General features: G+C 39.3%; 4 protein-coding genes and 1 non-coding gene across 8 annotated transcripts; 3 read left to right on the forward strand and 2 right to left on the reverse strand.

The window, feature by feature from the left end:
• Positions 1–54,658: 54,658 nt before the first annotated feature.
• Dph5 (diphthamide biosynthesis 5) lies at positions 54,659–89,662 on the forward strand. The gene is made up of 8 exons (XM_042680729.1): positions 54,659–54,790; positions 54,958–55,120; positions 62,737–62,861; positions 69,168–69,276; positions 76,534–76,654; positions 82,769–82,808; positions 84,247–84,350; positions 86,204–89,662. The coding sequence occupies exons 2-8, from the start codon at positions 54,986–54,988 to the stop codon at positions 86,407–86,409; spliced, it is 840 nt and encodes a 279-aa protein (XP_042536663.1). The 5' UTR covers positions 54,659–54,790; positions 54,958–54,985; the 3' UTR covers positions 86,410–89,662.
• A 6,013-nt stretch (positions 89,663–95,675) lies between these two features.
• Positions 95,676–148,042, reverse strand: Slc30a7 (solute carrier family 30 member 7). Its single transcript, XM_042674859.1, has 11 exons — positions 147,748–148,042; positions 147,426–147,527; positions 143,478–143,591; positions 138,678–138,765; positions 137,905–138,031; positions 134,874–135,017; positions 129,670–129,720; positions 127,860–127,995; positions 110,019–110,109; positions 106,888–107,037; positions 95,676–97,819 (listed from the first exon to the last, which is right to left on the reverse strand). Exons 1-11 carry the CDS (start codon positions 147,825–147,827, stop codon positions 97,772–97,774), a joined length of 1,131 nt encoding a protein of 376 aa, XP_042530793.1. The 5' UTR covers positions 147,828–148,042; the 3' UTR covers positions 95,676–97,771.
• An 886-nt stretch (positions 148,043–148,928) lies between these two features.
• Positions 148,929–176,591, forward strand: Extl2 (exostosin like glycosyltransferase 2). 3 transcript variants are annotated; one of them, XM_042674876.1, is made up of 6 exons: positions 148,929–149,135; positions 149,590–149,680; positions 151,746–151,823; positions 169,319–169,746; positions 170,992–171,062; positions 175,562–176,591. In XM_042674876.1, exons 3-6 carry the CDS (start codon positions 151,792–151,794, stop codon positions 176,045–176,047), a joined length of 1,017 nt encoding a protein of 338 aa, XP_042530810.1. In that variant the 5' UTR covers positions 148,929–149,135; positions 149,590–149,680; positions 151,746–151,791; the 3' UTR covers positions 176,048–176,591. The 3 variants fall into 3 exon arrangements, with proteins under 3 accessions (XP_042530810.1, XP_042530803.1, XP_042530819.1); XM_042674869.1 differs by having other exon boundaries at positions 148,929–149,114; XM_042674885.1 differs by lacking the exon at positions 149,590–149,680 and having other exon boundaries at positions 148,929–149,114.
• A 35,509-nt stretch (positions 176,592–212,100) lies between these two features.
• On the forward strand, positions 212,101–212,226 carry LOC122112844. The gene has a single exon (XR_006148281.1). It is a non-coding gene; the product is annotated as a small nucleolar RNA SNORA18 (small nucleolar RNA).
• A 22,489-nt stretch (positions 212,227–234,715) lies between these two features.
• On the reverse strand, positions 234,716–255,783 carry Vcam1 (vascular cell adhesion molecule 1). Of its 2 annotated transcripts, XM_042676639.1 has the most exons (10): positions 255,552–255,783; positions 254,631–254,906; positions 251,627–251,947; positions 250,180–250,446; positions 247,593–247,868; positions 245,021–245,341; positions 243,866–244,132; positions 241,296–241,562; positions 237,250–237,449; positions 234,716–234,726 (listed from the first exon to the last, which is right to left on the reverse strand). In XM_042676639.1, exons 1-9 carry the CDS (start codon positions 255,613–255,615, stop codon positions 237,289–237,291), a joined length of 2,220 nt encoding a protein of 739 aa, XP_042532573.1. In that variant the 5' UTR covers positions 255,616–255,783; the 3' UTR covers positions 234,716–234,726; positions 237,250–237,288. The 2 variants fall into 2 exon arrangements, with proteins under 2 accessions (XP_042532573.1, XP_042532565.1); XM_042676631.1 differs by lacking the exon at positions 234,716–234,726 and having other exon boundaries at positions 236,587–237,449; positions 255,552–255,782.
• Positions 255,784–288,358: the final 32,575 nt, after the last annotated feature.

The following is a 288,358-nucleotide window of genomic DNA, read 5'->3' on the forward strand; positions in this document are numbered from 1 at the left end:
CACACAGAGCATATAATATCCTCCATAGCATTATTTTACTTTGAGGCATTCCTTTACAAGGAATAGGTAGCTTCCATTTAATGTTGTAATAAATTGCTTCTGTGGAATACACAGCCTCAAGGACTGCTAGTTGTTAGGAATGCAGCACATTGTCTGGGGAATGAGGAGATGAAGGGCCACAGGGTTACCCAGGCAGGTGCATTCACACACATGGAAATCAGAACCAAAAGTACCATGTTAGATTCAGCGATCCATGTTATTCAAATAATCTCTGCTGTGTGAGGTTCATAGGCTGTGAGAACATGCAAGTGTGAAACATGGCTTATTGAATATTCATTTTTGAACCTTGAGGCACTGATGCCTGAGCAAACCTTGAAACTATCCTAGAGAAAAAAATCCTAGGCCTCATAATAAAGGATGCATATACATAGTACAGAACGAGTTCTTACAAATTGCAGAACAATAGTCTAGTGTATCTGGAAGATAAAGGGGTAAAGTCAATGAAGTACAGCGTAATAGGTGACCATGCTGAAATCTATAAGCTAGAAATAAAAATATATGCATATTTGAATCATATAAAAATTAAAAATATTAATAAAACTGATGGGTAGATACTGAGTGTGAGAAATGAACTATTATAATATTGCCTGATAAATTTGTACAAACTTTTAGAGGTTCAGTTAGTTATTTTTGCATATTAAATATTAAAAACAAAGCCTGAGTATCGAGGTTGGTAGCCAGCCTAGGTAGAGATTCCATCTCTAATTAGCCAGCAAAAAGCTGGGCTGTGGGTGTGACTCAACTAGTAGTTGGCCAGCTGTGTAGGCTGAACAATATAAGGTCTTGGGTCTAATCTCTAGTACTGGCAAAACAAACACACAAATACAACACACATAAAAACAACAGCAACAACTTGAAAGCACACATTCTTTAGCTAGTCTTCCACTTCTAGCAGGCCCATCTGGTCAATGAAATTGTGAAAATAAAGAAGATGTTCATTAGAGCATTGTTATTTACAGCAAATTTTGGAAATGTCTTAAGTATCTCTTGGTAAGTGAATGTTAAGTGAATGAAGGTTTAGACATAAGTTAAAACACTATTGTAGGCATTTAAATAGACAGGATATCTAATATCTTAACAATAATTTTAGCTGGGAGGTACCTGAGTATGTACTAAATGTCTAAACATATAATCGTGTAGAACTTTCCACATACTCTTGAATTTTCACAAAAATAAAAGAGACAAAGTTAAATCTATATGTATCAGTCAAGTGATATGCATATAGCTTAAGAGAAAAACATAAGAGATAACTATTATGTATTTCGTAAATTCAATTTTGTGAGAAAAGAGTCTTGGGTGTGCACACATATGGACATATATCCATATTTATTTGCAATATGTGAAACAATGAATGAAGAGACTTTATAAATTTTGTAAATTGTATTTTATTTTTTGGTGCCAGTCCTAGGACTTGAACTCGGGGCCTGAGTGCTGTCCCTGAGCTTTATGCTCAAGGCTAGTTCTCTGTCACTTGAACTACAGTTCTATTTCTGGCTCTTTTGGTTGGTTAATTGGAGATCAGGGTTTCACAGACTTTCCTGCCCCGGCTGGCTTCAAACCATAATCCTCAGATCTCAGCCTCCTGAGTAGTCAGGATTATAGGTGTGAGCCCCTGGTGCCCAGCAACTTTTGCAAAATGTATTTTTTAATTTAGACAGACAGACAGATGATAGACAGACAGACAGACAGATAGATAGATATACGTACAGACATACTACATACATACATACATATATACATACATACATATATACATACATACATATCAGTATCTGTTTTACTTTGTTTCTTGTCTGGGTTTTTTGATTGTTTGTATTCTACACAGAGTCTTGATAATGTGCCCAGGCTGACACTGAACTTGAGATTCTCCTGCTTCAGCTTTCTTGAGTTTGGAATAATAGGTGGCTGTGTGATTTTAATTAATCAAAAGTTTACCCAGGACACTCAAGTAAACAACACAAATTTACAGAATTAGTAAATCATATATGAACATACTCCCCTGAGTATCCAGCCATAGAAGTGAATTGGGCAATTACTTGATGGCAGGCAGGTATTTATTGAACACTTGATAAATGTAATAAGCAAAAGAATTGGTCCATATTAAATAAAAGAATTGTCCCATATGCGTGGTGAATGATAGTGTATAAGGAAACTTAAGATTCTGGTTATTGCTATGTTTCTGGCGCTGATTGTATTTAGAAAACATAACATTTAAAAAATTATAGTTTACCTATATTTATGCACAATTTGAGGTAGGAAATCTGAATTGAGCTAGAAATAAGACACTGATTTTTTTCTTAAGTAGGGCCTATTAGACAAAACAAACAAAAAACAACAACAAATGAACCAGTGGTCAGTAGTAATACATGCCTGTAATTCTGGTATTTTTGATGCTGAGGCAGGCTGATTTTTGAGTTCAAGGCTAGTCTAGGTTATATAGTGAGACACTGCTTCAAACCCACAAACAAACAAGCAGCGTGATAATCAGGCTTCTAAGTTCTTTGTGTATGTTCATTTATAACAACCAGTTATTATACTCGTGCTTATTTACAGAAAAGGAAAAAGGAACACAGAGAGGTCAAATAATTAGACACAGCTTCTAAGTGATGAGCCAAGTTTCAAACCCAGGCACACTAATTGTAATATTTCCATGTAATATTTCCATCATAAATGACTATAAATCCTTATAGTCATCATGAAATGATGTTGCAACATTAAAGCCATGCATCTAAAGGCATGCACATTTTACAAAAGCATTTCAGATAAAAATGTAAACCATTATAAAATGTAGATGAGCTTGATTGTGAAACTGTACTAATTTCCTCCTCCCCATAACTCAGAGATGCTTTGCTTTGATAGTACAGTGAATTACACTGACTGTCATGTTTATCAAGGAAACAGTTATGATTTTGAGAAGCTGATTAGAATGAACTTCTTGTTTACTTAAGGAGCCTAATAAGAAATGCCCCTTCATTTTTATGTTTATTATGCATTCCAACTTGAAGAACCACAGTGAAAATTAAGTCGTGAAAAATTTAAGATTTATTTTGCCATAGTAGATGAGGCTTTGGAGAGTAAATGCAACCGAGGGACTTTTTTTGTTTTGTTCTGATTTTTTGACCGAAAATGAAAATTCAGTATTTTATTACTTCCTAAGAACAAGATCAATACTGAGCACAAGAATTGAGAGAACGCATGAGATATGAGATATAAAATAATAGTTCAGAAGGGTGAGATGTTGTGATATGAACTAAGTATTGGAGGTTTAGTCTAATATGGAAAGCAAATTGGATCAACCATGGGAGAAAAGAATCATGCAGTCACAAAAGGGGGTCTTTGTTTTTTAATAAACAACACAAATAGAATTATGATATTGTTTTACTACACATTTAGGATCATGAAAGTCATTATTATTGTGGAACTACATTTTGAAAAAGTATGTTACATTGCTCCACAGGAAAGTCTTTAAGTTAATGATCATGTTTGAATAAAAACAGACAAACACTATCTAATTTATGACAGTGTTGACAGCCGAAGAATATGAGACACAGAGAGATCACACAATTTGACAAAGGTCACACAGCTTATAAATTAGGGGCCAGATCCAAACCCAGGCACACTGATTATAATAAAGAATCCTAGTTCTTTAATCCCTCCTAATTAAGTGGAGAGAGTCTCTTCCTTTGCAAATTAATGGAGCCTGAGCTATCTTAGCAGAGGTTTCATATTTTGTTGCTTCACAGATACTCATAAGTCAACATTAACTCACTACACATTACTGGACTTCAATTTTCTTTTTTTTCTCTCTCCCTTCCTTCCTTCCTTCCTTCCTTCCTTCCTTCCTTCCTTCCTTCCTTCCTTCCTTCCTTCCTTCCTTCCTTCCATCCTTCCCGCCTGCCTGCCTGCCTGCTGCCTGTCTTTCTTTTTTCTTCTTTCTTTCTTTCCTTCTTTCTTTCTCTTTCTCTCTCTCTCTCTCTCTCTCTCTCTCTCTCTCTCTCTCTTGTTCTTTCTTGTGCTGGTCCTGGGCCTTGAACTCAGGGCCTAAGCACAGACCCTAAGTGCTCAAGGTTAACACTCTACTACTTGAACCACAGTTCCACTTCTGCCTTTCTTTTGTAGGTTTTAATGGAGATAAGAGTCTCATAGACTTTCCCGAGGGACTGGCTTTAGACTGTGATCCTCACATCTTAGCTTCCAAGTAGATAAAATTACAGGCCTGAGCCACCAGCACCTGGCTACAATTATTTTTATGCACCAATTACCCACTACCATTTCTCTCTCTTTACCCTACACCTGGCAGATGTGGGGATCAGTTGATGTGTAAAAAGTGGAGATATGATTGACTGGTCAAAGGTATCTAGTAACATTTAAGATCTTCTATTCACATTTAACAGCTTAACACAATGAATACCAGGAAGCAGAGACATGTTTGTCAGGGGCAGGGAGGGAAAGGAGATAGGGGGTGGGGGTCCAGGGCAGATAAATGGAGAGAGAAAGGCTGAGCAAGTACAGTCATAATATTCAAGGTGCGTAAGTGAAAATGGAAGCAGATAAATTGAGGGGATGGGTGGGATTGGGAGAAATGAGGAAAAACAACAGAAGAGGTAACACAGACCAAGATTTATGGTGTCACAACGTGCTCCGTTAAACGGCCGTTCCTTCGTTGTCATTTAAAGATGGCAATTTAAAACTTATAAATAAAAATGATGTAGTGTGCTCACACACTGACATGTGGAATTGAAACCCCTTTGTACAACTACTCAAGGTCAATCAATAAATTTAAAAATTCACTAATGCAGGTGGTTGTGGGAAAGGAAAGTGAGAACAGGACCTTGTGGGCTCCCAAATGAGTAGTGAGATGAAGAGAAGAGCAGGGACTATGAGCGGCTGCACAATCTCTCAGCTCCTCAAAATGCAAATGTATGTTCTAGGAACATACTTGATACTGCCAAACGAGTAGAGGAAGTTGGGCAATAAGAACTTTTCTTTGTAGCTATTATGAATTTTTAGTTTTGTATTCGTTTCTCAGCTTTATTGTCTCCACATGGAGACAAATACAAGGATGAAAAAGTAATGTTTTAAAAAAAAATAGCAAAGCATGGAATTAGAGCTGTGGCTCAAATGCTAGAATGCTAACTTTGAGAGAAGCAGAGAAACTGTGTCCAGGCCCTGGGTCCAAGCCCCAAGGCCCTGTTTCCAGCACCAAAAAAATAAATAAATAAAAATGCAGGGGTTGGGAAGGTGACTCAGTGGTAGAGCGCTTGCCTTGCATGCATGAGGCCCTGGGTTCCATTCCTCAGCACCACATAAGCAGAAAAAGCTGGAAGTGGTGTTGTGGCTCACGTGGTAGAGCGCTAGCCTTGAGCTGAAGAGCTGAGGGACAGCGTCCAGGCCCAGAGTTCAGGCCCCAGGACCGGCAAAAAAAAAAAAAAAATGCACTTCACTTTCTTCATTGGGCATCGATGGCTCACACCTGTAATTCTAGCAGGAGGCTAGATCCAAGGATCAAGGTTCGAACAGCCCAGGCAGGCAAGTCCATGAGAAAGAACAGGTGCATGTCTGACTGAGGAGACTTAGACAGTAGGCAGGTGTTGGTATGAAGAGATGAAGAACTTGTCCCAAAATAAAATGCCTGGGAGAAAACCAAACGCATTCGTAAACAGTCAGTCCCTTTACTGAGCAAGCAAAATGGAACACAGTAAGAAAAGTACACAAGTTAAAAAATCTATCAGAGATATTCTCCCCCCCCAATACAGATTTCTCTTTAGAAATCTGTGAGAGAGGCTGTCAGTGTGCAAATCTGCCTTCTCATGAAGTAAGGCCTCAGCAAAAGCAACAATGAGCAACTAACAAGCAATGTTCACATAGGAAGTGGAGGAAAATGCTGTTTATTAGTTTTGTTCAGATTTGGGTTCCTCAGGAAACTGAATAATACTGAAATCTGAGTGTGCTCAGGCATGAACCCCAAATGCAAAGTGTCACTGAAACTTGAGCTTGAACTTGTAAAGACACTCAAGTTAGCCACAGCTCTTCCTGAACTTGGCTTTCCCCATCAGCCTCCACTGCTTCCCACCATGAAGGGATTGCTGGGTTATTTGAAAGCCAGAAATCATACATCGTCATCCATCAGTTAGCTCTGCCAACCGTAGAGGTAACAATACAACCCTTTCCTTGAACTCAGAAAGTATATTAAAGCAGATATATCCTCTTCTTTCCAAAATCTCCTTCTTCCTACAGGCAGAGAGTACCCAATATGTCTCCTTCATGCCGGTATCCTTGCCCAGGTGTGCCTAGGAAGATGTGGAAATGACATCTGAGAGTCTACAAATAGAGATGTGAAAACTTCTTTATCAAGCTTAAAGAATAAAGTATTAAACAATGTATGTGATGAGGGGGATTTACAAGATTGGTGAAGAATATGATAAAAAGCATAAAGAATTAGAAAAAAAAAAAAAGGAGAGGGCATGAGGTGTGGTGGTTCATGCCTGTAATCCCAGGAGACTGTAATAAAAGGACTGTGCTCCAAGCCCAATCTGGGCCAAGAGTGTGAATGTCTATCTGAAAAACAAACTTAAAAAAGAAGGAAAGAAAGAAAAAGACTTGGCTGAGGCTCAGGCAGTAGACTTTGAACCTCTGCATTGCTAAGAAAGAAAGAAAGAAAGAAAGAAAGAAAGAAAGAAAGAAAGAAAGAAAGAAAGAAAGAAAGAAAGAAAGAAAGAAAGAAAGAAAGAAAGAAAGAAAGAAAGAAAGAGAGTTGGAAAATGGAAACTAGATCAGTGTCTGGTTTTATTGACTTACACAGATGTCACATGGCCCTTGGTTTTGTCCTCTATGAATCTACTTGAAGTGCTTTTGTGGGGGAACTAGTTCAGACATATGTATCATATGTATTATATATATATATATATATATATATATATATAAAATGGACTTCAATACATGTGTATATCACACTCATTGTATTCACACTACACACACACACACCACCACCACCACCACCACACCACACACATTACCTCTCCCATTCTCCTCTTCCTCACAAACAACCTACAGAATAGGAAAAGATCTTTGCTAACTCTTTTTATCTGACAGGGAACTGATATCCAGAATACATAAAGAGTTCAACAATTAAATTCCAAAAGAATAAAGAATCAATAAAAGGATAAGTAAATGAAACAAACCATTTTTTAAAAGAAAAGCAGCTAGGCGCTGGTGGCTCACAGTTGTAATCCTAGCTACTCAGGAGGCTGAGATCTGAGGATCCTGGTTCCAAGCCTGACCAGACAGGAAAGTCCATGAGACTCTTATCTCCAATTAATCACCAAAAGCCACGAATAAAGCTGTGGTTCAAGTGATAGGGTGCTAGCCTTGAAAAAAAAGAAAAAAAGAGCTCAGGGACAGCACCCAGGTCCAGAGTTCAAGCCTCAGTATTGGCACACAAAAGAAGATTAACATTTTAAACAACTGAAGGTGTGGAAATGACATCTGAAAGGCTATAAAAAGAGATGTGAAACTTCTTTATCAAGCTTAAAGAATAAAGTATTAAACAATGTATGTGATGAGGAAGATTTATAAGATTGGTGAAGAATATGATAAAAAGCATAAAGAATTAGAAAAAAAGGCAGAGGACATGATGCATTGTACTCTAGATGCATTGTACTCATGAATTGATATGTTGAATTGAAACTCTTCTGTCCAACCACTTAAAAATAATTATTTTTTAATGCAGAACTCTATACTAAATCAAGTAACTGTTGACCCTAAGTTCTTTGTTACTTCTTACTTAGTGAATGCATGAAGCCACTGATGTTAGAATCTGAACTGAAACTTCCCCGGTCCTTGGTTTCTTATTCCACACCTGGAGGGCAAGTTCACATATGGCTTCCTTGCTTGAGGTCAGTTATTTGTGCTCTACAACTTTATGGAGGCTTTCTTAAGAATATATGATTGATGGGGCTGGGAAGGTGGCTCAGTGGTAGAGCACTTGCCTTGCATGCATGAGGCCCTGAGTTTGATTCCTCAGCACCCATAAGCAAAAAGAAAAAAGCCGGAAGTGGCGCTGTGGCTCAAGTGGTAGAGCGCTAGCCTTGAGCTGAAGAGCTGAGGGACAGCACCCAGGCCGAGTTCAGGCCCCACGACCGGACCCCCCCGCCAAAAAAGAATATATGATTGATTACTATAAAGACACTTGCACATCCATGTTCATTGCTGCATTATTCACAATAACCAAGTTGTGGAAACAACCCAGATGCATACAATGGGTCCAAAAAATATGGTACCTATATACAATGAAAATTTACACAGCCATTAGAAAGAATAACGTCTTGTCATTTGCAAGGAAATGGATGGACCTAGAACAAATCATATTAAGTGAGGTAAGCCAAGCTCAGAGATACAAACAGCCCATGCTTTCTCTCATATGCAGAAGCTAGATCTAACATACACCAGGACATAATATATTATAGAGGTCTCTGGGCATTCACAAACAGTAAGACAAAGAAAAATACTCTTAGGAGAGGAACAGAAAGGCATAATACCTATGTGCATCTGCTCATATAAAATAATATTTAACAAAATGAAATCCAGGAAATAAAAACAAGAGGTCTTTTCTTTTTTGTTGTTTGTTCATTTATATGTAAGGGGAGGCAGAGAAATAAAGGGACAAGGGGTAAATAGATATTGCAAACTCACTGGACACCATGTTGAAAATGAACTATACAACTTGTGGGTGGTGCTGGGAGGGAAACACTGTGAGAGAGCAAGGGAAGGGGTGACGTTGTCCAAAAGGAAATGTGCTCTTCATCTGACCTTATTAACTGTATGCCTCTGTACATCGCCTTTATGACAACAAGAAAAAATTAAAAATAAATACTATTAATTGAAATGAACGCCAGCAAATGGAAAAAATGGAACAGAAAAGGAAATTCACAAATAAACACACACAGATTGTCATTTTAGTTTTTGGCAAAGGCCCAGATATAACTAGGTATATCACTATACAGCCTAGAGTTGTTGTTTTTAATGATAACCTAAACTTGTTTAGATTATATACCAAATGTTTATATACATACATACATATACATATATATATATATGTATATATATATATATATATATATATACACCAAATGTTTGAGTATATATTTGGTAATCTAGAAAATCATGATTCACCAAATGACATAATGTTAATTTAATTTTTGTTAATTCCACATTAAAAAAATACATCCTTTATGGAAAATCTTCCTATATAAGTAATTTCTTTTTTATTTTTTTTTTTGGGGGGGGGTCTGGTCGAGGGGCCTGAACTTTGAGCCTGGGCGCTGTCCCTCAGCTCTTCAACTCAAGGCTAGCGCTCTACCACCTGAGCCACAGCGCCACTTCCGGCTTTTTTTCTTTTTGCTTATGTGGTGCTGAGGAATCGAACCCATTAGGTGGCTCAGCGGTAGAATACTTGCCTTGCATGCCTGAGGCCCTGAGTTCGATTCCTCAGCACCACATAAGCAAAAAGAAAAAAAGCCGGAAGTGGTGCTGTGGCTCAGGTGGTAGAGCGCTAGCCTTGAGGTGAAGAGCTGAGAGACAGTGCCCAGGCCCAGAGTTCAGGCCCCACGACCGGACCCAAAAAATAAAAAAAAAAAAAATTCTGATTTGTGAGTCTGTGTTAAGGCAAGGCACCAATGGCTCACACCTGTAATTCTAGCTAATAAGAAGGCTGAGATCTGAGGATTGTGGTTTGAAGCCAGCCTTGGCAGGAAAGTCTGTGAAACTCTTGTTGCCAAGAAACCACTAACAAAAGCTATTAGTGGAGCTTTGGTTCAACTAGTAGAATGCTAGCCTTGAGCAAAAGAAGCTCAGGGTAAGCAGTCGGGCCCTGAATTCAAGCTCTAGGACCAGCACACACACACACACACACACACACACACACACACACACACACACACACACACACACACACACACACACACACACACGGGGAAAAAAGATTAGATTTAACAACAAATGACAGAAAGCACTCTCAAACAAGAGCTTAATGAAATGTGTTTATTCTTGCTCAGGGAATATGTGCCAGAAGTAGTGTATAGCTGACATGGTACTCCATGTTTTCGGGGATCCAGACTCCATTCACCTTGATAGTCTGTCCTGTAAAGCCAAAGTACCATAGGCTGAAGATGACATTGTCATATTCCAGAGAAGAGGATCACTCCTCATTCTCTCCTGAAGAAGGTTCATTAAGAACTGCTACAGGACAATTACACTTAACTGCTATTGGTTGAGCCTGGCTCCGAGTTGGAAATAGTCCAATAGCAGGTCATTAGAAATGTATACTGTACATGGGAGGCTGGGAGCCCTGGGTAATATCTAGTGGTGGGTAACTAGCAGCTTCTGCCATTTGATAGTTAATCTAATTTGCAGTTAGAAACTTTTTTTTCCTTCAGCAAGAAGGAAAAGAATAATTGAGGAATATATTAAAAAAGGCAAATAATTTGGTTTTGTGAATGTTGATCACTACCATCTTTTTTTCTTTTTTCTTTCTTTCTTTCCTTCCTTTTTAAAAATGATGCTAGAGATTAAACCCAGGGCGTTGTACTTGTTAGGTAAGTACTATATCTCTGAGCTACATTCCCAACCCTATTTCTACCTTTTAATTTCAAAAACTAATTAACTGAATGAGTTTAGTTCAAGACTTCCGGTTTCCAGTTTTGCATGTAAGGAGCTTAGATGTGCTTAGAATGTCAGTAGAATATATAGACTGGTAGAAATCCAAAGGTGAGACATTCAGTGCCAGAATATGTAGACTGAGGGTTATTACAGGACTGAGAATGGCAATCATACGTTCACTCTCACAAGTAGGAAGCAATCCTACTAAAACAAAAGGAAGCTCTGGGGAGAAGAGTGAAAGAGAGTGTCAACACCAAAGTTACTTTGCGTTTTAGCAAGTAGTAGCTTGCCAGTGCCTTCCTTCATTCTTGCTAGTGTCATGTATCTTGTGACATTCAGTGTTACACAGAAAATGAATAAGATAAAACTGGAAAAAAAAAAACCAAAGAAATTATGGGTTAGGTGCAGTAACTCATATCTGTAATTTTGGCCTCTTAAGACATGAAGGTCAGGAGGAGGATCAAGATTAGAGGCCAGCCCAAGCAACAAGTTCACAAGACTCCATTTCATCAAATCCATTTTTATGCTTCTCAATGGTTCAAGTGGTAGAGTGCCTGCCTAGCAAGTAAAAAGCCCTAAGTTTGAACCCCAGTACCACCAAAACCCCAAGATCATCAATAGCCCCAGTACTGGTGCGCGTGCGCACGTGCACACACACACACACACACACACACACCAAAGCTTACTCTGATACCACTGGGAAATCACATAAACATTCATAGTGTCCCCACCACTCTGTGCCCTTCATTGACCTCCAAAAAGGAACACGGAGTTCAACTAATGATTTCCCTCACAAAACTGAGGTTTTGAATTCTCATCAGATTTTAGAACACAGTAATGAAAAACACAAAGACTTTTTCTTAAAGCCTCAGGGTACGTGTTAAGTATATATGTACATTTTAAACTTCAGTAACCATAAGAAGCAAATTATTTTGAGGCACTCCATTTAAAAAATGTTGCACCATGCATGAAATGTGCTCTTACAGTATCACTGAACTACTCTGTATAATCTTTTAGAAAGTGTACCTCCTTAAATACACAAATACGACCCATGAATACAGAATTATATAACCACCAGGAGAAAGTATTAGAGTTTTCATAATGGTCTCTTGGCTTTTCCTCCACCGATATCGGCGCCAAAGAAATTAGGTTGTAAGTATTGTTTCTCTTTGTGGCTGAAGAGACATTTCCAAATACCGAATGAATGGAGTTCATTCAGAGGCCTTGCACGTGGGCTGTGGCCCCTTTTAGGCATAATAAGCCCAGCAAGGATATTCAGGACAAATCCAACTCTTAGTTTTTAACTGGTTGACAAGGCCTTCACATTTTAATGGTGCGCTTTTAGAATGCTGGACTTGCTTAGGTTTATCTGTTCTTTACAACATAATTTCTATAGAAGATTACGAATGCCAAATCAGTTCCCTGTCAGGGAAAACAGCTAGATTAAAAAAAAAATAACGAAGTTAATCATATGATTCTTAAAACCTAAATTACAGAGGACATGGGAATTTTTAAAAGGCTAAACTTGACACAATGAGAGGAAATAATAATAGCACATGAAAAGAAAGAAAGCTTGGTAGAGAGAGTCCCATCCTGAGAAAAGGAAAAAGGTGAGTGAGCCATGACTAATTTTTTTTCTTTCTTTTTTTTTAATTTAATTTTATTTTTTTTGTGAACATACTGTACAGAGGGGTTACAATTACATGGGCAGGATAATGCGTACATTTCTTATCAAGCATTGCAGCCTCCTTCTTTGTTTACTCTTCACATCCCTTCCCTACCTCTCCCCCACCCCCCCCAATCCCAATCCTCCCGCACCAACGTTGTAAAGCTCATGACCTTGTACTTCTCATTGTTGCAACAGGTCCACCTGTATCCTTAAACGACTTGTTTTTCCCCATCTCCTCCACAAGTTATACTGACATCAAATATAGTGAAAGCAGGGGTTATACTGTGGGGGAGGGACATACAAAGCAACAAAGAGATAATCTCAATAAATGTGTTAGAAACAAACATGTGAAATAAAAAAGCATTAAGATACATATCTAAGGGTTCATTTTCCTAACATCACATTATCTGACCTTTTCCGCTTGACTCACACATATACTAGATATTGCAAATAAGGGAAACCATGGGACCTATGTTTCTTTGGGCCTGGCTTACTTCACTTAATATAATTTTTTCCAAGTTTTTCCATTTCCTAACAAATGGGGCAGTGTCATTCTTTCTGATGGAAGCATAGAATTCCATTGTGTATATATACCACATTTTCTTGATCTTGATCCATTCATCTACTGAGGGGCATCTGGGTTGGTTCCATATCTTAGCTATGGTAAATAATGCTGCAATAAACATAGTTGTGCTGGTAGCTTTAGTGTGGTCTTCTTTGTAAACATTTGGGTAAATGCCCAAAAGTGGGATTGCTGGGTCATAAGGGAGCTCTATGTGAAGTCTTTTGAGGAACCTCCATACTGCTTTCCAAAGTGGTTGAACAAGTTTACACTCCCACCAACAATGAAGTAAGGTTCCCTTCTGTCCACATCCCCTCCAGCATCTGTTGTTGTTAGAGTTCTTGATTATAGCCATTCTAACTGGGGTGAGGTGGTATCTCAATGTTGTTTTGATTTGCATTTCTTTTATGGCTAGGGAGGTTGAGCATTTCTTCATGTGTCTATTGGCCATCCTTCTTTCTTCTTCAGAGAAATTTCTCTTCAAGTCTTTAGCCCACTTATTTATTGGGCAGTTGTTTCTTTGAGGATTTGTTGTTGGAGGATTTAATTTTTTGAGTTCCAAGTATATTTTAGATATGAGACCCTTGTCCGTTGTATGGCTAGTGAAGATCTTCTCCCAATCTGTGGGCTTTCTATTGATCTTGCTAGCTATTTTTGTTGGTAGAGTTGTACCTTTCTATATCAGGGCTTAATGTGTATTTATTATTTTATTTATTATTTATTGTTTTGGTGGCAGTACTAGGGCTTGACCTTGGCCTGGTCTCTGACCCTTAGCCTTTTTCACTCAAGGCTAGCTGGCACTCTACCACTTGAGACATACCTCCATTCCAGCTTTTTGGTAGTTACCTAAAGAAAAGCGTCTCTTCGACTTTGCTCACTGGGCTGGCTTCATACTGTAATTCTTAGATCTCAGCCTTCTGAGTAGCTAGCATAGTTACCAGGCTTTAATTTACTTTTAAAAATTGTTACTGTAAAGGTGATGTACTAAGGGGTTACAGTTACATAAGTTAGGTAATAAGTACATTAATTTTCTTTCTTTCTTTCTTTTTCTTTCTTTCTTTCTTTGGTTGGTTGTGGAGCTTGAAATCAGGGCCTCTAAGCTCTTTTGCTCAAGGTGAGTGCTTTATCACTTTGAGCCACAGGACCACTTCCAGTTTTTGAGTGGTTAATTGGAAATGACTGTCTCACAGGGACTTTTTTCCCCAGGCTGACTTTGAACCATGATTCTCAGCAATCAGCCTCCTGAATAGCTAGGATTATAGGCATGAGCCACCAGCAGCAGCCAAGTACATTTCTTTTTGAACAGTGTCACCTCTTCCCTCATTTTCTCTCAGTTTTTCGCTCCCAACCCTCCCCCCCCAACAAGTTGTATAGTTCATTTTCATCATAGCGTCTAGTGAGTACCACTGCTGCATTTGTTCAACCTTTGTCCCTCCATTTCTGTGCTTCCCTATACCCTCCCCAAACAGATAAACTTAAGTATAAGACAAAGGGCACAGAAATCAAAAACAGTGACAAAGGAGAAAAAAAAAAAGCAAAATAGCAAAAAGAAGCATGTTTCCATTTCTTGGAGTTCATTTTGATAATCTGATTTTTTTTAAGGCAAAATATTACAACTGTTGGGAGGGAAAAATTGTAACCCATTTTCTCCACACACTTTTGATATTTAACAGTGATAATTTGTATGGCCTTTGTCTTATGCCAAATCTTGTCTTATTATGACTGGATTTGAGAATTGCATGACTGTCAACCATGTATTATCAAATTGAAGGCTCCAAATGTTTCCTTCTTATTAAAGGTTACCATTTAGTCAACTTACAACTTTTTTTTAACATAGGGCAATCTTTTCATGGAGTCACTTTCACAGCTGATAGAATAACAGAGAAGAAAACTTATTTGATCTGGTAGGTAGTTTCAAAATAACATGGGCAAAAGATTTGAATGTACAAGGAGAATTTCCAATTCTTTGGCTGAAATTCAGTTTAAAGACTCACTTGTTGTTTGTTGCTGTTTCGGGTGTTTTTTCCCCCATCTTAGCAAGGTTCCAAATATCTTTCCAGATTGGCCCAGGGAGCAGGTTGGATCACAAAGGAGACATAGGAACCCAAAGAGAAGCAAACGGGTAGGTAGGAGGAGACAGGGCCTGGGCATCCTCCAAGTTCCAGCCTGTATTTCTTTCTGCCCACACTGAAGGCAGCTTAACCCGTGTCTGAGGAGACTTCCACCCCGCCCCACTTCACCCCCAGCAGGAGATCATTAATGCTACTTCACGCTGTGTACTTTGGAAGCACTTGATGGAAACTCTTCAGTCTAGATACTAAGAATTAAAGAACAGTTGTGAGACAGATTCATTGTGAGAGAAGAAGGAATGAATTGCTTTCTAAGTCACATGGAACCCTCTCTGATAGTTGTGCTAAAAGAGGACAGTGCCTCTTTTCCCAAATGGGAAGGGCTAAAGCCTAGAAACACAACTGCTATGAAATTCATGTTTCCACTGTGCAAATAGTTGCTGAACTTGGCCCATATCTGTAGTTGTGCTTTTGTTTATGTAAGTACTGCATAATTACCGTGCATGTATTATAAGCATTTTAACATATCATAATAGTGAATTACTGTCTGCCTGGTGTGGTTGTGGAAAATGTCTACATCTGGGAGGTTGAGCTCAGAAAACATAAAACTTAGATTTCTAAAAAACCAAAAACTGTGTATTTCTTGTAAGTTGTTCAATTCCTGAAGTTTGTGAAGAGAATTGTACTTTCAAGAATTTACAGTTTGATGTTAAAGAATTTGAATCCTGACCCCATGCTTTATTCTCGCTATGCATTAGTTCTTTTGTGTATAAAAGAGAACTTATAATTCTATCTGTACTTGGGGAGGGTGAGGATTAAATGAAACAATATGTGTAAGTATGCTAAACATCTTATATCACCAAATAGCTGAACTGACAAATGGCATTTTTGTTGCATTGTCTAACATTATCTGATTGTCTTTGCTCTGGTGTCTAAGGTCATTTTAACTCTAATTATTTCATAACTGAATATTGTCCAAGGCATGAGACAAAATGCTAAAGTTCCTGTTTATAAATTAAAGGGATCTCCTCAGACATGACAGTTACAAGGAAATTATAGTCATTCACCAAATGTTTTGGTCAACAACAGATTACTTTTATGATAGTAGTTGCTTAAGATTATAATGGATGCAGAAGTGGGAGATTACAAAAGAAGACACCAGTCCTATAGAGCTAAGAAGGTTCATGTAACCAAGAAATCATACACTTAGGTGACTTGGAGATGTGATAAATGTGCACATAGAAGAACTCAGTAACTATTGGCAAGAAGAGCAGGAAGAAGCAGAGGATTATGCTGAGAAGAATGAAGAGAGTGAGTGGAAGTTACTTGGATACAGAGAGTTCCTGATATAGAAGGGATCCGAGTAGGAGCCCACATAAACGAGCCCACATAAAATAAAGTAAGGATAGGGACAAAAACTCTGAGCCAAGAAGGAGGAAAGAGAGGGACAGAGAAAGACATCATAGCCATAAAAGAAGAAAGTAAAAAAGAGAGAGAAAAATAAAATGATTATTTATGCATTAAGTATGTTCGTCATTACAGTCCAGTAAGCTGATATTTTAATTATAATTGCTTGTGTAAACAAATATGGCTATGATCTGTTGAGTGCTTATCATTTTCAATAAATATGCTTCAAACAACAAAAAAAGATTATAATGGAGCTTAAGTGTCCTATTGATAGCTGAATGCATGGCTGTTGCCACTTCGTATTGCAACTAATGTATGAGTTATGTAGTTGCTGCAAAGCCCCCCTATTATTGTGCTGCCAGGTAAATAAGAGCATCATCACACATGCAATTGTGAGCTTGGTAAGCATTATTTTACGATATGTTCCTTTTAATTACTGAAATAAATAAAAAGCTTTGTACTCTGGCATTAGGTTCACAAATCCCATGTTTACTGTTTATCTTCATTGTGTCAAGAGGCGAAGCAAGCCAGGCATCAGTGGGTCCGTACCTGTAATCCTAGCTACATAGGAGGTTGAGATCTGAAGACTGTGCTTCAGAGCCAGCCCAGGCAGGAAAAGCCATGAGACTCGAATCTCCAATTAACTACCCAAAAAACCAGAAGTAAAACGCTGTGGTTCAAAGTGGTAGAGCACTAGATGTGAACATAAAAGCTCAGGGAAAGTGTTCAGGTCCTGAGTTCAAGCCCCAGGACCAACATCAATAATAAATAAATAAAGAGGCCAAGCAAGCTGAATGAGTTACCCATACATGTAGATTTGTGCGTTAGTACACTCTAATGTTCATACAACAACAATATCATCTACTGAATACATCCCAGAACAGCCGCTGTCACCATGAGTTAGGTGTGACTTCCACCTATGTATGACTGGCTCAAAAAGGAGAAACATCCAGGGAATGTCAGTCCTCTCAGGATTCATGACCATGTTTATCTCTCTTCTTTGCTTCTCTCTGTCCGCATGGATTCCTTTGCTGCCCCATTGTGGCTCCAGTCTGAGTCTGTGTGACTTCTTAGCCAAAATTCATTCATACTGTTTGTTTGTTCATTTGTTTATTTGTTTTTGGACTCTAAATTCACATTCTTGGGAGAGAATAGGATGGCTTAGTTTGCCCTCAAATTACCATGGCAACACTTGTCTTAGTGTGTCCATTTCCTCTCCCCTGCATTCTCTTAACTCTAATTTCTAATAGAAGAAGATGGGGGTGGGGGGGGGAGGAAAGAAGAGAGAAGAGGAGGAGGAAGAGGAAAGAAGGGAGGGGAGCAAAGAAGAAGAAAGGGAGAGGAAGAGGAAGGGGGAGGAGGAGAGGAGGAGGAAGGAAGGAAGGAAGGAAGGAAGGAAGGAAGGAAGGAAGGAAGGAAGGAAGGAAGGAAGGAAGGAAGGAAGGAAGGGAGGGAGGGAGGAAGGGAGGAAGTAAGGGAGGAAGGGAGGGAAGGAGGGAGGGAGGGAGGGAGGGAGGGAGGGAGGGAGGGAATCCATTTCCCAATCACAGATTTGAACTCTTGAATCAGCTTGGCTGAAACCAATTCTTCTCAACGTGATTCCTGAGTGGAGATATGTATGAAGGTGCCTGAGGGGAAAGGTTTTATGAATTTTCTTTGCTCATGTCCTCAGAAGTGTCCTGGTTCCTCATCTAAGATTGCTTGCTCAGGAATACCTTCAATCCTGCAAGTGGCTCTAGTAATTCCTTTGTATAAAGAAAACCTCTATTGCCTAGCACTAAGTAACAACAAAAAAAGTGGCTAAATTCCCTCTGAGAATGTTAATCAACTATAGCCAAATAGGGCTTTGACAAGACAAATTAATCTGCAGATGCTGTCAGGTACAGTAAGTAAATTAATATGTATATAAGAGGAAAAGTGATGGTTAAAAGAGTCAGAGTCAGACTTGTGCTCACATAGTTTTATGATATAGCAAACTCCATTTAGTTCCATTAAATCATACTAGGCATTTCAACCAGTTTTCATTATATAAGCAGGCAGGGGATATTTAAATGGATTAAGACCAAAACATTGTTTTCAAGTGATGCCCATTCTGAGGATAAGAAGATATGATTGCAATATAAAGTAAGGAATGTTAACTACTCTAGTAAGCTGAAATAAGAATACAGAGGATCAGGCTATAGGATTAGCCAAACAAGTCAATCTGTAGAGTTACTGAAACATTCACAGAATACAAAGGAGAGAAAAATCTTCTTTCAAAAGCTATGGCCCTTTGAGGGCTAGAGCAGCAGCACACAAATAGAAAAGGCCAAGCAAAGCTTGTAGGAACTCGGGAAATGCTGCTTTCTAACTTTCAACTTCACTGACATGCAGGTCTAAGAACAGGTGACAAAAATCTCTTCTTACCAATAAGTGGTTCTTTCTTCTTAATCCTAGTTCTGGGCTGATGTTCTAACTTCTGGAAAAAGAGAGAAAGTTATCAGACAACCATCTTTTTTGATCAAAGCTGAAGAAGCTGGAAGTGTCCAAGAAGTTCCCGGAAGTGAAGTTAGTTCCAAGTAGGTGAGTGATGGACTTCCTGGTCATTACGCCCACATGAAAGCAAAGGTAGGAGATGAATTGCAGTCTCTCCCAAATGGCAAAATTACAGTATATTTTTGGATTGAAATTGCTAGCATGATTTTTTAATATATATAATGGGTTTAATAGGATTTTGGAAATGGCCTCCAAACATATACAACAATAACAGTATTAACTGTCACTCAGAAGATAATGAAGTAGACATTTACATTTTCCCAATTTTGCAACTTAACACTCAGTTGACTTTTTTTTTTCCGGTAACAATTATATACCATATACACTATACCTTGTGCCTTCGTGCTTTGGAAGGAGCTGAAAACATCCCAGCTACACATGCCACCTAGGTTTATATAATTAAATCACTTTGCATTATTTCTGGGATGGAAATACTCAAAATGATGGCAAGTTTGTGTGTGTGTGTGTGTGTGTGTGTGTGTGTTGGTCCTGGGGCTTGAACTCAGGGCCTGGGTGCTGAGCTTTTGTGCTCAAGGGTAGCACTCTACCATTTGAGCTACAGTTCCACTTCTGGGTTTTGGGTGGTGAACTGGCAATACAGATATGAAGCAGCAAGACTTTTGTAGGTATTTCTGAGTCGAGTTGCTCTATTTTACATAAGATTGGAAACAGGTAAATTTAACATCGGTAGGAATCATTATTTACAAAGAACTCTTTGAGAAATGTCTAGAAAAGCAGGACAGACAAATGCATATATCAAGTGCTAACATTTTTTGAACATTTTACTATAACAGTTTAGTTTATTTGGTATTTTAGTCCATTTTCTTTTCCCTCGTTTCTTTCCTTCGGTGAGAGTCTTCCGTTATGGGCATAAAAGAAAGCGAAGGCTTGGCACCAGTGGCTCATGCCTGTAATCCTAGCTACTCAGGAGGCTGAAATTTGAGGATTACAGTTCAGAGCCAGCCCAGGCAGAAAAGTCCCCATGAGATTCTCATCTCCAGTTAACCACTTAAAAACCCAAAGTAGAGCTGTGGTTCAAAGTGATAGAGAGCATTGAACAAATACACTCGGGGACAGTGCCCAGGCCCTGAGTTTAAGCCCCACAACTGACAAAAATAACTAACTAAGTAAGTAAGTAAATAAAGTGAAATCATAGGAGTTATTTGATGCTTAGCCTGGATATACAAAGTTCCTTTAACCCCCCAAACAATTTATGGGTGGGTATAATTATCCTTATTTTCAGATTGGCCCAGCCCACAGAGGACAGAGTGTGTTGATATAGCTAATACACCTCAAACCTACAATGCAACCTCAAGCCAGTCTGACTGACTCCAAGGACAGTGATCCTCACTTTACTCACAACTCCCAGGTAACAGGATTCCTAAGGGAATTATCACAGAGGTCTCAAGGAGTCCTAGCTGCTAATAATGTAGGGTACATCACTCTACTTGACGCGACATGAGACAGTAAGGGGTGTCCTCCAGACAGAAATGTGAAAGCAAATGACTTCCTTGGAAAACAGTAACTTCCTAAGTAGGGCACAGATAGGTTTCAGATACTGGAGAAAAGGTGTGGTGTAAAGGACAATTGCATTTTTCACTTAGCCTAATGTCAAGGATAAGGAAACTTTTACACTTGTTTATCCTATAACAGACTCGTAGAGCTTAGACACATGTCTAAGCTGCCTTGTCTAGAGCAAAAAAATGCAGTATGGAAAGGCATTTTAAACTTACAGGTCATCCTGTGCTCCCAGTACCATATAAGTCTGAACTATATCCAAAGTACATCCTGGGTACTCTGCCAATGTGAAGCTTCTTACTGCACATAAAACATCATGGGGAACCATCTTTTTTTTTTTTTTTTTTCCCAAGTAAGACATTAGAGCTTGAGAGGAAGTACAGAATAGTAATGAATTTATTACCTAGATTTTAAGTTTGAATGTTCATACATCTTTTTTTCCCCTCATCCTGGGGCTTGAACTCAGGGCTTGGGTGTTGTCCTTGAGCTTTTGTACTCAAGGCTATCACTCTACCACTTGAATTATAGCTCCACTTTCTGGATTTTTGTGGTTGATTGGAGATAATCACAGGCTTTTCTGTCTGGGCTGGCTTTGAACCATGATCCTGAATAGCTAGCATTACAGGAGTGAGCAATAGATGGTCTTCCCAGCTCATGGATCATATGTTTTATAGAATATGATTTATTTTTCTTAACATTCCCATGTTCTTTCTTTCTCACCTCCACATGTAATTATTTACAAGCCCAGCATTACCATGTAAGTTAAATTATGTTTTATCAACCAATAATCATTAGAGTACAAAAAGAAATACATCAATGTAGATTTTATTGTAAGATTATGTTGTTTTAAAATACTTCCCTTTGCATTTTTTCTGTTAAATCTCATTTAGCCACGTAGCTTATCCAACTTAGAATAACAAAACTGAAGCCAGTTATCTTGGATCATTTAAAGTATGTCTATTTCAGAATCGTGATATCATGTAAGCAGTGCTATGTGTACACATTGATCTGTCTTTCTATCTAGTTTAGAAATGGTAGACAGCTTGAAGCAATAGGGAAATCTCTTAAGAAAGTTTGGGAACTGTAAGTTTCCATTTGTATTTGTTATCATAATAGAGGAAGAAAGATCATTAGAATCTATCTCAAATAAATCAAACCTCTCCTAAGGTGTTTAGAATGCACAGACCAAAATGTTTTCATTGTTATCTCTAAATATCCGCTAGCTTAGATAACAAATGCCCATTTCTTTTGGTGTCCCTACAATCAGTGCTCAATAGACTGCACAATGGAGCCACAATGCTAGAATGATTAAGAGCAAGATCATTGGTGCGAAGCAATGGATTGCATTCAGATCTCAGATTAAGATCCAGGTTGAGGACCTCACTATGGATCTCTTAATGAATTCCCTAAACTAAACACATGTCTGTAAGTGCATAGCATGACTCCTGGCATATAGTAAGCTCTTAATAAATTACAAATTACAACTAAAAATGAAATGACATACACGCTTACAAAAACAATGCTAGAATTGCGGTGAAAAGACTCATAAAATAAACATTAGTGATAAGGGTGTGTGTGTGCGTGTGTGTGTGTGTGTGTGTGTGTGTGTGTGTGTGTGTGTGTGACCTTTGTGCTGTCCCTGAGCTTTTTTGCTCAAGGCTAGTGCTGTACCACTTTGAGCCACAGCTCCACTTCTCAGTTTTAGGTGGGTAATTGGAGATAAGAGTCTCATGGGGGCTGGGAAGTTGGCTCAGTGGTAGAGTGCTTGCCTTGCATGCATGAGGTCCTGGGTTCAATTTCTCAGCACCACATAGGCAGAAAAAAGTGGGATGTGGCGCTGTGGCTCAAGTGGTGGTAGAGCGCTAGCCTTGAGCTGAAGAGCTGACGGACAACATTCTAGGCCCAGAGTTCAGGCCCCACAACAGACAAAAAAAATAAAAAATAAAAAAATAAAAGGACTCTCATGGACTTTCCTGCCCAAGCTGGCTTCAATATATATCCTCAGATCTCAGCCTCCTGAGTAGGATACAGGTGTGGGCTAAAGGAAATATTCAAAATAAAAATAGCCACATATCGCTTGAAACTTATTTACCATTAATACATAATACCCCCAAACCTCAAATTTTTGATACAGCTTCACCAAATCACTCTTGCATAGATGGCAGGAAAATACAGTATTCTTGGGAAGTATTTTATTCATGCGTAACTAATTTGTCTAATCCCAGGCCAATTCAATTGGAATATTAAATGCCATGTTGTGTGGTACCTTACACTTGACCTTACATAAATCACAGTGCTTAGCTATAGTATTTGGAATCATTACTTTTAATTACTTAAAGATTTTATATAATTGATAGCAGTAAGTCGAACACTTAGGTTAGCTTCAATTACACGATTTAAGACCTGTGTCCTTGTACAAATGTTCAGAGTGTGGACAGCTGTCCAAACATTAAAACTCTGTGTGACAGGACAGGTGCTGCTAATATCCCCTAAATCCACAACACAAGTGTTGGTTTATAAAAGATTTAGAGGAAAAAAAGCTGAAACATAAAATTACATAAATTCCTATTAGTAAAACAATGCGACAAATCTCAATCCATTCTTTTTTTGTCTTTTTTCTTTTTTTGTCGGTCGTGGGGCTTGAACTCTGGGCTTGGGCACTATCCCTCAGCTCTTCAGCTCAAGGTGAGCGCTCTACCATTTGAGCTCTAGATTGCCACTTCTGGTTTTCTAGTAGCTTATTGGAGATAAGAGTCTCACAGACTTTCCTGCCTGGGCTGGCTTTAAACCGTGATCCTCAAATCTCAGCCTCCTGAGTAGCGAGGATTACAGGCTTGAGCCACCAGCGCCTGGCTCTCAGTCCATTCTTTATACAACAATCAAGCCTTCAATAAAGTCTAAAGAAAATTATGAAGAATCTCCAATATTTTGATAGCCCATAATGATATCTGATTGTGGACAGTTATCTTAGCAAAACTCAAGGCACTAGTTCAAAGAATCATGTAACATTATCCAAAGCAGTAGAACTGACTTTGTTAATTGTTAGACTGTAAGTTACATCAGGGCAAGGACCGGCTTACCCATCATGGTTCTGCTGTTACCGGGGACAAATTATGTACTCGTATATGAAAGTGCCTGGTGGACTGAACCAGAAGAAAAGCCACAAGTGAGTCACATTGCATGGTCTCATCACCTTGAAATGACGGCCTCATGGAAATGGTTATCCACCAAGAGATATTTGGCAATGTCTAGAGATCAGTATGATTGTCACAAGTGTAAAAGGTTTGCACAAAGCAAGTGCTTTCATTACCAGCTGCTGCCAAACGGCCTGTCACACCAAGCACAACCCTCTGATGACAGCTATCCAGTTCTAAACGTCCATAGGACTGTGGAGGAGAAATCCTGATCTGCAAGGGAACCAAATACTCAGGATGGTTGCTATTGAAGTCATCCAGAACAGAACTCACTAAACCATACCATGTTTAAATAAGAGAAGTTTCATGAGGAGGAGGAGGAGGAGGAGGGAGAGGAGGAGGAGGAGGAGGAAGCAGCTCTGAGAGTGGCAATTAATAGTTTTGAGACAAACTGACTGGAAGGATTTCACGTGAGTGGTTCCTTTGTTCAGGTAACATGCCATTGTAGGATGCAGGGTGGGTTATGCAAGTAAACATAGGCATTCACCCATTGTGGACATATCTTTCAGATTCCTCCCTCTGTCAGTCCTCCTCTTTATCCATAAAGATAAGAATTGTTATCTTTTTCTCTTTTTAGCCACTCAAAACAGATCTTACTAAATCTCAAAAACCAAGTAAATTGGCATAATAACAACAATGGTACAGTATTTTGTTGATATTATTCTGATTTAGAAAATATACTCACTCTCTTCATAAGTAATATTTATGCAATACTTACCTGAGACTTTTTGCGTTCTAGTTTCTGTGTATTGTAAGGATTGAGTAGAAAAGGTCCTATTCCCTTCCTCTCAACTGACATAAACAAAAGTATTCTATAATTGGTATTGCAATCCAAAAGAGTGACAATAGCGTATATCTGACCAAACCAAATATATATCCTCAAAGTATGAAGTGGATCGAGTAAATATGAATTATTACCTTCCCAGTTCTCTCAACGCAAAAGATTTTAAATTTGTTGATTCTAAAATGGTGGTGGAAGGGCGAGGAAACTTTTGGATAACAACCAGTCACTTAGGGTTGCACTTAGTGTATGCATGACTCGATGGGAGAGCAGACCCCAAAGTGGACATCCAGAGAGCTGTAGCACATACTCAGCACTGGCAACCCTTCTTGTTTTCTCATTTTCTTTGGCAGAATTTTTTTTCTCCCCCTGCCCAAAGCAGAGCTGCAAATGAAAGCAGCTGTCCAGTGTGGAGGGAGTTCAAAGACCAGAGAAGAAAAAGAAAGGAGGTGGAGGTCAAATGAGGAAAAGCAACTGAGGACAGCAAGAAGACTCTTGGCAACTCTGTCTTGCACAGAAGTGTAAGGCAGGAAGCATACTCGGGGACAGATGGGTTGATGGCAGCTACAGACAAAACCATGCCTCACTAGGCTCCCAAGCAACCGAACAACTGAGCGTTACATTTTTATGTGGACTTGAAATTTGAGGGCAAGAAGTATTCTTAAATATTTTCCTCTGAACTTCTAGTAGTCCACTTTTTTTTTGCTCCTCTTATGTATTTATGCACATTTCTAAGCAATGCTAGAGATGAAAATCTATTTAAATTATTAAATGAATTCTCTTTAGTTTAATTACTTAAAAGCAGTCAAGAAAATTAAGGCGTGGCTATTCTGGACTCTTACTTCAATGGATGCATTTATACGAATTCATGTGTACCTAACGTTATTTTTCAGCCATAAGATTTAGAACTTTATGATATATTAAAAAAGTAACCTTGAAATTATTATTAAAGGCTTCTGGTTGAAAGACTGCAGTTAGTTACTTTCTTTGGGGGAGGAACTTGAAAGAAGTAAAATAATTTGTAGGACACTTCAGAACATAACATTTTGGAAACAGATTTACAAAACACCTGCTGTCCTACAGTTGAGGATTTTTAGATAAATATACAATATTCTTGGAAAATATTTTACTCATGTCTATTGTGCAAAATAATTTGCTTATTTAATACTAGTATGTGAATTCTAGAACATAGGAATTCCAAAACAGATTGAAAAACTCAATGGAGTAGACAGATTCTGGAATGCAACTTGTCTGAATACATTTTCAAGTTCAACTCTCTACATTTTTAACACAAACACTTTTCTACTGCCACAGCTTCCTAAAAATATATCTACTTACAAGTAGAATGACTGCAAAATAAGACGTAAAAATGTTTACTTTATGTAGAAACTTCATAAACGTAACTGTAGAACAGTAAACAGTTTTTATAGACTGACTGCCAAATCTGGAAGGCTTTTCTCTCCGTCAACACTTTCCCACCGTGAGAACCATTTCTCATTAACAACCAAATTGTTTTCAGATGCTGTGCTATAAGGCGTTTCCTTAGAAACCATTTGGTAAAAGACTGTGGCTTTCTTCCATAGAAATCTCAAGCAGTGAAAAGGCAGATTTTCTGGCATAAATCAAACCCAATTTCTAGGGTTCACTAAATCCTTTCTCCTCAAAATAGTGTTTTGTGACTTGATTTTAGCAGCTAATAGTACATGCCGGAGAACTGGTGTGAACCAGTTTTGAATGAATTTTATTCCATTTCTTATGTTGTTCAATTGAAATCATTTCCAGAGCTTGTCTTACCTTGATAAAGATTTAACTGCATGAGGAATGGGGACAATCTTAACATTTAACTGTGTAGCAAAATCTCTACTTTTCTTTCTCTCACCAGACATACACAAGTGAATTAATCGTTGTAATGTGAGGACAATGCTATCTATCTGTTCTGATTGCAGAGTGGCTCTTGCTTGTAAATATACTATTTAAAAGGAGTTGGAACAACAAAGAAGTTTCTGTGTTAGAAATGCAGGTATTTCAACTGGCTCAGATACACAAATATATGTGTAAATATGATACGAGGGTTATAGATGCCCAATGATAAATATAAATACACCAAAAAGCATGTGTGCCAATAATAATATCTGTAGTGTGAACTTGACAGGGTACCTTTGTGTGTGTGTGTGTGTGTGTGTGTGTGTGTGTGTGTGTGTGCACGCGCACTCTCAATATCATTTGGCTTTTTTTGCTCAAGGTTGGTGCTCTACCATTTAAGCCACATCTCCACTTCTGGCATTTTACTAGTTAACTAGAAAGAGGCATCTAGAATGTGCCTGCCAGACTAGCTTCAAACCAGGATCCTCAGATCTCAGCCTCCTGAGTAGCTAGGACTGACAGGATGCTTTAAATGGAAATCTAAAATGATTAGTAGGTTGGAATCATGCATTTTAATATTGCCATAGCTTTTGAGCACGTGGTTCTCTTTGCCAACAATACATGCTAGTCTCATAGAATTTTATTCCACCTTCAGACTCTATTCAGTCATCTCTATCTTTACTCAGCCACACAGGAAACTTCTACTGAGTATCCATTGTTGGCCATATTCTGTGCTGGTGCTGCATGCAGTAAGCACAACAGTGTTCCTTACTCATGGAGCTGAGGGGCTGATGCGAATCTTCCCTTCAATCCTCGCTTCTTCAGTACTAGAATCATCTATCGATTCAGCAAATGTCCAATGAGCGTCTGGTCCATACTAGGCACTTGCCATAGCATCTTGCAGTTCTTTTTTTTTTTTTTTCTTAAGGTAAACAGAGTAAATTTATTTGAAAGTGAAGGGAAAGTCACGAAAGGAAAATATGGAGACTCTCCATTCAGAGGGTTCCCAAAGAGGAATCCCTCCATTCTTGCTTTCTAAATGTGATTCCCTTATTTGCCTGTGAATTCTTTGTGAAGAAACTCTTCATTTTTTAAAAAAATTTCCCAGTACTTTGTATGATTTCCAGAATAAAGTAGGTATGAAGCAAATCCTTCTGAGATGCATCGTGCTCATGAATTGTCTTGCTGGGTTGAAGCCACTTTGCACAACAACTTAAAGATAACAGAAAAAGTCAAATAAACCAAAGCCAAAGTAAGTGCTTGTTGAATCAATGATTGAAGTGAATAAAAATCTTCTAGCTAATTGAATAGGCTTTATGCTAATTGAAAACTATCAGTAATATGTCATAGGTTTGCAGAATTATCAGTGATCCTTTGTGAAAAGTATCTGCCAAATGCTTTAAAGATGTGAAAGATGGACCCTTGAGAAATGGTCAAACTGTTGTAAGAGGTTTGGATTCTACAGCCTCTACTGTATCACTGAGTAAGTCTTTTCCAAGACTGAGTTGATAGCAATCTTATAGAATAATCCAAGTTTTGAGACTTCAAATTAGAAATTGATCTCCTTAGTTAGTTAAGATAGGTATCATGGCTGGGTGCTGGTAGCACACACCTGTAATCCTAGCTGTTCAGGAGACTGAGATCTGAGGATCAAGGTTCAAAGCTAGCCCAGGTAGGAAAGTTGGTGAGACTCTTAACTCTGGTTAACCAACAGAAAGCTGAGATTGAAGCTGTGGCCCAAGAGGTAGAGGGCTGGCCTTGAGTGAAAAAATCAAGTAAAGGTTTGAGGCCCTGAGTTCAATCCTCATACCATGACAGAGAGGGGTGGGGTATTATGGAAGTTTAGTTTGGGATGATTTGGATTTTAAAAGGCAATTCCGCTTCCAACCTTATCTCACTGGAAGTGAACGAACCCCCAAAGTACCTACTGGTGACAACCTGCCCCCTTGGCCCATTACCCATACCTCTCTCCTCATCTCCTCATCTCCTCTCTGCTCCACGCATACTCCTAGCAACCTTGATATCACTCAAATATGTCCAGCAATTCTGCCTCAGGACCTTGACACTTGCTGCCACTTCTGCCTGGACAACTCTTCTTTGGATTCCTTTCAGGGCTCACTTCCTCACTTCCAGTTGTCCAAACGTCACCCTTTGCTTGTATGGTTCAGCGAGGCCATCCTTGACATCATCTATCAAACAGCAGATGAGGGCCACTCACACTCTGGATAACTCTCTAATCTTATTTAGCCTACCTCCATTTCCTCATGACCCTGTCACCACTGGAAATCCTATGTGCTCATGCAGGGAGGCAGAGGCTGACTTTATTAGAATCTAAACTCTATGAGGCTAGGCGTTTTGCAAATTCTACAAGCTAGCTATTTTGAAAATTACAAAGCTAGTCTATTAGCAATAGTGATCAGAAATGTGCCTCACCTATAGAAGACACCCTAAAACTATTTGTTGAAAAACTGGATTTGATCAATCTGTTGTTAGGTTGTTTTGTTAACTCTCTATATTGTGCTATGATAATAATTGTGGGCCACAAAAAGGGTTATAGAGCCCAAACCCCATGAATGTGTGCAATTATAATTTCTTCTTTTGAACATATAATTCAGAAGCCTAAACCTACCTAGTAAAGTTGTACTTTGGCTTTTTATTCCGTCTCTCCAAATGGTTGTTTTGTGTTTGTCCATTTGTTTGTTTGGGGGTTTTGTTTTTGTACCTCAGAATCATTACACTAGGAAATGCATCTGTAGGAGCCCTGACCACTTTCTAAGCATATACGATGAAAATGGGGTACAAGAGAGAAGGTGACCTCTCCTATAAGAGCATTTCATGCTACTACTGGGACCCCAAAGTGAAAGTACCATTTCCTCTGTAGAGAAATTCCTCTGAGAAAGTTTCAAGCATAGCTAATTAGTTCTGAGTGGGAATAAAAGAGAGTTGCAACAGCAAACATTCCCTTGACTATTAATTATTTATCAAACAATTTAGTAAGTCATCAAACACTAGTAAAGACCAATTGCCATTAGGTTGTCAAGACAGTGAATAGCAAAGTTTTCTAAAACCTTAAGATTCATTTAAAAATACCAGCTTCACAAAATGTCCTATATTAAACTGTTGTCACATTCTTTCTTCCTCCATTTCTGATGATCATCCAGTGCATCTCAAACTTCCTTTGAAATATTGATGTGTTGAGTTAAAAATAAACACATTAGGAGGGTGCCTATGGCTCGAGCCTGTAATTCTAGCCAATCAAGAAGCTGAGAACTGAGGATCAGGGTTGGAAGCATGAAAAGTAAAGTGTATGAGATCTATCTCCAATTAACCACCAAAAAGTCAGAAGTAGAGCTGTGGCTCAAGTGGTAAAGCACTAGCTGTGAGCAATAAAGCTCAGGGATAGGCTCTGAATTCAAGTCCTGGGATCAGCACAGAAGAGAGGGAAAAATAAGTGATTGTCTGCTTTGGGTTTATTATCTTATACTAGGTTCTCATACGTGCTTTAACTTATAATTCAATGTAAAATCAAGAATTGTCTAAATTATTAATTTTCCTAGTTATAAAGACATCTCTTAGCTGATATATTTAGTTGTTACTATAATTTTTCTAATTTATCCAAACCTTTTTGATCATATTTAACACAAACGTAAACACGTGTATGCATACAACCACAAAAAACAGATCTTACTCAAATCTACTTTTCCATTTTACCTGTAATATCATATGAACATTTGACTCCAGCTATGATTAGTTGGATATGATGTGTTTCCCCCTTCCCCCTCAAAAAAGTAAATGATCCTTTCATTTTGCTTCACTTGAGAAACCTGACAGTTTTGGCATTAAAATTCCAAGAGCTAGTGTATCTCCTGGGTCCTGGGGAAAAGAAAGTTTTGGTTATCTCATGGTAAGAGATGAAGGAAACTACAATGCCTTTTTGTCTGTGTGAATACTGACTGGATTACTGGGGCTTGAACTCAGGGCCTTGTGTGCAATATCATTCAAGTCAAGCCTCCAGTATGGTATTCTACTTTGCTGGTTAATTGGAGACAATGTCTTGTGGATTTTTCTCTCCAGGATGACTTTCAATCTTGATCCTCAGATCTTATGTCCTGAGTAGCTAGGGTTACAGACATGAGACAACAGTGCTTGGCAGGAGCTGAATCTTTTAGGGCAGGCCATTTATCAACTTCCAAAGAAATGTAAAGTGTAGATAGATGTGATTCTGAGAAGAGTCAGAGACAGTGGAATTAAATTCAGTTGGGGGGCAGAATAGGAATGCCTGAAGACAGACATCAAAAATTAAAGCCCAAGACCAGGCACCCGTGGCTCATGCCTGTAACCCTAGCTACTCAGGAGGCCGAGATCTGAAGATCACAGTTCAAAGCCAGCCTGGGCAGGAAAGTCTATAAGACCCTTATTTCCAAATACCCACCAAAAAGCTGAAAGTGGAGCTGTGACTCAAATGTAGAGTCTTGAGCCAAAAAGTTCAAAAGAAAGAAGGAAAGAGAGAGAGAAAGAGAGAGGAACAAAAAAGAAAGAAAGAAAAAGGAAGAAAGAAAGAAAGAAAGAAAGAAAGAAAGAAAGAAAGAAAGAAAGAAAGAAAGAAAGAAAGAAAGAAAGAAAGAAGGAAGGAAAGGAAGGAAGGAAGGAAGGAAAAGAAAGGAGAAAGGAAAAAGAAAGAAAATTGAAGCTCAGTATTCTCTACTGGGTTAATATTGACTTACAAGTATTTGTGAAGCAACAAAATACAAAGCCTGTGGTAGAAAAGATAGCCAGGGTTCCATTAATTTGATAGTACTGTTGGTAGTGAAATGCTTCCTGACCTAGTGAGAAGGATCTGCTAGGTTATACACAACAATATATAGCTTTTAGACATATCTATGAAATCAAGTACAAGAAGATATAGATACAATTAAGACTTCATGGGATTCAATGTTACATACCTAGGAAGAGGCTAAGCTAAATTATAAGGCTAGCTCTTTCTGACCCAGGTCTATTGCTCCAGCAACCTTTAAATAAAGGATTCTAATATAAATGATATTCATAGAAATCTACACTATTCTAGTAGTTGTGTCTCATTTCTCATTTTCCAGATTAAATTATTTTAGAGTAAAGACTATTTCTCATTTATCTTTGTATCCTCTTATTAGCAAAATACCGAGAAAGGACTAAGCATTTGATACACACTGTTGAACCAAATAAAATTAAGTGAGACATTCACATTCTAATCTTACTACCTTTATTGATCAGTTTTATTTTGTTGGGCTGATAGAATGTCCTTCTTTCAATCTAGACAACCAAGCTTGAGCTCCAGAATCTTTATTCATCTCATCTCTGAAATCCACTGCAGCAGCATTTTATCTTTTCATTTATGCAAATCTTATCATTCTGGGAGGTCCTCCTATCTTCTTCGTATCGTGTGCCATTACACTTACAGACGATAGCAAGTCCAACATTGATTCCTTAAACCCCAGGAGTAAAAGCAGGTCCCTGAGTCTCTCCTCTCAAAAACCAAGTCAAAACAGGAATGACCATTCAAAATAGGAAAAGGATTCTAAACGTCCAGACATCATGATGGTCTGACTCGTCATTTAGTGCACGAAAGAATTCCTTTGGTTCTCAATGAGGAATAAGCACCCACCCCCAACTGACACTTGGGGACTATTCATCATGTACATAAGGAAATCTTGAACAGAACAAAACATTGTCTCATGAAAATGTTTTTATTCTAAGCATTTTCTGTATGAAAATATTAATAGAGAGTTGGTATAATAAAGCTGTTAAAAATAGAATACTTGCCGTAAAATCGAAACAAAGTCTAATTACTTATGGAGGACCACAAGGCAGCAAATCAAGCTTATATCTTTATTCCTAAGTGATGGAGTAAGGGGACAGATGAAATAGCAAATAAATTAAAATCATACCGCTTACTAAACAGAAAGATAAATCAGAGAATCACTTCCTATTTTTTAATCAAAGTTTTGTTTAACTTTTTTGCTGTTGTTTTATCATCATTTGGATTTCTGAAAATGGGTTTGGTGTTGTGTCCTAAACACAAATCCTTAGTAAATTTTACTTCCTTCCAAAGGTTTGGGGAATCTCAAAGTGTAACAATGCATCGCATTGATTTTTGTCAGCATCAAATATCTAATGTAACAGATACACAAAGAACACTTTGAGTGTTTTGAAAATTCACATTCAGTTCTGCAATTATAGCTGTGAATGAAGAGACTATAAACCCTGAGCCGTTTTGTGACATGGATTGACCATGCTTTTAAAACACTAATGGTCAAGTCAGAGGCTGACTTGATGGAGCCCAAGTGCCCAGGCTCTCTTGCATAAGCACAAGTCCCTTCCTAGGCCTGGACAGAAACCCTAGAAATGTATTTAATTATAATACACTTTTTTTGCCAGTCATGGGGCTTGAACTTAGAGCCTGGGCTCTGTCCCTGAGCTTCTTTTGCTCGAGGCTAACACTCTACCAATCGAGCCACAGCACCACTTCGGCTTTTTTGTGTATGTGGTACTGAGGAATGGAACCCAGGGCTTCATTCATGCTAGGCAAGCACATTACCACTAAGCCACATTACCAACCCGATAATATACTTTTGTACTGTTTGTTAAAGTATAAGGGCCAATTGTATAAGGGAAGGAGGGTCTCGTAGTTGTTTAAGTCTTCAGAATGTAGTGTAGAATAAATTACTACCAAAGCAAGGTAAGACAAACTCCTAGAAGTTCTCCTGCCAGGCTGCATACTGGCTTATTCAGTGTCATGACCAAAGGTGCAGGTCTAGAACGCTTTCGATGATATGAATGTATCCCATGTGTTAGGTACTGAAAGCATGTGGCTAACCCAAGAAGAAGTTTGAGAGAGATTTAGTCAAGTTTGACAATAATTTTAAAATGCTAGACGATACCATTCACAAGTTCGAAAATATGGAGATGATGGGGGAAGAAATGCTATGATATGGCACTCTTGGGCAACTTTACCCTCTGTATCTAATTTCTTGCCTGTTGAGTGATGATTTTGAGAATTAAGTAAGTCAATATAAAAGTGTGTCTGAGATGTTTAACATGATGCCTGGTCTACAAAATCCACTGGGTCATTCTTTTTGTCTCTGGGTCACCAACTGAGCTGTTTTGAACAGCCATTTATCAATCTGAAAAAAAGGCACAAACTGATTATCTTGTAGTTCTTAGTATTTCCGATTGAGCAGATAGAGCTCTGATATTGCCCTCTCTCTAGTCTGCTATCTTGGATCTGCCCACCTCAGTAATTCTTCACACCTCCAAATGTCAACATCAATGAAACTTAATGTTATAAAATACAGCTTATCATTGGGAATCTGCATTATCTGGCTAAATTTTTATATAGATCCATTATTTAATCCTAGTTGTTTTGGAGAGCTGATTAAATCTGTAAGAAAAAATGCTAGAAGGGAAAATTGTGCATATAAATATATAATCTGAACATATTTAGTTAGCTCTTGTTTGTATTCTTGCTTATGCAAAAATAAAACTAAATCAGAATATAGAGAAACAAAGCCCCACTTCATCAAGAGGAAACTGCTTACTTAAGCTCTCCTCCTCCTCATGAAGTTCCCACGATGGGTGATGTCACACTGAATCACACCATGCGAAGGACAAACATGAAATTTCATGTCAACATTGTCAAAGCTTTGAAATAGCCACATCACTGCAGACATAATACATTTTGCTTTTGGCTAGGATCCAACCATATAAGTACTTTTATGAAAAGGACTATTTTTTTTTCAGTATGCTTATACTTAAGCAATATGAAATTATAGGTTCCAGCTACTCTAGACTAAGTTCCCTGGTGTGTCTAAAGTGATTATTTTCTGTAAGAAAATTGTAAAGCACCATTTGGATTCCGGCATACTGGTTACAGTCAATTTTAATTACAAGCAATTCTTTTAGGATTTGCCCTGATAATTAAAGTAACTCTTTGAGAAATATGCAACTGGTAGCTACAACATAAAATCAGAGGAAACACTAAGATATTATTTTGAATAATGCATTTTTTCTTGTGTGTGTGTGTGTGTGTGTGTGTGTGTGTGCAGTTGCACACACGTTCTTGTGCCTGTACTGGGGCCTGAACTCACCTCCCACTTACTTGGCTTTTTTATTTTACTTTTTTTTGTCGGTCATGGGGCCTGAACTCTGGGCCTGGGCACTGTCCCTCAGCTCTTCAGTTCAAGGCTAGTGTTCTACCACATGAGCCACAGTGCCACTTCCGGCTTTTTCCTGCTTATGTGGTGCTGATGAATGGAACCCAGGGGCCTCATGCATGCCAGGCAAGCACTCTACCACTGAGCCACCTTCCCAGCCCTTACTTGGCTTTTCTGATGAACAATGGTGCTCTACCACTTAAGCCATACCTCCACTCTCAGGTTTTGTGGGTTAATTGGAGATAAGAGTCTCTCAGATTTGCCTGCTCAGGCTGGTTTTGAACCTTGACTCTGAGATTTCAGCCCCTTGAATGGCTAGGATAACAGGCATGAGACACTAGTACCTCATTTGTTTTCTGAACTGTTATTGGAACTGCAAAATGCTGTCTTTCTGACTTCTCTGAAGGGGAAATAAGAATGGCCAACAGACACATGAAGAAATGCTCAACTTCTCTGGCCATAAAAGAAATGCAAATCAAAACAATGTTGAGATTCTACCTCACTCCAGTTAGAATGGCTATAATCAAGAACTCTAATAACAACAGATGCTAGAGGGGATGTGGCCACAAGGCAACCCTACTGCACTGTCAGTGGGAGTGTAAACTTGTTCAGCCACTTTGGAAAGCAGTATGGAGGTTCCTCAAAAGACTATACATAGAGCTCCCCTATGACCCAGCAATCCCACTTCTGGGCATTTACCTACATGATCACAAACAAGGCCATACTAAAGCTACCAGCACAACCATGTTTATCAAAGCATTATTCACCATAGCTAAGATGTGGAACCAACCCAGAAGTTCCTCAGTAGATGAGTGGATCAAGAAAATGTGGTATATATAGATATAGATTGATATATATATATCAATAGGTGTGTCTCTATCTCTACTAGTCTGTATATAATTTCTCACCATCTCAGTCTTTCTTCTTGTGGCTTTTGCCTCTAACTACAGCCGTATTTTTCTTCTAATAATCGTCCAGAAAACATACTTTTACTTTAAGTGCTCATTCTCTTTAGCACTTTACAGCATACCTTCCTACCTCCTCGTCACACCTAAGTCAGTACTGGATTGAAGAGTGTCATGTAAAAACTCTTGTCTATCGAGAACAGCGAATGTAACCTTCTTTGGAAATAAGATCTTTGTAGATAAAAACACCTAAAGATGAGATCACACTGGATTACATCAGGCCCTAAATCTAATCATTCTTGTCCTTGTAAGAAAAGGGAAATGCAGACACTGAAACATAGACAGACAGAGACCGTGTGAAGAAGGATGGATGCAGAAGGCTGGGGGCATGACTCAAGTGGTGGAGTGTCTGTCTGCTTTAACGGAGGCAGAAACTGACTGGAGTGATGTCAGTACAAGCCACGGAAATGGCCAGGCTGACGGCAAGGGCTGAGGCACTCAAAATGCATGAAACCACCACAAGGCAGAAGACACAGAAAGGATTTTCCCCCAGGGGGTTCTGAGAACTTGATTTCAGCCTCCTGCCCTTCATAGCTGAGAATGTGTAACTGTCCCTTGCTTAAATGTTTTTTTCTTGCTTGCTATTGTTTCTAACATATTTATAAGATATTTCTTTGTTGCTTTGTATGTTCCTCCCCCATGGTATATATAACCCCTGTTTTCACTGTATTTGATGTTGGTATAATATGGGGAAGGGAAGGGAAAAAACAAATTGTTTAAATAGAGATACAGATTGAGCCATTGCAACAGTGAGGTGTATAAGACGTTATGTCGGAAAACGAACTTTACAACTTTGGCGTGGAGAGTGGGGGGAAGATGGGAAGGGATGGAAGGGGAAACAAAGGAGGAGGCAACAATGCTTGATAAGAAATATACTCATTACCTTGCTCATGTAATTGTAACCCCTCTGTACGGTATTTTCACAATAAAATAAATAAATAAATAAATAAGATCCCCTGTTTATAGTGACTTGCTACTCAGAATCTAGGCTATTTTCCTAATCACAAATGTTTGCCTTGGTTTAAGGAAGGCATAATCTTAGCTCTTCTGAATTGAAATTTAAGTCTACCACTAATTTCTTCATGGCTCCTTTCCCGGATCTTTCACCTTTCTGTGGGCTTAATTCAAAGCTTTTGCCCTGTCTTCGTTCTTTCTCCCACAGAAATCATTCCCAATCTTGTCATTTCAATGATTGCCTCTTTTTTTTTTTTCAATGATTGCTTCTGTGTAAACACACACTGCCTTTGGTCTTGGCCTTTCCTTTACAAAACTTCAGTCATGCATTTTTAGTAATGGTTACTTTAAAACATTTTATTTTTTTTTCTTTGTGTGTGTGTGTGTGTGTGTGTGTGTGTGTGTGTGCGCGCGCACATGTGCGCTGGTACTGAGATTTGAACTCAGGGCCTGGGTGCTCCTCTTTAGCTTTTTTAGTCAAGGTTAGTGCTCTATCACTTGAGCCACAGCTCCATCTCTTTTTTCTGGTTAATTAGAGGTAAAAGGCTCTCAGATCTGTCTGTCTAGGCTAGCATCCATTCTCAGATTTTAGCCTACTAAGTAGCTAGGGCTATACATGTGAGCCACCAGTACTTGGCTTATTTTTTATCTTTCCTAGCAAGTTCCACATAGCCCCTTCAGCTCCACCTAGTCCCTATTTCCAGGAGTTGACACACATGGCTGTGAGGCTGGCATCCTGAAACTCTGTAAGTCAGAGTGTGAGGTTTTTTGGATGGGTAGGTGAGCAGGCCAGAAACTTAAATAGGAGTTGATGCCACAGTACTGACAACACAATTTCTTTTTCCCTAGAAAACCAGTTTTCCCTTACTTATTACATGAACCCTACCACATTATCTTCCTTAAATCTACAAAATAATTCAAACAGTAGCAACAGGTTTAAATGGGCGTAGGGCCTAGAAAAGTATCATCTAAAACTAGCCATCATGGGAGCAAGGACAGAACAGACAACGGGAAAATAAAATCTGCAAATATTGAGAAGTAGCCAGAAAATTAGAGAATTTGCAGAAAGTGTTCACAGAAGAAAAAAAAAAAACCCACAGACAAGTATCATGCACTATGAAGGGTCACATAAGAGCCTAAATCTGTTCATAAATTTTGGTATTTTGTAGTTAGTTGTGACCCAGCAAGGTCTACTTCAGTGGAGCTCAGGGAAAAGGGCTTGCAGTAGTTTGAAAAATGCAGGGGAGCCAAAGAAGTAAAGGCATCACTGCAATATGCTTGCAGAAATGATAAATGAGATGTTCTAGTAAAACATTTTGCTCTTCTTCAGATGGGCCTTCCCCACCACCAAATTATTTGGGGCTTCCCCAGGCTCAAGCTACACCCCAAGGGGCTAGCCCAGGGACAGGTGCAGTCATGGCTGCATGCATTAGGAAACTAGTTTTGTGACCTAGTTGAAAAAAAATGGGATACTACAATAGAAATAGTGGCAATATGGCAATATATTTAAGAGACATGAGTCTTTAGAAAAATTCTTAATTTGCACCATTTTCTTTCTTTCTTTCTTTCTTCATTTTTTTCTTCATTTCTTTGCTTGTATTGAGTCTACCACTTAAGCCACATCTCCATTTCTACCCCAACCTGTCAAGTATATATTTTTAACTTTATTAAGTATAATTCACATGTCATGTATTTTCTTCATTCAAATACATAATTCAATGGTAGTTATTAAGGTCAGAGGTGTGCAACAATCACCAAATAGATTCCAAATATAGAATAACTTCATAAACCCCCAAAAGAAACTCTATACCCTCTAGTTGTTTACCCATTTTTCCCAACCCAGAAAGGAAGTTGAAATTTGCCTTCTAGCTCCATAGGTTCAAGCGTATTTCTTATCTGAGCTGGGCTGGTGGCCTAAGTGAGCAAGAAACATGAATGAGAGCATTAGACAAAGGTCAAATCAACCAGACAAAGGGAGGTGGGTGGAGAAAAGGGGAGAGAAAAAGAAAAAGAGAAAGAGAAAGAATTTTTGAGTCTTTCCTATAGTCAGCTAAAATTTACTGAGTATGTATAATGTGTAAAAAGTGCTGAAGATGGTAGAGCAAATAGTGATTACCAGAGTGCCATGATAAACCAGTCCTCCTTAAGATTATTCACTTTTTTCTTTACATTTAAATTGGACCAGCCTAACATTTGCTTGCCAGCAGAGGTAAAGAAAAAAGTAAGATCCTAACCAAATGCTGCGACTTTTAATGATTGATGTTTTAACTGTACTCTTGTTTACTGGTCAAAATCATGTTAAACAGGGGTTAACTTACCATAACAATTAGATGAGAAAACTTACTTTAAATGATCTCCTATGGATTGTAGCTCATGGAAGACAATACATAAAAAGTAATCTAAACCTATTAATACTGAGACTCCAAAAGAGTCTAAGACAGGTTAGGACTCAAATCCAGAATGCTTTAACTGGGGGTGGAATAAGGAGACAAGTTTCACTCTGACAATTAAGGATTTCCAGATAGTGTGCCAATGTGTTTTTTATACATTTCACAACAGTCTAAGCATTCCAAAAACGTAGCTAGTTGATACTGCTTTTTGTAAAATGACAAAAGGCCACAGTTTTCTCTATTCTCTTTTAGGATCTACATAAATACATTATTTTGTCTCAGAGTCAGCAGCTACTATTCTCTTTGCTTTCAACCAGATGATAGGGTTGTTGTGTTTTTTTTAATAGAAAAACACCTGTATCAGTGTGCCTCACTTGCCTTTGAGCTACTCTTTCTCTCCTCTTTCCTTTCCTCTCTCCTCTCCTCATCTTGATACAGGGAACTAGTTCTCTCCCCTGCATTTGGCCAAGGCATTGTGCTGCCTTTTCTTCATTCTTCCACTTGGCTCACTCCCATTTTTTCAGTGTTGATTGATCCTATTATTAAACTGTAACTGAACTACTGACGAATGCGCTGGCCCCTTGAATTTCACAGTACTCAAAGGAAACAGATGAAGCACGGAGAACTGGAGGCCTAGATGGAAAGTGGAAGAGATATCTGAAGGAGGAGCCAAGCAGTCAACCTGCTAGACTCCATTGCATTCTGGTCTGTAACTTCTAAGCTGCTCTTCCATCCATTCCTCACTGATCTCTGAAACAAAGAGGATGGTGGGAAATGCTTTAAGAAAAACAACAACGAGGTTTCTTTTTCATCTATTAGCTTTTTAGTTTTGTTTATTCTTCCAAATCCCAATTTACTAATCTATTTTTTTGGGGGGGGTCCGGTCGTGGGGCCTGAACTCTGGGCCTGGGCGCTGTCCCTCAGCTCTTCAGCTCAAGGCTAGCACTCTACCACTTGAGCCACAGCACCACTTCCAGCTTTTTGCTTATGTGGTGCTGAGGAATCGAACCCAGGGCCTCAGGCATACAAGGCAAGGACTCTACCACTGAGCCACCTTCCCAGCCCCCAATATACTAATCTATAAAACAGCACTAAAACCTATTTCCCATGATTGTGATTATAGTGAAGGTTCACTGAAATAATAACACGGGATTATTCTAGGGATCCTGATTTTAACTTGATAATATTGTATACTTTACTTTGTTATGATTGATTTAACCATAGGCATTTGTAATTAAGTAATCAGAGATAATGATTTGTTTTACTTTTAAGCAAGTAGATTTCCATTTGGAAAATAAATGATTTTACATTCTATCAATATTATTTTGGAAAAATGTCCCATACATATTGAAATACAGAGGCACTAGTAATTAAAATGTGAAGCAAAAGATTTGTTCTAAGTTAGTCTTAGGAATGCTTTGTAAGTTTTGTGAATGTTCAGTTTTGTTTTGTTACAATGACAGTGAAATTCATAGACATGAAGTTTGAGACTGGATAGGCTTTGACAGTACACACTCACGTAACCATCAAGTGATCATTCCACACAGTTCACTAGAAGGCTTTTCCAGTCAAATGTCAGGCCTCACAGGCAGCCAACTCCTCAATTACTTTTTGTTCAAATTATCTTTTGATCAATTCAATTGCTTTCATTGTTCAATGTTTCTGCTATTCACTAGTCTTTCCTTGTGTATCAGTCATTCATTTTCAATTGCTTAAAGTATTCTACTGTGTGTGTAGTGTAGTGAATTTCTAATTTTTGCATTCTCTTTTTGATGGTCCTAAATTTAAAAACTGTTATTTATTTTTATTTATTTATTACCAATGTCCTGCACCAATAGACTCCAAAATGGATTCACCCATGTAAATTTCTCAAATAGTCCTGTTTCAGTTGACACAATAATGAATTTCCCTCTGCTTTAATCCTTGCCCAAAAAAATGGTCATTTGAAATAATCCAATGTTAACTAGCTATTTTTCTATTGCCCTTGTGTCCATCTTCATCTTATAAAGAAAATAATTCTGAAGTAACCACTTCTGTTTTGTTCTTGGTTTCTGTTTTCTTCTTTTTTCCTGTTTATAAAAAGAATTCTTGTGCTGAGCTACTTGAAACAGTTATTCTATTTTATTGAAGGGAGTGTTGCCTCATGTTAGAATTGCAAATAAAGCCAGCTAAGATCTTTAAATTGGTTTTGACTTTGTTCTTTGATATTAGACATATAGACTGTTTACAACTTAGGGTCTTGTGAATAAAAGTACTACAAACACTCCTAGAGTAGAAATCTATTTGTGAACATATGTACTTATTTCTCTGAATAAATTGGGATCCAAGTGGCTTCAATCATGGGGTATAATTAACTACTGAGGTTTCCAAAGTCCTTTTACCATTTGACACTACACCACTGTTGGATGAGAGTTCCAGGTGCTCTCTATCCTCCCCAATACATGATGATGTTCATATTTTCAATGTTAACCATTCTTCTGAGTGTAGAGTAGTATTACATGGTCACGTTCATTATCATTTTTCTAATGACTAATGAGGTTGAACATATTTTCCTATGCTTGCTAGCCATAAAAACATTTCTGGTAGAGTGTCATCTAAGTCGTTTTTACAAAGAAAGGAGTCTTCTTTTTGATTAGTAGGATTTATTTAATTGGATACAATTTATCAGATATGCTTTTGAATAGTTTCCCCTCCATTCATGTTTGACTTTGCATTTTCTTAACAGTATATTTTTCATTAAGTAGATTTAATTTTGATGAAGTCTAACTTGGCTTGGCATTTAGGAGTAGTACTTTTGGTGCTCTTTATGAGAACTTTTAACCCAGTTTTCCACAAATTGAACAATCAATGAATAAGAACATATTTCAAGTATAAAGATATTAAAATTTGGAAAATTATTTATGCATAATTTTATACTCAATATGCAAGTACATTGTTTTTTGTTTGCACTGTTTTGTAATTTTTATTGTTGTTGTAAAGATGATGTACGAAGGTTACAGTTACATGTCAGGTAAATACACATTTTGGGGGGACAGTCACCCCTTTCCTCGCTGTTTTTCTCTCCTGCAATGTTTGTTTTTAAGTTTTAGACATAAATTAAGTATTACAGAGAAGAGCAGAATTAAAATAAACACTTCTATGACTTTGCTTTTATAATCACTGTGCTATGGTTTACTCTGAATCTAGTATTTAAACAAAGGACTATGCATAGTGTTACATGGGTTAGTGAAATGAGCAGCACCTGAGCAAACCTTGATTTGTCAGCATAAATCCTACACCAAAGGTTGATGACCTTCCTCCCTAAGTTTCCAGATAGTATTTCAGGCTATGCTCTCTGTGGTTACCTACTCATCTCAGCGGTTATAGCATGGAAGTAGCAAAGGCCATGTAAAATGAGTATGATTGAATTCCAATGAAATTTTATTTAAGGGCACTAAAATATGATTTTCACATATAATTTTCATGTGTCACAAAATACTATTTTTCTGATTTCTTGCAACAATTTAAGTGTGAAAAAGTCATTCTTGGGTAAAAGGAATACAAAAACAGGCAGCAGGCAAGTCTGGCCCCAGAAACAGGAGGTTGCTGGGGCCAGAACTAAGGAAAGCTTAGTGTTTTCCAGAGTTCCTTGCTGTCCCCTCATGTCTAGCTCACCTTTACTGCTGGTATAGCCATGTAGGTAGTGGGTCTAGCCTTTGTCTCCTGCTCTCAGCGGTTGGAGCTGTGTAAACTGAACATGGGGTTATGAGACTTTTGCACATATATCTAGGACAAAAGGTAGCTTATGTGCCATCCAATGTTCTTGTATTTGTTTTGCTTTTGGCCTCTAAATTTCTCTTTTTTGGGGGAGGGGGTCTGGTGCGCTCTACCACTTGAGCCACAGTGCCACTTCCAGCTTTTTTTCTTTTTACTTATGTGGTGCTGAGGAATCGAACCCAGGGCCTTATGCATGCAAGGCAAGCGCTCTACCACTGAGCCACCTTCCCAGCCCCTGGCCTCTAAATTTCTTGTCAATTACATATTTTTTCCAGTATCTACTGCTATGCACAATAGAATTGTTTAGCATATTTGCCATTGTGCTGCAAACATACTCTACTTGAAAGTGATTTTTATCCACACTATTAAAAGATACTATGTTGTTCAATTCTTACATTCTTAGGAGTTAAACTTTAGCCCAGATTTTCTTGATAATAGTGACAATATTGGTAAGGTGGACTGAAGGCTTTATGGCTATCTGAAATACCTGTCAAAGTAGATAGACACTACCATGAAGACTTTAAAACTATAAGCAGAAATTAGATGTTTTATTAATTATAGATATTAAAGATTTTGAATGTATTTAAATAGTAAGAAAAAAAAACAAATAAGAGAAAATAACCTTCTCCACTTCTTACCCCCACCCAGCACCCAGGCATGAAATGAGGGGCTCATGCTCTCACTTGTTTTTTTCATTCATGGCTGGTGTTCTACTGCTTGGGCCATACACACACCTCTCCTTCCAGAAATAACATTTTTAATAAATGAAGATTACTCTGCCTATTCAGTTTATTTTGATGTGGGCAAGACTTTACATGGCCAGCCCACAACTTTATAAGAAGGATAATTTAAGGTTTATTACATTCATATGCTTAATTTTTCATATTACCACAATTTCTGAAAGTCTGTAAGTGATGTTACTGTAAATTAATTTAGAAATATTAGCTGATTCTGACCTTCTTAAACAGTCAATCTGAACAGACTTTTCCAAATGGAAATTTTGGCTTTCTGTCCAATTTTAAGTGCCATTCAAACTTCTAATGTGTCCACGACTTCCAAATTCTTCAGCACTTTTTTGATGATCATGATTCAAACAGAGTGACAAATTCTGTACTATCAACATAATTAAAGTTTCACATTTGTTTTTGCCCATTATCTATATTTTGCAAATATTTTCTCCTTTTCCATGGATTGCCAATTGTTTCCTTTGCTCTGCAGAAGCTTTCTAGCTTGACTTGTCGATTTGTTCTTGTTTCCTTGTTCTTGTTTGCTTTTGGCTCCTACCTAATTCACAGAACATTGCCTGTACTAATATTTGGAAGCATTTCCCCTATAATAGCTCCTGAGTTTCAGATGCTAGATTCATTTTCTTTCTATACAAGATGAGAATAATGAGTCAAATTTCAATCTTCTACATGTGGGAATTATTTTTCTTGAAATGGCTGCCCTCCTTCTGTGTATGTGTGGGGGGTGGGGGAGACAGTTGTGCCTTTGTTGAGAATTAGGCGGCCATACATGTCTATTCTTTTTTGCTGTTTATGTTTATGCCAGTACTGCACTATTTTCATTACTGTAGCTCTAAAGTATGCCTTGAAATTAAGTATACATATGTCTCTTGCTTTGCTCTTTTTGCTCTGGATTGCTTTGTCCATTAGTGGTCTTTTGTGCTGCCCTATCAGTTTTTGGGTTTCTTTTTTCCTAGTTCTGAGAAGAATGTCATTAGTATTTTGATGGAGAATTGCATTGAAGCTATAAAGTGTTTTTTCAGGTAACATGGACATTTTAATATGGTGTTTTTCAATTAATAAGCATTTTCTCACTTTGTGTGTCTTTCTCAACGTCATTAATGTTTTGTAAATTTTATTATAGAGGCCTTTCACTTCCTTTTATTTACAGCTATTACAAACACAATTCCTTTCTTAGCAAATTCATTGTCATATAGAACGGTTACTTAGTTTTGTGTAATTTTTGTACTTTCCTGAATTCATTTAGCAGTTCTAATAGTCTTTAGAATTGTCTCTCCATAGAATACCATATGCAAATAGACTGTTAACTTCCTCCCTTCCATGTTGCATGTCTTTTATTTTTTCTTGCCAAATTGCTTTGGCTAACAAATCTAGCACTACTTTGAATATGTGGTCAAAGTGACCATTCTTGCTTTAATCCTAATCTTAGATGACAATACTTTCAGCATTTCCTCATTTAATAAGAGGATGGTTTCTTACATATAGCCCTTATCTTAATGTGGGACAACCCTTCCATATTTATTTGTTCAGGGCTTTTATCACAAAAGGACATTGAATTTTAGTAAATGTCCTTTCTGCACCTACTAAGATGGCTGTATTTTACCCTTCCATTGATGTGATGGACTACATTTATTGATTTGTATACATTGTACCATCCTTGTATCCCTTGAGTGAAACGAACTTGATCATGAAGGGTCTCATGCTTGCTACCACTTGAGCCACAACCCTAACCCTGGAAATGATCCTTTCAATGTGCTGAATTTAAGCTGCTAGCATTTTGTTAAGAATTTTTGCATCTAAATTCATTAGGGATATTACAGTTCTTTTTTTCTTCTCTTTTGAATGTCAAAATCTTATCTGGCTTTCTCAATAGGGTAATGGTGGCCACAAAGAGTGAGGCCAAAAGAGTTCCCTCCTCCCTTGCAATTCTTTGGAATGGTCTGAGAGCAACTGCTATCAGTTGTTGGCTGAAAGTTTGGTAAAACAGAGCAATACAGTTATCTGGTTCTATGCTTTTCGTAAAGGTAGTTTAAACTAATGTGATACCTCAGGATGGAGGCTAGATATGCAGAAAAACTAAGAATCTGACAGAGGCTTGTGATTTTAAGCTATGTGTTATGAGTCTAACCACCACGGAGATAAAATGTATGGAGATATGGAGATTAACTGTATAGCCAATGATCTAATCAATCATACATATGCAATACATCCCCATACAACCTGTGCATCTTAATTTTATATGATGCTGATTATTACTCTGGAAGTAAATCAAACACCAGACATACTTTTCATGCAATATACCTTTATTATGTTCTATATACACACTGTAGCTGTCAAGATAAAACACAATTTCTGTTGTTAGGGAATTTATACTGCTGAACAGACAAATCAGTAGAGAATTAATTAGTTCTGAGGACAGCAATGTCAGAAAAATGGGTGGGGAAGAAAAACACAGGTGTGGAAGTATGACATCAGGATGAAAGTATGAAAATTGAGTGGGGAATAATGAGGAGGGAGAAATAAGAGGTGGAAAAGAGGGTGGCATGGAAAGCAGCGAATGGAACACTCTGTAACACCTGACCTCAAGATCAACCAGTAGCTGGGAGAGACAATAGCTGTGGCTAGAGAGGAATGCTGAAGCCAGATGATAAAGTGACTTTTTAAACAGTGTCGTACATTTCAGATGTTTTGTATTTAATACGGGAGGGAAGCAGTGAAGGAATTTAAGTAAGGGAACAATAAAAGATGTGTTTCATAAAATAAACATTTTGGGAGTGGTGATGAAGAGATTTAATGTCAGATAAAAAGATTAATTAATCTTAAGAAGTAACAAAGCAATTCTGGAAAAACAAAACAACAAACACCTTGGAATTAGGGCAGTAAAATGTAATTAGAATCTAGAGACACTACAAAGGTAGAATGGATTGGATTTCATGAAGTTGAGAGGTAAGGACATGGGAGGAATTACTGCTTTAAATAGTACTTCTCTTTATGATAGGGAAATCAGGAAGGATATGCAGTGGAAAAAGTTCTGCTTTTCACATAAATTGCTATGGAACATCCAAGTCCAGAGGATACACAGACAAGCACACAGTATGGCAGTTCAGCAAACTACTCCTATATGAAAATGCAAACCATGAGTTAGGGCTATAACTAAGATAGGGAAGCCAAGTAGGAGAATGCTTTATAGCATACAGAGAAATGGCAAAGGACAGAATCATAGCTTGAATATTAGAATGATTGAAAGTATTAGAATGATTCAAGAAGTATTTAAGACATAAAATGATAAAACATGGCAATAAGGAGCAGGGGATGGGGAAGAATACCTTCAGAGTCACTCAATCTAAAGTACAGATTGTAACTAGAATGCCAGCCAACAAACTAACTTGGAGTAAATTTTTTGAATAGGGACTGTGTAATAGCTGGAATGCTACTGTATTATTAGTAGTAAAACTGGTTATTCAGAAGTATCAGAAAAGAGTAAATGAGATCTTTTAAGTATCAAAATGTAAATGCAGATTTCAATGAAAGGATGAGCCTGGAACTGAGAAATGGCCAAATATATCCACATATAATACAATGAGGCTGAACTCTTCTGGTTCCTCAGGACCACCAACTATACTATAGCTTAAGCAGCACTGTTAACAAATAGGAGGAATATGAAAAAACCAGGACAGAAAGTAGGGTTCACAAAGGAACTTATTGATATGGGGCTCAAAAGAATTCCATTAACTAGAATGTCATGAAAAGAGAAGTATTTCTTTATGTCCATTTGTTGAGTTGGCTTTAAAGTAAATCAGCTAACTTTCAAATTGGTATCTGAAAAAGGGAAGTCCTTATTAGGAATACATATTACTCACCTCTCCCTAAATCCTAGTGGATGTAGAAAATGGCCCCCAGATTGTTGTATTCCAGAAAAAAATAATTTAGTATTATTCTATAAAGAAACAGGTATTCTGGGCACCCTAAAAAATCTAGATAATATGTATGTTTGAAGGCCATCTGCAATAATGTCCCAACTGTAACAAATTTAGCTCCTTAAACAACATCCTACTGTCACAGATCACCCAATCCAAGACATAAACAAACTCAGGTTATCTGGTGACTAGTCTTCTAAACCATCAAGTATCTGGAAAGAGCTCCAATAGGGGACCTAGATATTATGGAGACTACAATTCAATCAGTCTAATTGAGCATTATTCAATTTAATTACCACCACCCACTTCAGTTCTCCTACTGTACTACAAGGCTCGCTATGATAGCATGTAGAACTGCAAATATTTGATTATCTTTATGGAGCTCAGCCATTTATGTTGTCTTCTTCTCTGGAATATAATTTCTAAATGGTTCAAATAGTAACTTATGCAGCTCTTTGTCCAGTCCAGTACAAAGGGCATAGCCTTAAGCGAGAAGGACAACAAATACCCATTAGGTGGAACAAGACCAGTCAGGTATCACAGTGCTTCAAATGAGTTGTGCAATTTAAATTTCTGCATGTAATGGAACCCAGGCCAGTGCAAAAATCTGTCGACACTGTGATCCACCAAAAACAAGCAACTTTAGTCTCAGGCTTCTTGGCAGGGTCTAGAAAAGTATGTCAAATTATTTGCAGAAAAGAGCAGTATTCTCAACACACTGCCTACTTATTTTGCACCTAGTGAATTATAAAAAGGAAGAAAAAAAAGTACCACAGCTCACAACAATGTGCTTGAAATTTCACCAGGAAACTTGTAGTAATCAAATGTATGACAGATTAAGAAAGACTTAAGAGTTTGTGAATGTATCCCTTTGCAGTTTTCAGTATTGTTAAATTGAATGATGAGTGATGGTATTTTGGAGTTGAATTTATTTTTATTTTCTTGACATTTAACATAGCTTCTGTAAGTGGGGAGTAGGTTCTAGTTTAGATCATCATCAATGCCTGCCCTTTCCTTCCAAATTTCACAAGTCCAGGGTCACTTACATTGACTTATATATTCAAGGCATCTCAAGTTGTCTTAAATACACTCAGACTGATTACTGTTTTCAGTACTGATCAAGCCAAAGACAATAGTTCATCAAATCACTTTCTTATCTGCAGCCTCAATCCAGCGGCCATTAGCATATCTTTACTTGCCTGCCCCAGGTAGTAGTAGGAAGCAATATGATCAAGATAGTCTACCTAGTCTACAGATAACTCATTTACTAAGAGCACAGATAATCTACTGATAATACATTCAATATGAACAGACTCTGTAGGTGTTACAGAGCAACACTGACCATGCCCTTAAAGTTTGTAGGGAAAAAATGTAGTAACAAATAAGTAATGAAATCAAAAGGAAAGAAACTGCAGCTTAGGTGAAGTGAAAAAATAAAACGAATGAAAGCCTTCTGAACACAGATTCTTATGTGATGAAGTATGGACAGAGTCGGTCAGAAATAAGCAAAGATTGATGATAGTGAGCAACGGGTAGCAATGAGCTGAGACAAACAAGCTACAAAACAGATAAGAACATATCATTAAAAAATAAGACTATAATACTGAGACATGCTATCTATGAAGACCACTGAGTAGGAACACAGTAGGTGACAGTTTAAGAAATAGTTACACAGAGCTGGTGGCTCACACCTGTAATCCTAGCTACTCAGGAGGCTGAGATCTGAGGATCATGGTTCAAAGCCAACCCAGGCAGGAAAGTCCACGCTTATCGCTAACTAACAACCAGAAAACCCAAAGTAGAGCTGTGGCTTAAAGTGGTGGCACACTAGCCTTGAGCAGAAGTGCACGGGCACAGCGCCTAGGCCCTGAATTCAAGCCCCATGACTGACACAAAAAAGAAATATATAAGTGTTCATGAGGCCTCCTGTACCATAGCAATGTGTGGAGGCTATGTAAATGGTAACTCTTCAGCATACATTAGTTGTCTGAGGAGTAATCTCATCATAAAATTTCCCCACATGTACACAAGGGGCTCCAGTCAACCTCTCTATCATCCTTCCTTACCTCATCTTAAAACAATGGGAACAGATTTCACTGTTCCATTTTCATACACAACAGATGAACTATTTCAACTACATTCATCTCATTCAGCCTCTTCATTTGCCCTCCACCCTCTCACTGGTACCTGCAATAGAACCTGTTTTACTTTCCTATCATTAATATAATTTTTTTAGTGTATTAATTGAAACAAGGAGCTTCACCATGGTAGCATGTATTATACTTTGATCAAAATAACCCTTTCTATTGTTTTCTCTTTCCCTGACTCCCCAGTTCCCTATTGATCAACAGCTTTCACTGAGGTTCCTACACTATTTTCACAGAGTTGCACTGTATTAGGAAATTATTCACCCTCCATCCTTTTTCTCTCTTCCCTTCCTCTCACGGAATGGCAACTCTTGAGATTGTGCCTCCAATCTATTCAAAAGGACTCAATGACACTTATGTGAGTCCCCACCTCTGATGGGACCTAGCTTTGCAAAAAGCTCAGTCATGGGGAAGTAGGCTAAGGGTAAGAACTCAAGGAAATCAGTCCTAAGGCTCAATCGCGTGCGCGCGTGCGTGCGTGCGTCCGTGTGTGGTGTGTGTGTGTGTGTGTGTGTGTGTGGCTTGAGCAATATATCCCATAGCATTTTTGCTCAAGGGTGGCACTCTACCACTTGAGCCACCACTCTACTTCTGGGCCTTTGTTAGTTAACTGGAGGTAAGAGTCTCATGGACTTTTCCGTCCAGGTTAGCTTCGAAACACAATTCCCCCAACTCGGTCTCTTGAGTAGCTAGGATTACAATTGTGAGGCCTAGCTTCAATCTCTTGAAATGAATCTAAGTATCCCTGATTTTTTTTTTTAGACACAAACTTTGAAGAGCTGTAATGTATAAAAAAATGCCTTACAAATAAACAACAAAAAACACTTGAGACATAGGTGCATAAGGCAGCATTCTAGGGAGCCACTTTACACAAATACATAGGTTTTAGATGACTTCTTTTAAGTAAGGATTAATGAGAAATATTCCATGATTTTCAGAGAAACAGATTTGGATTTGTGGTATGTATGGTTGTTTAAACATTATTTATCCATTTTACTTCATCATACAAAGTAAATGCAAAACAGAGTGACTTTTTTCCTAAGTAAATCAATGCAACCATAAGTAATTTAAAATCTTTTAACATAGGTAAATATAGTTCCTTTAAAGTAGCGCTATCTTTAATTGCCACTTATTTGTGAATTGTTAGAAAATAATGACTATCAATCACTTCAAGCTTTCTAGACTCAATGAATATTAATCAAAATTTCTTCTAACAAAGGCAATTTCTGGGAACGTGTAGGTTAAAAGGCCAGCTTCAGAGTAAAATAATATTCGCTATTCATAATAAGGTCAGATGGAGTTTAATCATTCCCCCAATGCTTTCTTTTCAAGACAAACAACAAGCTTACATAGGAAAATTGAAGGATGACTTCTTTTAGATGTAAGGTAATTAAAATGTGCCCATAACATAATGTAGTATCTCAACCCTGTTATTACTTTAAAAATGCAAGTAACATATAACCTATTTATGACAATGAACATCTCACTCATATTTTATGATCACTGCCTGAAGATCTCAGATATAAAAATTTCCCATAGTGAGGGTTCCAAAAAAGAGGGGGTAAAAAAAGCCCTTTTCAGGCACTATTCATCCTATTATCCTTTAAGTTAAAAAGGAACTTTTTTTGTAGCATTTTTTTCTTCTTTTTGATCTGGAGCCACTATTTTCTATAGTCATTCCTCTCTTCTGTCATACGTGAGATGTGAAAAATGCTATAGTATTACGAATAATCTGTAGTCTGCTTTTATTATCATTAACATAATTTTACAGTGTGTTAAAAATAATGAAACTTAAAGTAAAATGATCAAAGCTCAGCTTGAATTAGGTAAAGAAATGGTATCATTTAACATATATTTAAGTTATTTGGTTAATTTGTTACTAGAAGGGAGCTTATTTTTCAAACAAAATGCATTTAAAAAAAAGACAGGTTGGTATCTATGTGGGCAGATGGATAAACATCTGATAACCCAAATATAAAACCAGTTAATAGCTATATAACCTGAGGTGGCTATACTGTCATTTATTATAAAATTGCTTCAATTTTCCTGTTTGAAAGTTTGCCTAATAAATTGTTAGGTGAAATGCAGTAATTTGAAACCTGTTTTATATAGCAAGAGAGAAATAGCCAAATCCCACTGAATAGTTCTGCAAAAAGAGATGAGGCAAAATTTTGCTATTCTTTGAGTTGAAGAGAAAAAAAAAAACATTTTATTTATCCAGCTCTGGGAAAAAGTACACAAATACTTTCATTCCTATTGAGGAATGAAGGCAGGAAAAAGGTAGGTTTGTTACAAATTCCAAAATACAGCTCTTCTGGCTAAGTTTGGAGAAGTAATTAAAATGTCTTGCCAACAGAGAATAATTCGCTTTCAATATAGATTTTTCTAAAAGGAAATAAAACATATTTTCGTTTATTTATCCTTTTTTGGCAACATCCTTGTACTGTGAATCTACATGAAATTGTTCAGAGAAAATCTGAACACATACACATACAAACACATAACCAGTACATGGGAAGTTTGCTTATGGACTCAGCAGTGCACTGAACTATTCATGATGTGTCACAGGTCTTTCAACACAAATGACCTCCTAAAGTGATATGAGGAAAGCATTTGTTCATGCTTGTTATTTTATCTGCAACATTTTAGAAGTCATTTAAGATACCACTTCTGCATTTCTTCAGAAATGCTTAGCTATATGTAGATACATAATCCACAGGCAAACATTTATTCAATACCTACTATGCGACAAGCACCAAGTTAAGCCTTAAGAGGCAGAGATGACATTGTAAAACTGATGGTTTAATTACAAATTACAGACTGACAACCAGAAAAAGACCTGTCATATATAGGCAGAACTTTATTATAAGAGAGAAGACACTTATTTTAGTTTAGGGTATTGAAATACTCCGGGAAATTTTTCTGGGCTTAATTTGAAGGGATGAGTAGTGGTTAGCTAGGCAGGAGAGCATGGGAGACAGGAAGTAGCATAGAAGCACAAAACCACATGTTGTGAGCACAGAACTACAAGCAATTAACTACTGGTGAAGGAAAAATTCAGGGTGTGGAGGGAGATGAGGCTAGAGAAGTAGACAATGACCATACCCTAGAAAATCTGGTGGGATGTATTAAGAGCCTGGACTTTTTCTTGGCCTCCCAAATGACGATTTTAGAATGGGAGTAATATTTTCAGATTGTAGCTTTAATAGAACTCCCTGATCCCTTAAAGATGTGAGGGAGACATAAAGATCAGCTGAAGGAGTGACAAAATAAGGACCAGAATCAAGACAGATTAGCTATAGCTTCAACTGAGGAAAATAAGCACATATGACTCCATGCAGGAGTGACCCTCAAGTACACGGCTGAGTGAATTATGGATGGAAATTGTGTACTCTCATCTGAACTACGACAGATGACAAAGAAAGAAAAGCCAACCTGGAAGAGAAATGGATGGCATCAGTGGTAGAGTATGCCTCTAGCTTAGCCAAGTGGAGATTTCCTGGGGAAAAAAAATCCACAGGCCGAGAACAGGCCTGAAGGAGAGGTTGAAATTTGAGCTAGCAAAATACCAGGAACCTGGAATTGTGTAAGTGGACAGCTGATATTTCTGTGTTTCTTTTTTCATTTTGGCCATTGTAGTAGGTGTGTAGAAGGATCTTGTGGTTTAAATGTCTATTTCTCTAATGTCTAAAGATATTTAGTATCTTTAAAACTGCTTATCTGTTTCAAGCATATCTTCTATCTTCTTTGATGATGGTTGAAATCTTTTGCTCATTTTAAGTTGAACTCTTATTGCACTTTGAATTTTCTTTTATGCAAGTCTTTTATTGAAAATATTTTCTTTTGGTATATGGCTTAGTAGTACCTTTTGAAGAGCATAAATTTTTATTTTAAGTCCATCTTAAATAGTTATGCATCATGCTTTTGATGCCATACTTAAGAAATGTACGCTTAAATAAAATCATCTTCTTTTCTTCTGGTATAGTTTTAGGTCTTGCCAATTATATCTGTGTTTTAATACATTTTGAGTTTTTGTTTTGTAACATATGAGGAATAAGTCAATGCAAGAAGGGCAGACTTATTCATGAAGCAAGTATCAAATGGGATGTACAAAGGACAGACAGACCTACTGAAGGGAAAAGGGGGGGGGGGAAGCCAAGGCTTAGCAAAGGAGTGCTGGGCCGGGTGCTGGTGGTTCATGACGGTAATCCTATTTACTCAGGAGGTTGAGATCTGAGGACTACGGTTCAAAGCCAGTCTGAACAGAATAGTCTTTAAGACTCTTCGAATGAACCGGCAAAAAGCCATCAGTGGCTCAAGTGGTAGAGCACCAGCCTTGAGCAAAAAAGCCCCAGTACTGGAGAGCACGTGCAACACACACACACACACACACACACACACACACACACACGCACGAAAGAGGGGAGTGAATAAAAAATGCAAAGGAGTTGGGGCAAAAAAGATAATGTCTGAAAAATCTGAATATTCAGCAGCGTGTACCAAGATAAACTATGAAAACTGCCTTTTGAACTTGGAGGGAGTCACCGGGGCAAATCATCTTCAGTGATGCTGGAATCACAGCTAACCCCCACCCTTTAGACTCCTCGGGTGCGGTGTCTGGGAGGGGCCCGCGATGGGATCTCCGGCACGGGTCGGGGGGGAAGGTCGCTCCTCTCGGTACGGGGAGATCCGGGCGCCCGGGCATCGAGGATGGCTAGGCCAGGGCCTGTGGGGCAATCCGGCCGGCCGAAGGTCACGGGGGCAAACGGAAGGGGTCACGGGGGCGCGGGAGGAGGCCCTGCAGGGAAATGGGCGCCCACGCGCCGCCGGGGCTGCCAGCTTGACGCCTCGCCCAGGAGACAGCAGGATGCACGGGCCGGGGGGCACCGGGCCAAGCTGCCGTCCGCCGTGCCCGGACGGCGGCCGCAGCCGCCCGATCCCGACCGGCCCTTCCCGGGCTCCGAGTGACCGCACTTACCCGGGACCCGAGCGGGGATGCTGAAGCCCGTGTAAGCCAACGGTGGCGGGGAACGTGGGTAGGCCAGGTTCGTTCCCCCGGGCCAGGGCCGGCACTGGAGCCCTCCACCAACACCCCGACGCCTACTGACCCTTTACCTTCCGACCCGAGAGGTCAGCGGGTCACCACTAGTAAAACCAGTCGGTGGGAACCCGCGCGCCCCCGGGAGGCGGCTGGCCCCGCCCCCTCCGGAGAGTCGTGAAGTGCCGTCACGGCGCCGCAAGTGCCGCAAAGACGCTGCGCTTTACGGCACCGGAGGCCCAGGCGGCGGCGTGAGCGTCTTTGCGGCTGTAGCTGCTGATTCTTTTTTTTAATGTGGAAACCCAGCAATCGGGACTCTGTGGGGGTCTGGCGAGCTGGCTACGGTCGTGTCCTCGAGTAACTGGGCCAAGCTGGTGCGGCTGCTTCTGTTTTAGTAACACTTTTCATTCCTGCAGCGTGACACGAGGGTCCCACAGGCCCGGCCGCTGCTCTGGAGCCATTTGGCTCCAGGTTGGGGGGGGGGGAAGGGGGGGTCCTCGGTGTAGCTGACGTGGTCTTTCTTGTTCACTCCATCCCACAGTTCCCAACCTTTCCCCCTGGGGCTGGAAATGCTTTACCTCGTCGGCTTGGGCCTGGGAGATGCCAAAGACATCACCGTCAAGGGTCTGGAAGTTGTGAGACGCTGCAGTCGGGCCTACCTAGAGGCCTACACCTCAGTCCTGACTGTAGGGAAGGAAGCCCTGGTAGGTCATGGGAGGGGGGGGGTCCCCAGCCTCCGGGGAAAAGAACAGTCTAACATCTGATTAGCATACAATAAGCAGAATAGAAGGTTCCAGCGTCTGCTGGTTTGACTCTTTTAAAAACACAGCCCCTGGTCTTGAAGGATTCCCTCGGAGGAGTACAAAATAAGAAATCATACACCAGCCTGATGACTTGGAAAATGAAAGAGCAGTTTGTCCTACCTTACAAATGGAATGCTGTGTCTCCCTCCAGTAAACAAAGGGGGGAAGGGGGAGAGAAGGAAAGTTTTATACTCCTGGGGATTGTTATCACAATCCTTTATTTCATGAGATAGCCAAGAAATCCTTTCTGAGAGTGCTAATGAGGTACTGAACCGGCCTTAATGAGTTGGTTGTATATTCAGAAACCCAGCTGAAAGCTTACCCCTTTGAAGTATTTCCATGGGGAATGGTGATCGCCTTTTTGTCTACAGCATATCCAGAGTGATCGGATCTTTAGGTAGACATTTTCTAGTGAGGCTCACGTTCCCACGTGTGTATCTAGCATAAGCCTGACACTAGGAAGCAAGAGGATTTGTTAGTGTATTATACATTTAGCTGGTTGTCATTGAAGGCTCCGCAAATTTTAGATGAAGGGTCAGTTTCAGGTATATTGTCAAACTCCAAGTGGAATAATGATGAAGATAAAAAAAATCGTGCATGGACTTTATTATGGGAAGAGGGAATGAGTTTTTTAGAATCTGTCAAGTCTTCCAAACAAAAAAGTTCCTGCAGAATTTCAGATCTCTTTCCTCTGAGATTAACAACCCAGAGAAGTTACTTTAAAACTGAAGAAATTATATATGTTCTTTGAGTTGGTCATGCATTGGAATAAAAGTTGTTTTGCTGAACAGCTATTGGGCACATTTGTTGATTTTCACTCTTAGGATGGAATCAAAATATCTAACCTCAACATGATGGAAATGTGTCTAAACAGTGACCAAGGAAAACTAGAGTGAATTTAAACATCTTAACAGAATGGAAAAAGATGACAAACTAGCAGTTTAGTAGAATAAGGTGTTAAATTAGAGCATGGCACAGAGGAAAGTTATTCTGTGTGTGTGTGTGTGTGTCCTTGGGAACTTCTTTTAACTTTAGTTTCTTACTGTGTAAAATGGGGTAAAAATGTCTCCCTCATAGATTCTTACTTAACACAGTGCCTAACACAAAATGTTTAGAAATAGACATTTCCCAATTTCTGAATGTCAATCAGTTTCTTCATTTGTCAAATGGAAACAAGTAATTGGAGGGTAATGTCAAGTTTTAAGATGTGAAAGTGCTTTACAAATGTTTTATGGTTTTGGCATAATTTGTGCAATTTTTCAAAGAAGGGGTTTTGTCATGACATTGTCAGGCACATATATGAAGTACTTTGTCATATTTACCAGCCCATTACCATTTCTCATCTCTCACGTGTATCCTTCCCAAATATTTCTTCAACTTTCATGTCTTTAAAAAGAAATCTAGATTCCACATATATGAGGAACCTAGTAGATTTGTCTTCCTGAGCCTTCACTTATTTTTCTTAACATGATAGTTTCTAATTTTATCCTTTTTTTGTGTGGCACAATTTGGTTATTCTTTATGGCCAAATAATCCTCTATTGTGTGTACATCCCACATTTCTTTATCTAATCATCTATGGATGGGTATCTAGGTTGATTGCTTTATATGGTTCTTGCTAGATTTGATTCCCTCAGGTGTGCACCTAGCAATGACATAGTTGGATCATGTGGTAGTTTGGATTTTAGGGTTTTAGGACCCTGTGTACTGATTTCTATGACTGTAGCAATTTACATTTAACACCAAATATGTGTTTCATCTTCTCTGAACCCTTGCCAACATTTGTTTTTTTGTTCTTTTTCTGACTGGTGTGATGTGGAATCTGAGTGTGGTTTTTCTTGGGATGAGAACTGGGGATTGAACACAGGGTCTCATGCTGTTATATCACTTGAGCTATACCTCCACCCCCTTTCCCTTTTTTGAAATGAAGTCTTATTAGTTTTACCCTTAGTAGCCAGGAACTTAGGATTTTCTGTCTCTTTTCTACTCAATATAATTTTGATTTGTATTTTCCAAATACAAATCTGAAAGTGTTGAATCTTTTTTTTTGTCCTTCTTGAAAACTATTTAGTGCATTTGCCCATTCACTGATTGGATAATTTGTTCTTTTGATGTCTAACTTTTTGAGTTAAAAAATATATATATATACATATATACATATATACATAGGTGCGCATGCTTGTATGTGTGTGTGCGCGCACGCACCCTTGGGCTTAAACTCAGGGCCTAGGCTCTGTCTCTGAATTTTTTTGCTCAAGATTTGAGGTACAGCTCCACTTCCAGCTTTTTGGCAGTTAATTGGAGATAAGAGTCTTGCAGACTCTCTTGCCGTGGCTGGCTTCAAACTGTGATCCTCTCAGTAGCTAGGATTACAGGCATAAGCCACGAGTGACTGGCTATGTTTTTAAAAAATATGCCTTTTATGTTGATCCCCTGTCAGATGAATAGTTGGCAAAGAGTCTTTCTATTCATTTTGGTAGTTGTTTCCTTTGTGTTCAGAAGCTTTTTAGTTTCATTCAATTATATTTGTTAATTCTTGCTATTGTTTTCCTGAGCTATTGGAGTCTTATTCATAATGTCATTGCCTATGCTTATATCTTGAAGTCCCTTCCTTATATTTTCCTCTAGTAGTTTTCTGAGTATCTTAAAGTCTTATAGCTATTTTGAGTTGATTTTATACTGGGTGAGAGAGGGATCTAGTTTGTCTTTTATATGCTTTTCCCAGAACCATTTGTTCAAGTTGATATCTTACCCTCTTCTCTTCCCCCTCCATGGGTTCTTGTCATCTTTGTTGAAAATCAAATGGCTAGAGCTATGTAGGACTTTTTTATTTTCTTATTTTCTGATCTATCTACTCTATTCCATTTGTTTATATGTCTGTTTTTGTGCCAGCATGGTACTGGGTTTTTTGGTTGTTATTTTGGTTTTGTGTCATTCCTGGAGCTCAAATTCACACCCGAGGCACTGTCCCAGAGCTTTTATGCTCAAGGCTAGCACTCTTACCACTTGAGCCACAGTTCCATTTCCAGCTTTTGAGGGGTAGTCAATTGGAGATAAGAGTCTCATGGACTTTCCTGTGTAGACTGGCTTCTAACTTCTATCCTCAGATCTCAGCCTCCTGCTTAACTAGGATTACAAGCATGAGCTACCAACACCTGGCATGGTTCTTTTTGGTAACTGTGGCTTTGTAGTATAATTTGAAATCAGGTATTGTGATAATGTCCAGCATTACTCTTTTTGTTCAGGATTTCTTTGGCTATTTGAGGTCCATGTGGATTTTAGGATTAATTTTTCTAGTTCTATGGACAATATTATTGGGATTTGGATGGGAATTACATTGAAACTGTACATTCTTCAGTGTTCGGTAGTTTTAATTATAGAGGTCTTTCACCTCCTTAGTAAAGTTTATCCTTAGGTATTTATTTTGAGACTGTTTTCTTGATTTCTCTCTCTGCTACTTTGCAGAAAATGAGTGTTATAAACCTTTTAGTACTTTATTTTTTTCTCTTGTTGCTCTGGCTAATAATTCAGACACTATGTTAAATAGGAGTGGTGAGGGTAACATCCTTGTCTCATGCTGGATTTTACAGAAATGCTTTTTAGTTTTTTTTCCCCATATGGTATAATATTGACAGTTTGTCATATAAAACCATTACATTTTGAGGTATAATCCTTGTATTCCTAGTTTCTTCAGGACTTTTTTTTTTTTAATTTAATTTAATTTTAATTGTGAACATACTGTACAGAGGAGTTACAGTTACATGGGCAGGATAATGCGTACATTTCTTACCAAGCATTGCAGCCTCTTCTTCAGGACTTTTATCAGGAAATAATGTTGAATTTTGTCAAAGCCTTCTTATGTCTATAAGATGATCATCTAATTTTTTGCTCTTCATTATATTTGTGTGTTCTGTTATGTTTATTGGCTTGCATAGGTTGAACCATCCTCACATCCCTGGAATGTAACCAACATTATCATGGTATATGATCTTTTTAGTGGGATGTTGAATTTGACTACAAAGTAATTGTTCACAATTTTTGCATCTATTTTTATCTGAAAAATTGGTTTACTGTGTGTGTTTTTGTGTATGTGTATTTTTTTTTGTGTGTGTGTGTGTGTGTATCCCCTTTTCTGGTATTGGTATTTGAGTAATGCTACCTTTGTATGGATAGTTTTGAAGCATTTTCCTCTTGCTGTTTTATGTTTGAAGAGCATTAGTCTTTAATGCTCAGGTAGAGTTTAGCAGTGAATCCATGTAATTCTGGGCTTTTCTTTGTTGGAAAATTCTTTATTCTGCTTCAATGTCATTGCTCCTTATAGATCTATCTAGTTTGCTTATATCCTCTTGATTCAATTTTGGTAGGCCATTTATTTCTTCTATATCTTCCAATTTGTTAGAAAATACATTTTAAAAATATCCTCTACAGATCATCTAGATTTTAGACATATCTGCTTTAATATACCTTTTTGTTTTTAATGTTATTAATTTAAGTCTCCTCTCTCATTTGGTTAGTTTGTGTAAGAGTTTGTCAATCTACGGGGCTGGGAAGATGGCTCAGTGGTAGAGCGCTTGCCTTGCATGCCTGAGGCCCTGGGTTCGATTCCTCAGCACCACATAAGCAAAATGAAAAAAAAAAAAAAAAAGCCAGAAGTGGCGCTGTGGCTCAAGTGGTAGAGCGCTAGCCTTGAGCTGAAGAGCTGAGGGACAGCGCCCAGGCCCAGAGTTCAGGCCCCATGACTGGACCCCAAAAAAAAAAAGAGTTTGTCAATCTTGTTTATTTTTTAAAGAATCAACTCTTTGTTCAATTAAACTTTTATATTCTCCATTTCATTGATTTGTACCATAATTATAATTTCTGTCTGCTACTAATTGGAGATTTGGTTTATCTTGATTTTCTCAGACCTTGAGTTACATCATGAGGTAGTTAATTGAAATCTGTCATACTTTTTAACATAGTCACTGATAGCTATAAACTACCACTTAGAACTGCCTTTCAAACCAGGTGCCAATGGCTCATGCCTGTAAGCCTAGCTACTCAGGAAGCTGAGATATGAGGATCATGGTTAGAAGACAACTTGGTAACAAACTCTGTAAGATTCTTATGTCCAATAAATTACTCAGAAAAAGCTGGAATTGGTGTTGGGTCTCAGGTGGTAGAGCACTAGCCTTGAGCACAGGGACAGAGTGGAAGCCTTGAGTTCAAGCCCCAGGACAGCAAACAAACAAACAAACAAACAAAAACTGCCTTTCTTATATATCAAAGGTTCTATTAAGATATATTTTCATTTTCATTTAATTCAAGAACTTTTTAAATTCTCTCCTGATTTGTTTAATGTCCTGTTTACTATTGAAAAGCATATTTTAAATTTTCATGTCCTTGTATTGATTCTGTTGTGTCTCTTAGCTATTGGTATTTGTTGTTTTCTACATTATATTCTGGTAAGATACAAGAAATTATTTCAGGTGTTTGGTATTTTTGTCCTTAAATGTGTCGTAATTTGGAGACAGTTCCAAAGGCTGAAGAGAAAAATGTATGTTCTACCGCTATTATATGTTATAATCTGTAGATGTTTGTCATTTGTTCTGTGGTTAAGAACAAATGAAGTTCTGAAGTTCTTTTGTTGACTTTATTTTTGGTCTAGATATTGATGAGAATGATCTATTGAAACCACCCAGAATTAATTATGTATGGACTCATGTGTCCCTCTATTTATTGACCAGCAATGTCTTATGAAATTGGATGCACCAGTGTTTAGTGCACACACACACACATATATATATATATATATATATATATATATATAGTTACATAGTTATATCTTCTTTTTTTTTTTTTTTTTTGTCGGTCGTGGGGCTTGAACTCTGGGCCTGGGCGCTGTCCCTCAGCTCTTCAGCTCAAGCCGAGCGCTCTACCACTTGAGCTACAGCGCCACTTCCGGTTTTCTTGTGGTTTATTGGAGATAGGAGTCTCATGGTCTCTCCTGCCTGGGCTGGCTTTGAACCGTGATCCTCAGATCTCAGCCTCCTGAGTAGCTAGGATTACAGGCGTGAGCCACCAGCGCCCGGCAGTTATATCTTCTTGATGGCTCATTCCCTTTAATAATATGCAGCCACTTTCTTTATCCTTTCTGGCTAATTTTAACTTGAAGTCTGCTTTGGATAAATTATTTGGAGTGATATAAAAATAAAAGTTTCAAGAAGTAGATTTAAAAGTTTTGTTAAGATTATTTTTCCAATGTGGAATAGAGCCACCTGCTAGTGTGTGGCTTCTTGATCTTTTTTTTAAGGACATGTTAGTTCAGTAAAAAACTTTTTTTTTTTTTTCAGTTTTCTGTAATCATGTATGATGTCTTCTTAAATTTGCAAACATAATTCTTTTAATTATTCAGTTTTCTGGTTCACAAAATCAAAGTAAAATAAGAAAATCAATGATAAGGGATAAAAGTATATGGCAAAGTGGAAATAATGAGAGCATTTTTTTGTCTATAAAAATATTGACATTGGGCAGTTATGGAAGATTACGCCTGGATGTAAACCTTTTCACATTGAAGGCTTTAAGTGTTAGGAAATAATTATTAGAATTTCACCTGTAGCATTGATCTTGGGATGCTTAATCATTTGTTCATTAGCTCATTTGTTTGACAAATATTATTGTGTGCCAGATGCTCCTCAGCTACAGCAACCCTCATAACTTTTTGTAACTCAGCTTCTCAATATGTAAAACACGGTATTATTTATCTATGCATCTTTTACTTAATTAGAGGTGCATATTATCCCATAGTTAATCAGTTATAAGGTTCTTGTTTTGGCACAAGAGTTTTTTTTTACCAGTACCACATAAACACTGGTTCACTGGCTTATTCTACAGAATGTGTTCTCTACACTTGAACTTTAAAAGATTAATTCACAAAGTAGTTTGTTACAAAAGTCCTTGTACGTTTAGAATCCAGTTCTTTTTCCTAAAGCTTTTCCTTCTTAGCAGCATAGGGAATACAATTTTAAATTTGTCTTTTAAAATTACAAAAGAATGTTTGCTGGTTTTGTAAACAGCTAACTCATCATTTCCTATTATGTCTTCTTGATGTTGGCTTTTGTTTTAGCTAGGGTGCCATAGATTTTTATCAGAGAAAATTCAATAAAATCTGAACCACCCTGCATGTTTATCATTAGTGTTTAATATATTCTGTATTATCATGTTTCTAAACAGGGACTCATGCATACATATTCTCTGTTCATTCGCTAATGTTCTGCCTGGTCTATTAGAGCCAAATTTAGAGGCCTCAGATGTTAAGAGGTCGGCTTCCTCTTGGGATATTACGATAGCCCCAAAGACAGAGTTTAATTGCAGCATGATATAGAGTGCTGGCTCACTGATGAGTTGTATTAAACGATCTGTATTTGGATAGTTGCCAAATTTTGCACAGCTCTAGACAAAGATTGTTTTGAGGTGTGTGCCTGTGTGTGTATGTGCATAGTTACCTGCTGTCTCTTATTTTGCTATTGAACTTAATTGTAGGAAGAGTTTTATGGAAGAAAATTAATTCTTGCTGATAGAGAAGAAGTGGAACAAGAAGCAGATAATATTTTAAAGGATGCTGATATCAGTGATATTGCGTTCCTTGTAGTTGGAGATCCGTTTGGGTAAGTCAGAGCAGACATTTTGAATTTTTTAAAAATTAATTTAGTTTATTGCTCTTATAAAGGTGATATACAAAGGGATTATACTTTGAATTCTATATGTGTGTATATATACATATATTATGAATTTAGTTAAACATTTAAAAATATCAATTTGTAAGTATAGTACATCTTTATCAATGATAACCCTCCATCATTCTTCTTCATCTTTCCTAACCTCAAGTTACATGGTTCCTTTTCACATATGTGCATTGAATATTTATTGAGTACCCACCTTTCCTGTCTCCATTATTTAAATTTTATATATTTTTATTAATCTGCAATAACCATTCTATTTCATTTAAAATTTCCTTGCCAGGTCCTAATTATATAAGCCCTATTTAAATTTCGTAGTTAATGTTAGGTGTGGTACCACACACCTGTAATCCCAGCACTTGGGAGGTTAAGGCTAGAGGATCACAGATTCAGGGTCATCATAGTTGCAAGCTAGGCTGCACAGCTACATCATATCAGAAATGCTAAAGGAAATAAATAAAGTGGCACAGTATAAATTTCCATTGTCTTTGAGATTAATGAAGAAAATCTGCTTGGTAAAGATGTGCTACTGTATTATGAAGAATCAACTCTAAAGTTTATTTCTTTGATTCTGTTTTAGATCATGTTGGAAACAAAATGCTTTAACTAAGTGTATCATTATTAAATAAACTATCCCATTATCAAAAGTCATGCCTGCTATTTGCTGCAGATAATTGCAAACATGTTCATCTTCCTTTAGGCTTTTCTTTTTAGTCATCTAATATTTGACAACACTGCTGTCACTTTACTTGCCTTGAATTTATCATTTATCAAGCCCTTGATTTCAATTCCTTATATCCATTGGGAGCTCTGTTCTTTCTCATTACCAAGAAGATGGGCTTCTACTTGTCTAGTCAAACGTCATCAATCTCTAATGTCAAGCCAAACGGCAGAGTTCTTTGTCCACAGCTGGTCACTCAGGATTTATGTTGCAGCTTTAAGGAACATAAGGACAATTAAATCACTCTGAGCCCACCATCAAGAATGTTTCTAAAAACAATGGAGTTACATGTGCATGCATGTGTCTGTCAAAAAGAAAATAATTTATATCATGAAGAGCCAAAGATTCTGTATCATAATTATGTTTGATTACAAATAACTATGGATAATTACACATTTAGAAATATTTAGTAGCCTCTGACCTTGTTTTATGTAAATTTAACTTTCTGAAAATTAGTAGTACCTATCTTTTTTTTTTTTAGCAATAGGATAGTAAAATAAATTTTAAAAATCCTACCTTTAAGTATATTCTAACTCTTACAGAAGTTTCTCATTATCACCCTCGACTTCTTCTGCATAATACCTGTGTTTTCCATGGAGGACTCTTCCCCACCACACATCCCAGCTTGGCCAAGCAGTCGAGAGTTGCTTTTTACTTTCCTGCATACCAGTCACTCCCAATGTCAATTTCACAGTACAGATGCTACTCAGAGTGATATTTACACACTGGTGCCAGCACACAGACTTACTAGTGCTCAATGGGATACATATAGAAATTGAGAGTAAGCATTTTAGAAACCTTTGTAACTGTTTTAGGAAGTAAATTTTATATCTACTGAATCTAATATTAAAAATGTGGGGCTTAGCTAAGCACAAATCACTCACACCTGTAATCCTAGCTACTCAGAAGGCTGAGATTTACGGATCATAGTTTGTAGTTCAAAGTCAGCCTAGGCAGGAAAGTCCATGACATTCCCATCTCCACCAAAAAGCCAGGCTGGAGCTGTGACCCAAGTGGTAGAGTGTTAGTCTTGAGCAAAAAAGTTCAGGGTCATCTCTCAGGCGCTGAGTTCAAGCCTAACACACACACACACACACACACACACACACACACACACGGGGCTTTTATTTTGTATTAATGGGAGATAAGAGTCTCATGGACTCTTTTCTGCCGAGGCTAGCTTTGAACCAGGATCTTCAGATCTAAGCCTCCTGGGTAGCCAGGATTATAAATATTAGCCATTGACTCTTGGCTTGAGTAACTTATTTTTATTACATTTTATAAAACTATTATTTGGGGCTGGGAATGTGACTTAGTGGTCAAGTATGCATGAAGCCCTGGGTTCAATTCCTCAGTACCACATAAACAGAAAAGTGTACAAGTGGCACTGTGGCTCAGGTGGTAGAGCAAAAAAGTGCCTTGAACAAAATAAAAAGAAGCTCAGGGACAGTGCCCAGGCCCTGAGTTCAAGATCCAAACTGGCAAAATAAACAAATGAACAATTAAGCCTTGACAATGTAGAACCTTAAAAATGAGCCTTTCATTTTAGTCTGAGAAACCCTGCTCTTGGCTTTTGCTTTATCCAGCTTTTCATGTCATTTCATTCCTTTTCAATGCAGCTGCCCCTTCTACCTAATCCAACTTCATATACTGTACACCTTTGGCGTGGTCCATTCACAAATTCTTAAGTCATTACCCATAGTGTGATCAGATTCCTATTTGGAAACCTAAGGTTTGGAAACCTTACCTGGGCTCACAGATGAGATCTTTATCAGCTTTGTCGTTAGCAGATATTAAAAATACTAATCTGCCTATATTCTGCCACTTTTGTATTAAAACCCATACTCATGCTTACCAATGTCATGATCCTTCTCACCTTCACACCTTAGTTCATGCTACCTCCTCCATCTACTACTCCATCACTTGTCTGCCAGAATACTCATCTTTCAAAACATAGCTTTTCTTGCTTTTGTGCTTTATTATGTCAACATATATCTTTTATACCTTTAAGATGAGTCTTACCATCTAGTTCATACTGGCCCAGAACCTCGTACGTAGCCCAGGCTAGCCTTGAATCTGTGATCCTCCTGTCACAGCCTTCCCAGAATTGGGATTACAGGCATGTTGCGCCATACTTTATGCTTTGGTTACTTTTGCATATGTGAACAAAATACTTGAGAAAACACTAACAGTAGAAGTACTTACCTTGCTCGTGATTTCAGAAAGTTCAACCAATTGTTGCTTGGTTCCTGCGCTGCTTGTGCAGAACATCATGGTAGTAAGATGGTAGGTAAGGAGCTTCTTTACTATGGCAGACAGGAAGCAGAGAAAGATAGAGACAGATAGGAAAGAACCAGGGACAAAACACTGTGAAGACCTGCCCTCTGTAGCTTGCTTCTTCCAGCTAGGTCTCACCTAAAGTTTCCAAAATCTCCTCAGCTCACCACTGGTGACCATGCACCCAACACAAGAGTTCTTATATCTAACTCATAACAATACTAGTTTTACTTGTTTTACAACATTTCATACATAAATAACATTGTACATCTGCATTGGTAGTCTACCTTTCACATTTTTGTCTCCCTAGTATGTACTTGGTATGAATTAAGTATTTCTTGAAGATTTGGGGTATTTCCTAAAGTCAACAAAGAGAAAAAAGGGTGATGCATTATCTTCGACTGACATTTATCCATTTATCCACAAATATACACATATTTGTGTCAAAATTTCCTGAATACATGGGTTTGCCATTAGTAGGGAAAGCCAACAGTAATCAAAGAAAAAGAACTAAAATGTTAAAGGGGGAAAAAGACATAGTAAAAAGAGACTCATCTATGCAGGGTCATATAGAAAAGCTTTTCTGTAGAGGTGATCGTTAAGAAAGTGTCAGAAGACTGAGAAGGAAGAGGAAAAGGGAAGGACAGGAAGACAGGACTGGGGAAACAAGAAGGCTGAAAGGTTTGGGTGGGCTGCTGCACAGTGACTGAAAGAAAAGGAAAGGAGAAGATGGTAGACATAGGCAGGAGCCACACTATCTAATAAGGCCTTGAATGGGGTTTTCATTAGGAAAATTCTTTCTAATCATGGTTTTGTTGTTCTATATTGGATCTGTAATTGTGTGTCTGTACATGTGTGCAAATGTGTGTTACATCAGCACATATATCAATATGTGTATATAAAATAATGTGTGTTTCTATAATAATGGATAATGCAATATGATAAATACATAGTATAGATTAAATATGTAATTTTTTGTAATTGAACATGCAATTTTTATTCTTCAGTTATATGCCTTTGCCTTAATAGTGTATGCACACACCACTTGTCACCAATGTGCCCTAATATAGGCCATTTGTCTGTTCACATTTAATGAACTACACTTGAACCGTTACTGTTCAGTGAATGTCAGCATTATCATTAGTCCATTTTTTTCCTCCAGGATAAAGTCATGGTTTTATAAATTAATGTGTATGATTCCTTCCCCCTCTTTACTTCTCCACATTTTAGATTGTTTATAATAAGTTTTCAAGATCAAATAATCAAATATTGTTGACAAAGACATTTCTAATATATAAAAGTTAATTGTCAGCTTATTTTTCAAAGCAGTATTACTAATTTATATTCTTTGTAGTTGCTCATGAGAATGTAATTTTCATCGTTACTGGAAATGTTTAGTTTATTTCCAGGCCACCAACCACAACTACGTCAAATATATCAACTGATCTGATAAAAGAAAATTTAGAAGTCATATCAAGTCTTATACATTTAAGCTAGTCACTTTTATGTACATTATTTTATTGATTCCATTCCTTAAGTCTTTAAAATAGAATAAAACTTAAATAGAAAAAAAGAATAAAATGATGGGAAAAAATTAAGAAAACAAACTGACAGAAAATAACAAGTATATTATTAAGAAAAATTTTCTTGAGTATTTGTCAGCCTGTGACTCAATCCACATAACCAAAAATATTAAACTTGTATGTGTATGTACATGTATGTTTATGTATGAATCTGATCATTTAAATGAATTTTTGATAGATAAGTTTTTTATCTACTGTATTTAATAACAATAAGACTACTTAACTTTAAAAAAGAATAGTAAATAACAGCAAAAGGCTCACTTTTCCTTGTTCCTAATAATAAGTAGTGTGATCCTGTTGAAAGTGATACTAAAATTATTCTTTCCAAATGGCATTCATGCTTTAAAAAAAAAACTCTAAATCAAATGACTAATTATTTTTCATACTCATTTTTATTTTATCTATGTGATTAAAAACAGGCTTCCCTGGTGGATACTGGCTAATCTGTATCTGGCTACCTCATGGGGTTAGCCCTTGATCTTCCTACTTGGTATGCATTGACCAGTTGACAGGTTCTGCTTGTTTGTAAGCAGTTTCTCAAACATGCTAATGTCACTTGCCCCAGTAGGGCTTGGCATTTTTATCAAGAGGGGGAAAAAACCTTTGGTAATGCAGTTCTAAATTGATGTGGGGTTAGTTTTTACAGTGTTCAATATATTTTCATATATTCTGTAGAGACAGAATCTAACCAAGCCTACCCAATTATAGTCATGAGACCTCAAAAAAAAGGCAACAGGCAGAACATGCATTCATACACAAAGACACACAAACACATACACACATATACGCAAATTATACATACACAAATTTTACACAGTATCAAGACTGTAAACAGTTATAGAATGACTACTAGATAGATATAAACTCCAAGCAGGATTCTATTAGACAGAATTCTAACAGAAAGACTAAAAGCTAACATTCTGTGTGTTCTGCCTCATTTTTCAGAATACAGAAACAAAACTTTCAAAATTGAATAGAAAAATAAAGAATTGGGTGTATTTTTGCCATAATTTACAACTTGAAGAACTAAAGGATCTCACTTATATGTGGAAGCTAAAGTTGTTCTCCAAGAAGTAGAGTTTATACTAATGATTGTCAGAGCCCAGGAAGTACATGGGGGAAGGGGACAAAAAAAGGAGGATTAATGAGTAGGGAATTACATCTGATGTTTTATAGCACAATAGGATAATTATGGTTTACAACAATTAATTGATACTTCCAAATAGCAAGTCGAGAGGATTTTCAGTGTCTCCACATAAAGAAATGACAAATATCTAAGGTGAGGCCGATTAAGTTAATCTGATCACATATTGTATACATATCCTGGAGTATCTTATTGTAGTCTATAAATGTGTACAACTAAATTTTTTTAATGAATTTTAAAAGGCCTTGAGACCAATGAGTTATAACTCAAGAAGGAAATGATTTAGTTTATATTTCACAGATGTCTTTTGTAGATGTCCACAGGACAACAAGCAAACAAATTTGCCCTTCAGTAGCTACCAGTACTGGAGTTCCAATTCCACATTGTAAAGGACATGGATAGGACAGAGATTAAAAACCTTAAGCAGAATTGAGGAAAAGCAACTCTTGACTTAAATGCATAAAATCTTTTAAAATTTTAGTGTTGTGTAATTTGATTTCTCACTGCAGAGCTACAACACACAGTGATCTTATTCTGAGAGCAACGAAGTTGGGAATCCCTTATCGAGTGATTCACAATGCTTCCATCATGAATGCTGTAGGTTGCTGTGGTTTACAGGTAATGCTGCAAAGAGAGCATTTTCATGTGTAATTTTCTTTTTTTATAAGTTATAAGGAGATTTTATTGTATTTCATGAATTATAAAACATCATTTGATAGTACACTATTTAGTATATACTACTTTTCTTTATAGCAAGTTTCTCCAAAACTTTTTTATTCTGTTTCTTGGAGTAAGCACTTAGATTTAGCTATTGGAATATTTTAATTTTATCTGCAGAAAAATGGAAAATATACATAATCAACAAATTCAACTGTATTTTTTATATTCTTTCTGTATTCTTACAAATGACTTATTCAGCATTGCAGAGGATTATATTTTTCCAATATTTTACTTTGGTCATCAAAGGCATAATGATGACTTTATTCCTTCCTTCCTTCCTTCCTTTCCTTCTTTTCCTTCTTTTCTTCCTTCCCTCCTTCCCTTCTCCTCTTCCTCTTCTTCCTTCTCTCTTCCCCTTCTCCCTTCTCCTTCCTTCTCCCTTCTCTCTTCTCCCACTCCTCCTTCTTCTTTTGTACTGGGGCTTGAACTCAGGGTCTTATGCTCTTGCTCTTGCTTGTTTTTTCACTCAAAGTGTTCTCTCTATTGAGCCATATCTCTGCTTCTGGCTCTTTGCTAGTTAATTGGAGGTAAGAATCTCTTGGATTTGTCTGCTCAGGCTGGCATCAAATTGAGTTCCTCAGATATCAGCTTCCTGAGTAGCTAGAATTTTTAGAAAAGATCTTTTCCTTTAATATTCCTTTACTCTATTTATTTGGAAATAATAAACTTGAATGAGTGTTTCTCAGATTTTAGTGTTGATCAGAATCATCTAGAGGGTTTGTAAGATTAAATACTATGTCTTATCCTCAGACTCTCACAGTAGATCTGGGATGGGGTCTGAGGATTTATATTTCTAACAAGTGTCTACATGCTTCTGAAGCTGTGTTAGTACAAGTTCCATGCTTTGAGAACCACCAGCTCACAAGTGAAAAACCCTAGAAAGAAATCTTAGAAGGAACTATTGTTAATTCTCTTTTAGTTTCCAGTAATGCACTTGCAATATATAGAATGCTAACAGCTTGTCTTGTGCTCTTACATAATTTTTCAGAAGGGAAGAAGGCACCACTTTTCTCTGTGAAAGAACTTTCCTATAATTTCAAAAATAACCAGGCCGTTGTTTTGTTGTCATTGTTGTTGTTGTTGTTTGGGGAAGAGAGGTGCAACTTTGAGGGCTGTGGGAGAAATTAGCACATATATGTTAAGTGAAAGAAGCCAGATCATATTGTATAATACTGTTTATAGAAAATGTTCCCAAAAGGCAGATTTACAGGCAGAACGTACTTGGTGGGCATTACAGGGGTTAACTGTAAATGGACATAAGAGATTTTAGTGGGATCAGGAAAGTGTTATAAAGCTGGGTAGGGTGATGGCTGGCACAGCTCTAAATTCTCTAAAACTTAGTGAATTGTACACTTGAAACAGGCAAATGTTATGCTACCTAAAGGATAACGGAATTAAGTGGTTAAAAATGAATTACAAGAAGTTTGATAGATAAGAGATTAAGACATTACGTATAGATTTGGAAACTAAGAAAGCTGATCTGTTTCTCAACTTTTGGCAAAAGTTGCCTTGACCAAAATAGACTGAGCATTCAGACTTTTTATTGAATAACTTTTAGGATTTTTTATTGAAAAACTTTTAATTGTTCCAGAACAAAACATTTAGTATATTAGAACACTCTCCAAGGTGCCATGAGACCAAAGAAAAGAGGTAGACAATCCAGAATTGCACATAGTGGTGTTTATTGGGGCACTTACTGACAAGAGCATACTGTGGGCAACCTTAAAATGGGTGGATTCCTACAATGTGAGTCACAAGGTCTGGGTTTATTAAAGGGGGTCAGGACTAAAGTTGAATATATTTTGTTTATGTTTGGCTAATTTTAAAGACTTAGACAGATTCTTGACAGTAGGATGCAGCTATAGAGCTCCACATACAACCTCTAAGAGATTTTTTGTTGTTGTTGTTTGTTTGTTTTTTGTTGGTTGTGGGGCTTGAACTCTGGGCCTGGGTGCTGTCCCTGCGCTCTTCAGCTCAAGGTGAGTGCTCTACCTCTTTAGCCACAGCGCCACTTCCGGTTTTCTAGTGGTTTATTGGAGGTAAGAGTCTCACGGGTTTTTCTGCCCGGGCTGGGTTTGAATCGTGATCCTCAGATCTCAGCCTCCTGAGTAGCTAGGATTACAGGCATGAGTAACCGGTGCCCAGCCCCTAATAGTTTTGTCTATTTATGATGTGCTGGGAAAGTGTGCAGGAAAAAAAAATCAACCAGCATGGACAGTCATGGTGGTTCTGATCAAGATGGCTGCATTTATGTCAAGCTGAATCTGTACATTAGCTCTAAGCATGTAACTTTTAAAATCATGAGATTTGAAATCCTGAGTAACTATCATTCTTTGATATTTTCAGGTTTTTCTAATGAAAAGAAAGTATCTAAAGCTAGACAAGTTCGTTGATTTTTTAGTACACAACAACAAGAAGAGTAAAGTCCTTCTTTTCTTGGGTTTTCTCTTCCCCTTTCCATTCCCCTTCCTTGTTCTCCTTTCCCCTTCTCCTTTCTTTTATTGCTGGGGATGGAAATCTGAAACTCACACATTCTAGGCAGATACTCCACCACACTCTAGCTCTTCTTGACTGCTTGGAGATGAGCATTTCTGCAGAAGCATTTACCAGTTAGTCATACAGAATTGGAAATGCTTATATTTCATATTGCTTCTGCTTTATTGTTTGAAAAATAACTTTTGATAATAAGTGGCTGACTCATGGAAAATTAAGAAAATGCAATGAGTATAAAGAAAAAAAAATCCATGGTCTATCAGTCTAGAGGCATCCACACTTGTTATGCTATATTTTCTTTCAGTCTTCTTCAACAATTAACATGGCCTTTTAGTAAAACAAATATAGAAAGGAATTGCACATTCTGAAACATTTCTGTTTTAAATCTTTTCCTTTTTTCTTCCTTTTTTTTTTGTACGTGTGGAGGAGTTCTGAGGATTGAACACAGACTTGTGCATACTCAGAAGATTCTCTGCTGATGAGATTACCTATAAAGCCTCCTATAACTCATTTTCATCAGTCATTTGTGTGACAAAATATATAAAATCTTTGGCAAAAATTTAGTGACCAAAATGGTTTTGAAACACTTCAGAGGACAGATAAATGAGTCAGTTTTATGAAAACAGGTAGCAATGTTTTCTGGGTAAAAACTTTGATCAGTTGAAGCTACTTTCAGGCAGAGGATTGTATAATTTTCTCATTGTGAAATGCTGCCACTTTCTCTTGCCATTGCATGAGTGACCTTGAGTATTACCAAATGTTCTTTTGTTTATATAATACATATCTGTTCTGGAAAATGTATATTTCTTTCAAAAAGTAACAACTCATTTCCTTTTTTTTTTTTTTAATGCTTTGACACTCCCAATAATCCTTGTTGACCTTGTAGTAGTTCTTCCTGTTTTTGAAAGCCTTAATTGGTCTTGTGGACTAATGTAGGAGTGAGGAAATCTAGTCCAATACACTAAACTAGTTATCAAGGATATCAGAGCTCTGTAACCGTAGAAGAACTCATTCAAGCTTTTTATTTTCCTTTAGTTTACAGTAACTCTTTGACTATATGCTAAATCATTGACCTATTAAATTTTTTCCATTTTCTATTTACTACTCTTTCTATTGTTACTTATTTTGATTTTCTGAAACAGCATAATCCAGGCCTTGAACTCATGATCAGTGCAATTCATATTTGAGCTTAACTACTTATTTATCCCCTACATTAGCTATTGCTTTTGGAATTATTTGAATTTTAAATTTTGATTTATGAATGAGTTTTCTCATTTATATGTAGGCATATACATTTTGTATCTGTTCTGTGCATTCAGTCATAGTCAACTTTAAGTTGGTTCATATACCTTGTGTATGGCTATGCCCATAATCTTTTTTTTAGTTTCAGTAAAACTTAATTATCACATCAGTGTTATGGAGATAAAAGCAGTACATCAGCAATAAGACAACTGCAGCAATAGTATCCTATCTAGAAAAGAAAATACTCAATTATGTGATCCAAACAGACGTGTCTCTGTTTTGACAGGTCTGCTGACTCTGCATTTCCTCACTCTTCACAGATTAAACTAATTTAAGCTACATAAAATATGAGATACATGTTGAGCCACATTTCTTTTAGCAAGTTAAAATTTCGAATTTTACATGTCTATAATATTTGTTAATATTAATGTTAAATTAGTAGACACAGAAAATGGGTTCATTACTAATATAAAATAAATGCATTAATGACTAATTATAAGTAGCGTTTTACAAAGCATCTACGTTTGTGAAAATTAAAAAACAATGGAGAGAGAAGAGGTAAGAATCTGGTGAGGTCCTGCTGAGGGCTGCTAAGCAAGGCAGAAGGAAGGAAATGAGTGGTCAGCCTCTGTACAAGCTGTATAGCTTGAATGGATGGGAACTGGCAGTTGGTATCAAGACAGGAATTAGAGACACTGCTTAGAGCAAGTCAGGAGTATTCGCTATGTGTACACAATGCCTAGGCACTGGGGGTGCCAGACACTTAAAAATTTGATAATTACCTTCTACTACCTAGGATTATTTGTCTCTCATCGCATCTTCTCACTCTAGGTAGTACCTTACATATAATGAGTGACTGGATGGTTTCGAACTGAGTATTTTCGTTGTGCTGGGTTTTTTTAAGGTGGTTTTTGTATTTTCTCTAATAGATTAAGCACAATTTAATCTGAATTAGGTCCATTGCTCTGTCTCTGAGTTACTCTAGGTTAAAATTTTAAAAAGCTGTGTTTTCTATACTGTTTTCTTAGAAAACAGCAGGTTTTGTTTGTTAGAAACCGTAATGGGAACAGTGCTGGGAACAAGCAATCCCCTCATCAAGGCTCACATTAGGAGACAACTCAGTATTTGGACTTCTGCAGCCTCAGTTATTGTCCTGAGTTACTTGCTCTAGTTTCTTTTTTATAGCTTGCTGGTAAGTGCTCTGGTTGTGAAACACAGAGTACGGGTCCTTCTGGTCTTTGAGGTACTGACATCTGAATGGTGAAACTCTTTGCATAATGTTCTAGGATTCATTGAAGAAGTTTGTCCTGCAGCCACAAAGGTGCTTCCAGTTATAAATCAGGGTCCTAGAGGCAGTGCTTATGTGGAGTTTCCTTTAGTCCCATGAATTAGACAATTCAAAGATACTTTTACACAGAGTACTTCAGTTAGTGTTTTTATGTGACTAGCATCTTAACTCTCTTTTAAAGAGACATCTTTTCTTTAGAATGGAGAACTTATTTACTTCCATAGCTATGTTTCAGTATCTCTTAAAGCATTTAAGACCTACTTAAAGTATTTATATATAATTGTATTTCATTGATATTTAAAGTTATTCCTTAATGGTTTTCCTATGAAAAATTTTCAAGGAAATAATACTAATCTTTCAACGTTTGACCAGAGAGTAAGAAATCCAGTCTTAGAATATATCTAGTTGAGCTCATCAGAATTGACTCATAAGCATAGCTTCAGGTATTTGGTAATTTTTGCCCTCATTCTAGTAAGGGAAGCAGTTAGATTCTGTCAGGACACAGAATTTTAGAACATTTTCATGTCATCATAATAAACATCATCATTGCTCTTAACTGTAAAGGGCACTACTGGGCATATAACATGCCCTTTTATTATTTAACCCTTACAAACTGTGCTGCTAGAGCTGTCGTTACTATACTCATCTGTGTGTGTGTGTGTGTGTGTGTGTGCGCGCGCGCACACGTGCGTGCACATGTGTATGTGCGTGTGTGCGTGCACGTGTGTATGTGCGTGTGTGCGTGCACGTGTGTGTGCATGTGTGTGCATGCACATGCACTTGTGCCTTCTGGTTCTTGGCCTTGAACTCAAGACCTTGTTTGCTTGGCATGCTTACAGCTAGTACTTTACCACTTGAGCCACACATCCCAAAGTTTTTATGACCTTGAAATATAAAATATGAGAAAGTTGAGCTGCTCTGATGAAGCAGGGATGAATGCCCCTGAGTGTCCCACCTTCTATTGTTTCCTTCCTTGCTTCCTCATTACCTCTCACAGTACCTCTGAAACTGATATGAGATGCCTTAGACTACTGGAAGCAGAATCAGACCAATATTTTCAAATGAAGATAAAGGCTTTAGAAAGGTAAATGACTTCCTCAAGTCACACAGTATTCAGTGCATAATTAATCTGTGATAGAGAACTAGAATGCTTTCCAGATATGTTATAAATTGTTTAAAACACTGTTGAAAGAATTAGATCTTTATATAATACATTAGTAGTGTGTTTTGCCATACATTGTCTTTGAAAATATATCTCCTTTGTCCAGTTCCTGGATAAAAGCTAGTATTAACATAATCGCGTAGCCATTGAATACATTTTTATGCTGTTTGGACTTCACACCCCTAAGGGTAGAATGGATAGCATTTCTCACTATTCCTCTATTAGACATACAGACTTAGAGTGATGGCACACAATTAACAAATTGTAGAACTAGAACTGAAAACTAGATTTTCTCAGCATACCATCCAGAACTGGATACATGTAAGTGAACTGTTACAGCCAGCTTAATTCAGAGAAGCCAGCCTCTTGGTTGCAGTAATGGTGAGTGGGTAGGATACTTGAGCACAAAGGAGGAAAGTTGGTTAGTAGAACTGTATCATTGGACTTTGAAAACAAATAGAATCTTGCTATATAAAGAAGGGGTAGGTTTTGAGCAGTGGCTGGAATGATCATGTGCCTTGGGTGCTTTGCTGAGATAGTACAACAGACAGGAGCATTTTCTTGGACCTGTTTGGAGTTTTCTCCTTCATTATTAACTAGCTAGATGACTTTAGCAAAGTCAATTGACTCTTCTGAGCCTCGGTGATCTCATCTGTAAAATAATCCTAATTTATGAAATCTGCTTCAAGTGATAGAAGGCCTTTTTAATTTCTGGATTCTTTATATTTTAGTATTTTTAGCCACTATATAGGTAACTTATAAATTGGTTACCTGGTGCTATCCTGAGCTACTAGAAGCTTCCTACTGAAAAATAGTTTTCAGAAAAGCACTGCTACTATAAGAACTTCTGCTACAGATTTCATTTGTGATTTATCTCGTCTGGTTCTCACTTTTTATTTTGGTTGTTCTGTCTTTCAATGAATTAGTCATGAATTACTTCATCATTGATGAATGTTTTTGTCTTTTCTAGCTGTATAAGTTTGGAGAGACCGTGTCTATTGTGTTTTGGACAGACACTTGGAGACCAGAAAGCTTCTTTGACAAAGTGAAGAAAAACAGACAGAATGGCATGCACACATTATGCTTATTAGGTGAGAAGTTGGATATTTTCATAGAGTGATTTTGATTTTGTTAAGTAAAAACTGTTCTAAGGGCAGCTAGTAAAAGGTAAGGAAGGGCGTGGGCCAGCCCTGTTCCCTCCACTCTCAGCTCCCAGCACTACTTGATGTTCTGTGTGTGCTATAATTCATGCTGCTCCTCCCAACCTGGAGATCCTCTCTGACATTCTGCATCCTACACATTGTCTGCCATGGCCCCTTGTCCACCTCCTGTAACTGAGACTTGCATTGGGCACTTATTCCCACCACCCCAGACTTTTCTTCATCTTCTTGGAATGCCTCTGAATACTGCAGAGTCAGTTCTGTCAGAATCACAGGTTGGTACATCTGAAAGAGACTGAAGAGCCTCTCACTGCAGCCTGTGTTACAGATGAAGTCAAGACCCATTTCTCCACTCCTGACCAGCGACTGGTGGCAAAGCTATTATTCATTGCTCTTTTCCCTGGATTGTCTGCCCAAATTTTATTTCTTCTTTAGTGTAGAAAGCGCAATACTAGCTCTTCCCCCACTCAGGGCTTTGCTTTCTAGCAGAAGCCCTGAAAGCTTCATGTTTAGTAGGCTGTATTCTAACAGCATATGTTGTAAAAGAAATGCTAGTGTTAACATTTTAAACTACAACTAGCGAACAGGACACAGCCAAGTGATGTCTTTGGTAACTTTGAAATGATACTTAAGGTTGGAATCAAAAGATTAAATCCCAGTGTTCATGCTTACTAGAGAGAGAACATTGTAGAACATTTCTTAACCTTTGTCTTCAAAAAGACACATTTGTTCCTTCAAAAAGGAATATACTCTTGCTCCATGGGGTTGTATAGAGCAATTCTTCTCAAACTGTACGGTTGAAGGACCAGGATTAGTTGTTTTTTTTTATATATTTTTTTAATTTCTTAAAAACTTCCCTCCCCCCACCCCCTCTCTCCTTTTTCTTTTTGCCAGTCCAGGGTTTTAACTCAAAGCTAGGTACTTTTCTTGAGCTTCTTTTGCTCTAGTGCTCTATCACTGAGTTACAGCTCCACATTCAGCTTTTTATTTTTATTTTTTGGTAGGTTGTGGGGCTTGAACTCAGGGCTTACACACTTGTCCTTGAGCTTTTCTCTCAAGGCTAGTGCTTTACCACTTTGAGCCACAGCGCCACTTCTAGTTTTCTGTTAATTGGAGATAAGAGCCTCATGAACTTTCCTGCCCAAGGCTGGATTTGAGCTGTAATCATCAGATCTCAGCCTCCTATTAGCTAGAATTGCAAGCATGAGCCAATGACACTCAGCAAATGCTTGTAAATTCTTATTCTCACATATGTAGTTTATAACTTATTGGTAACAAAAAGCTCACATACTGGCCTTGATCTTAGAAACGTACTTGAATTAGACTTTCAGTAATACGGTATGGGAAGTCAATCAGCAGGGCAAGAGATGGACCCATAATGTTGGCCTCTACAATAATGCACATATTCAGAACATTAGGAAAGGTTTCTATGTACTAAAAATAAATAGTTTACATAATATACCTACTCCTCTGTTACTTAAAGGTACTATCATTTTGTACAATCCCATCAGTATGTCTTAGTGGAGAAGAATACAGCTTACTTTTACTAGTGGCTGCCATTCTACATACACTGCCGTTCTACTACACACATAGTACTGAAACTAGAAATTAATGTTCAGGGCAGGGTTTTGTAAACTAGTACCTGGGTATCAGTTCTGGCCTGATACTTGTTTGGTCAAGAAAGTTGTATCCCAGCTGACTACCAATGGCTCCCACCTGTAATCCTAGCTCCTCAGGAGGCTGAGATCTGAAGATTGTTAGAAGCCAAACTGGGCAGGAAGGTCAATGAGACTCTTATCTCCAATTAACCATCAAAAAGCTTAAGTGGAGCTGGGGCTCAAGTGGTACTGTGTTAGCCTTGAGCGAAAAAGCTCAGAGACAGTGCCCAGTCCCTGAATTCAAGCCCTAGCACCATTAAAAACAAAAAACAAAAAAAAGTATCACAACATGGCCTTTATGTAGTATCTATATAGGGTAACTAGTGCTGCAAGGGCAGAAATAATTTGTAACACACTTCTTTTTTTTTTTTGATCATAGGGCTTGAACCTCTGGGCCAGGGTGCTGTCCCTCAGCTCTTCAGCTCAAGGCGAGCGCTCTATCACTTGAGCCACAGCGCCACTTCCAGTTTTCTGGTGGTTTATTGGAGATTAGAGTTTCACGGACTTTCCTGCCTGGGCTGGCTTTGAACCACAATCCTCAGATCTCAGCCTCCTGAGTAGCTAGGATTACAGGCATGAGCCACAGCACCGGCATTTGTAACACACTTTATGATGCTCAGAACCTAATACATATATTTGTCATTTGGCCCTTTTTACAAGTTTGCCAACTCCCAGTGTAGAGTGAAATTTCCTGTGACCTCATCTGCTGTACCCTGTGCTCCCTCAGTGACTCCTCCTTTATGTTATTTATGTGTAGTCTCACCATGGGTTGGAATCCCTTTATCAGCTTGGTTTATTTTTCTTTGCTTCCAAAGAGCAGGGATTTCTCTGATTCATTTCTCTCTTCTAAACACCTAGATGTTTAGCACAGTATACCTCCTGAGCAATTATTTGTGGAAGTTAGTTGGTTAAGCTTTTTATCTTGTGCGTTTTTTTTGTCAGTTTATTGGCACAGAAAATCTTGAATCTTTGTTAAGTCATTCAATCTAGTCAGAATACATTTTCTTTTATTCTATTTATATTGACACCCAATTGGTTCTGCATCTGGTTCAAGCTATAAAGTCTTCTAACATTTTCCTTTTTGTCTTATGTCTATATTCTTCAGTCTACTTGTTTGGTATGTTATGTTATTGCCAAAGGGATTAAGTGCTTCATTAGAAATTAAGTTAGTGTTATAATTGGCCCTTGGATTTTCCATGTGGAAAGAGTCTTACTTTTTTTGTCATTACTAACAAGAGCACTATAAAGCACTTACTAATTGGTGTGACAGATTTGTTAGTCCAAGCTTAGATCCAGTTAAGGCCAGTGATGGGTTGAAGCTCAAAATGTTATGGGGAAAAAAACTCCTTTGGAAAAAACTTTTGTTAAAGGAAGAAAAAAAAAATTTATATATATATATATTTAACTGAAGGATGGCAGTGGGGATTCAGTGGAGTTCAGATAATAGAATGGAAGCATATTTTACAAGAACACTGAAAATTTTAAAAATAGAATAGAGAAGGAAGTCTAAGCTATAGGATGCCTGGAAACTTCCCCATATATCCATTAACACTAAGAGAATAGCAAGAACATTAATATTTGGAAAGCTTTGAGGAAGCAGGTAGAAAGATGTTTTATAGAAATTTATTAATTGCTTGCCCTGTATAGTTCGGTTCATTGGGTATGCTAAGGATTATTAGACATTGGGCCTGCAATCGGAATTTTGAAATGTAACTTGGAACTAAATCATGTGTTACACACATGAAAGTTAAAGGCACAATTAAGTTCTATGTATGGAGAGACAGGAATGATGAACCACAACTTCAGCTCTTGAATTCTTGGCTTTCTTAGGGAAATACAAACAAAGCTAAGCAATATTATCTTTCCTGCTCTGATAACCAAAGCAGGAACAGGGGTGTGAAGTATGGGAGCTCGTGATCCCATAATCTCCAACTATAGATACTGTCATTTAATTATCTGGCATTTTCATCATTTAAATTAGTGTGTGTTTATTGAGTGCTTGTTAGGGGCCAAACCCTGTAAGGAATAGTAAGAAACAAACATGATAAGAAACTAGAGAGAATTTAGAAGAGGTAAGACCAGAATACATGCTGTAACCACAGATGGATAGATAGATAGCAGGAATGTGTGTGTGTGTGTGTGTGTGTGTGTGTGTGTGTGTGTGCGTGTGCGCGTGTGTGCGTGTGCGCATGCGTGCGCGCGCATGTGCGGGCCTGTGCACACCAAGAACAAAGATCACTAGAGGAGAAGTCAACAAAGACTATGAGGGAACTGAAATTGATGCTTCTTAAAGGTAGTTTAAAATGGACTGGTATGTTGGTGATGGGAGAGTCATATGGATAAATTTATTTAGTAAATATTTATGGAATTTCTGCTGGCTACTTTCACATTATGCCAAACCTTGGAGCTAAGCTAAGTAGGAGAAGCTTACATTCTAGCAAGCAAACATGGAATGAAAAAATTATAACTAATGGGAAGACAAGGAACAAGTAGTCAAACTGGTCTAGCTTGATTAAGGCTTCATTCATAATGAAGTCTTAGGTTCAACTAAAGTACATTTGCCAGTAAAAATTCTCCCCAGCTTTCTTCATTTTAAGAATCAAATCTCTTGTAGAGCATATTATTAAAAGCAAAGTTTTCACAAAATGAAAATATGAAAGATCTTTCTATGAACAATAAGGTTAAAATGATATTACAGACTCATATCTGTATTCCTAGATATTCAGGAGGCTGAGATCCCAGAGGATCGTGGTTCAAAGCCAGCCTATGCAGAAAAGTTGGTGTTGCTCTATCTTCAAAATAGCTAGCTTAAAGCAGGGCTGTAAGTATGGTTCCAATGGTAGAGTGACAGCCAAGCAAGGAGGCCCTGAGTTCAAATCCCAATTCTGACAGAATCAGTAAATTAGAATAACATTTTAAGTTGAGTGTGGTTTTATACTCCTGCAGTCCCAAGCACATAGTAGATTGGAGGCAAGAGGATTACAAATTTGAAGCTGGCTTGGACTGCATAGCTAAACCAGGTCTCTATAAATAAACTAAGAAGTAACAACATTTTAGAAGTTCAAGGTAAATGAATAAATAAAGGTGTTGAACTTTCAAAAATCGTGTAATAGGAAGGGAATCTAAAATTTGACTTATGCCATTAACTGTATTGAAGGTCATACTTGTATTATAGATACTCATTTTTTCCTGTATTTGCCAGACAAGCAAAAATATTAAAGATATTTCAAAACTGAAAAATAACTCTGGTTCCGCAAACACCAGAAACTACTGACTAATCTCTGCAATTGTTTTAAGCAAATTCTTTAATAGTCTTCATAAGAAAAAAAAAGCCTTTATTATACTAAGAAAGTTGTAGACGTTTATCAACAGCTCCTCAGTTGCACCATATTAATTCTGCAGAAGCAAACTTTGGCTGAACCATGTTTCAGCATGTAAAACAGGAAGCAGCTGCTGTCCTTGCTGCTGTGTAGAGTTCCATGTGAAGATGAAGAGCTGTTCTGCTCTTTCACCTTTTACCACATAGCTCAACAGAGCATCAGTGATTTAACAGTATGAGGGATCAAATGTTTGCAGTGAGTGGATCATCAGATCCCATGAGTTCCAGGATTCTGTCCAGGCAGGTCCCTATAGTGCCTACTACCTGACATAATGTCACCTACAAGCCCTGTTAAAAGTATGAGTGCTGGTGACTCACACCTGTAATCCCAGCTACTCAGGAGGCTGAGATCTGAGGTTTGTGGTTTGAAGCCAGACCAGGCAGAAAAGGCCCCGTGAGACTCTTATCTCCAATAAACTACTCAAAAAAAGCCAGAAGTGGTGCTGTGGCTCAAGTGGTAGAGTGCTAACCTTGAGCACAAAGAGGCCCAGGGACAGTGCCCAGGCCCTGAGCTCAAGCTCCAGGACTGGCAAAAAAAAAAGGTATGAGTACTTGATGTCAAAGTATTCATAATTATGACATATCTTACAATTCATAAGAAAGCCAACATAGAATATGAATTTTGTTTGTTTGTTTCTGAATAGGCCCTGTACGAGACTTCTCATTGAGCCTGTATAATTACCAGCTGGTAGAAATGAAAACAAAGATTTTTATTAGCTGTTAGGTAGCCGGTATTTATCTGTTTTTCCTTTATCTTCTTTTTCAACAGGAAATTAGATTCCCTATACAATGTTCTCAGAGCCAGCCCCATACTTGTTTTCTAGATAGTGGCCTTTACACTGGCTTCTATTCCTCTGTAATTTCCCAAATGCTGGGGAGATGCACCTATTCCCAGATGAGCTTCATGGCACTTGGGAAGAATGTTTTCTAAAAACTTAGATGACTCTTCGTTGTAGTTTGTGGATTTGGGATAAAGTACCTAATTAAATTATTTTTTACTTCCCACAGACATCAAAGTAAAGGAGCAGTCTCTGGAAAATCTAATCAAGTAAGTCCTGTTTATTTCCCTGTGGATTAAATGTGGGGCCTTGTGCATCTGAGCAAGTGCTCAGCCATTAAACTACATCCCAGGCTCTCATTCTGAGAATATATAGATCTTTTTAAATTCCTTAACTATACTTAAATGATATGAGTTCCAAAGATTGTTGAAAAAACTGAGCTCTCATTCATAGTTAAGCATTAAGCATTTTCTTCTTGTAGAATGACACAGTGTTGTAGAGTGGAAACAGGTATGGATTCCATAGCTCCAACCCTGACAGCAGCAGTGGGCGCTTTCACATCAAAGAACTAGCGTTAGAGTCCCAAGCCTGCCTCTAGTGCTGTGATCTTGGCCAGTTCACTTCTGCCTGATATTGAATTCTCCGTATGTATAGTGAAGGCAGTCATCCCTTTTATTTGTTTAGAGAGGCAATATCCAGTACTGGAGCCACTTCCCACACGTGGCTATTGAGCACTTGAAATGTGGCTAGTGTGATGATGAAATGAGGTTCTTGTTGCATTTTAATTAATTTAAAATACGCCAACAACCTTTAAGTTATTTAGAATAAATTTAATATATACATGTTTTTATGACCACAAACCTTTATGAAACATAACCCAAATATTTCCAATGAAAATTTAGCATCTAGATTGATACATTTTAAATACATACAAGATCTCAATAATTTAGTATAAAACAGTCTCTTTAGTAATTTTTATGTGAATCAATATGAAAATACCTAAAAATATATTGGATTAAATAGAATATATTATTAATACTGAATTTGCTTTTTAAAATTTGGCTAATATGGATACCGGAACATTTGAGATTGTATTGTGGCTTGCATTATATTTCTGTTGGATAATACTTGACTTAACTATTGTGGAAGTCAGTAAAATAATCACTGAACCATTTTGTAGATACTGAAGCTCACATTTTATTACTGTCATCGTTGGGTAAACCTTAGGAAGGAAGCATAAATATATGTCACCAACCAAGATTTTCAATCTTTATTTACTTTTCACAGAAACTGCTTAAACAGAAACTGCTTAGTTTAAACAGGTTAGGAGAAAAGTGTCCAGCATGCTCTAGGTCCTCAGGTCACTCCTTAGAAGAACACTTATAAACCTTCTTAAGCTGGGATGTAGACCAAGTGGAAACTTAGTTTGAATTTTGTTTTACCGAAGGCATCACTTTGAATAAAGATAACTGACTTAGACACCTGTCTGAGTTGCTGGATTTCTGTAACATAGAAGGACAGTTAGAACTGTGTGAAAAGCTTCATACTCTGTACTGCTTTGGTGTGCACTTGAAGTGGTCTCCTGTGCAAGCCCGCAGAGTGAAGGTGTGCTGCCCATGCGTCTCTGGGTAGAGAGGGGGGTAATTGCATTGTAGTGCATTCTACAATTCTGGTGAGAAGCCTGGCATGTGGTTTTTGTATTTACAGGGGAAGGAAGATCTATGAACCTCCTCGGTATATGAGTGTAAACCAGGCGGCTCAGCAGCTTCTGGAAATTGTTCAAAATCAGAGAATACGAGGAGAAGAACCAGGTACCAACACCCTAGAAAGGCTCTTCTCCTATTGTCCTCTCCTGCAGGCAGCAGGGGCGCAGAGAGACAGATAATGAGGGGAGTGCTTTAAAGTCAGATTAGCACAATTCCAGAAACTAAGGGTTTTTCACCAATTACTGATTGACAGATTCGATGTAAAGAGATAAGGTAAAGTATTCTGATAAAGTGGGAGCTTCCAGTTCAGCCACCATTAGTGGTAAGAGCCATGCCAAAAACATGTTTCTACTCAACACTTGAGACTAGAAACCATTTTCTTCTGGGTAAAGACAAGAGAATTTGTACTTATAGTCTCAATAATTAGAAACTGCGGTATATAATATGCATCGTCAATCTTTATTGAGATGTTCTTAAATGTACCTGTCATAGCAATGAGCCTACATAGCAGTGGGCAGGCTGCAGATGACCTCCCAAGCTGCTCTGCGCCCTGCTTGCTTGAGGATATGCTACTCTGGTATCTGATGACGAGAGGACATGGAGTGACCATAGTGGTGCAGCTCAGTCCCTCTTGGGGAGCACAGAGCAGGACCCTCTTGCACAGCTTGTATGAGCCCACTATCACAGTCCACTTGTGGCAGATAGCAGTATACCCCTAGGACCCTCTGTCCTTCTTCCTGCCACCCCTCATATAGCTGTTCTGTCCTGGTCCCAGACTACAGATTCTAGGTTCTGAGACGTAGCAGACCATGGCCAGATCACCACCATGAATCAGCTGATCCTAAACCAGAAACAATAGACAGTGGCTGGTGATGGGAGTGGTGATAGGGTTTGAATGTCAGGGCCTGGGCCTCTCAGTGTGGAGGCCAGACAAAGACAAAGCCCCTCTTTTGGGGAAAACCATGCTGGTCTCCATCTTCTCACTGCTAATCTCTTCAGTAACTCTGACTGCATTTGTGAAAACATTTGCAAGGATAACTTATATTCCTGACTTTTACCAAGTTCCTTGTGTGCCTGGTCAAGTTGTCACCCCCATTTTGATCACTTCATCCAGGACAGCTTTCTCCGAAACACTAAAACCAGCTCAAGGTCAGCCAGTCAGCTTTTGAACCAGAAAGAATGACCCTACAGAGGCCTCTAAAATTAATTATTCTGAACCTAAAAACATAAGTAATATCACAATGATTGTTGTCTGTTAAGGGCTTCATAGTTTACTAAATATTTTTATATCCATTGTGTTCACCCTCACAACAACTACATACAGTAGTATTACAGTTTTAAAAATGAGAAAATGGCTGGACACCTATGGCTCATGCCTGTAATCCTAGCCACTCAGGAGGCTGAGATCTGAGGATGAGATTCAAAACCAGCTGGGGCAGACAACTCCTAGAAATTCTTACTGCCAATTAATCAGCAAAATGTAAAAGGAGAAAGACAGACACAATGGAAGGGAGGGAGGGAGGGAGAGAAGGAGGGAGGGAAGGAGATGGAGAGGGAAGGAAAGAGGAAGAAATAGAGAGCTAGTTTGTCTCATAGCTGATTAGGTAGTGAAGTAGAAACTCAGAAGTCTATGGCTTTTTTCTAGTATCTGTCAATATGAACTTGTCTCAAAACTTATTTAAACTATGTGTCACAGTCATGTTCATTCAGAATCTGTTTTACAAATGCTGTACAAATATAAGGAGTTATTTCAAACAGTTATGTTCTAAAAAGATTTAGCCACTCACTACAGACTTAGTATTGGTCTGTGTTGAGGCTTTATTCAGTGTCCTAATATCTTTTTAGTATTGTGCAAGATGGTACATTGCTGAACTGAATGGCATTCTTTCTGGCTCTCCCCCTCCATCCTTCCATCCCTCCTTGCCTCCTTTTCTCTTTCTTTCTGTCTCTCTCAATAGCAATCACCGAGGACACACTCTGTGTTGGCTTAGCCAGGGTTGGAGCTGAGAACCAGAAAATTGCAGCCGGCACTTTACAGCAGATGTGCACCGTGGACTTGGGGGAGCCCCTGCACTCCCTGATTATCACAGGAGGCAGCATGCATCCACTGGAGATGGAGATGCTAAGTCTGTTCACCATACAAGAAAACAGCTCAGAATCCTGAGTATTGACGGACATTTCTCTTGTGTCTTGTTTGATATGGATGTTATATATTTGTCTCTATAACAAATTAAGCAGATTTTTGGTTTATCTAATATGCACAAGTGACAAAAAATAATAAATTGCCAGGTACTGGTGGCTCACGCCTGTCATCCTAGCTATCCAGGAGGCTGAGATCTGAGGATCACAATTCAAAGCCAGCCCGGATAGTTCATGTCCAAATTAACTACCTAATATAGAAGCTGGAAGTGGAGCTGTGGCTCTAGTGGTAGAGTGTTAGCCTTGAGCAGGTAAACCCAGAGGCAACACCCAGGCCCTAAGTTCCAGCCCAAAAGTCAGCACACATATGCACATGCACACACACACAAGAATAATAACTTGACTCAGAAATGTTTGGTTTCCGACAGCAGGGATCATCACTTGTAGTTTTCAGGATCCGTGCACGTTGAGCAGACCAAGCTGGGAAGATTGTGGTTAGACATCCATAGGCAGAATCATGTAAAAAAAAACAGTTTTTACTTATGAAGCCAGTTAGCATAAAGTGGCCCTTTGAGCCTAGTTTGCAGTGGTTAAAAAAAAAAAAAAGTGGGGGTGGGAGGTGTAGCAAATAAAAGACCAATAACTGTTCACATACAGTTTTTATAATTTTCTTCCATTATAAAAGTCTATATCCTGACTGTAAGTCAAGTTATCCTAACAACAGCTGGCACCAAGACTTCTAAAAAGAAGTGGAAAGCGTCCATCTTCACCCAGCAGCCCTACTTAGCACAAAGCTCAGTTGAGCCACTGCCACAAAATCAGGCCCTCTGGGCTGATGTCCCAATTATGTGACTTGTATTCATTCTGCTGAAGTCTAGAGGCATTTTGTTTTATTCTCTAATCTTTTCTTTTTTCTTTCCATTTTTTCTCAGTTACACAATTTGGACACTTAAGATGTTGTACAAAGGGGTTTCAGTTCAACATGTCAGTCAGTTTATGAATACAATGCATCTTGATCAGTGTCACCCGATTCCATTATTCTCTCCCAACCACACCCATCCCAGTTTAAAATAAGATTCATTTATTATATATCATAACCATAAAGTTCTGTACTTTGTTCAGAATAGAAAGATCTTTGTTATAGGTTAGTTCAGTTCTGTGTATTTTCATGGCCTAATCAATTTGACCTCTTGAAATCATTAGGAATTAAATATTTCCCTCTTTTTAGTATTATCAATAGAAATTATGTTAGATATCTCATTTGGAATTAAAGGTTTTTATATGTTCAAACATCTCATGCATCCATTGGGCCCTAAAAGGAAGAGAGCCTCATATGTTAAAGTCATTTCTGTGTTACTTTCTTTTAAAGTGTTTATAAACATTTAAGAATTTTTAAATGCTACTCAGGCAGAGATTGGAACTTTGACGCCAGCCCAGGCAAAAAGTTACCAATACTCTCATCTGAAAACAACGAAAGCATCAATGGGCTAGATCAGTACTCAAGTGGGAGAGTGCCTGCTTAGTAATCTGAAGAGTTCAGACTTCATTACTGCACACCCAAAAAGCCTAAGCTGAAGGGCTTCTATTTGGGGCAATAGTGGAATAGCCTGTAATGTTCCAGCTTTCTGTTAGAAACTCTGGAAGCAACTGTCTAAGGACCTTTAGGGGTCAGATGCAGACAGAACTGTGCTAATACCTGGCTTTTGCCCTTGTGGCACTCCCAGAACTTGCTGATATGGGGATGGTCAGAACTACAGAAAGTTGCCATCTTCTGGCTTGAGGGAGTAGAAGACAGGGTACTGTTAGGGAGCCCTTAGAAACAAGGGTGCCAAAGGAGGAGTCTTGTCATCTGTCTGTGTATCTGAAGTCCTGGGCTGACTCCTGAACTACACACATGTCAGAGGGATCCCAAAGAACCTGGTGGAAGCCCCCACTAGAGAAGGCTGCAGAAGCTAACACATTGTATTTCCAGAGAAGACAGTTTCTAGTTCGAATTCTGACAAGTGACAAGGGCTTGATATGCACTTGGGTTTTGTTTTTTTTTCCCTCAAAATCCAAGGATGATCTATTAGTAAAAAGTAGGCCTGTGCCTAGATATTTCTATCAAAATTAAGGGGAAATCCTTTAATCACAATGTAAAATCATCCCTCCATCACGGTGATTAGCCAATAATTTAACTGCCAGCTAGAACAAAGCTTAATGTGCTTCAGAGTATATAAAAAATGCTGAGACAGTAAAATGTTGTAAAGCCTGGTTTTATTTAAACATAACTTAGACATGGCACAGGTGGTAGTGTCAGCCATTGAGTGAAAGTGTCAGATTATGAGTTCAAATCCCAGTCTTGGAAAAAAAAAAAAGGAAGAAAATTTAGTACAGCAGGATTTTTAAAACAACCGTTAGAACTATGTTCAGGCATGAAAATGATTATAAGGTATAAATATCAATGACAAATGGAAATTCAAAATGTAAACGACATAGACAACTCCAAATTGTCAGGCATAGCAGCACAGAGCAGATGTTCACCCTGAGAGAATTCTGGGCAGAGTCTTAGTGTATGGCATTCACAAGCAGTTTTGTAGATGTAACTGAATTCCCATAAAGAAAAGAAAGTAGAGCAGAGAAAATGTGAAAAAATAAAAGCCAAAATTGTCCCAAATTTAATAAAACAATTAATGCAGATCCACTAAGCTCAGTGAATTCCAAACAATAAGTACAAAGAAAACCATGCCTACCATATCAGTTAAAACCGACAAAAACCAGAGGTAACGCAAAAATCACAACTGATGGAAACTCTTTGTATTTAAAATGAAAATTTAAGTATCTTTATTTATTTTTTGCTAAGCCTGACAAGTCTATTCTCGATGTAATTTAACTTTGACATAATGAAATTATAAAAAGACAATTCTACTATTCACTAGTAGGAAAAGGATGACCAGTATTGTTGTTTGCTATCCTGAAATTGCAATGTTGGGGGCAGGGCTTTTGAACTTGATGTCTTGTGCATACTGGCAAGGGCTTTCCCAGTAACTTATACCATCAGCTGTGTTTGTTAAATGTGTTTAAATGTTACATTATTCTACAGTGAAACCTCTCTGTTATCTACATACATATCAATTGCATGACCCCAAAGAACTCCATTCCATGGTTCCCTTTCTATTTGTTTCTTCCGACTCATAATCCCTGGCGACCTCTGATGTATCCTTTCTCTATTGTTTTTCATTTTGTTGGATGTCACAATGAGTCTGACTTCTATAAACATGCTTTTGAGATTCATACAAGTTGTTGCATGTATCGAACATGTATTCCTTCTTCTTGTTAAGAAGTGTGCTAAGCAAGCTTGTTGAGATTGGTTTGGGAAGAGCAAAGAGGGACAAGGGAAAATGATGGAGGAGGTGAGTCATGTAGGTGCCTTGTATGCATTTATGGACATGTCAAATTGGAACTCCTTTGGACAGATTATACTAGTAAAAAAATAATTTTAAATGGATAGAAAATAATTTTAAATGGATAGACTTTATTCCTTTTGGGGAAATATTTAGGTTATTTCTATTAGCAATTATAGAGTTCTTAAAATGTTCACATACATGCTTGTAAGTTATTTCTCTAGAGTATGGGAGAATTTCTGGACCATAGTAAGTCTAAATTTAATTCCATAAGAAACTGCCAAGATGATTTCCACAGTAGTTGTACCATTTTGCATTCCTGTTATTATCGAGGACTTCCCATTGCTCTGAATTTTTGCCAGTTCTTCCTATTGAGAAGTTGCCTTTTTTTTTCTATTTACATAGGTGTGTAGCCATCTGTCATCATGACTTTAATTTGCTTCCCTTATGACTAATGATGCTTAGCCTCTTTTCATGTGTTTATTTGGCATTGTTGCATTCCATTTGATGAAGCATCTGTCGATGTCTTTTGCCCTCTTAAAATGGATATTTTTTATGGGTAAGTTTTGGATGATTTTTATAGACTTTGGTTTTTCCTGACAGCCTGGGTAGGAAACTCCATGAGTCTCTTACCTTCAGTTAACCAGCACAAAGCTGGAAATGAAGCTGTGGTTCAAGTGGTAGACCTGTCACCTTGAGAAAAGGGGCCAAAGGGACATTGCCCAGGCCCTGAATTCAAGTCCCAGTACATACACAAAAACATTCATACCTACACAAAAATCATGAAGGAACTGCTCAATGTCCTGAGCTAGAACACTGAGTGCAAACTGAAAGCATTACCTTAGTCCACACAGGGAAGTTTCTTTTAAAGAAAGATTAAAATACTGGTGCATTATTCTAGGAAGCTTCCTGCCTAAACCCATGTAGATGGAAAAGGCTGCTCGGATGGTGTCCATGGGTCACTCTATACTGTGCTCAGGCCAGAGGTTAACTCCAGAGGACACAGAAGTCAGCCAGGCCCCAGGCAGGTCTCCATACCCAGCAAGTCAGTGCAGGACACAGCTGGGACCGGCAAAGGTAATCAGGAAGGCAACGGTTTCGAAAGGCCTGGGCAGTCAGTCAGCAAAATTTCCTGTACTCCTTGTCAAGGCTAGAATTGTTTTTGCATGGGGGAGAGGGAAGGGAGTGGTTGAAATGAGTATGACCGAAAGCTGGGCCTGGACCAGATTAGAATCAGGCCATTCCAAAATGTGATCCTGCTTGCAACCATCAATCAAGCCCTAGGCCTGGGCAGGAAGAAGGGAAACGGTGAATTTAACAGATTTCAAAGAAGGGAAAGACTCAGGAACAGAGTTGGCAAAAGCAGTGTTTACATTTCTAAGAATTCTGACTGGAATTGGGGGTAAGAAGAGATTGGAACGGGAAAGATGAACTTAGTTTGTTTTTTTGGCTTTATTTTGATTTTTTGATGTCGGTAGTTCTGCATGGATGTGACAAAGGAGCCACCAATGACTTTGAAACAATGTTGACAAGACAGAGTGAAGTCAGAGAGGTAGGAGCTGTGGAAATGTGGAACAGAAAGGAGCATTTGTACCCCCTGAAAAATCCAGCCCACTGCAGATAAGCAGGTGTTAAGGCCCAAACATAGTGTTTCAGAGTGAGGATAAAAAGGTCATTTTGATAGGAATTCTTTTGAAAAGGTAGATGAGCGGGGCCTGGGATTTTGTGGAAGAAGTGGCTCACATTTGAAATCCTAGCTACTCAGAAGGCTGAGATTTGGGGGGGCACAGTGTGAAGCCAAACTAAGCAGGAAAGTCTATTAGCCTCTTGTCTCCAATTAACCATCTGAAAGCTGGAAGTGGAGCTATAGCACCAGCCTTGAGCAAAACAAGCTGAGGGACGGTGCTGAGGCCCTGAGTTCAAGCCCGAGGAGTGGCACAGAAAGAACAGAAAGAAAGAAAAAGAAATACTACTTCTGATTAGAAGGAAAACCTTGGAAGGAAGATGAAGGTTCATGTCAGGTATGTTCTTGTTTAAGATGAGATCATCATAGAAAATGAGGTAAGGGGACAATCTGACTTCAATGGAAATAGCTGGACTACACTGAGATTTTTTTGAGATGACAGGATGAACAGAAGCCACTTCCAACCTTTTAGTACCTGTTCTCTCCTAATGAGGTGCAACAGTGCTCTTTCCCAGTTCACCCAACTTGTAATACAAAATTGAGGTAAAGGTTTAAACAAAGTTTTTGAAAGGAATTTTGATACAATTGAGGTAAAGGTTTAAACAAATTTTATTGAAAGGAATTTTGATACAATTGTTCATGATTCTTTTAAAATACATTGGAGGGTAAACAAAATGTAAATGTGCAAGTAGAAAAGAGAAATACACATTATGAATCTATGGTATTGCACTTGGGCCAATCATAATGCTCGAGGTAGTGAGCATCTTCACACCATACTGGAACAGCCTGAAATGTGACACCTAGCCTTCTACCTGAATGCTTGTACAACTGTTTTGACACAATAATCTTCACCAAAGGAATCAAACCCAATCCCAGACTTGGCCATATGTTTAAAAAGCAGAGAGGTGAAATGTTGTTGGGTTTTTATAATATACTAAGAAGCGATTTGGCAATTTCTCATTCACAGTATTTCCAATTTCAAACAATCTGTTAAACGGAGAAAAGTTAGGGTAAAGTATCACGTGGAAGAAGTATCACTGGCAGCTTCTTGAGAAAGCAATGGAATTACCTGACAGACTGGACATTTAGTTCAAAATATATTCACTGTGGGGAATGCACAGTATGCGAAACAAATAAACCTCAATTGCCAAAATATAAACTACAGCTTTTTTTTTCCTAACTGGAAGTCAAAGCAACAATACCAAGTGGAAGCAACAACACAAAGGAAAATGTAAAGAAATCGTGGAGTGTTCTACTAAAATTCAGGAATTCACAAGAGAACAAAATAAAAATGGTAAAATTTTTCAGGAAAATTGAAACTGGTGAAGGCATTGGGTTTCATAGAAGCACCTGTAAGGAATACTCCCTGCAGAGTTTTGGATGATTATACATCTGGATATAAAATGAAGACAAACATTGGCTCTTAATACAAATATGACAACTTCCTCTAAAATCAAGAGACTGCAGTTACTGATTTAGCTCAACACAATTCTAAAAATTCAAGTGACCCACATGGTAGTCTCAGTTCTGCCAAATTATTTTTCAATAATATACAAATGAAAGCATCCATATCCATCCACTGTATGTTCAAAAGAATGTGCAGCGCACATGACTACTTTAAAGAAAACAGACAAAGTTTATTCTGTAAAACGCCAAAGAAAGGCTAAGATATTTTTGTAATAATTACTGGTTTAGCCTCTCCTTGATCCTTGCTTATCACTAACAATCACTGTTACTATTTGACTGAACATTTAGAGATTGTAAAAGTGTAAATTCATGATAAACTGAGATAAAAAGATGGACAAGACAAAGCAAGAAATCTTATCTACAAGTTTTCCAATATCATGATAAAAAAAAAAACACACTGGATTTTCAAAACTGTGTTGACACATTCATGAAATCGATTTCTTCATTTCAAAAAGTTATGTATGGGATGTAATGTTCTAAATTAAGTTATACTTATCTTACTCCTACAACAGAGAACTAGTACTTCTTGGTAGATGAGTTTACAGAGGGCATTTACAGGACTTCCTCTGTAGTTCTGCTTTTTAAAATTGTCTTAAAAGTGCTTATTCATTCTTTTCAGCCTGTAATTTTAGATCACATAAGTAAAGTATGTAGAAAGGAGAAATCTGTTAAAGTAATTTACAAATTGCTCCTCCAAGACAAATGTGTCAGTGACATTAACTTTCACCATTTTTCTCCTCCTGTGGTATGCAGGTTTGGGCTCAGGGCCTCAAGCTTGCTAGACTGGCACTCGACCACTTGAAACAACACCTCCCTACTGTACTGATTTTCTAGGAATGTCTAGATGTGCTACAACCTCTTGGACCTTGAAAACATTATTGAATGGCATCCATAAAACAGAATCATCATTAACCAAGTACCGAGTTTGGATTTGGTACTGTACTGCTGGCTCTCCCCAAGAAAAGGACGGTAGAGTCTCATGTAATGGGGTAAGGATTCCTTGCTCAGGTGTATGAGAACTCGAAAATACATTTGGAAATGTTGTCAGATGAATTTAAATCATGAAATCATGCAAAGTTCCTTTTGTATAAAATGTCAGGAAATGCTTAGGTTAGCCTTCAACCTCTGAAGCCACGCCCTCAGCAAGGAAGTGCTTAACGTAAGGCAAAGCTCACCTCATCCAAAGGCCTCCCAGCCATCTGGCCTTTGAATAGAACTGTACTTCTCTGATGGTTCTTTCCTAGGGCTTCTGAGGGATGTCTTGAAACAATCTTCCTCTAATAAGACTTTTAATAAATGCTCTTCAAAGAATAGTTGCCATTTTCTAAGTTTTTTTTGCATCTTGGAAAGTAATTTGTTTCAACAATGGTAAATTTTGTAGCAGCAACAAGAACAAAGCTTAATTTTATCACACTATAGAATCTAAGCAATCCTTAAAGTGGGCTGAAGTTCTGCTTGAAATAGTAAAAGAGCCATTGTAAACCCAAGCACCAGCAGGCACACACCTGGAACCCTATTCAGGAGGCTAAAAGCTGGAAGACAAGGCCACAGATGCAGGTGTTTATGAGACTCATCTCCAAAATGACCAGCAAAAAGTTGAGCTGGAAGCATGGTTGAAGTGGAAGAGCACCAGTTGAACAAGTTAAGCAAATGGGAGGCCCTGAGTTCAAATCCTAGCTAGCATCAGCTAAAACAACAACAAAAGTAGCCATTGTACTAGTGTCATCAAGTCAGGAATTTGTTTCCTATGAGTAAAAAAATATTTATTGTAACATCTTCCACAAAGGACACTGTGGAAATAAAAAAATCATAATTAGATATGAAAAATGAGACAAAATTCCATTAATAAAGTGCCTTAATGTACCAAAGATGGAGGTCATATGACCTTTATTTACAAACAAACAATAGTCAATCACATTTACAGAAAGGCAAATATTACACTGGAAAAACAGCACAGTAGGGTCTAACCAACTCTCCACTTGGAGTCAGATCTGAATTTTAGTGTTGGCTTTGCCACTGTCTGTCTAGCACAACTTCTCTGGGCTTCATTTTTCTCATCTTTTGTAAAATGAGAGGTAGAGCTTGACTACTTGCTTCTAAGCCACAGTCCATGCTTAGATGTCAAATTTCATTCATGTAATAAAGATATTCTTAAAGCCCAGACTTACACATCCGTGTTAATCTTGGTCAAAACTGCTTCATCCATAGGAGCAAACACAGAATTCTGATCGCTACTCGGGCTGCTTTTTCAGAAGTGCACAAAAGTCACAGTATTTTGGTTACAGTATGCATATTTAGGCTTTGAAGAACGGCAAGACATTCCAGACGCTGTCAGATGACATCTGGTACCACCTCCTGCCCGCACTACAGGAGGAATAACCTAGAGAAGAAGGGGCTAGTGCTCTCCACAGTGGGTCTGGGAAGTTGCTAGCAAAATGAGCAAGACTGCCAATGCTAAACTCTTCATCTTGAGCAAAAAAAAAGGAATTTTAAAAATAACTAGTATAGGTGTGTTTCTGAGCAATACAATTTTTTCCCCTGGAGAAAACTTTGGTCTTTAAATTAGTGGCAAATTTTTGGTTCAGTTTTGTACAAGTCAACCCAATCTTAAGGGCATTCTAAAGTTATTTTATAGCCATAATCAAGTGGTATTTCTCAGTGAACATACTGCCTACTTTAGTAGTATCTGTGCCACAACACTGATAAGGAAGCATTTCCTTTGAAAAAGCAGTTCTGTTCACTTTAGTTTTTTTCCCCCCTGGTGTGTACATGGGTGTACAGACATCTAATTAAACCACAAATGCTAATGCCACCCTGCCAGTGTTCTAGCTGGCAATCTCCTGTGTGTACCACCAAGCTCGCTCTGCATACTCTGTGCCTTACCAAAGGGAAAAGTCATCCATGGATTTGTACTCTACGGATACAGTTAGATAAAATGGTACAAGAAGGGGGGGTCAGTGAAAAGCACATTTGGATTTTCAAAACCCAAGGGCAAATTTTGTAAACTAGTGCAACTATCTCCATATGTGAAATGTCAGAACAGTTTCACATAATTAGTTTGTGTAGGCACACATCCAAAATCGCTGCCTACATCCAGAGCTGTTATTTCCTCTAATATACCAAAACCCACAGAAGATCTCCAAGGTCTTACTTTGTAATGAAAATAGAAAGACTGGTATCTGGGCATTTGCTTTATACTTTCCCTCCTAAAAACCTTAACTGTTGTTTCAATTAAACCACCGATGACAGGAATTCTTAGCTTTAGAACTGCCTGGCAGGGAGCAAACATGGTAGGAAATTCCACTCCATTTGCAGTTTAGAAAAGCATGAAGGAAGTGGAGTATTTATCAAAATATAGAACAAGCCACAAAGTAGGCTACAAGTAGAGAGAGAGAGGCTCTAAAACCTAGAAGAAATTCAATAATAATTTCTACCACCATGCTAAAAAAGTGCTTATTATTGATCTACATTCTTAGCAGTGAGCAATCATTTTCCATTTCACCCTGCAATATCACCCTCACCAATATCAACATTTTTAGATAAAGGGAATGTATATTATGATAAAATTTAGTATAACAGGAGAATGTCCAGTATTGCTTCATAAAACAGAATATTTGAGTGTGTAAACACTTGTCATCTCAAATTGATGTTTTACTTTTCAAACAGAGAAGAACCTAGAAAAGCAACTTAATTTTTTCCCCCCTAAGATACCTGTGTTAGATCACCACATTTGCTTCATACCTCTACCTGTGCAAATGCAGTCAGATGCTGCCGTCGGCTCCTGAGAACAGCAGCACTGAGAGCTTGCACCCCGTGCCTCTTGGCATCTGAATAAAGAACAGGAACTCAGAACACGGCTGCCGCCTCTGTCACTGCTTCAGTCCACACTGCCTTTCCCAGCCATTAACAGTCCATAAAAATAGCAAGGAGAGCTGTTGGAAGTTATTACCAAGCCTTTATAGAAATTTGGAATCGAGTAGATGTTGCAGGTCAAAACAATTTTCTCTGTAATAGAGCCATCTGTAAAGGTCTGAAAACACAGTCCAGTTCACAAAGTAATTTAATATGATTATTGATTTTTTAAAAATCGAACACTTTTTTGATGAGATAAAACAATAAAAAGAAACTTCAATATCTATCTTAGGCTGGAAGTACACAACACTCTGTATACTTTACTTGCAAGAGTCTTATTTTATACAGATTACAGAATACACATGAACTTGATGGTACACTTCTATGTTGGCAAATACATTTGCTAATACAAAGGCACTTTGAAAACCCAATATGGTTTGGTTTATAAGTTTGCAAGGTACAAACAGTTTTACAAACATATGATTATACTGAAGATCGTCAACAACTGTGACATTACGTATAAAACAGCTTTTCTTTTTCTTTTTCTTTTTTTAAAGTAACACTGGTTTTGAGAGGATAAAAGCAGTGGTTTCCAGCAGCTTCTGTGAAGATATTTCAGATGGCTGCAGGCTCACAATCTGAATTTCTCACTGGCTGGGTGGGGTGAGGGGACAGAGTGAAGGCATCTAATGTGAACCTCCACCGCCATTGCCAAATAAAGAAGAAAAGAAGTATATATAGGACAAACCAACACCCTAGAACAAAACCAGAAACCTCAGCAATCAGAATGGCTTGGTGGGGAGAGCACAAAGCAAGACCCATGCAGCGACCCTGTCTCAGCAGCGACCTCTGCCGTGCTCCCTGCAGGGCACACGTGGCTGGCTACCTGGTCTGCCAGGAGCTGGAGTTGTGGCCATGATTTCTCTAAAGAGCTGGGTACAATGTTTTGGATTGTACAGTACCAGAAAAATTTGGTCCAGAAAGTAATTTTTCTTCATTCGCTACATGGCCGCAAAGTCAATCTGTACATAAAGCTGCCTCACTCCAGCCTGCAGGTTAGAAAGAAAGAAAGAAAAATTAGGAAACCAGCCCGTAACAAACATCCTTTCTGGATACATCCCCATCTCCACTAACTTAGGTAACAAAACCCCTCAATAGGTTACTCCTATTTGCTGTCTCAAAGTCATTCCAACCAAATTTTACCTCCCACCACAGCACTGGACCCTTCAAGGTCCCCTTCATCTCAGTCAGTCCAGCCCTCCAGCAGCTCACTCTGCAGCTAACCCTACCCTTCTAAAGGCTCCAACGCCTGCATACGCTGGTCCATTCCTGTCTGAATTCATTGTTGAATCCACCACTACCCGCTCACTGGCTCATTCTGCCTCCACCACACTGGCCATTCTGCTTGGAACTCCCTCCTGTTCCACAAGACATCCTCTCTCTCACCATATGCCCACAGAGGCATCAGTGAGGCCTCTCCTGACCATTCCCTACTCCAACACAGTTACTGTGCAATCCGTACAGTGGAGTTACACCTAGGTAGGAATACCAAAGTAGGCAAAGCAAATCAACACTAACCTGGACTCTTAGTTTATGCTCTGTTGGGAGCTTGGTGGAGGAGGACAGATGATGAGCAAATAAGCAAGGAGACAGTTGTGCCAGAGAAAAAGCACTGCTTGGAGCAGAGGAGGGAAATGTCTTTCCACCCCCCTTCTCCCAAACATACTCTTCCCATGATAAGATTACTTATCATGATAGATTACTCATCTTATTCACTGGACTCACTGGTTACCATGGTTCTCTGCAGGGAAATAATGATGCCTTCTTTTGGGCATTCCCTACTTCCAGAACTTTATGTGATACCTGACCCATAATACATGACCCATGAACATTTATTGAAGGAACTAAAATTCTATGAGTTACTTTCTTCAAATGAATAAATGTAAGTCACAAATAAGTTCTTTCTAGTCCACACCTTCTAGGAAAAGGTACAAAGCAGGGCTAGAAAGTGGATCACCACCACTACTTCCTTTGGCATTCAGGTAGGAGGTGCCAAGGGTAAGCGCAGGAGTCAGGTCTGCTCTAAGGAGTACAGTGGGGCGAATCGTACCTAACATTATCAGCCAGCCACAGAAGTTAAATAAAATTCTCCCTAAGATATGTCACAACTTTGACTCAAACTTATAGCACATATTGTTATTATCAGTTTTCTCTCTTAGTTAACACTTATGGTAGAAAAATGGGTGAATTTAGTACTCCTAAAGTCCACAGCGACAAATGAAAAGCAAATCCCAGTTGTTCTCATTTTAAAACTGATGAGCTGGGCACCAGTGGCTCACATCTATAATTCTAGCTATTTAGGAGGCTAAGATCTGAGGATCGTGGTTCCAACCCAGTCCAAGCAGGAAAGTCTATGAGACTCTTATCTCCAGTTAACTTCCAAAAAGTCAAAGTGAAGCCATTTAAAGCACTAACCTTGAGTAAAAAAGCTCAGAGACAATGCCCTGAGTTCAAGCCTCAAAATTGGTACAATAGGGGCTGGGAAGGTGGTTCAGTGGTAGAGCACTTGCCTTGCATGCATGAGGCCCTGGGTTCGATTCCTCAGCACCACATAAGCAAAAAGAAAAAAGCTGGAAGTGGCGCTGTGGCTCAAGTGGCAGAGCTCTAGCCTTGAGCTGAAGAGCTGAGGGACAGCGTCCAGGCCCAGAGTTCAGGCCCCACGACCAAACTGCCCCCCCCCAAAAAAAAATTGGTACAAAAGAAAAAAGAAAACCCAGCTAATAAATAACCACATGATTTGTCCTGGAGAACACCCAATATTTGTATATATGTACTATATATATATACTTGTATATATTTACTATATATATTTGACAAATATTTAATAAATGTTTGATACATACCAAGCACTGTTGTAAGGATCTTGTTGTGAATGTGAGAAGAGAAGGCATTTTGGTGGTATAAATGCTTTATAAAGTATTTGAATTGTATGATTTAATTTGCTCAATCTAGATGACTCCAGAAATAACTGCACTTAGGAATTACTTTGCAAAATTCCTGTATTTATAATCATAAAGCAAATAAACTGTTCTTATCTTTTCTGTTTTAAAATTGTTAATGAAAGCAAAATGGAAAAATAAGCTGAGCTGCTCTCACTGTCTCTGGGTTTGCTTATTCCAAGCCTTACATTACAGTGAAGCTGGTAATAAGAAAGGAATTGCCCAAGGCAATAAAAAAGAAAGCAGGAAAACAAAGAGGCTAGATAAATTATCTTTGCATAATCATGAGTTAATCACTCAAGCTGATATCAGGCCCCCAGGGGCTACAGCTTTCTACCAAAGCTCCATCTAACAGCAAAAATGAAAACAAACAATTTTACTTCATCCATTTGTTCCAATGGGGGCAACTTCAAATTCTCCAGCTACTCATTTTCCTCTTTCAGTTTCCTTCAAAGTAGAGAGACAGGTAGAATTTCCAAGGATACCACCAATTCCCTGAATGCAAACCAGGTTTGCTGTGCTTTACCGACACCACAAAGACAGCATATTCCAGCAGTCAACCATTTTTTAAAAGGGGGGCAGGGGTAGTTACTTTGAACATTTGTAAGCTTCTAAAAACAGAAATGTCGGGGCTGGGAAGGTGGCTCAGTGGTAGAGCACTTGCCTTGCATGCCTGAGGCCCTGGGTTCGATTCCTCAGCACCACATAAGCAAAAAGAAAAAAGCCAGAAGTGGTGCTGTGCTCAAGTGGTAGAGCGCTAGCCTTGAGCTGAAGAGCTGAGGGACAGCGTCCAGGCCCAGAGTTCAGGCCCCACGACCGGACCCTCCCCCCAAAAAAATATATAAATAAATTAAAGAAAGAAAGAAAGAAAGAAATGTCAGCCTAGTTCTACAAGCTTAGAATATCCTCAACAAATACTCATTGTTACAGAAAGGAGAATAAAAAACAAGTTTAAAACTTAGAAAAAACAAACAGGAATAGACTACAGAAAATTATTGTATTCTTTACCAGACAAAAGCTATAAAAGCTTTCTACTTTAGTTTTTGCCAATATATTCACTTCTAGCCCTTGAAGATCAAGTCTTGAAAAACCATCTTACTCTATCATGTGAAACATTAAAATGGTGGGTGAATTAGACTAACTCCTAAGAATAATAGTGGGCCTAGGTGTGGTCCTATAATCTCAGCACTGAAGAGGCAGAGATATGAGGATGTAAACCAACTTGGTCTACACAGCAAGACCCTCTCTCAAAAAAATCAAGGGTTGGAGGTATACTGCGGACTGAGTGCTTGCCTAGCATGCACAAGACCTTGGGTTCAACCCCTAGCACTGCACAAAATAAAAGTAGAAGTAACAATGGTCTGAGTCTAGGTTTCTTTTTCTGTACATTGTCTTGTGAGGACAGATGAAGATGTTCCAAACCCATCTCAGTGTTTGTAACTGGCAGGCCCTTGGTAAATGCCAGGTATTGATGCTGTTGCTAATCTTACTGTTGTTGTTATCCCCACTATTATTAACCAACCGATGCACATAAACCAACTGCATTAATTGAAAACAATGAACCTACAGGTATGCTGGCCTGCCTATGGATATGCTGTTTACATCAATACCCCAACCTCCTTCAGGTAGTGGTCTGGTGGATTTCACATCCATGTGAAGAAAGATAAGGAAGATAGCTAAAGTTTGCAAAGAAGGCAAGAAAAATTACTATGTCTTAAAGACACAGTAAGGAAAAGCTGTTTTCCAGAGTGGTTGAACAAGTTTACATTCCCACCAACAGTGTAGAAGAGTTCCCTTTTGGGCACATCCCTGCCAGCATCTGTTGGTTTACTTGATAATGCCCATTCTAACTGGGGTGAGGTGGAATCTCAATGTTGTTTTGATTTGCATTTCTTTCATGGCCAGAGAAGTTGAACATCTCTTCATGTGTCTATTGGCCATTCTTACTTCCTCTTCTGAGGTTTCTCTTCAAGTCTTTAGCCCATTTATTAATTGGGTTGTTTGTTTGAGGATTTGTTTTTTTGGGGGGGAGGCAGTTAATTTTTTGAACTCTAACTTTATTTTAGATATGAAGTCTTTGTCTGGTGCATAGCGTAAAGATCTTATTCAACCCTGGAAAACAGTACGGAGGTTCCTCAAAAGACTAAACAAGAGTGTCCTGTCCCTATGACCCAGTAATTCTACTCTTGGGCATTGACCCAACTGACCACAACTAAGGCCACACTAAAGTCACCAGCACAACCATGTTCATTACAGCATTGTTTACCATAGCCAACATATGGAATCAACCCAGCTGCCCTTCAGTGGACAAATGGATCAAGAAAATGTATATATATACACAATGGAATTCTATACTTCCATCAGAAAGAATGATATTGCCCCATTTGCAAGGAAATGGAAAGACTTGAGAAAAAATTATATTAAGAGAAGTCAGATCCAAAGAAATATAGTTTGCATGTTTCCCTCATTTGTGGTAAGTACCTATAAATCAACAATTAAACACATGGATAATAAAAGACAGAAAAAGTTACACTTGGATAGGATAAAGTAAACAGGTCTCCAAACATTCACAATGAGACCAAAGGAGGATATTTATAGGAGAGGATCACAAAGGCTCAATAGTTATATGCATATAACCATATAAAATGATGTTGATCGAATGGAAATGAGGTTTGTTTTTTATTATGCTTTTTGTGGTTTCTTTTTCCTCTTTTTCTCCTTTTGTTGCTGTTTTTGTTTTCTCTTCTTTTTTTCTTGTATGTAAGTTAATGTGTTTTGTGGAGGGTAAGGAGGAACACAGAAATAGTGGGACAAAGGGTGAACAAATTAAGCAATGAGACTCACTAGACACTATATTGAAAATGAACTATACAACTTGTGGGGGTAGGGGATCAAGATGGAAAAACTGGGAGAAAAAGAGGGAAGAGGTGACACTGTTCAAAAAAAAAATGAACTCATTACCTGACATATTTAACTGTAACCTATAATATGTAACCTCTATACATCATCATTCCAATCAAAATATAAAAAAAAAAAAAAGGAAAAGCTGGAAAAGGTGGAAACATAGCAATCTACCTACATAGGGGCAGAGCCCTTCTGCTCCCCTCTGATACTTCATGCTGGGAGAGCAAGGCTGGATGAGGTTACTGGTGAGAGGCAGGAAGGAATTGTGGCCACAGGAGACTGCAGAGGGTAGAGTCTGAAACCCAGGGAACTCCCGTTTGGGTTTGGGAGGAGGATTTTGCGTTCCTTCCTATCAGTGTTAACTTCTTTTTTGAAGTCAGAAAACAGCACACAAAGCTGAAGCAGGAAGCCAGGGCTTATGAGTTAATAGGCACAATAGACATGGCAGAAGAGCTAGAAGGGACTAAGGTGGTTCCCGGTGGGAGAAAAATACGCAATAGGAATGGCAGTTTGGAGGAGAAATGAAGAGGATAGAGTACCTCAAGCATAATCTAGTGTTCCATTTTCCCCCCATTTCCTGGAGTTATTTTTATATGATTAGAGGCACATAGGCATTGTGCCTTCGTGTTCCTCCTCTAAGTATCTTCTTTTGTTCTCCCTGCATGTGAATGCCTAGATAGCTTTTGCTTCAGCAGTATTTCTAACAAAATAAAAGTGCATTAAAAATGTAAGATTATAGTATAATCAGGAAGTCTGGGGTTTAAAAATTAGGTGATACCCGTCAGTTTAAAATAGGAAATGTTTAATTGCTTTATAATCCAGTATCTTACTTCCTTTTCCCTTTCCATAAAATCTAAACTTTTTATTTCATCAAATCCCAAGTAAAAACCTCTTGTTAACAGAAAACAGTGCAAATGGATAAAAAGAAGACTTTTTCTATGGATTATTATTTAACTAGTAACGTCAGAGTGTGATTCTGAAGTGACTTCCAGCAATTTACAGTATTATTCTGCATTCAAATATAGCAAGACTATTTCTTTAGCTGTTAAAGATTAACTAGTAACTCTGAGAAATGAGATTTCAAAGGATAATAGCTTAATATTAGTTCTAAAATAGTGACAAGACTACAGTTTATTTATAAGCAAAACAAAGTTATAATTCTCAGTCTTTTCAGTTTAAAGTTATTCTCATGGAAGTTTTAATGAGAATTTTTTTAGCCTACAACTATTAAATTCTGATTTAAGGCCAAGTATAAGAAAGATATCTATATTGAACATGGAGGCTTATGCCTGTAATTCCAGCTACTTCTAAAGCTAAGGCATGAACATAAAGAGTTCAAGGTTAGGCAAAATCAGTGAGATCTCAAACCAAAATACAAATGTGGGAACATGGCACAAAAGGTCGAGCATTCATGTAGTACGTGCCAGTCTCTGGGCTCAATCCCCAATACGAAAAGAAAGAAAGGACCAAATTGAGTTCATTTTTGATAGGTAAAATTTATGACTGGGGGGCGGGGGGGAAGATGGGGGTGGAGGGGAGAGGCTGGGAAGGGATATGAAGGGTAAACAAAGGAGGAGGCTGCAATGCTTGGTAAGAAATGTATGTATTATCCTGCCCATGTAATTGAAACCCCTCTGTACAGTATGTTCACAAATAAAATAAAATAACTTATGACTGAGCTGTAATAAAAATAAAATATCATTTAAAAGATTTTTAAATGTATGAAATGAAAATGTTATTCAAATCCTGACATATATTCATTTTCTAAAGACATGCATTGCTAGAGTATAAACAGAGAAGGAAGGCAAATTTAAAGGTTTTGAATTTTGCTTATGTAAGAACTACAAAAGTAGGCCAGGTGTTGTTGGCTCACACCTATAATCCAAGCTACATAGGAGGCTGAGATCTGAGGATCAAAGTTCAAAGGCAGCCCAGATAGTAAACTCCAAGAGACCCTTATCTTCAATTAACTACAAAAAAAACAAAACAAAACAAAATAAACGACAAAAAAAAAAACAAAAAACCAGAAGTAGAGCTATGGCTCAAGTGGTAAAGAACTAGCAGAAAAGCTCAGGGACAGCACCCAGGCCCTGAGTTTAAGCCCCAGGATCAGCACATACGTGCGCATGCATGCACACATGCACATATATACACACCCTACAAAAGTAACCATAAAACAACTTTAGAATTATTAACCATTAAATGTATAAATGAAAATCATTAGTGGGGTGATCCCTCACTCCCTCCACCCTGGCAGGAAAAAATGCATTGAACTATATACATCGCAAGCTTCAAAGAGGAGTCACTGGTGTCTGCGGAGAAGAAAAGGAAGCTGTCATGACCTTGGCTGATAAGAAAGTTGAACTTATCCCAAGCCCAAATGCAGTTTCCAAAACCAAAGCAGCAGCTGAATAAACTTTCAAGTTCAGCCTTTTTGAAAGCCAAGATTTCTGAACCTCCCTCTGCCTACTTCATTCAACTTCAGTGATCCTAAGCCCAGACAGCAGGCTGGCTCACTTCTCAACCTAGAAACGTCATTTCTTTTCAGAGAGAAAACTGCCTCAGTGCCCAGGCCTTCGGAGGGCCAGTATGTCTCAGAGGTGGGCAGGGGCAGTTCCTCCAGAAGGACGGAGGAGAAAGGTCAAGGGAAGGAGAGAAGCCTGATCGGCCATGGTTCGCCTCCTCCTCCTGCTCCTTAAACATGGAAGAAGTATGCACAGGAACTCCTGTGAAGGACTTGCATGCTTCATTATGAAAGTCACAATAATGCACACTTACACACAGTGTCTGTTACAAAAAAAGATCTAGTTATTAAAGCTCCAGAATAAATGGATGTTCTAGCGTATTGTTGTATACTAGAGTAAATCCTGACTGCATGGAAGAATGGATTAGAGTAAATCCTAATTACACATGATTATGTCATTAATTCATTCCCAAAGGGACCTCCCCACACATCTCCTCATTACAGAATAGACTGTTTAATTTATGCTAATGTCCTGAATCTAGCTGAACTGTGTATCTTGTTCTACTGCCCAGAACAGAAGGAATGACAAAGAAGGAGAACGGAAGATGTAAGATAGGTAGGAAAGAGAGGGAAAAAAGAGAAAAAAGCAATTATGTGTGATGTGATGCCTATGTCATAGGATGACATAATTCTGCCCAGGGATCTTAAAGGTTAAAATAGAGTAGGGTTCTGTCTTCACAGACAAGCCGACAGTCTAGTGGGTCTGGAGGAGGAAACGCCTGGCAATGGAAAGCAGGAGGGAGATTTAGAAAGATAACTGAACTATGACAGGAAGTTAGTGCTTTGTCCTGATAGCAACGGGAAGCCACATTTTTTATTAAAAATTCCCCATTTTATTAAAACATTAAAGCAAAAGAATAATACAATAAATACCCTCTCCAGTTTCATTCTGCCACATTTGGTTTATATCTCTACATCCTTATTGATCAATACTTTTATTTTTCCTGAAATGTTCAAAGATTAGACATTCTTACACTAGGATACCTTTAGCACATAGTTCCTAATCTTCTCTAAGGACAACACCATTATTATGCTGAATCCAACACCTACCTGCCTATGTGAACTACTACACAATCCAGGTTCACAAGGGAGTCAACTGACACCCATTTTGATGCATTTTCAGATTTTCAGATTAGGGATACTCACCTGGTTAAGGTCTATAAAAATGTTCCCAAAATCAGGAAAACAAATCTGAAACATTTCTAATGTTAAGCATTTTGAAAAGAAATACTCAACCTGCATTGAGGAAAACTCAATTGCCTATTATAATTAAGCTATTAAAACACACAGAACATATAGTTATAGTTATGTATGGTGTCTGAAACATTTCTAATGTTAAGCATTTTGAAAAGAAATACTCAACCTGCATTGAGGAAAACTCAATTGCCTATTATAATTAAGCTATTAAAACACACAGAACATATAGTTATAGTTATGTATGGTGTCTGTTAAGAAAAAGAGACTACAGATTGGCTTTTAGCTAATGTCACCCAGTATTATGCTTATTCCCATACCATGATGGAATTCTTGGCCTGAGACAGCATCTGACGTGTCTTAAGATTCTCCGACACAGTAGGAAAATCCGCTTTCACTTGGAAGTTGTAGCTTATAAATAGTGAATACCTTAAATAACTGATAGATACAAAAAACTTTAAGACTCTGAAAAATGGGTGGTAACAGAAAGTTATACCTGAGTGAAAATATTATGTGTTTGGCTTAAAATCCACCTGGCATCAGCATCAGGTGCTACGAGTAACTTCAAGGTCCCAACATAGACATCAGAACATAAAGTCCAGAAGTGTTGCTCTTGTAAACTGTAAACTCCTTGTAACTGCTGCACCTGAAATTCAAGGGCAGACATTAACATCAAAACCAAGAGTTCCCCCCCTTTAAATTATTATGCAATGCATCAGTAAACACAGACTCTTATCTTGTAGTTGAAAGGAAAAAAGTGCAGTGACTCACACCAGTGTCAAGCTACTTAGGGGGCAGAGATTGAGAGGATTTGTGTCAAGGCCAGCTCAAGGCAAAAAATTACCAAGACCTTACCTCAAAAAATAAACTGAGCATAGTTAGTGCCACCCTGTCGCCCTAGATATGTGGGAGGTATACTGAAGGACTGCAGTCCAGCTTTGGCCTGGCCGAAATCTCAACACCTTATCTGAAAAGTAACTAAACCAAAAACAGGTGGCAGTGTGGCTCAAGTGGTAGAGAGCCTTCTGCAAGAATGAAGCCCAGAGTTCAACTCTCAGTACCAACAACAATAACAACAACAAAAGATGTTTGCACTGACAAATAACAATAGAGAACATTATTTTCTTCTTATTTATTTTTGGTGAGTTACAACTTAAAAGCTTCAGGTTTGCTAGGCAGGCACCCCATAATAATTTGTTCTTTTTTTTTTTTTTTTTTTTTTTTTGTCAGTCGTGGGGCTTGACCTCTGGGCCTGGGCACTGTCCCTCAGCTCTTCAGCTCAAGGCAAGCACTCTACCACAGCACCACTTCTGGTTTTCTGGTGGTTTATTGGAGATAAGAGTCTCACGGGCTTTCCTGCTCAGGCTGGCTTTGAACCACGATCCTCAGATCTCAGCCTCCTGAGTAGCTAGGATTACAGGCGTGAGCCACTGGCGCCCGGCTATTCTTGCTACTTCTTTGCATGTTTGGAAGTACTGGGATTTGAACCCAGGGCTTCACACTTACTAGGCAGGTGTTCTACCAAGGTTCTTTCTTTCAGTTATGTTAGCAGACATACTAATGAATATTTCCTGCAGAAAGTGGTCCCCGTGTCCTCTCTTCCACAATCCTAGTCACTGGTCTTGCCTTCAAGGTTAACAAAAGATCTTAAAAAGATTTTCTGATAGTTTCTTCATTTTCCTGTAGCATTGATCTTCCTGAATGATATCACTGCTTTTTCAATAAAGAAAAAATAGAAGCCACACAAAAAAATCTTTTGTCACTGTCTGCTTTCCTCTTTCCACTGTCTGCTTCTATTTGTAACGGAACCTTCCAGGAAGTGTGGGTATGTCCTTGCACTGTCAGGAGCTCCACTCCTTCATCAATGTCCTGCAGCTTGACCAGTTCCTCCACTTACTCCCTCTCCCCCAGCACCACTATTATCATGATCTAGAACTCTGCTCTTCAATACATAGCCACTAGACATGCATTAATTAATTTAAGAAAGGCAGTTATACCAGCCACACGTGGCATCGATTCCATACTGGACAGTCTTGGACAGTGCAGACACAGAACAGTGTGGACATAGAATATTTCCATTACTGGGAAAAGTTCTATGGGATGATGTTTATCTGAAATATTCTATTTTAAAAACAAGTAAATACTTCTTCTTGTGAAATGACACCAATATCTAGACTATGAACTTATGCGTTGGCCTCCATTACTATGAACTTATGCGCTGGCCTCCATTAACGATGACTAAGCAAGCTGTCAGAGCTCAAGTGGTATCATACCAGCCAGGAGAAAGCCTAGAAAGTGTGGGGCTCTGAGTTCAAACTCCAGTACTAACAAAAAAAATCTGTTTAAATTTTTTATTGTTATCATAAAGGTGATGTACCAAGGGGCCACAGTTACAGAACTACATTATCTCCTAGAGTAGTCTCAGCAATTCTTTGCATGTTATCCATATACTGATGACTCGGTTTGCTAGTCCTAATCTGTCCCCCAAATCCCAGATTTGCAATTCCATTGCCATTTCCCTGGAAGAGCAGGCAGTTCACTATAAAATATCCCAACTATAACTCTTGATGGGGGACTGTCCATCCCCCTCCAAGCAAGCACCAACCTAGCCTCAACCTCAACAAGTAGCATTAGTGCTCACCAAGCTGTGAGGCAACACCTTTCTCCCACTAGGAATCCACTACCCAGAGAACATCCTGAATGTCCACCTCCATCTTCACTGCCACCCCTACAGTCTCAACCACTATTTTGTTTTCCTCACTTAAGATGGCAATGGTCTCCTGACTGGTTTTCTCTGCTGCCTGTAATTTGTTCAATACATAGAGAAAAAAATCATCTTATAGACACAAGATCCATGACACTCCGCCTGCCCAAAGGCTCCTGATGTTTCTCATCAAACTAGAGCTGAGTCTAAGTCTTAGTGTCCAAGGCCTGCCTCCACAGAACGCACTGCTGCCCCCTCTCTAACCTTCAAGCCACTGCTCCCTTTCTGCATCATGCCTCAGCCACTGTGGTCCTCTTTCCTTCAAACACACTAACTTAGCTCCAGCCATAGCCCTTCCAGGTTAGTGGTTTTCTTTCTGGAACATTCTTCTTCAGGGTCCGTACATGGCTGGCTCCTTCTGGTTTCAGTTTCTTGAATATGACTTGTTCAGCAAGTCCACAGTAGCCATCCATGCCGATCCCACCGCCTTGCTTGCTTTCTTTTGCAACTATTATGAGTAATATTTTATCTATCAACTCATTTAATGTATTCCTCATTACACTGTGAGCTCACGAGAACAGAGCTGGCATCTGTCTGGCTTAGCATTATTTCCTCAGCATGAAGACTATCTGGTACACAGTGAGAACTAAAACCAATTATGATGAGTAAATAATTATTTCTTCTGCTGTCCATATTCTCTATTTTAAAAGAACTGCTTAATTTCTAGATGAGGAAACATTTTACTACATTTTCATTAGTCAAACTCAGTATTTTCCATTGATTTTTATTATGGTATGTATAAATGGCATTTGTGGTCAGCATTTAATCTTGGAAGAAAGACTAAATTATACACGTATGTGACCAATATTTATAGAAGCTGAAAACAACATAAAAACCCATGGTTTAGAAGCTATGAAACTTACCCTCTGATAGCACTGAGGCAGAGAATTTTCCAACAGGGGAGGAGTTCTCTGCATTAATATTCCAACAGATTCTCTTAAAAGAGGAATAACACTAAGGAAAAGACAACAAATGATCAAGGCCACATTCTGACAATCTCATTTGGCAAAACAGTAAGAGTGTTCTTTCTTACAGTAAAACAAAGCAGTATGTATCAGACTAATACAAAGAACCACCAGTCAATGGTCTAGATTTTTCAATGTGACTATAAGTTACCAACTAAAATAAAAACAAGAGAAAATAGATCAATGTACAAAAGACCAAACTTATTATAAATAGAATAATGAATCATTTAAGTCTAAACACAGCATGAGTTCAACCTTCTAAGGTAAGGACATCCTACTTGAGCCCATTGGTCCTTCATATTAATCAAATATGTACATGCAAATTACCTTAATCATTTTGTAAAGAAAAAAATAAAATTCACGCATCAGTCAACTTGTTGAATATTTCTCATTGTAGTTGGTTAGCATTCATAGTTTATTATTTAAAGTATACAGGAACTGGATATGAATAGTTCGCACCTTAGTCCTAGCTATTCAAGAGATCTGAGGATCATAGTTCAAAGCCAGCACAGGTAAGAAAGACTATAAGACTCTTCAATTAACCATCAAAAAGCTGGAGCACAAAAACTCAGGGACAATGCCCAGACCCTGAGTTCAAGCCCAAGCTCAAGCCCAACACACAAACAAACAGGAATTTTGGCTCTATCTACAGATGTAATAAGCATTTCTAAAAAAGCATTTCTAAAAAGAGGACCCTAAAAACGGTGTTAATGTAACTGGTCTTCAAGCCTGCTGCTTTAGGTTGTATGGGTGATTAAATGTACAAAATCCAACAGAATAATGGTGACTTGTCTCTAGTGCAATATCTTTCTAATATAGCTAAGTATCAGATTCACCCAGCAGTCTTGTTTGCTTTGTACTCTGACAAGCTGAATCAGAACCTTTGAAGGAAGGCCTAGGCATCTATGCACTGACAAAGGTCCCCAGTGACTGCAATGAGTCACAGTGGTTGCAAAAGCTCCGGACTGAGTTGAAGGCAGAAGTAACTTCATGCCCCTTAGTAGCTTAAGCTAGTACACTACTTTTGAACCCTACAGAAACTCAAATTGCCCAAAGTACAATTCGCTTGATAACAGCTGTGGAATATCTATCTTATGGAAGAGTGTAAGTCGAACTGTGCCTTAAGAATTAGTGGTGGGCCTGGGAACGTGGCTCAGTGGTAGAGCGCTTGCCTTGCATGCCTGAGACCCTGAGTTCAATTCCTCAGCACCACATAAGCAAAAAAGAAAAAATCCAGAAGTGGTGTTGTGGCTCAAATGGTAGAGCGCTAGCCTTGAGCTGAAGAGCTGAGGGACAGCGCCCAGGCCCAGAGTTCAGGCCCCACGACCAGACACCCCCCACCCCCCCCAAAAAAAAGAACTAGTGGTATTTCTGACAGGTGCGAAGAAGTAATTACCAAAAGGAACAGAAATGATGTTTGTACTTCCCAATATCATAATCCCAGTACCCTAGTAAAATACTGGTCACTCGGTAGACCCATGGTAATTGTTGGTGAATGAATAAAAGATACACAGATCTCAGGTACTTTAGGTCAAAGAAAAGAAACTAGGAATCTGTTCTCATATTTAAGTATAGGTTTTTGTGTAATTTGTTACATATCCATTGATAATGAAGGCAAAATTCTTTATAGAAGTACAGAATAATCTATTCAAAAAAGGGAGACTGAGGCAGGATGAACAAGAGCTTGTGATCAGCCTGGACTACATAGCAAGATCCTGTCTCAAATAACAACAGAAAAGCAATGCTGTCTATGAAAATATTACACTGCACAGGAATCATGAGGTAGTTCCCCTCTCACTCCACAGTGAAAACTACTTTAAGGGGTGAGCTGTGTCTTTGTGTTAGTGTCCCCAGGATCTCAGGCAGTGTTTGGTACATAAATGTATATGGAACAGAATTTATAGCTGACTGAATCACAGATAGTTAATTTTTTAAAAGTACACTCACGGCCCAGGGTCAATAATAAACCTTTTAGAACACATAGGATTTTTAGCAGTTAGAGAAAAGGCATAACAAGCAAATACATCTGGAGAAACAGGAAAGGACTTCTAGCAGAAACAAATGCCATAATGAAAGAGTTTTTCCAGATGAGTCAAAGCCAGGATGGAGAAAGTTAAAGGAAAAATAGGTAGAAAGCAGACGGAGGTTGGAGTTACAAATTCTGACAGTAAGGACTTGTTATTTACCCATTTAAACTGAACAGGAGTACCTGTTTCTATGTTCTATGATATTATTAGACAGGTAAAGATTTCTGGGAAAAATGCACACACATATAAGCCAGGAGCTGGTGGCTCACACCTGTAATCCTAGCTACTTAGGAAGCTGAGAACTGAGGATCCCACTTCAAAGTCAGACTGGGCAGGAAAATTCTGTAAGACTCTTATCTCTAATTAACTACCAAAAAATTTCATATTTCCCTTTGGTTCCTTACTGTACTTCTTATGAGGCCCAAAATAACTTTCCATTTGAGATTAAGAAAAGTAATTTTTCTTAATTATGTGCCTCCTAAATTTAGGTATTCTGATGATTTCAAATTTTATCCAAAGAAAATGCTAATAATTGCTAGATATATGAGATGGAAATCATACACAAATAAAAATCATGATATCTGAGTTCTAATTCTGCCTGTAAATATCCTTTACTGATAGCTTTGAGGAAATCACATCACCTCCCAAAACAGCATTTTTCTCTTCCATAAAAGGAAGAGATTACATATCCAGGCAATTTTCTCTATTTAAATATTTCTCATTCAATATGAAAAAGTGGCCAAACTACAGGAAAACTAGGGAGAATATATATAGGGGGGGTGAGAGAGAGAGAGAGAGAGAGAGAGAGAGAGAGAGAGAGAGAGAAGGGGAAGAGCACCTTTAGATACTAAAGTAGTATCATCAAAATGAGACAATAGACATTTGGCAAGCCAATTCACTCCATCACTAACTAATACTGAATTTCATTGCAGCAATCAATACAACCAACAATTATTAATCACCTATAAGATACTAAGCATAGGACTTATTTTAGAGTTGTATAGCAACAACTGGACGTAGTTACTGCCATCCTGAGTCATAAACACCATGATTAGCCCTGAGCAGTCCTAGCCAGGGTGTGCAGTTGACAATTATCCTAAAAAGTAGTATGTGGGACTGTACAGTTGGACCCCAGGGATGCTCCCACTCATTACTGATTTGGCTATTTTGTAAAATTCAGACTGTTGCCTCCTTAGGTAAAAATTAGATAAAGCATATTCAACAGCAGCAAGCACTTCACCATAGCACATGGACATTCCCCATCACTTTTGACCAATAGCAATTTTAAAATAATGTAAGAATTTCAGCTGTAAGAGCCACACTAGGTCTGACAGCTGCAGAAGGTGTTTGCTCAATCCCATGATAGCATCTTCAGAGCTAAGACCAGTTTCCACAGTGATTTCAAAGACCATAAAAGGTAAAAGACACTGGTAGAAACTTAAGCTTTTGACTTTCAAAATTGTGTCTAGCTTGGGATCTTGTGTCCATATTTTTCTGATTAACTATCGTAATGGGAAATTATAGAAGAGATTTCGGCATGGATCTATCTAGCCATAATGAAAGGATATGCAGAAAAAGACAAGCTTAGCAAATTCCTGACTGAGCAAAGACTGAGAGCCACATCCAAACCCAGAAAGTAAGCATTTGGCAACAATTAGAGGTTCGCTTTTGGTTGACTAACTCAATTCTAACTCTCACAATGAAGCACTATTTTCCTACTATATATGAAAAGGGATGAGTCATTAGGTCTGAGGTTACCAGTCATACAAGGTAATAATTTTATTCTTCAAGAGCTGAATGTAAAGTCAATTTATAATCATCTGCTAATAGAGCTAACTAATCTAAAAGCTTAAATTATATATTAAATAAGCAACAGTTATTTAGTCTTTATTGTCACTAACTTTGCAAATGAAAACAAATTTTAATCTTTTGCTTCAGAAGTAGCTTTCAAGATGCTCACCATATTTCAGCAAAAAATAAAATTCTCTAACAGCAATCATAAACAAGGCAAATAAAACAGACAAGTATACATTATAAAAACTTTGGAAGGACAATTAGACTAATGTCGACAATCATAATTTCAACAAAAACTTTCCACTTAAATTATTGTCTAGAGCCAGATGTCTGTAGCTCATGCTAGTAATCCTTATTCAGGAGGCTGAGATCTGACGATTCAGGTTTGGTATCAGCCTGAGAAAGTCTCTGAAATTCTTATCTCCAATAAACCAGCAAAAGGCCAGAAGTGGAGGTGTAGCTCAAATGGTATGGCACCAGTCTTGAGCAAAAAACTAAGCAAGGACAAGTGGAACTGAGTTCAAACCCCAGTAGTGGCACCAATTTTTTTTAAAAAATCTAAAATTTGAGACCAAACATCCAAAACACAACTATTGATTGAACTTGTGAACTGGCTTATGTATTAAGTGTTCCTGCATATTATAAAGATTTCTTCTTTTTCTTTTTTTTTTTAATTTTTTTTTTTTTTGGGCCCAGTCATGGTGCCTGAACTCTGGGCCTGGGCGCTGTCCCTCAGCTCTTCAGCTCAAGGCTAGCACTCTACCACTTGAGCCACAGAGCCACTTCCGGCTTTTTTCTTTTTGCTTATGTGGTGCTGAGGAATCGAACCCAGGGCCTCATGCATGCAAGGCAAGCGCTCTACCACTGAGCCACCTTCCCAGTCCCTCTTCTTTTTCTTTTTTTACTTTGGCAGTTTGAGGATTGAACTCAAGGTCTACCACCTGAACTATGCCTCCAACTCTTTGATCTTTTTCAAATAGGGTCTTGAATTTATGCTGATGCCAGTCTGGACCACGCTCCACCTATTTTGCTTTCAGAATAGTTGTGATAACAGGATGAGCCACCATGCCCAGCTTTTATTAGTTGAGGAGAAGTCCCTTAAACTGCATCCCTGGGCTGGACTTGAACTCAAACCTGCAAGAGGCTGGGATTATAGGTGTGAGCTGCTGTGCTTGACTACATAGCATTCTTACAATCTATAACTGTAAAAGGAAAAGGAAAATGTCCTTTTTATAATAACAACTAAATTTTAAGGACTAAGTTATATATTAAATACACTCAAAAACTTTAGTGGAAAAAAAGCCAAAGAAAACTAGCCTTTAATTATAATGCAATCTACATTTAAAGTAAATATGCAGTCACATTTGCAGAAAAAATGGTTTATGCATGATGATGAATAATGATTAAAAATATTCAGATATAAGCTAGAATTTTATAAACCTAGCAAAGAACAGATCATCTAAAGTCCTATCATCTATGAATGTAATTTCCTTTATATTGAGCTTCTGGAACTTACCGGTTAAATCAATGCATATTTACAGACTACGTACTTTACTCTGTAAGGAGGACAGTTGGATACCATGAGACAACCTAGAACTCGGAGCCAAGGCATAAAAGAGTTGCCCTTTTCCTTAAGCTTCTGAAACTTAGCAGTAACACCCAATGCAACAGGTCTTTGGAGCAAAAATACCAGTGAAATGTCAAATTAGTAAAGAGTTTGTAAGATTTTTCTTTTAGATAGCACTTAATAGCTTTTAAAGGGATTGCATAAATATTTCTAATTTGGTCTTCACAGCATCCTTAAATAATCTTAAGAAAATAGTAGAATCAGCCTCAGCAAGGTTAAGACAACTTGTTCTCTAACAAAGCTACAGCTGAGTTGGTGAGTCAAGGCATTGAGGAACGGCTTGTGCACACCTGCACTATCTCATCACAGGTACCTCCTCAAGGTGTAGTCATGGCATTTATTAATATCCACTTAAGGTGTTCAAATGCTAATGGAAAACTACTGGAATATAGAATAACCCACACTTAAGTGACTTCCACGCTGTTAATACAAAGAGCACAACACCAAAAGAGTCAAGCGTTTACATCCCCCCAAGAAAGAACCTCCAATAAACAGAGATGCATTGCACCACACGTGAGAAAGACTTAACCGAGGCAGAAGCACGTGGCGTTCTGAAATGTTAATGTGCGGTTTGAATTACTAAACCTCTACCAATAGATTTTGAAACTCTTAAAACAATTGAGACAATGCAATTAATGAAGGGGGCTGAAAAAAAAAAGAAAAGAGGTCCACAAAATACAAATAACTTGGCAGAAATGAGGCAAGAATAAATTTCTGTTATGTACACAGCGCAAGTTAAGACAAACCGTGAGGAAGAAGCAGCCCAAGTTTGTCATCCACTCATACCCCCAAATGCCATCTACCGCCCTCATTCCATGCTGCCCCACAAACATCATCTCTTGCAGGTTCTGGGCTAGGTAGGCTTGCAGAACACAGAGGAGAAACATAAGGTGCAGGTAACATAGCTTAAAGTGACCCCCACGGGTCACTCACCTATGCAATTCCTCACCCTTAAGTATAGGAAGACCTTGTGACTGCTTTCTATCCAACAGAGAATATCAAAAGTAAAGGGAATTTGTAAGTATAATATAGGTCCCAAGTCAGTTGATTTTTAATCACTCAAGTGAGAATTTATCCTTGGCAAGTCTGAGTTAAACAAAGAAGGGACTGGAGGCTTCCCTGAGGCGAGAGGCTCTGCTGCTACAGAAGGTGTAAAACTACTATGACTTGTGTATCTCTAAGTCAATTATTTCTGCAAACAACCACATAAGCTTGCAAAATAACCCTGCATCTCAGATAAGTCTGTAGCCTAGACTGGGCCAGGGTGTAAATTGTGGGGTAGCACAAAAAGGAAAAAAAAAAAAGAGCAACTGCTTTCTTATAAGCCTCTAATGAAAACAGCATAAACCTGTGGCACAGTCTTATACCTTGCCTGTCTCCTAAAGGCAAAGAGTGAGGAGACACAAGGTACCCTGGCCCACATAAGGATTTTCTGGGTTCAGATACACTGTAAACCAGCATGGTATTATCTCTCCTCTGCTACCTGCCAAATATTCATGAAGAATATAGCACTACTGAGAGAAGTTCCCTAAAACCTTTGTCAAACAACAGTAAAAGCCTGTATCTCCTGCAATGCAATTAACTTACATATTAACTTTTTGAGGGAAGGAGCTCCTGAGGCTTGAATTCAGGGGTAGGTGCTATCCCTGAGCTTTTGTGTTCAAGGCTAGCATTCTACCACTTCAGCTCCACTTCACCTGCTTGTTTGCATGCGCATGCGCGTGTGCGTGTGCGCGTGTGTGTGTGTGTGTGTGTGTGTGTGTGTGTGTGTGTGTATTAATTGGAGATGAGTCTCACAGACGTTCCGGCCCCATCTGGCTTCAAATTTCCATCCTCAGGCCTCAGCCTACTGAGTAGCTACAATTATAGGTGTGAGTCACCAGAACCCAGCTTTAACTCTTTTTAATGAGGAAAATGGGAGGATTAATTTCAAAAAGTAAACCCTGGAAAATGTTTCAAGCTATCACCAAAGTTGACTTTAGAAACTTTATATAAAGTACTATTACTCACTATAATAGTAAGGAAATCACATTTGATAGTAATAATATGTCACATATATCATATAGCAACAACAAGGAAAAACTAGATGCCAATTTAAGCTAATTTGTATAAAACACAGGTTTCATTATTAAAGAGTTATTAAGGTTGGGGTTATGGATCAAGTGGTAAAGGCACTGAGTTCAAAAGCCAGTACCAAAAGGAGTTATTAAAATGCGTGCCTTTACAAAATGCTATGTAAGGAATGCAGGTTTTCATTTATGATGCTGTCAAAAGTAAGATGGTTGTCATGGAGATGGGTATTCATATTTTTGTTTAATTAAAAAGTAAAACAAGACTTTCTTTCACAGAAAGGACTTTGTCTCAATAGTCTGATACGACCACCTGGGTAGACAATGAAGACTAAGCTGTAGAGTGGGTATTTCCATGAACAAGTCTTCATTGTGAAGGTCTTCATGAAAGTATCAAAGTCAAGCTACAAATAGAAAATTCACAGCATTCAGTATTCTAAATTATTTAAATTTGCAAACTGAATAGCTTCATAGTGAGTATGTGGTTAGTCTATAGATAGTAGTAGAGTTTTATTAACTCCTAGCATTAACTTCTCCCCAGCAATACTAGGCAGGCCAATGAACATATGACCAGGGTAAAGTGCTAAATAAAACTTCTGATCCTCTTACATCTACCTCCAGAGTTCTGGGATTATAAACATGTATAAAGACACCTGAGTAAATGTAGCTTTTAACAGGCTAAATGTATCATGTGTAAACACTCTATGAAGTACTTCAGCAGACAATCACAACAATTTGGAAGCCATCAAAAATCCACATTTGATTAAAAAAAAAATACAGTTCCAAAAGTCTGAGTGTAACAGAGCAAAATGATGCCAAGCTGAATGAAGCAGACCTATTCCAATGCACTGGAGGGGACATGTATACAGGGACACATTCCAACGCCCTGGAGGGGACATGTATTCAGTGACATACTATCACCTTACAAGTATAAATAAATAGGAATAGGAGGAAAAGCTTCAGGGAAGAATCAGCATTAAAGTTGAGCCTTAGAGAAGCAGAACTGACAAGGAATAGATGAGAAAGAAAGGCACTAGAGATCAGAACACTATGAGCAAAGTATGGCATATCCCTCACAAATCACAAGTTAACTAATCATGGAGTGGTACACAGGAACTACTGTGGAAGGTAACTGTGGTCTGAAAGGAAGATTAGGGGTGAATGACAGAGCTCTTTATCATAAGAGATTTATTTTGTAAGTCACAGTAAGGTACCATCAGTTCTAAAAGAGGGAAGCCTGATCAACTGACCATTTATACTTACACTGGGGCCTTGTGTTAACTCATTTTCCATCTGTAACAAATACCCTGAAAAGAAATCACCTTATAAAGACAAAAGATTTGTTTTGACTCAGGGTTTTAGAAGTTTCAGTCTTGGGTGGAAAGTGCATGGCAAGGCAAAACTGCTTACTTACTGGAAAGCCAGGAAGCAGGAAAGAAACCCCACCCCTTATAGGTTTTACTGCTTCTCAACAGCACTATTCTTGGGACCATGCCTTTGCAACAGGGACCTTTCAGGGACAATGTAGATCTAGCTTCTAACACCTGTTTACTTTTCGCAATAAGCTCTGTATTGTTTTTATTTGCATACAAATCAGCCTCTTCCAGGGTTTTGCCAGATGTTCGTATACTACTGCTCTGGAGTTCCTCAGATGGGGGGGGGGGGGGGGGAGGTGTGTGTGTGTGGGGTGTGTGTGTGTGTGTGTGTGTGTGTGTGTGTGTGTGTGTGTGTGTTCCTCAGGTAGAGGGTGTGTGTGTGTGTGTTGTTGTTGTTTTAAAAGGCTACTACTACTGCTCTGGAGTTCCTCAGGTAGAGGGTGTGTGTGTTGTTATGAAAAGAAGAAATAAATGGATTTCAGCAATGCTAGCAGAGTGGAAGATGGAATCACTAGTTGCTTTTCAGTTTGCACAAATGTTTAGATTTGTTATATAGTGTTTTTCTCAATTATGAATAAACACTTCACTGGGGGGAGGGAGGAAGGAGAAGGATTGGGATTAGGGGGGGAGGGGGGAGGCTGGGAAGGGATGTGAAGGATAAACAAAGGAGGAGGCTGCAATGCTTGGTAAGAAATGTACACATTATCCTGCCCATGTAACTGTAACTCCTCTGTACAGTATGTTCACAAATAAAATAAAATTAAATTAAAAAAAAAAAAAAAAAAAAACACTTCACACCTAAATTGACTCCTAAAAATCAGTTTTCAGGGGCTAGGAAGGTGGCTCAGTGGTAGAGCACTTGCCTTGCAAGCCTGAGGCCCTGGGTTCGATTCCTCAGCACCACATAAGCAAAAAGAAAAAAGCCGGAAGTGGCACTGTGGCTCAAGTGGTAGAGCGCTAGCCTTGAGCTGAAGAGCTGAGGGACAGCGCCCAGGCCCAGAGTTCAAGCCCCACGACCGGACCCCAAAAAAAAAAAAAAAAAAAATCAGTTTTCAGGTTATTTTTAAGCTGGTTGCTTAAAAAGCCTAATTTCCCACAGGAAACATTGCAAAATAGTTAGGTTTTATCATGAACATCCAAGTCAGAGATCATAGTGCTAAACTTTTATGTTGAACTATAGTAATTGAGCTAACTCTCTGTCTTTCCATCTCTCTCTCTCTCTCCAACTCCCTGTGGTTTATTAATAATGATAAAAATTGAATGGTATTATAACCTTCTAGGACCTAAGAAAGTATTGAATATAAAACAAGTGATGGCTCAATGAAAACTACTGAATGTTTGCTGATTATTTCTTTTCTTTTCTTTTCCTTCTTAAGTCTAAGAATGGAACTTGAACTCAGTAACTGCCACTCTTGCTCATTGGCTAGTGCTCTACCAACTGAGCCATGCTTCCAACCACGAATGATTATTAAATGTCATTCTTACATAACTATTTCTTAAGTTCAAAATTCTCAGTAGCATCACTCTGATGGTTCTGCTTCTTCTACTATTTCCAAGGTCTTTCTTAAGGTTCCTCACCCGAACCATCAAACCCACAAAGGATCTGAGTGCCTTCTTTAATTATCCCAAAGCTAATGCAGAATCAGTATTTTCCAAGCTTCAGATGTAAAACGTTAATGGTTATGCCCAAACAGATATATGGGGGCCTATCCTCACGGAATGCCACTAGAGAAAGGCTGCTAGACAAGCACTATGCTGCTTGGTATCCATTAGTACAAATGAGGCATTTAAATGGTTTTATGAAGGCTTTGAATAATGGTTTACAAATACAACTACAATGCAATAATGTTCCAGTACATTTGCTTTTTCTATATACCTATGCAGGCAGCAAGTTACAATTCTGACAAACTACCTTAGTCCCCCCAAAGTAGTTTGTAAATTTAACCACTTGAAAGGCAAACCACAACGGAAATTGTTAGGGAACACCCAAAAACAGTTTTGAAAAAAAATCTGTTTTTCATATATGACTATTTGAAAATATAGTAGCTTCCTGCATCTAAAAAAGATTACTGTCTGCTTACAAACAGTATAGGAATCAGGAAGAATTTTCAAAAGGATTATGATATTCAAATCCTGTATGCAGGAACACTCACTACTTAAAATGTCAAATGCCTAATTTCTTTTTTGTTAGTGTGCTTTTTAAAGATTTCTTGCTCTATTTATGGCCATTTTTAGCATCTCTAAAAGCCTGTGTCATTTGGCTCAAAAAAGTTAGGGGCAATTTCTAGAATATGATAAAGAACATATTACTTTAAACTTTTTATAACAAAAAAAGACTTTTAGTTACAAAGGTTTTCTTTTTATATTCAAATGGTCAAAGTACAGAAGCAACACATGGTAGATGGCAGAAAACTGATGGATAAATAAATAATCCAGTAAAGCTTCAGAAATACCACAGTGGTAACAAATCTCATTTGTTTTGTTCTTATTTTTATTTTCCACCATGCATAGAAAAAAAAGTGGAAAAGAAAAGCTACAGGTGCATTACATGGCATCATTTTAAATTATGAATTCACTTTCAATTCCAATTTATCTTACTACTGGAAGTAAAGGAATGACTATTCTGAAATTTCTGACAGGAAGTATATTTTCAGAAAATAAAAAATTATATTCTCAATTTTATAGTCAATCTGCTTTTGCAGGAAAAATAAGCATACCACAGTATAAGCCTGTTTCACCCAGAATTTCCTAAGAAGAACTACCTTAGAAATCACCTTCAAACTTTGTTTCAAAATAATGAGTATTCTATTGGACAGCTCTACTTCCTCTGAAAGCCTGAAGGGCATTGGTGATGGTTAAGCTTAACAATCAAGCCTTTTGTAGATGCTCACAATGTTTAATAACCATGCCTTCACATAATGAACCGAATCCATGTAAACAGTGGTTATGCGGTTTCTGAATGTTATAGTCTTGACTTTCTTTTACTTAACACTTTCAGTATTTTTCATGTTTTCTATAATTATATGTTACAATGTTCAGAATAGGCTTGAAGAATTCTTAGAAAAACATTTCATATATTTAACAGTTCAGGGGAACTATGGGTAATTTCTTCCTCACCTTTTACTACATGGTTACCAAGTTTTGTCAAGCTAACTATTTCTCTAATTTTAAGCGGGCTGCTTTTAAATGCATAATTTTTGTGACCTCCTCGGCCTCTTCTCTGAATATGGAGAAAGTGTAGGGAAAACTGGGTCCTACCCTGGGACTCTTCCTGGAGCCTAAGTGCTTACAGTGAGAGACTTATCCCCACTCCCTTCAGACCAGTCCCAATTCCCCCACCTCCCCACTCTCCTGAAGGCCACACCCATCCCAGGACTCTACCCTCTCCCTATGTGCAATGCCAGCCTCAGAATTCTTCATTGCTCCCCTTCAGTCATTGCAGTCATTGCAGCAAGCACCGGGTTCATCCATCTATCTCTACTGCTTTCATTATTCTTGACTGAAACAGCCACAAAGACAATCCATCCAACCATTTCCCTCCACATGAAGACCTTTTTCCTCACCTCTAGAATTAAACTTCAGACCTGAGAACTCAATTTTAAGCATTTCAGAATCTGAATCGCTCTCCCTACTTCCAGGTCACTTCCTTCAGTACCACACAGCTCTCACTAAAGAACCGCTAAGCCACTAACTCTATCACTGCTTCAAAAGCCTTCCAATCTTACTTTCCCAGCACAGCCTCCACCTTGCTCCTTTCTCATTGTCAGTACTCACCTGACAAAAATGCCAAATCTATTCAGTCCAATTCTCTGACAATTCTCTAACTTTTACCAAGTAGCTAAAGAAGGCTGGAGAAAACCCTGCAACTGTGTGGACTGTTTTCCCTTTAAATTCATGACCATCAACCCCCGATGTGGCCTCCTCGGGGCTGCCAGGCAATCCTTCAGCTCCCCTGCACCACAGAGGGCTCAACAGCTGACTGCAGTTGCCAGTCACGCCTCCTCCCTCCTAGTCTCTACAGGGCTACTCTTCATTCTTATCACTCTTCGGAGTGTGGTGTCTGTCATGTCAGCCAAGTACCATTCCCAGGAGCTGTTACTAGGGCCAATTATCCCTTCCAGAGGGAAATGCTTCTTCACAGGGCCTCTAACACAATGTGGCTCTGTTCTTTTCTCCTTACTCTACTCTATTTTGTTCCTCCTTGTTGCTGTCTCCTGTCCTCACCTCCCTCAGAGCTGTCCTCTGTCCTCTTCTCTCTTCCCACCCAATCTCATGGCTGTCAATATCATATGGGAGCTTATGAAGCCCAAATGTGTATCTTTCACCCCAACCCGGCCCTACACTGCCCTGCTCATCTCACCCCAGCTACACAGCCCAGCATACTCCTGCCTCAGTGCATTTATAGATGGTAGTGATCACTAGGAATGCTCTTCCTCTAACAGATCCATGCCCTGCTCTTTCCATTCAGGTCTGTTCAAATGTCACCGCATGCAGGGGACTTCTCAGGCCCTTCTGAGACACCACCTCCTACCCTGCTTCATAGCACTGCTCACCCACTGACATTACATTAATTATGTATTTGCATATTCACTTACTTCACTGGCTGTCACCCCCGTAATGATGTCAGCTCCATGAAGATAAAGTCCTTGCCTATGTTGTTAAGTGCCTGGTACAGAGTGGACACACAGTATTTGTTGAACAATTTTAGGTTAGATTACAGTTATCTATTCTTTCTAGAAGGTATGATTATGAGACATTTCAATAGCTAAATTATACAGTTCAACAATGAATTTTTTGTACAATCAGCCTGTATTACTTTGGTTATCTGATAAAAAGAACAAATAATACAAATGTTAAAAGCTTACCATTAAAAGAAATCCAATTATATAACACACATTACATATATATTTGTATATATGTATACATAAAATAAAAGTATCTACATTTTGGTCAGTAGGATCTAGACAAAGATAACGAATAGGTTTTGCCACTGGAAGCTAAATGTTGGCTGTTTGCTAGCTGTGACTAGCACTATTTTGGAAGTACCATATCAAGGGATATTTTCCAAGCAAATGGGAGAAATGGGAGTAATGCATTCATACAGTTGGAAACTTTATACCGTTAGTTTGGTCTTACGGTTAGCTGACTACTACCAAGAATTCCATTTTTGAATACTCATACACCTCCTTGAAATTTCCACATAAATATCTACTGAGAAATCCCAAAATTACAACCATTAAACAGAACTTCTGATCTGGAGTCAACTCTGAAAAACATTTCTCCGAGCCTTTTCTCTTTCAACAAAACCTCCTTCTCGAAGTGGCTAGAGCACTTGCCTTGAGCTAAAGAGCTCAAGGATAGCACTCTGGTCCAGAGTTCAAGCCCCACAACTGACAAAAAAAAAAAAAAAAAGACAAGAATGGTCAATGAAATAAATGGTCAATGTTTTTTCTTTTAAAGAAAAAACAGGTGGCTCAGTGGTAGAATGCTTGCCTCACATTCATGAGGCCCTGGGTTCGATTCCTCAGCACCACATAAGCAGAAAAAAAGGCTGGAAGTGGTGCTGTGGCTCAAGTGGTAGAGTGCTAGCCTTGAGCTGAAGAGCTCAGGGATAGCGCCCAGGCCCAGAGTTCAGGCCCCAAGACCAGACCCCCCCCCACTCCCGCCCCCCCAAAAAAATCCTTCAATTCAGCCAGGTGAAATCTCTAGAAAGCATTGTGCTTTTCCTTGTTCATTCAGCCCTGACCATGCACTCATACCATGAACAAATCTTGCTAGCTCTACTCAGAGACTTTGCCAACTTTATCCCTGTCTCCCTCTACTTCCTAGATTAGATTATTTATTACCTTGGATCAAACGACCATGGCTTCTTACTCAGTCATGGTAATAATTATCTACCTGCTCTGGTTGTATGTATAATCTTCCCCTCACTTTAGTAAAAAGGATTTTTAAAATATTGTCACTCCTTTATGATTTCCCAATGCAATGATTGGAAAATAAAATCCAAACTCTAAGCCCTGTGTGACTATCCCTGGCCTATTTCTCCAACTTTATCTCAACAATTCTGGCCTCTTTTCTGTGCCAAAGTTGTTTACAGTGAAAGTTTATGCTGGCCTTTTAGACTAGAAATATTGGGCTGGGAAGGTGGCTCAGTGGTAGAGCGCTTGCCTTGCATGCCTGAGGCCCTGGGTTCGATTCCTCAGCACCACATAAGCAAAAAGAAAAAGCCGGAAGTGGTGCTGTGGCTCAAGTGGTAGAGCGCTAGCCTTGAGCTGAAGAGCTGAGGGATAGCACCCAGGCCCAGAGTTCAAGCCCCATGACCGGACCCAAAAAAAAAAAAAGAATAGACTAGAAATATTTTCTTTCATCAAGCTCTCCTGTGACATTTAGATCTCAGCTTAAAGACTCCTTCAAATGTAAAGTAACAACTTACATACCATTTTATAATCCTATTTTAGCTTTGCACAAATGACTGATAGTTGAATGGTTTATTTATTAATTTGATTCTCTATCTTTCCCCTATCATATAAGATTAAAACAGGAAGGATCTTGTCTATCTCAGACCCTGGCTAGAAACATATACTTACTAATGTATTTGCTGGAAATGATTTTGCATGTTTTTTAAAAATGGGATATATTTTGATTTAAAAAAAAATCCTGTGTTGTATTCATTCATTATCTTTGTGACATAAAGAAATAAGAACAGAACTAAATAAATCTTGTTACTTAGAACTCCTAGTAATTTGCAAGATTGGTTAAAAAAAAAAAAAAAAAGAAAAAACCACTTCTATTCTGATTCAAGGTTAGTGTGTCAACTTTTTCTTCCAGGCAGAATTAGATGCTCACTGTAAAACAATGGAACAGTTTGCCTTCAGAGAGCATGACAGAGGCAATAACCCTGACTCTCTGTATATAATAAATGGTTGTACTTCACCTCACCTGGGAGAGAGAGAATCAGGAGATATTTCCTAAAGAGGAACCATTTAAATTAAATCTGATCTGAAAGATTGAAAGGCTTGAGGTGGGGGAGGGGAGGAAGAAGGGGTGAGGATGCATGAAATGTAACATGGTTTGGGACAGAGGAAACATGAGCAAAGCCTGGAAACTAGAGAACTCATACACACTTAGGGAACTGAAGAGCCAGAATTGAGAGCCTCAAGACTGACTTTATCCTCAGGGGAATAGGCAAGAACTAATTTAAAGCAAGATCGTTTTATATGTCACATACTCTTCATCAGAGAAATATTACCTGAGCCACTGGGAAAAGTCTAGAAGGAGAGAGACAGGTCAACTTGGAGATTGTCAGTTATCCAAACAAGATATAATAGTGGCGACAAAGAAAAGTAAATACTGAGATGCTACTCTTAAGAAGCAAACAACTAAGACTATAATACATAACAAAACAAAAAAATACAAAAGGAGTCAAGCTTTCTAGAATATGAACGATCCATGCTGAACTTAGCCAATGGAGTAAGATTTCCATGATGAAGAAAAGGCCTTCTAGGCTTTAGAAACCCCAGGTGCTTCCTTGTACAAATAACATTAAGAAATTTAAAAGTCACCTAAATGTTTAAAATCTTTACTTCTGGGCCGAACCTTGAACCTCTCCATTTATGACTGGTTTTAACATTAGAATTTTATCACACTCTATTACAATCACCCTTCTCAACTATGAGCTATAAAAAAAAAATCATAATACCACCTCTATTTGTCTTGGTTATCATTACAAAGAAAATTTTACTGAATAAAGTCATATGGAAAAATAAGAACACTCTGATTAAGACATACTATGCAAATTTCTAAGAAACTAAAGATAGTCAAATAAAGGAACACTTACAAATAATCTTATTATTCTTTCAAAAATATCCCAGGATAAAAGAAACTCCAATGAAACTAACTACATGATCAAATTCAGCAATTACGAGAATTTACACACCTACACACATACGTACACAAACACACACACACACAACAACAGCACTGTATCAGGCAATGACACGGTAAAGAGTTAAGAATAAGATGCACCTTCAAGAACCATTTCATTTTTGACATAACGACTTGTATATCTCATTGTTGCAATGGGTCCACCTGTATCCCTATTTAAACGATTTGTTTTTCCCCTTCCCCTCCACAAATTATACCGACATCAAATACAGTGAAAGCAGAGGTTATAGGGGAGGGGGGGGGACGGGAGGATTAGGTGGGGGGTGGGGGGGAGGATGAGAAGGGATGGGAAGGGGAAACAAAGGAGGCTACAATGCTTGATCAGAAATGTACTCATTATCTTGCCCCTCTGTACAATATTTTCACAATAAAAAATAAAATAATAAATAAAATTAAAAAAGAACCATATCATCTCAATGAGGGGGAAGGCTGGACATAAATTTATCTCAGCAAAAACTTCTATGAGATTTCTGCAACATAATCGTGACTTTAAAAATAGTTCTAGTAGATAAGACTTTCTACTTGCATTTGATAATCTGAGAGATACCTATAGACATGGATATCTAGATTTAGATGTTAACTATAACATTCTAACTGTAATTAACACATTTTACATGTCCAATGCTTTACACTACACAGTGTCAGATTTAGAAAAATGACTGCTAATTTGAGTTATGATGAAAAACTTAACTACCAAATAGCAAAAAGGAATATCTACGTCCAAGAAAAAAATAAATGAGAAACACAGAAAAACTATGAAGATAAAAGAGAATCTACTAAGAACTTCTTAAGGATCAAAGGGAAAATGATATCCTTGTTGGTATTTTAGACCTATAATTTAAGTAGTAGATTTACTGCCTCTCTCTGCCTTATAGTTGGAAGTAACACAGTGCAGCACTTACCTTACAACAATAAGTATGGCTATGAGGATTGAACAGATAGGATCTGCTATCATCAAACCAAAATTCTGCATCATGATAGCAGAAGCAATGACACCAATACTCCCAAGTGTATCTGCCAAGATGTGTAAAAATACACCTACAGGGAAAGCAGGACAGAAGTAAACATGGTATCTAACATCTGTGCAAATTAAAATGGCAGTATTTCCTAGAACTGTACTCAATTTATATATAGAAAACGAGATATTGATTTGAAAAACCCCTAAGTATATCCACTGCTTAATAGCTACATAACAAGACAGTAACAATTTAAGAACCTAAATAATCTTTTCATTTATCAATCAACAGGGCTTTGAATCTAAATGGTAAGTTATATTTGCATTCCTTCCTTCCTTCTTCCTTCCTTTTTTCCCTCCCTCTCTTCTTCCCTCTTTCTCTCTCCCCCTTCTTGCCTCTGTTTCTTCTTTCATGTTGCTGTTGAGATAGGATCTCATAATATAGTCCTACAGCCTCAGTGAGAATAGCTTGCTATGTAGCCCAGAATGACCTCAAATTTGCCATCCTCCTTTCTGAGCCTCCAGAATACTGATATTACAACATCTGGTATACTTGCTCTCAATAAATAGTAGTATTATCAAATAAAGTACAGAAACAACTGTTTTTTGTTGTTGTTGTTGTTGTTGTTTGTTTTATTGTCGGTTGTGGGGCTTGAACTCTGAGCCTGGACGCTGTCCCTCAGCTCTTCAGCTCAAAGCTAGCATTCAACCACTTGAGCCACAGTGCCACTTCTGGCCTTTTCTGCTTATGTGGTGCTGAGGAATCGAACCCCAGGCCTTATGTATGTATGTGAGGCAAGCACTCTACCACTGAGCCACCTTTCCAGCCCAGAATCAAACTGTTTTTTACAATTCTTGTAAATGTTTGACTGAAAAAAGTACAAAAGTTAAATAAAATAATGTCTTTGGGGAAGTAATAGTATTCAACTTAAAAAAAAAAAAAAAGCTCAAATTTGTAATTCCAAATACACAATACACATAGCACCCTCTGCTGGTGACTAAAATCATTACCATCTGGGACTAGAATTTCCTGAGGCCACTAAAGTTTTTCTCCTAACAGCTTGTATAAAAGACAACAGGAGGCCATACTTAACTTCCTTTCCTATCACCTGTGATTTTCAAAAGTTTAAAAAAAGAATTAGAACTAAATTATAGCTTTGACATAGCTGCATCTAAAATCATTATTTCAACTAAAACTGTTCTAAGACAATTCTGTAAATTTTATAAATGGAAAAATAGTGTCTAGAAGACAAAATAAACCTCTTCAGGAAAACCCAGAAGCCACCTCTTCCGGTTTTCTGGTGGTTAATTGGAGATAAGAGTCTCATGGACTTTCCTGCGCAGTCTGGCTTTGAACTGTGATCCTCAGATCTCAGCCTCCTGAATAGCTAGGATTATAGGTGTGAGCCACCAGCACCCAGATTGTACTTCACTTTTTAGCTCTAAACTTCCCCACAGAATAGGAACATATTGAATGTTATTGATGGGAGAAGAGTAACGATGCAACAACATCAAATACATTAGCTCAGTGTTACTAGAGCCATGGGCTGGATATTTATATACTAAATATGAGGAAAAACCAAGGGACAAAGGAATATTGGCTGACTTACCTAATAGGGCATCTAGAGAATAATCACTAAGGAGGCAAACACTTTAAAATGTAGTTTAATTATGCAATTTTCTTAAACATTTAAGACAACTAAAACTTATAGAAATGGATCCATACAATTATAAAATACACAAATAGCTTGTCTTACCTTGTAAAATCTGTCTACTGGGTCCTGTTGTTTCTTTAACAGAAGGACCATCTGTAGAGAATTAAGTTAAATTATTTTAAAATGTATTCAACTCTTGATTCAATTTTTTTTGCCATTCATTCAGAGTCCTTTTCATTTAAATGTATCATGAAGGATGTGTGACTATGTGGCCACATCAGACCTACAAAATTATTTTTAAAGTTTAGTAAAATAATTAATAGAGGTAAATTTAGTAACGGTAATTTTTAAATGTATTTTGGAAATTACTGAATTAAGAAACTCTTTAAGAAGCATGAGAAACTCAAAACAGAATGCAAACTTGCTAGTAAAATATGTTCTAATATTTCTGCAATTGGAAAAGTCCAAGAAGATTTGATTTACTACTGAAGTTGTAAGAGATCCAGGACAGGAACCAGGGTAACTTGAATACAGCGAACAAACAGTACTTTTATAATAGTTTCTATGTGGATAGGGAACATCTTCTACACAGATGAGAGAAAAACTCTTGTTACAACCTTGCCTTTATGAGAGAAAAGTGAAAAATGCCATCATTTCCATACTTAAATGCAGTGAAAGTTACTAGACCTCTTTACACTGAAGCAGAAAACATCAGTAAACAAGCTAAAGATGAGCAACATTTTTGGTTAAGCAGGCATGGGGAACTTGCAGGCCATCTAAGGCCCTTGAAATCACGACAGGAGGGATACTGTGTTTCTCACTGGCTATGTGTAGTCCATCTGCCTTTACTGATAATTGGTTATGGTTCATAATGATGTTATACATATATCCAAATGGCCTCTGGCAAGAAAAAGGTTCCCACCCAAGAAGGGATTATCAGGACAGACAAGGTTTTTGATAAGGACTAAGAATGCCTGCCTGTAGTCAATAGTTTTTCACTGACAGTACCAAAGAGCTGTCCAGTACAATCTCATCACTGCAGCACTGACAGAGCATGTACCTGGGTTCTGGAACATTATAAAAGAACTAGAAAAAAACATAAGACTGTACCATGCACTGGCATCAAAAGACTGCAACAAGTACAACTATTGTAAAAATTCAGTTCTCTATCAAGGCACACATGCTGTCTATAGCTAGATCTAGATAAACTTCTTGACATCAGTATTTTGAAAGTGCTAGTCTATTATACTGGAAGTTATATAAAACAACCTAATTCTGGCTGGGAAGGTGGCTCAGTGGTAGAGCACTTGCCTTGCATGCATGAGGCCCTGGGTTCGATTTCTCAGCACCACATAAGCAAAAAGAAAAGAGCTGGAAGTGGCACAGTGGCTCAAGTGGTAGAGCGCTAGCCTTGAGCTGAAGAGCGGAGGGACAGCGCCCAGGCCCAAATGGTTCAGGCCCCACGACTGGACCCAAAAAAAAAACAAAAAAACAAAAACAACCTAATTCCCAAGTTTGCAAATCTAATCATCTTCTTAGTTACATATCTTATCTTTGGATTGGCAAAGTCATTTCTTTCTTTCTCTCAGGTACACAGCTAACCAGAAGTCCCTAGACACCTCCAGTCAAGTGCCAGAGTGTGGCAGAGCTGTGGACCAAGGTGTACATGAGCTGTAAGCACTCCAAGGCTCCCAAGAATATACAGCTTGGAGATCCACAGAGAAGGCTGTGTGAAACCAAGTGTGGGAATTCCATTGATGGGAAAGAGCCCAGATCCCCAGTTGCCATGAGGAACAGGTCCCACATTCTACTAACTAATTAAGAGCAATTAATACATCTTTCTGCTTACATTATTGAATTTGAGTGGCTTTATTTTATTTATTTATTCATTCATTTTTGAAGACAGCTTTACTCACAGTGCAGCATTCCAATAAACATAGAGTTCATAGTATTTCCCAGTGAGACTATCTGTCTCTTCTGGATGAAAGGAAATCATGGCTCTATTACAGAGAGTCCCATGGTGCACTTACAGAAAACTGAAGGCAGAACCGCTAACAGCACAAATTTTAAGGACTGCATCCACATGTTCAGACCCTAAATTTTCAATTACTATGGTTTCTTTGTGCCCTAGTAATGAGAACAAAAGCTTTATCTACCTCATTAGTTCATGAGGAAATTTTTTAAGTTAACACATGTAAAATACTTAGAATATTCCTGGCAACATATTGCACATTCAAAACATCTAGTAGGGAGGGAGGAAAAAACACTTACTAATGATCAATATTGCTTATTAGAATGGTGACTACTGGAATAGTTTCAGGCTATTATGAATGTTTATTTTTCAACAAATGCATATAAAATGATATTTGCTCCCAGTCTACGTGTGTGTGTGTGTGTGTGTGTGTGTGTGTGCACGCGCGTGCGTAGTATTTGTGCTAAAAGTTAAACAGAGACTGGCTTTTCTAGTGATTTTTTTTTTTAAAAAAAGCAAAACAAAAACTTCCCTGTCTATATCTCTACCAAGTAATTCTAAAAATCAAAATCAGATATAAATCCTTTTTAAACTATAGGCTGAGCATCCCTTATCTAGAATTCAAGTTGCTGAAAAATCTGAGACTATTTCATATTCAAAGTTCAGCTTTTGAAGCATTTCAGAGTTTGCATTCAGGATGCTCAACTGGGAAAGCCTATACAAATACTCAAAAAAAAAAATCAGAAAGCATTCAGTGCACACTCATCCTGGGTTTGCTTAGTTAAGGGTTGAAAACGATTACAGCAAGATAGTAAAACAAGCACATAAAGGGTATATACACAGTAATAAACACAATGCTTAATGAATTGATCTATATGCCAGGACTAGGCTAGAATCTTGTTAAAACAAAGATCAATAAGACATAGTTCTTGTTTTCAAGAAACATATAGTCTTTTTAAGGAGAAAGACAATGCAAATTAATTTCACTAATTTATGGCTTCTTTGTCCTTTCAACTTCAATTCTATGTTGAATGTCATCAACAATGAGTTGAAATTCCCTTGAGGCTGGTTCTAGAGTTATATAATCATGCTATGTTGCACATTTTGCAAGCATTCCACTAAATCCAAGAACTGTTCAGAGTTTGGTTAAGGAGTAAAGTATTCCACACATAAAAGGGACCCAAATTCTAGTTCATCAAATTCAAAAGCAGAATTTTCTAAAACCGACTGGCCTGAGAATACCTAAAGGATAGACTGATTCTTCTGTCTTTTAGCTATACAGAATCTTACTACCTTGCATAGCTCAAGAAGTACAAAAAAAGCCCAGGGCTACATAAAAGGCACCACTTGAAATGATGATAGTCAGCAAATCCTTTCATAGGCAATGTAGTTTCTAATTCTTAGCTTTCAATACAATGTAGGCATTAGTTACTAGAAGTCTCAATTAATCAATCTCCTTAAAAAGTTTGATGATAGATCACTAAACTTGTGGAACATAATGTTGAAGGTATTCAAAGAATTGACTGAAACTGCTGGAACAGTGGAAAGCTCTACTTACAGTTTCTTAGTATTTTATTTACAATGGTGAAAAACTGATGTCAAAATCCATTTTTTAAGCCAATGAGTATTATTTATTTATAAAATATTTTTTTAAATCTAATTATTATACATATACCTAATTGTTATATATATATTTCAAATTAAATGTTGTCTTTTATGGCTAATATCCATATATAAAAATCTGAGACAGAATTATTTTGACAGACTTTGTAGTTTGGCTAATTACAAATATACTCTATTATTATAAAACTCTGCAATAAACTAAGAGTTAAAGGAGAAACAGGATGGAGGATCTTTAATTGCTTCTATGGTTTTGAATAGGTGATAGTGGCTCTCAAATCACTAAGGCAGAGTCCACACAATGATGTAGAACTTTCATTCTAACGTATCATATATGGTATACCAAAAAGAAGATTCTTTAAAAATGCATAAACAATCTTTTTTGTTTTGTGCCAGTCCTAGGGCTTTGACTCAGGGTCTCAGCACTGTCCCTGAGCCTCTTTGTGCTCAGAGCTATCACTTGAGCCACAGCACCACTTCCAGCTTTTTCTGGGTAGTTTATTGGAGATAAGAGTCTGATGGACTTTTCTGCCCAGGATGACTTTGAACCATGATTCCCAGATCTCAGCTTCCTGAGTAGCTAGGATTATAGGTATGAGCCACTGGCACCCGGCTTTGCATGAAGAATTTTTTAAAGTTGTTTTCTCTTTTGTTTTCTCACCACAGTGCAAAGCTTAACACATTCACCATCTTGGATATACAATTTTTTTTTTAAGAAATCAATGTAAGAATGTGTAAGAGAAATGTAATTTTCAGAATTAATCTGGAATGATGCATGAGTGAAAAGTTGGAAAAGCAAGCTTTCAACACATACTAGTGCAATTATTATGAACGAGCAAATTTTAGAGACTAAAACAGGAAATGAGCAAACACAGACCAACAGAATTACAAGCAAACTACATAGCTACAAAGCTAATCAAACAAACAAAAGGAAAACAAAATTACCTGATTAAAAAATGGCCAAAGGAACTGAACAGACATTTCTCCAAAGAGGACATACAAATGGCCAAACAGGTATATGAAAAGGTGTTCAACATCACTAATCCCCAGGGAAATTCAAATCAAAACCTCAATGAGGTATCATCTCACACCTGGCAGGATGGCTAGTATCAAAAAAACAAAACAAGACAAGTATTGACAAGCATGTGGAGAAAAGGAGGAATCCTTGTACTACACACTGCAAGCAGGAATGTTAACTGATTCAGACACTATGGAAAACAGTTTGGACATGCCTCAAAAAAATTAAAATCTGCCACACCACCAGCAATCTCATTCCTGGGTAAGATGCAAAGGAACTGTAATCAGGATCTGTAAGTGATACCTGTACTTCCTTGTTTAATGCAGCATTGTTTACCATAACTGAGACATGCAGGCAACCTACATGTACTCCAAAAGATGAATGGACAAAAATTTTAAAAAGGTGGTATCTACAGCTGAGTACTATTCAGCCTTAGAAAAAGAAATCCTGCCATTTGTGACAACATGGATAAACGAGAAGAACATGTTAAATCATGAATAAACTAGACACACAGAACAATAAACAGTACATGATATCATTTTTATGAAGAATCTATGTCAAATCACGCAGAAACTGACAGTAGAAGAGCTGGAGGGAGGTGGAGATAAGGAAGGACTGGCACAGGGTGGGTACAAAGCTGCTTGTAAGGCGATGACACAGAACCTCTCCTCATATGCAAAGGGTTTGAGCACTCACCGTGAGAATGGAAGTGACCGTGGCCATGAGTATGGTCATGGCTGTGTGCAGCACCGTGCTTCATCTCATGACTATGGCAATGATCTCCATGGCCTTGGGCCGTGTCGAGAGCACCGTTAAAGAGGGAATGACTGTGCCCATGGCCTAGGAAACAAAGAACATCAGAACAGAAAGTATGTAAAAATGCATGGATGATTACGATAAGATGCTCTAAATCTAGGTTCAATGCAATGAAAATTTACTGGGAGAAAGTGTTACAGATTTCTTCAAACCATTCTGCGTTCCTATTATGGAGTACAAGAATAAGTTCTATATTGGAGGATCAAATTAGTATTACATTATGTAAAAAGATGGTGACTATAGAAATTACCTTCCAGAATGGTGAAAAGGAGACCTTGGTCAACCAACTATTGTTCAAAACAAAAATATAGCAGAAACAACTAAAAACTAATCATTTCAGAAACTCTGGCAACTAATAATACCACAAAATAAATGGAAAAATATTTAAAGAAACTACTGAACCTTGTTGAGGCAACAATCTCAGGCAAGAGGAGGGGAAGGGAACAGGGGAAGGAAGAGGAAGAGAAAGAAAGGGAGGGGTAGAGAGGAGGAAGGGAGGGAAAGGTATTTGAATTGGGGGCTAGTGCTTCATGCTTGTAATTCTAGCTACTCAGGAGGGTAGCTAGATTTGAGAATTGCAGTTCAAAGAGTCTGGGAAGGGAAGTCCATGAGACTTTATCTCCAATTAACCAGCAAAGAGAAGGCCCTGAGTTCATGCCCCAATACTGACACAAAGAAACAATGGCTGGAAAATACTCCAATTTGACTCACATCTCAAAGCACTATAGTCAAAGCATAGAAAGTCAAACACAAAGAAAAAAACACAGCAACAGAAAGATAACAGTACAAAGAAACTACAATAAGATTCTAGCCTCCAAAAGAACCCATAGAAGCTAGAAAGCAATGGAAGCTTACTAAAATTTTGGAGAGGGGGAGAAAAAAACTCAATTATGAATTTTATATTCTATTACATACTCTCCTTTAAAATAAAGGAGATTAAAACATTCCAGATGAACAAAAACCTATCCCTTGAAAATAATAGTCAGTCTTTCATAGTGAAATGAAAGGATACTACATAGTACCTCAAACCCATAACAACAAAGAAGCAATGGCAAATATAACCACAATGATAGGAAAGAGAAGTTAGATATATTTACATAATTTTATTTGTAACTCTTCTTCTAGTATCTGCTTTAAAAGGCAGTTGCATAAATCAGTAATTGCTAACTGTGTTGATGGGTCTGTAAAAATAAATATGTATTTTGATATAATAAAGAGCAAGGAGACATACATATATTGGGATAAAGTTATTCTGAATTAATTTTAGTGAATAATAAATTAACTTTGTTATCCTCAGAAGAGCCTTAAGAAAACAAAGAGCCAATTAATAAATGGTAACGGAAAATCTGCTTATTCATGGTGTGTAAAAAAAGTTAAGGCTTAGCTTGCCCATTAAGAATGAACTATAAGGGGCTGGGAAGGTGGCTCAATGGAAGAGCGTTTGCCTTGCATGCATGAGGCCCTGGAAAAAAGCCAGAAGTGGCGTTGTGGCTCAAATGGTAGAGCACTAGCCTTGAGCTGAAGAGCTGAGGGACAGCGCCCAAGCCCAGAGTTCAGGCCCCACGACCAGACCCAAAAAAAAAAAAAGAATGAACTGTAAGTAGTGGGGGAAAAAAACAGGAAGAAAACTTTAAAAACCCATCAAATGAAAAGAATCAAAATTTAAGAGATTGTATTTATGTCCTGGGAATAACAACCTCCTTAAAAAAGCATAAAATATATTTTTAAAAACTTTTAAGACAAAACTACACTCTTTTCAAAGTATAAACCCCTAAATATTTAGACAAGCTATATAATAGCAAAAGATTTGCAACATACAAAACACAAAGCACGAGAATTGTAAAAATATTTATATAATAAATGGATTGAAAAGACAATAGACCCTAGCAAAAGAATCGTAGAAAATTCTAGAAGACTAGCCTGAGAGAACATGCAGAAAGATGTTCAACTTCACTGATGATCAGAGAAATTTGAAATAAAATTAGAAAACATTTTTATCCAATTATTAGCAAAACTGTATTAAATTTGCAATGTTAAATATTGACATGGGTGGAGAATTAGTAAATTCACTTCTTGGAGTACATGTGAATTATAGACATTTCAGTAGGCAGTTTGCAAATGCCCATTAAAAAGAAAATGTTTACAAAAATACTATATTTGACCAATTTTGCTTAGAGATTTCAGGGTAGCATAAGGTACTCAAAGAACTTTCTGCAATAAGGAAATGCTCTCTATCTGCACCGTCCATACAGTAGAGTCCTGTGGTTATTGAGCACTTAAATGTCACAAGTATAATAATTTGTGACTTAAATGTCACAAATGTAAGTGAGGAGGTAAAGTCTTTATTTTCATTTCAATTAACTAGAATGTAAATATAAATAGTTCCATGTGATTAGCAGGTACAATAAGCATATATATGGAAAAACACTTGTACTATGTTCACAGGCATACTTTATATGGATTTAGTGACCTGAATCCATCCATTTTTAACCATGGTAAAAATATCGAAGTGAACCACACCAGGAAGTTTTATATACCTCTTAACCAGACAAAATGGAATGACTATACACAAAATAGCAGGATCTCAACAACACACTATATGGTATATTTGTCTCACACTAAATTTTTAGTAACTAGATTTGTTCTGTATTTCCTGAATACTTGGTTTTGTAGGAATGGTATCTCTTCTGGAGAGAAAAGCTGCAGATACCTGGAGGGATCCACAGCAAAATCACCATGGTACAGAGAAAAGACTGGGGTCTTAGAAACTTCCAAAGTCTTTTAACACACTGCATTTGTTATTAAAAATCAATATATGGTTAAACTTTCACAGTGATCAATTTCTCTAAAGCAAGTAATCAGGACAGAAGAAGAATGAAAAGGAAGAGAGAGAGTGTTCTACCCATCATACCTGAGCCATGAGAATGTCCGTGACCTCCATGCTTAAAAACAAATATTCCTATGAGATTTACCACGAACCCAAGAATTGAAACAAGCAGCAGTCTCTCGTGGTGAACATCTGGAGGAGCTAAGGCTCTCTGGCAAATACATAAAACAACAGATACAACAGCATCAATATAATCTGTGATGGATCAACTGATAAAAACATAAGGCAATATTACAAACTTTAATCATTTCGGATTTAAATGTATTCAAAGATAACTGACAAAAGATTTGGAGAAATAAAAGTAGTGCTCACAGACTTTAGAAAAAGTAACAATTGTAGTTCTTAGAGAAAGAAAAGTATTTACAAGTGTGACTATTTGGCTATAAACTTGTTCCACTTTGCTATCATCAAACGTTGCCCTTTGTAAATGCACTAAATCTTAACATTTCCTTTATTATTAACATCAACACTAAATATTAAATATTAAAGGTCTGCTAGAAAAGCTCTCAAGATGTATGTGAGCTGAGAAGTTCCCCCCCTCACCTCACTACCCAGGTTAGACCTTTATTTCTAAGGTGTCAAAGACAGTCATTTCACCCTTTCCCCTGCAGGAAGGTTCACATCTATTTTAATTTTTTCAATGGTTTGTAAGCTCCTGTGGTACACACATAATACTTTGTCTTCTCCAAGACTGTCCTCAACAAATAATGGTAGTTGAAAAGAGCTCTATTTCATGCCTTCAGTGAATAAACATTTTCATTAGAGAATTTGCTGACTCTAATCACTATCTACTATACCTCAACTCCTTCTGAGAAAATGAAAAAAGCAGTGAAGATCAGAAATAGGCCATTGACAAAGCCAGCCAAGACTTCCGCTCTCACATACCTAGAGAAGCAAAGAGAAACAAATGAACCATTTCTTTAAAGTAAAATCATGCATTTATCTATTTTAGACATTCTAAACCATATCAAATAGTTATAAGTGCCAACAAAGTCCTCACATTCATAGAAGGGTCCATTTTCTTTTACATACACTGAGGGAATTAGTGAGAATGCATTATGGATTATGTTTAGTAGCAGAACAGCACAAAACACCAGATGTCTACAAGCCAAAGACCTTCTTAGAGTAAGTAGGTTTAGAAAGACCATTCAGAGAAAGGTAAATCTCAAGGTGCCACTGGAAAACAGGAATAGGATGAGTGGGCAAAGGAAGAAGAATCCAAAGATAAAACAATGGAAGAAACAGGCTAGAAATAGAGACTTTCAGAACTTACTTACTTACTGCTTTCCCAAGAACTCCTTAAGTGTTCTGCTCTATACCTTTCAGCTTTTAAATCTTCAGAAAGGAGAGCTTTACTCTCAAGTAAAAGTAACCTGAATTATCCCAGGGACAACTTGAGATTTATAGTCTTTTCATTAATTCTCAAAGATTACTAAATTTAGCAAAAATTGTAAATTATCTATAAAATTAATTTTAGCTTTACATAATTCTTATTGAACTCTTTTTTTAAAATACCTCGTCTTTGCCCGTGAACTCCTGAACCTTTCTGCTTCCTACCTATGTGAGGTATTGAAGAAAGACTTGATTTTCCCACAAGGTATATTGGCTTAAAGTGAAAGAAACAACTTTAGCTTAATATTTATTTTTATATGTTCAAACTTTACCCAAAGTGTGCTAGCATCACTTAATCACTCTTGTCCTAAACATGAGCATCAAAACTGATTTTACAGGCCAAGTGTGGTGGTTCATACCTATAATCTTGTAATCAATACCTGTAACCCCAGTACTTGGGAGGTCAAAACAGGAAGATTACTAGTTCAAGACTAGCATGGGCAGGGATGGGGGGGGGGGGGAGGGGAGGTTTTGCTAGTTTTCTAGGTCAACTTCTAAATAATGTAATTTTTATTGTAAATGGGGGTGGGAGGGAGGACTTGAACTCAGGGCCTGAACACTGTCCCTGGACTTTTGTGCTCAAAACTAGCACTCTACCACTTGAGCGCAGCTCCACTGAGGGCTTTTTTGGTGGTTAGAGATAAAACTCTCACAGACTTTCCTGCCCCAGCTGGCTTCACACCTTGATCTTTAGATCTCAACCTCTTGAGTAGAATCATAGGAATGACTCACTGGCTCCTGGCTGTAAAAATGTTTCTAAAAGTGAAATGAACAACTAATTTTTTTTGAGAGAGATCGCCCTATGTAAAGACATTCTTAGGCTGGACTTGAACTCCCTATGGGGCTCACGCCTCAGTCACTAGAGTGCTGGGACCACAGGCGTGTATGCCTGGTGAGAACAAACTCTTTATTTTTTTGTTATCATAAAGGTGATGTACAGAGAGGTTACCATTATATAAGGCAGGTAATGAGTACTTTTCTTTTTTTTTTAGGGTGGGGGAGTCCGGTCATGGTCCTGAACTCTGGGCCTGGGCGCTGTCCCTCAGCTCTTCAGCTCAAGACTAGCACTCTACCACTTGAGCCACAGCGCCACTTCTGGCTTTTTTCTTTTTGCTTATGTGGTGCTGAGGAATCGAACCCAGGGTCTCATGCATGCAAGGCAAGTGCTCTACCACTGAACCACCTTCCCAGCCCCATAAGTACATTTCTTTTTGGACAATGTCACCCCTTCCCTCACTGTCTCCCAGTTTATCCCTCCTGTCTTGACCCACAAGTTGTATGGTTAATTTTCAATAGAACATACTTTTTAAATGGATCCTACTTGTTTTGTTAATCCTTTTAAGTACATTCCAACATAATGTGTATTTCTCTACTCAGAAATAATGCATATTTCTATCTTCTAACAGATAAATTAATAGGTTACTGCAAAGCATATTGTTTTTCTACAGAAAAGTGCATTTAGGTTCAAATAATTTGTAGATTTCTACAACTTTCACTTACGAGGAATTTAGTTAATAACAGGATTTACTGTTCAAAAAAAAGCCCCCACGTTTTCTATTAGTCTACCCCTAGTCTTGTAGCTAGTGCTGAATTGAAAGCCTTCAGACCTTAAGATCACTAACTTTCTTATTGCAGCACTGTTCACAATAGCTAGGATATGGAAACAACCCAGATGCCCCACCACAGATGAATGGATCCAAAAATTGTGGTATCTATACACAATGGAATATTATGCAGCCATTAGAAATAACAAAATAATGGCATTTGCAGGGAAATGGATGGAGCTAGAAGGAATCATGTTGAGCGAGGTAAGACAAGAGCAAAGAGACAAACAGTACATGGTCTCCCTGATAAGTGGATGCTAAATCCAAAATGTAAGGTGATACGACAAAACTAACAGGACTTAAGAAACAAAGAACTAGGGGCTGGGAAGGTGGCTCAGTGGTAGAGCGCTTGCCTTGCATGCTTGAGGCCCTGGGTTCAATTCCTCAGCACCACATAAGCAAAAAGAAAAAAGCCGGAAGTAGCACTGTGGCTCAAGTGGTAGAGCACTAGCCTTGAGCTGAAGAGCTGAGGGACAGCGCCCAGGCCCAGAGTTCAGGCCCCACGATCTGACCCAAAAAAAAAAAAAAAAAGAAGAAACAAAGAACTCCCACTCATCTGGTCGAACCACTACTAAATATCCCCATGCTGCTGATCACATGTATGGTGTATAACATGTGTACACCGTTATATGTTATAGAATGTGATAGACAATTTGCTCCAGGAAAGTTAGAATGAACTTGTGACTTTAAATGAGCATTATTATTCCACAATACTGTGAAATTCGGGAAATTATGTAATAACTTAATCACAATCAAAAAAAAAAAAAAAAAAAAAAGAACCTAGGGGAAGGTAGGGAGGGGAGGGATGGTAGGGGGAAAACAATGGAGGGGGTAACAATGCTCAATAGGAAGTGTATTCATTACCTTACTCATGTAACTGCAACCCTCTGTATAGTATCTTTACAATTAAAAAAAAAAAAAGATCACTAACTTTCAAGATCAAAGGCAAAAATTTTTTTGCTAACTTTTTGTTTCTAGTTCCTAGATTAGTAGTGTACTCTCCATAAATTGATAAATTCTTAGACTCCTGGCTTTATTAAATTAATACATTTGTCATACTTGATTGTAGACTTAAAATGACAAGCTTTTGAAAACTAGACATATGATTGCGAAGTCTTGAACAGAGCAACTATTAGAACTAAGCCATATTCATTTGCAAAAAGTGCTACAGCCTAATTATGGCTGATGTTTAAATTCTTCCTCCAGGTTCAAAATAAGACATGTATGTACACATACATGTATGAGCATCTATACATGCACCTAGCTACCTACTATATGGCTTTGCTTTTCAAAAGTTAAAAGTATGACAAAACAGAGATAACTTTGTGTAACCAGCAGTCTTGGCCTGTTCTCCAAGTCCCCTGCTGTTTCTTCTACTGCAGTTGCTCTTCTATTATGAGTATCTTGAACTGGAGCTTATACCTATGCTCAGCCTATTTAGTATTGCACAAGTTTCTTCAAGGCAGGAGTCTTGTGTGTGTGTGTTTGTGTGTGTGTTTATGTGTGTGCTCATGCATGCACACATGCATGCATACAAAGGACAAAATCAAAGCTGGTGAGGAAAAAGGAATACGAGTAAAAGAGAAGCCAGGCACAGTGGCTCACACATGTAATCCTAGCTACTTAGAAGGCTCATATCAGGAGGATCTTGGTTCAAGGCCAGTCAAATAAAAAAGTTCTGAAAACCCTATCTCAATGAAGAAAAAAACAGTGCAGAAGTATGTGCCTGTCATCCCAGCTGTGCAGGAAGTATAACAGGAGGACTGTGGTCCAGGCTAGCTTAGACCAAAAAAAAAGGAAAGAAATCCTATTTGAAAAATAGTACTAGCAAAAGGGCTTGGGGTATGTGGCTCAGGGAATAGTGTGGCTGTCTAGCAAGCAGAAGGCCCTGAGTTCAAATTTCTAGTATCAATACCAAAAACAAACTAACAAAAAAACAGACCAAAAGGCTTAAGAGACAACATATGTAGGAATATGAATATGGCAGAAGGGGGACTGAGAAAAACTACACGGAAAAGGGAGAAGGTGAATAAATGAAATATTGACTGGGAAAGTAAGAGAAAAGACATGAAGCAGAAAAGGTTTAGGAACGAGAACTGGAAACAGCATGAGAGACACAATGGTAAACTGTAGAGGAAAAGAACAGGGAGAAAGAAATAATAAAGAAAAGGTATGCAGTGAGAAGGAGAGGGAGAGAGAGAGGAGAAGAGAGAAAGAGGAATCATGAATGCAGAGAAGAAAGGGGAGAGGAAAAGAGGGAGGGAAGAAAGGAGAGAACAGTGGAAGAAAAGGGAGGGAGAATTCAGAAGAAGATGAAAGACAATGTGCATGAAGACAGGAACAAGAGAAAAAAAGCCTACCCTCCTCAAGCAAAATAATATAGGTAGAAATAAAATACTATAGATAACATAATATACTATAGATTGCAATTCTTTATTCTTTGAAAACAGGCAAAACAATCCATGAAGGTAAGAAAGGGAGGTGAGTAGAAAGGAACAAGAGAAGGCCTGAGCAGGGCTACAAGGGTTCAGATAGGTTCAAACTGAAAAGACTTATTGACCTTAAGATCTATGAAGAAAAAAAGATCTGTTCCAGTCTTACCCATAGGAGAAAGCATCATTGTCTCTCCATTTTGAAATGACAGAAGCTGCTAATCCAGCCAAAATGGCAGTGCTATCGAAAAACATGTGGAAAGAGTCGGAGATCAGGCCTAAGCTGCAAAAGACAAACACATCAGCTGATTATAATACAAACAAAACAGCAGGCCTGCTTCTCTAAAATTCTACAGTCCAGTCCCTGTTCGTGAGAAATTACCTACAGAAAAACCACATTTAATTACGACATAGAAGAGGGATATCACTCCACACACAAGGAAAAGCTGCAGCAGAGAGGAGAGGAAACAAAAGCCATCTGTTGCTGGGCAAAAGGTAGGCATCTACCCCCTGGTCATCACTGGTAAAGGTCAGCCACCTCTAAGAAAGAGGTAGCCATAGTCTAGGCAGAGCCATAGCCATAGGCTAGTGGGGGTAAGGCTAAACCCTACTCAGGCCCAGGATATTACACAATGCAAGGCCCAAGTTGGCTGTTATTAGATGTCCTGCTCCTCTCTATCCATACCAAGCTATGGAGGGAAGATGAGAGGGAGAAGGGGTTAGATGAGGTATATGAACGCCTTCCTGAGAGGCCATGAGATGCCTCTGCCAAGCTATTATGCAGGGCTCACAGGGTGTTAATGGGGCTTGAACTCAGATGCAAGACAGTCCCTGAGCTCTTTTGCTCAAGGCTAGTGTGCTCTACCACTTTGAGCCACAGCTCCACTTGTATTTTTTGAGTAGTTAATTGGGGATAAGAGTCTCAGGGAGACTTTTCTACCTGGGCTGGCTTTGAACCACAATCCTCAGATCTCAGTCTCCTGAGTACCTAGGATTGCAGGCATGAGCCACCAGCACTCACTCCTTGAACTTTATTTCTCTACAATGAAGATGAAGACAGAAATGACTAAAACAAAAGATTTTGGTGAGAAATTTAAGGAACTTTAAGGAAATGTAAGGAACTTAAAAGCTAACTTGCCCTATAAACAGAGATAATTCAGACACACAAAAAAAATAATGAATTATTGAAAGCAACCAAAGGAACTGAAATTGTGGTCTCTAAATAACATAAAAAGCCAGATTATGAGCTGGATGCTGGTGGCTCATGCCTGTAATCCTAGCTACTCAGGAGGCTAAGATCTGAGGATCAAGGTTCAAAGCCAGCCTAGGCAGGAAAGTCCCTGAGATTCTTATCTCCAGCTGGAAGTGGAGCTGTGGCTAAAATGGTAGAGCACCAGTCTTGAGCACAAAAGCTTAGGGACAAGGTTAAAACCCTAAGTTCAAGTGTTAGGACTGGCACAAAAGGAAATGAGAAGGAAGAAGCAGAAGAACAGGAGGAAGAGGAGGAAGAAAAGCAGCCAGATTATGAAAAGGTCAGAATAATTTCTCAATGTGCCTCATATCACTGATAAAAATTTAAATGGGGAATAAGTGATTGTGGATATTAAAGTTCATGTACAGGAAGTGGCGCTGTGGCTCAAGCAGTAGTTTGCTCTCCTTGTGCTGAAGAGCACAGGGACAGCCCAAACCCAGAGTTCAAACCCCATGACCAACCAAAAAAAAAAAAAAGAAAGTTCATATACATAAGCATAAAAAGACAAATAGCTGCTAAGTGATTATGGTAAGACCAATAACAGGATTACATTTCAAATCTGAAGGATTTGAACACAATGAAAGGATAAACTGGAAGGGTACAACAGAACCAGTCACTCAAAGGCAAAAGAGCCAATCATCTAAGGACAGAAGAGCTAGTTACCTATCATTGCTATTTTCCTTATGCAATGGCATCTGTTGACAAATGACATGGAAAGTAATAGTTTTAGTACTTTTCTTACTTGTGCCCTATATGTAAGAAATTAGGTATATTCACCTAACTTTCCAGGAAAGAGATTGTTTAAGCACTTCAGATATGAATCCCTTGAACAAAATACTTCACAATGTGATTTATTCTGAGGTAATAAATCCACCATGACATGAAATATAATGCATTACTATACAAAGAAACTAAAGCAAATGTACAGATATAACAATATAACCAAGATACAACTAGAAGATATACCAAAAATAGGACATAATTTAGAGGAAAATGTAAAATATATTATAAATATTATAAATTGCTTATTCATAATTAAAATACAAGTATTTAAGTATGAGTTAGACTATAGTACTTTCAACCTGTAAAATACATTGAATGGTGTTAATTATGGAATTAAAAAAATCAATGTGTGACTACAGATTCTATACACATACACACACACACATGCATGTGTGCGCGTTTCCTGGGTATTCAAAATGTTCAAAATGGTTTCAAGGTGTGGAGAATGGCAGTTTAAGGCAAGTCCTTGAAGAAAAATTAATGAGACTCCATTTCTAAAATAAGCAGCAAAAAGCCCAGATAGGGGGTTGGTTTGAGTGGTGGAGTGCCAACCAGAGCAAACTGAGTAAAAAAGAATGAAAATATAAAAAACCTGAATTGTGCCAATGTACCTTTCACAGCCAACTAATGGCAAAACTACCTTTTTAAACTACTATTTTTAATAAAAATGAACTGACAGTTGAGCTGAAAAACTCACTTTTGCATTTTTAAGACTATAAATGTCTCAAAAGCTTGTGATACCATCTATCATTGTACAATCTCAATAGAAATAAAGGTCAGAGATAGCCATCTTCTCTGAAAACACAACTGAAAGGACAGAAACTAAGTCTGTTTAATTATTAGAAATCAAACCATAAACATTATAGTTTGGAATCTGGTCTCCATGGTCTATTTCACCCTGAAGCTTTGAATAATATCCTGAGTGTTCTCTTTCATTAAATTTTTTTGTAGGTGTGGTGGGAAACCTAGAACAGCATGTAGGCTAAATGAGTGCTTTACACTGGGCTGCAGCACCAGCCTTTTAAAAAACAAACAACAAAAAAAAACCTTGTGCTAGTCATGTGCTCTACCATCTCAGCCATACCTTCAGCCTTTCTTTGCTTTAGTTATTTTCAGACAGGGTTTCATGCTTTTGCCCAGTCAGACCTCAATTCTCCTTCTGCTAAAGAGTACAGACACATACTAGCAAGTCAATTTTATTGCAGAGATGGAACTGATCTCTATGTAAGTTTTGTCCGTGCTGGTCTAGAACCAATATTCCTACATCTCCACCTCCAGAGTAGCTGGGATTCTAGGCATGACCCACTATGCCTGGTCCTTTCATTAGATTTTTTTTTTCAGCTATGTAAGATCTAAAGATGGTGTTAGTACAGCTAAATGTGTGGTATTAGCAGAACAGCTTCACAAAACCTTAAGTACTTACACAGCAAACACTTCATTTCCATACTTATACTGAATTTACTTCTTCCCAAAGCAGTTTCAAAAACAGTAACAAAATCAATGCCCATACTAGAAATCAACTCAAAAGACGTTTTTAGAAAACTCTATGGGATTCTACCATTATAGTTGAGGCCAGAGAAAAATCACGAGACAGTTTCAGAAGAAAAGTTAAGAGAATAACCTCCATTTTCTCAGCTATTTGGTTATTCTTTAGAAATAAACAAACCAAAATCCACGTTTAGAATCAAAGGTTATTCAAAGACCTAGCCACCAACTGAACCGAGCATCTCAGATAGGCCAACACAGACATCCAAAATGCCACTCCCCACAAAGAGACATCTGAGGGCTCTCCCAATGAATTCCCAGTGCGCTAGACTCAGGCGGTGCGGAGAGCCGGCTTTTATCCATCCGCCAAGATGAGGAAGCGGAGGAAGGAGGAAGCACACGACAGGCCTTGATCCTCACAGATGTAACCCAGCCGGATGGGTGCGGGTGGTAGGAGACAGCTCCAGCAGCAGAGGTGGTGCCAAAGGTAAGCCCGGGCTCCCCGGCGAGGCACTACGTGGCACTAGGCAACTCGTGCCCGGTCTCCCCCACCCCTTGCCCCCCCCCCCCGCCCCGATCATTCTCCCCTTTGGTTACCAGTTGCTCCAGATGCCGTAGAGCAGTTCCACGAAAGCGAAGGAGAGGTTGAGGCACAGGAAGAAAAACAGGTTCCGAGACGTCTTGTCCGACAGGATGGACCTGGGCACGACACAGGCGGGGGATTACGCGGGTGCTGGGACACCCCCCCCCCCAGCCGGGTCCCCCATTTTCCAGATCTTCCCCTCCCTCCCCCCCCCAACGGGACAAGCACGCCCTTCTCCACATCTGCCTCCCCGGGCTCGCGGGCCCCCCTCGGGCGTGGGGTCTTCCCTCTCGGCCGCCCCCCCCCCCCGCTCCGCGCACGCACAACCCCCCGCACCTAAACCAGCCCGAGATCTTGCCGAACAGATTGAACTTGGGTGGTTTGTACTCGTCATCCTTGATGGACAGGGGCAGCATCTTCTCCGCCCGGCGACAGGGCCGGGCCTGCTCCCCTCCGCAGGGGCTCCGCGGGGTGGTGACAGTGACAGCAGGCGACGCCCCTCAGGACGAGAACCCCGAGAGCTCGGCCGGGGGCCGAGGCCGCGCGCGCCGCCGCGAGACACAGACACACACACACACACACGGACACGCACCCGGGAACCCGCCGACTTCCGGTCTCGGACGCGCAACGCGTCCTGGGACGGGAAAGGGGGAGGCGGGAACGTGGGGCGGGGTCTCCGTGGCTGCTTTCCAGGCCGGTGGGCGTGGCCTCCACGGTGACGGGAGGCGTCTCCGCGGGGCGGGCGGGGCCCCTGCGGATGTGGGCGTGGCCTGAGGCGGGTTGCAAGGAAATGCGACTTGCTGAGCGGGGTTTGGAATCCCGGATGCTAGTTAGTTGCTCGGTACTACCCTTTCTCCATTAACCCCCTACAGGGTGCCCTTGGGTAGCGTGGCTAGAGGCCATGTGCTGTGCTGCCTGTGCTCGGGAGTCACTAGTGCGGTGACATTGAGTAGTTAGAAGAACTCCCTCACGCAGGGATCCGCGGAGGCCGTCGCACTGAGCTTCGTGCACGCATTGCTTCCTCCGTGTTCCCAACCCCACGACACCCCCAAATCCTCAAGGTCCCTTTCACTTCCAGGTCATTCCCGGGGCAGCCGCCACTGCCACCATCCAGGATCTCAGTGCCAGACGCCGGCAGAAGCCGGCCACGTGGGGTGCGGCGGAGTGACCCCCACATACACCCCAACCCCAGGGTGACCCCCTCCAGCAGGCCTCCCCCCTCCCCGCACCCGATCGCGGCACACACGCCTCCGGGGAGCCTTCCCGGGGGAAACGATCGGCTGTGATCAGGTGGTGTGTCACGTGCAGGATTAAAAGTTGTTACCTAGGAGAAATTGGGGGGTGGGGGGTGTAGCGGGACTGGCTGTTTTGGAGCTGGGGTTGGAAACTACAAGACCCAGCTTCTCGGGGATGCCTTTAGTGTAACAGGAAGTGGAGCGTCACCGGAGGAGGGGGGTGGCCACTCGGGGGACCCTCCTCCCGCTCCCCCCCCACCCCCCCGCCCCGGTTCCCCGCGCGCTCTCTGCGGGCGGGAGGCGCCTCTCCGGCGACCGGTCCCGGAAAAAACCACCACGCTGCTTGGTTTAGAGGAAGAAAAACCCCAGAAAAAGATTAAATTTTAAAAGGGGTGGGAAAAAGAAAAAAAAAAAAAAAGCCGGACAGACGCCTCTGCCGCGGGAGGTCCCGGAGCTGCGAACGAACGAGTGAGTGCGCGGCCCGCTGCGGTGAGCGGACACCCGGGGGCCGTGCGCCTTCCCCTGCGGGGGGCTGCGGGGGGCCTGGGGGGGGCCGCGCTGAGCATGTGTGCCTTTTACCCTTCATTTCTGGGGGAACTTCGTCCAGTAATTCAGTGGCTTGGTTTTTGAAGATACTCTGCAGGGTTTGGTGTTTTTTTAATGTTCATGTTTTAAAACTGCTGTGTAGAAAGCATATATGTAAGTTCAGGGTGGGGGAGCCTTGGTTTTTGCTTTCCTTCGCATTATAATTTGGGCAGAAATCATTTTCATGTAGCAGCATTCACTTGTTTTGTGGTTTGTTTGTTTTTTAAAAAAGGCTTTCACATTTTGCAGTCGACTTTGAATTGTACTGCATTGCTGGGAAAACCCTTAAGGAGATGCAGACAAGGTAGTTTTATGAGAAGTATTTCCATTACAGTTGGATTTTTTTTTCCTCCTCCAGAACGGCTTTATTTCCATATGATGTGAGCAGTAACATATATCAATAATCACATTCCAGCGATTGATTTCCAGCATGTTCTGAACTCATCAAGGTCAGCTGCAATATGAGCACCTGCTTTTATATCCTGCCTTTGAAAAGAAATGTTGTATTTTCCCTTGTACAGCTACCAATTGAATTTGCTTAGCTGGTTTATGGAGAAACCTGCATTATCTTTTACCAAATAGTTTCGAAATACACTGGAAAAATAAAAAACAAAGTTTAACTTTTCCCCTTTTATCAGTTTCCAGAGCCTCCCAAATTTTCACATTCCCAAAGATATAAAAATAGGAATTCCCATGAGAATCTTCTCATTTAAAAAAGTAGCAGTGCTGCTCACATCTCTTAAATTTGGGACAGCATTCGACAACCAAGTTCAACAATGAACTCAGCACCTGGGCACTGTCCCTTAGCTTGTTCTGTTCAAGGCTGATGGCTTTAGCACTTGAGCCGCAGCTTCACACATCTAGTTTTCTTTTGGAGATAAGATTTTTGTGGTCTATCTTGACTAGGCTGGCTTCCAACCTCAAGCCTCCTATCTCAGCCTCCTAAGTAGCTAGGATTATGGACATGAACCACGACCACCAGTACTTAACACTGAAGGCACTTTTGTTCATAACATGTTTAAATCAGGAAAAGTTCTGTGAGCAAAATTTTTCTGCTGTGCTTCACATTTACATCTTGAAAAACTAACTTGTCCCATACATGTTAACCTATACATGTTGTCATGTCTAAGTGGGATTCATCCAGTAGTCATTCAATGAATATTTACCATATGTAGGGCTGGGTACTGGGACCATAAAGCTAACTAAGCTGAAATTGTTTCCCTGGAAATATAATGAAAAATGTGAAGAAAGGGAGGTAGAGGAGTCTGACACTGAATGAGTTTTTCTGAAAATACTAATTCATTCCTTTGCTCTACAATAATTTTGGGGAGGAGGCGGGGGGCCTGTTGTGCGGGCTGAACTCTGGGCCTAGACACTGTCCCTTAGCTCTTCAGCTCAAGGCTAGCACCCTACCACTTGAGCCACAGCGCCACTTCCAGCTTTTTTCTGTGGTGCTGAGGAATCAAACCTAGGGCCTTATGCATGGGAGGCAAGCACTCTACCACTGAGCCAACTTCCCAGCCCATCTGCAATAATTTTTACCATGGAAAAGCATGACCTTGGAAAACCAGAATTGATTCTTCAGCACTATTTTGGTGGTAATTGTCTTGCCATTCTTTAATCAATAAAGTATCTTGGAAGACTCTAGTCAGAATTCTCATTTCTTTCATAGGTTACAAGATGAAGTGGGTTTGTCAAAGTATAAACTAAATAGATGCAGAAACTAGTAAATGTATTCTATTTTGAAGTTTTAAATATTTTGATATCATCTATTGCCTTGGTTTAGCTGCAAATACACTACATGGATTAAAAAAAAAAAATCCAGCTCCTTTTAGCAATGGTCAGCAAGAATGGAAAGGATTCCACCCTGTCATTTATTTATCTACAACCCTGTTTTAGACCCTATAGTTTTTCCTTGGAGGGGATGGGGGGTTTATTTTAATTCTTCCAGTTGAATGCCTGTGGATTGCTGCTGATATAAAAAGGAATTGTGGTAGTAAATAAGAGTACACATGCATGGATTTTAGAAATTGAATTCCAATGCAAATTGTTGACATAATAAGAGGTTCTGCTCCCTGCCCTGTATGCTCTGGATTTTAAATGTGTAAGCATTAGATAGTGGAAATGATGTCAATTTATTTTGCTTCCAGATCCTCAAAAGAAAGATGTAAGCAAAATATAGCCGTGTTAGCACCAATGAGCAAAAAGTCATTACCCACCTCATTGCTTAGAGGTCATTTTGAGAAAGCATAACAGAAAATTATAACTTGAAGATAATTCAAAGCATTTGCTGGCAGGGATGGTAAGGGTAAACAAAGGAGGAGGCAACAATGCTTGATAAGCATTGATAAGCTTGATACGCTTGATAACGATGCTTGATTACCTTGCTCATGTAATTGTAACCCCTCTGTACAGTATTTTCATAATAAAATTTTTAAAAAGCATTTGCTAATTTCCTGCTGGTTAAGCAAAAAAACAAAAATTCACTGAACATTCTTTGATTTCTCTTCATAGTGTCAAGACACTAGCTTGTTCCAACCAAACATTGAAGCCATAAGGAATGTTTAAAATAAAAATCAATAACAGAATGCGGTAAGTAGCAAATTTTGAGTTTGTCTTGTTTTTAATGTGGCAGAAGTTTTACCATCTTATCTATTTTCAAATGTATAGTTCACCACTGTTGAATATTTTGACATTGCTGTTGAACTTGTTGCCAGAACATTTTTTCATCTTGCAAAACTGGAACTTTATACCTGTTAGGCGACTGAGTCATGAGTGTGAGAAAAGATCAAGTGGACAAAAGGACAGAAAGAAGGCAGAGACCTCAGGAACAGGCTTTAATCATTGCTGCAGTGTAGAGGGTGTTAGGTTTTTATACATGCAAGCATGAGATCCTTCTTTAGAATGCCTTTGTCCTGTTGTGTTGGGGATTTATGGAAGGGGTGTCCTTCTGATGCTGACAATCCTGCACGTTCAGATAAGGTCAAGGGTAAAGTTCCTGAGAATCACGAGGGGTCGCTGGGGAAGGGTGGTCAGTGGGCCATAGGAGCAACATGGGGTTATGAGAACAAAGCAGATTTTCATCATTTGAGACCCTGAAAAGGTATGAAAAAGTTGAGATACCTCATGGTCTCTTCTGGCTACTTCCTGCTGACATGGAGATGTCGAGGAATCCCTGAGGCTGGGGTCTTTAGGGTCTGGGTCTGTGCTGGACAGGGCAGGGCAGGGCAGTATAAATGATTTCTTTTTTTTTGGGTCTGGTTGTGGGGCCTGAACTCTGGGCCTGGGCGCTGTCCCTCAGCTCTTCAGCTCAAGGCTAGCACTCTACCACTCGAGCCACAGTGCCACTTCTGGCTCTTTTTTTTCTTTTTGCTTATGTGGTGCTGAGGAATCGAACCCAGGGCCTCAGGCATGCAAGGCAAGCGCTCTACCACTGAGCCACCTTCCCAGCCCAAGGCAGTGTAAATGAAGCCTCCAGTTGCCTGCAGTAATAGAATGGCCTTGGCTTGCTCCCAGTTTGTGTCCTGAGTGAGGGCTGTTATCCTGTTAAATAGAAACCTTTGAAAAAGGTTAAGAAAACAAGGTCCAAGAAGGAGTAAGAGGATGTCTGTTACAGGTCCTAATAGAGGAGCCAGCTAGTGGGACTACTATGAGAGGGAATCCTACCAGGAGGTCCACTGGAGTGATTCCCATCATCCACCAAGATTCTCCTACAATTGAGTTGAGATCAGGCAAAAGGCTGACAAGGTGGTACGACCAGTTGATATGAATGACATAGGAGAACACACCTTCACCACAAGCCAGAAAAGTTCCATTTGGAGCACAAACCCAGTTGTGGCCCATTACAGGAAGAATTTCCATATAACTAGACTGGAGGCAGGAAGGAAGTGTCTAAGGTTTCTGGCAACTGGGTAGGGAAGAGCATGGTAGACTGGTTAAGAATAACACCCAGATATTGTACGGGGCCTGGCTTTGTACAGTTCCAACAGTTAGAGGCTAGGGATGGATTGGAGTGGATAAGGGCCTTAATAAGGCATTAATCATTTCCTGTATATAAATGGCTGCCTAGTATGGATGGGAGACACAGGAAGATGCTAAGGCAAGCTACTCTGACTCCAAGAGGTAGACAGTTATGGGCATGATACACATGCTTATGAACTATTTTCTTTTGCTCTCTGGCTTTGAATACTTTTGAAGGGACAAGCACAAGTGGCTCCATTCAGGATCAGACACCATTGCCTCTTATCTGAGCAGTTCTTCCCAACCACCTCTCATGGTCCCTAGTCACCAGGATTGTTGGGGTGGATCTTCGAGGTTCCTTATCCTTTCTGGGATAATGTCCTAGTTAGTGTATTTTACTTGTTGCTGAGATGAGCTGTCCCAGTTGGCCACATCTCCCACTAGAGGGGGCGAGAATGGCAGGTTGGGTGTAAGTCAGTGCCAATAGAGCCTCTTATTTCCAATTGAGGCAACCAGGAAATCAATAGAATTCGTTTTTAAGCAGGGCTTACCTTAAATTTATTAAGAATAAAAATTAAGTTTGACCAATAAATACTTGTAAGAGCTATTTATCCCTCTGTGGGTCTGACTGTAAATGTTGCAAAAGATCAAATCTATAATAACAGGACTTAACAGTAGTCATTATTGAAGTTTTAAAACAGTAACTAATTAAACAAGTTAGTTTTTTTAATTATAAATAGCAGTTTAGGATACTAATTAAGATTAAAACCAAGCCAGGCGCCAGTGGCTCACACCTGTAGTCCTAGTTACCCAGGAGGCTGAGATCTAAGGATCGTGGTTCAAAGCCAGTCTGGGCAGGAAAGTCCATGAGACTTATCTCCAATGAGCCACCAGAAAACCAGAAGTAGTGCTGTGGCTCAAGCGGTAGAGCTCTGACCTTGAGCTGAAGAGCAGAGGGACAGCACCCAAGCCCAGAGTTCAAGCCCACGACAAACAACAACAAAAAGATTAAAACCATTGTAGATGTCACTTTTTTTTTTTATTGCAACAAAGAATGCAGGAGCTCTGTATCCAAGGTGGCTTAAAAATTTCAGAAATAGCCGGGCACTTGTGGTTCATGCCTATAATCCTAGCTACTCAGGAGACAGATCTGAGGATCATGGTTCAAAGCCAGCCTGGGCAGGAAAGTCCGTGAGACTTTTATCTCCAATAAACCACCAGAAAACCAGAAGTGGCACTGTGGCTCAAATGGTAGACCACTCACTGAAGAGCTCAGGGACAGCATCTAGGCCCAGAGTTCAAGCCCCACAACCGACAAAAATAAATAAAATTTGGGAAACAGACATATTAGCTTTTTAGTTTTGCATACTCATTTAAAATGTAATCATTTGATGGACCTTGACATAAACACTTAAACAATTACTTTCATAGATGGACATAAAGACTGGGATACTGGTTTTACATTAGTGTAATAATTTTGACCTTAGGAAAAATCTTTAGATAAGTTTTAAAATCATAGTCAACTTAATTACATACCAACTATGCAATGTTTACTTTGTAAACTTTGCAGAACTTTATTGATAACAAACAAACAAGCAGAAAGGCAGAGTCCTAGAGAGAGAGTGTATCCTGCCACCCATATTTATCCTTTGGGATGCTAGGAGGAGCAATTTACTATCAGTTACTCAAGTGTTCTGTGGTTAGTGTTCATTTTTCCTTTTTTCCATTTTGAAACAAACATTTAAGACATTTCTTCCTTCCCAAACTCTTTCTTATCTAAAGGATAAGTTTTGTTTCCTCAATTCCCTTTCACAAAACTTTCCTTATTAACTTCTTTTTCTTTATATTCCTTTATCTCCTTACTGGTATTTCTTTAATTTATATTTTAGATTACTTCCTAGAAAATTTTGAACTCAACATAGCTTTTCTTAATGTAATATAATAACTCTTTGACATATTTGTTCACACCCAAATCTGATGACTTTTACGATTTGAGCTTAAAACGGCCCATTTTTTTCTTTTTGGCCTGTGGAGCCCATTTAACTTTTGGTTACTTTAGATCTGCAGAATGACTCTCTGGTGTCAGAAATGAATAAATTGACACATAAGCGATACAGGGAATTTAGTCAAGGCAAGTTTACTTTTGTTCAAAAGGGTGCAATACCCTTACTCTACCCAGAGCTAGGCAGGTACACTGGGCAGAGCAGTTTGCTAAGTTTTTATCCCAATCCAACCTGTCCCTTCTCCTTGTCAAGGAGTTAGGTTCACATTGTAAGTGTGATTGATTACCAAGATTAAAAAAGGGCCTATTCTCTAACTTTTTTTTAAAGGTTTACAGTTTTCTGGGAGTGGGGCTGGGAATTTGGTGGCTGGCAGATGCAGTTGGAGGACGAAGAGGTGAGTGGAAAGCTCCCACTCCAAACGGGGTCTCATTCCTTTTACTGCTGCTTCCATTGGTAAAAACTCTTCTGTAATACCCAGCACACTTGGCAGTTAACTCCTTCTACCCAAGATTCACATTCCTCAGCTGGCAGCTGGTCACAAGCAGCATAGAAAATAGTTACAATTGAAGTGAAAAAGTAAACAATTTCAGGAAATATCAATACCAAAAAAAAAATCACCTACAAAATAGAAGCACTTCTGTTTGATAGAAAAGACTACTTTTACTCACACCATGCTGACAGATTTTGTATCAAAATAGCAGATTACTTTGAACATATTTACACACATACACACTTTTGCACAAAGGTCTTAAACCATGCTTAGTCTTAAAAATGAACACCAGCTGTAAGTTTCCTGGAATTCCAATGACAAAATATATTTTGCCCATAGCACTATAGAACCACAGGGTCAGTGTTAGAAAAACAAAAAATTAAAAACAAATACTTTTGCCAACAAACAGAATCTCTTCCTTTTAAGGATAACCAAGACTTACATAACCAAACACAGAATATGTTTATCAGCTTTGCAAGCAAGGCACATTAGCATACAAATTGATTGTATGATTTGTATTACATTGGATCCCCTTCTACAACAGCCCAGAAAGCTCGATCTCCAAAAAACAGAAATAGTTAAAAATAGGAACTTACCTCAGGAGGTCTCCTGAGTAGCTCCTGATTTAGTAGCATGTCTGGCATGCTGTTGGAGTGGAAGAAAGGCCACAAGGTCCTAGAACATCTCAGGGGGTGCCTCCTCTGTGGAGTGCCCATCCTCCCTAGCCCAATCTCCAAGGCTACCTGCCAGTGGTTTCAAGGGACCCAAGTGCTATGTTAGCCCTGGGATCTCGGTGGGGCTTCCAAGTGTTATACAGGAATTGGATCAGTGAGATACAGAGAAGCCACACTTTAAGAGGTTGAATCAAGAGTCCTTATTAGAAAACTGGCGACTATAAGTGGGCTATGTCCTAAAGAACCTGCAGCCCTGAATGTAACTAGCACAAAGCTTATAAAGGCAAAAACCACATGATTGGTGTGGGGAAACCAAACCTAACAAAAGGGTTATACACAAGCAAAGCAAACAGTCTAGGGAAAACAATCAGTTATCCTGGAGCTAGCTAAGCAACATGACATAACCATAATTTAAAAATGACCTATTATACCTCTAGGGTTTTTGGAACTGGGTGAAAAGCCCCTGTCATCTATTAAGATGCCAAGATGGCAGTGAGGACAAGATGACGTAACTTAGACCCAATAGCCATATTTCACATTAACTAGCTCTTGTTGGGAAGTTAGGGGGCCCTAGTCTAGCTTTTGGAGTTTTAGGGTTGTTAGCTTGTAAGAATGTTGCTTTATCTTTGGAGGCATATGCCCATGCCCATCCCTACCCTGTGTCAGACACACGGGCTTGGCAGGTACAGGGGTAAAGGTCAACAGAGGGAGTTTGCTTAGAGAGGACAGACAGGTTCAGCTCAGAAAATCTGGACCACAGAAAGGAAGAATGCAGTTATAAGAGCAAGGAAGGGAAAATGGCTTGGGCTTAGGGAACCTCTGACCGATTGCCATTCTGTTGGAGAAAGTTACTTATATCTTGCAATATTGCGGACTCAAAAGTTCTATCTTCAGACCAGTGATTGCAATTACCCAATTGGAACTGAGGCCAAATTTCTAAGCAGTTACATTTTTTGATTTTGTAATTGTCCATTTGATGCTGAGGCCGCATTTCTACACAAAAGCAGATACGTTTCTTTGATTAGATCTGGTTTCAAGCCCAGAACATCTATCCTTTGAGAGGGAACCTACGAGGGGTCCCCAGAACCCAACCTACATCATTCTCAAAATGCTGTCAGTCAGAGTGGACTGTTGTGACCCCATGTAGAGGGCAGTGAGGAAAAGGAATGATGACCAAGAACCAATAATAGGGCGCTCCAGAATACTAAGTCAAGGCCAACTGGTCCTCCACTGAGAGGCTGGGCATCCCCAAAAACCAATCAGCTAGAAAGGTCCCCACCTGTGCACTGGACGTTTCCCTCTCAAGGGCCTATCAAGAGGAAAACCAGAATCCTTATCTCACATTCCCAGAGAAGGTGCTGGCAGGAGAAATGGCAGTTGGTGGGCATAGGTGGTTGAATAGCAAGTAGTCTCTGGTCTGCAAGTCAACAGAGATAGGGAAAAGGAGAAGGAAGATTAGAGGTAATGGGGCTTACAATAGAATTTACCAATCCAGTCAGTAAAGATTGCTTCTAGCCCCGCACAAGCCACAGTTTAACCACTGAGGGAAGAGGGTAGATGGGGGGGAGGGGGCTTCTGCACCCCTGTTAGTAGCCTCAACGGACTCTGGCTCTCTGAAAGCCACTGTTGCAGAAAGGGAAAAAAGACAGGAAAGGGAGAAGCGGGAAGAGGTTTCCAGTGGTCTTAAAACTGAGTTTACCAGTCAAGTCAATATATAGACCTAGATCAAGACCTAGCCTCCCTTACATTTCTGTGAGGCAGTGGTAACCCAGGGCTCTGGGTCCCATTCCAGCCGCTGTTCTGGTATAGTAAGCAAGAAGGACCAACTGGCTGTCAGTAAGCCGCTGGGGAGGAAGGGGAAAGAGAGGAAATGAAGAGAGCTAAGAAAGAGAAATCTAGCATCCCTGAGGGTGAGAATCCTCCAGGGAACACTGTTCCTGCTCAGGGAACCATCTGTTAGGAAAGTGAGAACAAAGCAGATTCCCACCAACACACACTGAACAGTAGTTTATTTCCTCCTACCTCTTGCCCCTAGCAATAAATCCATTTTCTATTTCTATGAATTGCATGAAGTCATACAGTATTTGTCTTTTTGAGGGAATGGACATGTGTCACACAGCATGTCCTGAAGACATCCTGTATATTGGAGCATGTATTAGAATTCCTTTCCTTTTCAAGGCTGAGAAGGAGTCCTTTGGGGACATTTTCTGACTGGCTTATCTGTGGACATTTAGGTGGCTTCTGCATTTTGTAAGTGATGCTAGTATGAACATGGATGAAATGCCAGTGTTTTTATCTAAGGAACATGATTTTCTTTGGATGTGCTTTTCTTTTCTTTGGAAACAGAAGTTCTTACTTGAGCCAGGATTTGTAGATCCCTTGATATAAGAGTCCAGACTGTAGAATGAAGTCAACAAACGTACCTGTGCCCATCTTTTTTTCTTGGTGCTAGTGATTGAACCTCTGGCTTCACGTGTTCTAAGCATGGACCCCTGCCCTCTGCCAATTAGCTGTACCCCCAACTTCAATATCAAGTATCTGAAATTTCTTATAGACTAGAATTTAGTTGAAAGTCAAGACCATGCAGGAGATAAAGATAAGTCAAAGTGGCTGAAGTATAAGTGTCAAGGGTTTGATTCTGACTCACTACCAGTCTTCCTTGACTCAGTAAGTTCTTTTACTAGGTTGACTCAACTACCCCATTTACAGAACAGAGTGAAATTGTTTTCTTTCCTTTAAGTGTGTGTGTATGTGTGTGTATGTGCATGTGTGTGCACACGCACATGCACGCCAATCCTGGGGCATGAACTCCTGGCCTGCACACTGTCCCTGAATTTTTTTTTGCTCAAGGCTAGTGCTCTACCACTTGAACCACACCTCCTCTTCTGGATATTTTTTTTTTTGTCTTTCATAGAGCCTGAACTCAGGGCCGGGGCGCTTTCCCTAACCTCTTTTTACTCAAGACTCTACCACTTTGAGCCATAGCTCCCCTTCTGGTTTTCTGGTGGTTAATTGGAGATAAGAGTCTTGTGGAGGGGCTGGGAAGGTGGCTCAGTGGTAGAGCACTTGCCTTGCATGCCTGCGCCCTGGGTTCGATTCCTCAGCACCACATAAGCAAAAAGAAAAAACCCGGAAGTGGCACTGTGGCTCAAGTGGTAGAGCTGAAGAGCTGAGGGACAGCGCCCAGGCCCAGAGTTCAGGCCCCACAACTGGACCAAAAAAAAAAAAAAAAAAAAAGAGTCTTGTGGATTTTCTTGCCCTAGTTGGCTTTGAACAATGATCTTCAGATCACAGCCTCCTGAGTTGTTAGAATTACAAGGCATGAGCCTCTCGTGCTCTTCCCTTTAAAAATTTTTGATATATTGCTTATTTGAAGAATTGTAGAAGGAGAGAGGGAAGTTATGAAGCACTGTCATTACTCTTGCTAGGCTCAGTGAGGGCAGAAGCTTTGTCTGCTGCTCACTATATGTGACAATGCTGGGCACGTGCAAAACACCTGTCAGTATTTGTTGACTGGTGGATACTATGGGTATTTTAACTTCCTTGAAATAAATGAGAAAACTCACATGCATTTGGGATTGTTTCTAGCTTAGATTTAGCATCCAAAAATACTTAACAAGTCTAATTCATATGTATGAAATCTCATTTCTCTTACAGAAGTAATTTTGGAAAACCAGTATTGGTGAAAAGGGATATGTTCTATAAAATAGTCTAAGGATCTGTGGTATAATGATCCTGACCACTGTCCACCCCCTCCATTTTCCTATAACTAAAACTGATAGTGGTTTAAATGAAAAGTTCCAGTATTATGGAATGGTACAAATAATACATGTGCAGATGTACTTGGTCTCTTTTTTGACCCATTTCTGGAACAAATTGTACATTGCACTGTACTGAGCTAAAATTGCTTTTCTATTTCTAGCTTTCTTCTTAGGATATGACTTGTTCAATCCTCACAAGTCTTCAGCGTTTTTAGGAAGAAAGTTACCCTCACTCTCACACTAATATATGTGTGTTGGGTTGATATCATCATCATCATCATCATCATCATCATCAGTTCCAATTAATAGACAATTCCAAAAGAAAGTTACAAGATTAGAAAGAACGTTCCTTTCCCATCTTTCATGCTTGTGTACTTAGAAAGTAGAGAAGCACTCACCGTCTGCCTCAGTGACAAATGGCTGGATTGAAGAGACAGGTTTTACTTTACAAATTATGCAATACTTATGTTGTGCCCCTCATATCGGTGATGATAAAATAAGCTCTAATCCATTGATAGGGGCTGCCTGAAGCAGTTTTGAGGAAATATGAAGCCTCGAGTAGGAAAGGGAAGAAGAAACATTGAAAATGCCACACGATTGGTTGGCAGCTTTTGCTAGGACCTAAGAGTAGAATTGGGATGGGAAAGAGAGAGGCCAAGTTAGTAAATCACCAGAATCCCTGTTTTAAAGGCTGCCTGGTTCATTCTAACTTGATTTGACCATACAGAAAGGGCTCCCTCAGCCTAGCTGCTGGCAGCAGGCTTGGCATGGCATGTAATCCATACAGAAGTGTTTTCCTTACAGCTTCCACTGAGACATGACCTCTTGTCATACCATCTATCTCTTCTTGTAGAGCTGTTTTCCAATAAGCTTTAGCTATTCCATTTCAGAGCTCTAGCTTCAAAAAAAAAAAAGTAGTAAAAGTAGGGCAAGGACTCCTAGGACTCCTAATGATGTACAGGTTTAAATAATGGTCAATGAGCTACACACTGGTGACTCATGCCTGTAATCCAGGCTACTCAGGAAGCTAAGAGCTAAAGATAGGGATTTAAAGCCAACGTAGGCAGAAAAGTTCTTAAGACTCCTATCTCCACTTTAACCAATAAAAGGCTAGTAGGGGAACTATGGCTGAAGTGGTAGAGTGCCAGCTTGAGTGTAAAAGCTTGAGGCCCTGAGTTCAAGCCCCAGTACTGCCAGTGCCCCCCACTACACACACAGAGTTATACTGGCAGTAGAAAGATGGATATATTTTTACTCTTAATAGTCCATTGCATAGTTAACTTTCCCTAAGATAATCCAACATATAGCTATTAGTCATTAATACAGTAAGATCCCAAGATTAATCGGTCATACTACATTGTCCTTTTTATTGTTTTAAGTTTGTTCCTGTTCTTTACTGTGTGTATAATTAACACTACTTTGCTTTGTGAGGAAAGTAATAGGAGTAAAGAAGATTCTAGTAAAAACATATGCTTAGGGGAAAAAAAGTAAGAGGAAACATGTTAGAAGAATAGTGTAGAATTTGTAGGTGAGGAAAGCTATATGTCCTTCCTAAGATTACAATGATAAGAATGAATTTCCTAGATAAAGGTGAAGTTTTAAAGTCAGAAAGTATTCCCCAGCTGTAAGCATTGGCTCACACTTGTCATTCTAGCTACTTGAGAGGTAGAGATTGGGGAAATCACAGATAAAAGACAGCCCTAGCAGAACTTTGCAACACTTCGTCTCAACCAATGACTGAGTGTGGTGGTTCATGCCTGTGGTCCCAGCTACAGGGGAAACAATGGCTGGGGTAGCACAGTTGTTCACATTTGTCATCCCCACCAACATGAGGAAACAGGAGTAGGAGGATTACAATCTAAGCCAGCCAGAGCAAAAAGCAAGACCCAATCTAAAAATAGCCAAAGGACCCTCACACCTGTAATCCTAGCTACTCAGGAGGCTGAGATCTGAGGATCATAGTTCAAAGACAGCGGTCAGGAAAATTCGTGAGCCTCTTATCGCCAATAAACCACTCAGAAAAGTAGAAGTGGCACTGGAAGTGGTAGAGCACTAGCCTTGTGCTGAAGAGCTCAGGGACAGCGCCCAGGCCTGAGTTCAAACCCCATGAACCAAAGGAGCCGGACATCTGACTCAAGTCATAGAGTACCTACCTAGCATATGCAAAGCCCTGAATTCAATCCACAGTACAAAAACCAAAGAACCCACTATTCTCAAAACAGTATAGTATAAAATACAGTGATATGGCTATTGAATTCTGAAAAAGCCTGTGAAGAGAAATGGCCTTTGATGTTTTATTTCTGACACTCTTTAATGTACAGTGAAGTAAATTCGAGTTATGTCACAAAGTTTTAATAGCAGAGACTCACTGTGGGCAATGGTGGGCTGACTTGGATTTCCTTCTATGCCAGTCATCCTGAAGTATACCGTTTTTGTCACTGTCAGATCCCAAGCTATATTTTCACTTGTCAACTAGGTTAAGACTTTTATCAGTTTAAATTCTGCCTGCTGCTTGCCTGCTTAAGCAGTCGAGTTTCTGATTATTGTTACTGCCTAAGCCTCCTTGGGGAAATTCACGAGTGTAATATTGTCTAACAAATGATGATTTCCTTCCTAAGCAAATTGGTGCACTCACCAGGAGCCTTCTAGGGGAGTAATGCTCAAAAAACATTTCAGTGCAGAGTATCTTTGGAAAGATGTGGGGGTGAAAAGGGGAGATCTAAGACTTCGTTTGACCACAGTAGTAAAAGCGAAGGGTGATATGCGTGATAGCCGTGGGCTAGAGGTCAAGTTCATGACCCTCTACCTCTTCTACTCCACAGATGTGTGACTGTTGGAAACACACAAGGACACTCCCTGTTCTTGCCTTTTTACACCTGGTCCTAAGACCAGTGCCTCGGGGACCCAAGGCATCATCAACTGCCTTCATCCCCCAGATTGCCCAGTAGTGGAAACTCTGTTCTTTTTTTGCTTATTGCCCTGGAGGTGGGGGGAAGGGGAGGACAGGGAGATCCTCTGAGAAAAAGAGGTGAAGCCCATTGTCTTGGTCCCAACATAACAGCGCAGCCTCCTACTCTCATCTCGGACCATCCAGAGTGCTGCTTGAGAGTACTTGGGGTCTGGGGTTCACCCCAGCCCTGGAGTGTCTGGGGGTGTGAGGAGCTGGACAGGCAGGCTCCCATTCCCTGGGATTTCTCTCACAGAAGTCAGTGGGTGTATAAAAGGAAGGATCTTTTTTATCCCCATGGCCCATTGAGGAAAGCGGGGAGGTTTCCAATGACTTAGAGGTATGGTTCTTAGGGTGGTGAGGGAAAGGAATAGGGGAATGGGAGGGAGGAAGGGGGGAAGTCAACTGAGGTGCCTGAGCCAAGGGGAATTAAGGGAGAAATGGAAAGACGGTAGATTTCAGCCAGGAGGCTCTGTCTCCACTGGCTTCTTCTCTGCTTTAACCTTGAAGGGAAGCAGAACTATTTTTAATATTTTGGAGGATCCTATTTCCTGCAGAGAACATAATTTTTTTTTTCTGAATGACTAGCTTTTAGCAGATGTACATGAGTGGTTCATACTTGTCAAACCCAGTCCAAAGGATATCTGGTTCTAAGATCAGCCCCTGAGTCTTGATAAAACAATATGTCATTTTAATTTAACATTTTCCCCTAGGAGACTCTTGGAAGGTATTTTATCGTGGTCCCTCCTAGCCTGCTTACTTGCTCACTCCTTTTATTTTTCCATTTCTTGACCATTTTGATTTTAATTTAGCGCTTAAGGAAACAGTTTTCTTTTGTTTCCCCAGAGATTTCTTACACTCCCTTACACCTAGTCAGTGTCAGCTCCACTGTGCTCCATCCACCCAGGAGCTTAGGCACCTCCGCAGATTGGCAGGCCGCTGGACTTCAGTGAGATTCAGATCCGACACTGCCTTCAGTCACAAGGGGTTGCTATAGTACTGCAGATTGGAACTCCATCCTCCCTTTTGTTCTACCCAACACCTCTCATTCCAACCACCAGTGCAATATTTTGTCACTCCCGTGATGCTACTTGCGCGGGTCTATGCATAAGCTTCTATGATCATTGCAATGTGTCTTTTTTTGGGGGGGGGGGGGTCCAGTCATGGGGCCTAAACTCTGGGCCTGGGCGCTGTCCCTCAGCTCTTCAGCTCAAGGCTAGCGCTCTACCACTTGAGCCACAGCCCCACTTCCGGCTTTTTTTTTCTTTTTGCTTATGTGGTGCTGAGGAATCGAACCCAGGGCCTCAGGCATACTAGGCAAGCACTCTACCACTGAGCCAACTTCCCAGCCCTGCAATATGTGTCTTTAGAGCTCTTCTCCAAGAGTACAGGTTTCTTCTCTGATCCAGGAAGTCACTGGTGCCAGCCGAACCCCTGAGCTGTTATAACCAGGCATCTCCTGAAAGAGGGAAGTGAGCTTTCTGCTTCCCAGATAGAATGAAGGTCTCAGACAAGTCCCCCAACTTGTTGACCCTACCTCTAGTGTCAGAAAATGAATAGGCACACAGATAATAGATTTCATCAAGGCATCTTACTTCTGTACAGGGGGGTACTCTGCCACTCTTTCCAGAGGCTAGGCAGGCACTCAGGATGGGGGTGGAGGAAGGAGGGTTCCTGCTTGGTTTTTATCCTAATTCAAGAAGTGATGTCCCTTTTCACAATTTCTTTCCAATTGGTTGCCAGGGTGATGGTAATACAGGGAAACTTAGAAAGCATTCTAACCATCCATGAAAGGTCCATAAGGAGAGGGATGGCTGTCCTTTTGGAAGCAACCATGCACATTTTTCCCATTATAGCTGACAGGGAACAGGGTTGTGAATGGGTCTGAGGCTGGGCTGCTGACAGTTATAGACGGAGAGGTCTGTAAAGTCAGTGGAAAGTTCTCACCCAAAGAGCATCTGCTCTTGAACTTTGTTGACCAAGATTTATATAGCTGTTATGACTGGCTGATCACAAACAGCATAGACGATATTTACAATTGAAGTTAAGAAGCAAATGATTCCAGTAAATATTGGTACCAGGAAATATCAGTATACAATGGTGGCTGCTTACAAGATGGAGACATTTTAGTTGCACTGAAAAGATTGCTTTTTCTCACATGATGTCCCAGGTGTGTTATGTAGGAAACATTTCTTACCTACTATTTAGTCCTAATTGGGCCCCAATTTGCATTTGAGTTTATTCGGTTCAATGTTTTTAGGCATCCATTTTAAAGGTTAAAATAATGTAAACAGAGATTGCCACATTCCATTAACCTAACAAGAAATAAAAACACAAGTGCAAAAAATGAGCCAGTCACTGTTCTGGACTATGAAGACGGGCAGAAATTGCATGCTGAGAGAAAAGCTAGAGGCACTGTTGTGAAATATGGATGCAAGGTCTAATAGCACTATGTTCAGAGTTCACTGGAGCACTGAGTACCCAGAGCTGTGAAAACACGCTCTCAGTGCTGGTAATGTGTGAGAGATATGAGGGAGCAGAGAAGTGGATGGAAGCGTTTTCTTGGTAAGTAGCACAAACCAATACAGGAAGCTATTCATCAGCTCCCCGTATATAGGTACCCACCCCTTGGCCTCTGTTTGAATGATTTCTATCATCTGCATACAGTAAACGTGACCAAACCAGGTACCAGTGGCTCACCCCTGCAATCCTAGCTAACTCTGGAGGTAGAGATCTGAGGATCAAGGTTCAAGGCCAGCCTGGACAGGAAAGTTCATGGAGATTCTTTTTTTTTTTTTTTTTTTTGGGGGGGGGGGTGTCCGGTCGTGGGGCCTGAACTCTGGGCCTGGGCTCTGTCCCTCAGCTCTTCAGCTCAAGGCTAACATGCTCTACCACTTGAGCCACAGCACCACTTCCAGCTTTTTTCTTTTTGCTTATGTGGTGCTGAGGAATCGAACCCAGGGCCTCAGGCATGCAAGGCAAGTGCTCTACCACTGAACCACCTTCCCAGCCCTCCATGGAGATTCTTATCTACAATTAACCAACAAAACACCAGAACTGGAGCTATGGCTCCTATGGTAGAGCACTAGCCTTGTGTGAAAAGGCTAAGGGATAGAAGAATCTAGGCCCTGGGTTGAATCCCCGGTATTAGCACTAAATAAATAAACAAACCTGGCCAGAAACTGCTTACCCCTTGTACAACTATCTCTTCCAACTTTTCATTATGCAGATTCACTGTAGGAAAATGCAGATTTTGAATTGACCTCTACATTGTACCTTGAAATGACTTTATCTCTTGGCAAATACAGTTCTTTTTTTGAGCATCTGCACCCTAAGATCATATGTTTTCAGGCAAACACATATAAATTCTGGAGGATGAGCCTGAAGAGAAACAGTCTGTGCAGTAACAAGCCGATCTCATGGTGAAATGGCAGAATAGTATCATTCTTCTACCATCTGTAGCACCAGGATGAAATGACAGCTTCTCCTTTTATGTCATCAAGTTGCTCATTGCTTTTCTACCTTAGGAGCCAGAGGCCACCGCTAATCTTCCTTCATTCTCTGTTCTGGCACGAACAAAACGTGTTTACAGCTTCTCTCGGGATAATTATCATTCTTCCAATCTAAAGAAAGTAACCTTGAAGGAAAAAAGATTCTTCTACAGCATTCTTCCTAGGTAACTTGGTAGCTATTGTGAATGGCAAGTCTGTGTAAGTTCAAATAGGCTTGTCCATTTAAAAACATATGTGAGAGAATATGTAACTATTGCTTCATAGACTAGGTATTATTCACTTTTTTTGTACCCGTCCTGTGGAGTTTGAAGCGTGCTTGGGTGCTGTCTCTGAGCATCTTTTACTCCAGACTAGCGCTCTTATCAACTCTTATCACTTGAGCCTAAACCACTTCTCTGGGGGTTGTTGGATCCTGGCTTTCCTACGCAAACTAAAAAGATTTGCATAATTTTCTTGGATTTCAGTACTTAGTAAATATGAAATTAAATATTTATACTCTAATTCTGAAGTCATAAATTATTCATACCTCTGGAAACCTTTCTGATACAGGTAATATAAGGGATTAGAAAGTATTTGAAAGAGAAAATTTCCATATTGGCCACAGCCAATATAAACTCCTTAAAAAGTGCAGATAAAAGTAAAATAGCCATTTGAGTGTCTTTGACATATATTTATAGTAAGATAGAATAAGTTCCATTAGTTTTTTCTGCACCAGATTTCCAAGTAGTGAGTTATTACTAGTTAGAGACCGGAAACAACTTATACATGTTTTATAATACCCTCATCTAGACAAAGATCTTGATTCTTGCTTGCATTATTTAAAGCAGTTGGCAAAATACTCTTTACTCTTCAGGGTTTCCAACTGACCATTTTTATGCAGAACTGAAACTGATTTAAGGAACCTGTTTTTAATTCAGTGTTAAAAGGACTTTCAAGGTCTTTGAATCAAGATTATGAATTCATGTGGCTTGCTTTAAGTTGGATATACTAGTGGTATGTGTTGTTTTAGTAAGAGAATACTTGAAATGAAAATATTCTATTCTAATGCCTTAAATTGCTGTCCTTGAAAAATAATCACAGTAGAGCTGAGGTTGCTTAAAACATAATTCAATTTATTCATATCTTAGGAGTGAGGCCATGATAGAAATGCAAACACAAAAGTGCTTTTCTTAATAGAACAAACTACAGAAAAAATATAAAACAGAATAACCTTAGAAGCCCCTTAAGGGCTTCTAAGAGCCCTTAAGAGCACTCCACTGTGAAGGGAACATTGCTTTTCAAATCTGGATTGTTAAGAAGTATTGCTGGACACATTCTTCTCAATAAACTCTTCCTGAGGCCAGACAGGGTGGAGCATACCTGTAATCTCAGCAGTCAGGAAGCAGAGGCTGGAGGATCATGAGTTCTAGGCCAGCCTCAGCAATGTAAGTCAGATTGAGGCTGATCTGAACTACAAAGCAATATCCTGTTCCAGAAAGCACAAAATAAAATAAGCTCTTTCTTCGCTTGGATGTTACTCAGTACACTATTACATCATGGATTGTATGCACTTGTTCTGGGAGTTCTCCATTCTCGTAGGGACGTCTCATAAACGGATGATGTTAAAGCCTTGGATTACCCAGTCTCTCTGAAAGAACTATAATCTCATTTAAAAAATATTCTCTGGATAGAAGCAGTGAGGAGGGAGAGAAAGAAGGAAGTGAATCTGATCAAAGTACATTGTACATACTTATGGACAGGTTAAAATGAAACCCACCATGTAGAATTCATTGACAATAATAAGAAAATGTGGAGATACAATAACCTCGGATCCAGATTTTTTTTGGGGGGTGGGGGGTGTCCAGTCGTGGGGCCTGAACTCTGGGCCTGGGCGCTGTCCCTCAGCTCTTCAGCTCAAGGCTAGCACTCTAGCCACTTGAGCCACAGCACCACTTCCGGCTTTTTTCTTTTTGCTTATGTGGTGCTGAGGAATCGAACCCAGGGCCTCATGCATGCAAGGCAAGTGCTCTACCACTGAGCCACCTTCCCAGCCCATCGGATCCAGATTTTTAGCGATTAAAAAAGGAAAAAACTAATTCTTATTTGGTATACCACTACAAAACAAATGGTCTCCAAAAGAAGGAAATGTTGGGGCTGGGAAGGTGGCTCAGTGGTAGAGCACTTGCCTTGCATGCATGAGGCCCTGGGTTCGATTCCTCAGCACCACATAAGCAAAAAGAAAAAAGCCGGAAGTGGTGCTGTGGCTCAAGTGGTAGAGCGCTAGCCTTGAGCTGAAGAGCTGAGGGACAGCGCCTAGGCCCAGAGTCCAGGCCACATGACCGGACCCAAAAAAAAAGAAGGAAATGTTGCCAAATCACCCTATCAAAAAGAGTGGCCAGTTCGCTCACACCTGTCATCCTAGCTACTGAGGAGGTTAAGATCTGAGAATCCTGGTTCAAAGCCAGCCTGAACAGAATAACCCAGGAGACTTGGCTCCAATTAGCCAGCAAAAAGCTAGGATGGAGATGTGGCTCAAGTGGTACAGCCTCCCCCCCCCCCCCCCCCCCCAGCCTGGAGTGGAAAAACCAAGTGAGAGCATGAGGCTGTGCATTCAAGCCCCAATACTGACATGGAGAAAAAGACCAACAGAGAAAAAGACCAACTTAAGATGGATCTCTATCCTGGTTGAAAAGGCATAAAAACACACTGACTACTCACAGAAATGCTCACGATCTGGCTTGCACTCCCATATCTGTTCCAGGTGTTGCCCCGTCTGCAAGCTTCCTGGGAGAGTCATGGGGATCCGGGTACTACGTTTCTCTCTGGTGGTCATCCTTGTGTTACTGCTCGTGGCTGGAGCTCTGACCAACCTACTTCCAAATATCAAAGAAGACAAGATCCTCACCCTGCGTCGGGAGATGAAACCCCAGGGCAAGCCCCCCCTGGATTCCTTTACTCTCATTATGCAGACGTACAACAGAACGGATCTCTTGTTAAGACTTCTAAATCATTATCAGGCAGTCCCTCACCTCCACAAAGTGATCGTGGTGTGGAACAATGTTGGAGAGAAAGGGCCAGATGAGTTGTGGAACTCTCTCGGGCCACACCCTGTCCCTGTGATCTTCAAACCGCAAACCACAAACAGAATGAGAAATCGATTACAGGTCTTCCCAGAACTGGAAACCAAAGGTGAGTTAGGGCTGAAATGTAAGTCTGATAGGGCAGATGTAGGGATGTGGATTCGGGATTCTTGCAAAACAGTTGTCTCTCTGGGCACTAGTGGCTCATACCTGTAATCCTAGCTACAGGAGGCTGAGATCTGAGGATTGAAATTCAAAGCCAGCTTAGGCAGGAAAAGTCTCTGAGACTCTTCCTCCTTCTCCTCCTCCCCCCCACCCCCCCACAGTTTATTAGAGATCAGAGTCTCACAGACTTTGCTGCCCTGGCTGGCTTCAAACCATAATCCTCAGATTTCAGCCTCCTGAGTAGCTAGGGGTTACAGGTGTGAGCCACCAGCCTAGGTTTTCTGAGACTCTTATCTCCAATTAACCTCCAAAAAGCCAGAAGTGGAGCTGTAGCTCAAGTAGTAGAGCGCTAGCTTTGAAGAAAAAAGTTGAAGGAGCTTTGTGTGACCCATGCAACAACTATATTCACAAGACAATATGTTGGAAATGATCGGTACAACTTGAGGGGAAGGGATTCAGGGGGAGGGAAAGTAGGAGAAAAATGAGGGATAGAGTAACAAGTTTGACAAGAAATGTACTTATTACTTTATGTAACTGTAACTTTATGTAACTGCACATCACCTTGACAATAAAAAAAAGTTCAAGGACTGCACCCAGACCCTCAGTTCAAGCCTTAGTACTGGTGCGTGCACACGTGCGCATACACACACACACATACACACACACACACAGAACACTTTGAAAAGCTGAAGGAAGTTTCCAAGATTTCAAAGAGCAGTTTGCTGGTGAGGAAATTACATATATCTTGCAGCAGTAACAAAGAAGCAATATTGTTACAATAAAAAAAGTTTGACAAATGCTATAATATACATGATTAATTATAGCAAAAGTAGTAAGATGCTGTTTAGCTTATGCTTCATACGTTTTTGTCACTCTCTTCCTCCTATTTGTAACCCTTTCATGAGGTTGTAATTTGCTTATAAGAAATTTTATTTGTTTTAAGCTCCATTAGTTTCTAGGATGATGGATGCTAATTATCTGCTTATTTCCCTCTGGGGCTATTATGAAATCAATTATAACTCAAAAAGAATATTTTCTACTAAATAAATCTATCAGAAGACAGTTATTACTCACTAACTGGATCAGAAAATACTTCATTTAAATGATCTATTTAGATACAATTGTATCTTATTGCTTTTGTTTTCAATTCCAAAGGGTTCAATGTAAATTTATTTTCCTTTCGTTTCAGCGGTGTTAATGGTGGATGACGATACACTCATTAGTGCCCAGGATCTTGTTTTTGCTTTCTCAGTGTGGCAGGTAATGTTGCTAAAACTTATCCAATGCTTAAATCAATATGCTATAGTTTAATGTGGGAGTTACTCAAAACATCTTAAGCAGTATATTTCTAAAACATAAACGAAATCATCGTAAGCTGATCAAGATTTCCAGAGCTGAATTAAGCCATTTTGAAAGTTGGTTTAATATTGGGAAGTATAGGGAAGAATAGCTGGAATTATCTCCTAGAGAACAACTGAGAACTCATTTGACACAGGAAAGATGAAAAGAGATCATTTCTACAAGCCATAGACAAGTGTCTTGAATGAGAAATATACTTCTGTGTGTGTGTGTATGTGTGTGTTGGTCCTAGGTCTTGAACTTAGGGCCTGGGCCTGTCCTTGGGCCTTTGTGCTCAAGGCTAGTGCTCTACCACTTAAGCCACAGCACTTTTTTTGTGTGTGTGGTTAATAAGAGGTAAAAGTCCTGCAGACTTTATTGCTCAGGCTGACTTTGAACTATGATCCTCAGATCTGAGCCTCCTGAGTAGCTAGGATTACAGCCACTAGCACCCAACTGTATCAACATTTTTAAAAAGCTTTTTGAGAATGAATTTATTATCTCAAAAAATGCAATACCAGTTTAGAAATGTCTGCATTTGCCATTTGACTGTCAGGTATTAGTTTCCTTTATTTTTTTTTCCTAAATCCTAAATGAGCATATGTTGTCACTAGCACTCTGTCGAATATGTAGTACTAATCATAACTAACTTTTACAAGTTGCACTATAATTACCTGAGATCAGAACTGCATTCAGATACTCTCAAGGCTGTACCATACATGGTCTCATTTGTACTGTAATAATTCCTTTATTAGCATGAATGGTAGGTTGTCACAGTTCCATGTATATAGCAGCCTTCTGAAATCTGTGGTCTTAACTTCATGCCTGCATTGCTGATGAATTATGTCAGCAGTTTAGATTAGTAGCTTTTCCCAGTCCTATAAATAAAAGCTTTTTAGGCTAAAAGTACTAAAGTAAAACATCAACTGTGAGATTTCTATTTAAAAAATAAAAATCAACCTACTCCAAATGTAAAGATGAAGGCAGGCACAATATGAGGATTATGAATTATCTAAGTAAATCATAGTTAAAGATAAACATAAACTGTTCTCTGATGGCCCATACCTAGAATCCTAGTCCCTGAGGAGGAATTGTTCATGGTTCAAAACCAGACTGGGCAGACGAAACTGGGAAACTTTTTTCCTCCAAATAACCAGCAAAAGATCAACCTATAGGTATGACTCAAATGGTAGAGTGCCAGCCCTGAATGTAAAAACATCCAGCAAGAATGTGTGAGGCCCTGATTTCAAACCCTGGTACAGAGGTAGGAGCGGGGAGGGGGCACAGCACATCTGTGCAGATCAAACTTCCTGGCGAGAAAAGCTCTGAGCTTAAAAGAACTTTTTCAGCCAGGCACCAGTGGCTCATGCCTGTCATCCTGGCTACTCAGGAGGCTGAGATCTGAGAATCACAGTTCAAAGCCAGCCTGGTCAGGAAAGTCCATGAGATTCTTTTTCTCCAGTTAACTACCAAAAAGCCAGAGTAAAGCTCTGGTAGCCCTACAACAGAGATACAGTGCTAGTATTGAGCCAAAAGCTCAGAGAAACAATGACCAGACCCTGAGTTCAAGCTCCAGGACTAGTGTGTGCACATGTATGCACATTTGCGCCTGCATGTGCGCGCATGCGTGCACGCACACACACACACACACACACACACACACACACACACACACAGACTTCCTGGCAGAAAAGTCCAAGCTGTATGAGGTGGGTGTATATGTGATTCCAGCCACAAGGAGCCTCAAAATAGACAGATCAAGGCTGGGGGCTTGCACCTAGGTGGGAAGCAAAATCCTGTCCTAAAAATAACCATGGAACAACAGAGCTGGAGGCATGGCTCCGTAATAGAGCCCAGCTTAGTAAGCACGAGGCCCTAGGTGCCAACCCCAGTACTGAAAAAATAAAAGAGAGGTATGAACAGGATTTTTAAAGTTTTAGTCAGCAACTAGCAAGAGTATAATTTCCAGTAAGATAATCTGATTCCTTCCACGAGTGACAGGAGTTCCTTGTGGAGTAAATTAGAGCACGTGGACAAGAGGAGAGACTCAGTGTGCACCTCTGGGCCTGTACTATCTGTTCCTCCATCCTCACTGCTGTCCCCAGCCCCTCCTCCATCCAGCTGTGAAAGCCCCTTCATTCTCTGCCTTGTCAAGGGCATTTCTCTGAAGCCCCCAGGCCTTTATTCCCCATCCACCAACCTTCCTCCTTGCCTCCAGCAACACAGGTGTCTCTGCACCGCCAACGTCTCATTGGCTATCCTTGCTGCATTTACAGCTTTCTCAGCGTGTTGACTGGTGACTCCCTGCTCCCTGTCTGTGCTGAACCTCCCTAGGCTGAGTTCATCCATAGGAGATTTAGTGAATGGAACTTGAATTAATTTTGAACTAAAGTTTTAACGCATCAAGCCCTTATCCCTTTCTCCTGAGTCAGTGTTGTTTTCTTTTGCTTTGATTGAATTTTGTTTTTCCTTGTCTCAACCTAATAATATTAAGTGGTTTACTATCTTATGTCCTCAAAGTTCTTGACACATTTCCCACTTGGATGTCTATGCATACATGCATATATATATATAATATTAGATATAGATATATAGGATTTATATATGTATATAAGAAATTAGCTATATATAAATATAAGATATAAGATTTATATATAATACATATGAGATGTAGAAGACATTATATGTAACATATATGTCATATATAAGAAATATTATCAATATAGGGGCTGGGAAGGTGTCTCAGTGGTAGAGCACTTGCCTTGCATGCTCGAGGCCCTGGGTTCAATTCCTCAGCACCACATAAGAAAAAAAAAAAAAAAAAGCTGGAAGTGGTGCTGTGGCTCAAGTGGTAGAGCGCTAGCCTTGAGCTGAAGAGCTGAGGGACAGCGCCCAGGCCCAGAGTTCAGGCCCCACGACCAGACCCAAAAAAAAAAATAAATAAATATTATCAATATAAATCTTATATGTGTATCACATAGTTATCATATATATATACCATATATATCTTATATTATCTCATGTTTTTAAGAAGGAAATACTAAAAGCCGGTGCTGGTGGCTCACACCTGTAATCCTAGCTACTCAGGAGGCTGAGGTCTGAGGATCGAAGTTCAAAGCCAGCCCTAGCAAGAAAGTCCTTGAAACTCTTTTTTTTTGGTTTTGTTTTGTTTTGTTTTTGGGTCCGGTCGTGGGGCTTGAACTCTGGGCCTGGGCGTTGTCCCTCAGCTCTTCAGCTCAAGGCTAGCGCTCTACCACTTGAGCCACAGCGCCACTTCCGGCTTTTTTCGTTTTGCTTATGTGGTGCTGAGGAATTGAACCCAGGGCCTCAGGCATGCAAGGCAAGCGCTCTACCACTGAGCCACCTTCCCAGCCCCCCTTGAAACTTTTATCTCCAATAAACCACCAGAAAATCGGATATGGCGCTGTAGCTCAAGTGGTAGAGTGCTAGCCTTGAGCTGAAGAGCTGAGGGACAGCGCTCAGGCCCAGAGTTCCAAGCCCACAACTGACCAAAAAAAAAAGGAAATACTCGAGTCAAAAAGAGATTAAAATTGGGGCTGGGAAGGTGGCTCAGTGGTAGAGTGCTTGCCTTGCATGCATGAGGCCCTGGGTTCGATTCCTCAGCACCACATAAGCAAAAAGAAAAAAGCCAGAAGTGGCGCTGTGGCTCAAGTGGTAGAGTGCTAGCCTTGAGCTGAAGAGCAGAGGGACAGCGCCCAGGCCCAGAGTTCAGGCCCCACGACCAGACCCCCCCCCAAAAAAAAGAGAGATTAAAATTACTATTTTTGTTTTCTTGTGGTCCTAGGTTTTTAGCTCAGGATTCTGTCTTCGATGCAGTTCCTCTACCCATAGTCCTCTTTGTTTTAGTTATTTTTCAGTGAAGATCTCATGTTTTTGTCTATACTGGCCTTAGAGATTCTCACGACCTCCACTTTCCTGTACTTAGGGGAACTTATGGGTATAAAGCACCTCACCCTAGCAACATAAAACATTAAGAAAATCAACAGTGACCTTCAAGGACATTAAATTTATGAAGTAGCCCAGAGTTAGATGAAGTTAGGATGCAGAAATAGGGAAGAAGGAAAAGTCGACAAATCAGGTTTATTCTCTTCGTAATAAATGGATAGTCTCGCTATGTATATATGCACGTTTGTGCGTGTGTGCATGTCCTGGGGCTTGAAGTCAAGGCCTGGGCACTGTTTCTTAGTTTTTGCACTCAAGGCTAAAGCTCCACTTCCAGTTTTTTGGTACTTAACTAGAGATAAGAGTCTCAAGATTTGTCTGCTGGGCTGCCTTTAACCTTGATCTTAAGATCTCAGCCACTTAAGTAGCTAGGATTACAGGCATAAGTCACTGGCGCCCAACCTCGCTGTGTCTTTAAAGAAATCTCACACTTACTTATTCTTTTTTTCCCTTTTCAGCAATTCCCTGACCAAATTGTAGGATTTGTGCCTCGAAAGCATGTCTCCACGTCCTCAGGTATCTATAATTACGGCGGATTTGAACTACAAGCACCAGGGTTGGTAAATGGAGACCAGTACTCTATGGTGCTGATTGGAGCCTCATTCTTCAGTAGCAAATATCTGGAACTCTTCCAGAGACAGCCTGCAGCCCTCCATGCTCTGATAGATGAAACTCAGAATTGTGATGATATCGCCATGAATTTCATCATCACCAAGCACATTGGAAAGACTTCAGGGGTATTTGTGAAGCCTGTAAATATAATTAATCTGGAAAAGGAAACCAATGGCTATTCAGGCATGTGGCATCGAGCTGAGCACTTTCTGCAGAGGTCTTACTGCTTAAATAAGCTTGTTAATATCTATGATGGCATGCCCCTAAAATACTCCAACATTATGATATCTCAGTTTGGTTTTCCATATGCCAATCACAAAAGTAAAATGTGAAAGGGAAGCAGAGGAAAAACTTGGCACTACTATCTTTAGATCTCAGCCTCCTGAGTAGCTAGGATTATAGCCGTGAGCCACCAGCATCCAGCCAGTTGATTGTTTTCATGAGAAGCCTGAAATGCCTCTTGAGCAAAAGCCCGAAGTGCAGGGAAAAGCCATTAAAGAACATTTTAATCCCATGTGAAAAGGAACTTTTGTCGTTCCCCTTGCTTCCCCCATGGCCCTTCTGACTGTGGTTTTGATATAGTCATCAGTGCTTTGATGTTCGTTGACTAGCCTGCTGGGATTGAGAGGGTAAGTGTCATAGAGCAACAGTGTCTAGTTGTTTGCTTGCATTTTGTCAGCATTAATTGCATGAATCACTCCAAAATGCAGTTTCTTATATGCATCAGTGGGCAGCTGGGAGAAAACTGTTATTGCATTTTGTTACTGAGTTTGACCTTGCTAATGTCTATCAATTCCTTATGTTTTACATAAAGTCTGTGTTTTATAAACATGTATAAAATAACTTCTGAAAGAATGACTTAAGTAAAAGCTCACAGAAGTTAAAACCCTTAGTATCAAATGGTTTTTAATATTAAAGCAGAGGTTATCTCGCGGATACTAAGCAGGTGTGTGTGTATCATACACAAATGCTTACATTCAGAACAATTTTCCCTCTCTTTTTTCAACAAGACCCAAAGCACCATATACATCCTGATGAAATTTCAGTTACACCAGATGCACTGACGAGAGAGTCCCAGCAGATGGGACTGTTACATGAATTCATGGCTTTGCCATCCTTGGTATCTGTTTAGTCCTAGATTACTACTGCTGCTAAGGGATACTTCATTAGGTCTTCATCAATTCCTCTTCCTCTTCTTCCTCCTCCTCCTCCTTCCCCCCCTCCTCTTTCCCCTTTCCTCTTCCTCCATATCTTCACATAATGCCTGCACATTCTCAAAATAAGAGAAATGTGAAAATACAGAAATCATGATCCACATTCTAATAATGAGATCCTTGTGGTTTGGTCTACATTGTTTCTTTACATTGGAGTGTGTCCATGCCTGGGTATCATTAGATACGAAGAAAAGAACTTCGAGCCTCCATAATGTCAATTAATCTGCTTTCCCCAAACTTGGTAGTCCATACTTTCTCTTACCTCTTGGTATTCCACTATTGGATAAATAAATAAACTTTAACCATCCAATGTTTAATTTTAATTCAGCAGACTCATGTTTTGTTAAGGGTGGTGTGTGTGTGTGTGTGTGTGTGCTTTATGAGTTTCTTCATATTTAATATCATGGATGAGAAAGAAATAGAAAAACTGCCCACATTCTCCATGGGGAGAAGAGTATTCATGGGGAAAATATTTTCCAATTTTCTTTCTTATCTTGTGTTTTCAGAAATCAGTTAAGCTTGACACTCCTTAATTATATCATGCTTTCAGATATTGGAGAGCAAATACAATTCCATATACATTACCAAGACTCCTGCAAGCATGGTGACTAGACTCTTACTACAATTGCCCTTAAGCTATGTCTCCCAACACTCTTTTGCTTTTAGCTATTTGATAGTCTTGCATTCTTGTCCAGGGCTAGCCTTGGACTATGATCCTTCTATATACTGCCTCCTGCATAGGAAGGATTATAGTCACACCAAAATACCCAGACTGTAGATTGAGATGAGTGTCTCATAGTTTTGTTTAGCCTAGTTTGGTCTCAAACGGTGGATCTCCTAATCTCTGCCTCTGCAGTAGCTGTGATAACAGACATGAGCCACACTGCCCAGCCTTCCTGAACACCTCTTATTCTGCCCCCTTGTTCTTGTTAGTGAGAAAATCGCTGCACATACCAGCAGCAGTATAGCAGAGCAGTCATGTGCAGGTTTTGCCAGTGAGAAGATTCCAGCACAAATCTTTGCCTCAATATTTACTTAACTCTGCAGTCTCAGTTTCCTCATCTGCAAAATGTGAGTCTTTTCTCATTTTTCTTCCATAATGTCTATGTGGTCTCAAAATTGCAATGTGGTGAGAAGGGTAAGTGAGGTATGATCACATGGTACATGGTTGTGAGGAAGAAAGGAAGTGTTAGGTTTTTAAAAAGAGGTAGCCGAGTAAGAACAGCAGCACGCACGTGGTATTCAGGTAAGAGGTAGGTTTATTCAGTAGACCTGCTGGGACCAGGCAAGGTTGGCACTCCACGTGGCTGGGAAAGGCCTAGGAAAGAGAGAGAGCTGGGAAAGAGAGAAGAGAGAGGAAAGAGCTAGAAAAGAGCAGCGAGAGAGGGCCTCTGGGCCTGGGCTAGGCCTTATCTAGGGTATGGGCGGAGAAAGGTGTGGCCACATCAAATTCAGATGTGACCTCAGTGGATGCAGATGTGACCTCTTCCAGGTGTCCCAGTTGCCTAGGTAACGCAGGTACTGGGTGGAGACTTTGCTGTGAGGAGGGTGGAGTCTGCTCCCATCCAGGAGCGGACCTTATAGGAAGTAGCTTACATAAAAATACCACCACACCTTCTCCATGTTCCTGGTTCTGGAAATCACTTAGGAGTGATAGGGTTCCTGACATAAGGGCAAAATTAATGGCATAGAAAAGCCCTGCAGGCACCAGGTAGAACAGGAAGGTGTCACTAACAGACAAGGAGCCATGGAGTTTCTCTGACCATCACCCCAAATACCTTCAGTCTCATCACAGAAGCAATACATATTCAATTCAGCAACTTTGGCATAGTCAGAAGATGACCAGGAGGAAGTTAAAAGTCCACCTACCCAATTAGCAATGGCATTTTGGAAACATCTTTTTCAAGGAATGTTTCAAAAGCATACCTTATTTAGTATTACATTGTATGGCTAAATCATGATTTATGAAGTTAATTATCATACTACCATTACTGGTGGGGCTTTGCACTCTGGCCTGACTTTTACACTCAAGGCTGTCACTCTATAACTTGAGCTACAGCTCCATGTCTGGCACTTTGTGTGTGTGTGTGTATGTGTGCTTAATTGGAGATAAAAATCTCATCAATTTGTGCCCAGGCTAGCTTTAAACAGCGATCCTTATATCTCAGCCGCCTGAGTAGCATGGATGACCAACATTTAGGCATCCTTGCCTGAGCACTTATCTGTGAGCCTAACTGTAACTTCTTTAAAACCAAGTCCAGCGACGTTCAACACCTGGATCTCTAGTGGTTTTGTGTCTTTAGAGCTTTTGATACATATTGCTAATTGCCTCCAGAAGGGTTGCCATGGCAATGTCGTTTCTCAGAGCACCTGTTCCCTATTAGCCTTCCCAATTTCACATATTTAAGTTCTTCTGCCATTTGGTTATTCCATGTACAAAATATTTGAATGCTGCAGGATTCTGAAGTTCTCCCATTCCCAGCATGCTAGAGAAGACTGAAAAGACTGGCAAGCAAGGGTTCTATGAGCTTTTGAAGTTGTATAAAGTTCATGTGTGTGTGTCTGTGTGTCTGTGTGTCTGTATCTGTATCTGTGTCTGTATCTGTGTCTGTGTCTGGTGGTACTGGGGCTTGAACTCAGGGCCTAGGCGCTGGTCCCTTCGCTTTTTTTGCGCAAAACTGATATTGGTCCCCTTGAGCCACAGCTCCACATCCAGTTTTTTGGTAGTTAATTGGAGATAAGAATTTCATGAAGCTGGGCACTGGTGGCTACTCAGGAGGCTGAGATCTGAGGATGGCAGTTCAAAGCCAGCCCAGGCAGGAAAAGTCTGTGAGACTCTTATCTCCAATAAACCACCAAAAAATAGGGAAGTGGCGTTATGGCTCAAATGGTAGAGTGCTAGCCTTGAGCTGAAGAGCTGAGGAACAGCACCCAGGCCCAGAGTTCAAGCCCCATGACCAACAACAGCAACAAAAAGAATTTCATGGACTTTTCTACTAGGGCTGACTTCAGTTGCCCAGATCGCAGCCTCCTGAGTAGCTAGGATTACAGGAGTGAGCCACCAGTGCAATGTTCTTCAAGAAGCTTTGAATGTGCTTCTAGAAACTTGACACAGTGAATTGCTGTCCTTTTCCTTGTCCCACCAATAAACCATTTTAAAGCAACAACGTCAAAAAAAAAAAATTGCTCACGTGTTTCCCTTAGAAAGACCTGAGGCTATGACCCCAAGATTCTAGATTCTAAATGAATGAGTGTGGTGGGGGGGGGGGGGGGGGAGGGTGGGTTTCTGTAAGTGGACATGCGCTAGAGACACTAGTCCCAGATGTTGACCTGCCAGGGTCCTGCCAACTATGTTTTCTCTCCTCACATCTGCATCCTCCCATCCTCTTCTTTGCTTCTGCTTTCACAGAGGCCTTCTCAATGTAAAACCCATGTATTTTCAGGAATACTCCAAGTTCTGGCACCACTTATTTTCCTTCTCTGCAGAATAAGGATGACAACATCTGTCCTAAAACTGTGTTTCAGAGAACACAATGTACAGGAAAGAATTTTGTAGTGTCTGGGAAAACAAGATTTTTTTTTTAAAAAAAGCTATTACGGATAAAGAACTGCTTAGCTTAAGGGTTTAAGAAAAAAATCTGTTATAAAGTAAGGTATTAAAATTTTCCCTTGGAGAATGAAAAGAAGCTAGAATAGCTGGGTGCAGTGGCTCATATTTGTTATACCAGCTACTGCAGAGGCAGAGCTGAGGAGGACGGCAGTTTGAGGCCAGCCTAAGCCAAAAGAAGTCTATCTAGTCCCCTTCTCAGGCCGAGTGTGGTGGGATGTGTCTGTAATCCCAGTTAAATTCACAGAAAGCTATAGGTCTGTGGCTTGAACTGAGGAAAAACATGAGATCTTACCTGAAATTTAAAAAAAATAATAAATAAAAAAGCAACAAAAGGTCTAGGGGCCCTGAGCACGCTCATGGCTCAAGCCTGTAAACCTAGCTACTCAGGAGGCTAAGATTTGAAGATTGCAGTTCAAAGCCAGCCCAGGCAAGAAAGTCCGTGAGACTCTGACCTCCAAGAAAAACCCAAAAACGCCAGTATTAGAGCTGTGGCTCAAGTGGTAGAGTGCTAGCCTTGAGCATTTGAAAAGCTCAGGGACAGTGCCTGGGCCTTGTGTTCAAGCCCCAGAACTAGCACATACAAACAAAGGTAGTACTCAGGGGTAGGAATTGACTCAAGTGGTCATATGTGGGCAAGTATAAGACCTTGAGTTTAAACTCCAATATTGAAAGAGAGAGAGAGAGAGAGAGAGAAGCTATAACAGAATGAATATTTCAATGAAGTATTTAATCTGGAAATGACTCTGAAGCCTCTCTTTAGCTCAGTATTTCTTTTAGGTTTTTGTTGTTGTTGTTTGGCAGTGGTGGGGCTTGAACTTGGGGCCTCGGCTCTGTCCCTGAGCATTTTTCCTGGAGGGTAGGCACTACTGCTTTGAACTACAGTGTCACTTCCGGTTTTCTGGTGATTAATTGGAGAGAAGAATCTCAGGCTGGCTTTGAACCATGATCCCCAGATCTCAGCCTCCTAAGTAGCTAGACTTACAGGCATGAGCCACCAGCACTGGGCTTTCTTTCAGTTTTAAAAGAAAAAGAATTAAATGCTAACTGAAATATTTTGCTTCTTTAATTTGAAGAAAGCAGGCTAACTTTACAGTAATAGGTTTGCAACCTGGGGTGATTTCACTCTCCTCTCACCAACACACCTCTAGAACACAGCTGGTAATGCTTGGAAACGTTTTTGGTTGTGAAAATTGGAGGCAGATGGCTGGCATCTGGGAAGGGGAGGCCAGGAGGCCTCCTATCCTTCCACTCTCTCCACACAATGACACAGTGCCCTAGTTGAGGGAAAGCATGCTGAGGCTTTGCATGGGAAGCACAGCTATCGGTGCAAGTTGCATTTCTAAAGTGCTGCCTGCAAAACAATGCTGAATGGGATTGAAAATTAAAGGAGACAGTTTGCTTGTATTACTGAGGAAAAACCTAATGCATGATTCTGTGACCCAACCTTGAAGAAGGGATAACTTTCCCCAGTTAAGCTTTCTATCAGGGTTTGGGGATTTAGCCTCGTGGAAGAGCTCTTGTCTACCAAGTGGAAGGCCCTGAGTTTGGTTCTCAGTATGGGGAAAAAATGCTAACAACAACAACAAAAAAGAGGTTTGTTTCTCTTTTTTTTTTCTTGGATCTGAAACTACACATTCCTCTTTCTATTCTCACATCTGAAGAAATAGAAAGTGTAGGTGATTTTCTGGGAAAGAAATCTGAATAAACCTGTATTTCGGAAGCACCAGAGAACATTATTACATAACACATTAGTGATTTAAACAACCTATCTCTCAATAGAGAAAATGGGAGTAGCTGAGTTGAAATAGGTTAAGTATCAATTCCTCAGCATATTTATGAGTCTTTATTTTTGGTTAAAATAATAAGCTTGCTAGGTTCCAGTGGCTCAAGCCTATAATCTTAGCTATTAGAATGTTGAGATCAGAGTGAACATAGGCAGAACCTGAGCAGAAAAGTCCTCAAAATTCCATCTCCAATTAACCAGAAAAATGCTGGAGTAGAGGTTGGCTTACGTGGGAGAGTGTCAGCAGCAAGCCGAGCAAAAGTGTGAAGCCTTAAGTTTCAGCCCAGATACTGGAAAATAATAATAATTAATAATAATCTTGAGCAATGTAAAGCTAGTGAAGATGATTTCTATAGGAAAGAACTCTGGAATGGAAAAATCAGGAAAGTTTTCATAGTATCAGTTAGGTATCCAACTTATTTAAATTTATCTAAGGTCTCTTTCCTTATCTCCAAAGAGAGGGACAAAACAAATGATTTCTTTCCTATTGTAAAATTCTTTGCCCCTAAATTAGAGTGTTGAATTACCAGCTTTTAAAATAGGTACATTATATTTCCTGGCAAGAAACCCTCCTACCCTTGAGTGTACCAGCTTGGAGTTCGTTCCTTCTAAATCTAGCTCTGCAATAACGGCCACTCAAAGGAAATTCTAATGCACTAAATATTGCTGTGTATTGCAGTGATTTAGGACAGAAGACAGGATAAAAATTGACTGGAAGAGGTTATATTATTTAGTATGTTACTCCTTAATAAAGTTTGTGTTTAAAGATTTCACTGGCCATTATTCAGGCTAACAAACCACTTGAGTCAAATTTAGGAGTAAGTTGAAATTTTCAGCCACGGATTTGTTAAACTCAGAATGCAAATGCAAGTTTTAAAGACCAGAATATTCTACATAAATAGAAAATTCATAAAACCCAAGATCTATGAATTTCCTCTCTCGCCAGCAGATGTCAGTGCAAGCTAGTGAGCTAACATTTTATCACTAAATGCTGCCTGAAACAGTCTTAACACATACTGTCAATGATTTTGATTACGAATATCTTCTTAAGTGTAACTATGGGGGAAAAAAATCTATCTTTCAAAAGTTTGCAAGTTAAGATGAGTGCTGATCTTGGTAATTCATATGTTAATAATCCATGTTATCATCATCACGTCTAAGTAACATATAAGTAACACAATCTTAGTTAAATACAAAATTCAAATGTATGGAAGTATTATAATAATGCAGTTTTTAAATCACAGGTGTCATATTGTAGATAATATAAATGTATTCAGTGAAGGGCATTATTATTAAATGATGAGTCATTTGGCAACAAAAATGCAGATTTCAAAATTTAAAAATTTTTTTGAAAAAATTCTTTTACACATTACAGACCCTGGAACCAAAATGAACTCATTTATCTCATAAGAAGCACAAGCCATCAGTAGTGTGATACTTGTTTGTATACTAACAGGTATATGTGCTTTTGCTTTCAGCAAACAACTTAAACCCACTAGACCAGCACCTATTTTGTGCTGAATGCACAGCTTACATTCACCATGTCTTTATTGCAACTCCTCTTTGTAGAACTTGATTAATGATAGTTTGAAGATACAAGAACCGGTGCCTGTGGAGGTACTTGCGTTACAAATAAGAGTTATACACCAAGCCAAAATGATAGGTTGCTGAGTTCAAGGCTGTACTTTTCCCTTTATCTAATAACTCATTTTTTTTGGGTGAGGTCCGGTTATGGGGCCTGAACTCTGGGCCTGGATGCTGTCCCTCAGCTCTTCAGCTCATGGCTAGCGCTCTACCACTTGAGCCACAGCTCCACTTCTGGCTTTTTTCTTTTTGCTTATGTGGTGCTGAGGAATCGAACCCAGGGCCTCAGGCTTGCAAGGCAAGCGCTCTACCACTGAGCCACCTTCCCAGCCCCAATAACTCATTTTTCAGAAGAGAAAATAACTTTTATGAATCTGTATGGAAGAGATTTCATGCTTGTGGATATCCCTTGGAACATTCTATACAAAATATTTCTATTAACAGATACGAAACATTACCAAATAACCTAAACTAAAATAAAATAGAACAAAAAGATAAATAAATAAATATGTGTGAAATTACTTTATAAAAGCAAAATCTATTGTTTCTCAAAGTTAAACATGCATTTGCTATGGGATAGCAATCCTGTGCCTAAATATTTACCTAGGAGATATGAAAATACATATCGAAGAAAAACTTATTTTTCAATACTACACTCAGAAATGCTATCCCTCAGAAATAAAGAAGAGGTAAAATCTCAAAACCTAAGGAAATACATTAGCTCTATACCAGCCTTACAAAAAGAAATGCTTAAGACAAGAAAAAGAGTAACAACTCATGATTTCTTTGGAGAGAGAAATTATACAATTTGTCCAGTAGGTGTCATGAACTCCTTTATGGAAAAGCTAACAATTCTTCATATCAAATACTTTTCAAATGAATGTTTACCTATTTTTTCTTATCCGTGGAAGTTATTAACACCATTTCTCTGTATAAATGCTTAGAGGAAAGAAAATGTTCTAAATATTCCATCTGTTTCTCATAATTTTTTTTCATCTCTAATTGAGTATACTAAATCTATATACCAAGATGAAAAAAGTAATTCCCTTACTTCATTATCTTCAGTGTCAAAGATTTTTCGGAAAATATAGCCAATGGCTTTACCAACATTACTTGCTCAATCTTGGTATTTTATTGAGAGGCCTTCCTGAGGAAGCTCTGTTCCTCAGACACCATAAAACTTTATTCTAATCCAAGGGCTTCCATTTTGCCTTGTAACATTTATATAAGACTCTCCTCTCTTTTGACCTTCCCCTCAAACAATAAGTTCCCAGAAGGTACTAGAACTCCATACCAAGCATAGCATAGCACCTTGATCTCGAAGTCTGTTAATGACATGCAAATAAGTTAATTAATACCTGGATTGAACTCAGGATCTGGGCACTATCCCTGCGCATTTTTGCTCAAGCCTAGCATTCTTGAGCCACAGCTTCACTTCTGGGGTTTGTGGTGATTAATTGAAGATAAAGAGTCTCACAGACTTTCATACCTAGGCTAGCTTGGAATAGTGATCCTCATCTCTCAGCCTCCTGAGTTGCTAGGATTACAGGAATGTCTCCTGGATCACTCATATACGTCTTAAAGTAGGTGTGTCTGTATGAGCTGATAAAGAGCAAAAAGTGGTCAAAACAATTGAGAAGAACCAAGAGGCACATACTATTTTTCCTGGAGGAACACAAGGCCAATTGTGGTTTGTAGAAAGAAATAAGACAGCAATATGTAGCAACATAAATATACAAGATAATGGAATAGATACATGCCTTATGTCAACAGCTACAGGAAGTCTTAACATGTTCGCTTTAAACACATCTGTATATTTGGCATTTGGACACATTGACGGATTCTTCAGAATGTTCTTTTTCACCACAGAATGCATAGAATTACCCCAATTAATTACATTTAAATAGAGGTTATCAAAATATTTTAAGCAATTTATTTATAAGATCTAGCAACAGGCTTAAAATAACTATGACAATTTCATAAAAGTGATGAGCAGAAATGATATTTTGAGAAACCCGAGACAAGTGTAAAATGATATGAAAAAATATTTTTGACAGTCAGAGTTACTGTTAAACTTCTGTAGTTTTTTTTAATGTAAATTGAGAATTGGTGAAAATGCTAGGTTTCAAAGTGTAGAGAAATTAAAGTTGTAATCATTTCTCCTTTGTAAATAGAATCCTTCCATTCTATTTATGAAGCACTTACTTAAGGGGCTCCACAGACCCATTAAGAACAATGGGCAGGAGGGAAGATAGGAAGACAGACAGGATTATGAAGGAAGGAGCAAAAAGGACTTCCCTTCCAAGGTAGAGTCTTCACTTTTTTCCTTCAAAAAACTCATTTTATTCACCTATTTACCTGTCATTTTGTGTGTGTGTGTGTGTGTGTGTGTGTACATTTAGTGTTTGTGTGTGTGTGTGTGTGTGTGTGTGTGTGTGTGTGTGTTGGGGCTTGAACTCAGGGTCTCAAGCTCATACTTGGACTCTTTTGCTCATGCATGGTACACTGCCATGTGAGTCATGCTTCTGTTTGGCATGTTCCTTGTGAATTAGAGATAGGAGTCTCACAGGCTTTTCTGCCTGGGCTGGCTATGAACTCTCAGCCTCCTGAGTGACTAGAGTTACAGGAGTGAGCCACTAGTGCCTGGCCTCCTTTCTCATTTATTTTTAGCCCATTACAATAAGGATCATATTCTAGACACTCCATGAAAACATTCTTTCCTAAGTCATAACCTGCTATCTATGATCACGTAGGCCAATGTATGTGTCTTGGTACATAAATTATCTGATTTCTTTTTGGCTTTTTTGCTGTTGACAATTCTCTTGTTAAAACGTCTCCTTTGCCTTAACTCTTTCTTTTACTTGTTTAAAGGTTCCTTTTTCAGCCTCCTATCCTGCATCTTCCTCTTCTTTCTGCCTATGAATGTATACCTGGAATTCTACCTACCTTCTATTTCTCGTATAACCCTGCACACACCCTACCTCCTCTCTGTCCCTCCCCCCTGCCCCCTTCTCTCTGAGAAGTCTTAGCTATGCAGTTCTCTAACCTAAGCCTCTTTCTGGAATCTGGTTTCCTATATTTAAATACTTAGGACATAATTCTGAACTGAGAATCTCTGAAACTGAATTCACCTAACACTAAATTCATCCACTTCATCTCTCTGCTTCTTCTCTTATATTTTCCATTCTGGTGAATGTCATTGTAATCCAAAAGACGCTCGGATCAAAATCTGAAAGTTTCTTTTTTCTTTTCCTTTTTCTTTCTTTCTTCTTCTTTCCTTTTTTAAAATTTTTTTTCTGTGCCAGTCCTAGAGCTTGAATTCAGCATCTGGGTACTATCTTTGAATTTTTTTCCACTCAAGGCTAGCTCTTACACCACACCTCTACTTCCAGTGGTTAATCAGAATTAAGACTCTCATTGACTTTCCTGCCCAGGCTGGTTTTGAACCACAATCCTCAGATCTCCGCCTGCAGAAAGCTAGGATTCTTGGTGTGAGCCACTGGCACCCAGCTGAAACCTATTTTATTTTCATTTCTTCTCTCTTACAGCAAAGCATAACATTAATTTTTCAAAATTATTTTTTCTAAGCTCTCTCCAGCCAGCCCCCCCTTTTTTTCTAGCTCCTCCATTATTAAGGGGGATATCTTGTAAGTACCATGCTTACACGTATGAGGTGGAGTGCCAAGTGTTTTCCAGTGGCTGTTCTGTTTAGTCTTCCATTCATCCCACGGGGCAAGAGTTCTTGTGTGTACAATTACCTGTGAGATTATTGAAGCCAAGGAGGGGCGAGAGCTTGTCCAAAGTAATAGGCCCTTTAAACGGGAGAGCCTATTCTTTCGCACTCCAAAGCCATGTGTTCCCCGGATCTCTAATATTCCTGGCCTAAAATCTACGCACCAAGTTATCACTAGAAGTTGTTTTCCCACAGGCAAATTTGACCAACTTTACTTAGCTGTGATTCCTCAGGGCAACCTGAGCCCCTTCATCAAAATGCTCAGATTCCTAAGCTGGCCTTCATGAGCTGCTCTCAGTCCACTCTCCACCGTCTTCCCCCCATCCCCCACCTTGCACTCCACACTCAGCGGCTCCCCACCCAACCTCGCACATCACTCTGCCCCAATACACTCATTGGCTTATTCTGGCTGCCATGGCAAAGCACCACAGATTAGAGAGCTCCGATTTATTTTCCCGGGGGTGCTAGAGATAGAAATCAAGCTATCAGCATGGCTGTTTTCTCCTAAGGCCATGAATAAGGACCTGCTCCAGGCCTCTCTTCTTGGTTTATTCTCATTATTCCTCACATGGTCTTTTCTTGTGTGTGAAGCTTTATGTTCCTGGTGTGTCTCTGTTCTCCGTGTGGCCAAAGTTTCTCTCTTTCTGTCATTTTGTTCTCTGTCTCTCTCCCTTTATTTCTCAGTACTGGGGATTGAAGTAGGTCTCACACTTGCTAGGCAGATGCTCTGCCACTTAATCCACTTTGCCAACCCCTTGTTTTTTTAATAATTAAATACAATTTAATATTTATTAAAAAGAATGTCTATGATATGTTAGTTTTTATAAATATTACAAAATATTGTACACAGTATATTTATATTTGCATATGCATATTAAATATGGAAAACACGGAGGGCAGGAAACCTTGGGTTTAATCCTCTCACTGTACCACAAGTCACCAAGTCAATAACCTCCAGCCCTTCCTATAGTGGCTATTTCCTGAGATTGATCTCATTAGAACATAGATGATATGTGGAATGTCATATTCTTAATTGGAATTTTGTATCCTACTCAGATTAGCATGCACAAAGATTATTCATGAATATCACCCAAGGCCCAATTAAAATGCATGGACTCAATTGCTGCAATTCACTCCTTTGTGTGACTTTTCTCTTGTAGCTTTCCCAGTGACGCAGACTTAAACCCAGTTTTTCTTTTTTTCCCAAATGGACTAAGGATGGGCAAATGGAGAGGGAACAGGCAATGCGATTTGCCTCCAAACCTCACTGGGACAGTTTTATGCTCTGCAGAAGGACTAAAGTTACTTCCCCCAAGGAAATGTTTCATTTCCCCCATCTGTGGTGGGAATGGAGAAGTGAGGGTGCAGAAAGAGGTTATCTAAGGCCTCTGGAGATCATTTGAAGGGCATGCAGGTTTTCCTTTATAATTTGGGAAACTTTCAGCTCACTGTTTATTCTTGGTTACTATGCGGTTCTCAATAGGACTGCAAGTTACAAATGCAAAACGTGATGTCAGGTCCTAGTTAGAACAACCAAAGGGAAATGCTCCATTCAGTTCCCTTCCTTCTAAACGATTCTGCCAAAGTCTTTATTCATCTCCCATCAACAATTAAGAACTCTTTGTTTTGAAATATTGAGGATTAAACACAGGGCCTTGTGAATGCAAGGGAGGTCTTTGTCTAGCTCATTCATTTTGATTAGAAAGATCAGTTGATTAAAGTGCGTGTAACAGTGCCTGGTAAATTATGACTGGTCAATAGAGGTAATTATTGTTCTTTGTCTTATAGAACTGTTGATTGTGTCTGTTTGCTGCACCTGGAGCTTGAACTCAGGGCATAGGCATTGTTTCTGAGCATTTTTTTTTTTTTTGCTCAAGGCTAGCACTCTACCACTTGAGCCATAGCTCCAGTCCTGACTTTTGGGTGGTTATTTGGAGATAAGAGTCTCATCTTTGTAACTGGGCTGGCTTTGAAACACAACCCTCAAATCTCAGCCTCCTGAGTAGCGAGGATTACAGGTGTGAGCCACTGGCACTGGGCTAGAACTGTTGAAAACTAAGTGAATCAATGTATTCAAAAGAGCTAGCTGTCAACACCTAGAAATCACTTACTAAATGTAGCAAAGGAAAGGAAACTGAGTAAAAACAAAATAAACCAATTAAATGCACCATTCCTGCTCTTCTCCATCAAATCCCTGCCTATAGCCTCAACAGAGGGGTCTTTTATGAAGTTAAGACAGATCTAGTGTCTAGCAATGTGGCTTAGTGGTACAATGCTTGCCTAGCATGCATGAAGCCCTGGGTTGGATTCCTCAGTATCACATAAACAGAAAAGGCCAGAGGTGGCACTGTGGATCAGAGTACTAGCCTTGAGCACAGAGAGGCTTAGGGATAGTTGCTCAAGCCCTGAATTCAAGCCCCAGGACTAGAAAAAAAAAAAAAGACAGATCTATCACAGCCCTTTTTACAGCCTTTTGGCATTCAAGGGCCTTGGGGCTCATTCAAAATAAAAGCCTAAGTCTTTAGGGAGAGCTGCAGGTTCTTAACTGTTTGGATCTCATTCTTTCTCCTACCCTCCTTATCTGCCACTTGTGTCTCACCTTCCTCAGCCACCCCGGCTCTGGACTTGACTTTGAACATGCCAGTCACTTCCTGCCTCAGCCCTGCCCTTCCTTGTGCCAGTGGTGCCCTGCTGCGTGCCAGTGGTGGGTACTCACAAGCTGGCAGTCTCACATCACATAGGTCTCTGATCCCACATTACCTCCCTGAGGCCATCTTTGGTCTTTCTGTCACCTTACTCTATATGACCTTTCTGCTTAGTAATTGTTACTGTTGTACTGTATAGCTTACTTCACACACACACACACACACACACACACACACACACACACACACACACACACACTTCAATGATCATTTACCCAAACAGACTGAAACTGACCCTTTAATTTTATAGCGATCAGCCAAGTGCTGACATCCTAGCCATTCAGGAGATCCGGAGATTGTGGTTCAAAGCCAGCCTGAGCAGAAAAGTTTGTGAGACTCTTATCTTCCATGCACAGCAAAAAGTTGGAACTAGAGGTATGGCTAGAGAAAGAGGGCTAGCTTTTTTCCTCCCGTTCCTCTTCTTTTTTTCAGTCCTGAAGGTTGAACTTAGGACCTTACGTTTGTAAGGTAAGTGCTCTACCCTTTGAGCTATGCCCTTAGTTAATCCTTATTTCTGAAAAACATCTTAAAATTTTCTGAAGTTATTTCAGCTCTTTGCTCTTGAAATAATCCAATTCATTCATAATGCATCATGAGCATTTTGTATATTGCTAGTTTGGGTTTTACATTTGTTTTAAAAATATTTACATCTACATTTATACCTTGAATTTATTCTCCAAACCCTGATCCTATCTAGGGATTGCATTGTGCTTTCATTAGTTGGGAGATCTCTAGTTACTGAGAGAAAGGTATAAGGAAGTAGGGTCTAGAAATGTTTTCTAGAAATTTTGTCTTAACAGTCTTGTTTTGAGCCTCCATTTCTCACAATTTTATTTCCTTATCACAGAAAAAAAAATTTTAAATTACCTCCTTCTGGAAAGGAAAAAAATAGCAGCAAATATTTGATTTAATATTTGCATTATGAAATATAATCAAGAACTTGAAAACTTGGCTTTATTATTCTCCAGTTGCATTGTGATTCTTTTTTTCTTCCTCAGGCCTCTGAGTGGATAAGTAGAATTAGCTCAGTCTCATAGCCTGAGTGTGAGGTTACAGACAAAGTAATACAAGAGAAAGCAGTAATCCACATCATCCTATTTATGAAGATTTTATTTAGGCTTTAGAAGACTTAACAAATTTTCAGTCTCAAATGAATGTAGGTTTTCTGGAAACTCAAGATGCATTTCTGGGACCAGAACTCATTTTTGTCATATGGGAAGACCTTTTCCTGGGCTTTACTTGCTAATAGACTACTATAGAATTCACCTGTACAAGTAGTAAATATTGAGCAGGGAGTGACCAAAGGCTCATCTGTCTTCAACAATCTGATCTGATGGTTCAGTTATATATATGATGTCTCATGTTTTGGTTATATATTACTTACTCTCTGAAGTTTCTTTGGTGTTCCTCCAGCGTGAATTATGTTTTCCCCAAATTTCCCGTACTTGTTTCTGTGATGACATTTAGTGATTTTCACACTTCATTCCATATACATCTATCTATCTATCTATCTACCTAGTATGTATCTGCATATACTATATATATAATACTATATATATATATATATATATATATATATATATACATATATGCATATATGTATATATATATATATATATATATATATATATATATATATATAAAGGAGATTTGGGCAGGGTCAGAGCTCTGATACCATTGCACACCCAATGCCAAGACTTGTGCCTGACTTGTAGAAAAAAATTAAAAATAGAAAAGCAAACAATAAATTCTGCTTGTATGAATAAATTAGCAAATTCATTGATATAATTTCACCTTTCCTCACCCACCCCTGATATATGAGATGAAGAGAATTAATAGCAAAACTCTTATGTAGATCTTTTAACCTCATTACCAACTCAAAGAAGAATACTATATATAGAACCTCTACAGAGAGTTGAGCTTTTGCTAAAATATTTCCAGAAGAGGGAATATATGAAGCTTTTCCCATTTATGGATAGTCTATTTTTAGAAAGTGATTTTTTTAAATTGGATTAAAAGTTGCCTCCTTTTTGCCCTTTGGAGTCTAGCTGATACCCATTTCTATAGAATAATTCTCCAATTTTTAAAAATAACACAAGAAACAAAAATATTTCAATGTATGATGAGGCTGGTTTGTCTTCTAGGGACATCACCATCAGCCAGAATGTCAGCTTTTGTTTCCCCAATAGAATGTCTTGGTTTTGAATTCACATATTGGCAGATTGATCACAAACCAAAAAGGACAACAATACTGGTGGGTATGGTGAGCTATTGCCAGGAAGGAAAATATACTTGATTTTTAGCTTTATATTCCACATGAGAGGTAGTCTTATCATTCAGGTTCTTTATGATAAATGACATATAACATAATATTGGACTTTGTGTCTCATTGTGATAGTTTGCATTTGAAAACACTCATCAGACTTTCTCTGTGTGTCTGTAATGGTCCCATCTTCCTACTGCCAGGGTCTCATTGATATATAGATATATATCATATATATGACATATATTTGATATACATGATATATATTTGATATATATATTTTTATATATATATACATATATATAATATATATATATATATATATATATGTCTTGCCAGTCCTGGGCTTGAACTCGGGGTCAAGACACTGTCCTTGAGCTTCTTTGCTAGCTTCAAGGCTAGCTCTATTCTACTTGAGCCACAGTACCACTTCCAGCTTTTTCTGTTTATGTAGTACTGAAGAATCGAACCCAGTGCTTCATGCATGCTAGACAAGCACTTATTCTTCCATACCATCTTGTCCTGCCCTGAGGCTTAAGTATGCAGATTTTATTCTTCCTACTCAAAGGTGAGCTCTTTAGGGGTATGGACTACATATACTACTTTGCAGAATGTCCCATAGTGTTTAAGCTTTATGATAAGAAAATATTATTTATTCAATAGATAGCTGTATAATTGAGGCAGGATAGATCAGGGAAAATGAGACATGGTAAACAGCTGCCAGGAATTAAAAACAACATTAAGTTTAAAGCAGATACGAGAGATATTCATCCATCTGCTTCCCTTAAGATTAAGGGTCCAAAGTCATTTTAGGGGACAATGTGGCAGGATAAATTAGGGAAAATAACGCCTGGTGTAGGCAACTAAGAAACAAGGTACTGAGAAACATAGAAACGCTAACTGTGCTTCGAAGAGATATAACAGGATGCATTCCTAACCGTAATAATTAGCATCTGTTTGGTGGCAGGACTCATCCCTTCCTGAGAGAAATGTTCCCCCAAAATTAAAAGGGTAAACTCAAAGCATAAGCAACCACAATGGGAAACAAGAGCCAGGAACTTAGCTAGTGTAACAACATCAAGAGTGATTGAGAGCAAAGACAATTGCCTATCTTTGCCAAACTTTAAGTCAGACTGCTGGCTTTATCATATACATACCCCTAATGTCAGAGAGCTCTGCTTCTCTTTCCCTTTGAGAGCACCTACACTCTTGAGTGTGCCTGGGGCTTTTCTGTGCCTTTTTGCTTATCTGTCGGCTTTGTGTCTGCTTGGCCGCTTGCTTACTTACTCAGTAAAGTTCTACCAAGTTTTCTTACCATTATGACTTGTTCAGAAATTCTTATTCTATGATTGAATCAAGGACCCTAAATGAAGAGTCCCTACTTTCATAGAGAAACTCCACAGACCTTTACCGGCACCCAATGACATCATGATTATAGATTAGGAAAAAGCAACACTGGAGGACTTGCTTTCATCCATCTCCAAGAGCTAACTAACATTGTTACATTGTTAGAGCTTTCAAATATTTCCCTTAGAAAATGGCAAGGTTCTATTTTCTTAGATTCTTTTCCCACGTTTTATGTTCTTTGGTTTCAGTTTTATTTTCCTTGCTATAGCATTGAGTTTTCTTGGAAATTTCTCAGGGAATTTCCAGTTTTGCCAAGCAGAATATACAGGAATACTTTGTCAATGAATGGAGGCCTGGGACAACATGATAGCAACACTAAAGATTGCATCTCTTCTACCAGTGAAAACTGTTACTATCACAACTCAGCCATCTCCCCTCTACTGTACACTTCTGTCATCACAGAAACCTTGTGTTGCAACCCAAGAGGCTGAGATATGGAGGGTCATGTTCTAAAAAGCCAGCCTGGATAGAAAAGCCTCTAACTAGCAAAAATCTGAGCTGCTGGTCTGACTCAATTGGCTGAGCACCAACATGCCAAACTTCACATAGGAAGGGAAAGAAAGAACTATTTGGACAACTGCTACACTCATTCATCAAAATAACAGGTATTTGTTGAATTCACACAAGGTACCAGACCTAGACTCTGCTGTAGTCACTTTGGATTCATTGGTGAGCAAAACAGAAGTCCTTGCTTGGAGTTTACATTATGGTAACTATATGCTAATTGTCATTCCAATTGTGTGATGGGCCAATTTATTACTTGAAATTTGTAAACAGATATGTGTGTGTGTGTGTGTGTGACAAATGAATTGAATAGACACTTCTTGAAAAAGAAAGACAAATTGCCAATAAATGCATAAGAAAGTGCCCAATATTCTCTGACCATAAAGGAAATACAAATTAAAACAATACTGAGATTTTGACTCATCCCAGTCAGAACGGACATCATCAAGAAAACAACAAAAACTAATGAGGATGCAAGGTGCAAGGACCCCTCCTACACTGTTGATGGGATGTAAACTATTCTAACAGCTATGGAAAGCAGTAGAGAACTTACTAAAAATAGAACTGCTATATGATTCAGTAATACCACCCTTGGCCATTTATTTATCTTGAGGAAATGTAAGTCAGACGCTAATAGAGACACTTTATTATTTAACTATCAATAAGAATGAAATGATGTTGTTTGCAGGGAAATGGGTAGATTTGGAGATCATCTTATCAAGTGAAGCAAGCCAGGCTCAGAAGGACAAAGGTTGCATGTGTTCTCTCATATGTGGATGTTAGACCTAAAAGATAAGCATACATATGTAAATATATACAGTATATCACATATATATGTATATCTATTTAAATATGTTTATATATTAGATGCTCACATATATAAACATATTAGTAATTATTGTCTGTTTTAAGGGAATAGCAAGGGAAAAGAAATTTCAAGGGTAAACAATACCAGATACATTACATCTGTGAATGGAAATGGCAAAGCCAAACTTTCTGAAAGCTGTTGTCTAATAAAGGGTGGGGAAGGAAATAAGAGGGTTGTACATGTGGCTGTGAAGTATCACAGTGAACCCCATTTGAACAATTCACATACATTAAAAAAATGACAGGAAAGTAAAATAGGTCCTATGGGGGTGCGAGGTAGGAGCTGGTGGAAAGGGGAAGGTGAATTGAGACCTTATTGGAGAACTTCTTTGGACTGACTCCTCTTGCTGAAAATACCACAGAGAATGAAGGTTTGTGCAGAGAAGACTGTAATTAAGCTTTTGTTCTGGAAAGAACTCAAAGCATGTCAAGTAGCCTATCAATGATGTCACAGTTTCCAAGTTCCCTCTTAACCAAGCTTTGCCTTTCTGAAAGAAGAGTGTGTGAGAGAGATGTCTTGGGTAGGCTGTCTACAACTCTGAATGTCCTTCCTCTAGTCAAGTAATTTGTGTGTATAGTTTAGCTGGCTTTCTCTACTATACTACCTGGCATGTGTCCAGATGAAGAATAACCACTGGTTTTCTTCTTGTCCACACAGCTTTAAAAAATTCATACTAGTTGTTTCTGTTGACTTACAATTTCTTTATTAGAAAGAGTCATATATCTTTTGAAAAATACATAAACTTTCACTGAATTGTCTCTTCTCTTTCCCCACAATATTTCTTAAAACATTTAGGGAGAGTATTTTCAGTGTTTAGTTTCAGAAAAAGCCCTGTTTCTTATAATATGCCTGAATACAAATATTTATTATATAAATTAATGCTTGTGGTAAGTAATTATTTTCATACTAATCAAACTACCACCTATCAGGTCATTCTTTTTTTTTTTTTTTTTTTTTTTTGGGTCCGGTCGTGGGGCCTGAACTCTGGGCCTGGGCGCTGTCTCTCAGCTCTTCAGCTCAGGGCTAGCGCTCTACCACTTGAGCCACAGTGCCACTTCCAGCTTTTTTCTATTTGCTTATGTGGTGCTGAGGAATCGAACCCAGGGCCTCATGCATGCAAAGCAAGCACACTACCACTGAGCCACCTTCCCAGCCCTATCAGGTCATTCTTTAACTAGCTTTGTGGCTGCTTATGAATGGAATATCAATGAATCAGTCTCCCTCTCTCCCCTTCTCTGTCTCTGTCTCTCTGTCTCTTTGTCTCTCTGTTTCTGTCTCTGTCTCTGTGTGAGTCTTCAACTCAGGGCCTGGGCCTAGGCACTGTGTCTGGGATTTTGACTCACATCTCTTCTGGATTTTTCTGGGGAGTGATTAATTGGAGTTAAGAGTCTCACCATCTTTCCTTCTTGGGTTGGCTTTGAATTGCAATCCTCAAATCTAAGCCTCCTGAGTAGCTAAGATTATAAGCATGAGCCACCACTTGTGTCCCATTTAATTTCCGACCGGAAGGGAAGAAAAAGGTCACACCCAAAAGCTTGTTATACTAGCACATGTTTTCTTTAGATTTTTGCCATTTGAAAAATAGCAGAAAAATTTCCCTCAGTGGTGTGCAAAGGAAATGAGATAATTTACTTTTAATAGCAATATATCAACTCAGTGAAACCTTGAAATATGTGCTTTATCTAAAGAGAATCTTGAAACAGATCAGACTCCATTTTAGAATCCTCGTGGTATCAAAAGTTCCTGTTTTCCTGGGGAAATTTCCATGATTCATGAAATTCAAATTGGATGAAAACAGAGAGAAAATTAAATCACAGTGTTGCTTATCAATATTTTAGAAGAATGAAGCTGAAAATCAGAGTGGGTTGGGCCGGATCTGAGACAGGCTAAGACTATCTTCTCTGATTCCTATCAGATATAAAAACAAATCCAACCTGGTGGTCAAGCAGGGCTGAAATCATGAGGTAAAAGTAGTTATCTTCACCATCAGCCACACTACCAGATATTGGCCACTTAGTTCCCAGGTCTTCTGCTACAGGCTTTACATCCACACACATGAACAGACAGTTTAATGTGAGGCCTAGAGCAATAAGTGCAGCAAGTCAGGTATGGCCCAATAGATGTGAGCCAATTCATTTTCATGAGGGTATTAAAGTTGTCCTCACCCTCAGGGAAGAAAGAAGCAGACATCACATACTTGTCCTGATGCCCTGGTCATCAGGGGAGATAGGCAAGAAGCAGAGCTTATTCAGCCTCCATAATACTGTGTCAAACTCGATTTCTACCATGGCCATGCGTCCTGTCTGAAGAAGAGCACTATCTTGTATTAGAAGACCATGTAGGGGCTGAGATAGGAGGATCATGGTTCAAAGCCAGCCCAGGCAGGAAAGTGTGTGAGACACTAACCTACAATATACTATACCCTCCCCCCACCAAAAAAAAAAAACACCAGAGTGGAGTTGTGGCTCAAGTGGTAGAGCACTAGCCTTGAGCAAAAGAAGCTTGGGATAGTGCACAATCCCTGAGTTCAAGCCCCAGAACCAGCACACACACACACACACACACATGTCATTTTTATAAAAACTCAGTAACATTCAATAGCAGCAACTTGACTTCTTTGATAATCTTAGAGCTCAGGATAACACAAAAAGGAGGAGAGAACATACCACCATGCAATCAATATTTTGGCACTTTGAGATTGCTCTTATCCTCAGCAGCCCCAGAAAGTTAGTTTGATTAAAGTTACAAAACCTATAAAAACAAAGTTTGAGCTTAGAGCCTCTGCCTTCAACTGTATGGCTATTTCCATTCACTATTTCCAACATTTGCACCTAGATTTAAGAGTAAAGCTCCATGGTAGGGCACTTGCTCTTTTGTGTGTGTGTGTGTGTGTGTGTGTGTGTGTGTGTGTGTGTGTGTATGTAATTCCCATCACCACAAATAACAAACAAAACCATCTCAAAATTCCCAATGTCTTTGGAAATATCCTCCCAGACACACTCAGCATTAGTCTTTGCTAATATCCTAAGTATTCTGTCCACTCCATGAAACTGGCAATCAAGATTAATCATCATACATGGTTCAAATATGTTCTATGAATTTGGTAAGCCACACCACCATCTCAAAAGCAAGGATAAGGAAGTGTTGTGGCTGAAGAAATTGAGGAAGAGATTCAGAATTGATCCCCTTAATAAGAGATCACATCTAGGCCAAGAAAGGCCTGTGTCCTAGGACTGCTCTAAGAGCCTGATACTCGAGGGGGGCTCAGGACCCTCCTCCAGAAAGAACATTATACAATACTTTCAAATCAAGTGAGGAAAACGCTTGCATTTCAGACAAAAGAGAAAGAGAGAGGGAAAAGAATAGAACAAGGCTTGAAGAGGATGGAAAGAGAGGGCTGAGAATACATAAGGAATAATGGAAAGTAAGAATAGTATACAAAATATGGTTGCAGTTTAGATATATAACTGAAGGGTTGGTAGGTATAACTTTCTGATAGATTTCATTAATTTAAAATGTAGGTGACAGGAATGATAGGGGCTTTTTTCCCCCTGCCTTTATTAAAAATGTCTCTTTGTTTCTAAACCAGGCTATCTGAAAATAGTAATGGTATACTGATGACCATTGTTGGTCTTTTCAGTGTCTTCTTTTACCCTGTTGGTCACAGTATAGGGTATATGAGCAGTGCTTTTAGGTTAGCTCCTGACTTCTGTCAAAGCTCCTGACAGCTTTCTCTGCTCTATGATTGAGCCATGACCAGATGTCTTGCAGTGGTCTTAGATCCAGACTCTGGATGCTCAGTGAATTGGTAAAGAAATGACACTGGATCACCACTTCTAGAAAAACTAAGACCTTGACCATTCATTTTTAACATACTAAGGCTGAATATGATTATAAAAAAATTAACTATGGCTGAATGCTGGTGACTTGTAATCCTAGCTACTTAGGACACTGAGATCTGAGAATCACGGTTGAAAGCCAGCCTATGCAAAAAAGTCCAGGAGATTCTTCTCTCCAATTAATGTCTACCACTTGAGCTATGGCTCAAGTGGTAGAGCGCTAATGTTGAAGGGAAAAAAGCTCACATTGCCCAGGCCTTGAGTTCAAGCCCAGGACTGGCAAAAAAACAAAAACAAACAAACAAACAAAAAAACCCTGATTACTCATACAATTGAACATAAGCTATAACCTTGTTAGACTTCCAGTCACTTTTTATTTTTTAATTTTCTAAAGAATTTTAAATTAATGATTAATAACCAAGACTTACTGATATCAAATTAGGAGTTGTTCAATAATTACTTAAAATAATTGTTGATAATTTATTAATACTTACATCAAATTAGTAACTATTATAATAGTCATAATAATTTTTAAGTCTTTAAATAGTTGTACATAGAGACTTCAATTCAACATGTGAATTTAGGAGTACAATGTGTCTTGATCAATGTTACCTCTTCCCCTGTTTTCCTGCATCTGTCTCAATCAGTAACTCTTATTTGGCTAGAATGAGCCCCAAGAAAGGTGGGATTCTGAATTAAAAAGGAAGAGTGTATTGTGGCAACCAATCAGATGTGAGCAAAGTCAGGAATTGTCTTCTCTCCCAGCCCCTTGGATAATATAAATCCCATGCATGCACAATACAGTTGGTATATTTCAGCAGTGACTATCATCATCTTTTAAAATCATTTTGAAACCACAGGACTTGAGTTATGGCAAAAATCTCAAGGATTATTATTTTTTTCTTCTACTTAGGAGGGTTCAATTTTTGCATTTCATCTATAGAAATGCATGCTACAAAGAACTAACATGATATATCATGAGAGCAATACCAAAATATAAAATCAAGTACAGATCATAAAATACTAATTTCTCCATCTGAGTTATATTGTTCATTTTAATGGAATTGATAAATGATACAAAAATCTGAAATTATTCTTCTCTAAAAGCAACCTAGTAGTCTTGAAATTTGCCTAAATATTTTCATCTTATATTGTAAGTTTCCTTCATAACAGGTTACCTATTTGAAAACTATTTGCAGCTAATTTGTGGGGACTAATATATCAGATCAGTATGTTGAAAATAGACTATCATCAACTGAATCAAGTAAAATTGCAATTTTATTTCCATTTTATATAAAAGCTGTTATTAATGAATTTATTCCAGATCATTCATGTAACAAATATCAGTTACTGATTTATTTCAAATATATTTATATGAGTATGCTCCATAGTGTTCTTTTCTTCTTTTGTTTTTAGAGAGTTCTTTTCTTTATGACAATTGCACTTGACTTTATCTTACATAAATAGGGCGAATTTTCTTGTTTTTCTGTGCAGTTGCCTTCACCGAACAATGGTAATTACTTTCTTGAGCATATTTCCTTCCTTCTGTTTCTTCTCTTTTGCTTTATCAACTTGTGTGGTCTATTTTTATATGCTTTCTCCTGTTCACTTGAACCTTACGAACCTTGAACTTGGCTATATTTACCCCCTTATAATATATATACTTTCAACCCAGGAAGGAATAGTACTTTCCTTTGAATGTGTATATTACTATCTTTGTATTCTGTCCTGTTACAAAGATAATTTTACATAGAAATCAATGCTTTATCACAAGCCAAGTACATCTCACTGAAAACCAGTTGGTCTTTATGATACCCAAGGGCTAACGTGTGTCTCAGGAAAAAAGTTAATTCTGTAAATAGCAATCCATAAAATGGATCTAAGATGAAGTGGTACAGTGTCCACATGGCAGTCTCTGGGCCCATCCTCCTTCTTAATACCAAACTGGGAAATTGCTTTGTGGGGCTTATTGTGAATCATTATGTGGCTAGAATCATCAAAAATTCTCTGTACAAATTGTTGTTGCATCAGAATTTGACAAATCTTTCACATAATTATGCCTAATAATCATTTCAAAAACATGTGATCTCATTTCTAGCCTAGACTGAGAGAGAAATAGAGAGAGAGAGAAATAGAGAAACAAACCAATTTGGCTGTCTTTTCCTAACCGAGATGCAGACACCATAGTTACAACAGCCACAGTCTCCCACTTTCCAATAGTTGCTACGACACATTACTAAATCCTTTTCCTAATGAAATGCCACATCATCTGCACAGTATTGCTCATTCTCTCATGTTTCTGGTACCAGGTTGGCATTCTATTTTACTGAGGCTGTTTGGTAGTTCCGTATCTATTAAGAACCTTCTAATCTTCATAGGTTTAATATTTAAGAATATGAAAAGCTGTGGAAACTACTGATAAGAAGGTTTGGGTGGCAACTGTATGTATCTACGTACTGTTCTGTGAGTAAGCACAGGGATACATATGCATGTGCAGACCTATCCAGTGAATGCATGGCAGGTAAGCAGAATAGTTTTGATTTCCAAGATTAACTTCAGTTGTCTTCCTTGCAGATGTTGTTACCAGCTCTCTACAATCTGTTACCATTAATACAACATGGCTGAACATTTCTGGCCTACTCATCTCAGAGGGGCCTCATTTCTCTCCACCATATACCCAAAATCCAATTCTTTTATTAATGTAAAGAGACACCGATAATCACACAAACTAGTTGAAGAGACCAGTTGTTACAAGTGATCAAATTTATATTGAGTATTCTAAGGCAGTTAGCCCACTAGCTGGCTCAATGTCAGTGATGGTCATTGGTGCTGTTCGTCAAATGTTTCTGCTACTGCCTCCTCCCGTTTGTGCATGTGGCTGGCTTCCACTTCCATGTCCCCTTTTTGCTGGGAAGGTGACTTGGTGATTAGTTCTGCCCCAAGAGTTGCAAGTAAGATAATATGTGTCACTTTGGGATTAAAATGTTTAATTTGCATCTGTCACACACACCCCACCCCCAATCTTTCTCTTTCACCTTGGGTAATGACTGATGAGTTTAAGACAATAGCCGTTCTATGAATCTGGGTTGTCTTGGATGAACTGACTCTATTGTCACAACATGGATATGAAATATAAATAAATGTGAGGAAATATAAACTTCTGCTGTTTGAAGTCACTGAGCTTCCTAGGTCATTCGTGAATACTCATGGAGAAGTAAAGTTGTAAATTACGAGCTGGCTACAGCAGAAGAAGAATAACACTACAGAGTGGACCATGTCTGACCAAAGAGATGTTGGCCATCTTGCTTCCAATTTTACAATCTTCACTTGTCACACACTCCCACATTAAGATTCCTTCAGCACTAAGAGCCCCCACTAATAACATACTTCTCAGATAGCTGCTCAGTAGGGCTCTTTGTACAAGATAACATAGCAAGGACTAAAAATAATGTGGTTAAACATGGTGAGACCTTGAAGCAAACTTCCTGCAATTTCCAAACCTAGATTCATCCCCTTCGGAATATAATGGTAAGGAATAACACCAATGGGACATGTCTTTATATACAAGAGCTCAAATATGTGAGTGCAAAAATATATTTGTATTTTCTACGTTAGTATGCTATGGATTAAAAAATACACTTAGTCAATGAATCCTTAAAATGAGAAGACAGGCACGGTGATCACCATGACTTGGTGATGTTCACTATTTGTTGCTTTATGTTCAGGGTACTTCTGAATGGTACTTATTAGACAGGGCCTACAGCAAACCTATGAAGAACATGCTGATGCTTAGAGAGTTTAGGTAAGTTTTCCAGAAACACTTATTATTGTCACAGCCAGGATTCATACACAGGTCTGACTTTAAAGTCTACCGTTGCTTAGCATTGGAGAGGATTTTTCTCATTAAGAATATATTGCCTATTGAGAAGATGACTATAAACAGCCCAGAAATTTACCAATATAAAATAGAAAACCCGCTGGCAATGTTAGCTAAACATAACCAGCATGTTCCTTTACTATTCCTCTGAGAGTTTTTTCTTGTCCAACCACCTCATCTCATCAGTGGTGTGGGAAGCCCTCCGCTTTATAGAACAAGCAATTATTACATATTAATGAGGAGCCACTGAGCCTCATTCCGCCTCATGAACCCTGTGTCTCAGCTACTCCCGCCTCCATCCATGATCCTTTCTTAATTCAGCCTCTTTGAGTTGTTCTCAATTATTTACTCAACTTGCACCGAAAAGGAAGGACATAGCCATAGGAGAACATCTTTGTTAGTACAATGAAAGGACCACTGCATTATTTTGCCTGCAGGTGACTTTCTCTCAACTGAATTACAGCCATAAAATGTAAGCAGGGAACTCTAGCTTAGTCACTCTGAAACTTGACTTTGAGTCTAGACTTGAGAGCTGTTAGGACTCCGAAGGCAGAAGACTGTGTCATTTGGATTGAGTGATATCTTTTCCTTTTATTCATGTCCAGTACTTGTACTTGAGCTCAGTAGGTTTCTCAGATATAATTCATTCTACGAGTACACCCATCAGTTTATGACTACTTGTGCCAATTATTTTCCAGTTTTCGTGGTTTCTCTATTCAAGTCTCATTATCTTCCTGCTGACAATATCTCCCCACTCAATTCAATTTTTAACGAATTCATTCCTCATACATGTTTGTTGACTTCCTGCTACCCACAGGGTAAAGTAAGTTAGCATCCTAGCCTGGCATACAATTTGCAATCTAGTCCTATTTTTCTTCTTGGTATGTTCCTAACCCTGCATCCTAGAAGCCTTTCCTTCCTCCAGTTCCTCAGGGTCAGGCTAGACACAAAATGCCTTTTGCTTTTCATTCATCCTTTTTCAGGTCTATGTGATTTGCAACATGGCTGAAACGCTATGTGATTTGGAACATTTGAAATGCCTTCTTCTTGACTTAAAAATTCACTGCCTAGCTGGGCATGGTAGCTTACAACTGTAATTCCAACCACTCGGGAGGCAGAGGAGTATGAGTTTAAAGCCAGTTTGGGCAAAGTTAATGATAAACAAAATAAATAAAAACAAAAGGCTGGAGAGTAGCTCGAATGGAAGAGCTCTTGCCTACCAAGTATAAAAATATAAAAGTAAGTCTCATCCCAGTAACATATACTCAAATGTGCATACATGCACGTGTGCACATACACACACACAAATCACTATATTTCAATAGTATATAAAGAAGACTCATATGATAGAGACGTGACTCAGAGTCTTTGCCTAGCTGGGTTCAAATTCAGGGCTATGGATAAACACACACACCAAAAGCCGTACATGTTTTTTTAAGTTTCAAGATGAGTTTATCTTCACAAAACTATAATCAATTCTAGAAATGCGTCTATGTCTTCTGATTCTCTTGGTTTGCCACCTAGAAAAGACTTTCAAACTCAGTCCCAAAGTCAGGTCTTCCATAGAGCCATTTCCAGCAGACGCAGGCAGAGTTTATCAGTCTGTCTGTGGGGACCAGTAAAGCATGTGATTCCATTTATAACATGAGCCCCATTGTTTATGCTATAGCTTATCTATTCTTGTCTCAGTCCTACTAAATTGAGAGCCGGATCTATGCATCTTTGTATTTTCTGTGCCTGGCATACGGCTGGAAATTTTGCAACTGGTTGAAAATGGTTGATAAATAAAAGATCGGATCTCCCCCACTAGTTTATTAGCATCTGAATTGTTAGCTGCAATCATAAGAGACAGACACAGTGGTCCCACGGTAACTTCGTGCCTCTGATAACTGAATTCTCAGCAGGGTTCCACTGAAACAAAACAGGCAGTTCTCTAACAGGATTTGTGACACAAATGGTAAGCATCTCTGCTATTCTGGGCATCCCATCATCTCCCACTCATCTCCAGAATGATTGTAGAAAGAGCTGCATGCCTGCACTGATGGCTGAAGAATTCAAGGTCAATGAGCTGACTCTCCTGTAAGTATCTTCCTGTCACCCACAGTCTGTGAGAGGGCCCTCTGCTCTGTGTGTGAGAAATTCTGATTCAGAGAAAGCAAGACAGATGGAAGAGAACTCCAGGAGGATTTCTGAGGTTAAGCTTGGAGTTGCAGGTTAACAGAGCACTTTCCGACTACACATAGGGCTCCCCTACAACTCAGCAATCCCACTTCTGGGTTTTTACCCATATGACCACAAACAAGGCCATACTAAAACTTACAAGCACAACTATGCTTATCGCAGCATTATTCACCATAGCTAAGATATGGAACCAACCCAGATGCCCCTCAGTAGATGAATGGATCAAGAAAATGTGATACACACACACACACACACACACACACACACAATGGAATGTTCTGCTTCCATCAGAAAGAATGACACCGCCCCATTTGTGAGGAAATGGAAGGACTTAGAAAAAAATCATCATAAGTGAAATGAGCCAGACACAAAGAAACATAGATCCCATGGTTTCCCTTATTTGTAATAATTGTGTACCTCTAGGATAATCTTAGCAGATGAGCAGAATAGCTCAATAACTATGTACCTATGACCAGGTAAGATGATGCTAAGGGAAACGAACTCCAAGACACAGACATAAGAGGTTTTTCTTTGTTGTTGTTGGTTTTAATGTACTACATGATTTCTTTTTTCTTTTGTGTTTTTTCCTAGTGGTATATCTCCTGTTGTCACTGTATTTGATTTTGGTACCTTGGGTATTGTATATATGTTTATCTGAATTAGGGAAGAGAAGGGGAACAAAATAATGGTTAGACCAAGGCCAAGGGGGGAACCAATGCAGCAGCGATACTCACAAGACAATATATTGGAAAGGATCTGTACATCTTGAGGGGGGGGAGGGGGAGCGGTACAGGGGGGGAAGTAGGGAGGAAGGGAGGGGGGTGTTGGGAGGGGGGTGTTGGGAGAGAGGGAAAGAGGGAGAAAAATGAGGGAGGGAGAGGCTAACAAGTTTGACAAGAAATGTACTCACTACCTTACTTATGTAACTGTAACCCCTCTGTACATCATCTTGACAATAATTTTTTCAGTATTGCCTTCCTTTTAATGAAAAACAATAATATTTTCCTACTGTACATAAAATCAACACGTTTTGGTGATCACACATATTCCATAGGCAAGCTAATTGAATAGATTTTTATAATATATATTTTTTATAATATATTTTTTATAATATATATTTTTATTGCAAAGATACTGTACAGAGGGGTTACAGTTACATGCGCAAGGTAATGAGTACATTTTCTATCCTTTGTTTTTCCCCTACCATCCTTTCCTTCCCTATCTCCCCAACTCCTCCCTCCTCCCCCACCAAGTTGTAAAGTTCATTTTCACCATAGTGTCTTGTACATCTCATTGTTACAATGGGTCATCCTGTATCCTTATTTCAGCTTTTTGTTATTTCCCTTCCCCTCCCCAAATTGGAAAAATGTATATGCAAGATGCAGGGCACCGGAATCAAATACAGTGAAAACAAGGGTTATATTGTAGGGGAAGAATATACAAAAGAAACAAAAAAATCGCATAGTATATTATAAATACCTTAAAAACAACAGCAATAAAGAAAACCTCTTGTGTCCCTATCTTGGGGCTCATTTGGCTTAGCATTAGGTTATATGGTCATATGTACATAGCTTTGGAACTTTTCTGCTTATCCTAGACATATACTAGTTATTGCAGATAAGGGAAACCATGGGACCTATGTTTCTTTGGGCCTGGCTTACTTCACTTAATATAATTTTTCCCAAGTTTTTCCATTTCCTAACAAATGAGGTGGTGTCATTCTTTCTAATGAAGGCATATAATTCAATTGTGTGTGTATACTATATATATATATATATATATATATATGTACGTATATTTGTGTATATATATATATATATATATATATATAATATATATACCACATTTTCTTGATCCATTCATCTACTGAGGGGCATCTGGGTTGGTTCCATATCTTAGCTATGGTAAATAATGCTGCAATAAACATAGTTGTGCTGGTAGCTTTAGTATAGTCTTGTTTGTGATCATTTGGGTAAATGCCCCAAAGTGGGATTGCTGGGTCATAAGGGAGCTGTATGTGGAGTCTTCTGATGAACGTCCATACTGTTTTCCAGAGTGGTTGAACAAGCTTATTAGAGTTCTTGATTATAACCATTCTAGCTGAAGTGAGGTGGTATCTCAATGTTGTTTTGATTTGCATTTCTTTTATGGCTAGAGAAGTTGAGCATTTCTTCATGTGTGTCTATTGGCTATTCTTATTTCTTCTTTAGAGAAGTCTCTCTTTAAGTCTTTAGCTCACTTATTAATTGGGTGGTTGTTTCTTTGAGGATTTGTTTTTGAGGATTTAATTTTTTGAGTTCTAAGTATATTTTAGATATGAGGCCCTTGTTTGTTGTATGGCTATTGAAGATCTTCTCCCAGTCCATGGGCTTTCTACTGATCTTGCTAGCTATGTCCTTTGCCATGCAGAAGCTCTGCCATTTCATGTAATCCCATTTGTCCAGCCTTTCTTTGATTTGTTGTGTTTCTGGGTCTCTATTAAGAAAATTTCAGCCTGTGCCAAGGAGCCCTAGAATTTCTCCTATTCCTTCCTGTAATGTTTTCAGGGTGTCTGCTTTGACTCTGAGGTCTTTATTCATTTGGAGTTGATTCTGGTGCAGGGTGATATATAAGGATCTAGCTTTAGTCTTCTATAGCTGTTAAACCAATTTTGCCAACATCATTTACTGAAGAGGCTCTCTTTCTAAAGAACAAAACAAAACAAAAAAACCAGAGCACTTTCCTTCTGGGCAGCATGACTATTCAGCAACACACGTGTACACATGCACATGTACACCTCTTTACTCAGAACCAGAAATAAACAACAGAAATGAGAAGAATCACATATGGCTTACTTTGGACACATTCTTGAATTTCTTCCCTTGTATTTGTCACCCTTTTTCCAGCCTTAAAGAATCAATATATAATCCATCTAGGAGATTCCCTGGGATGGATGCTCAAAGATTTTTTTTACCAATGTCAATATTTTCCTCAGTTATTTCCAATTATAATCATAAACCACTGCCAAAATTCACTTACCAGTCATCTGTGAGTTTTTCCCCTGGTAGATGAGTCTGTTTATAGGCTCATATTCCAATGACAGAGAACATATGGACTGATTCATTCTGCTGAATCCAGCTCCGAATCAACAATTTGCCTTAACTCAGCTAATTAAACATTCAGATGAGATAAGTGATTATATTCTTTTTTGTAGACATGGCAAGATTATTTGGGAACAAACCATCATCACAATCTTAACACCTATTGTGTATTCCTAGCTGCTGCTGCTTCCTCCTCCTCCTGCTCCTTTTCCTCCTCCTCTTCCTCTTTCTCCTTTTCCTCCTCCTCCTTCTCCTCCTTGATCTTTTCACCAATGCTGGGGCTTGAATTCAAATCCTTATGCTGTCTCTTGGCTTTTTTGCTCAAGATGGAGCTCTACCACTTGAGCTTACACCTCCACATCTGGCTTTTTGCTGGTTAATTAACCTGGAAGAATCTCTTGGATTTATCTGCTCTGGCTGGCTTCAAACCTTAATCTTCAGCTCTCAGCCTTCTGGATAGCTAGTTTTATAAGCATGAGCCACCAGTGCTCAAGAACTATGTATGAATTTACAGCACACTTCTAAATTGCCACATTATCATACCCTTTTTGTAATAAAATATAATAAAACTGAGTGAAAGGGAAATAAGTGACTTCTTTCAACATAGCCTGTTCCTGGCCACCACTGACAGCTTGTTAACAGATGTATGCATAGATAAGTGCTTTCCATATGCATATCAGCACATACAGCCCCCAAGAATCCTTACCACCAGCATGGAGAGGAAGGGGAGATTTTCCTTAAAAGAAAGTTTTCTTGGACAAATATCTAGTCGGGTGCCCGGTACTCTTCTTTGGACCACATGCCCACAGCTACTGGTCTCCCTATAGAACCTTAAGTCACCCACCACAGGACACTTTCTGCCCTCCATATCTTAGCTGGAGAATACACTCATGTGGACAATGCTGCTTTTTCCTTTCACCCCAACTAGGTCTCCTTCAAGAGCTAAGTTGTGGTGTGAAAGGGAATGCAGAATGTTGTGGGCCAAAGATGACTTTCTTCAAGGCTTAGAGAAAACGGCAGTCAAAGCATTAACAGGTTTAGAGGGCCTCTAACCCCATGCAAGACTTAATGCCTAATCTTGTTTCCTTAGCTTCATCGTTGTTCCTTTTGGTTACTTGTTTCTTTGTTTCATCTTCAGCTAGTCTTCAGCTAGAGTCTTCCTATGTTACCTAGGCTGGTCCTATGTTACCTGTGGCCTCCTGCCTCAATCTTTCAAGTGCTGGAATTACAAACCTGTACTATGATGCCCAACTCATATTTAACTCTCTTAAAAATATCCTCTCCTAAGCCAGATGCTGGTGGTGCATGCCCATAATTTTAGCTACTCAGGAGGCTAAGATCCGAAGATCATGGTTCAAAGCCAGGCCAGGCAGGAATGCTTTGAGGCTCTTATCTCTAATTAACCAGCAAAAAACCAGAACTGGAGCTCCAGTGGCTCCAGTGGTAGAATGATAGCCTTGAGCAGAAGCAGCTCAGGAACAATATCCAAACCCTGAATTGAAGTCCTACAGCTGGCACGCACACAGAGAAAGTATCTTCTGATAGCCATTGTAAAACTCAGTGAATTGAAAATATAAGATTATTTTAAAAATAAAGGTGTATGGACTGATAAGTTAATAAACATTATTTTTTGTTATTTGCAGCTAGACTTAATTCATTTTTATTTCATATTACTCTTTTCATGTTTTTCCACAATGGTCATGTATTACTTTTTTGGGTGCTACTGGAGTTTGAATTCCAGGCTTTGTACTTGCTTAGCATGCTTGCTTGGTGAATGCTCTACCACTTGAGCCATGACACCAGCCCAACCAGTTGATGGTTATTTTAGAGATGGAATCTCTTGGACTTTTCCTAGTCTGGCTTTGAATCATGACCATTATGCTTTAGCCTCTTGAGTAGCTAAGATTCCAGGCATAAGCCACAGATACTTATATATTACCTTTATCATCAGAAAAATAAGCAATTGTATTTTAAAACTAAGAGTTTAGTTAATACATTACATATAGACAAACGATCTATGACAAGGAAAAGAAAAAAATTACTATCTGATCTAAGGGCTTGCTGACTCTAAAGCTAGTGCGTTTTCTTTCCTTTTTTAAAGATATAGATCAATTTTATTGAGGTATAATTTTTTTATTGTATTGTATTCTTATTTTGTGCAAAGGGTTTACAGTTACATGAGTAAGGCAATGAGTACATTACCTGTCGATCACTGTTACCCCTTCCCTTGTTGTTCTCCCACTATCCCTTCCTTCCCCCACCTCCCACACTCATTCCCCCCCACCACAATTCCCCCCTCCACCTGAAGTTGTAAAGTTTATGTTCAATATACTGTCCTGTGGGTAACCTTGTTGCAATGGGTCATCCTGTACCCTTTTCAGCATTTTGTTATTCTCCTTCCACTCCTCAGATTAGACAAATGTATATACAAAATGCAAGGCACCAAAATCAACCACAGTGACAACAGGGGATATGCCATAGGGGAAAGAAAATACAAAGGAAACAACAACAAAATAAAATCACATGGTATATGTAAGGTCCGCTCCTGGATGGGAGCAGACTCCACCCTCCTTACAGCAAAGTCTCCACCCAGTACCTGCGTTACCTAGGCAACTGGGACACCTGGAAGAAGTCACATCTGCATCCACTGAGGTCACATCTGAATTTGATGTGGCCACACCTTTCCCCGCCCATACCCTACATAAGGCCTAGCCCAGGCCCAGACTCTCTCTCTGCTTTCTCTGCTCTTTTCTAGCTCGACTCTCTCTCTGCTCTCTCTGCTCTTTTCTAGCTCTTTCCTCTCTCTTTCCTGTCTTTCCCAGCTCTCTCTCATTCCCAGGCCTTTCCCAGCCACGTGGAGTGCCAACCTTGCCTGGTCCCAGCAGGTCTACTGAATAAACCTACCCCTTACCTGAATACCACGTGCGTGCTGCTGCTGTTCTTACTCTGCTACCTCTTTTTAAAAACCTAACATAAATGGTGCCGCAAAAACAAGTCGTTTAAGGATACAGGTGGACCTGTTGCAACAATGAGAAGTACAAGTTGTCATGTCGAAAACAAGCTTTACAATGTTGGGGGGGGGGGGAAGCGGGGAGGATTGGGTGGGGGGATGGGGGGGAGGCTGGGAAGGGATGTGAAGGGTAAACAAAGGAGGAGGCTGCAATGCTTGATAAGAAATGTACTCATTAACCTGCCCATGTAATTGTAACCCCTCTGTACAGTGTGTTCACAAAAAATAAAAAAATAAAAAAAATGGTACCGTAACTCGGATTCGAACTGAGGTGCTGCTGTTCTTACTCAGCTATCTCTTTTTAAAAACCTAACATAAAATTAAAACAATCACAATAAAGACAGACCTTTTGTTCCCATATCTTGGGGTTCATTTCATTTAGCATCATCTTTGTTTTTCAATGCTAATGTGTTTTCAATACAAGAGAACTATGATTTGAACTTTTATTCATATGTGGAATAAAACACAAAAGTTGAACCTGTCAGCCCATTGGGAAATCTTGCAGTGACTCTAGTTACCTACATTGAAAAGTGCCCCCATACCTATTTTATAATTCTCTCAGAAAAAAATACTATTATCTTTAAAAGTCAGAATGAATTAGTTATTCATATTTAGAATAGTTTCATACTATGCTAAAAAATGGAATGCTAACCTTGTTAGAAATTTTAATTCACAGTGCCATGTGAATTAAAAGTTAACTCATGTGTTCAAGAAGTTTTGAAATTCAGGTGAGGTCTATCCCGATGGAGCATCTGTGACAACACATTGTTGGAAACGCCTCACAGAGTAAATTTGTGGTGTGCTTTACTCACAGGACTATTCTCTGTCTGCGGGAAGTAACTACAAGACACAAGAAAAAGAAAAAAAGAAAAGAAAAAGAAAGAAAAAAAGAAAAAAAAGGAAAAAAAAAAGAAGTTTTGAAATTCAAAAGTATGCAAAAGAAATACAATATATTTTCTAAGCAGGGAATATGTATAAAGATACAGATTTAGAAAAGTTGATTACAGATTCCCTGTAAACCTTTCCCATTACGAAGGCTGGACGAATCTTATTTAATAAAATCTAGATGTCTGGTAAATCCACCGAGTTTGCAATTAACCTACGAATGCTTAGTGGACAGGTTTCATCATGAATTCAGCATTTCTGCAAACAAGAAGTACAGTGTGAACTGAGAAAGCAAAATGTTTCCAATATCCTGTCATTTGCAGGGCAAAGGGCCAAGTAACAAGTTCATGGAAGTTGTGGTTCACATCAACATTCCTACAGAAAACAATGGGAGGCATAGATAGGAGGATTGTGACCCAGGCTGGCCTAGGAATACATGAGAGTCACTATTTGAAAACAACTAAAGCAAAATAACTAAAGAGCAGTCTTAGGAGCATGTCTCAGTGGTAGAATAAGCATAAGGTCCCGAGTTCAAACCCAAATACCACTAAATAAGGGGAGAAAAAACAATTTACATGGCTTGTTGTTGAAGTAGATGCCTCATGGAGATTCGGAAGAACTTCACAAAAGGTATAGGGCAGACAAAACTTACAAAGAATTATTAGCTGACAACTCTCCTGAGTTTTCTCAGAGTAATCCAACGAGCTAAGACTCTCTCAAAGCTCAAATCAAATAATAGCAAAGAAAACCATGACTAGACAGAAACAAAAGGAGCCATAAGAATCAAAAGCCTATTAAACATAGAGGAACTGTATGAAAGTTATAAACAAGATACTGGAGGCTAGAAGATGATGAAAGTATCCTAAAAGCATAGAGGAAAAAAAAAAAGCACTTTTTAACTTAGAATATATATATTTAAGAAATTATCTTGAATATTAGAAGTGAAAACAAAAGATTAAACAGTATCCTCACCAGCATGTGGTTTTGCAGAAAAAGAAAAATCTGATCTTCAAATTCATATGAAATAGCCATGATTGCAAAATAGTTGAAATGATTTTGAAATTTTTGAATGTGGTTTTTTATTATAAAAATACTATACAGGGGGGTTACAGTTACATGAGTAAGGTAATGAGTACATTTCCTATCAGGCATTGTTACCTCCTCCTTTGTTTTTCCCCTACCATCCCTTCCCTCCCACCTCCAACTTCAAAGCTACAGTAATTAGAACAGTGGTACTGGTGTAAAAGCAGACTAAAAATCTGGGAGTCCAGAAATGCACACATAGACCTATGGCCAATGGATTTTTGACAAGAATGGCAAATGCCCTCAACAGAGAAATAATAATCTCGGTAGCAGATAGTGCTGAAATGATGGAATTTGCAATACAGTTAAGTTAGACCCCTGCCTCACACCACAAGCAAGAATGAGCTCAAAATCGATCAATGGCTTACACATAAGAATGAAAACTATGAAATTCTTAGAAAAAACACAGGAACAAATCTTCCTGATGGAAATGTGGCAATGGATTCTTAACTATAACACCATAAAACACAGCAAGGAAAGAAAAAAATAGGTAAATATTATTTCATAACCATTGAAAACCTTTGTTTATCAAAGAAGATTATCAAGAAAATGAAGAGAGAATCTATGGGATGAGAAATTGTATTTTTATATTGTATATCTGGCAGAATTCAATAACCAGAATATCTATCTACCTACCTATGTATTATCCGTCTACCCATCATCCTACTAGTCCTCCTAAACTCAAAATAAAAAGACAAATAACTCAGATTTATTTATTCATTCATTTATATTTAGCCAGTACCAGGTATCAAACAGGGTGCTGAGCTCTTGGCTTTTTAGCTTAAGGCTGGTGCTCTACCATTTGAGTGACATTTCTGGCTTTCTTCTGGCTAAATGGAGATAAGAGTCTCTCAGATTCTGTCCTGGCTGGCTTTGAACTTTTATCCTTAGCTCTCAGCCTCCACAGCAGGATTACAGGCATGAGCCACAGGTACCTAGCAACAGTCAGGAAGGGGTAACAAGGTTGACAAGAAATGGACTCATTGGGGCTGGGAAGGTGGCTCAGTGGTAGAGCGCTTGCCTTGCATGCCTGAGGCCCTGGGTTTGATTCCTCAGCACCACATAAGCAAAAAGAAAAAAGCCAGAAGTGGGGCTATGGCTCAAGTGGTAGAGCGCTAGCCTTGAGCTGAAGAGCTGAGGGACAGCGCCCAGGCCCAGAGTTCAGGCTCCACCACTGGACCCCCCCACCCAAAAAGAAAAGAAAAGAAATGGACTCATTACCTTACTTATGTAACTAAAACCCCTCTGTACATCTCCTTGACAATTAAAAAAATAAAATGAGATAAGGATGTGAAGAGACATTTTCCCCAAGAAGACATATAAATAATTAGTTAGCTCATGAGACAGTAGTCAACATCATCTTCATTAGGAACACACAAATCACAGGTAGCACTTCACATCTACTAAGGTGATTATAATTTTTTTTTTTTTGGTTGTGAGGCTTGAACTCTGGGTCTGGGTACTGTCCTCAGCTTTTCAGCTCAAGGCTATAGCGCTCTACCACTTGAGCCACAGTGCCACTTCCAGTGATCATATTTTTTTAAAAAATTACATAAAATTGGGGCTGGGAAGGTGGCTCAGTGGTAGCGAGCTTGCCTTGCATGCCTGAGGCACCGGGTTCGATTCCTCAGCACCACATAAGCAAAAAGAAAAAAGCCAGAAGTGGCGCTGTGTCTCAAGTGGTAGAGTGCTAGCCTTGAGCTGAAGAGGTGTCCAGGCCCAGAGTTCAGGCCCCACGACCGGACTCAAAAAAAATTATATAAAATTAAGGAAAACAACAAATGTGGGCAAGAATATGGAACAACAATAGTGCATCTGTATTGGGAACTAGGTTAACCTTTCCTCCAAAAACTTTCATTATAGAGTCATCATGTGATGAAGCAATTCCACTCTTAGGGACATATTAGAAACAAAAAAAAGGCAAGGTGCTGGTGGCTCACACCTGTAATCCTAATTACTTAAGAGGCTGAGATCTGAGGATCATGGTTCAAAGCCAGCCCATGCAGGAAGTCTATGAGGCTCTACAAAAAGCTCAAAGTAGATCTGTGGCTCAGGTGGTCAAGTTCTAGCCTTGAGCACAAAAGCTCAGGGAGAACACCCATTCTCCCAGTGCAAGCCACAGGACCAGCACAAAAAGCAAATGAGGAAAAGAAAAATGTGGAGTTAGCAGATATTTACACATCATATTAATATTACTATTATTCAAAATGGCTGAAAGAAGGAAAATCACCCAGCATCTATCAGCTGATGATTGGATAAACAGATGTGGCCTATGGTCCAGTCATATAAAGGAAAGGAAGCCTAACAGATCTGCATCATAAATGGACTCTGAAATCCTAAGAAGTGAAGTAAGCAAGACAAAATGGACAAATCACATGGTTCCAATTTTAGGAGATCTTGGTGGAGAAATGGAAGTAGATTAGAGGTTAGCAGGGCCTGGGGGCGGGAAGAATGGGAAGTGGTTGCTTCCTGGTTGGTAACAGAGTTTTGGGAGGGGAGTGGTGATAAGACTTTAGGAATAGTGTTGACAATGCCAGGGTCTCATGAATGTTGCTGACACCACTGAACTTGCACCTATAACACGGTTAAATAATGTCATCAATTAAAAAAAAAAAATCAAGTTTTGTTTTTACTTCAAAGAAAAATTCAAAGACAAACGCAAGAAAAAGGAAATCAAACACACTTTCAGGTAATCAAAGCCAGAGTGGCTTTATTGCCAATAGCAGTGAATGCAAGAAAGGTCAAAGGAAGTTTTCCAGCCTGAAAGGAAATGACACAAATGAAAATCAGGATTGAAAGGAAAGGAGGAAAAGAGAATTTAAGGATGTGGGAAAATAGCAAGATCTGTCTTTCCTTCATTTCACTAAGTGTGAATTGGCTAAAATAAAAATAATTTTAAAATGTGTTTTGGGTTCAAAACATGTGCAGAAGTAAAATGCATAACCACAATAGTAAAAGGAAAGGGAAGGGATGCAGTAAAATTTTATTGTTGTACATTTCTTACATTACATGTGAAAGTATAATATTAAATCTACACAGACTAAGAAATTAAAGACATAGTAGAATCTCTAGAGAAACTATAAAATTCAATAGTATAATGAGGCAGTTAAGCATATAAACAGAAATAAAAGGAAATTCTTAAAAATATTCAAGAGAACAAATAGATGAAAGAAAAAAACTACACAAACCAAAGCAAATAGAAAACCAACAATAAGGTGAAGGATTTAAGTCACAATGAACATCAATTGCAAATGGACTAATAAGTTCAAAGCAGAGACTGCAGACTGGTCTTTTTTGAAAAAGCAAATTCCAAGTATATACCACCACGGAAATGAGATGAAACTTAAATATAAACACAGAGAGGTTGAAAACTGAAAGGGGGAAATGTGCAGTACAGAATGAGTGTAATATACTAGTAATAACAAAAAAGTTTTCAGAATTAGGAATAGCAGCATAGATGAAGTTATTTTCCAATGATAAGAAAGTTATTCATTAATAGAATAAAATGACCTTAATGGAAATGCTTCTAACAACAACATTTCAATATGAAGAGAAATGGACAGAACTCAAAGGAGAAATAAACTTGTTACATGTACTAGATTTTATTTTCTGAATATTGCCTATGAACACATGAATTGGAAGACTATTATTAAAATATTAGTCCTCCCAACTTTGATATATAGATCTGCTTTTAATAGTAAGATGACTTTTAATAACATTTGGTAGAAATGGATATGTGGAAGTTAAAATGTATGTATAAGTGCCTAGAATGGCCTAGAATATTATATTTAAAAAGGATAATATGATAGTTCTTATTACACTGACTCTAAAACTTAACTTGTTGTAAAACCACATAATAAAAATAGTAAATAATAATAATTATGAGAATATACATAGATTAATGGAATAGATCAATAACAGAAAGGCCAAAAATAAAAATACATAGTTTAAAACGTTCTATCAAAGTCAGGCACCAGTGGCTCAGTCCTGTAATCCTAGCTACTCAGGAGGCTGAGATCTAAGGATCACAGTCAGGGACAAGGAAGTCCATGAGTCTCTTGTGTTCAATTAACCAGCAAAAAGCTAGAGATGAAGGTATGGCTCAAGTGGTAGAGTGTCAGCCTGGAACAAGAACAGTGTAAGAGGACTGAGTTCAAGCCCCAATACCACTACCCCCACACGCATGCATGCACGCACAAACGCACGTGTGCACACACACACATTCTATCAAATTTTAACACATTTTATAGAACTCAATAGAGATAGGAAAGTTTTTCCCCAAATGTTGCTGTAGAAGCAGGAGCTATATATGGGAAAAATGAATCTTAGTTGCTGTGTTGCATGATATATAAATAGATACTCATTTGAAATAGAGATAGGACTAAGGCAAATGATTGTAAGATTTTATTTACCATGCTGTGTTTAAAAGTTCATATCATTTCCTATTATCTTGGCACTAATACATAAATCTGCATGCCATATGCCTTGATTCAAATTATTTGGCCACTTTTCAGTTCTTACATTACTACTTTGCAGCCTGTGACATCCTGGAACATTCTGCCCTTGAAACAGGCTCTTTCTTTTGCTTCTCTGTGAACACATTTTCTCTTCTCTTCATTTGCCCTTCCCTTCTCTCTTTCTCTTTTACTCAATACCTCTGTAGCAGATAACCCCTTCCCAATCTCAGATTTAGCTCGAATTTTAAATTTACCTTTCTTCTATCACGCCCATAAAAGCCTTAAGTTTCAAGACCTTGACATTTCAGACTCAGTGTTCCGTGGGGATGGTTGTTGTCAACCTGCTCTCATGCCTGGATAAGAGTACTAATGATGGTATATAATTTTATTGACCATGTTGACGCTATACATAGTCAGCTCCATGATTCAATTAGACACAAATCCTTATTCTCCCCATTCTGGGCGACAACTTCCCGCAACTTCTAAGCGGCCCATGGAAGCCATCATCACTTCCTTACCTGCTGGCTCTGTTTTTCTCTTATCATACCCATTTCCTCTTCACGATGCAAAATGTTCCTAAGGTATATCCTGGTTCAAATAACTGTGTTTCAAGGCTTCCAAGATCTGACCTTGACTTAGCATGTCCTGCTTATTTTAAATACTTGATTCTGTCTTGGTTGATCGGGGAGAAGGTGCTAATAATAACTCATTTACTGTAATCATGTTTACTCTGATGATCTGTTACAGATCATCTTAAGATTCAATTTACATTACCCACCCCAGCTACCAGCTTTACCACCAACTTGATTCTTCTCTTCTCATCCAATTCCTCTGGACACAGCATTCTGATTTTTTCTTAGGGGAGAGGGCGGGGCGAGGGCTTTCCTAGTGACTCCTCCCATTACCACCTTGCCATCTTATTTTTTGGAGCACTGCTTTACTCATCATGATGGCATTTGTTCAGCTTTCCTGTTTATGAACCAACCCTTTGGCTTGCCCTCGATCTGCCCTGGTTAGAACTATCACTACAGGAAGCGCTGCTGGTAATGGCTCCTGGCACTTGAGCTATAATCTCTTCATTGGCTTTGATATCAGAGGAATGAGCCCAGAACACTCCAAATCCAGCCCCTGTGATTTTTTTTTAAAAAAATAGAACCACAGTATAGGTTTCTGGGATTTTTTGAATTCTATCACAGCACATCTCATTTCAATAAAACACCCTATGTTCTTTCTATTATTTTTTCACTCTTAGAACACTGTAGTAACTCCATATATTTGAAGGCAGATTTCATAACCCTAAATCTTTCCTTTCTAATCTAAACATCTCAGTCCCTTTAATCACAGTCTCCGGTCTGACTGATTTCCTCCAGTTTGGCCTTTTTACAATGGTTGAAGGTCAGAATTTCAAAACAATAACCCAATTATGCTCTGACTGGTTTGGACTTGAATGGCCTTTATACTATTTGTAATTAACTTTTCTCTATCCTCTTTTTTGTTTTGATGATGATGGTGATGATGATGCAGGTTGAGCTATCTTAAAATCTTTTCTATTCTGGACTCAATAGATGGTTCCAGCCTCATCTCAGATCCGAGGCATGAAGCCGGCGAATGACAGACACCTTACAAACCACAAAGACATCTGTTTTCAATAGATTCTGCGCAGCAGTGTGCAGAGACTGACCACGATGCCGTGGGTACAGCCAGATGAAAGGGCACATAGCTTCCTGCCAGTTGTAGTTCCTTTCAGGCCTTCCCCTCATTCACCAAAGCCTGAATGCCAATGAGTGAGGCATTTCTTAGAAAGAAAACATTAAACCCATGCTCATTTACTTTTCAGTATTCCGTGCACCTGCCTGCTCTGTATGTCATTTCCCCACCTAAGAAACTTTCTCCTCGGTGCCTGGGCCTTTCAGAGTCATGTTGTCAGTTCCAATGACCTGTCCACATCTGCATAAAAGATTCTGGTTTCACCATGCCTGACTCATTTTCCTTGAGACTCCAGGGGAAGCGACAAGATATCATTTGGCCTCCATTTCTTTCCTTCTTCGAATCCTGCTTATCACTGATGAACTTTTAATCTTAAAAACCATCAGAATCTTAACAAAATTTCTATAGCATACTACTTGTTCCTCTTTGGCAATCTGCCTCCATTCACCAGTATTACTCATGAATTTGTGATTTTCTTTCTTTCTTCCTTTTCTTTTGTAATTGAGCTGTAATACACTTTACATTCCTTCTTCTTCTCCTGGGCATTGACTTGTCTTACCCTTTTCTCACAGGGACCTCTGTCTAAAATATCTTGCTCAGTGTTGTCTGGAACCTCACTTCATCTTTTATTGTAGTCTGTGCAGGGCAAATCCCCTAACAGAAGTTCACCAAACACTGTTTCTAAATGGATGAAAGTGAACACATTTTGTGAACTGTTATGAGCTGGGCATGGTGGCTCATGACTATAATCCCAGCTACTCCAGAGAAACACTGGTGTTAGAGGTCAGCTTAGGAAAAAATAAGACTTCAGCTCAAAAACAAACTAAAAGCAAAAGGATTAGGAGTATAGTTCAAGTGGTAGAATGCTTGCCTAGTAATTAACAGGGAGGGAAAAAACAACACTTGTTAGCTATTTTTTGATATGTATCTAGATATTTTACATTTTATTAATTTATCATTCTATCTCTTTGTGGTAATTATTGTGTTTTGTTATTAATTTTTTGTTGGCTTTATAAAATGAAGTTGGGGGGCTGGGAAGGTGGCTCAGTGGTAGAGTGCTTGCCTTGCATGCCTGAGGCCCTGGGTTGGATTCCTCAGCACCACATAAGCAAAAAGAAAAAAGCCGGAAGTGGCGCTGTGGCTCAAGCGGTAGAGTGCTAGTCTTGAGCTGAAGAGCTGAGGGACAGCACCCAGGCCCAGAGTTCAGGCCTCACAACCGGACCCCCCCAAAAAATATGAAATTGGGGAGCCTTCTCTATTTTATATGTTCTAGATCAACTTAATTGTGGCCCACACACTTGACTTTACATTAGTAACACTGGAATTGACCCCATTCTAATACTTGCTCCTTTCTGTGTTTATTGTTCAACTAGTCTGGGATGAGGACTGGGCTTTAGTTCGCTTAAAAATTCCCTGGAGATGAGCTAGGCACTGGTGGCTCACACCTGCAATCCTAGCTCCTCAGCAGACTGAGAGAACTAACAATGGAGGTTCAAAGCCAGCCAAGACAGAAAAGTCCATGAGACTCTTGTTTCCAGAAGTGGAGGTATGGTAGAGAGCCAACTTTGAGTAAAGAAACCAAATAAAAGCATGAGATCCTGAGTTCAAGCCATAGTATGGGTACCATAAAGAGAAAGTTCCCCAGGTGATTATCATTTGTAGCCAACTGAGAATAATCAACGTAAATCACATTGCAAGGATCTATACCTAACTTGAAAATCCAAAATTTTAACTGTCCTAGCATCTGAACCCTGAGCATGATATGATGTCAGAAGTGGAAAATTCCACACCTGACTTCATGTGACAAGTCACTGTTAAAACACAAGTGCACTGAAACACGGTATAAAATCACCTGCAGCCCTTGTGTGTGAAATACACATGTAACATAAATGAATTTTGTGTTTAGACAGGTCCCAGCCCAAACATATCTCATTATGTATATGCAAATATTCCAAATCAGAGAAATCAGAAATCCACAATCCTTTTAGTCCTAAGCATTTCTGATAAAAGATACTCAGCCTGTAGTTTAAAACTCCTTATTAGGACTGCATATATTGTACATAGTGCGACAATCATCATTGTATAGACTTTCCATCCTATTTATTTATTTAGTTTAGTTTATTTTGTTTTTGTCGGTCATGGGGCTTGAACTCTGGGCCTGGGTGCTGTCCCTCAGTTTTTCAGCTCAAGGTTAGTTAGCACTCTACCACCTAAGCCACTTCTGGCAATTTCTGCATATATGGTGCTGAGGAATCAAACCCAGGGCCTCATGCATACAAGGCAAACACTCTACCAGTTATTTAGTTTCCCAGCCCCAGTTATTTAGTTTCTTAATTCTTTTTTTTTTTTGAGGGAAAGCTGGGCGCTGTCCCTCAGCTCTTCAGCTCAAGGCTAGCACTCTACAGCTTGAGCCACAGCGCCACTTCCGGCTTTTTCTTTTTGCTTATGTGGTGCTGAGGACTCGAACCCAGGGCCTCAGACATGCAAGGCAAGTAAGTGCTCTACCACTGAGCCACCTTCCCAGCCCCTTAGTTTCTTATTTAATATTTACTTATTTATTTAAAGTTTGAGAATTTTCCTCACTTAGCTTCAATATTGATATGCTCCTTATAAACCCTGCAGGACTTCCTGTCAAATGCAGGGTAGGCAAAAGTGAGAGACCCTATTTGAGAGACAAATTAAAAGAAAAAGGACAACCTGCCTAGGTCTCCTTGGCACAGGCCGAAATTTTCTTAATAGAGACCCAGAAACACAACAAATCAAAGAAAGGTTGGACAAATGGGAATGCATGAAGTTGCAGAGCTTCTGCATGACAAAGGGCATAGCTAGTAAGATCAATAGAAAGCCCACGGATTGGGAGAAGATCTTCACTAGCCTTACAACAGACAAGGGTCTCATATCTAAAATATACCTGGAATTCAAAAAATTAAATCTCCCAACAACAAATCTTCAAAGAAACAACGGCCCAATAAATAAATGGGCTAAAGACTTAAAAGAGAAACTTCTCTGAAGAGGAAAGAAGGATAGCCAATAGACACATGAAGAAATGCTCAACCTCCCTAGCCATAAAAGAAATGCAAATCAAAACAACATTGAGATACCACCTCATCCCAGTTAGAATGGCTATAATCAAGAACTCTAATAACAACAGATGTTGGAGGGGATGTGGACAGAAGGGAACCTTACTGCATTGTTGGTGGGAGTGTAAACTTGTTCAGCCACTTTGGAAAGCAGTATGGAGTTTCCTCAAAAGACTCCACATACTGCTCCCCTATGACCCAGCAATCCCACTTTAGGGCATTTACCCAAATGATCACAAACAAGACCATACTAAAGCTACCAGCATGACTATGTTTATTGCAGCCTTATTTACCATAGCTAAGATATGGAACCAACCCAGATGCCGCTCAGTAGATGAATGGATCAAGAAAATGTGGTATAGATACACAATGGAATTCTATGCCTCCATCAGAAAGAATGACATTTCCCCATTTGTTAGGAAATGGAAAGGCTTGGAAAAAATTATATTAAGTGAAGTAAGCCAGGTGCAAAGAAACATAGGCCCCATGGTTTCCCTTATTTGCAATAACTAGTATATGTCTGAGTCAAGCAGAAAAGGTCAGATAAGTTGATGTTAGGGAAATGAACCCTAAGATATGTATTCAAATGTTTTTTTCTTTTCTAACACATTTATAAGATGATTTCTTTGTTGCTTTGTATGTCCCTCCCCCACGGTATAACCCTGCTTTCACTGTATTTGATGTCGTTAAAATGTGTGGAGGGGAAGGGAAAAAACAAATCATTTAAATAGGGATACATGTGGACCCATTGCAACAATAAGATGTACAAGTTGTTATGTCGAAAACCAACTTTACAACTTTGTGGGGAGGGGAGGAGGATGCGGGGGCGGGAGGGGGAGGCTGGGAAGGAATGGGAAGGGGAAACAAAGGAGGAGGCTACAATGCTTGATAAGAAATGTACTCATTATCTTGCCCATGTAATTGTAACCCCTCTGTACAGTATTTTCACAATTAAAAAGAAAAAAGAAAAAGGACAACCTGGACAGGCTCCTGTGGCTCATGCCTGTAATTCTAGACACTTGGGAGGCTGAGACCTGGGGAATAGAGATTCAAAGCCAAAACGGGCAGAAAAGTTCTTAAGACACTATGTCCAATAAACCAGCAAAAATTGAACTGGAGATATGGTTCATGAGGTAGACCACCAATCATGAGTAAAAAATGATGTGTGTGTTTGTGGCTCAGAGTTCAAGCTCTGGCTGGTACTGCACAGAAAGAAGAAAAAGAGAAAAAAGAGAGAGAGAAGGGAAGGAAGGAAGGAAGGAAGGAAGGAAGGAAGGAAGGAAGGAAGGAAGGAAGGAAGGAAGGAAGGAAGGAAGGAAGGAAGGGAGGGAGGGAGGGAGGGAGGAAGGAAGGAAGGAAGGAAGGAAGGAAGGAAGGAAGGAAGGGAGGGAGGGAGGGAGGGAGGGAAGGAGGGAGGGAGGGAGGGAAGGAGGGAAAAAGACCAGTGGTGGCTCAAGTGGTACAGTGTTCACCTAGCATGTAGTTTCTTGAGTTCAAACCCCAACATCACTATAAGGGGAATGACCTTCCTCCCCTCTCCTTATTAAATTATGGGACTTGGGTGTGGTTGGTGGAATACTCCATATGTTGAAATGGAACCCTGAAATGGAGCCCTGCCTGTTTAAATGTTAATGATACAGTGCACAAAGATTGCCAGGACCTTGCAAGGTCCCATATTCCATATTCCATCCTCCAAGACCCAGCCTTCTGAAGTTCCTTTTGCCTTTTAGGGTTTATGGAGTCATGCATGGATTTCCGCTCAGGACTTCTAGATGCTCTTGTCCACTCAAAAGAGAAAAGCTTCTGCTTCTTTTTCCTGGGTATTTAAATCAAGGGCAGTTAGAAAAGAAAAAGTACTAAACAGATAACCATCTCCCCAAAGCTCAGAAAATTCAACCGCTGAATTAATGATCAACAGTTTAGCATTGGATATGTGCAGCTCTGGAGAGCAGGTTAAGGAGGATGAGACACTTTCCCTGTCTTTAGTTGTTTATGTAAAAGAAATCGCTTTGCCCTGCAGCAGGTGTATAAGACAGAATGTGAAAACTACTTTCACAAATTCACAAGGGAATCCGCTGGCCAGTGAAAACTTTCCTGCTGAGATATGTGAAAAGTGTTAAGGAGAATGCAACATCCTGAAAGGGGAAAGGCCTTGAAAGATGGACACCATTTTAACAAGTGGAAATTTTACTTACCAAAGTACACTAACAGGGCAGAGAGCCAATTGACCAAGGATAGCTTTCTGGAAATGTGGGATTTGAGTTGGGTGGTGGTGTGCAAGGTGTGATGAATTGAGATAATTGATAATTGCTTCTCTGTAGACCAAATGACAAGTAGTAGAGGGCCATGTTGTGTCACATGAACATGAAGATGCAAAATATTGGAGGGTCAGAGTGTCTTGGTTGCGGCTTGGGTGCTCTTGTGACGTTGGAACATTTTATCTTTGGGCAATATGTGTGGCACACATTTCTGTCGCAGGTACATCTGGCAATGGGTGTGGAATACATCCCAGGTAGGCTGGAGGGGATGGAAGCAATGATCTAGAGGCTCTGCATTCATTCAAATAGGAGCAGAATTGGAAGGAGAAATGCTTGACATGAGCAAAGTAATGACTTTGGGAGATGGACTAGCTATTAGAAGGAAAAGTTTTTGATGGTCATGGGGCTTGAACTCACAGCCTGGGCGCTGTCCCTGAGCTCTTTTGCTCAAGAGTAGTACTTGACCACCTTGAGCCACAGCACCACTTCTGGTTTTTCAGTGGTTAATTGGAAATAAAAGTCTCATGGGACTTTTCTGCCTGGGCTGGCTTAGAACTTCAGTTCTCAGATCTCAGCCTCCTGAGTAGCTGGGATTACAGATGTGAGCCACCAGCACCTGACTAGGAGGAATTACTAAGATGACTAAGAGAGTTTGTGATTTTTCTGTTGTGTACCCTTAGGACTTCCCTATTACTGTTATAGCAAATATTTCCAAACTAAACAGCTCAATATAACACAAGCCTATTATCTTAGAGCTAGGAAGTCTAAAATGAATCTTATAGGGCACATTTGCATTATGTGTGAGGCTGCACTGCTCCTAGAGGTTCAAGGCGGGGAATATTTACTCATGCCTCCAGCTTCTAGAGACCACCTGCATTCTCTGGCTTGTGGCCTCTTCCTTCCTCTGTAAAGTGTGTCACCGTTTGTCATCAGTCTCTCTTTCTGACCAATTACATTACCACTGTTTCCCTCTAATAAAGGCCTTTGTCTCTATTGATTCCATTTCAGTAATGCAGGATAACCTCCAATCTTTCATTTAATCACATGTGCAAAGTCTCTTTTTCTACATAAGGTAATATATTCACTAGTTCCTGGGGGGAGGGTGTCAAACATAGGTATCTTTGGGGAGGGGGTATTATTTAGACCACTACATATAAAATTTGAGCTATGCTTCTCTTTTCCAAATTGCCTAATTTCAACTACATGAGAATTAATAAGATTGTGATTGTGTCTATTTGGACAGCTTGGCATCTTTCCCTCTTATTAGTCTGAAACACCAGGAAACACTTCGTTTGCATTCTAAAATAATTTCTACTTTTGCTTTTCCTTGCTTTTCCATTTTCTTTCTTTGCACTTTTTTTTGTTCTTCTTCAAAGTTTACCAAATGGAAAAAGTGTGATAGATACAAATATTAAGCATATGCTGTACTTCAGGCCCCAAGTAATTTCCTCAAGAATTTGATGGCAGATGGTCGTTCCAACATAAGAACCCAGATGTTTCTTTTAAATTCAACAGAAAGAACATGAACAGCCTTAGATAATGAGCATAAATCATTGGGGATCTTATGATGTTCTTCAGACCAACACAGCAAAACTTATCTGGACAGTGTCAGCCCTTCTTCCTGCCCCTAACCAGCGGAGGGTCTAAGATGCATTTCTCTTTTTAGGATTACTTGTGCTCTACCTCAAAAATGTCAAAGTCCACAGAAATTCTCTCCTGGTAGAGGGATTAAAGGTGATACAGCATACAGAAGGCTCTGGACTCCGACAAGCTGTGGTCAGCCCCGGCTCCGTGTTACAAATTACTCATGTGGTCTGTTTGATTTGCTTTTCCATATTTTATTCTCATAAGTCAATTGTTTCATTGTGCTATGTGCATCATGTATATAAAGGATTTTGATCAAGTCACACTTCTATGTTGTTCCATAACTACTTTCCCTTCTCCTCCCTCCTTTTATTTATTTATTTTATTTTATTATTGTATTTTCTGTGTGTACATATGTATGGATTACATATATGTTACATGCACATGTTTATGTACACATATGCATATTACATGCATACACATGTAATTCATATACATAAACATATAATGTACTTTTATATAATATTCAGCCCACATCTTCTTTCCTTTTCCCTCACAAAACTTGCTCCTTTAAATAATGATATATAATAATTATTATTACTATTACCATTATTAAGTTCTAGATAGCTTTCTATTGTTCTTATTAACAGAACTTAACCCAGTCTTAAGTAAAGTCCTGAATCCAGGTCCTCCATGTATTCATTCCTCCCGCTCTGATTAGGCAGAGGCACCATGACAACAGAGGCCACCCGGAAGCCTGGTCAGAAGGGACCTCCAGGCCCTTGCTTTCCCGGCTCCATTCATGAAGCACATTTCAGCCTTGTCCTTGACTAAACAGTACCAAGCTGGTTTGATTCCTCATTATCCTAAGATTCTAAGGATGGATATATTTCGGGAAAAAAAGAGCCATGAGAAAGAACAATCTAATCTTCTAAAGTGTCTCTGTCGCTCGTAGGAAGAATTTTATTTTTTGTTTTTTTCTGGGAAAGCTATAAAACTGTTATTAATAGGCTCCCAAAGTTCCGTGCTTTGGAGCTTTTGAATAATTGGACAGGTTCCGTTTGCTTGGGAGAAAGAAGGACCAGAAAGAAGACTGTGGTTAAGCAAGTGTGACCCTAGACAGGGCAGTCAGGAGAATATTTTCCTTATATCTGTGACATGGACAACATCCTACAGTTACTTGGTTGAAAATAATTTGAGCAAATCAGTGAATTAATAAATCCAGTTGCTTAAGTGCAATGATCTAATATAATGATATGGTGGGATTTTGTCTGTTTCCAGGAATTCCTTGACTCCTTCATCTGCTCAACCATAATCAGTTCCCATAGTTGTGAACTAGGCAAAGCAGGGTAATAGTAAGCAAAGTCAAAATCTGCACGAGGTCCAGGTATGAGGCTCAATACTTGATAGAATAACGACATTCACACCTCAGAATTTCCATTTAGTGTGGCATTTTTACCCTCCTTGTTAAGGCCTCATCCTCCCAACCCCAGCCCCATGAGAATGCAGAATGATGGTATGCAGGTCCTTCTTGTTATCTCCCGGCCATCCAAGGCCCTATTTAGAAATTCACAGAAGCAGCTGGTGGTGAAGGGTCCTTTCCTCTACTTTCTGTTCTCTTCGGTTTCAATACTCAGATAGCCAAAGCACCTCCTCTCTGGAGCCCAAATCCCTGGATATTTATTAAGTCTTTGAAAATTCCAGTTCTCAAGTTCAGGTAGGAATTTTACCAGATTGCTACTTAAAGACTTACTTGCTAGAGTTAGCACAGTGAAGAGTTAACTTTTCTTATTATAACTGAAAGGTATTATGGTTGCTAAGTGGAGAATGGTATAAGTAAAAAACCTAAAATTCTCAGACTACTACTACAAATATTAACACTTTGATTGCTTTTCTCTCTATATCAACATACACGCAGTCATCCAGTGTGCAGAATTATACGCTGCTTACTGTTTTTATATATAATTTGATTTGTGCATTTATTAGTGTATTAATAGCAGTTTCTCCATATCAATAAATGATTTTTGGATAATGTAATGTTAGTAGCTAAATATTATTCTCGTATTTATAGATAGCATCAGAACAGGGGTTCTTTTCATTCTTACTAACATGGAACCTTGGCATTAAGTAACAGAACAGTGATTAGCACTAAAGGTAGAAAGCTTAGCAGAGAATCTGGGAGGATAATCAAAACAGAGATACAGATTGAACTGAGGGACAGCTGTGGTGGTCATAGTCATATGAGAAAAATTAGATTTCATAGCAAAAATTATTTCATTTGTATTAGAGTAATGTGTTCTAGATACAGACAGGAGAATCATGATGGAGATTTATAGAAATTTAGATTTTATTGCAGTAAGTCTATAGTAGGACAGAGAATTCTGTGGGGGTTTTTTGTTTTGTTTTTTGTTTGTTTTCTGTCAGTCCTGAGGACTAAACTCGGGTCCTGAACACTGTTCTTACGACTTTTCATTCAAGACTAGCACTCTCACACTTCAATCACAACTCCATTTCCAGCTTTTTGGTGACTAATTGGAAACAAGAGTCTCTCAGATTTGTATGCCCAGGCTGGCTTTGAACCTTCATCCTCAGATCTCAGCTTCCTGAATAGCTATGATTGCAGGTGTGAGCTACCAGCACCCGGCAAATTTTATGTTTTTAATTAGTGCTCTATTTGGCCAGATAGTGTTTCATACCTACAATCCTAGCTACTTGGAAGGTAGAGACCGAGTGGGTTATGGTTGGAAGCCAGACTGAGCTAAAACCAAACAAACACAAGCACAGGAGATTCCATCGCAACCAATAAAAGGTGGGCATGGTAGAGCATGCCTGTCATCCCGTGGTCCAGACCAGCCCAGACATAAATTTTGAAACATATTCAAAGAATAACTGAAGCAAAAAGAGTTGGCGGGGGCAGGGGGATTGCCAGGTTCAAGTGAAAGAACATCTGCCTAGCATAAGAACTTGGGTTCAAACCCTAATATTACCAGATAGATAGACAGACAGACAGACAAAGAGATAGATGGATGATGGATGGACAGATGGATGGACAGACAGACAGACTGAGGATAATTTTTAATGTCTTGTGAAACCATCATAATCAGAAAGATGGAGAAATATTTCCTGAACACTGCCAAAAGGCTAAAGAGTATACAAGTATATCATATTAAAGGTTAACTGGAAAGCAACTATGGCACTTAAATAAGGAACCCAAACAAATAAAGGAGAAGTAGAGCCTTGTGAGATTGTCACAAGGCCAAATGAACTCATGTGGTCATTTTCCTGCCTGGAAGTGCAACATTCTTCCCACAGTGATGTAAGTGTCCATCGACCATGGCAAAATGACACTAGGACCCCATGTAAAGCAACTCCTGGAGTCTGTTTCTCCTTAAATGGACTTCATGTGGACACAGCCATGTGCCTCATAATGACCTTCATCTGTGGTGGATCACACACACAACCGTGGTCTCATGACAATGTAATGAAGCTGGCCAAGTCTAGTGGTACACACCAGTAATCCCTGCTACTCAGGAAGCCAAGATAGAAGGATCTCAGAACACAAAAGTAAAAACAAAAAGGACTGTGTGGAACAAGTGGTAGAATACTTAGCAAAGGTTGAGGCTCCCAATTCAATCCTCAATACTATTTTTTTTTTTTTTTAAGTAATGAAGCGGAAGTGGATCTGTGGCTCAAAGTGGTAGAATGCTAGCCTTGAATGCACAGAGGTATTGAAGCTGAAACATTTTCTTTTGCTTAGGGATCTCATAGCCATCCTCTGTGTTTATGGTAACATTGGTGAAACAAATCTACAGTAGCCATCAATATAAAAGTGTGTTACACATAATTAGGTATGATACATACATATGATACTCCTAATTCATATATTTACCATATTATACTTTTTTTAATTTTTAGAGCCCACTCCTACTTATTAAAAAAATATTAACTGTTTAACCTGGTCAAGAGGGTCCTTTGCTCCCCTCCAGGAGGGTTCTGGAAGAAGGCCTTGTCATGGGAGAAGATGGTTCCATCATTATTGTCCATAAGGCCCTCTATTGGGGCAAGATGCAAAGCTGAAGATTGTGTTCCTGCTGATCCCAAACGTATGCAGGCCTACACTAGTGTGAGTATTTGAATGTAAACAAAAACAATTAGAAAATAGAGAAGAGCTTATAAATAAAGATCTTATAAAAGGAAGTATTTTTGTATAGCTGTGCAATGTGTTTAAGTAGTGATTACAAAATGAGTCAGAAACATTTTAGGAAGTTAAAAATGTATGCTGTATAATGTTGTAGTAAGCTAAGGTTAATTTATTATGGAAGAAAGAGCGTCTTAATATACATGTGTCATAGTGGATATATACCAGTTTCTCCTTGTTCATTCAGTGGCTCACTCAGAGCAATCTCTGTTTGTCTTGAATGCCCCATGTTCGTGTATCTTTAATCCTCGATGTCATATTTTTTCTGTGCCTTTTCTGGATGTAGATAAATTTAGATACACAGGTACTTGTGATGCAATTGCTCACAGTACAGTGCTCAGTGCTATCACATGCAGCACAGGTGTGTAGCCTTGGAGCAATCTGCTACCTATATGGCCTGATGTGTACAAGGATATAACACTGGAATGGTATGAGTATACTCCATAACATTTGCTCAGTGATGCAATTGCCTAGTAACACGTTTCTTAGAACTTGTAATCCCATCATTAAGTAATACATGACTATTTTCCTAAGTTTCTAGGAAACTTAGGAAACTTGCTGATCTCAAGCCCATGTAATAATGTTCTTTTATTTGGTCTTAGAGCTTGAACTCAGGCCCTGAGTTCTGTCCCTGAGCTTCTTTGTGCTCAAGGCTAGCACTCTATTACTTGAGCCAGAGCACCACTTGTGGATTTTTTCTGAGTAGTTTATTGGAGATAAGAGTCTCACAGATTTTTCTGCTCAGTCTGGCTTCGAACTGTGATCCTCAGATCTCAGCCTCCTGAGTAGCTAAGATTATAGGCATGAGCCACCGGAACCTAGCATAATGTTCACTTTTTTTTTTTTTAAATCATGTACTTGAAATTCCAGGTTTAATAGCATTTTTTGTTGGGGCTTTAACCTGGTAGCATTTTATGTTCTGTAATTGATTGAATTTCTTTGTATACTATTTGTATGCTATTCAGGAGACTGAGATCTGAGGATTGTGGTTAAAAGCCATCCCAGGCAGGAAAGTCTGTGAGACTCTCCAATTAACTACCAGAAAACTGGAAGTGGTGTTGTGGCTCAAATGGTAGAGCACTCTCCTTGAGCTGAAGAGCTCAAGGACCAGCACCCAGGCCCAGAGTTCAAGCCCCATGACTGACCAAAAACAAAAAAAAAAGAAAGAAAGAAAGGAAAGAAAAGAGAGAGCAATTTTAACAGTCTTAATTATAAATTTTTCTTTTAAAAATCCTTTTGTAATTCTTATGGAACAACAAAAGACCTAGAATAGCCAAAACAATTCTAGAGGATAAAGACAATATGGGAGGGCTATCCATGCCAAACTTCAAACTCTACTACAGAGCTATAATAACAAAGACAGCATGGTACTGGCACAAAAACAGACCCGAAGACCAATGGAACAGAATAGAAGATCCAGAAATAAATCCACAGGCCTACAGCCAGCTGATATTCAACAAAGGAGCCAAAGACATACAATGGAAGAAACACACCCTCTTCAACCGCTGGTGCTGGGAAAACTGGGCGGCCACATGCAGAAAACTAAAAGTGGACCCCAGCCTATCACCATGCACCAACATCAACTCAAAATGGATTAAAGACCTTAACATTAAACCTGAATCTCTGAAACTACTGCAGGACAGAGTAGGAGAGATACTTGAACTAATAGGCACAGGAAGGAACTTCCTGAACAGAGTCCCAGGGTCACAACAAGTTGGAGAGAGACTTGACAAATGGGACTACCTTAAAATAAAAAGCTTCTGCATAGCTAAATCTATCGCAACCAAGCTAGAAAGACAACCAACTAATTGGGAAAAAATATTTACCAGCAATATATCAGAAAAGGGGTTAACATCCTGTATATACAGGGAACTCAAGAAACTAATCCCTCCCAAACCTAACAAACCAATTACTAAATGGGCAAGGGAACTAAAGAGGGACTTCTCAAACGAAGAAATAAAAATGGCAAAGAAACACATGAGGAAATGTTCATCATCCCTGGTGGTGAAGGAAATGCAAATAAAGACAACCCTGAGATACCACCTTACCCCAGTCAGAATGTCCCACATCCACAAATCAGCCAACGACAAATGCTGGAGGGGATGTGGAGAAAGAGGAACCCTATTACACTGCTGGTGGGAATGTACACTTATACAACCACTTTGGAAAGCAGTCTGGAGGGTCCTTAGAAAGTTAAAGATTGACCTCCCTTATGACCCAGTCATACCACTTCTAGGCATCTGCCCTGAACAACAGGAACCAATATACAAGGACACTTGCACCTCCATGTTTATTGCAGCACTGTTCACAATAGCTAGGATATGGAAACAACCCAGATGCCCCACCACAGATGAATGGATCCAAAAATTGTGGTATCTATACACAATAGAATATTATGCAGCCATTAGAAATGACAAAATAATAGCATTTGCAGGGAAATGGATGGAGCTAAAAGGAATCATGTTGAGCGAGGTAAGCCAAGAGCAAAGAGACAAACGGTACATGGTCTCCTTGATAAGTGGATGTTAAATCCAAAATGTTAGGTGATACGACAAAACTACCAGGACTTAAGAAACAAAGAACTCCCACTCATCTGGTCAAACCACTACTAAATATCCCCATGCTGCTGATCACATGTATGGTATATAACATGTGAACACCGTTATATGTTATAGACTGTGATAGACAATTTGCTCCAGGAAAGTTAGAATGAACTTGTGACTTTAAATGAGCATCATTATTCCACAATACTGTGAAATTCGGGAAATAATGTAATCACTTAATCACAATCAAAAAAAAAAAAAAAAGAACCTCAGGGAAGGTAGGGAGGGAAGGGATGGTAGGGGGAAAACAATGGAGGGGGTAACAATGTTCAAGAGGAAGTGTACTCATTACCTCACTCATGTAACTGTAACCCTCTTTACAATAAAAAAAAATTAAAAAAATAAATAAAAAATCCTTTTGTATTTTGGGGGAGGCAGAGATCAGTATGTTGTGGTTCTAGACAACACAAGCATAAAAGTGAGATTCCATTTCAACCCAGGGCTGGACATAGTGACGCACAACTATTAACCTAGTTACAAGAGCAGATTGGCTGGGCACAGTGGAGTGTGCCTCTCATCCTCAGATACTCAGGGAAATACCAGCAGGAGAACTAAACTATAGTCTCCTGGACTAACAGGGAGACTCTTTTGTGAAAAAGGGGTTGGAGGTATGGCTCAAGGGATAGAGCATCTGTCATGTAAGCATGCGGCCGAGTTCAATTCCAAGTACACAAATTAATTTAGGAGTGATTCGCCATCTCATCTCACTCCACAAAGTCTATGTAGCTCATTACTCTTTTGTATTTTCCAAGCCTGAAACATTTTGGGAGCTCTCCTCTGGATTATTCCTTAACTGCTCTGTTGCCTGATTATCATGAGCAGGAGTTGAGATACCTGGACTTGCCATTTTTCTTGTGTTTCTAAGGCTTGTTCTGCTCATTGTTGCTGTTGTTTTTAAGGTACTATGTGTTTTTTTTTGTTTCTTTTGTATGTTCTTCCCTTGATGGTAGAACCCCTGTTGTCACTGTGTTTGATTCTGGTGTCCTGCATCTTGTACATACATTTTTTAATTTGGGGAGGGGAAGGGAAATAACAAAATGCTGAAACAAGAATACAGGTTGACCCATTGCAACAATGAGATGTACAAGACACTATGTTGAAACGAATTTTACAACTTGGGGGGGAGAGGGGGAGGGAGAGTTGTTGGAGAGGTGGGGAGGGAAGGATAGTAGGGGAAAAACAAAGGAGGAGGTAACAATGCTCGATAGGAAATGGACTCATTACCTTGGTCAGGTAACTGTAACCCCTCTGCACAGTATTTTTACAATAAAAAAGAGACTGAAACATTGCCTTTTCACTTAATCAGCTTGGTTTCTTTCTTGCTTCACAAGGTCCCCAAGGGCCTCTGCCAATGACGAAAGACTTCTTTAAAATTAAAAAATATTCTTTCTCATTAGCATTGCTTCTTCCTACACCACCCAGACATTTGATTCCATTCAATTACTGATACCCTTCTGGAGCCAGCCTCAGCTCGTAGTCTCATTGGAAAGAATTACACCTTTCCATTGCACACATCCTGCAAAGTCACTACACGTGGTTTTGGCAGAAGCAGAATTGTCACAATCACTATGGCTAAAAGACATTATAAATGTTCCTTTCCCTTCTATAGGAATGAGTGTCTATTCGAGAAATTCTAGCAGAAGCTACTTGCTAATGTTCAGATTCATTTAACTTGTATTTTTCTTTTCAAGATTGTATGGATTTGTGTGAGCAAAGAGAAAAAGAGTTTCATTTGGGGAAAAGAAGAGATTCTCTAAAATTAAAAAAAAAATTAAGTTACCTAAGACAAATATGTAACCCCTGCACCCAAGGACTAGAAGGGTCTTTACATGAAACTGACTAATGCCTTAATTTTACATGTAAGAAAATGGAAGCTTCTTACTTTATAAGATGATTCAATGATTACTATTGCTAGTAAGTTGCGTGTTATTCGCATCCTCCCCAAATTCACAGCTTGCGAACAAAATCTAGAGATTCTGTTATAGGAAGCAGATAAAAGTTTCTGCGTAAGACTATTATTTGAAACTGTGTTTCTTTGTACAGTGTCTCTCTGTTTGTAAACAAATTGGGTTTATCACATGCTTCTCTGTGTATTATTTACCCAGAGGAAAAAAGGCCTTAGTAATGGCTACATGAGGCAAACTTCCATAGAGTTTTCCATGCATTCATTTGTCTTGCATCTACTTCATGCTACCGGAGCAGAAGAAGGCAAACTTGCCAGCCTCTTGCATGTAACTGAGGTCAATACTACAAAAGAAGCAAGATCTGAATCCATTGCCAGGAAAACCAGGCTGAAAATCATTATGAAAGAGTTCTTTAGGTAAATGTTGATTATCCCCCAAAGCAACTATTTACCTCATTTCTACTAGAACAAAAGAAGTTAATGTTTCAAAGTTTTATTGTCTAAAAGGTGCAGTTTTTAAAGAAGAGGGTTTTTTGTAAAAATGATTTTTAAAATTATCATTAGAAATGAAATTCTTGGGACTAGAGGCGTGGTTCAGGTGGTAGGGTTCCAGCCAATGAGCAAAAGCAGAGTACAAGTTCGAGTTCCAGTCTCAGACAAAACAAAATAATGAGATGCTTTGTCTTAATATCATTGTCCTTCACTAAATAACCTGGTCTGTGATAACTGGGAACACGTAAAGCAGTATTTATTGAAGCTTTATTCATGATAGAAAAGACTAAAAAAATCAAAAGGAAATGACATTATCTATAGATAGGTAAATAAATTGTGGCCATCTTAAAGTAGAATGCTATGGAGCAATGAAAAATGGCCTAGAATATGGGTGAATTGTGCAAGAATGAAATTTTGAGTGAAAGAATAAAGTCACAAGCGAAGTATATCATTTGACTGTCTTCACGTAAATTTCAAAACATGACACTAAATAAATAATATACTAATCACATACATAGTGTATTTGAGTAACTTTCCCCCAAACTCAAGGGACATATCACTGTTCTGTCCAGGACACATAAATGTTACTTCTGAGTGAAAGGAGAGAGTTGCCATCAAGAGGCATCACTAGCATGACTCTCTCTTGAACTGTCGTCAGTTTACAGTTAATTGCTCGTCCATATGTTCGTCCAACAGTGTTCGTACCTTTTGTGTGTACTATACATATTTTTTTATTTTAAATTGACAAACTTGAAGAACCCCAAACCAGATATCTGAGTTTAATATAAAAGTTAAGAAATATGCATTTTATGCAAGTCCCCACAGTGGTTGTGAGAGTACCACACTTGCTATACCTAGAGCATTTCCATACTCTTCACCTTGGAAGTTGGCATTGTCAAAAGAAGTACACCATAATTAAAAGGATATCACTTATAATAATAAATAAGCACACAACACTCCTAGTTCCAGAGATTAATTTTTACTATACAAAAAACTCTAAAGAGCTACAAAAGAAAACCCAAAGAAGATGCATTTTCTAACCACATTAGTCAAGTTACATAAGATTCAGATGAACAAACATCACATCTCCGTACCATGCAAGTACCATACAGAGAAACCTGGTCAACCATTATACCACCAGCTGAGGTATTTAGTACCTGAAAGTCAACCCAGATGAAGCCCTGGATTCTTTATAAAACATGAAATTATTTTCAAGAAAATCATCAGAATAAAATTTGGTTAAGGCAATAAAATAGAAGAAACATAGCCTCAGCCAACTGCCAGTCAATACGAATATCAAAAGTTCCTAAAATGTGCTGTAATTACAGTCATTCCAAGCAACACTGGGTGGTTATTTTCATGATCTAAACATAGAGTGCTGCTATCCCAAGCAATCTTGCTATGCCATAATTTTATTTTACATATGTACAGGTTGTGTTATTGTCTACACGCATCAGGGACTCTCTCAATCATCTCATCTCAATAGCCATGACTTATCAAGAAGAAAGTTTTCTGTTGGTTCTTGCTCTCAAAAAGAGCCTGGGAAGTCCCCTTCTCTTTGCTTCCAGTACATTCTAGGAAGTCTGAATGTTCAGTTGTTTTTCTTGTAGAATGATGGATTGGAACTTACAAATAGGGTCTGTGGTTGAGTATTTCAAGTGTGAGCTACACTTTTGATTTCTGTGCATCTACAAGACTATATGATCCTTTCATGTTGGCTTTTCTTGCAAAATAAATGGTCATTCCAATGGCAGGTATTATGAGAGAAGATGCGCAATACAGTACCAGGAGTTCAGGAGAAAAATAGTCTTTGTTATTTTCTCTTCCTGGAAAATAACCAAATAGGTGCAATTAATGTCCAGTACAAAAAGAAATCATTAAATAACACGTTTTATTCTTATAGTACAAGTAGTTCTCCAAAAAGAAAGAGCTCTAAAGTCATGATGAGGGCCAGAAGGACCCACAATGCATTTCTCTGAATTACCCAAATATCACATTGATGGATGCTTTGGTCATAATGGATCTAAAGATGACAGCTGTCAATTTCTACGAACTTGAATTCAAAAAGAGTCCATTTCAGGAGCAAAATAGAAATGAACATGCAATGTTTGGGGGCGGGGGTCCTTCACAAGCACAGGAATTGGAGAAGGGTCTTCGAGGAAATAGAAAAAAAATCTACTAGAGTATTGAGACTAAGGATTCTGATCACCATGAGTAGAAGTGGCTCACCAGTTCCCAAAAACAAACAAAAACCCCTTGTAACATTTACAACATGGCCATTATAGTTAAACTCTATAGATTGAGAGGGAGAGGAAGAATCCAGGCTGATGGTATGCATGTTTGCAAGCTATGTTTTGTCTGACTGAAGGAAGGACATCTTAACATGTATCATTTCCGTTCAGTATTTGTGTTTACTGGGGGTCTTTGGATAGTATTGTATTTCAGTTTTAATGTCACTTGTGTAATGTCACTCATTCCCTACTGCTCCCCTAGTCTGTTAAGAACCCCAACATGTTCTCACTTTTGCTTCATATCCCTTAGCTCTACTTGTAATTAAACATTATAACTATTTGCTAAATTTGGTTTGCTCTTCTGACTGTAAACTCCATAAAGACACGTATGTCTGCTTTCTTTTGGACCCACCAGCCTTTAAGTCACTACTTGGAATAAAACTGGTACCTCCAAAGTGCTTTTTAAACTCTAATAAAGTATTGTGGCTTTTTTAATCCTATCATTTTGCTAATTAGTTGTAACTGGAATATGAAAATAGTAGCATACAAAAACTTTAAAATTAGTAGTTTTTATAACCTACCCCCCAAAAAAGTCACCTGGCAGCTGCAATTTAACATCTGATAGCGGTAAGAGTATGTGGGACACAGCCCAGCATTTGTGGAGATGCGCTTCTGTCTTTACTTGGCACAGCACTGAATGGTAGACTTACAATTAAGGTTCACGAAGTGGCATGCATGTGGTCTTAGTGCTGACAGGAGTTAGTGATCTGCCTACGGGCATCACTGCCTTCCACCTAGAGCTTTCTAAACACTGAAAGCCATCCAAGGGAAAAGAATCAATAGAATCACGTGATGTGAAATGAGCTGTATCACATTATCAAGGAAACAACACTTTAAGCATAATTGTTGCTCCATTTTTCAACATTTGGTAGGTATAATTGAGCTAGTGAATGTATAAGGGTAACTTTTGAAATTATGTGCCCATGTGGAGGCTTGAATTCAGAGCTTTGAGCTTTTTGGCTCAAGGATGTAGCTCTACCACATGAGCCACAGCTCTACTTTTGATGGCTAGTTGGAGATAAGAGTCTTCACTTCTTGTCGGGGTTGGTTTTGAACCTCAGGCTGCATATCTCAGCCTCCTGACTAGCTAGGTTTACTGGTGTGAGCCACCAGCATGCAACTAAGATTCTCTAAGTTTTGATCTCAGGGCATCATGCTTGTTCAGCTGATGGTCTACAACTTCAGCCATGCCTCTAGTCCAGCTTTTTGGTGGCTAGTTGTAGATAGAGTTTTAAAGACTTTTCTGCCTGAGGTACATTCAGTCCCAACTGAGAACTATTACAAGCAGGAACCACTGACACCTGGCACATTGTAATGGGATGTTTATCACCATAATTGTGGTTAAGTGTCAGTACTGATGACATGCTGGGCAAAACTATTTATGTCATTATTTTCCTTTCCGTTTAATAAGTATTATATTTGCTTTTTACTTTTCCCCTCAGGCAATTGCAAGAAAATTCTTGCTGCTGAGTCAGTACCCAGGAGAATCTTCTCATAAAAATGTTAATGGCTGTATAAATCCTGAAACTCTTAAATTCCTGACCATATTTATCAATTGAATACATTTAAGCCACAACAACACAATTTCAAAACTCACTTAAACACACAAGAAAAAAAAAACTTCAAAATACACAGGAAAAAATGTCAATTTTTAGTCTTCATACATGTCCAGCTTTTTAAAACCAGATTTAATTATGGAGCATGAATTTGAATTTCTGCCTGAATGCCTAATATTTGTTTGATTGTTTACTTATACAGTGAATAAACTGTGGTAAAAAATATATGTGATTTATTTAGTAAAGTAATTTAGAAAAGGTAATGTATACAGGAGAAGAGATAAAAGTCAAGAAGAAACTTTAATGTGTCTCATAAAGAACAATTACAGATAGATGGACAGCAGTGTTAGGAGTCCAGGTTACCTGAACTAGGTGGAATTACAGATGGCCAGAGGCACTGAGGATTAAAGAAAATGGGAAGAAAGGAATTTCAATGCACTCAGAACTGAGATCTCAACTCCTCCAGCATTGCCCCTTCCTCTTTGGAATCATGGATTTCATAAACCCCCAGGTCATTTTCAGCAACATAGTACAAGGTTCCATTCTTGGAACTCATAGTAAGTTCATTGGCCAGACTAACACTATTCAGAACAATCACCACAAGTGGATGGCTAACAGTCTTTTATGTAATTATGACATTTTCCCCTTGTTTAACATGTCTAGATGGATGTATTGATATTTGTGTGTTTCTAGGAGCTACTGTGAAAACAGAAAATATATAGTACATCTTGCCATCTGGAAATGGCCAGATAAGTAAAATTTGCTTTACATTGGCAAGTATTTGCTGACTTTCACTTATGTCGAGCCTCTTAAAAGTTGGCATTTGTAGTGCCATTCACTTTACCACCTATGGCTTCCAGTTCACCACAGGCTTTCATTAGTGAGCGAGAAGTGTGAGGCCGATTAATGAAGGCTGACACAGCCCACTTCTACCAGTAAGATCAACAGATCATACCTATTGTGCATTCACACATCTATTGTGCTCCCCCTCAAATGTCTTTGATGAGGCCATTGTCCCTCCCTCTCCCTGTACACCAGTGTGTGTGTGTGTGTGTGTGTGTGTGTGTGTGTGTGTGTGTGTGTGTGTGTGTGTGTGTGTATGTGTGTGTATGCTGGTGCTGGGACTTGAATTTAGGGCCTGGGTGTTGTCCCTGTACTTTTTCCACTCAAGGCTAGTGCTCTATCACTTGAGCTACAGCTCCACTTGTGGATTTTTGGTCGTTAAATGGAGAAAATAGTCTTATATGCTTTTCTGCACAGGCTGGATTTGAAGCATTGATCCTCAGGTCTCAGCCTCCTGAGTAGCTACGATTACAGTTGTGAGCCACTGGCACTAGGCAGAGATGTGGATTTTAAGGGAAATGATTCTGGAGTCTAGAGGTCTTTTATATGTTGTCCAGAATCAAAATTGGAATTTTCCATGATTATCTCTAAAAGAGTCAATGGAGAATATATGAAGTTATTCCTGGTGGAGAAAATAGTATAGTTTTCTAGTAAGAAGGACGAGGGTCTGGATAGGATTTTTCTTTTCCATTATACCTCCTCTTATTTCTTTAGCTTCCCAAGGAAAGGTCTTGGAAAATATGGTAAAATACTTAACAAATCCAAGACCTCAGAGACCAATGCTAACTGGGCAACTTTAAAAAGAAAAGAAAAGAAAGCAAATGGGAATTCCACAGTCATCAATGATTTATGTTAACTTCCTCGTGAAACTCGACAGCTGGGCCTGATTATTTCAGGAAACAAGAAAGAGCCACAGTCAACACAGAATTCAGCTCCTTCATGTAGGAAAGCCCACACTGAAGTCCAAAGACAAAGAGCCCACCTTTAACATCCAGTGTCAGACTTCTTAACTGGGATCCCACTTTGTTTTTCGATTCACACTCGTACACGCCTGCATCCTCCAACTGAGCTTTGCGGATGGTGTATGCGCCATCTACAGACCTCAGTACTGTATCTCCTGTGTCTGCTTTTTTCTTCAGGATTATCCAAGTTTCTGGAACATTCCCACAAGTACAGGAGATAATGACAGTGTCTCCTTCCTTGACACTCTCAGAAGGAAAAACTGTCAGTTGTATGTCCTTAGGAAAAACTGAAAAAAAGACCATTGAAAAGGCATCTTTAAGGCAATCCCATAATAAGTTAATAACGTAAGCAAGGCAAGAATGAAGTCAAGCATTTGCTGAATTGTGTTTTAGGCAAGAGAAGACATGACTTATGCATTTTTTCAATTCTCGTAACAGAATTCCGTGTGTGTGTGTGTGTGTGTGTGTGTGTGTGTGTGTGTGTGTGTGTATGTGCCAGTGCCAGTCCTGGGGCTTGAACTCAGGGCCTGGGCACTGTCCCTCAGCTTTTTGGCTCAAGGCTAATGCTCTACCACTTGAGTCACAGCTCTACTTCCAACTTTTTGGTGATTAATTGGAGATTAGAATCTCACAGACTTTAACTCAGCCTAGCACAGAGAATACAATAAATGGGTATAGAATTCAAATGTTACTGAACCAGAAAATTAAAATCATTGTCATACTGTTTAGCAAAAATTCTTTGTCGTCCAAAGGCCTCTGTGTTTTGAACTAGATTTTCTCAGATGAGGAAATTAAGTTGCACACAGATGGCTTGTTTATTTGTCCTTCACAACACAGTTACTATTTATTAAGTTCCAGGCTGTGGCTTAGGTACTTAAGGTGTATTTTTATTAATTCAACTCTAGGAAGGACTTACCTACCCAGCATGAAAATGATTCCTGCTAAGGAATCCCTATTTAAGGCCACAGGGACATGGCATACAACCTCAAAGGATCTTTTCCTGTCTTTTTCTCTTTCTCTTTTTCTTTCTTCTCCTCTTCCTCCCCCTCCTCTCTTCCTTCCCTTCCTTTTCCTTCTCTTTCTTTTTTTTCTTTCCATTTATTTTCTTTGTGTACATAGTTTCTTGAGACATGATCTAGTGATATAGTATATACAGTCTATTTGAACAAGAACTAGCTAGTAGCTCAGGCTGGCCTGAAATTCAGTCCTTTGCCCTTAGCCTCTTCAGAAGGTTTTATTTAAGACTGTGTGTTGAACTTCCAAATTTCTTCCTTTACAATGTAAAACTCAGTGGGGACTGGATGTGTGGCTCAGTGGTAGAGTGCCCAAACTGTCTAATCCAGCCAGATTGAGTGGTTTTAAACTTAAACCATTTACAATTACACATTTCTTCCTGTCTTTATTTCAATAATTGTCTCCCAAGAGCCACTGGAACTTTTGGCACAAGTCCTGGAGCTAGCAGTTTAAAAGAAAACTTTAGGGTTGTTAAAAGAACTTTGGGCTGTTTGATGAGCAAGTTCTATTTCAGGAAACAACAAGAATGATCTAACGTTCTATATATAGGAAACATCATGAATGCTTTTAAAAAAAACTCTCAAGGGGCTGGGAAGGTGGCTCAGTGGTAGAGCGCTTGCCTTGCATGCACGAGGCCCTGAATTCGATTCCTCAGCACCACATATGCAAAAAGAAAAAAGCCGGAAGTGGCGCTGTAGCTCAAGTGGTAGAGTGCTAGCCTTGAGCTGAAGAGCTGAAGGACAGCACCCAGGCCCAGAGTTCAGGCCCCACGACCGGACCAAAAAAAACAAAAACAAAAAAAAAACCAAAACCCTCAATACACTGGGTGCTTGTGGCTCATACCTATAATCCTAGCTACTCAGGAGACTGAGATCTGAGGATCTGCCAGCCCAGGCAGAAAAGCCCAATTAATTACCAAAATGAGCTGGAAGTAGAGTTGTGGTTCAAGTGGTAGAGTGCAAGCCTTGAATACAAAAACTCAGGGACAGTGTCCAGGCTCTAAAGTCAAGCCCCTGGATAGGCACAAAAACAAAACAAAACAAAAATCCTTAATACATTTCTTTTTAAATAAAAGCTTTGTTTAAGCTGGGCACAGGAAACTCACACCTGTAATCTCAGCTACTCAAGAGGCTAAGATCTGAGAATCAAGGTTGAGTTGACAAATCAGAGAGACTCTTCTCACCAATTAAACAGCAAAAAGCCAAAATTGGAGGTGTGGTCCAAGTGGTAGAATACCAGTTATAGGTGAGAAAGCCAAGCAAGAAGAGCTTTTAGGCCTAGGACTTGGAGGCCTGAGTGAATTATTGGAGCACTAGCCAATGAGCAAAAACATAATGTACCAAACAAGTTAGAATCCCAGTCTCAGACCAAAAAAAAAAAAAAAAAGAGAGAGGCCTAGAGTTCAAGCCCCAGTACTGTCACACACACACACACACACACACACACACACACACACACACACACACACACACACACACACACACACACACACACACACTTTGTTTCCAAGGAAGGTTTTGTTCATCATCAGAAAGATAACTTAAGAAAATCCTAGTGAGGGCCATATTATGCTCACCTTGTACAATTAATTCAACTTCTCTTCTGCTTATTCCAGCCTGGTTAATCCCTTCACACACATATATGCCAGAATCTTCCATTTTTGTAGAGATTAAGGTGAGAGTTGTATTCTCAGAAAGAGGCTGGAGAGCACCATTGCTCAGCTGTCTGCTCCACAGAATTTTTGGATCTGGGAAGCCATCACTAAAGCATGTCATATTCACAGAGCTGCCTTCCTCCAGGATGGAGGAGGGGCTGACGAACACCGTAGTGTCCTTAGGAGCAACTGAAAAGGGAGAAACACTCATTAGATTGACATTCTCATGCTCTCAGTTCTGAAGAGTTTCAATGACACTGTAAAACCGGGCAATGGAGTCCATGCTTTTGTCTACACATTTTGATCACCAGCAGAGCCTTCTGTCTGCATTTACTCTGGGAGATGCAGATAAGTAGCACACAAACAAGTCATGGCTATTTCCTAATGGAAGGAAGTTCTGTTGGATCCTTCTTGCTACCAAAGCAGTGTGAGTTTGTATTTGCCCTTTGTGGTGCACTAAACATGACTAAGACCTACTGGAATCTCCTCTGGGAATAAGTGAATATTATCTTCGCTACCCGTTGAATCTGCACTGACCTTGTAACTCATTTGAGCCCATGGAATACGGACAAAAATGACAGTGACATCCCAAACCCAGGCTTCAAGAGGCAGTTTTCATTGCTGCCTCCTCAGAGGTCTCTAGGGTGGAAAGTGAACCATCTCCCTTGAGAAGATCATGGCATGAAGAAAGAGGTAGAACTGGTCACCCCCAGGAAGGGCCAACACACAAGGGCAAGACCAGCTGAAACCAGCCAGAGGCTGAGCTGGATTGAGGATGCACTGTTTCTACCAGGCAAAGCAGAATTAACACTCACCTGGCCATTGATGCCAGTGCCTGGAATCTTTAACAAACCAATGGCTATCATTTTATATGTAGGGGAGGTATTTGTCATTGACATTATTAATTTGAATTTTTTCTTTTTTCCCCAGGAGTTGTGTGTGTGTGTGTGTGTGTGTGTGTGTGTGTGTGTGTGTGTGTGTTTAACTATTAACCTCTTGTTAACCATTGCCTGACAAAGGAGAGAAAGCAATCAATCCAATGTAAAGAGTATCCAGATGTAGCATGAACATAATTACCATTGACATACAGCATCTGTGTACTCTGCCTTTGTTTGGGTTCAGATTCCATCTCACCCATATGTAACTTGGCCAGACAAACAAGAGCTTTTCCAGTATCTTCAGTGGTGGGGGTGAAGGTCATGTCCAAACTTTTGGTCTCCAGGGATTTCCTGTCTGTTCCCTCCAAAAACTGTTTACTTGCCAAAATCGTTCCTTCCTTCAATAATTCAATCTCCAAATGATCAAAAGGGTACACATTAGGCACTGCGCAGTTCACGGTGACGGGACTCCCACTCACGAGCAGGCCGCTCATCTCAATTTCCGGATCTCTAGGGAAGGCTGTAAATATCAATCAAAAAGGTTGTGTGAGACATTCAGGAGAAAATGGAGTTCTGGTCTGTTAAATGCCCAGGATTCATAATGACGTCTCTACAACTCAGCTGGGAAAGAATCTCAAGCCTAGGTGTCCGTGGCTCACACCTGTCATCCTAACTTCTCAGGAGGCTGAGATCTGAGGATCAAAAGTTTGAAACCAAGCAGACAAATCTACGAGACTCTCCAATAAAACAGCAAAAAAAAAAAAAACCCCAAAAAACAGGAAGTCAGGATATGGCTGAAGAGGGGAGAGCCCCAGCTCTGAGTGAAAAAGCCAGGGGAAAGCGGGAGGCCCTGAAATCGACTCAATACACACACACACACACATACACACACACACACACACACACACAAGTACATACATGACATTAAGTCTAAACACAAAATTATAATATTGATTATAATATTGTTGGAAACGGTACATAATCTTTTCTAATGATGCCATCCGATCAACCACATACCTGATCTTTGCTAAATCCATTCAGCTTTCCCTGTGTTACCTGCGGACTCTGTCTGTGAGATTGTAAAATATTTGTGAGTACTTAGCATGAACTAACGCTAAATGTAAGTAATGCTATCTCAGTCTTCTAGGCAGCCCATAAAATGGTATCATTTCATTGTCTCATGGCTAGTAAAACTGAATTTTTTGAAAGGCTACAAGACTTCTCTGACTTTAGAATCTGGGCTGTTCAGCTTCTCTGTATCAAATAAGACTCTACGGGCAGCTCCTAATCTAGGCAGTTTAGCTAATGATAAAATATAGGCAACAATGTTAAAGTAGGTCTCAGATAATTCTTATTAAGAAAAGAATTTATAATTTAGGCTCTAATCTAATTACATAGAATGTAAACTGTATCGTAACATGTGTAATACATCCTATGCAAATTGATGAGACTGAAATATTGAGGATAAAATCGCATGACAAATCTTTTCTCCCTGAAGTACAAAGCTATGAAAGTAATATATTTTCAAATGTTTCCTTCCATATTGCAGGAAGACTTCACCACTGTTTTTCACCTCTTCTGAGAATGTGCCTACATCAGCAGCTTCTAGGTAATACGATAAAGCAGTAAAATTCACCCTCCTCTGGAGAGAATTAAATCCCTTTATAGACATTCACTCCTTCTGGGCAAAAACTTGAAGGATAGCACAAATTTGGGCAGGGTTTGTGGTGGGAAGAAAAAAAACCTTCATAAGTTGTGCTTTGGAGTTTATTGAATAAGATAGGTCAAGGTGATCCCTTCAAAAATAAAAACCCCAGGGGCTGGAAAGGTAGCTCAGCGGTAGAATGTTTGCCTTGCATGCATGAGGCCCTGGGTTCGATTCCTCAGCACCACATAAGCAAAAAGAAAAAAGCCAGAAATGGTGCTGTGGCTCAAGTGGTAGGGTACTAGCCTTGAGCTGAAGAGCTGAGGGACAGCGCCCAGGCCCAGAGTTCAGGCCCCACAACTGGACCCAAAAAATAATTAAAAAATTAAAAACCCCATAACTTCATGGTTCCTTTGCATATTTTCTTCTGGATTCATTATACAGTAGGATGCCTCCACAACCTCAGATTCATGGGGAGTCAAGGTTGCAAAGGATTTTCGGGAAGGCAGCAAGAAGAATAAGGTAAATGGATTTCAGGACCCGATGCTGCCTCGGGATTCTCAGGATTCTGCTCCAGCACACACCTGAGCTTTTATAGCCTCTGGCCTGCCTCGTCTCCTGTCCACTCCCTGTCTTCTGTTTGTGGCTTTCTGCTGCTTCCCAATTGCCTCATTTTACGCCATTCTGCGGATTAAGCAGAAGGCTTCATTTTCACCCTCAGTTTGAATTGCTCAGTGGTAGCCACCCCTACTCAGTTATCTGGACTGAAGCTGCACCCCCTCACACACACACTATTCTTACTGTCATCTCCATACACCCCCACATACCCATGAAGGGGTGTGGAGGAGGAGGGACATAAGTGTGACCAAATTCAGGGTGAAACGATACAAGAAGAGGAAGTAAGGACTGTAATTGCTATGTGCATATTCAATGTACAATGTGCTCATGAGTCAAGTCGATCATGTCTCACCAAACTGCATTCGTTCTCAGAGATTTAGGAACCATTCACAAGGTTAAATTCTCCTTCTAAACCAATGAATCCCATTGCCTATCACAGATGAGGATTCTTTCTCTTCCCATAGAAATGGGAAAAACAACACAGCGACCAGTGGTGAAAATCACTTACAGTAGAGTTCCACCTGAATCCCCTTTTCCTGCTTCTTAGGTCCACAAGTCGCCGTGCACAGGTAAGAGTGCTCGTTCTCGAAACTCACAGGGCTCAGGGTCAGGGTGGACTTGGCTCTGACACTCTGCACCTGCCCGCTCAGAGGGCTGTCTATCTGCGTTCTCCAAGAAAATGATGGAGACTCGCAGCCTGTGACGGAACAGGTCAGCACCACGGTGTCCCCAATCTGGGCAGCAACCCGCGAGCCAGGAGAGATGTCCATGGTAAATGGTTTCTCTAGGGAGAAAAAAGGACAAGATGTATAACGGATAAGATGCTTTCCTTCATCACAATCTCATTTATAGACCCAATTGTCCTCAACCCTCTCCACAACTGTCTGTTCCAGGAAAGAATTACTCTTTCCACTTCATAACCATGAGTTACAAGACCATATCTCATCTCTCTGTGAGTGTGTGTGTGTGTGTGTGTGTGTGTGTGTGTGTTAGTACTGAGGCCTGAACTCAGGGGCCTTAGGCTCTCAGTTGCCTATATTACTTCAGGCTAGTGCTCTATCATTTGAGCAACTCATCCACTTCCAGCTATTTGATGCTTAATTGGAGTTAAGAGTTTCATGAGCTTTCTTGCCTGGACTGCCTTTGAACTGCGATCCTCAGATTTCAGCCTCCTGAGGAGCTAGGATTAGAAGCATGAGCAACTAGTACCTAGCTAAGACCATATTTTTTTTAAATAGTGAATCCATTTGAGGGCAATCAAAGCAGAATAGTTATAGACAGATGTGAGGGGCTGGCATCGTTCTTGGCAATAATCCAGTCTCTGTTTGGGTGTAGCTTGTTAGGTCACTGTAATGCAAACAGAAGATCGGATCCTTTGCTTTGTGTGTCAGGTGGCTTGCATATCACTTCCCATAGATTATATATTTTAATCATCACGACAACTCCACAAACTGACCTGTTGTTTTCTCTGCTTTTCCCTTCTCCTTCTGCCTCTCTCCTTTCTCTTCCTCTCCCTACCCCACCTCTTTCTCCAGAAGGCAAGTTAGGCTCTGCTGTTAAATAATAATTTCACCCAACTTGTAAGGGGCAAAATTGGGACTTTAGTCATGATTCCAAATTTCAGTTGCTACAATAACTATGTCTAGTCATCTTAAGGGGAAAATAGAAGAGGTTCTGAAAAATATCACACACCTTCCAAACACACCAATGTCTTCAAATTATGAATTTGTGCCTGCATCGTCTGTTTCAACAACACTAAGCTATATCTTTGAGAGTTGCATAGAATCATACTAAAAGCAATGTAACTAGTTAAGTGGTAAAATTGTTGTTACCCCTCAAATATGTTGGATGAAATATAAAAGTATTTTACAACTAATTCACGGTCTGAAAGTTGAGAAGTGAGGACAACTCTGGTTATTCAGGAAAGCTGTCCAGCTGGGCTTTGTTTTTCTTCCAAAACTGCAATTGGAATTTAGAGTCTTGTGCGTGCTAGACAGGTACTCTGCTACCTGAGTCAGGCATCAGCCCTTTTAGCATTAGCTTTTTTTAAAATAGTATCTCAGGCTTTCCTGGACCATTGTCCTCCTATTTTGTGCTTCCTGCATACCTAGGATACAAACACAAGCCCAGCATTATTTTATTTGTTGAAATGGTAGCTCAAATGGCAAAGCTCTAGCTTTGAATGAAAAGGCTAAAGGAAAGAACCCAGGGTCTGAGTTCAAGCTCTAGTACTACACAAACACATAAGTAATAATAATAATTGAGATGATTTGCTAAAGTGGTAAGGTTGTGATCCTGTAACTGAAGAGCTATTGGACCTTATTTGGCAACTTACAAATCATGCTGACTCTGAGTTTTTAGCTATCTCATAGAATTCTGGAAAAGGATCAGTATAGTTCATAATTTTCCAGGTGACTCCTAGCAAATGCTAGGTATACAATCAATAGCTAGTACCAACAATTCTTCTGAGACTCCATTCTCTCATCTGAACCATGGAAACCAAATACTTACCCTCAGTTATTCCTTGAAGGTTGGACTTAGCTTATATTAAGAAATATAGCTGGTAGTTGATGAACACTCTTTTATAAGAACTCAACTGAGAAGGGATAAAAATAATACACGATAGCAAGAGAGTTGAAGAGAAGGTCAGATTCTTGGGATCATGCTGAGAAGAACTATAGGATCTGCTGACATGAATCCGGATTTGAGAATAACCAGTGTATGAGGGTTCTGTTGTCAGGCACAGTGAAATGAGATGCCCAAGTGGGGTAATTTGAATATACCATCATCCATGGGGCAGGAGGAAGGAAGGAAGCCAAGCAATGCAGCAGTGAGGAATAATGTGATCCAGAAAAGAATGAGAGAAGCAAAGCCATGAAGCTCTGGGAGGAAAGCCTTCCTAACTGTCAGAGTATGATACATATTTGTGCCAAAGTACATAGCCATCCAACAGGTTCTCATGGAAAGGATCAGGAAGCAATTCAACATTCAAACTTTATCACCATTGCTCTACTTCCAACCATAGCGCCATGATCATGCCTTCCGCACCGCCCCCCCACCCCCATCCCCGCCTCCTGGCTCCACGTTCTATTCACCTTGAACAACTAATTCCACTTCTTTTCTGTGTCTTCCAATCAAATTAGCTCCTTCACACACATAAATTCCAGAATCTTCTATCCTCATAGCAATTAAGGTTAGAGTTGAATTCCCAGAGAGTGGCTGCAGATTCTCATTCTCCAGTTTCTTGCTCCAGAAAATTTCAGGAGCCGGTAGACCCTCGCTGGAGCAGGTCATTGTCACAGAGTCGCCTTCTTGCAGCCTTGTGGAGGGCTGCACAGAGATGACTGTGTTTCGGGGTGAGACTGGAAAGACAGGACATAGCCAAGGCTGTTGTTATGCATCATCTTTAGCCACTAGGTTTGCAGGCTGTATTTGTGGACCTTCCCACGTCTACAAACTACCTGGTCATGGTAGCACAGAAGAAGCCAATTTATGAATAACTCATTGAGGTGGTTTTTTTTTGGATGTTTGGTGTTTTCAGATCGACATAAATATTTAGAAATTGCCTGAGGATCATGTGGCTTAGTGAATGTCCTAACTGAAGAAGGAATCCATCCAAGAGTCCCTTCCAAAAACTCATCCCGGTCAGCTGAAAAGTGACCTGTGGATCACACAGCCTACAAAAGGGTCAAGCTGACTTCTGAATCCTTCATTATGAAGATGTTTTGCCTCTATTTAGCTGGAATTTTCCTTTCTGTAACTCACTTTTCCATTTTGGTCATAGTTCTACTCTCTGAGATTACAGAGTAAATTAAATCCTTCTCTGACAGAAAATTGACTTTCCAGCAGAAAAGAGATCTCTAATCAAGTCACTGAAAGACAATTGGTTTCATTGTTTTCTCTTCCCCCTCCCTATCTTAATTATTCTTCTCAAAACCTTGTTAAAAATCCCTTCCATCTCATTCTCTTTTGACTAAATGTGCAATAATTATCACTAGTCCTTTTGAATGGAATGCCCATAGAAGAATGGAGTATTTTAGCATAAAACAGTAAAACAGTACAGTTTTCTGGGCACAATTTTAGGATAATAAAACTGTTCCCCAAATTCCCTGGCAGTCTTGGAGAGATGGGGGAATCAAATCCCATCACTGTCCATCCACCTGATGCTCATATGCATGGTTGAGCTTACAAGTATATATACACCCATGCACTCACAGAGAATAACTGCTCCAGTCTTATCTCTATGACACTAATATTTCAAGTGATAATATACTAGCCTATAGACATGATCTAAAACATGTTGTTATTGGAGCCTATTTCCTACTACCCTGTCAGGTATGATTATTTCTGCCGGACAGGTAGAGAAATAGACAAATTAAGGAACCCTTAGTTTCACAGTTAACAGAGCCAAGAAATTAAGCTTAAGTCTTCTCAAACCAAATTCAGTGTTCTTTTCATTATGCTATTGGAATATATATACTTGTTGTCAAATAAATTCTTACTGAATTCCCATGGACTAGACCACATCCCACAAGTACATACTGTAGACTTGCAGCTCTTTGGTAGTCTCCCTTTCTTTGGGTGCAGAATCCATTTCATCAATGTGTAATTTAGCTCGGCAAACAAGAGCTTTTCCAATATCCTCAATGACAGGGGTAAAGGTCACTTCCAAAGTCTTGGTTTCCAGAGACTTCCTTTCCATGTCTTCCAGAAAGTCTTGATTTTTCATGAGATGATCGCCTTTCAGTAAATCCACCTCCAGCCTGTCAAAGGGGTATACATCAGGGACCACACACTGGGCCGTAATTGGCTTTCCGACCTCCAGAGGGCCACTGAGATGAATCTCTGGATCCTTAGGGAAAGCTGGAAAGGACAAATGAGTTCATAAGTGACTTTCTGCTCATGTTGATAAGATCACTTACTGATTTCCAACAATGCAAATGAAATCTAATGTTTTGGTTAATCTAGTCTTAATCCAGTAAAATGAATTATTTAATTAGATTTTTACGGTTTGGGATGCTCTCAGGAGGTCAGAATCAGCTATGTATTGGAGCATTCTTCCACTTGACTCTGTATATTTAAAAGGTTGTATGTTACCTGAGTAAAAGAAGGGAACAAGCACTATTGTTTATTGAAAACTTAGGAGCCTGTAACTATGCTATAGACCTAACACATATTATTTTGTTTTACCTTGTTTTAAGATTTTTATTAGCATCTGCTAGTTTGTAGAAAGTGGGAGTTTCCTTGTGACTTTCCATACATACATACACACACTGCTTTGGTTTTGCAGATAAGAAAATATGGATTTAGTATTTGCATAATTTTGCCTGAGGGCACACAGCTGATAAATGTCAAAGCTAGGATTTAAGCTCAGGATTTCTATTCTTTTGTATCACTACTGCAGATTAATACTACATTGTACCACATTATCTTATTCTAGTCAGGGCAGATGTAGTTCCATTTTGAAGATAAGGGGCAGCTTGGAATATCTTTGTAAAAAGAAGTTTTTGTGCAGGGTATGCGAGAAAATGAAAAATGGTTTAAGAGCTGGCTTCTTACCCTGTTGCTGGTGCCTCACATCTGTGATCTGAGCTACTCAGGAGGCTGAAGCCCACATGACTTCAGTTCAAAGCTAGTGTAAGCAGAAACATCCATGTAACTCCATCTCCAATTAACCAGCCAAAAGCTGGACTGGACACATGGATCAAACAATAGAGCAACAGCCTTGAGCAAGAATGCTGAAGGAGCGTGAAATTCTAGGACCAGAAAAAGAATTCATCCAGCAGAAAGGTTGCTTCTATGCAACCTTTCGATACCAGATTTACTTCCTGAACTGCCTAAGAACTAGTGCTCCAATTAGACCTCTATTGAACTTTCTAGAACAAAAGGACACAGAATCTCATCACCTTTGCAAAGTATACCTCTGTCTCTGCATGCTGTTTTGATGTTAACAAGTTGATAGATTTGGGACTAGGTAATAAAAAGAATACCAAGGTCAATTTCTCAGAACATAATAATCAAATGTGGAATGGACACAGAACTTTTACACATAATGAGAAACAGACATTCTTGGGGGGGGGTTGGGGAAGGGACACAACATAGGCAACATAATTAAAGCCAGAAGGGTCCTTAATTCTCTTTTGAAAGTCTTCAACTGGTACATATGGGCATAAGACAAAGGAAATGGTATTTGAAATTTTTTCCATCAGTTCTTTCTGTCCCAAATACTGTGTGAAATGTGCAGATAATCTAGTATAGTTTTATGACAGGTAATATAAGAATGTACTAGTTTCCCTTGTATTTACATAAGGGGACCTTTCGAAGCGCTCAGGAGGCAGCCAGACATAAACTATGCATGTACAACCAGCATAATTGAAAGCAGCCGGCCAGGCCCACTTCCTCTAGAAGCTTTAGAAACACATGGGCCTTGCTGAAATTCCCATTAAGGTTACTGGGAAAAGTTGGATTTGGGTACAGTAGAAAGGTACCAATGTAATTATGAGAAATTTGAATGAGATGTTCATAAAGAAATGACCATGCATGTGCATAGTCTTAATGTTTCATCTTGTTTATTTAGAAAAAGACCATCGATAACTAAAGGGAATTGATTTAAGTAAGGTTTATATTTTACTCTTGTTGATGATTTCATTTATGGAGTTGAAAAGAGTGCAAAATTGCATTTTTTGGCAAGCTGGTACATGAAGAGTGTTCACTTCACTCACCAGGAAAACATTTGAGGTTGAATACTAATACTTCACGGCAACAGTAACAACAAAAATTTCTAAATTTGTCAACACAGACATGGAATGGATGAAATAAATGTCTGCAGGCATTTCTTGTTGTGTCTACGGAGAATATTTTGTATCTATTACTAAATTAGAGATCTCCTACTTAATCTTTAAATGGATTTTAAGCACCAAATTGCCTAAGAATAACATGAATGCAATGTCCCTGAAGGGTAAAATTCATAAATCATGTAGATGCTGGAGCAAGCAAACATGCAAGGATATGATCAAGTTCAAGTTAAAAAAAACACATTTAGGGGCTGGTAAGGTGGCTCAGTGGTAGAGTGCTTGCTTTGCATGCATGAGGCCCTGGGTTCGATTCCTCAGCACCACATAAGCAAAAATAAAAAAAACTGGAAGTGGCGCTGTGGCTCAAGTGGTAGAGCGCTAGCCTTGAGCTGAAGAGCTGAGGGACAGCGCCCAGGCCCAGAGTTCAGGCCCCACGACTGGACCCAAAAAAAAAAAAAAAAAAAAAAAAAAACACATTTAAAAAGCCTTCAAGATAGTCCATTTTATGACTAAGGAATTCATTCCCAGGAAGACTGAGTCTTTCTTATGCATTCTTGCAATGTTTGTTGCAAACAGAAGTACAAGTCAAAATTTGGGCTAGCCTTAGTCATCTATAACTTTTGGATACTGTATGTTTGCTAGCCAGGAATTTAGAAATGAGTACCCTTTTAACCACTGTTCCTTTAAAAAAAAAAAACTATCTTAAGGCAAAATAGAGATGAGCAAATTTTTCTTTGATAAAAGGAACTCACAGTAGATCTCCACTTGGATTCCTTTTTCCATCTTCCCAGATCCACAGGTTGCGGTGCATAGGTAAGAGTGTTCATTGTCGAAACTCACAGGATCCATTGTCAGCGTGGACTTGGTCCTCTCGTGGCTCACCTTCGCGTTTAATGGACTGTCTATCTGGGTTCTCCAAGAGAAAGATGGGGACTCACAACCTGTCGTGCTACAGGTCAATGAGATGGTGTCACCAATCTGTACCAGAGTGCTGTAATCAGGGGAGGTCTCAATTTTAAAAGCTTGAGCTGCAAAGGAAAAGAGACAGAGAGAGAGAGAGAGAGAGAGAGAGAGAGAGAGAGAGAGACAGAGACAGAGAGACAGAGAGACAGAGAGACAGAGAGAGAGAGAGAGAAAAGAGTGGGAAACAAAGTTAGCTGGTTTGTCTAGAAGTCTATCCTCACATCTCTACTCTAGTACAATGTCTCAAATCTATCCTGCGTAGTGTCTTTCCTGAACAGCTTCAAACACACTTAAGGTAGCTAAGAAACCCTATCACTACTGCCCAGGAAGGAGCTAGAATCATTACCACCCAGGAGAACTTGTGCATTCTTGACCTTCGTGTTCATTTATCAAAGTTGTTTTGGGATTTTTTCAAGTTTGACCTCATTAGCAAATACAGGAAACTGAAGAGATATATCTACTACAGACACAATCCAAATTACCCATTTGACATTGGGGGAAAAAAGAAGAGAGGTATTGCAGTTCTATGACAGTATATAGTGTATAGAAAAATCTCATTAGCACATTAAAAGTTAGCTTAAATTCAGTTTTCCCATTGTTTAAAATCCTTAGTGCTTTTCTTCACTACCCCAGGAAGAATAAAAATGAAGCCAACAAACCAGGGTTAAACATGGAATATTAACATTTGAAACAGATCAAGAAGAACTTACAAGCTGCAAATACAATCCAAAGTAACTCTGAGGCTCCAAAGATTGCGACCATCTTCCCAGGCATTGTGAGTTGCTGCTGCGATGAGAAAATAATGGCTCAATAGGCTTCTTTCTGGCCCCGCTTGAAAGTGCCTGGGCAGTCTTCAGCTCCCAAAGCCAGAGAGGCTGGTGTGAGTGAAATAGAAAGTCTGCTCTTTATAAAAGAGGGTCTTGCTGCAGAGGCAAAGGAGGAGGGAAATCCCTTCAAGGGGAAACCCGGACAGAGCCAGGGAAGAAAAAAACTGCAACTGACATCCAGCCAAGTCCCAGCATTAACCCCTTCAATGGCTCTTAGGACTGAAGTTACTGCCCGTCCTGGGAATGCAAAACACTTCCAACACTACAAAATAAATGCAGGCTGTCCTTGATCTTCAATTCCACAAAGGACTGGCACTCCTGGGAAAATATAAAACAATTTCCATTGCAGAATGAAGGAGCAGTTTGAATCCAATGAAGGCAGATAGACACAGAGACACACACACAGAGCCAAAGCCAGAGAGAAAGAGATTATCCTGTACTTTTTGAATTGGATAAATAACCACTATCATATGAACATATTCTCTCCACTAAAGAAAGTGTGTTTGCAGTTTTAAATTAGAGATGAAAGTTTTTCTTCCAAAACAAAAAAAAGGAAAAGCTTCCTTCTTTTGATGACTTACTTTTTTTTAAACAAAAGGGAGTGAACACAACTTCTGAATTTTATATTTCATACAAATAGCTCTTGTGACAAAAGGATCAACTTTCTTAAGTGATTTTTTAAATGGAAAGTGAAAGAATGTAACTGAGTGTTGATGCCAAAAGAGAGGGAATGATTCTTCTTTTTTGTTTCAGGAAAATTACCAAACCCTTTGGTTCAGGGCTGGCTAATTGGAAGTCTTTCGCACGCTTAAATGTAACTGTGTGGAATCTGTCTGATAAATCTCTTTTTGTGGTAAGTCTCTATGGCTGTGTGATTTCACCACAAATATAAAAAATAATTTTGTTTTTGTTACAGGAGAGGGAGTGATTTTTAGATTTTTTTTGTTTTGTTTGGCGAAATAACTTCTGTAAAAGCCTCAATGAACTGACTGTTTTAGCATTGCACACACATAGCCCAAGTCTTTGCAAAACGCTTGCCCACCAAAAAGAAACCGGAATAGCTACTTCCTTGTATTATCCACGTGCGGGTCTACCTCCCCCCATTGGACTATCAATTCCTGTCATGGCCAAGACCAGTTCTTGTTCATGGCTGTTTCCACTTCTACAAATACCTAATGCACAGTGAATACAGAAGTGCAATAATAAATATTAACGGTAATATTTCCAAACAGTAATATCGAAATCCTACGTGAGAAAAAAATTAAAAATTCTCTAAGAAAATTCTAGAGCACCCAGACTCATTGGTGTGTAGAACATAAACTGGACTACATGTATTATGTGACCAAGCCTACAAGTATAGTTTGTAGTCTGCAAACTTCAGACTTGGAGTCTACCAACTACCCCTAAACAGCAGACTTGTAGACTACAAACATGCAGATTGCCCCCACCTGGCTAAAGAAGCTTCTGGACCTTCTCTTGGATACTGATGTGGCTACCAATAAGATAAGGAGAGAAAACCTGATGGGAAAATTTATTCCAGTGCTAAATTTCACATACCAAGTGTCTAAGGAGATCAGAAAAGTACATTCAAGCAAAACTAGCTGGCCAACAAGCAACCCACAGTCCTTTGCAATGATTGTGTCATGGAAGATAATTAGCATTGTGTAAATTCACTGCTTAACTTTCTTTCTTTTTCTTTTTTCTTTTTTTTTTTTTGCCAGTCATGGGGCTTGAACTCAGAGCCTGGGCACTGTTCCTGAGCTTCTTTTGCTCAGGGCTAGCACTCTACCACTTGAGCCACAGCACCACTTCCAGCTTTTTCTGTTTGTGTGGCACTGAGGAATCGAACCCAGGGCCTCATGCATGCTAGACAAGCACTCTACCACTGAGCCACATTCCCAGCCTCACTGCTTAACTTTAGGATGGATCAAAAGGGTGTTAGAGCTTAAGAATACGTTTCTCTGAACCTCAAAGACAGATTGACCAAGAAGCTCCAAAATGGGATTGCTTATGACTCAGTCATCATGTAACAGTTTAGTTCTAGTTTGGATATGATTCTGGGTTGGGAACTTTGGGAAAGTTACTAATCCATTGATTTAACTCCTAGGGGTCTCAACAAGTATCTGATCCTGTCCTTGGTTCTATCTTTTGTTTTTTGGTTTTTTTTTGGTCCAGTCATGGGGCCTGAACTCTGGGCCTGGGCGCTGTCCCTCAGCTCTTCAGCTCAAGGCTAGCACTCTACCACTTGAGCCACAGCGCCACTTCTGGCTTTTTTCTTTTTGCTTATGTGGTGCTGAGGAATCGAACCCAGGGCCTCAGGCATGCAAGGCAAGCACGCTACCACTGAGCCACCTTCCCAGCCTCCCTTGGTTCTATCTTCAAGTTGATCCTCTGTGCTTCTCTGAGGCTGAGTTGATTACACCCTCTTCAGCGGCCCCACCACCTCTAGTGCATACTGTTGGAGTACCTGCGATGATGCACTAACCTGCTAATTCATCCCTCGTGCCTGGTTTGCTCACTTGTATGGTGTCACATTTTCATCTCAACATCCACCCCAGAAGCAGGCATTTGTTAAAGTTGGGAGAGCATAAATGATCATAAGAGTGTAAGATGATCGACTTGAGACTCACCTGTCTGAATAGAGCATTGCTGGGTTTTATCTTGGAACACGTTCAATCTAATGTGGATCACATGACTACCTAATTTGCTCATCCTTCAAAACTAGAAGAGATCGTTAGCCTTAGAGATGACAGAAATCAGGTAAGGAGGATCTCAAGGGATACAACAATGGTCTTGATGCTGAACTGAGTTAAATTGTAGTGAGAGTAAAATATCAAATGTTCGAATGCAGTAAGGGAAGGTTTGACTTGACCACAATCCAGGGGAAAGTATTCTAATGGTTTTAGTTGAAAGGAACTTGAGCTAACCATTGCCATGTGAAACCAAAGTGGCTGCCAGTGAGCCAAGCTACACTCATAACTGATCCTTCTCATCACATGATGCCGTGGTCTTGAACACTACGTACACTTAGGACAATCTTGGGATCAGAGTGGTCTGGTTTGGGTACTACTCCTTAAGAGAGAAACATTACAAAACAGAATTGCTCTTGGGAAGTGACAAGGAGGAGGATGGTCTAGATCCTTCCTTGTATGAGCAATTGTAGCAATAGGGCCTGCTCTGTCTCTGAAGAAGGGGCATCCAGGAAGCAAGGGTCAACTAAATAATTAATGAGAAGGAAATGTTTATACCCAAAGTCAAAAGCTAAAAGAGGGACTCCTAAGCCAACTGTTACAAATAATTTGTTCTAGAAGGACCAGGAATGTGTGTGTCCTATGCACTATTACAACGTCAACAATACATAGAGCGACCAATAGAGAGGAGCTGAGCATACCACTACTGAATGAATCTGAGAGGAGCTTGACTTGTCCCAAGTTCAAATCCAGCCTCCCTACCTAAGAACTGTGAAGACTGTAAAACGACACGTAGATCCTATGAGGGATTCACAGAATGTTAGGTTAGGGACAACAGTGAGTCACATGATTTTTTTATGACTATCATATCAAAAGCAATCACATGAACACTTACCAAGTGGAACAAATTGCTCTCCATGATAGGCAGAAATAAGATGCAACCATAATTACATTCACAGTAAAGAAAGACTTCGCAGTTATTAAGACTTCTCATCAATGCAATGGGTGGCCTTGTGAATTCAACTGCTACTGAGTACTGGAAGTATCCCAGTGAAGGCTGCATCTTATCTCTGAACAATGCAGGAGAGGTTAAGTTTTGCCTCGTATAAGTTATCTAACTGGCTGGCCTCTGAGGGGGTCCTCCAACGCTAAGATTCCATATCATGATCAGTGCTGCTTATCCTACTCAGCTTCAATCCCACAGTCCTGACCGGCCACTCAGAGATGATAAACATACTTGGCAGCTGCTAGAGTTGGAATCTGAGATACTTTGCATGCTTCCTCCAACTAATTTCATTTCAACTCTAGCTCCTTCAAGACTTCCCAGCAGTTAACTTGCTGTGGACCTCTCAGGGCACATATTCTCCTAACCTTTTCTCTTGAGGAGTCTCACACATTCCCAGCAGTTTGCACCCAGGCAAGAGAAGGAGTAGTTCCTTTTTTCAAGGCTTGTCAAATGTATAGTGAAAAAGTTATTTGAAAAAGGATTTGACAAATCCTTTTTCACTGGAGAATCACTACTGCAAATAGATCGACGTGACTTGTGCTTGTGACTTCTTTTTACCTCTTTGTAAACCTTTCACAGTGGCTTTACTGAAGACTGGTCTGAGAGTCTAGAGTTGAAAGCTGGATCGACTGTTTAAAGAACTATGTAGATCTAGATTGATTTTGACTCTGTCGGCCTTATCACATGACTCCTCCTCCAGATTCGAACATGGTTGTCCCAGGACCAGGCACCATATCTGTATTTCAGGTAGGAAATAAGAGAAAAGCAAAGGGCAAGGACCCTAAGCTAGTATTTTCCTCTTAGGAGCTTTGTAAGAGGACCAAAACAGTGCCTTCCAATGATGGCTCCTGGAAAAGAGAGGACGCTGTTTTACATGAATACATTCATACCCCACCCTCCTTAATCCACAAACACAAAGGAAGAATGAATGAGGAGTAATGGTAACAGACTAGTAATTAGCACTGTCTGTCTGCTTCCTAATTCAACCCAAGTCACAGAATGCTTATGGAGAATCTGCACTAGAGACACCATGTTAACATTAGTAATATGTATAGGAAGACTCAAACACAGTTCTGGTACCAGAATGAAGGTGACCTGCATGATATCATAGTTCAATTTATGATGAAATAAAAGGCCACTTTGTTTATCTGCAAATCAGGAAATAAAATACTTTTTAATAAATTGATAATAAGCTCACTATAGGAAGGATCACTGTGTGGTAGGAAGCCCGTTTTATCAGGAAGTTATCATAACTTCTAGGAATTTTAAGGAAAATGTTGCCTACTATCAAGATTTGAAAACTAATCTGTTTCATAAAACATATACTTGATATGAGTCGTTTGTTAAATTTTAATTGAGCAATGAATTAAGGTATAAAATAATAATGAGACAAAGATCTCCAACATAAAAATTATTTCAGCCAGGCGCCAGTGACTCATGCCTATAATCCTAGCTACTCAAGAGGCTGAGATCTGAAGATCACAGTTCAAAGCCAGCCCAGGCAGGAAAGTCTGTGAAACTCTTATCTCCAATAAACTACCAGAGAACCAGAAGTGGCGCTGTGGCTCAAGTGGTACAGCGCTTACTTTGAGCTGAAAAGCTGAGGGACCATGACAGACCAAAAAAAAAAAAAATTCTCTCTTTGCAGATGATATGATCTTGTATTTAAAGAATCCCACAGACTCCACTCCCAAATTACTCAAGCTGATTCAAAACTTTGGCAAAGTAGCAGGGTATAAAATTAACCCTCAAAAATCAATGGCTTTTCTGTATTCCAACAATGAGAAAAGTGTGGCTGAAATTAGGAAAGCAACTCCATTCATAATAGCCCCACAAAAAATAATATACCTAGTAATTAACTTAACCAAAGAAGTAAAGGACTTCTATGATGAAAACTTGAAAAACTTGAAAAAGGAAATCAAAACAGAACTTAGAAAGCAGCAAAACCTCCCATGCTCCTGGATTGGAAAGATCAACATCATGAAAATGGTAATACTTCCCAAGGCTATCTACAAATTCAATGCGATACCTATCAATATTCCATCCTCATTCTTCAAGGAAATACAAGAGGCAATCCAAAAATTCATATGGAATAATGAAAGACCCCGAATAGCTAAAACAATCTTCAACAGAAAGAACACTGCTTGAGGAATATCAATACCAAATTTCAAACTCTACTATAGTAATCAAAGCCATAGTAATCAAAACAGCTTGGTACTGGCACAAGAACAGACCTCAGGACCAATGGAATAGAATTGAAAACTCAGAAATGAACCTACAAACCTATAGCCATCTAATCTAAAAAAATAGAATGGAAAAGACAGCCTCTTCAGTAAATGGTGCTGGCAAAATTGGTTAACCACTTGTAGAAAACTAAAGCTAGATCCTTATATATCACCCTGCACCAGAATCAATTCCAAATGGATCAAAGACCTCGGAGTCAAAGCAGACACCCTGAAAACATTACAGGATGGAATAGGAGAAACCCTAGGACTCCTTGGCACAGGCAGAAATTTTCTTAATAGAAACCCAGAAACACAACAAATCAAAGAAAGGTTGGACAAATGGGATTGCATGAAATTGCAGAGCTTCTGTATGGCAAAGGACATAGCAAGATTAATAGAAAGCCCACGGATTGGGAGAAGATCTTCACTAGCCTTACAACAGACAAGGGTCTCATATCTAAAATATACCTGGAACTCAAAAAATTAAATCCCTCAACAACAAATCCCCAAAGAAACAACTGCCCAATAAATAAGTGGGCTAAAGACTTAAAGAGAAACTTCTCTGAAGAGGAAAGAAGGATGGCCAATAGACACATGAAGAAAAGCTCAACTTCCCTAGCCATAAAAGAAATGCAAATCAAAACAACATTGAGATACCACCACACCCAAGTTAGAATGGCTATAATCAAGAACTCTAACAACAACAGATGCTGGAGGGGATGTGGACAGAAGGGAACCTTACTTCATTGTTGGTGGGAGTGTAAACTTGCTCAACCACTTTGGAAAGCAGCATGAAGGTTCCTCAAAAGACTCCACATAAGGAGGCTGCAATGCTTGGTAAGAAATGTATGCATTATCCTGCCCATGTAATTGTAACCCCTCTGTACAGTATGTTCTCAAATAAAATAAAACAAAATTAAAAAAAAAAAAAAAAAAAAAAAAAAAAAAAAAAGACTCCACATACTGCTCCCCTATGACACAGCAATCCCATTTTAGGGCATTTACCCAAATGATCACAAACAAGGCCATACTAAAGCTACCAACACAACTATTTTTATTGCAGCCTTATTTACCATAGCTAAGATATGGAACCAACCCAGATGCCCCTCAGTAGATGAATGGATCAAGAAAATGTGGTATATATACACAATGGAATTCTATGCCTCCATCAGAAAGAATGACATTGCCCCATTTGTCAGGAAATGGAAAGACTTGGAAAAAATTGTATTAAGTGAAGTAAGCCAGGACCAAAGAAACTTAGGTCCCATGGTTTCCCTTATTTGCAATAACTAGTATATGTCTGAGTCAAGCAGAAAAGGTCAGATAAGTTGATGTTAGGGAAATGAACCCTAAGATATGTATTCAAATGTTTTTTTTTCTTTTCTAACACATTTATAAGATGATTTCTTTGTTGTTTTGTATGTCCCTCCCCCACGGTATAACCCCTGCTTTCACTGTATTTGATGTCGGTAAAATGTGTGGAGGGGAAGGGGAAAAAATCATTTAAGTAGGGATACAGGTGGATCCATTGCAACAATGAGATGTACAAGTCGTTATGTGGAAAAACGAACTTTACAACTTTTGTTGGGGGGGGGAGGATTGGGGTGGGAGGGGGGAGGATGGGAAGGGATGGGAAGGGATGGGAAGGGGAAACAAAGGAGGAGGCTACAATGCTTGATAAGAAATGTACTCATTATCTTGCCCATGTAATTGTAACCCCTCTGTACAGTATTTTCCCAATAAAAGTAAAAATAAAAAAATAAAAAAATTCTCCTTTCTCTTTTTTTTGGGGGGGGGCAGGAGGGGGTCCGGTTGTGGGGCCTGAACTCTGGGCCTGGGCACTGTACCTCAGTTCTTCAGCTCAAGGCTAGCGCTCTACCACTTGAGCCACAGCGCCACTTCTGGCTTTTTTCTTTTTGCTTATGTGGTTCTGAGGAATCGAACCCAGGGCCTCATGCAAGCAAGGCAAGTGCTCTACCACTGAGCCACCTTCCCAGCCCTCCTTTCTCTTTTGTAGGTTTATTTAACAGAGTTGGGAATTGATTCATTTATGTTTGTCTATGCCATGTGATTCAAAAACAGAACTTTCATGATCAGGAGACTGCACTCATTTATCAATCTAATGACTATAAGTCTTCTAATACCACCATCAGACTCATTTTTGAATGTTATACACAGCATTCAAAATTGGTCATAGGTATCCAAGAAGGAAAGCTATGAGCAGACAAAATGAGAATAGCTTAAGATTCAAGTCATAAAACGCAAAGAGGAATCTCTTTTGGCCCTTGTTGGAGCTTAGAAAGAAAATGAATGAAGATTTTTAACCTCAGTGAGCTCATATCTACCTCGAGACAGTGCAGGTGGGATTTCCTTGGAAAAGAGCCTCATGAGCCACCATACTTCCTGACTCCAAATGAGCTCAATGGCAGGACTCATGTGGATAGTTAACGGTAAACCTGAAGGAGTTAAGAAAACGAAAACATTCGGAGCCCCTCCTGTTCTAAAATGATTGCAAAACATCTGTTTACATTAGTGTCAAGGGGCTTAGGGAAAACATTTCATGAGCTTGTAATAGACAGGGATGAGAAAGGAAAAAAGAAGCAAAGGCCTGGAGAGAAAGCCTCTCTAAACCAAGTGTGTATGTCTATTTCTAAATGCCTCATGTAAGTCAGGGATAATGTTATAATGTACAGTGTTTGGAATTTGTGATGGGGTAGCAAGTAAGAAAGTGTATTTTTCCTGCCTTGTGTATGTGTGTGTGTGTGTGTGTGTGTGTGTGTGTGTGTGTGTGTGTGAGAGAGAGAGAGAGAGAGAGAGAGAGAGAGAGAGAAGAGAGAGAGCGCAGCCTGGGGCTTGAATTCTGGACCTGGGCACTGTGCCTGAACATTTTTGCTCAAGGTTGGCACTCTCACTAGAACCATACCTTCATTTTTACCTCTTTATGGTTAGTTGGATATAGAGTCTCATAGACTTTCCTGCCCAGGCTGGCTTTGAACTTCGATTCTCAGATCTCAGCCTCCTGGAAAGCTAGGATTGCAGGTAGAGCCATGGGTGCTCAGCTTTCATCTGCCATTTTGAACAGGTATTTAGAAAGAGCACCAAGTCCTCACTTGAGCCCACAATTAAACCAAGTCCAGGTAAGGTGAAAGGCTTGGCATCTCAGCCTTCATTTTATATCAGTTCCTTTTTTCTGAATCTTCCTCCTACAGTCACCTTGGATATTAGAACAGTAGAACCAATCAAAACCATCTTTATACAGCTGAAACTACTCAAGGAACAGAAGAGCTTCAGAGGACAGACTGCCCCACCCCTGCTGCCCACCCAGTGATTGCTGGAAAAGTCAACACCTCCTGGGAATTAACTGTTCCCCTCAAATGATGGCATCAATGCTAACTTGGTCACCCCTCCCAGAACAAAAACTGAGGTAATGGTCCATCAGGCTACACTTTGCCTGGGATTGCCTGACTATACATACCTATCTCTCCCCCCTGCTTCAATTCTTTCTTTAAACCTAAAGTTGGTGTTTGTACCCCACACAGGGATTGAAATGCTTTCGGCCCTTTTTCTGCACACAGCTGTGACATTAATAAATCTTCTTTTTCTGACCTTTGCCACTATTTATTTCTTCAATTGATACTTTGGGACAAATGGCCAGACCTGACACGTTCAAACACTACCCCCCTCTTCCCCTGGCCCAGAGTTGGCCCAACTACATCTCTAGTTACTATAGTGACTACAATAAAATTATCCCCCCCCCCAAAAAAAAACTAAACAGCCTTGGAAATCTCCCCTTAAAATGTGATGGTTTTTAAATTACAGGATAGATTAAAGTACTAATTTTCATAAGTAACACTTGAGATTTCCTTTTGTCACCTAGAGGCCTTTGAACAACTGTAACTAACTTAGCATTGAACTCTGAAGCCAGTTTCCCATTTTTAGGGTTCCATGAAGAAAATAAAAGCCACCAAAAACGAGGCAACTTGGGTTCTTATCTCAGTTCAGCACATGAAAGGGTGATGGGGAAAGAGTCTTTTCTCTCCCAAGGTTCTTATTTTTCTCATCTGCAAAGCTGAAGAGACCAGGCTCTTTGGCCTCTGAAGTCCTTCCTTCCCTTTTATCCTTATGATTGCCGGACCAATAATGAACAGCTAAAAAACCAAGACAAGTGAGCCAAATAACTATGGGTCAGACATTCCGACTCCAAGCAAAGACTCATGGGTCCTCTCACAGGGCATGACTTCTTTGTAGAACTTCATAAAAATCTTATTTTGTGTCCTTAAATCATACTTATTATTGTTAATGCTTAGCTAGACTGTTAGCTGTTGGATGTAGGCTCTAGGCTCTTGAGTTTGCTCTCCATGTTCCAATGTTTGTATTCAAGCCCCTGGATATGGATGTCTCTGTTTCCCTTTAAGCTAAGGTTGGTGACAAAATGAGTATCTCTTAAGTACCTCAACTGTGTCATCTACTGTTGGTACTCAGGACTAGAGTAGTGACAAAGGAAATATCTTCCTATTTTGGTGGAGCGTATATTTTACTGAAGCTGAGCAAAGAGACATGAAAAACAAACAGACTAGCACAGGAATGGGAAATTAGGACAGAGAAACAAAGTGAATACCAGGTAGAGGTACAACCTACTTGGACAAGAAGATGATGAGCTGGTGGCGTGCTCTCAAAAGCTGTGCTTTCCATCTGGTTTCCAAAGTAAGGTTGTAAGCTGCATTTGATGGCTCATGCTGATCATTCTAACTGAGAGTCCTGTGAGCCAGGAGAATGGTGAATTCCAGAGCAGCCTGGACTGCATAGCAAGCCCTGTGCTCAAAACACAGGTAGGATGCTGAATGCTGGTGGCTCACACATGTAATCTTAGCTACTCAGGAGGCTGAGATCTGAGGATCATGGTTCGAAGCCAGCCCAGGTAGGAAAATCCATGAGACTCTTTTATCTCCAATTAACACCAAAAGGCTGGAAGTGGAGCTTCCATGGTAGGCTTCCAGGCCCTGAGTTCAAGCCCTAGGACGGACACACACACACACACACACACACACACCAGTGGGATGGAACTATTAGTGGCCTAAAATATGGAACATGGGTGGTATGAAATGGATGTCTTCAGAAGTGGCACACCTGAAATGCTTGCTAGTTTTGCTCCAGCCAGGGTCAGCCATAGCAGTGCAGACTTGCATGGGGACACATCGGATTAGCCATAGTTGGAGGCTTGTTAGGACATGGAGGAGGAGAAGGCTGAGGAGGCGAAAATGAGTCAGAAATATGGTATACAGAGCCACTAAGACTATCAAGCTGGTGTTGTGAAATAGTAAGTAAATTGGCAGAAAGTAAAGAGATCATAGTCAGAAAATGAGCTTGCAGTTACGGATATTATGCTTGATGACAGAGTAGAAAATAGCTATGGGAGAGAGTAACAAGGACTGGGCAGATGTAATGATGTTACAAGCAAAGAGATTAGAAACTCAGAGGACTTGTGAGCATAAGAATAAGTATATTGTTCTAGCAAACACAAGCATGAAGGCAAGTAAATCAGGTGCTAATATCATGCAAGAATGAAGCAGAGGCTTGAAAAGGCTCCAGGAGGCCCGAAGGAGGGGGGCGTGGGGCCATAGTGAAGAGTAGCAGTTTAGGAAGTGTCACTGAGAAGGGAGATTTCTTAATCTCACCTCTGTGGCATATGGGGTCACATTGACAGGGTGTGCTGGAATGTTCTCAGACCAAACAGGCTTCCATAAGGATAAAAAGATGAAGCAAAGGCTCCATGAAAGAAGACAGCCTCAGGATTTTACAGATGTCTAATCTCAAGGTCAATAGTGTGCAGTGATGCCTTTGGGAGACCTAGAATTGGCTCAGAATAAGAACAGCACAGGGGCTGGGAAGGTAGAGTGCTTGCCTTGCATGCATGAGGCCCTAGGTTCGATTCCTCAGTACCACATAAGTAGAAAAAGCAGGAAGTGGCCCTGTGGCTCAAGTGGTAGAGTGCTAGCCTTGAGCTGAAGAGCTGAGGGACAGTGCTCAGGCCCAGAGTTCAAGCCCCATGACCAGAAAAAAAAAAAAAAGAACAGCACAGATGTAATGACAATAGATGCAGAAGTTTGACCTTGAGGATTGGTTGGTCATGATATCTCTCGTAGGGATAGATCTGAGACCAGGTCTCCAGTACTATGGTTTTCTGAGTCTGGATTCATGATTGTAGTGGTAAAAATAGGCAGAACTTCACTGAACTTTGGAAAAAGAGAAGGATAGAGGAGGGTAGTGTTGACAGCTGTACTAGGAACTCAGTAGGTTCCCTTTACATTGCAAAAAGAACTACTAATGTTTGTGGAACCAAACAGATAACCAGGCTCAGACAGATATAAACAAATAGTACAAACACCAAGTCCTCTTAAGCAAAAAAATTATGTCCTATTAAACAAATAATATAAATACCGTGCTATCAAACCTGCTATCCTATCCAATTTTATCATCTGGTGTTCAACTGACTTGTAGAAAGCTGTTATAGAGACCTCTGACATGTGTAAGATATTTTTATACTTTAAAAAAATCTTAGCCAGGTGCTGGTGATTTACACCTGTAATTCTAGCTACTCAGGATGCTGAGATCTGAGGATCATGGTTTGAAGTCAGTCTAGGCAAAAAGGTTTGTGAGACTCAGCAAAAGCTAGAAGTTGTGCTGTGGCTCAGGCAGTAAAGCACTAGCTTTGAGCACAAAGAGGATCAGGGACAGGGCCTAGACCCTGAGTTCAAGCCCTAGGACCAGCAATAACAACCAAAAAACCCCCTTGAAGTTGTTTTGATTTACTTTGAATGGGACATATACCAGGGACTGAGCTCACAGCCTTCTAGTTGAATGCTCAACTGGCAAATTATATCACCAGCCTTTTCTATTTTTATCTTTTGTTTTTCTATTTCTTTTCCTTTTTAGGGGGCGAGGGGAGAGTGGTGGTAACTGAAGATTGAACCCAGGACCTTGTACTTGGTAGGCAAGAGCTTTGTCACTGAGCTACTTCCCAACCCAGATTTCCTATTTTTGTTTTTCAAATTTTGAAATAGTCTCATTATGTAGCTCAGGATGGCCTTGAACTTGGAATCTTCCTGCCTTAGTATCCAGAGTAGTTGAGATTATAGATATGTACCATCACAACCAGCAAAAAATCTTTTTTTTTTTTGGGTCCGGTCGCGGGGCCTGAACTCTAGGTCTGGGCGCTGTCCCTCAGCTCTTCAGCTCAGAGCTAGCACTCTACCACATGAGCCACAGCACCACTTCCGGCTTTTTTCTTTTTGCTTATGTGGTGCTGAGGGATCGAACCCAGGGCCTCATGCATGCAAGGCAAGCGCTCTACCACTGAGCCACCTTCCCAGCCCCGCAACCAGCAAAAATTCTTAGATATTTAATCTTACATGGGTCTCTGAATAAGCTTTCCTCATAGAAAGTATGCAGTGACCTTCTTCTATCAATTTTATTTCCATTAGGAAGAGAGAGTTGAGGGTCCAAGAAGTAAATGGTGTGTTCTAAGGCACATAGCCAAGTAATAGGAAAAGCAAGGCAAAAAGGTAAGTTTCCTGACTTTCCATTGAGTGTTCTTTCCACTCTAAGGCACAATGCCTAATTACAAAACGGTCTCAATTCAGCTAGAGTCCAGACCTTTTTTGGTCTTCCTGTACTTGGAGAAATCCAGGAAAACTTTGTAGAGATAACGTACGCACAACTTTTTCTTGAGATGTAGTATCATCCAACACATGTGCACTATTTTTACCTATTGGTCCAGTTCACACACACAAAAAACAACTTTCCATTTCTACATCCTACTTAAAATCAAGTGCCATATTAAGCAAGTCTAGTACACAAGAGTAATATTGTGAAGTAAGAGCGGAATCCAAAAATTCCCTGATTTCCATCTTTGTATATTTTTGTTGGCTCAGATCAGAGCTGTGGAAATTCCAAGACATTTATATAAAAATTATAAACGCTTGTGATCTACCACATTCTAGCTAAAATAGGACTTAAGGAGAATATCCTGTTTTTGACACCTTTGTGCCAGGATGAAGAGAATAAGTACCAAGTGATTAAAATGTTTTAAAAGGAGCTTGCCATGGAAATATTAAATTTTCTTTACGGAGATCACAAATCTTTGCACCAAATTTGTCAGTGAGGTTGTTGAAAATCAACACTCAAAAACAAATGAGAGAAAATAAAGTAGATGGAGAGAAATGTGAAATATCAATAGAAAAGTGAGCAGTGTAATCTAAGAGATGTCCCCCATTTGAACCATTCAGAATCAGCATTCTCTGAGATCTCCTTCATCCGAAGCCAATCTCATCTTTGCCTCAGATGACAAAGATCTTAACCAGGCAGCTGGGCACTTCACAGATTGCTATCTTCCAAGAAGCTCAAAGCTCTGCAGGAATGGATGATAGAGTCTTTAAGAAATGATTGTAGCACCCCTCCCATTTTTTTCAGGTTAGCAAACTGGACAAAACATAGAAGTAATTGTGAAGAATAACTCATTGTTCAAAGCAGCAAATTCACAAAGAATATCTTAAAGGTCTATTGGATAAAAATCTAAGACTAGCTGGGTGCCAGTGTTTTGCACTTCTGATCTTAGCTACTTAGAAAGCTGAGATATGAGGTTAGCAGTTCAAAGCCAGCCCAGGCAGGAAAGTCCATGAGACTCATCTCCAGGTAAACGCTAAAAAAAACAGAAGTGGAGCTGTGGCTCAAGTAGTAGAGTCGTACCTAACCTCAAGCAAAAAAGTTCAATTCAAGTTTCAGGACTAGCATACAGACACAGACAGACAGACACACACACACACACACACACACACACACACACACACACACACACACGCACACACACACACACCACCATCAAAGAGATAGTTAAGGGGTATTTGTGGGAAGGGACCTGAAAATCATCCAACCATAAAAGACTGAGCAAATATGAGTGCTATCACCAATAATCTCCTCCTCCAGCAATTCCTCCTGTCCTTCCTCCTCCTTCTCCTGCTCCTCCTCCACCTTCTTCCTGTATTGGGCACTAAAGACAGGACCTTGCACTTGATAGACAAGTGTTTTTCCACTTGAGCCATATCTTATTCCTCTTGCTTTTAGTGTCTTTAGATAGGGACAGAGTCTCATGCTTTTGTCCAGGCCAGCCTCAAACTTTGATTTTCCTACCTCCACCTCTGAAGTACTTAGGATTAAAGGAGGGTGACATCAAAACTGGCTACCAATAATTTATTACTAGTAAGAACCTGCTACAGTTTGGAAATTGTAAGAAAAAAATTGCATTGGATTTCAAATAATTGTCAACCTTGTTATTTGCCTTCTGAAGTAGAGAGATGGAATCAGAACCAATTATCCATGAATTACGAGTGACGTTGGGTCTTACTGTCTATAACACAATGAGGGAACCAAATGAAGTCTGTTAATTATTATAGTTGTTGCAGCTAGAAAACAATCTGCAATGATAATTCTTTGGCATCCTTACAAAATATTTATGGGATTCACCCAAATTGGGGTCTGGGAATATGAAAGTCATCCATTCAATAAGCTGTGGTGTAGAATAACTGGAGCTCCTCCGACAAGGTCAGATGCCAATGCAGTCAGCTGTGGCAGCCTGGACCACAGCAATAGGGGCTGGAACTCAAGATCTGAAGTCAATTCTTCCATTAGTCTCTGTCATCAGGACATCTACCTAAAGCAGAAAAGCTGAAGTAACCTAAAGGCTGACTATCAACAGATAAAGGAATACGTGATGATTTGGGGGACAAGGAAAAAAATAATTCCTCAAGAAACAGAAATACAGGAGTAAAATAGATAATAAAATAATAAGATAGAGCCATGAGGTAGGTGTAGAAAAGGAGAATAAATGCTAAGGTATTTCAGAGTAATATTGTGTAGTCACCACACATCTTTTCTCTGTGGCACTCAATGAACCTATTTATTTTCACTTTATCCCTGGGAGTCAATTTGTAGGATATAAACAGTAACGTGGGTACTTTATGATTTTCCAGGATCGTGTAGTTGGTAGCAATTGTATAGGCAATTCTAATTCCACCGCTTCTTGTATGACAAGCATGGACTCCTCTGACTCAGTTTTGATTTCCCTATCTACTGAACGGCAATAAAAATCATACTAATCTGATCAGATTATCTCTGGGATCACAGGAGACAATCCATATAAAGTTAGTAGTACATTTGATAGCAAACAGAGAGTATTCAATAACTCACAATTACTCCTGGAAGAAAGGAACAAGAATGAATCTGTATTTGAACTCTGATTTTTTGGCTTTAGCTATTGCATTCTGCTAAAAATAAAATTATGATATACCACGTCAGGCACATTAAGCTTATTTTTATTTTAGGCCAATTATGTGACTTGGACTTTTTACAGTTTTGAATCCTGATAAGAATGAAGAAAGTGAATGACTAGATAAGCTTTTTCCTATTTTCTATTTTCTAGGTTTCGGTTTTTCCTCTTTTGTGGGTGGTTGTTACTGGAACACGAAACTTTGTGAAAACAAAACAGAAGTCTTGACAATATTTCAAAAGCTGCTCATCACCTGCTCTAACTTGACAACAGTTATATCAAGTTATGTCCACTGGATGTAAAGAAGCTCGGATCACTGTCTCAAAAGAGTTTAAATAATATTCTATAAAGTTGCTTCTCTGTGTGTAGTGAACAACATCATCTGGGAACATGTAAGGAACATATGAGAACTAGAAATTCATGGTTTGAAATATAAATATCACCCTCGATGTACTGGATCAGCAATTCTGGTGATGAAACCTAAAAATCTGTACGAAGGAACTTGCCCACTGAAGAATTCTTCCCCAAAGAATCCTCCTTTCTTTCTTTCTAGATTATCCAGTAAAGGTATCCCTGCGATCCAACCTGCTTCTTAGCTCAGTATCTCCACAGTTTGCGCAGGAGGAGGAGAAAGCACTGGAAGAAATACCAAGAGGAAATCGTGTTCACCTTCTTCATCCAAAAAACTAAAAATAAGACCGATGTGAAGTTAATATTCTAAGATCCCATTAAAGTTTGCTTTGTCCGCTAGATTTAACAGCCTAATAGCTTTTGGACAAGAGCTTGGCATTTACCTCCCTGTTGTACAGCCCAGGGGAATTCTGATGATACCAAACACATCAAAAAAGTTCTTTGTCACCGAGAGAGCAAATCTTAACCCAGGTTTTGCTTAAAATTAATTCACTGATTTTTCAGTAGAAAAACACGCTTTGCTGCTCATTGAAAAACAAATAAAAATAGAGTAGCCTTTGGGGAATCCCAAGAGATTTTTTTTTTCTTCTTAAAAAATTCTCATCTGGCTAATCATTCCACCTAGGTTTCCTCACGCTTGCATTGAGACTCTGACTCACTCTTATTTCCTAGCACTTGTTTTATTAACAATGTAAAGACCTTTTCTCATGTAACCAGTGAGCAGATTGTCCAAATAATCATGGGGGAAATGTCTGAAAAGTCCTGGGGAGGGATAAGGAGATCTCAAAATCCTCTGTGGGGGAGGGGGCTAGATTAGATCTCTTAGGTAAAGGCTGATAGTGATTAAAACCTCCCACTCCACCAAAATCTCAGAAGACTGAAGAAAACTCTCCTTCCCAAGTTGAAATAGATCACTTGAAGCAAGTTTCTATCAAAATGAAAATAAGATGAATTCCCTCTCCCCTCCCCCATAAGTCTGGAACAGGATCAAAACTTTCAGGCCTTCCTTCTTCAGAGAAGTTTCTCTTTAAGTCTTTAGCCCACTTATTTATTGGCAGTTGTTTCTTTGAGGATTTGTTGTTGGGGGATTTAATTTTTTGAGTTCCAAGTATATTTTAGATATGAGACCCTTGTCCGTTGTATGGCTAGTGAAGATCTTCTCCCAATCCGTGGGCTTTCTATTGATCTTGCTAGCTATGTCCTTTGCCATGCAGAAGCTCTGCAATTTCATGCAATCCCATTTGTCCAACCTTTCTTTGAGTTGTTGTGTTTCCAGGTCTCTATTAAGAAAATTTCTGCCTGTGCCAAGGAGTCCTAGGGTTTCTCCTATTCCATCCTGTAATGTTTTCAGGGTGTCTGCTTTGACTCCGAGGTCTTTGATCCATTTGGAATTGATTCTGGTGCAGGGTGATATATAAGGATCTAGCTTTAGTTTTCTGCAAGTAGTTAACCAATTTTTCCAGCACCATTTACTGAAGAGGCTGTCTTTCTTTCATTCTATTTTTTTTAGCTCCCTTATCGAAGATTAGATGGCTATAGGTCTGTAGGTTCATTTCTGGGTTTTCAATTCCATTCCATTGGTCCTGAGGTCTGTTCTTGTGCCAGTACCAAGCTGTTTTGATTACTATGGCTTTATGGTAGAGTTTGAAATTTGGTATTGATATTCCTCCAGCAGTGTTCTTTCCGTTGAGGAGTGTTTTTGCTATTTGGGGTCTTTTATTGTTCCATATGAATTTTTGGATTGCCTCTTCTATTTCCTTGAAGAATGAGGTTGGAATTTTGATAGGTATTGCATTGAATTTGTAGATAGCCTTGGGAAGTATTACCATTTTCTCGATGTTAATCTTTCCAATCCAGGAGCATGGGAGGTTTTGCTGCTTTCTAAGTTCTGTTTTGATTTCCTTTTTCAAGTTTTTAAAGTTTTCATCATAGAAGTCCTTCACTTCTTTGGTTAAGTTAATTCCTAGGTATTTTATTTTTTGTGGGGCTATTACAAATAGAGTTGCTTTCCTAATTTCAGCCACACTTTTCTCATTGTTGGCATAGAGAAAAGCCATTGATTTTGGGGGGTTAATTTTATACCCTGCTACTTTGCCAAAGTTTTGAATCAGCTTGAGTAATTTGGGAGTGGAGTCTATGGGATTCTTTAAATACAAGATCATGTCATCTGCAAAGAGTGAGTTTTATTTCTTCTTTCCCTATTTGGATGGCCAATAGACACATGCTCAACCTCCCTAGCCATAAAAGAAATGCAAATCAAAACAACATTGAGATACCACCTCACTCCAGTTAGAATGGCTATAATCAGGAACTCTAATAACAACAGATGCTGGAGGGGATGTGGACAGAAGGGAACCTTCCTGCATTGTTGGTGGGAATGTAAACTTGTTCAACCACTTTGGAAAGCAGTATGAAGGTTCCTCAAAAGACAACATAGAGCTTCCCTATGACCCAGCAATCCCACTTTTGGGCATTTACCCAAATGTTTACAAACAAGACCACACTAAAGCTACCAGCATAACTATGTTTATTGCAGCATTATTTTCCATAGCTAAGATATGGAACCAACCCAGATGCCCCTCAGTAGATGAATAGATCAAGAAAATGTGGTATATATATACACAATGGAATTCTATGCCTCCATCAGAAAGAATGACATTGCCCCATTTGTTAGGAAATGGAAAGGCTTGGAAAAAATTATATTAAGTGAAGTAAGCCAAGCCCAAAGAAACATAGGTCCCATGGTTTCCCTTATTTGCAATATCTAGTATATGTATGAGTCAAGCAGAAAAGGTCAGATAATGTGATGTTAGCAAAATGAACCCTTAGGTATGTATTTAAATGTTTTTTTCTTTCATGCATTTGTTTCTAACGCATTTATAAGATTATCTCTTTGTCGCTTTGTATGTCCCTCCTCCACAGTAAAACCCCAGCTTTTACTATATTTGATGTCGGTATAATTTGTGGAGGAGATGGGGGAAAACAAGTCATTTAAGGATACAGGTGGACCCATTGCAACAATGAGAAGTACAAGTTGTCATGTTGAAAACAAACTTTACAACTTTGGTGGGGGGGAGGATTGGGTAGGGGGGGCAGGAGGAGGCTGGGAAGGGATGTTAAGAGTAAACAAAGGAGGAGGCTGCAATGCTTGATAAGAAATGTACTCATTATCTTGCCCATGTAATTGTAACCCCTCTGTACAGTATGTTCACAATAAAAAATAAAATAAAATAAAACTTTCAGGCCTTGTAAAAGACAGAAATGGGAATGAATGACTGGAATGAGTTTATCAGTCTTTCTTGGTAAGAGAGTATCTCATCCTGGCACGGGGGCTACTGTGTGACAGTCTCAGAAAAGTGTAAGGACTTTGTTAAGAATCACATTAAAGAGAGACAAGAAGGCTGGGCACAGTGGCTCACGCCTGTAATGCAAACTACTCTGGAGGCAGAGATAGGAGGATCCTGGTTTATCTGTGGGAAATAGACTCATTCTGCAAAACGTATACAGAAAAGAAGGTGCTTTATGGTTTCCCAGTGTGATGGAGTTGGAAACCCATTTGCTCAGCTAATCCGAGTCCTGCCGTTGCTTTAATGAACAGTCTCAGGCTACTGTGCAGAAGCTTTAGTTTCTCTGTGAAAAAAAATAATACCCATCTGATTAGGATGTTTTAGCCTGGGCAAAATTAGAATGTACCCTATCTGAAAAAGCAAAACTAGGAGCTGGGGGCATGGCGTAAGTGATAGAGTACTTTCCTACAAAGCGTAAAGCCCCAAATTCAAAAGCCTGCATACAAAATGATCATACGAATTTGAAAAAAATATGATTCTTCTATCACTCAGATTAGTTTTCATAAAGTATTTACAAAATACTTTTGAGAAAACCTCACATAAGTGCCTTTATTTCTTTTCCCAGCCGATTTCAACTTAATCTCTCTTTATAAAGGCTCAAGGTCCTTTTGGAGGGGGGAAGGTCAAGTCTCTTTTATGCCTGACATATAAGAGAGAGAATTAAAAGCTGTATTAGCCTTGCCCTGAGGAATCTCCAGGAAGCAATCACCTTGGAAAACCATCTCTAAGACCTTTTATCAGTATAGCATTTGCTTCCCCTTAATTTGAATGCACAAGTATTATCTTAGTTCACCAGGAAACAGTTAAATAAGATCATTAGAGTCGTTGTCAACCAGAAAAGAATTTGCATCCCTCCCATCTAATTAGCCTGGGTGCTTGGGTTGGTGCTCCAGAGAGAGGGCGGGGGGGGGGGGGGGGGGGGGGGGAAGGGTTGCTCCAGGAAATGTAGTTTCAGTATAGTACTTTCCAATTTCAGGATAGTCTGGGTTTGTGGAGCCTTGTGATGGCACATGAAGAACAGGGGAGAGAATACTACTTAAACCCAGCATCATCATGTGACTATGTTTCATCCTTCCATTCATTCACCTGTAAGGCAGGATGGCAGTAACACCAACCTCAAAATTAAGGAGGCTGCAAGCAGGGAATGATTGGCTCACACCTGTCATCCTAGCTAATGAGGAGGCTGAGATCTGAGAATCAAAGTTCAAAACTAGCTCAGGCAGGAAAGTCCATGAGCCTCTTAAAATCAACAATTAACTGCCAAAACACTGGAAGTGGATCTATGGCCCAAGTGGTAGAGCACTAGTCTTGAGTAGAAAAGCTCAGGGACAACACCCAGTCCTGAGTTCAAGCCCCAGGACCAGCACAGACACACACACACACACACACACACACACACACACACACACACACACAGAGAGAGAGAGAGGTTGCAGGAAAACAATCCAGAATATAATATTATTTTATCCTTATCACCAGTCATTCTACCCTTAGACAGTGAACATAAAAAGGTTCTCATACAGTCTACTTAAGGACCTCACCATGAATGTTGATTTCAGTATCATTTGACATGAGGTAACTAGAAGAAATCTCGTCTGGCATCACTGGAGATACATTGTGACATAGTTAGAGGCCAGGAAGTTGATGTATACTCAACATCGTGGATCTTATGATCCTGTGTAATGGGAGATTTAAAACAAGAACAAAAGATACATACATACATACATATATATCATTTATATAAACTGTATGTATCTAAAATAGTGTGCATTTTGCAAGAACACATGTGAACAAAAAGATATAAATGCATTAGAAGAGCTAACAGTGGGAAGGTGAGACTAAAAAGAGAGAGACAGAAATGGGAAAAAATGAAAATATGAAGTCTTGCTTTGACCAGTGATGATAATATAAATGGAGAGAATTAATCCTCTTTATCTGATATCCTGAAAAAAAAAATACCTCACACAACCGATACTTGTTAAGAAATAATTGTTGCCTCCCACCCCTTGCTCCTCATCTCTTTCAAGCCTTCATTGATAGATTTTCCTTTCTCAGATCTCTATTCAAGTATCACATTTCTTCCATTAGTTGAACTGAAATGAATAACTCATTTACATTAAGTTATTTGAATTCCATTGTCTTATTCACTCTACTACTATTTTTTTCATTATTAGAAAGAAGCCCTTGGATTAAAAGGTTCTCCTCTTCAATTGTGGAAGGGAATGGAAGGCAAACAGATGAACTGTTTGAGAGTGTGGAACGTACCCTCCTCTTACTAGGTCAGATATCAAGAGTCCCCATCGCTCCTAACTGTAGACTGAAGTTGCAGGTAAGCTCTCACGTGAAGAAAGAAGGACTAACACAGATGGCTCCCTGAACTCTTATCTCTGAAAATTGGCTCCAGTGAGCCTTCTTGTTAAGGTGGTCTCCACACGGACTTCCCTTACGTAGCTAACTCGATAACTGTGTCTACTCGAATCTGTTAACTCCAATTGATATTTGTAAGTGGAGAGAGAAGAGAAATGATGTAGACTTGGGAGACTTGAATAAGCAAGATTTGGGAGGTAATAAAAGATGGCTAATGATAAATTGAAGCTGGCAGGATGCATTGTCCAGTGAGATTTCTTCTTCCTAGGCACCCAGGAGTGTGTCCTCTGCCTTCCTTCCCCAAGGGAAATAAGGAGTTACAGAGAGGCTCTCTGAAATGCACGAACAAAAGGGCAGGTGTTTGTAGGTGTGCTGCGGAGGAGGCTGCTGACGGGGTTCTTATTCCGTGGATTATGTTTAACTTGTCACCCTGTCATTTTCCTTTTGTATTTCCCTTGTAACATGTTCACCTTGTTCTACTGACTTCTTTGTTCCCTGAGATGTGAAGGGTCATCAAGATTCATAGCCATTGTCAAGACACGAGCTTTCTGTCAGGAAGATCAGTCATTGCCTCCTTGTCCTCTTCTACCTGGAAACTTCTGTAAAGTTAAAGCATTGCAGACATTCTCCATGTTGCTCTCTGAGCCATCACTCAGGCCCCCAGATCTTGTAAGGAAAATGAAGAGCTGAATATCCAGCCTGCCCACAAGAAGTTTCTCTTCCAAAAAGAGATTGCAACGAGAACATGAACATATAGGTGTATTACTGTCTCCTATTCTCTGACTTGATTTGGAAACTGTAGTCATTTGATTCGATTTCTGTCATCTTTATTTGGTCAATATTTGGTCAGTATCAAGGATGCCCACTCTCTCCACTTCTCTTCAATCTAGTATTAGAATGCCTAGCTACAGCAATAAGACAAGATGCCGACATAAAGGGGATCCAAATAGGGAAAGAAGAAATAAAACTCTCCCTCTTTGCAGATGACATGATCTTGTATTTAAAGAATCCCATAGACTCCACTCCCAAATTACTCAAGCTGATTCAAAACTTTGGCAAAGTAGCAGGTTATAAAATTAACCCCCCAAAATCAATGGCTTTTCTGTATGCCAACAATGAGAAAAGTGTGGCTGAAATTAGGAAAGCAACTCCATTTGTAATAGCCCCACAAAAAATAAAATACCTAGGAATTAACTTAACTAAAGAAGTGAAGGACCTCTATGATGAACACTTTAAAATCTTGAAAAAGGAAATCAACACAGAACTTAAAAAATGGCAAAACCTCCCATGCTCCTGGATTGGAAAGATTAACATCGTGAAAATGGCAATACTTCCCAAGGCTATCTACAAATTCAACGCAATACCTATCAAAATTCCACCCTCATTTTTCAAGGAAATAGAAGAGGCAATCCAAAAATTCATATGGAACAATAAAAGACCCCGAATAGCAAAAACGCTCCTCAACGGAAAGAACACTGCTGGAGGAATATCAATACCAAATTTCAAACTCTACTATAAAGCCATAGTAATCAAAACAGCTTGGTATTGGCATAAGAACAGACCTCAGGACCAATGGAATAGAATTGAAAACCCAGAAATGAACCTACAGACCTATAGCCATCTAATCTTCGATAAGGGAGCTAAAACAATAGAATGGAAGAAAGACAACCTCTTCAGTAAATGGTGCTGGCAAAATTGGTTAACTACATGTAGAAAACTTAAGCTAGATCCTTATATATCACCCTGCACCAGAATCAACTCCAAATGGATCAAAGACCTTGAACTCAAAGCAGACACTCTGAAAACATTACAGGATGGAATAGGAGAAACCCTGGGTCTCCTTGGCTCAGGCCGAAATTTTCTGAATAGAGACCCGGAAACACAACAAATCAAAGAAAGGTTGGACAAATGGGATTGCTTAAAGTTGCAGAGCTTCTGCAGGGCAAATGACATAGCTAGCAAGATCAATAGAAAGCCCATGGATTGGGAGAAGATCTTTACTAGCCATACAACGGACAAGGGTCTCATATCTAAAATATACTTGGAACTCAAAAAATTAAACCGCCCAACAACAAATCCTCAAAGAAACAACTGCCCAATAAATAAGTGGGCGAAAGACTTAAAGAGAAACTTCTCTGAAGAAGAAAGAAGGATGGCCAATAGACACATGAAGAAATGTTCAACGTCCCTAGCCATAAAAGAAATGCAAATCAAAACAACATTGAGATATCACCTCACTCCAGTTAGAATGGCAAAAATCAAGAACTCTAACAACAACAGATGCTGGAGGGGATGTGGACAGAAAGGAACCTTACTTCATTGTTGGTGGGAATGTAAACTTGTTCAACCACTTTGGAAAGCAGTATGGAGGTTCCTCAAAAGACTCCACATAGAGCTCCCCTATGACCCAGCAATCCCACTTTTGGGCATTTACCCTAATGTTTACAAACAAGACCACACTAAAGCTACCAGCACAACTATGTTTATTGCAGCATTATTTACCATAGCTAAGATATGGAACCAACCCAGATGCCCCTCAGTAGATGAATGGATCAAGAAAATGTGGTATATATACACAATGGAATTCTATGCCTCCAGCAGAAAGAATGACATTGCCCCATTTGTTAGGAAATGGAAAAACTTGGAAAAAATTATATTAAGTGAAGTAAGCCAGGCCCAAAGAAACGTAGGTCCCATGGTTTCCCTTATTTGTAATATCTAGTATATGTATGAGTCAAGCAGAAAAGGTCAGATAATGTGATGTCAGGAAAATGAACCCTTAGATGTGTATTTTAATGTTTTTTTCTTTCATGCATGTGTTTCTAACACATTTATAAGATTATCTCTTTGTTGCTTTGTATGTCCCTCCCCCACAGTATAACCCCTGCTTTCACTATATTTGATGTCAGTATAACTTGTGGAGGAGATGGGGAAAAACCAGTTGTTTAAGGATACAGGTGGACCTGTTGCAATAATGAGAAATACAAGTTGTCATGTCCAAAACGAGCTTTACAACGTTGGTGCGGGAGAGGGGGGGTCGGGGGGGGGGAGGAGAGGGATTGGGATTGGGGGGGAGGGGGGAGGCTGGGAAGGGATGTGAAGGGTAAACAAAGGAGGAGGCTGCAATGCTTGGTAAGAAATGTACACATTATCCTGCCCATGTAACTGTAACTCCTCTGTACAGTATGTTCACAAATAAAATTAAATTAAATTTAATAAAAAAAAAATATTTGGTCAGTATGCTCCATGACTTCTCAGAAAAATCCAACTATCAATTTGCTTAAATATAAAGAAACAAAACAATTTTAATGCCTATGATACTGCATGATATTTTGGTCATGAATAACACTCAAAAATAGGCTAACAGAATGGTACATTTTAAATACATTTATTAGCTTATTTGAATGGGGATTTAAGTACCAAAAGATTAATAAAAATTAATATGAGATAAATATCTGATTCATTTTCTAGATAGAAGACAAGAAATAGGTACTAGTAATTCGGAAAAATCTCACTGACATTTTTTTTTTTAATTTGAGAGATTTTATGGTAACTCCTCTTTACAATATCTTAATGAGAACAAAATTATATTTTTAAATTTGTGAGTTTTTTTTCAAGTCGTATTTTTATTATCTTAAGTAATTATACAAAGAAGTTTTATTCAACATACCAGTTTATGAGTATAATGAATCTTGATTAATGTCACCCTATTCATCATTCCCTCTCATCCCTCCCAACCCAACTCTCCCCCAGTATCCCTAGCTTCATAGGATATGGATTGACTATTATGAATGCATAAATAAAACTATTTTAAGACATTATTATCTCTGTTAGGTTGCAATGACTTTAATTTCAGTGATCTGTGTCAGTCTAAGTTCTATTATTATATTGAATTAATAATAAAAGGTGGGTCTATACTTTTGCTTAGCTGTCTTGTGGTTTGGTTTTATAAGACAATGGAAAATTCATCTCAGAGAACATAGAAATGTGTTGTCCAGGCTAAAGGCTACCAGTTGCTTTAATTAGCCATATGCCAGCATGAGAAATGAAGGGCATAAAAAGTGTGTTTTCCCCTCTTAGTTTCTAAGGAGGTATGACAGCCATTTATGAAACCAAAAGGAAGAATTTTATGGATGGATAATATTCCAAAATCATAAGAGAAGTTGTGGGTCATGGTGTAGTCTTCCTTTGCTTCCTTTGGGAGCAATTCAGCTTTCCCTAAATGCATTTCTACTGTGTTGCATGCAGCAAGAATGGACACCCTCTTAAAACCATGTGGTTCAAAGCATCATCTTAACTAGTCCTTTGCCTTCTAATAGATTATCAGAGGAAAGGGCAAATATATACCAAACAAATCTTCAAAGAAAGCTAAACAAAAACCAACAACGTTGACAGTCGCTCACTTATTCCATCATTTTCTCACATTTCTTTAGCAATTTCTTTTTTTTTTGTTTTTGTTTTTTGTGCCAGCACTGGGATTTGAATTCAGCAAAAAAAAGCCTTGACATTCTTGCTCAAGGGTGGTAGTCTACCCTTTGAGTCACAACTCTACTTCCATTTTTGTGCTAGTTAGAAATGAAAGATTGGGGACTGGCTTTGAACCATGATCTTCATATCTCAGCTTCCTGAGGTAGCTAGGATTACAATACCACTAGTGCTCCAGCAGCTTCTTATATGAAAATGTTTGAATCCTATTTCTAGTGTCCTTATAGCTGGTACTATGACAAATACATGGTCTACTAATTCTTCCCCTGCCAGCTTTGATGTTGTCATACATGGAAGGCACTTACCTTGCAGTTAATGGAGGTGATGAGGAGAATGAGAGTGAGGAAACATTAACCAAGGGTTGATGCTGAAAATGATGGCTGAGAAATAAATGGAGGAAGTGATCTGGGATTGTGCTTTTCTTTCTCACTTCTTGTTGTATTGGAAGGGCTATTCCTATTTTCACTAAAAAGCAAATGAAATGAACAGGTCAGTATAGTACCATGCAGCCAGAAACAACAGGTGACAGCAGGACAGTAGCCAATTGGTAATGACAGATGGCAGACAGAGCAAACACCCTGAAAACTTCTCCCTCCCCCTCCTCTTCTCCCATATGCTAGCTTTTCATGGCTTTGTGATGGGTCAACTTGACCCAGATGAGCTCTTCTATGAATTCAACCCCCTGGATTAAAGTTAGGATGGAATAGGATGAAAGACTGATTCTCTCTCTCTCTCTCTCTGGCTCTCTCTCTCTCCCCCCCCCACCCCATTTCTCACTCTGCACTATGGAGAGATGGGAGTGAAGGAGCATGCAGACTTTTTTCTACTTCAAAAATGCAGGAGAGGGGAGCTGGGAAGGTGGCTCAGTGGTAGAGCGCTTGCCTTGCATGCATGAGGCCCTGGGTTCGATTTTGCTTTACTTGGAAGCTAACAGACTGGACTCCCACAGTCTTAGTGGTGGGTCAGAGACCAAGGATACTCATTAGTCACAAAAAGAGCAGTAGACAAAAGTAAGCATTTTATTCCATGGATTCAACATGCTCTGATCCAACAGGTGATACAAAGAGGCCCACAGTTCTTATGCTGGAATGCCTTACAGGAAAGGAACTTAGGAAACCCAAACATATTATAGTGGACTTATAGTGTCTTTTCTATGAAAACACACACTATTTCTATTATCCAAGACTTTAAGCAAGCCTGCATTTGAAGACACGATGAAGACATCACAGTATCTTTTTTACTACGCATATCCTTCAAAAGAGGCTGAAACAGAGTAGCTGAATGCAAGAAACCCATGAAGAATTGTCTATCAGCAGACTCATTTCTATTGCATTTACTTACCAAAGGATGAATATCTACTTATTCCTCACAGAAGGTTAGGTTTCAGTGGTGGAGTGGCTTGAAAGATACACATGGCATGGGCCATGCACCTTTTCTCAGGGTTAGTGGAAGGCAAGCCTCGGTTAATACTACCAGAAGCCCCTACGACGCTCCCCTCCCCCCTGCTGCACTATTCTGCATTCCAGAATCTTCAGGCTGGGAAAATCTCACTGCTCCTTGTGCTGGCTGGCCAGATTTCTCCAGCTTCTTCTTACTCTGCTTGCAAATCTGTTTTTAATCACGTACACCTTGGGGAAACATGAAAAGCTTTGCTCCGAGGTCACCTTGCATCATCTATATTTGAAGCTTCATCTATAATGGTTGGCCTGAGAGCCTCCTTTACCCCCTGTAGACAATTGAGTGTCAGAGCTGAGGCCTCTCATTCCCAGGGCAGGAGGACAAAGGAGTGAAGAAATCTCACAGGGGCCTACCAGTAATGTGTGAGCTTCAAATCACACCATTCACTAAGGGAGGATTTTAAAGAAGTAAAGGTTGTGGATACCTTGTCAGTAAGAGGGGTAAATCCTATTAAAGTAGGAAGGCTCTTTCGAGAACCACAAAGAGGAAATTAAAGCTTTTTCCACTAAGCCATGCAGCTATGCTATTTTTAGACTAGAATTAGAAGAATTCATCCAGCATTAGGAGAAAAACAAACAAATCAAGTGGCTTCATAATTAAATAACACATTTCCATCTTAGACCTCTTCACAGGGGGGGAAATGCTCATCTTTTTCACTTTCAAGTATGGGTTTCTCATGAACAGAACATGTGGGATGGGTAGGGATTAAGGTAAGAGACTATTGGCTTTATCCCACTCACTAGAGTGTATGGCTTTGAAGTCAAAGATTGCGTGTCATCCACCTCTGTGTAATCAGTACTTGGCTTGTAAAAGACTACAAAGGTAACAAAGGCTTTCATGGCTACTGGGAACTTGTGGAAGAGTTCAAGGCTGAGAGGAGAAAGAGGGCATTGATCCATTGGTGCTATCTTCCTGAGAATATGCTGTGATCAATCAGTACTGTCTTCCATCGATGGGAGCTGGAGGGAGAGGAAGGGTAGAAACATTTAGTATATGATGGCTTTGCCTTTGGTGGGGGAGAAAGTAAAGAGAATGATAATGTATGTTTATGTCCAGGGCATTTCCTGCAGGAAAAAAGAGCCGTTGGTTCATGGCATCTCGCCATCTTGTTTATTTTTAAAATGCAGCATAGACTAATTATCCAAGGTAGGACTTGGGCAGGGAAGGTTCATGGTCTTTTTCCCTTTTAATTATGAACTTCTCATGAAAATGCAGACTAGATGGGATTATGGTAAAAGACTGTTTCATCATGATATATCCATACCTGCATACCATGTACTTGGAGCAAATCCACCCTACTGTCTTTCTTACTCTCTTGCCCTTTAAAAAAATAATTCAGCGGGCTTTATGATTTCACACATGTGCATGTCATTTATTTTAGGGACTAGATTCTACATGAGAGAGAGAGAGAGAGAGTAACATGTATTTTGTGATCATTGGGAAGGCAAGAGATCATATTGGGACCAGAAATGAGCCACATTCAGGGCTGGGTTATAGCTATTACCTCTTAGCTATAAATTCACAATAATGTTCCATGGATTAAAACTGGTACGTCTCAAAATTACTTTATCAATTGCACTCGCCTTCAGTCCCAAGAGTTGATGGATCAAGCTTGCTGGCCTGACTCTTGGTGACTGCTAATTAAGCAATAGGAGAAGCAGCAGGTAGTCAGGCTGTCCAACTGTGCAGGGGGGGGGGGGGGAGAAAAAAGAAATCTTTTTCAAAGAAATGTTTTGCCTACAAACTTCAGAGTAATAACAGTCAGGTCAGCTCAATCCATTAAGCCGCAATGAATGGCAGAGAGTTCCTGCTTGAGAATAATTTATTCTATTCTTCTTCTAACATCACTCCAATTCCAAGGTAAACTCACTGTAAGACATTTAACATCTTTTTTTTCCTAACAAGAGGATAATGGATTGCACCCAAATGGAGGTGGACAGAATTCAGGAAGAAGAAAAGATAAACAAGCATTCCTTTGCCCAAAGGAGACATTCAAGCTCTTGTATTTTGATCATGTGATGAGCTGATTTCCCCCATCGTCCACATATGGCAGTCTTGGATCCAGTTGGGAGCAATGATCAGCACAATGAACATGTGTTCAGGAAGCTCCAAGCCACTGCCAGACACCATAAACAGGAGAATATACCTTCCTTTAAATAATAAGGTAGTCATAATTTTCACACTACCATGGATGCCTGGTGAAATGCGGACAAATCCAGCTGTCTAGATTTGGAGAGGAAGAGAAGACAGAAAAGAAAGAGAAAAGAATAATAAGAAGGAGAAAGCTTTCCAATAACATTTCACAGATGAGAATATTTTTGAGCTGCAAGATAAGCAAATCATCTTCTGAGCAAGATTCACAGGAGAGTGTGCCGGTGGCTCACATCTATAATCCTAGCTACTCAGGAGACTGAGATATGAGGATCAATGTTCAAAGCCAGCCCAGACAGGAAAATCCATGAGACTCATCTCCAATTAACCACCTAAAAACTGGGAGTGGATCTGTGGCTCAAAGAGGTAGAGTTGCTAGCATTGAGCAAAAAAGTTCAGGGACAGTGCCCAGGCTCTGAGTTCAAGCACCACAACAGAAAAAAGAGGAAATACAAAGAGGTGAGGGGAGGAGGAGGAGGAGGAGGGGGAGGGGGAGGGGGAGGGGGACGGGGAGGGGGAGGAGGGGAGGGGAGGGGGAGGGGAGGGGGAGGGGAAGGAGGGGGGGGAGGAGGAATGCTGTGAATGAACTTGTAGTTGGGATGATACAGTGTCGCTTGCACCATTTGAATGTTTTTTCTCTCCAGCTTTCTTCCCAGTGGCTAGAGAAGCAAACATTTTCTAGTAAGATCTGTAGTAAACAACACGCAGCATCAGAACTTTGAAGGAAGGAATACTATGACTAGAGTTGTGCTTCAAAAAGATCACAGGTAGCAATAAAGATGAATGGGAGAAGGACCATTTAGAATGAGAAGAAATAGCAAGAACAATTGGTGGCCCAAACAAGGGGCCATTCTATGTGGGGAACTTGGAGAAGCCAATCGTATGCCCCCTCCACATTTGTTAGAAGGAACTGGGTTTTAATCCCCCCCCACACACACACACACTCCACCAACTCTGCCACTCAACAAAAGCAGAGCCTTGCATTACCCACAATCCATCTGTTTCCAAAAAGTTTGGTGGCCATAGTGAAGCTGGCCTTATGGAGGTGTCAGCCAGCAACCAAAGACTTGTCAACACACTTATTTCTCAGGAACCTCCTGAGAGGCCCACTGATCCATGAAAGATTTCCAGCAGTCTTTAAACACTTCTTATACATTAACACCCAAGGCTTCCTGATGCCTGGGCCTTAACCCCTTAGTTGGTCTCTGTTCAGAATAAATTCTGGAAGGTAAAAGAGAATGAATACCTATTCAAGAAGTACAATCTATGTGACTGCTGTCCAGAAAGCCAGATGTGAAGGAGAGAAAAAAAATCAATGAGAAAGGAAAGTTGGAAGAGTAGGAGAAGAAACAAATAGATGTGCTTTGGGGGGAGGGGGGTTCCCCCTTGTGACTTGACACAAAAAATTCTCAGATAAAATCCACCGGAACTCCCAGTGGAGATCCTTCTGGGCTGTCATCCTCCAGGTAAGGACAGAGACACCAGCACTAATTCCATCTTGTGGAATGTGTGCTGTCACCGATATTCAGAGGCAAGGCAAAAAGGTCCTCTCCTATGCTTAGCTCTGTGTAAATGATATCTGATATTTATTGGCCATAAATCTTTCCAGGGTAGAGATCACACATAAATTGAAAACACCTGGCTTTAAAATTTTTTATTGTCTACTCACTTTAATTGAATATGGAGTCTCTCATTGACCTTTAACCCCAGTGGACATTGTATTCCCCAGGGTCTCAGGTTTATGGACTTGTGGGTTTTTTTCCTTCAAGGCTCTGTTTTGTTGCTTTCAGGCAGGGATAAACACCTCAAGTTCTTGGCATGAGGGATAAAACAAACAAACAACAAAAAATGGAATCTAGAGATCAGTAGAGGAAAAGCATTAGAATAAATCATATGTACACATGCTGTCACTTCTTTTTCTTAAATACATGGTCTGTATTTACACATATAAACATCCACCTATCGCTTAAGAGCCATGGTGATCTGCTCTGAGCAAAGTAGTTACAAGAGATCGAGGCTTTGTACCAAAGTGTTGTTTGTAGGTCGACATGGCCTTTCCCAACTGCCAGTCTAAAGGGACAGGTTGTTTTCAGGCTTTGAGACTGGCAATTTGTCCACTTTGGGAGAAACTTCTAGAGTACATATAATTAGTGGACTTCTAAGATATAACCTTTCTTCCTCCAGATCTCTATTTTTTTCTCTCTCTCTCTCTTTCTTTCTTTCTTTCCC

Source organism: Dipodomys spectabilis, unplaced genomic scaffold (genome assembly GCF_019054845.1).
Source record: "Dipodomys spectabilis isolate Male_0828 unplaced genomic scaffold, ASM1905484v1 ptg000002l, whole genome shotgun sequence".
Lineage (NCBI taxonomy): Eukaryota > Metazoa > Chordata > Mammalia > Rodentia > Heteromyidae > Dipodomys > Dipodomys spectabilis.

Bases quoted from the DNA above. Each gene is read 5' to 3' on its own strand.
- Dph5 (XM_042680729.1), top strand. From the start codon at position 54,986: ATGCTTTACCTCGTCGGCTTGGGCCTGGGAGATGCCAAAGACATCACC. The intron at 62,862-69,167 runs GTAAGTCAGAGC...TTCTCACTGCAG, and splicing joins GTAGTTGGAGATCCGTTTGG to AGCTACAACACACAGTGATC. The intron at 76,655-82,768 runs GTGAGAAGTTGG...TACTTCCCACAG, and splicing joins GCACACATTATGCTTATTAG to ACATCAAAGTAAAGGAGCAG.
- Slc30a7 (XM_042674859.1), bottom strand. From the start codon at position 147,827: ATGCTGCCCCTGTCCATCAAGGATGACGAGTACAAACCACCCAAGTTC. The intron at 138,032-138,677 runs GTATAGTAGATA...TGTATTTGCCAG, and splicing joins TTTTCTCAGAAGGAGTTGAG to AGAGCCTTAGCTCCTCCAGA. The intron at 110,110-127,859 runs GTAAGTGCTGCA...TCTTTTCCTTAG, and splicing joins GCCATACTTATTGTTGTAAG to TGTTATTCCTCTTTTAAGAG.
- Extl2 (XM_042674876.1), top strand. From the start codon at position 151,792: ATGTTTAAAATAAAAATCAATAACAGAATGCG. The intron at 151,824-169,318 runs GTAAGTAGCAAA...TATCTGTTCCAG, and splicing joins AAAATCAATAACAGAATGCG to GTGTTGCCCCGTCTGCAAGC. The intron at 171,063-175,561 runs GTAATGTTGCTA...TTCCCTTTTCAG, and splicing joins TTGCTTTCTCAGTGTGGCAG to CAATTCCCTGACCAAATTGT.
- Vcam1 (XM_042676639.1), bottom strand. From the start codon at position 255,615: ATGCCTGGGAAGATGGTCGCAATCTTTGGAGCCTCAGAGTTACTTTGG. The intron at 241,563-243,865 runs GTGAGCATAATA...TCTTTTTTTCAG, and splicing joins AGTTGAATTAATTGTACAAG to TTTTTCCTAAGGACATACAA. The intron at 237,450-241,295 runs GTGGGCTCTTTG...GTTATTTTCCAG, and splicing joins TCTGACACTGGATGTTAAAG to GAAGAGAAAATAACAAAGAC.